General features: G+C 38.5%; 5 protein-coding genes across 15 annotated transcripts; 2 read left to right on the top strand and 3 right to left on the bottom strand.

Moving 5' to 3' along the window:
- The first annotated feature begins 12996 nt into the window (after positions 1-12996).
- On the top strand, positions 12997-18524 carry CTSL (cathepsin L). The gene is given in 9 exon segments (XM_054651717.2): positions 12997-13563; positions 13565-13590; positions 13890-14025; positions 14365-14487; positions 14582-14737; positions 14916-15140; positions 16720-16888; positions 17178-17295; positions 18118-18524. Coding segments are annotated over 9 exon segments (1605 nt in total). The 5' UTR covers positions 12997-13011; the 3' UTR covers positions 18218-18524.
- Positions 18525-32358: 13834 nt separating this feature from the next.
- Positions 32359-52053, bottom strand: LOC129132901 (fructose-1,6-bisphosphatase isozyme 2). Its single transcript, XM_054652404.2, has 7 exons — positions 51881-52053; positions 48927-49089; positions 47916-48008; positions 43004-43144; positions 41684-41821; positions 35574-35693; positions 32359-32553 (listed from the first exon to the last, which is right to left on the bottom strand). Exons 1-7 carry the CDS (start codon positions 52051-52053, stop codon positions 32359-32361), a joined length of 1023 nt encoding a protein of 340 aa, XP_054508379.1.
- Positions 52054-55956: 3903 nt separating this feature from the next.
- Positions 55957-66337, bottom strand: LOC129132881 (fructose-1,6-bisphosphatase 1). The gene is made up of 7 exons (XM_054652376.2): positions 66110-66337; positions 63504-63666; positions 61762-61854; positions 60608-60751; positions 59239-59376; positions 57880-57999; positions 55957-56901 (listed from the first exon to the last, which is right to left on the bottom strand). The coding sequence occupies exons 1-7, from the start codon at positions 66277-66279 to the stop codon at positions 56710-56712; spliced, it is 1020 nt and encodes a 339-aa protein (XP_054508351.1). The 5' UTR covers positions 66280-66337; the 3' UTR covers positions 55957-56709.
- A 22722-nt stretch (positions 66338-89059) lies between these two features.
- Positions 89060-91298, bottom strand: LOC143691987 (uncharacterized). The gene is made up of 2 exons (XM_077171367.1): positions 90328-91298; positions 89060-89901 (listed from the first exon to the last, which is right to left on the bottom strand). Exon 1 carries the CDS (start codon positions 91281-91283, stop codon positions 90759-90761), a length of 525 nt encoding a protein of 174 aa, XP_077027482.1. The 5' UTR covers positions 91284-91298; the 3' UTR covers positions 89060-89901; positions 90328-90758.
- Positions 90995-275992, top strand: AOPEP (aminopeptidase O (putative)). 11 transcript variants are annotated; one of them, XR_013179818.1, is made up of 19 exons: positions 90995-91131; positions 98972-99925; positions 106974-107140; positions 113553-113715; positions 118181-118429; positions 158766-158955; positions 160723-160832; positions 166128-166230; positions 166338-166445; positions 172497-172540; positions 178605-178665; positions 199549-199611; positions 200230-200313; positions 251721-251837; positions 269431-269517; positions 272137-272281; positions 272457-272549; positions 273550-273610; positions 275184-275992. XR_013179818.1 is itself a non-coding variant. In XM_077171365.1 (18 exons), exons 3-17 carry the CDS (start codon positions 99120-99122, stop codon positions 272275-272277), a joined length of 2493 nt encoding a protein of 830 aa, XP_077027480.1. In that variant the 5' UTR covers positions 91003-91131; positions 97243-97297; positions 98972-99119; the 3' UTR covers positions 272278-272281; positions 275184-275992. The 11 variants fall into 11 exon arrangements, 5 of the variants coding, with proteins under 5 accessions (XP_054508012.2, XP_077027478.1, XP_077027481.1 ...); XR_013179820.1 differs by lacking the exon at positions 273550-273610 and having other exon boundaries at positions 272462-272549; XR_013179819.1 differs by lacking the exon at positions 273550-273610.
- The last annotated feature ends 8752 nt before the right edge of the window (positions 275993-284744 follow it).

Genomic DNA, 284744 nt, shown 5'->3' with positions numbered 1-284744 from the left:
GAGAGATGGTCTTGGTTTTGTCTCTCATCACCCTTGGAGGCACAATCTGTACAATTTACCAGTGAAAGAAGGTGAGGGCTCTCTCATATGACCATTCCATAAGGTAAACAAACATGCTGACTTCACGCAGTCTTTTTTTTTTTTTCGCAATATAACCACAAATCTATTACATCCGATTTCCTGCACAGCCTGTGTGCAATGCATTCTGGTAAAATAAGGGGAGGTGTCTGGTGCAGGGAGACCCTGGCGTGCACTGCTGCACTGACTTAAGTCTCTGCTTGGGGACACAGCATTGCACAATCATCAAACTGCATAGCAAAGCTTGCCCTGACCCCATCTCCTCCCCTCTCTCACCTCCTGTCTGTCTGTACAGGGGCTTCTGGGGAGATACAGAGGGCATTGCAACAAGAGGGACACATCTCTCATCAGACCTCCAGCCATCCCACTCTCCCTTTGCAACACCATGCCTTCAGGCTGTCAGCCACAATAAGAATCCAGTAAACAAGAGCACAAATCAAAAAACAACATTGTGACCTATTTAATGGGAAAAAGACTATGTCGACCCAAGCTACTGGCAAAACTAGTTTCATTTGCAATAGCTGCTAGCCAAGTAAGTCATGTGTGGGCACATGCATTTAAAGTTACTGTGTTAGCAGGGCTCCTGCTGCACAGTTTTAAACATCTGTGTGAAGTCTTGGTTGGATAAGAATGCATCTAGGCACATGCTGCTTCTGCAGCAGCAAGAAGAGTCTGAGAGTTGTTCTCAAAGGGAAGCATGATGCCTTTCTTGATCAAGCATTCTAGGAACCCTATCTGCCCATGATAGTGGCGTGTGGATGTACCCCTCTGACCAGGCTCAGTGCCAAAGAACACACTACAGAGGACACTGCTCTCCACTCCATCTTCTGCTGAGTGCTTTCAGTTACCTCCTCCATGTAGATAGAGAGCTGGGCAACAACATGAGAAGAAGGAAAGGAAAGGTTTGCAGGGATGTTTACAGCACAGGGGGATGGCTTTTGAGTCAAAGAGAAGGGGGACAGGCAACAAACCAAACACATCTATTCCAGTCTGAGAATCTCCAAAGAAATCAAATTATTCCAGCAACAAAAGAAAACTTAACAGAGACAGTAAGACAAGAAAGCGTAAAGCAAGGCTCAAAGACATGTGAAGAAAAAATAAAAGCCATAAGAAGGTCTATGTAAAACAGCAGCTTTGATCTTCTGCCCTAACCCTGCCGGTTTCCATGTACAAGTAATGTGACTGCTAATCTCATCTGTGAGTGGCATAGCTTCATCAACTCTTGCCTGAAGAAAATGTTCAGCTTGTGATGCTAATTTAAGCCCTCAATTTGGACCTTTTGGACACTGGAGATAGATACATACACACTTGTACAGGTTGAAGCAAAACACTAGTGATCCTCGTACACTTCATTGCAGAAAGTAACCCTGGCAAAGCTGCTGTGTGGTCTTCACAGTAGCTTTGGGACAGGAAGAAAATTTCTTAACAGTTCCACTTGGCCTCCATAGTATAAAATTTGCTTACACAACTCTTTGAAATATGTTAATTTCTCAAGTCAGGTGTCAAAAAATGTCAGGTTACTCTCCATTTAGTCTTCTGAGAAATACTGTCTTAAATTATACACTCTTCAAAAGACACTTTACTTAGTAGACTGCATATATGTGCTCTATAATTAGTTTTTTATTTTAGTCTTCCTGAAATTTAGTACAGTGCTGGGGAAAAAAATGATGCAGCGCATTACAAGAGCATAAAAGACTTAGTGTTATCAGCTATTCCCCGAGCAGAAAAAAATAATTCTTCCATCCCACTGAAGCAGAGAGCTTAGGTATTTAGGGTTTAGTCCTGCAAACATTCAAAAGTGTGTGTGTGTGTATGTGTGTGCATGTGTGTGTGTTATTCATGTGAATAAAATGTGAATTGACAGAATTATATGAGACCATTTCTGTGGATAATAATACGAGGCATGGTTTTTCAGTGTCTTCAGAAAATGACTGGAGGTTCCTGCCAAGTGTTGTAGAAATGCCATCCACAGAAATGGGAAAGTCTTCTATCTCTAAAAAGTGTATTGAATAATACACTTTAATACACAATAATACACAATAATAATACTAATTGCATACTCAGGCAATATATTGATGTTTAGTGATGATTCTTTCATCTTAACTGCTTTTCTAAGAGGCTTTCTTAGGAAAACTACTGATGTTTATTGTCATTGTCAGTTTCTGCTACTGATGAGAAGCACATTGTCACATCACACCTGGCAGTCTCAGGATGCTCAATCTTTAGCAATTTCACTTACCCCAGACTTTACCTAATCAGAAACAGCCAAAGAGAAAAGCAAAACTCATCCTGCCTTTGCCTCCTTCTTTGTCTGTAGGATGTCTGATTGCAGTGCAAAGTCTTGAGCTCCGTAGGAGCAAGGATATTCCACTGCCCATTTACTTCAGCATACTTCAGTTTCTTTACATAGGAATTGTTCTTCTAAGCTACAATTCATCAATTCCAAGAATCCATCAGACTTCAGTAATAACACAGGGGTATCTATGGGATCTTTTGCAAATAAATGAGAGAGCAGCTGTGGAGATAGATGTCAACATGGATGGCAGAAAAAGTAGTGTAAGGGCAGAACCGATGCATTTTCTTTATGTTGGAACTCACTTTTGTCTCCTGTTCATTCTTTTCTCTCTGTATCTCTTCCCATCCTCACTGAGCAAGCTGTGCCAGGTTGGAGCTATAGATGCTCAGATCAGGGAACACTGCAGTGCAGCTGCCAAGCACTGGTTTGTGGCAGCTGTGGTCTCCCTGGCTTTCCCCCAGCAGAGGCTCTGGTTTGGTTTCTTCTCTCCTCTGAAAAAGCTGCCTTCCAGGCAAGTTGGAGATTTCTCCCTTTCACACCTGACTTGTGATGGCTAATCACAAGATACAAGATTTCATCAAAAGATACAGCAGGGAAATAGACACGTGGATGATATGGTGCCCTTGGTCTTATATTGTCTAGGGAAAAAACAAGCACAAGGTACTGATGATCTGACTAAAGGAATGGAAGCAGGACAAGTGTGAATCTCACCATTTATTCTGCATTGCCTACCTAACAAAACTCTTACACAAAACTCTTACTCACACACTTTCAGCTCAGCCTACATTAGGATGCACGGTAAGCCCCTGTGTGCTTCACTATGATTCATGTGAAACTTGCAGATTTTCTTGACTTAGGAAGGTTGTTTGAGAAATGTGAGGTAGCCCTGGTGGTTCCCAGAACCAATGGGAGAGAGGAACAAAATGGAAATACAGAGAAAACAGGCAACAAGCAAATGAATTATGCATATACACAATTGCAAGTACATAACTGAACGTAAGGATAAGGTTGTCCAGGGACCTGAGGATAAAACTGTTCCTTCATATCTCCCTTGCTTAGTATTCATAAAGAGCTACCCACAGCCCTAGTATCTACAGTATTATAAAAAAAACTCACTGCACCCTACAGCTGAGAATGTACCTTTGCTACATTCGCTGGCTGTGACTGTACCTGTGCTCCAGTATGGGAGAACAGTATACTCTTGGATTTCTCTGCTTGAGGAAGAGAACAGCAGAAGGGCAGCCAAGACCTCACTGGGCCATGTCTGTAGTGAATTTAGGATGTGGAACTACATCTGAGCTGAACCGAATCACAAATCCAGTAGATGAATTTTTTATTTTCTTTCCAGTGTTTTGCATAAAAAATGCTTCAAGCCCTTGTTAAACATACTTAAACATATCAAACATAGCAAACAAAACATAGCAATTCACCTTTAAAAAAATTAAAATCAAATTTTGGCTTTCATCTTCTTCCACGAAAGTTTGGGCAGTACTGCAGCAACACATATGCTGATTTGTCAGCCCAGAAAATTTGTTTCTGCAACCAGGCTCTACCTAGGAAAATATGTAGAAACAAGTTCTGACAGCTGTGTGGAGGTCTTATAGAGAACTAGTCCTGAATTATTTTCAGGCTTGATCCCCTACTCCCTCACAGGTTTCGGTTAACAAAGTATTTTTAGTTAATGTTCGTGGAAGATAAATTTAATCAATGCAAAATATTGCTTTTAGTAGTGATACCAATACAGTGAGGTGTTTTTTCATCTCTTTTTTATTTTGCTTTGATTATCTTCAGTCAAGATCTAGCCAAAACCACACAATGTGCATTAACACAATATCTAGGGTGGCTGCTGACCTCTGTTTTTCTCAAAGGATAGTGAGTGATAAGGTAAGGCTAACACTTAATGAAATCAAATTTGACAGAGTGAATGGGCTTGGTGATAAAGCTTGGGGATGGGGGGGGGGGGGGGGGAAGAGCTTATTTTTGCTATTGTTATTTTGAAGAATTTGAGGCATTAAAGAGCCCTAAAATGGACTATGAGCTGACTTGATGGGTGGAAAAGTCAGGGGAAATATTAAAAAATCACACATATTCTGCTTAAGCCAACTATCAGTCACTTCTAGCAACTCTGTCCTTTGTCTTCATTTTCACTCTGTGTCAGGAGCTGTCAGCACACAACCTCAGTCATCTGAGGGAAGATTAGGAGAAAGACCACTGGCGGCAGAGGGGCTCGGGGCTGAGGAGATGGACTTCTGCCTCACTGAGGTTACTGCAGGAGGAGCAAACAACCTCTGTGGCACTGGGTTCATACAGGATCATCAGACAGACACAAAATTCTCCTTGAGTCCAGGTGAAAAGGGCACGTTACAGCCAGAGCGAAAACATGTGGACATATCCACGCTAGACATTCTGGTATCATTTAAAAATATGTTCATATCAATTCCAGTTTGAAAGCTAACAAGAAAAGCCAGACAGTTGTCTGAGTCAAAATTTTCTAAACTATTTACAATTGTTTGCAGAAGCACAAACATCATAATCAAACTCTGAAAGATTTATACTTCTCTGAAAGACTTTTTTTGATGACTCTTTGATTTAATGTCTCCAGTCCCCTTCAGACAAACAAGGCAACTGAAGACTTGCATACTGGGCAATAGACAATGTAGTTCTTAAATGTGGCCAAATACAGGAAGAAGTATAGGCTTGTCCCAGCTGGACTTTGCCACTTCTGCTTGGCTTTTCTTTCAGTGAGAAGTAAAGAAGAAGAGAAAATAGCTTTCTATATGGTATTAGAAATCTTACTAGACAACTCAACTGAGTTTCATCCAGTATTTGATTATTTGATTGCTGTTGTTTTAGTTTTAAGTACTGCTTCAAGGGGAGACATTTCTATGCTCCATTTATGATGGACCATTTTAATTGAAATTATTATTGTACACTAAATACAGAACATGACTGAAGTATATTTTTCCATTAATAACTAAACCTTCTTTCTAGGAATTTTAATTTACAATCCATGAATGGTTTAGGACAGTACAAACTCAGTCTATTGAACAACAGATGACATAATGTGTGTGATCTCAAATATGAGTTCTGGATACATTTTTTCATGACACCCAGAAAGAAGATAGCTGTGCCAGTATGAAGGGGCTGTCCTTGCCTTGTTATAATGTAAGACTATTTAGAGTGGATGTCCAGCTAATGTAGTAATACTGCTAATGTAGTAATATTGTGTGAAAAAAAAAAAAAAAGTACAAAATTCATGCTTATTTGCTAGGGGAAAAAAAAAGATTAATAATTTTTTTATAATTACATTAATATTTGCCATTGTTCATAAAATCAAAATGGTCACAAAATTAAGGGTGTTTTAGGTAAACTCTAGATTGCTAGTGTGTTGATTCTTTTGTGTATTTCTTCACTTTCTTTCACCCTTCCTTCCTCTATGTCTCTCTTTATCATAGTATTTGGGGATTAACCTTTTGCAGACAGCTTGTGAATGGACCTAGTTCCAGATCCAAGTGTCAGGATTGAGGGCCTCTGAAAATTTGCACTGAAACCTGCACCAAGGAAAGCTTTTGTTAACAGACATGGTAGCTGGAGCAGACTGGAAATACCCCTAAACACAGCCTCTGTTTTGAGCAGTTACTTGTTTAGCCAAAAACAAAGTCCTTAAAAAAAGTCAGCTGGGAGAGAGGAAACAGGGGGATTGCAGTGTGTGCTCAAGTGTCTGCCCTTCATGCAAATGGGAGAGCTTGGGACCCCTATCAGGGGGCCAGAGAGCAGAAGGCAACCCAGCTACACAGCACTGGGACAGAGTCTGAACAAAGGGGTTTCACCATCACCTTTCCAGCTATGAGCAAAGGCCAAATTTTTTGCATTAGATCATGGATATGGTCAGTAATGAGTTGTTTGCAGGCCAGTGTGTAAAACAGCTTACTTAGCTAATATCCAAGTCTGACTTTGAGCAATAGAGCTTAGGAAGGGTGGAATTTGCAGGTAGAGTACATTGTAATGTGAATAGTGAGGCTTGGCTTGAGCAGGCCCCAATATCAGACAGGCCAGCACAGCTGTAAGCTACTGTAGGCACCATCACGACCACTCCAGGTCAGCCCACTTTTCTGGTAATGCACACCCACTACGCGATAGCCTGCTATAAGAGCAGAGGAAGACTCTGGTGACAAGGATGAGAAGTGATTCTATGAATACTCTGTCAGTCACTCACTGTGCTCTTCTGCAAGCCCAAGGGCAAGGTCTAGTAAAATCCCTGTGGATGTTTCCATATGGAGCAAGAGGAAATTGCATAAGCTTATATATAGCTGCTCGTGAGACAAGTTTGAGAAGCAGTGTTCAACCCTCAGCTCTGCAGCTGCTGCACTATGTATGGCCTTGTCATGGAGCCATCCAGACACTGCTGTGATGTGACTTTCCTACAGTATCTTGTTTCATGCTGGCCACTAACTAAATCAGCTTCACCTCATATCCAGATGAATGTCCTCTTGCACACACTCACTTTCAGTGGCAAATGAACAACCAGTGCAGAAGTCATTTGCCTTCTGCTGTGCTGTCCTGAAGCTTGTGGAATATATTTAGGATGCATCACGGGCTAAGGCTGACCAAAGGAGAGATCAAAAGAAATTCTGCTCTACTGATAGTGCAAAGATTCAAATCAAGAAAGTCCTTGGTGGCCACAAAAGTTCTACAAAAGACCTGGTGTAGTGTCTCTGCCACAGTGATTAAGAACTTATTAAAATATTTGAAATTATAATGTAATTTTGGCAGCAATTACCAGCATCCTGAGGATCAATGGGCTGACAATGCTTCAACTGAATTTCAGAGACTGACAAGGCAATGCACATTTCACTCATTTATATCACACGTATTCCCCAAACTAGGAAACCCTGGCACTTATCTTGACTAGCAGAAATAGGAGAAGAGATGTGATGCATTACAATTTACCATGGCTAATCGTGGTATTGAAGAGCCTATAGAGATTTGTTCATAGTCATTAATTTGATTTCAGTGGCCACAGCTGCACATTACTGCTTCTTCTTTCCTCAGTCTTTCTGTTTGTAAAGCAGAAATAACAGCAGGTGTGAGTCACCACTGCTCTTACCACAAAAGCACATGCAGTCATTTTGCTCTTACCTGATTTTCAGGAAAACAAACTTTAGACCCGTATTCGATTGTTTCAATAGCCTCTCTGCTCTTCTGCAAGCAGCTTTTGTTTAACCTTCTCTCACATGATCTGTTAATGAAGCCCAGCCTGTAACTTTTAAGTTTAAAAATAATTCCTCACCTCACTCACAGTCTCTAACCTTATCATGGGAAATACTTTCCAGCATGTCAGCTTGTACTTTAGACACTACAGCTCCAAGAGACAGATTTGTCTTTCATGCTGTGCAGCTGTTTACAATGGTTTGCAGAAGCACAAACATCATAATCAAACACTGAAAGATTTATACTTCTCTGAACTTTATTATTGTTTCCATCTCAAAATAGAAATGTTGGATCATTAAACCAAAACGTGATTTCAAATATTAAATAGTATGTGAAATCCTACCCACACTTTCTTTGAAATCTGTTCAAATGCTTTCACTGTGATCTGTAGAGTACTGATGGGCAGTAAAAAATGATCTTGGTCAGAGGAATCTTACAATACTGACTGGATTTACAACTTCCAACTTGTTAGAGTAAAAGTTTAAATTAGGAGAGTCAGTGGTAAATACTTCTGAGAAATTTTTTAAAATATCCTTTTTAGTATAAGGAGGAAAAAACACCAATTACCTTTACATTTTAGACAAACATCAATAGAATGTGAAAATTATTCTAGATTTGTAAACTTCTATATCAACAATTCATGACAATACTTCCTTGCAAACTCCCACTATTTCCCCCCAGTTACCTTTCAAATCTCCCAAAATACAGAACACAAAACACAGAAATTACCACCTGCCAGAAATGAGGAAGAGACATTGAGTAATGAATCAGGAATCAATCAAAGTTTAGAATTTTAAGCATGGGAGCTACACAATGGTCAAAGCTTCAAAGCTGACTTCTAACTCAGTATTTAACCTCTATAAAAAAAAAAAAAAGGTAAAAGAAAAAGGAGAACAAAAGAGCTCCTTTTTCCCCCCACACATACAAAAAATACCTTCATCAAAAAACCTCACAGAAATAGAATATTGCTTATGAGAAACCCTAAGCCTGAAGTAATGGAGGACCCCCACCCGGTATTTCTTGCAAGGCAAGCAATCCCTTGCATCATCTCCCAACTCCTGTGACTGGGTGAGACATTGAGATGCAAACGAAGTCGTCTCTGTCTTGTGGCCCAGCAGAGAAGCTGGAATGTGGTTTCTTATCTAGCACTTGGGTGAGGAAATGGTGATTCTGATAGATCACAAGACCACTGGAAACAAAGAAGTTCAGAAGGATTGTGTCACTGCTCCTCAGCCATCTCCCAGGTCTTCAGAACACTCACAGAACTCTATCTGGGTTCCCTTGAAGCAAATGACGCTTCCTTTTCTAACCTAATAATGATGCAACTAACCTCATTATGCTCCAGCTGAAGCAGTTTGAATCTTGTATTTTACTAGGGAGAATCCAAAACAAAGATTCTTAAGAGGCTACTTATGAACAAATGTTGTTAATCCCAGAGGGACATTATAAACTCAGGAGCCACCTCAGATCTGTGGTGAGGAATGTCTAGGCTGGAGGAGAAAGTTGGTTATTTTCATGGAACTGCACAGAAGAGGAGAAACATCCATGTTTATTCGGTAGTCTTTTTCCCAGGCATGCTCAATCATGGTTACCTTTTAGGTAAAAAAATATCTGCAGTTCCTAAAACTTTTCTGAATGTACCACTAATAGTAACTATTAAAGCAAGGACATAGGGATATCCCTTCTGAAACTGTTTTCTCACATCCTCCCAGCTTTCTGAAGCAGTCACTCTGATTTTGGAAACTTACAATGCTTTATTTCCTACAAGAAGAACATTTACTATAAGGTAGAAGAAAATCATTATTATTTTTTGGAAAAGAAAGTTGGCCTGTATTTTTTAAAGTTTCATTTTCCTAAAGACAAATATGACTGGCATTTGTTAGACACAAATCAGACTCTGGGATGTAAAATCAGCACAGTGTTCTCTGCAATGCAACTCTGATTTTCTAAACTGGATCAATTTTTGGGTAAACAGAAGTACATATGAATTTTTAAATTTGTTTTTATTTTCTTTTTTGTTTGTTTGTTGTTTTGTTTTGTTTAGGTAGCATCTAGTGGAAGCTGGTCAGTAAAAGCCTGCTATGAAATAAAGTAATTTGCATTTTAGACTACAAAACACTGAAATACATCTTGACTGAGACCATATTCCTGTAGAAATCTATTCTTAAGCCATAGTGTAATATGGTGAAATGACAGAAACTAAATTGTAAGCTAGAGGACTTTAATATTTGTATAAAGAAACATGTTCACATGCATAGCTTTTTAAGTAAGCCAGTTCAATATTTTTATTTCAGGAACAAAAATCCTGAATTTAGTCTCAATAGTAATTGAGATCTCTAGCGCTTTGACTCAATAAAATAAATGTCCTACCTTTGCTATTCAGATAAAATAGAATGCAAACAAGCCACTTGTTTTTACTTCAGTAAAGATCATGAGTTATCTTGAGATTGCTGGTCTAGGGGAGCTGCTTGTTCACACAGTCTTGTCACAGTTGAGTGTGACATAGCTTATTCTGCTTACGTGGCTCAGATGGTTTTCACATATTGCCAGCCTCCTCTAGCTTGGTAAGTCAATTGCCATTACAAAGGAGCTGAGCTTTTCTGATTGCTGGGCTGTCTTCTGGCAGATGCAGATTGGGCCCCCTCCTCTGTGTATTTTTACCAGGAGAATGAAGGCAAGGATTTAAAAGTACCAAAAAAGTTTCTAAAGTCCTGGATTCAAATAAGTAGATTGGTTCCAAAGGGCGAGAGAGCATTGTGCTGCACGCATGTGATGCAGCAACTTGTGCAGTACCAACCACACTTCAAAACTGCAGCAGCACATCTCAGGTTGATTAGATCTGTCCCTGGAGATTCAATGCTGAATTGACTCCTTCAGCTTCAGGGGCAACATACTGCTATGCAAGTTCTTGGCGCTATTTAGAAATGTATAGACTCTGTTATCTGGTAACTTGTAGGGCCTGATAGCTGCAGTGGAGTTGGCAAACATTTTGGCTGTTGCAATGGTGACATGACTAGTTATTAAAAGGTGTTGTTTCTGCCTCTTAGAAGAGTGGTATGGCTTTGGCAAAATACCTGGAGTTGTGCATATGTAGAGTTCCTCAAAAGCTGGGGTTTTTAAAAAAAACAATTTGGAAAGTTATCCTCTGAAATTGAGAGATTTAAAGTAATGGACAAATGTCTTCCTTCCAAGTTTTGATCTTTAGATTATTGCAGACACATCGCTGACTACTGTGATTAGCATGGCTAGCTACATCTCTGGACTGGAAGGCTTCAGCTGAGCTTTTAAGCAGAGGAACTGAAGGAGCTCTTGATTTCACCCCTTCTCTCTGCTAACATAGAAGGGGTGCATTGCTCAGTCCCCACACAGAGGTTTACAATATAGCAAAGGCTGCTACAGCTGGTGTGACTGCAGCATACTGTCACACAGCTGCACAGTTAGATGGAAAATTATTTCTATCACTATCTGCCCAGTTATTACCTGTAACTGCTGCCACTGGCCCTCTGTTCACTTCAGCAGACCATCACCCCACTGGGCTTACAGTTTGGCTTGTGAACACATCGTGGTGCACAGGTAGCAGCAGCAGGGACAGTAACAGAGGAATGCCTAGTAGCTGTGTAACACAGTGTTTTTACCTTGCCTGAAATAATGAACAGCTGCCGCAACGTGACTGTCAGCGTTCATGTTGATGCATTATAATAAAATTCTCAGAGATGAAATGTGCATCCAGGAGTTGGAGGTGGTCCTAGTTCAGCTTCCTATCACAGGTTTCTAAATGGCCACTCTTTTGATGACCAAATTCTGACCATGGCGGTTGCTGGGCTGATTTCCCTTGCATATGCTCACATTTTTCCACCTGGGCTCTCAAATGTCCTTAGCAAAATATCTAGGGAACTGATGTATCCCCACAACACTTATGATTCGATACAAGCCTAAGTCAACATGCTGAAGGTGAAAGTATTCCTGTCTCCTTCAAGGACTTCAACAAATTCTCAGCTAAGATTTCCCTATGTACAGTAAATAAACTGGTAGGGTGAATTTATCTTCATATTAAAATAGTATTTGACTCCTGTGTGTGTGCGTGTACATGTGTACGTGCACCAAGAGTGTTCAGGAGGAGAGAATAGTACAGTGGTGTCATATGTTAGCTGACTGCACAGTAACTTCCCCAAAGAGACAAGACCTCATATCATCTAGAAAAGCATCAGTCTGCCTTCGTGCATCTCAGGGCACATTATGGAACAGCAGACATGTGACTTATGGTGCAAGACCTTCTGTAATTTAGACATTACCTCCTGTCATGCCAGCTAAACATCTTGTCCTTTAAGAAAAAAAACTTCTCGTCCATAGTTCATTGATAATGTACTTGCAGTCTTTCAATGCTCAGGCAATACTAGATACAATTGCATAAACAAAGCTAACTTAAACAGGACTGAGAAATCCAATTGCCAAAAAAAATATCAGCAAAAAGCTGTTAAGTAAAATATTTTCAAATGCCACACATCGCAAAAAAACCCCAAAACTCAAGAAAAAAAAATCCCTTATTATAAGTTAACTGAACTAGATGATATATATCTAACTCTTCTGAGGTATTTAAATGTGAATTAATTATGAAGTGAAAAGTTTTATGGTGGAAAGATACAAATGCATAGAGGACTTGCACAAGTACTTTAAAAAGACAACTCCTTCAGTATATCTGTATGTATTTCGGTCTGTCAAGTTTACTTAGGCCAAAGAATGCTCCTGAGATTATCTGGGTAAAGAAACATGCATTGCTTGTTTTAGCAATACACTGTGTGTCTTAAGACATCAAGAAAGTGAGAAGTATGTATCATATGATTTCTTCCTTTTCACTGTTGCATAACAGTGTGCAAACCCTGATTTTTACACTAACTATATGTTCTAAAGTTTATAAGCTAAAGGCATCAGCAATGCTGTCTCTACAAGGATTTAAGGGTAAACCTCACACAATCTGCACTTATTCTACTGGTGTAGACAAGTTCCCTGTTAAAAATCAAAGTTTGTCTACTACTGCTTACATGAACACCAAGTCCATCCCACAACTCTTGATGTCACAGTGTTTTCCAGTAGGTATTACTGGATGTTATGCACATAAACACTAGCCACCACTGGTGTTAAAATACCTTTTACCAAACTTCGGTCCAGAAGCAGAACAAATAAAAAAGGAAAACAAACAAACAAAAACCAAACAAAACCAAAACCAAAATACCAAAACACCAAAACAAAATACCCACCAAAGCAATTTTCAGATACTAAAACATGGGGGAATAAAAGGACTTTCCTGGAAAAGTTTCTGGCAGCAGTGTCACCGCCATGCTGCTGCACCCAGTGCGGGGGGATACTTTGCCTGGTGCCAGCCTCATGGACATGTCCCTGCCGGCTGTGTTCTACAGAACCTGTGGCGGATGTGCAGAGGCAGCGGCTGTCCCCGCCGGGAGGAGCGGGCTGGGGCTGCGGGGCACCCACAGTCAGAGCCCGCCGGGGCAGCACGGCAGCGCCGCAGCAGCCTGACCGAGCAGGAGCCCGCACCGGAGCGCACGGACGGCGCAGGGGCTGCCCACACCCGCCATGCATGTCTCTTTGCCTCCAGTCTTAGTTTTCCCTTCGTTCTGCCAGCTGCCCACGTCAAGGCCCTCCGGGTTAAATTCCACCAGCGTGCTGCCACTATCTCCGGCCCGACAGCCCTCGGAGTAAATTCTTGGACAAACATTGCCCAACCTAGCGGCTCCGGAACTAGGGAGGGCCCCCAGGGAGGCCCCGCATCGCCCCCAGGCGCTCCCGGCCCCGTCCCAGGGGTGATGCGGGACAGCCTCGGAAGACCCGCCCCGCCTCGGCCCGGCGGGAGGCGCGGCCCGGCCCTGCCCGGCCCGGCCGCCAATGGGCGCGGCGGGGCGGGCACGGCCGCGGCCGGGATAAGAGGGGCGGCCGAGGCCGAGTGTTGCCGGGCAGAGGAGGTAGGAGAGCAGCGGAGACCCTCGAGCGTGGTGAGCGGGGGATGCGGGGTGGGGGTGCGTGGAGAGGGCCAGTCTCGATCGCGTCCTTGTCCTGCAGCGGGGCGGTTCCTGCCGGGAAGGAGCCGCCATTCCAGCCCCTTCCTCGGGAGGCTGCCGACTGCGCGCTCCTCGTCCCGGCCCTACCGCCCGGGCTTGTTTACAGGCGGGGCGGCCAGAGCGGCGTGCTCGGCTCCGGCCCACCGCTGGCGGAGGACGCGCGGGCCGCCTCGGGTCTGGCATCCCCCGCGCTCAGGGCGCCCTGCCTGACCGCTTTTCTCCGTCCTTGGCAGATCGGCCAGCATGAACCCGTTCCTGACCACGCTGTGCTTCTGCTTGGGCGTGGTTCTCGGCGCGCCGAGGCTGGACCCTGAGCTGGACGACCACTGGCAGCTGTGGAAGTCGTGGCACAAGAAGGACTATCATGAGGTGAGCCCCCGGCGAGCTGGGCGAGCGCCGAGCTCACGGAGCTGGGCCCCGCCAGCTGAGTCATGTCTGCTTTGTTACAACGCCGGCTGTGGGCAGGGCTTGGGAAGCATAATCCTTCTCTTCCCAGGTCCCTTTCCTGTGTTTGTGTATTGACTCAGCTGCACTCTACTCCTTGTTTGTCTTATGAGGGCGGCAAAACGATCACCGCTTAACACCGTTCACGTTTCCTATTCGAGTAGTGTACATTTGCCCGGTATTATGAGCCTTAGAAAGCTTGTTGTGCAAGCAAACTTGGTTTGAAATGTCTTCTTAAAGTACGCTGGTTTTTTGTCCCCTTAGCGAGAGGAAGGCTGGAGGAGAGTGGTGTGGGAGAAGAATCTGAAAATGATTGAAATCCATAATCTGGATCATGCATTAGGAAAACACAGCTACAAGTTGGGAATGAATCAGTTTGGTGACATGGTATGTGTAGAGACTTGTAATGTACAGTTCTTAGCAATGGTGTGTAATAGATACAGCAGTAGATAGTGACTGCATATATTGATTTGTTTTTCAGACAACTGAGGAGTTCAGACAGCTCATGAATGGTTATGTACACAAGAAGTCAGAAAGAAAATACAGAGGATCCCAGTTTCTTGAACCCAACTTCCTGGAAGCACCACGATCAGTAGATTGGCGAGAGAAGGGATATGTAACTCCAGTTAAAGACCAGGTACTATCTGATGGTGAATTTCTAACCAGTTATAGGTCCAGTTTCCTGAATGCTACATCCACTTTCATAGGGAAAAAACACTGTACCTGTTTGATGGTGTCTGGTACAAGCTTACTAAACTGAGCACTATTTTGTTACTGTCTGGGTTTGTAACTTATGATTTCACTTTATACTTCAGGGTCAATGTGGCTCTTGCTGGGCTTTCAGCACAACAGGAGCTCTTGAAGGGCAGCACTTCAGAAAAACTGGCAAACTTGTTTCACTGAGTGAACAGAATCTGGTGGACTGCTCTCGCCCTGAGGGGAATCAAGGCTGTAATGGTGGTCTCATGGACCAGGCTTTCCAATACATACAGGATAATGGGGGCATTGATTCGGAGGAATCCTATCCATACACTGCAAAGGTAAGTGGAATAGCTGAACTTGTGTTGCAGGTGTGATGTCTTCTGTGTGGAAAAAGTTGTGTTGGGAAACTCAAATACCTAGAAAGGAAAATGTCTGTAGAGATCAATGATCTGTAATTCCTATTGTGTCTTTGCTAAGAGAACTAGCATGACTGCTAGCCCCAGTAGGAATCACATACTGCACTGGTCCTTGAGGTCAAAATCTTGACAGACCAGTTAGAAAAACTGGAGCAAGTATTCTTGTTCCTCCCCCTTGTTGCTCCCCTTCTATCATGCCTTATCTTGGTTGCCACACCAAACCAAGAACCCAGCCCTTGTCAACAGTGCTACTTAGTGGTAGGACAGTATCTTCCTATAACTGACCTATTACAGAGTTGCTACCTATAGACCACCTAATTCTTGTGGCTAGTGTCAATTGGATTTTTAACAACAGTTGTTAATGCCTTGAGTTCTGTTTCTGGACTAAGTGTGCATAAATGGAGATAATGGACAGGCTTTTAAAATCCCTGTAATGTTAAACAGATACAAGAGGATGAAAGAGCAGTAGTTAGTTGTGGTATCACTTGAGAGCCAGTAGTTTGTGATTTTCACCTTTTAAGAGTTCTGCTCACTATAGAGGATCTTTCTTTCAGCTTGTTTTGTGTTGTCTGGGCAATAGCAATACTGTTTGTTGTGAGCAACATGGTATCTGAGTTCCTGTTCACCTGTGTCCCTGTAATCTCAACTCTTTCATAATCTTGGCTGTTGTAGAGATCAGTTGATTATAGGAAGTGCCCAACTTGCTGAGTATGGAAAGTAGGCAACTGAGCTATAGTCTGTGTTCATTTAGTTGGGGAAACAATTTTGGTACTAACCTACAGTGCAGATAAGGCAAGGATATGCTTGCTTGAATCTGTTTCAGTTTCACATGACCTGACTTCCAAACTAGGCCTCTTCTCTCTCCTGCTGTAAATGTACATGACATCAGCAGTTCAGGCTTCACTTTAAAAATCAAAGGAAAAAAAAAACAACAACCCCCCCCCACCACCTAATAAAACCAAAACCAGCACTCTACTAGAAATACCACCAATACCACCCCCAGCTGTTGTATGTAAGGTCATGTAACAGAAATTCCTAGCTTTCAAATCATTCTGTACAGCTTTTTGAACTATGACATGTTAAAATTGTGGATTTTAAGTGCTTGCTCGATGAGCAGTTTCTGGATTGCTTTGTAATTAATGAATACTTGGCTTTCTTCCATTGCCCATTAATGCTTTCTGGGCTTCTTTCCTTCCTGTAAAGATGCTTGTCCTGCCAACCAAAGAGGGCAGTGTTCCAGAATGTGATGGCCCTCTGCAACTCTCAGCAAGTTGGTGGGGACTTTTTGGGCCCCACTGTCATTTACTTTTCTGTACTTTTGAGAAGCTCAGAAACAATTCAGCTGTATTCCCTGTTATCCTTGCAAAGTGCTGCTTAGGCAATTGGATCCTCTTCAGTCCCATGGTCTCAAAGCAGCAAAGTCACACAATGTGTGGTAGTTCTGTGCTCACCTCTGTGTTAAATGGAAACCTGTGTAATAACTACAGCTTTCTCTACTTAGGATGATGAAGACTGTCGCTACAAGGCAGAATACAATGCTGCTAATGACACTGGCTTTGTTGACATCCCTCAAGGACACGAAAGAGCTCTCATGAAAGCAGTTGCAGCTGTGGGTCCAGTGTCTGTTGCTATTGATGCAGGCCATTCTTCATTTCAGTTCTATCAATCAGGTGGGGATTTGTAATTAATTACATTTTTCCACATAACTGGATTTTTTTTAATTACTCAGTATTTATTACCCTGCAGTTAAATAGGCAAAAGAAAAGCCAGGTATGATAATTCAGAAGTCATTTTAATTCTAGGTCATGTTTTTTCCCACATGTATTTCTCTTGTATATGTGTCTACTTGTCCCTCAGTTTCAAGGAGCTGTGCAATGTTGGAGTCAAAATACACAAAGCTTCTTGTGAGGGATAAGGGTTTTGTACAGATGATTTTACTCATGAGTGAATACTTTGCAGGTATCTACTATGAACCAGACTGCAGCAGTGAAGACTTGGACCATGGTGTTCTGGTTGTAGGGTATGGCTTTGAGGGGGAAGATGTAGATGGGAAGAAATACTGGATTGTTAAGAACAGGTAAGGTCTGTTTCATGTGTCTGGGGAGAATAAAAGGGAAGTTTGGGGGGAGAATAAAAGGAAGTTTGTCACTTGTAAGGGGAGAGGTGGAGACATAACAGTAATTAAAATCTGTATGTGGGAAATCTGGAGATTGTATGGCATGACAAATGGTAAAATCAGTCTGAAAACAATCTCATGCTGCTGGCAGCCTAATAAAGTAAGCCCAAAGCAGCCATCTTATTCTGCTTGTTCAGTTAATTTAAGGGAGCTCAGTGCTGACACAGCCTGTGAACCTAGTAGATAATAAAGCAGTGGAGCAGAGGGGGAGCAGGAAGAAGCCTGCTTGTGGGGGTGTAATGGATTCTTTTATGGAAGCAGAGTGCTGGTCACTTCTCTGAAATAGGATGATATTTGAACTTCAAAAATGACATTACCTCCTAGGTTGGAGGGAAAATAAATTAATGCCGAAGGGCACATCACATGAGCTTGTCTCGTGTTCTCAGCATTACTGGGGCACCACCCTCAAATGCTGTTTGCAGCCTTTGACTTCCCTTAAATTGCCTGGGAGCAGTGTCTGAGCTTCAGGCACCTGTAGTCAAGGTTTGCACATCAATGTGACTACCTCGTGAGAGAATGACTACATTCTTCAGTTCTGTGGACTCAGGATGCCTCCTGGGATGCTTTTAATTGTTGGAAAACACTTAAGTTTTTGGCTGCAGCTATCTTGGATTTTCTCCACAATGTGGGAGGCAGCAGTTTTCAGTTTTAAAGACTTATAGGGAAAGGCAGTAAATAAGTAACTTCTGAATATATAAACAAGCCCTTTGCTTTTGTTTTCAGCTGGGGTGAGAAGTGGGGTGACAAAGGATATATCTACATGGCCAAGGACAGGAAGAACCACTGTGGAATAGCAACAGCTGCTAGTTATCCACTAGTATAATTTGAAGACTGAACATTTCAGTACAAGAGGGGATTTAAACTGAATGACCAAACCCATGTTCGCATGTGGTAGCCTTGTGTCTTTCAAAACTCAACTTGATTTTTAAAACTCTTGAAGTATATTTTACATGTTGGTGACATGCCACTTGTTTAAATTAATGTAAATGTTGGTATGTAAACAGCTTGTAATATTGCTAGCTTTTGACTGCTTAATCCAATAGATTCTTTGTATTTTTCCTTTTTTTTTTTAATTGCAATGTGTCCAAAGGTTTACTTTTTAAATAAATACTTAAATTCCACTACATACATATGACTTGACATTTTGGTCTTCTTTTCTACTTGGGACTTTTGTCAAATAGGCATCCTAAATCGTACTTTTAGGTAGAGTCTATATGTGTGTACCTCTCTCTCCATTGGTCACTAAAATGCAGCCCTATCTGGGAATGGCTAGTAGTTGTTACAAAAAAGAATGTAGAATTCATCACACAGATTTATTTAAAATGGGAAGTGGAAAAATATCCCTGGTTCCTAGTGTCTCATAGCAGAGATCTTCAGTCTTGTCATCTTCTGTATGCAGCAGCTGATCTTCACTTAGCTTTTAATTCTGTTAATTTTCTTTATGGTGCCTCAAAAGCAGCACATTTGTGTAGCTTGTGCAGTTATGTCCTTTTGAGCGTTATAGCAGGAGCACCCAAAACACTCCTGGGCTCTTCAGAGGGCTTGTTTCTAGAGATATGTAGGACACTAGATAATTGTCTTCCCCCTGTACCAGCTTCAGATGGAGAAGGAAAGGAGATAAGGGGGAAGTTATTTCCCTATGGAAAGTGACATTGGGCTGCTTTGTTACCTGTATACTTGCTGGCTGACTTAACTGAGGTGATTCACACAGAGCCCTATATGTCTTTCTCTCTGCAGGTATCAGTGCAAACATGAGCATTAGCTATTGCATACTACTGTTCAGGTGTGGTTTAGCCAGGTGCCAGTAGCCAGGTTTGGGTACCTCCTGCAGAGGATGGTAAATACCAAAAACAGCAAGGGGAGAAGGCTTGGCTTGGCTTTTGGGTATTGACATCAACTCTTGCTCTTGGGCAAAGGAGGTGTAGTTCTGTAGTATAACTAGCACAAGCACTGAGTTCATGGACCCATAGGTTTTTGTGCACAAGTTTCAGAAGCTGATAGCCATGCACACAAGGGAACACTTAGACCAGAACTTATGGATGGGTAATTTCCTTATTGTTGATAATGTAAGTCTTTAAGTTGCATTTAATAAACTCTTTTAAAGAGAAAAACAAGGTGAGTTATCCATAATAATAATTGTGAGTTGTTCATGTGCTGCTTGTAGATGAATTCTTTCAACCTGAATTTCCTGACAAGTTTGCTTTGTTGTTTTTTTTAAAGGAAGAGCCTCACTCAGCCCAGTGGCTATATAACAAGCCACAGAGCAGAAATACTGGTTAGAACTTAGCTATTAAGTTGACTTGCTAAGCTAGTTATGGAAAGCATCCACACTGCTTGTGGAAGCTATGGAGTAAGTATTATGGAGCTCACCAGGTGGTCCTCTAAGGGCTGATACTCAGAAGGAAATGGCATTGGTCTGTACATTCAGAATGACAGCCAGGAGCAAAAGGCTGGCAGAGAAGTGACTATATAAGCTCCTTATGCAGAAAATGATTTTCATTCTTGCTGCCAGAACTGGGAATGGACTGACACTTGTCTCTCCTAACACTTTCTAATCCTGGAAGCTGATGTTACTGTGAGCCTGGTAGTGCTTCATGCTTTGTGTTTTCTTTATTGGCTAGAACAGAAGTGAGACCAGTAAAAAGCCTGCTGGGACTTGAACTGCTAAAAAAAGGGAGAAAAGGGGCAACAGGGAAAGGTGTTTGGTTGCAAAATCCAGGGTTCAAAAAAATTGCTGGGAAAACAAGGTATTTTTTTATGACCAGATGGGAAATGAAAAGGAAATAACTTTCTAAAGTATCTGCACTTGAATGGGCATGTAGTTCACAAAACAGCCATCAGCCTTTGACTTTTTTAGAAAAAATGTGATAATGCAGTTATTTGTGTGGATTAAAACTTGCTGACTCTTCTGGCTGAACATCCTCCTGAGAGTGAATAATAAGGAAGGGGACAGGGTAAGTCAGGCCATGTAGATAACTCAGTATTTATACAACCTGAAGTAACAGCTTCACCCAGAATTGCCTTACATGATGCCATAAAGACTAAAATTTTTGTATAAGTTGCAGTCAGTTTGTGTAAGTTTTTTTCCCTTAGGAATATAAAGAACACATTTCAAGAACAATATTGGATCTGGTTTTGTGATTCCATTGCAGTGCCCTTATCTTTGGCAAAGCTGTTTTATTTACTTCAGAAATACTATAGTATAGTAACAAATGATTCCATAGTGGTACATGTTCCAGTGGGGGAAGTGTTGTCTCTGTTCAGCATTCTTCCTTTGGGAAGATACAGCAAATCCACATTATGTGTGGTCATGGAAAGCTCCAGAGTTGCTCCACAGAAAGCTGTGGTAGTTAAAGCTCTTGATTACTAATCAAGTGTTTTCTCTCGAAAGCTTCCACTGGTTATATGTTCCTGATAGCTGAAGCTGCATTTATTAAAAAATGAGTAAGTTTGAAATATTCTAGTGCACATGTATTATCAGTAAAAGATATACTAGTTCATGCTTTATTATCAGTAAAAAATCCTATCTATACCTGGTTTGGGTCCTGTCTAAATTACAGCTACTGTTGTTAGTGGGGTCTTACACCTATTGAAATACATGAGCTGGGCACTATTGCATACTAGACTGCAGTTCTGTACAGTGATAAACCTTTGCAGTCCTTGTTTGCTAGCATCTTAATTGTGAAAATACACTTTTTAAATTGGAATTTGGGAAGAAAAAAAAGTTCTGCATTTGGTTTTCATGTGCTGATGCTTCTTAGACTGTTCTTGTTCTAAAGGTCTCTTAGCAGTTTCTCTTCTCTGCTTGTTGTATTTTATCCCTCACTGAACCTGAGCTTTTAAAGGCATGCATTCTTGAGGCAAAGAAAATGATGAAATTAAATTATTTTGCTTACACATGAAGCTCTTATCATTTAGAGTCTAGTGAGAAATTAATTTTAACTGTCATGTAGGAAACTATTTTCCCTTAAGAGTACTCAATTTTTCATACTATCTGTGACTGCTGAGTAGAACAGAATTTTAGGGGTATTTTTTTAATATGATTGGTTTTCAGCTTTGCTAAAGTTAAATCAATTTCCAAACATTGACAGCAAAACAAATAATTTTATTATTCTGCTACACAAGCAGAATATGCTTTGAAGAACTATGGTAAAAAAATACTTATAATTTCATGCAGTCAAAAACTTGCAGAAAAGGCAAACATGATTAATTGTATTATTTAAGGTTTTCTATAATGAAAGATACACTGTTGACCTGCATAACAGCACTCCAAAACCAATTCTGAGACAACCAGACACACAGGAAAATGAGAATATCCACTTCAAAAAAACCCCAAAATGAGCTTCTGAATATTAGTTATGCAGCATTTGCTCCTTAACCTTGATAAAATAACAAATATGTCATATATGACCTAAGCTTAATGCCAGCTAATCAGTTTTGGCATATTAGAGATTGACAGCAGTTTCTGGCTATTAACCGAAGAATTGAGCACAGCCTGAAGGCTGTCATAACTTAAACCCCATGTTTCTGCTTTCTAGCTCTCTTTGAACTTTACCAAGATATACGACAGACTCAGCATCTATTTTTACTTGCGGTCCATCCAATGCTCTTCAGTCTTTTTGCTGGGAAGTCATAGCACGAAATGCTGACTCAACTAATACACTGTTTTGAAGAAATAATTGTTTAAATCAGTAATGGGGATTTTATTATCTTATGTGCTAATCACAGTTTTATCAAATCATAAGTGAAATTTTGGGTAAGTGCAGGGGAACCTAAAGCATTTGGAAGAAAGGCTAAAATCAAAAGCAAAATTTCATTCACAATTCATAAAACTGAACTTAAGTGTTAACAAGGCTCTTTTGAAAACAGGGAGCCCAACCAGGAATTTAGTTTGGGGGAGAAGGAGGGTTGGCCACAGGGTGGAGACCTGATCCATGGATTGATTAGTTTAGATAGATTAGGAGTTTCAGAAGAGTCTCAGAAGATGCCACCTTCGTTTGTGTTCATAAACACATGTGGCTGTTTTGGGGTTTTTTTAAAGCTCAGTTGTGCAAAGATTTATTGTCCAGTGGCCTTAAGATACGATTTCTGCAACACTTTGTTTCTATCCTGCCTGTTTTCTGCTGAAGAGCTACTGCCAACCTCTGTAGGCAAAGGAGCAAAGAAACCGTGGTGATGGCCATTTGCAAAATAATTACTGGATTCTTTTTTTACAATGTTTCTTCCTTGTTTTGTTCACTGATGGTTCTCACCACCTCTAGAAGATCCAAAACATACTTCTGAGTGAAACCTGTTAGACTTTCCCAATAAAATGAATGCTGGGAAGCACATTGTAGAAGTAACACTGTATGTTCTCAGGTGTGGTGCTGCAGTGCTGATACCTGGTACCTTCTGCAGTCCACGTTTGGGAAGAAGTGGTAAGAGATGGAGCGGAGAGTGAGCTATTCCCCTCCCTCCCACCTTAAGAAGGCTGTTCTGGTTAAGGGTGGCTCTAGGTTTCTCTAATCCTATGGTCTGAGAGCTCAGCAAGGAAGAGATGATTTTCCAGCCTTGTGTTGTTCATATGCTTAGTGACACTTAGGACATTCACCTGGAATTAACTTTGTCTTTCAAAGTTCTTTGTCTGTACCATTGTGTGTTCTCTGGAGGTGGGAATGGTTTAGGTGTGCTCCCCTGGGGTGCCACTGAGGGCCCGCTAGTTCCTGCCTCTACTAGGAAAAACTGTAGTCTCAGAAACTACATGCTACTAAATGCCATGGAAATATTCTAATGTTCTATAGAGTAAGAGCTTTTTTTTTTTTTTAATTACTGATGAAACCTTCCTGCACAGCATGCATGCCATGACATAGAACTGTTTAAAATAAACACTGGGCTACTAGATGGTCAAACTGGCTTAGGGTGTCTGAGAAGTTGATGCTGAAATGGGATGTTGAGAACCCCTTGAGGTTGTAGGATGTCTTGGAACATGCTTGATTTTGCTTAAAACCGAAGGTTAATTGCCATGGCTTCAGAGCTGCCAAGTCAGGTGTTTTTTCCCACAAAGGGTACTTCTAAGCATATCTTTGTAATATATCAGTTTATGCTGCTGGTAACAAGGCACAAAAACACTAGGACTGCCCACAGAACTCTTAAACCAGTTCATTGCTGTGTGTGCAGGTGCCCATTTTTGCTAGATACAGTAAAACAAAAAACCAAAACAAACCAGAAACAAAAACAGCAACAAAAAACCCCAAAAAACACCAAAACAAAAAACCCCAATAAAGCCCCCAGTCAAACCCGCCAAAAATAAAACCACATAGCACAATCTTTTACCATATTAGCACAACAATGCTAGAATTGTAAATGCAAGTTCTTCTCAATAGCCATCTTAACATTCCTTCTGCTCAGCATGTTTAGCAGTATTGCTTTCCTCAGTCAAGCATGAAGCACAGACTGACAGCTGGGTTTTTTGGAACAGGAAATATATACTGGAAACATCAACTGTGTTGTAAAATTGCATAGGCTTTTGGAGATTTCTCTTGTATCTCTCTCTGTTGATATAGAAATTCCAATGCCTTGTGCAAAGGTTAAGAATAAATCCTGCTGCCTTTTTGCTATTTGTTGCTTGCTAGTCATGGGAAGAATTGGAGAGAACCTGTGTTTTCTGCTTCAGTGCTGTTATGAGCATTTCTGTCACATTTCTCTCACAATGTAATAGAGCATTTCAGAAACAAACCTTGTGTACACAGGGTGCCCATCAGGAATACTTTTCAAAAGGTATTTCTGTAGCACTATTTCCAGACATTTCAACCAACTTTATAGCCCCTTTTTGTAAGTAATTCTGCAAACCAAGAGCAAAAGAAACTCCCTCCACGCTGAATTTTTAATCTAAACTGACACAGCACTGGAAAGTGGGAGAGGAGGAAGGCCAAAAGCAGTGAGGCCGCCTGCCACAGGGCAGGCAACTGATTAGCAGCTGTGGGTGTGGATTTGCAAGAAGGCTAGCCTCCCCCTTTGGCTTTGTTTTCTCCCAGCATATCTTAAAAAGAGCTAAAAGTAAACATCCACATTCTCAGCGTTGTTCTGCTGAGTTAAAATTTCAGATCTACATTTGTCTGCATGGCTCTTTCCACTTATCCTCCCTGCTTTTGTTTGAGCAGTCTCCTTTGTCTCTTTCTGTGCCAGAATAATAAATCATGCTGTGTTGTTAAAAGAGGGAGAAAATTGTCCACGCAGAGACAAAACAGGAAACCTGGCGATCGAAAGGGCAAAGGACAGATGGTGTGTCACCTGGTTCGGTGTCTCAGGGCTGTGCTCCTCAGAGCACACGATGACAGGGCCAGTGTGGCAGCAGCTGGGTGTGGAGTGAAGCTGACCTTTTTTTTTTCCCCGGCCATGTGCCGAGGGTGCATTGGAGCGTCTGCTGAATCCATGAGATACCGGGAATGGTCATGCCCGGGCCGGGGTTAGGCTGGCCACGCACGTTCAGCATCAGCACAGCTGACCCAGTAATTGAGCGGGCGCATTATCTCCTTCAGTGTTCCCTTCAAAAGTGATAAAATATTCACTGGGTGATCTGCTCAGCAGCTGACAACAATTCGTAGGCCAAACTCTTGTTTATTATCGTGGGAGTACACAGCTCTCTTGGCCAACACCCTCTGCAAGCTGGCTCACCAAACTGCCTTTACTGAGTGCAGTGGTCAGAACTGCAAAAGCTGCTAGCAGAAAACAGGTTGCTGGGCTCCTGATGAACAAAGTCTTGCAAAGCCACGATGCAAATCGGATGAAAGAAACCTCCCCAGGGCAGATTGCAGTGGAAAATCCTATCTCTATGAAGTATTAAAATAAGTTAATTAATTTTAATACTTCATAGATTAATTAAAATCACTTGAATCAGATCACATGCTTAGTTTGAGGTTTTTGGTTTTGTGTTTTCTCAGACCACATCTTTGTGGTATTTGCAGAAAGCTAGGAACAAAAACCAAAGGTGTTTTTGGTAGTGATACATAGGGTTTGTGAAAGCTGTCTGTGATGACATGAAGCCTGAGTAGTAGGGAATGTCTCATCAAAACTTCAAGTGTTCTGTACTTTTGGGTAACTGTGTGCAGATCCTCTATCTCAATGTTCATTTACTCTCTGCTATTCCCACTTTTGGGCCCTGGATGTCTCTGGAAAATAGATACTTTTACCTTTGCAGTCCCACAGAAGTTATTGACTTTATAATATTTCTTCTTATTAAACCTCTTCTCTTCCATGGCCACCACACCCCCTTTTCTCACAATGAGTCTGTGTGGTATAATCCATGTAAGCTAAAAGCTCTCACTTGTTCTCTGTCTCTAAATAGCTGGCATTTTATAAATGAATAAAACTTGCCTGACTTTTCCAGAAATATGAGTTGGCTTTATTAAAAAACCAGCAAAACACCCCATGTGTGTGTGTGTTTTCTTGAAAACAGAATAAAGTATCAGCAAACGTTCAGACACACATTTGATCCTACATTTCAAAGACCATCTGCATTTCAGCTGCCTTGCCTTCTCAGGGGTGGGTGAGGTCCTGCTGCAGAGTGTCCAGGGTCAGCTCCTCGGCGTGCTGGGCTGGCAGGGCAGCAGCACAGGCAGCCAGGGTGCCACGGGACTGGTGGGAAGCCTGCCAGCCCCAACCTGTTCTCTGATCCCCCATCTTATGATTGCAGTCACAAGGCCACCTCTCTGCAGCTGGCTGCTCACACTAACTCAGTTTCCAGTCAAAGTGATTTGTGAACAACTGCTCATTTACTAGAGACTGGTGGTGGACTGGTTTACTTGTGCTATTGGACGCCGCTAGGTTTAGGTATTTTGCCTTTATTTTACTTCTGAAATAGGTGCAAAGTTCCCAATAATTGTAAAGAAGAATTAATTTTGGCAACAAGTTTGACAACCAGTGCTTTAACAACAGTCACATGTATATATGTATGTGTGTATATATATATATATATGTATATGGCACAGTACAAGTAGTATAATTTCTGCATCTTTCTCCAAAACTAATAGGAAGCCAAATGAGCATTGATTTATTCATATATTATTTTATGCTGAGAAGCTATTAAATACTGATACAAAGGCACATATGTGAACTAGTATTTAGCTCACATATGTCTTACTTGGTGTTTCCATGTATTTTCAATTTTGTATCATGCTGATGAGTATCTGAAGAATAATATCAAGTATTGCTGGCTTCTGCATCTGGAGGCAGTCACAACATCTTCATCATGAACACTGCCTGCTTCTCTCAGCAGCCTTGATGGCAGCTTGTGGTGTGTCCCCTTTCACACCAGTCCAACCACTAAATAGTCTCTGATTCTTTAAAAAAAAAATCTGCCCTACTTTCACAGCAGCCCTCAGATACCTTGCAAAACCATCATGGGAGGCCATGGAAGGAAGTTGTGGCCTGGTGTTGCAAGGGCTTTGTAGGTGGTGTCCCCTCACCCCACAGATAGTGTAAGAGAGCTCTGCAGAAATAGTTTGAACTAGTCTCACACTGCTGAGGGAAGCTTTAAAACTCACCCTGAGCCTTTGAGAAGGACTTTCTGAGGGGTGTGCTTGCAGGGTTGTACGTAGCAGAATACATACAAGTACTTAAGTAGGTTAGGTAGATCAAAGCAGGACTCCAGCAAAGAATATCCACTGTTCACACTGAATAAAGTAGCTGCTTTCTTAATCTGCATTTGAGGTTTGTATGGATTGTTTATACAGAGCAGATATGGATCTCTTTGTAAGCACCAGCCACCCAGCAGCCCACAAACTAGGAGAATTTTCATTTATGTGTCAGCAGCCCCTAAGCAGCAGTTATTAGTCAGAGCACTAGCCCCTTCAGTATCATGTGCTTTTGGTGCAAACTGAGGAAAAAAAACAAAATGTGGGGAAAATAGCAGCTGGAAAATTAGATCCAAATAGAAAATTAGATCCAAGCTTTTCTGTGAAACTATACTTCAATGGAGACAAGTTGGGTGACAGTAGGTAGGGCACTGAATGACTTGCAGTGTGCAGGTGTATACATCCTGCCAGCAGGAACACAGATCTTAGCCACTAGACTGGGTACACCCACTGCAAAACAAACTTTCAGCATGTCCCTCAGTGGTGGTTTTTAGAGGTCCTGTGGTTACGCTGAGGAATGCCAAATCTCTGTTCTTGCCTTATCATCTCTCCTGGCCCCTGGGGACAGGACCAAGTTAACAGTGATCCTTCTGATGTAAAACTAGTATTGATAGCTTACTTAGACTGGCCTCACATTAAACTTGGCTTTAGGTTTCCAACTTAAAAAATGCAGTGGAATTCCTCGATAAATTAGTGACATCAACATCTCTTTGTGTATCTACATAGAGCTCCGAGAGAGAGAGAGAGAGAGAGAGAGAGAGAGAGAGAGAGAGAGAGAGAGAGAGAATTACTATATATGTATGTGTGTCTAAAAAAAATATTATGTATATGTAATCTGTGCACATTTTTTCCCACAGGAAAATTGATTTATTAGTTTCCATAATCAGGGTGCACAATTCCATCATGCAGTAAAAAGATTTTATTATTACCTAAACCATCTTTTTTTTCCTGCTTCCTCTTCAGTCTCCAGGATTTAAGTGTTGTTTGTGTTCTGCTGCTGATAGCAGAGCTTTGGGAAGCACGTGATGAGGAACAGAATAAACAAGTACACGCTGTACTTGCTGATCCTGGGCAGTTGTCACAGCTTTAAAAAGTGTCAGATAAACACCTGAATGAAGAGTGCTTTGATACCTGAAGCAGCACTGAAATCACATCCTCACCCCTGTGATAGCAATAACTAAGGGTAAATACTCATCCTGAATAATTTTCTGTCTGCTTTTCTTCAGCCTGCGTCTTCTTTAGAAATATTAAAACTCATTTGTAAGTTAAAAAATAACTTGGATTTTCTTGGCAGGAGTCTTCTTAACTCCTCTCTATGTCCTAATGTAATTCACAGAATGTTCTTAATAAAGTTTTGTACCAGCACAGTGGGAGGGTGTGGATCAGGGGTGAAAACGAGAAAAGGGTGCAGGAGTTGTTTACATCAAGGAGTAAAAAAGTTCATATAATGAGACAGGAGAGTTATAAAGGGGGTTAGATAGAAGGGTCTAATACTTAAAGTGACCTAAAACCCAGTTTTCACATCCTTATCATTTAATGTAATCACACATTTCTTTTAATTGATAATTTTTGCTGTCATTGGTCAATGACTGCTAGTTTCACAGTGGATTTCTGATCTCTTTAGGCAGTGTCAAGAGATCTAGCACCAGAAAACCTAGAGCATGGATGGCTATAGAAGCCTAGAAGTGTCAGAATCATTAGGGTAGGAAGGGACCCCTGGAGATCATTCAGTCAAACCCCCTGTCCAAGGCACAGTCAGCTACAGCAAGTTACACAGGAACCTGTTCAAATGGATTTTTAATGTCTTCACAGAGGAGGACTCCAGGACAACCTGGTCCAGTGCTCTGCCACCCTCAGTGTAAAGAAATTCCTCCTCATGCTGAGGTGGAATTTCCTGTGTTTTAGTTTATGGCCATTGGTCCTTGTCCAGTCACTGGGCAGCACTGAAAAAAGTCTGGCACCATCCTCTTGGCATCCATCTTTGAGATACTTATATGTGTTTATGAGATCCCCTCTCAGTGTTTTCTTCTCCAGACTAAACAGGCTCAGTTCCTGCGGTCTCTCCTCATAAGACAGATGCTCCAAACACCAAATTATCTTTGTGACCCTCTGCTGGACCCTCTCCAGTAGCTCCTTGTCTCTCTTTTACTGAGGAGCCCAGAACTGGACACAGCACTCCAGATCCAGCCTCACCAGGGCTGAGTAGAGGCACAACTCCCTCGACCTTCTGGCCGTGCTCTTTCTGATGCACCCCAGGATACCCTTGGCCCTCCTGGCCATAGGGGCACTGTCAGCTCATGGCTTGTGATCCACCAGGAGTCCCAGGTCCTTCTCCACAGAGCTGCTCTGTAGGGACAACCCCTGGCCTGTGCTGGCACTTGGGGCTGTTCCTGCCCAGGTGCAGGACCCAACACCTGCCCTTGTGGAGCTCATTAAGTTTCTCTCTGCCCAGCTCTCCAGCCTAGCAAGGTCCCACAGAATGGCAGCAGAGCCTTCAGGTGGATCACCACTCCCTCAGTTTAGTGCCATCAGCAAACTTGCTGAGGCTACATTCTATCCCTTCATCAGGGTCATTGATAAACAAGTTGAACAAGACTGGTTCCAGTATTGATCCCTGAGAATGTCACTGGCTGTTGGTGTCCAGGTGGATTCTGTTCTGCTGGTCATGACCCACTGACCTCTGCCCTTCAGCCAGTTCTCCATCCACCTCACCACATCACCTCATCCATTCCTCTAACCCACATTTCCTGAGCTTACCTGCCAGGATGTTATGGGAAGCAGTGCCAAAAGCCTTGCTGAAGTCAAGGCAGACAACATCACTGTTCTCCCCTCACTGACCCATCCTGCCATGCCACCGCAGAAGTTTATCAGATTGGTAAAGCATGAGTTCCCCTTGGTGAATCTATGGTGACTACTCCCAATGACCTTATTGTCCTCTACCTGCCTGGCATGACCTCCAGAATGGGCTGTTCCATTCCCTTTTCAGGTATGGAGGTGAGGCTGACAGGATGTACCTTCCCAGGTCCTCCTTCTTGTCCTTTTGGAGATGGCAGTAATGTTGACTTTGCTCCAGTCATTGGGCACCTCTTCTGCTCTCCATGCTTTTGCACAGGTAATGGAGGTTGGCTTATCAACATCTGCCAGCTCCCTGGGCTCCCATGGGTGCATCCCATCAGAGCCCATGGATTTATGGGTGTTAAGTCTCTCTAGCTGATCTCTAACCCAGCCCTCTGTGATCAGGGTGAAGTCTTCCTTTCTCCAGCCTTCCTCTCTTGACTCTGAAGTCTGGGACTCCTCAGGGCTGGCCTCACCAGTAAAAACTGAGACAAAGAAGGCATTCAGTAATTCTGCCTTCTCTGTGTTTTCCATCACCAGGACACCCATCCGATTCAACAGTGGCCCCACATTTTCCCAGTCTTCCTTTTGCTGCTGATGTACTTTTAGAAGCCCTTTCAGTTGCCCTTACCAGATTCAATGCCAAGGGGGCCTTGGTCTTCCTCATCTCATCCCTGTATGCTTTGATGATGTTCCTATAGTCCTCCCACAGGGCCTGGCTCTTTTTTCACATCCCAGAAATTTCTTTCTAGAAACTCTGTGCTCATCCATGCCAATCTACTGTCCCCTTTGCCTGATTTCCTGCTCATAGGGCTACACTGATCTTGAGCTTGGAGGAAGTGATACTTGAATATTGACCCGCTCTCTTGGGCCTCCTTATCTTCTAGAGCCTTATCCCATGTGGTTCTTCTAAGTAGGTCTTTGAAGAGGTCCAAGGTGACTCTCAGGAAGGTCATGCAGGATCCTGATTCCCTCCCTAGGACAACAGGCCAATGTGTATGTCTCAAACAGCAATACCCAGATAGTTGTGGAGCCAACCAAGGATTGTTGGTAATAACAACCAGTGATTGTTGGTAACACACACTGTGAGAAAGAACAGGGTGTGGCTGGAGAAGGTGGCCATACAGAATTAGGGCAGTACCTTTCCAGGACAAACATCCTTGCTGTAACTCTTGGAGATAAGGACAACAGAGTGCAAGCACCAGAATGGGACTGAGAAGGGGGCATGCATGGACTATAGCGAGGGATCAAGACCACCCAAGACACCTGAAGCTCTCTGATCCATTTACAGAAAGGTCTGAAAGAACTGACTGTGCATGATGACTAATTTGTATAGAAAATGAGAAAATTGTATTCATGGCAGGGGGAAAAAAGGTATCCTCACAAAGCCCACAAAGGCACATATGCACCACCTGTCCCTGGACTTCCCATTGGCTGGAGCCATGCTGGAAATAGGACTCTCTCTCTGTGTCTCTCTTGCCTCCCCACTCCTCTTTAAATCATCTCCCTGTGTGTGTCTCTCTCTCCCCCTGCCTCCTGCTCTCTCCCCTTTTGCCCTACCTCTTTATCCAAACCCCGCTGCTGTGTGCGTGTTCTAGGAGATCAGGGACTAACTTCTATCAATTCTCATGCCAAGTGTGGAATTTACTAATAAACTTTTGTAAGCTTCTGCAGACCATCTGACTTTTGTTGCTCTCTTTGACCACAAGCATCTACAAAACTTGGGAGTTCCCTCCCACTTAAGGACAGGACAACGCTGTGACTAGTGATGGCAATATAACGTGTAAAGGGGCAAGCTTCAATCTGAAATAAGAACCTTTCAAAGTAAGAGAAAATTGAGGTATAACAGTGTCTTTGTATCCTCTTCCAGAGGACAATGGATCAACAGAATAGGCATGATTTGGGTGTCACATTCATGGTTTATTATAATTTGTGCTTTGAAAGGTGTGTGTAAATAACACATTCTGTTTCCTGTTCTTGTGAGAAATTAAATATCCTGGCAATGCTGCAGCCTTTTCATCTCTTTTAATTACCCCAAATTTATATAATTTGCAGCTTAAAAATATTGTTTCAGACAGCATAAGACTTTTGCTCTTCTTAGGGCTGTCAAGATAAAAAGCATCTGCAAGAAAGTCTCTGACAGAAAATCCAGATAATGACATTGCAAATATTGATGCAGAAATCCCGTTGCAAACAATGCCATCCATGTAATGTTAGATGTAAAATTTCAGATCAAGTGGGGATACTGACAGAACTCACTTCCTTTTGTTAATATTATATAAAGTAAGTAGTTTCTGTTTGTCATGACTCTGTCTCTGCACTTGCCCTGAATAAATCAGAATTAAAGGATTTATACACTTGCCTGCAAGGAGAAACAAAATCTCACTATTTTTCCTGCTCTTGTAAACTGGGACTTTCACTGAGACATTGGTGGAAAATGCTAGAATCCACTATTTTGAAAGGTAAAGCTTTTCCTGAAGACTGAAAATGGGCAAGCAAGATCTGATGTGGAAAGTCTTTAGCTGCTCTTCTGGTGTTTCTGTACACAAGCAAGGTATTCTTGCACATCGTCTGGAGAGCCAAGGATAAAAGGAACTCTCTGGTGAATATTCTCAGGTTTCACATCCAACACTGCTTCGGTCCCTGTAGTTGCTATGCCACCTGCCTGCTCGATGATGAAAGCCATAGGGTTGCATTCATAGAGAAGTCGGAGCTAGAAAGAGAGAGGAAACACCTGATTGCCTATGGAGGAAATTATATCAAAGGACTTGCCAAAATTTAGCATTCTTTTTGTGATTTTAGAAAATTTTGTACCAAGCTTCAACTGACCTAAGTAGCAATGTCTTTCAGAGAGCCCTTCTTTCCCTCTGCTCACCTTTCCTAAAGCCTTCTGCTTGGAGGAACAGTGTGCCGACCTTACATCCAGGCATCACCATATAATTTCCAAGCTGACATACAGACATGCAGCACCAGTGAAGCTGTATTTTGTCAAAAATGTCAAAAGTGGGTGTCCCACAGGCATCAGCAAAACAGTTAAGCCGGCTAAGCTAACAGTACTGGGAAAGAAAAGCCAAAATATCTTCTCATATGGAGTCTTTACATGTTAACTCAGAGCTTGGGATAATCATGTTATGCTTAGTCAGGATATTTTGGAGTTTGAAACTTGATGCTCCCAGTTTCAAATTTCAGGATTTTATTGCTTCTCTTCAGAAATGTAGATAGATATTAGTGGCCTGAACTTATCCAGATTATGGCTTCAGAAGGAGCTGCAGTTATTTATTAAAGGCAAAATTTCCCTTTCAGTTTGGACCCTGGTATCTGTTGACACTTTTTTAAAATGTTACCTCTTGGGGTGAGTGTGTGGAATGCAAATTTATTTAGGACATATGCCAAAAGTTTCTGTGTTTAAATGAACAGGAGTAATAGCTGGTCAGTTCTGAACAAATATTATTTCTGTATGTTTATCCATGAAGTGCTCATGTACAACAATATTAGCACATGTTTTGTTTAAAGGACTCTTGACATGTTCAAAAGAAGAAAAATTTTCTGGGAAAAAGGAAGTGTGACAGAATGCTACTGTATAGAGAGACGAGAAATGGGTTGAGCACAAGAATTCACTACCCATCATGCCTTTAGCACACTGCAATAAAACCATGATATGCCACAACTTAAATGGCACTTTATTACCTTCTTTCTTATCTTTAAAGCCCACTGAAGTGCTACTTCTGGTACAAGGACTCCATCTCTGAGGCAACATAGGACCAGTATCTTTCACTCTTCTTCCTACTGCTTGGCCCAATTCTGGAAAGTCATGAGCCAGCAAAGAGCAGTGGTATCATACATGGAACCACATTTCAAGTGTCTTGTTGCTACTGTGACTATGCAACTCGAGGAAAGCAGTTTTTCATCAGGTAGCAGTACAACTGCACTTAGGGATCTTCAGATGGGCTCTGTCTTCAGATAGGTTTAACATTTTCACCTACTAGAGAACTATAAGCCTTAAGTTTATAAAAAATATTATTAAAAATATACCATTTGAAAAGGAGATTTATTTGTTGTCTTGTCCTGTAGTGTTTATTGTGTATTGTTTATAACAAAATAGCATTTAGTTTTCTTTCTTTAACTTAAAAAAGGATCTGTAAATTTTAGGGCCTACATCCATGTAATTTGCGTTTACTCTAAAGACTTTTGATCAAGTCCTTTTGATAATTCCCGTGACATTTATTATTTTCAGCTCTTTAACTAAGTACATAGACTGTCTTTCAGGAGAAAGATGATCAGGGCACTTGCCACAAGAGTATTATTTCTCCAATAAGAAAAGATACATATGAAAAGAACTATATACACCTGCACACTTAGACAGAAAGAAAACTTATTTTTAATGGCAGCATGTTTTGCTTCTTCCATTACTCTCTTTACTGTGGCAGTTCAAGCCAGAGCAATCCAATAATAAATGTGGGTTAACTCTGTGGAAACTATAAAGTTATGTAAGTGCTTTGTTCCTTTGTACTTTTGTCCTGTTTTTCATTCTCTCTATTCAACAATGGTTTAGTACAGATTTAAAAACAAAAAGTTTCATTTGAAGAGGCCAGTCAGCAAACCCATTTTTTTCACATACAGCAAATTCCTTTTTTGTCCCTTTATCTTATGTACAAACAGATCCACATCATTTAGTGAGAGTTTTTGTAGTGGTGTTTTTGTATCATCACCATGATGATACCAGTAGTTCTCTCTCCCTAAAGACGGTAGATATTGGGATATTCTGAGACCAGTGTGGGAGATGAGGCAGATTCCTTCATGTACCAGCCATGGATGCAAAAACATTTGAATAGAAGGTTTTAAGTATGGCGTAGATCAGGAAAGAATGTATTCTTGGAGTCAGAACACCATGTCCAACCTATTATGTACTAAGCTATTGATTTCCTAAGGATGACCTGGAGGTTACTGCTGGTCTACAGATCATCTGTATGACTAGGTCTCTTAAAAAATACTTGTTTAGAAAGTTGATAATAAGGGTATTTGATACTGCAGAAGAGAAGTTGAGGCTGACAATGGTTCATGGCCCATCTCTTTAAAGACTGACTGCATTGCATTGCACTGCATTGTCACAGTGCATTTTGTACTGGTGTCCAAATAGGAAGTCATATTTTCCTAAAATACTGAATGAAACCCACCTTCCACTGTAATCACCTTTTCTGACCAGGTAGTAGAACCCTGAGTTTGCAGAGCTGGTGATATAAGTGTCCTTTGGAAACACAAGGTAGGAAAACCTTTTTTCTAGCATTGGACAAAACCCTTTCTAGGGCTCGGCTTGTCCCACCAGCAGGTGTGATAACTCTAGCTGCCAGTTTAAAGTGCAGAGGTTTTCCTTAGATCCATGTTGTATCTGCCAGCCATGCACAGGTAGTCTCAATGGGTTTCTATGGCGCTGAAATACCACCTTTAGAAAAATCCTTGGTCGTAAGTCCTAAAAATCCTAAAAATCCTAAATCCTTGGTTGCTGTGAAAACCACTTGAGTATTTAATAATATGAAAACACAGAGGAAGATTTCTGGCCTAAATTGGCAACTGCCTAAATTTCTTTCCTAAACTCTATTGCTGAGCGTAATTTTCATTAATAATTTTTTCCACAGTAGAACATTATTATATGTTTATTTATCTAAACTATTGCTCTGGTAATACCAGAGATATTAGGTCGGCTAAGCTCCCCAGAAAGGAATTCAAATGACATACCTTTCCTTTAGGACTCTTCTGATTAGCAGGATACATGAAGATCCCACCGTACATCAATGTACGGTGAACATCAGCTACCATGGAGCCCACATACCTGGCACCGTATGGGGAACTGCCATCCTGAAAAACATAGAGCAAAGCACTATATTTACCAGGTTAGAAAACTAGTAACGTGGCAAAATGTAATTTTGGTATGAAGCAGGAAGCACAGCTGCTTAAATCAATGGCTGCTTATGGACACTGCAATTATAATTTGGTACTGCAAAATACCGAAATCAGTCCTGAGCTCAGCCTTTTGTAAGATGTGATTGTCTACAGGGTTCAAAGATAAGAGTTTTAAAGAGCTGCATTCACTCTGGTAAGCAAACCAGAGTGCCTGTAATTTGGGTGTACAATTTGGGATCAAACTCCAACCTGTGAAAAAACAAGGGACTGAAAGCTTCTTCACCTTATCAGAACAAGGTCAAAATAATGTGGTTTTTGATCTTTCACTGGTTCCTAAGCCAGAGCATGAGGAGTGGTGTCACTCCTCTACATGTCCAGATGGTTCCAAGAGGACTCCAACTTTTACCTTCAGGTTATTTGTCAGGTAGAGAAATTGGTCATAGCATTCATTCTGCAGCTTAGTTTGGGAGATCGCAATTTATTAATGAATGTAATTTTCCTTGCTTTCAGCTTAGAAATTGATGTCATTGAAGGACAGGCCATTTTAACAAGAGCAATCAAGGAAGCATTCATGTCAGTCTCAGGTCTGCTGGTCATAAAAATGGGTAGGTAGAAGATATAGAAGACAAGCAAGGTGTCTTGAACAGATAGAAATATGTACAGTCGACCAAATAAGCTCCACTGAAGAAATTTAACATGTCACTATACCTTTATGAAGGGGAGATACAAAATACAGATGTAAACTAAAGGAAAACTTTTTAAGAAAATAATTTTGCTGGTCTTTTCATGTCTCTCAGTCTGTCTTCAATAAAGCTGAGGAGTAATTTTTATCTTCCCAGAACATTACTAGAGACTGAACTTCATGAATATTTAATAGACATATATGTTTTGTATTACAATGCTAAAAGTCTGAAAAGATCTCAGTGGGTATTTTTTCCTGTCTGGGTCGGTTTTCTAATAAAAGATCTCAGCACTTTCTACAGAGCTCATCCTGTACTGATATTACATCTAGAAAAATACATAGAAAACTTGTTCAGCAATGCCAGTTCCAGCACCTTCAGACACCACAAGCTATTCATATTTCCCTGCAAAATCATAATGTTGGCTGGGGAAAAACTTCCACAACTGGAAGGGAAATAGAGAAAAACATAATTCTATATTGAATAATTTTTTTGAATTGTTCAATGTGACTGTGAAGTATTAATAATTACCCTCTATTAAAATGGAAAAAAATCTCATTAAATTACATATTATAAAGCAACAGAACACTAGGAAGTTAAGCTCTATGCTGCTAAACATAAGATTTTGATTTTTGATATAGCTGATAATAAAATTAGAAAACAGACCTATTCCAGGCCTTGTTCAACTGTACATATGTTGGTTTTTATGATTCACATTGCACATGTAAGAAGAACAATGAAAAATTCAGAAGTAAATAATGCAAACTATGAAAGATGGATAAAGCACAGCCTAGAGCTATTACATTTAGTTTTGTTTAAATCTGGTCCTATTAATTGTAGGCATAAATGAACAAAGCTTTTAAGTATTTGCTCCCTTGTTTTTCATGGTTTATGCTCAAATAATTGCATATTTAGGCTTCAAATGATGACTTCTCCATCTCACAGCTGATTGTACTTGTGACTTCACAATTGTAAAAACCTGACATCAGGAAAAACCAAGCACCTTAAGAGGTATTAAAGAGAGACAAATGTGAGTTTTCAGGTAAAATCTGAAAGATATGATTATAATCTCAAATTACCTTTAAAAATACAATCAAAAGAAGAACTTTCTTTTGTGGTTTTAAAAGATAATGAACTGAGTCTAAAGAAAAGTTTGTTAAGCACCAAGAAAAGCCATAACATATTAACAAGCAGCCCCTGAACCAGACTGCTAAGGATTGCTTCTATGATATTAATAAGGACTCTGTAAACCACAGGTATGAAATTTAGTGACCATGAGCTGCACAGCTGAGCCACCTGTGTACACATCATCTGACGGGTTTGGAATGTGCTAGATTTCCTATTCACATGCAGATTATTTACATAATTCATATGTACATGGACTGTGTTATGCAAAGGGTGCTTTGTGGGTTCCCTTCCAACTCAGGATACTCTAAGCTCTAAGCATGAGATGCCACTGACAATTTTAGTTGCTTCTTACCCAGATAGATATTCACCAGCTAGAGACACAGTGCTGAGACTGTGCTGAGAAAAATACAGATAAATTGCTCCCTTCTGAGAAGGTTATCACTTGAACCACATATTGAAATAAAATTTTTACTTCCCTTAGCATACAGCTGTCTGCATAGAAGATTAAATACTCATTTTAGTTAGTGAAATGTTATTTCTTGTTTCTCCAGTTTTGTTGCTCATGCATTTTTTTACAGATAAGAAAGTTAATAGGTGTTGCATGTGTATTGGCATATTGCCCAGGCGTTCTTCTCAAACAAAATAATAGAGCATGAATGCTAGACAGGTTCATCCCAAGTCCTCAGTAATGCCAAGCTCTGTGTTTGCTCAATAAGCACTTCTGATTGCTTAGTTGATGCCAATGAAAGAGCTGGAGATCCTTCATGTTCCCTTGGTCAGTATCCATGTTGAGTAAACTTGTGTCTCCTCTTTGTTTTACCCCTTCTGCTGCTTTTACTTTTTTTGCTTGACTCAAAGGAACAAAAATGATACATAACACATAGGTCCTGTGATTTTTTTTCATTCACATTCTGATAGAAGTCAATTTTTCATTTCTTTCTTCTACTGTTTTCTGACAGTCCTGCTCTTCCACAGCAGAGCAAGACCAGGTTTTCCTTATATAAATATGATGACCGGGGGGGAGCAAGAAATTTTTTCTACAGACTACAACAGCAACACCCTGCATCCCTTACTCCACGTACAGATGTGGTGACAAAAGAATAGTAGTTTTTACTAGTTTTTACTAGTATCACTTGGACACAGCTGGGCTTCATACTGAAATGTGTTGTTGAGGCCATTTTTAATGGCACTGCTGAGACAAATTCTTAACGAGGGAGTCTCAGTTGCATAGCTCTCATCATCAGCAAGCTGTGGTGAGACTCAAATTCTCTTGTGCCTGACTGTAGGAAGCAAAGACAAAAGTAGGTGTCATAGCAAAGTGTGACAATGTCCACAGGGTATTTCAAATTCTACCAGTGCCAGAGAAAAGCTAGGGGGAGGAAGAACCCATTTTAGGGAAGTGTTGTAGTAGAATTTGTGCAGAGACGGTTTCTGGCCCAGCAGTGCCCACTAAGCATTGCAGACTGGAGTGAACATGTTGCGTTACAGGCAACTTTGCAAACAGAAGCTTGCTCTTCAAACTGGTTAAGCAGCAGTGTGATTTTGTCATGCTAAATAAAAAATCAGCTTCACTCTCGTACCAGAAGAGATGTGGTTAGACGTGTGTTTCCCACTACATGATAGTAGTAGGAGGCTTAGTCTGGCCTGCGGAAACATCAGCATTTTTCTAGTGCTTTTTGTTCAGAATTGATGCCTTAGGTAAATGGTGATCCACAAGAAAATTTGAGGGTCAATGCAATTTTGTAGTCTAAACTGTCTGATGTGGGACACTGCTGTTAGATAGTAAGGGGCAATCTTTCTTCTACTCATAGATGATTGTTTTTTAGTGTTTTGTTGCTAATGACAATGATATATAACATAGGATATCTTATGGATCACACTGTACTTTTGATTCCCTGCTATATTTTTAACTTTTCAGTTTTTCATGGCAAAGTCAGAGAGTCATCTGAACAGCATGTTGACCAAGAACCACAGAAAGGAGTTAATAGAGGTAAGATCTAAGGAAGAAAAATGCAAAAAAGTGACAGATAGCTAAAAGTGATGCCTGAAGAGTATAGGGTGAATGATCTGCCTGAACAAGGCATGTTCCTCCATGCTCATGTCAGCTCCTCCTCAAGGCACAGGCAGGGGATATTCAGCAGACACCCTCACTACCCTTCTGCATGTGCAGAGAGGGCGACAGAGACTGAAACTGTGAAAATCTCCACCTGGCTCCTGTAGGGAAGGTAGGGACATCACCAATGTGGCTGCAGCTGGGTAGCCTTACAGATGAGGCCAGGAAGCACATTTCATGCTACAGAGAAATGGCAAAACCTCTCTAGTCCTCCCCACAATGCAACTATTATGTCCTTTCCAAATCAAGGAACTGAGTTGTGCTGCTTCCAAAACTCAGGTTCATCACAAGCTTCAGATGGGCAGGCCACTTCCTTGTGCTTTGTGGCTATAACATTTGTGCCTCAGCCCTTCTCATGCTGGCAACTGTACATCTCAGAGCAGCAAAAAATGTGATTGTTCAGCACAGCTGAGAAGATTTCCTGTGCCCCAAATAACCCACACGCTTCTGTGGTGCTTGCTTTAAAATAACAAAAATATCTGCAAGCTTCTCTTGCATTAGAAAAACAATTTCAATAGGCTTGCACAGATTTGAGATAAAACAGTGTTTGCAAATTAGTTTTTTCCAGTATGTCCTAACTTTAGGATTTAGGAAGTCACATGATAGAGCTGTCCTCATTGATCCTGTGGGGAAATACCTCTGTCTGGTCTTTCCACAGATTTTGAAATCTCTTCAGTCTTTTCCTCATTGCCTGGAGTTGATGCATTTGTTTAAGAATTTTACTTTAAACAACATTTTGGTGGTTTGCAAAAACACAATAACTCCAGTCTTAGTGCATGATACTGAATACATAGCCTGGTATAACGTCAGCAGAATGAGAAGCACAGATGTTCTTCACTTTCCCAGCTGGATTCAGGGAAGAATGAAAGTTGTGTCATGGGCTTCTGCTTCTCTCACAGCTGAACTGAATGCAGACTTTGAAGTCTCAAAATAATCGCAAATATTCAAAGTTAATATATTTAGAAGGCTGTAATGTTAGACTCTCTGTAGCTATAATCTGAGTAGTATGCAAAGGAGGGTTTGATACTTAGTCAGTAGTCTTGCAGCTATAGCTGATATGCTAAATCCAGATTTTTTTAGCTCAGAAAGAGGAGCTTATCATGGGACCACAGTTTAAATACTTTCTTATTATATTTCCCTTTTACTGCACCCTGAGGTTTTTACTGAATCCATTTATTTAACATAGACCACATTACAAGTATCCTTGACAACTAATAGTTTAAAAATAATCTGACTTTTTTTTTAATAGGAAGAGTTTTAAAAACACCTTCCTAACCAAATTAAGTCCTGAGTTGATCCGCATGACCATATTTCATTTTGAATTACTTTTCACAGCCACACTTCTTAGAGAGCTTCCAGTTTTCCATATTGAGAGCTTGTGTTGTCCTCCTAGCATTGATAAGTTAATACCAAACTGTATTTGTCCAAGGAAGTTCATCAGACATGGGATGTCTCTCTTTAACCATCAAATATAGTTAATTTGTGCCTCACACCATTAGTTTAGTTTTCTCCCCAGCCTATAGGTTGTTCATGCTCAATATGATGCAAGTAGACTGTGCAAGAATGATACTGCATTTTTCAGATGCAAGAGGGTGCAGGAAGGAGAAGGTGATGCCACCCAGATTCCTGCAAACACCTTCTGGACAGCACATGGAATCTAGCCCTGAACGCCCAACTGCACACATTACTGAACTGCATATTCAGATAAAGCTAGAAAATGAGAGTATCCCCAAATTTGGCAGGCACATTTCTGGAGTTTTGTTGAAAGATCTAGTTCTCCAGCAATTTCCCATCACACAAACAAGTTATGACTTTATTTACAAAAGTCTAAGTTACAAAAGATGTCAGGATGCCAAAAAAAAGTCCCATTACATGCATATCCAAAATGGACCAGCTGGTACGAAAGGGTTACATGGGTCTGAACTCAGGAAGACCTTCAAATCCTTTTCCATCAGCCAGGACTGCATGGAATGCAGTGCTTGCCAGTGAACGGTACACTGGGTACAGTGCTAATATTTTCTTACCTCAGGGAATTTCTTCTTTTGTAAATATTCTGTCATTGCAGGATCAAAATACTTTGCATAACCTTCATTGAGACTGTATACCTTCCCCTTCTTCTTGATTTTAACATCTCTGTCCACCAAAATAAATTCACCAAGACCCTGCAGGACAGGATAAATGAGGTATTAGCAGACAATTTTGTTGGCTTTCTGTAACAGTTGTCACACTAGACATGGCAGAAATATTAGCACAGTTTGATCCTTTCAGTACTGGTCTAGTGTATAAACTCACAATATTTCAAAAAGAGCAGAAGGCAGAGAATTTACACTAACTTAATGAAAACTTGTCACATCAGTACTATAAACAAAACCTAATTGGAATAGAGTATCAAAAGAACACAAATCAGCCCTGAAAGCAGATGGATCATGAATCTTGTCCTCAAATGATAAGACTGCACATTAAGAAATGGCACTGCCTTCTGACTTCTGGACTCTTTTTGCCTGTCTTGTCCAAATAACCTAATGTGAATGTGGTCAGTTACACCCATGTGCTGCTCTCTGCAGTTTTCAACTTCCACCTTCTCTTGCTCTGTCTCAAGCAGAGCGTTTCATCTCCCAGTTCTTTCCACTTGGAATGAGACTATTTACAAACATTACAAGAAGTTCTAGTACTAATTCATCCTTTTATTAAAAACAACCCCACAAAACCATGAAAGACCACAGTATGTTATTCCCCTCATCTAATTCTGGTTTTACAAATGAATGATCTTTCTAGCATTCCCACAGTAACACTCATCGTGTTCCTGGGCACTCAAGAGTGGCACATGTTCAATTATACAGGTGTTGTTGTCCTTTTGCAAATTTTTGGGCACGCACCTTAGGTGACAGCCATAAAACTCTACTGCACTCAGGAAATGAAACATCACTTGGCTCAAGCTATCAAAAAAATGGTCCTTGCCTCAGGCTAAACAATGAACATGTTGATGTTCTTATTCAGACAGAAAAATCAATATGAAAATAAACACAGATTCCTTTAAGTGAAGACAAAGACACAGTACAAATTAAATTTTCTTAAGTGTTGGTTTGAATGAAAAGGGTTTCAGACACTCAATTGAGAATTTAAGTTAATTTCACTTCTATTGAGTAGGAAAAAACCAAGCAGGTATTGCAACCAACATGCTCATATCTTATTAAATATTTATAAAGGTGGGATGATCTAGGATACAGAGAAAAGAATTGCATAAAGTGGATAGATTACAGAGACAAGGATTAACAAAAACAAGTAAAACCAAGCACAGAGAGCTCTAAAAGACAGTGGCAATGTGATTAACACCATGACTGTACCGGATCGAGCATGAAGCAGTCCACTCCTTGCCCTGTGGAGAGTGCAACCAGCGTAGCACTACCATACAGGGCATAGCCTGCAGCAACAATATTGCGTCCAGGCTGTAAAGCATCTTTTTCAGAGGGCTCATCATCTGTTTCCTGAGGAAAAATTACCATTTGAACCAAAGGTTAAATTCTGATAATGAACAATAGAAACAACTTTTCAATAATAATGTGCGACAGATTTCCTTTTTCTGTCTATGCAGGCCTTTGAAACAACAAAACCAGAGATTGTTACTCCCCCCACCCCTTGTTCAGGGCAGGCTTGGTATAGGTACATGTACATGCTGAGACAGGATGTTGAGAGTTTGTTATTTTATACATGTCATGCAATCAATATGATACATGCCACAAAGCTGATCCCTTAGCATTATATCCCAAGCTATTAATTGAGGATCATCAGAAAACTGAGACAGAGCAGAGATACTAATCTTCTGTAAATGTAACATAAGCTATGATGCTGACACCCCTCAGAGGGAATAACTGATAAATGTTGTAATTAACATTACAAAAAAATGCTCCCATAGTACAGAATAAAAGGGTATATGGTGCAACATGATGTAACCAAGTTTTTGCATTGGTCTCTTCAAGTGAAAGGATGCTTAACTGAAGGAATATAAATGTTCATCTATTGTACACAAATGCTCAACATATTATATACAAAATAACAAATGCATTTGGCTATGTAAAGTGTGCATGTGTGCAGATACTCATCTATAAGTCTACACAGAACATTCAGGTGGCATTTTACTTCAAGCTTTTAACCAATTTCTGACAATCATATTTTGATCTGGCACTTTGGTTATCATGGAGCAACAGCAGCCCAAGCAGACAAGGTGCAAATATTTCCAGCCAGCTCTAGGGCTGTGCCTCAGCCATGGCTTACAAGAGTTTGTCTGGTGGGTTGGGTAAGGAGGACAGCCAACAGTACTTGGGAAGGCTGGTTAGAGCCTTCATCTCCTGCTGCTACAGAATGGGTCAGGATTGCTTGATATTAATATTTATTTAGAAATTCATCATTTGTGGTGGGTCTCATAGGGATGTTTTGGTGGTAGCCAATGGGGAATTGAAATGAAACACTCCCCTTTCTTCAGACCATGGCTTAGTACTTTCTTGTTCCCAACTCAGACAGTTTCTCAGTGATTGCACAGGCTTATTTAGATTGAGTAGCAACTAAATAGAAACAGCAAGTCTAGCCCTGAACATTTGATTAAAAGAAATTAAAATCCATGATGACTGTCTTGTGTAGAAAATAAAATATTTGCCCATTAGGATCCTAGTAAGGTGTTCCCATTCATCGTTGTATGCCAACACCTCAAAGAAAGCTGAGACGTGGGACACTAAAACAACACCTTCTTGGTACACAAAGATAGTAATTTCACATCAAAAAATTTTCATTTTCAGCTGAAAGACTTCGTTACTAAAGTCACTTCACTTACAGTCTTTAACTGTATTTTGCTCAAATCCTTTTAATACTATTTTGCCAAGTCCTTCTGTGGAAATAAAAAATCCAGTTGACAACCAGCTTTTCATGAGAAGAACTGAAATATAGCATGTACAAATTTATGTATATATATATTTGTATATATATTTGTACATGCTGAGGGACTCCGTCCCTCAAAACTATGTCAAGCTGCCTATTCTGGGAGGTTATAATGAAGACTAGTTTAAACTTTTGTTTGCATATTTCAGAGCTTCGAAAATTGACTAATATTAGCTAATACTTTGTGAAACAATCCTTACAGTACCAACTATTATGGCCTAGGTAGCTTCATCTCTTTCAAAAATATACCCCTATGGTACATACATCTCACCATTAAAAGCAATGGTTGTCTATAGGAGACAAATTATTTGCAGCATCAAATGCAGAATTAAACATTCATTTGGACAGTTAGTTTCAAACATATTTTGGTTGTCATAGCTTTTTGTATGCTCCTCTCATTAAAGAAAAAGTAATTTTATATGGAGCAAAGTGGTTTGTTTTCTAGAATACAGTATATATACAATACATGCAACTTTGGGTTATATATGATATTGTTTTAAAATATATTTTTTCTGAGATGAGCTTTTCAGTCCTATTTCTTAAATGCATTTTTTATGTTAATATGACTGAGAAACTATATATTTGACCATTCTGAAAAAAGCAGAGGAACTCCTCCCTCAAGGTATAGTCAGTTGGGCTGAGTTAACTTGTTAACGTTCATCCTTATTCACAACTGTGTTTCCAAGAGCTAGCTTCCAAAAAGAAGAAGAAAAAGGAAAACATTTGCAGAGTGAGTCAAAATGTGAAAAAGCTACAGATCAGCTGATACTTCTATGTTAGGACAGCAGAATTTTGCTCTGCCAAGTACCATGTACTGTTAAACAAACCAGGGAATTAAGCTGGGCAGTGCACTCTGATAATTGCTATTTTCTCTTCTTTCTGGTGCATAGATGGATTTCCTGTCCATTATATTTTGACTGTGATGGTGGTAGTGAAATACCTTCAGAGGCCTTTATGCAAAACAATAAAATAGACAGATGGACTGCAAATAATTAGTTGTAATGACTCTGTCCCTATAACTCATAACTGGTGTGAGGCTGATGAAACAAAGGCTGCAGAGTTTGGCTATAGGGGTACCCTCAGGAGATATCTGAGTCAAATTTTTTTGTGTTTGTGATTTGCCTGACATCACACGAGGGAATTCTCATCAGCACTGAGAGCAGCGCTAAAATGACTTGATTTCCAGGTCTCCATTTTGTATCATGTGTTTCATGAGTAGCCTTTGTGTTTTTACTGAATTCTTACACCTTCTCTGTGAGGGACCACATGAAGGGGAGGACACTGTAGGAAGGGTAGCAAATAAAATACATCAGAAGCATTGGGCAAAGTTACAAATTAAAACCAAAATGAAACAAAGCAAGAGAGTTTCATAGCATATTTGTGCAGTATGAATTAAGGATTGTAGATTTATCTCAGTGGCATGAAAACCTGGGAAGAACTCAAGCAAAAAGCATTTATTGTCACCATATCTTGATGCTTCGGCAGCTGAGAACCCCCCACTCAGTGGCAGCAGTTAACCAATCCCCTTCTGATTCAGCAAGGCTCCTCCCTCAGCCACACTTTTCAGGTGTTTCTGATTTTCAGCTGCACCACCCTGGTCTCAGAAAGCAAAGGCCAGGTGGAAAATTAAATAAAGCTGAGATATTTATTTCCTCATGGGTTTTTCTAAGAAACTGATAGAGTGCTTTTGTGACATCATGAAATGGTCCCTCCCACTGTGGTGGAGGCTCTGGATTAGAAGCAGTCAGACAACTGTTTTCAGGATTGAAATGTATTGTCCAAGTCTGGCCTTTCTATAAGAGTGCTTATTATCTGTTTTGGTTTTTTTCTAACATAAGCCTAACATTTCTGCTCTGGAGAGTGTGCCTTTGGAAATGAAATTAAGGTGAGACATGGTGAGAAAATCAGTCAAGAGCTCATCTCAATCTTCAAGGCTAAGGTTCATCCTTTGGAATCACAGTGGTTTTACCTTTTCAAAAATGATATTCATTAATCTTAAATGGCCTAACATTATGTTCTCTTTCTTAAGTGATATTTATCAACTGGAATAAACATCTCACTTTTATTCTTTCACACTGCCCTTTAGTAACTATCAATAAAGCACTTCTTATTTAATAATTTCAAAGGAAAATGCAGCTGTTGTCTACTGCAAATATTGGGAGATGCTGTTGTCATTTAGGGTATCTTTGGAGAGAGAACTGAAAAGGGTGGAGGTCCCTTAACATTAGAGCACATTTCATGGATTTCATTAACACAGATAAGCTCTTTTCCCTGCAAAAAGCAAGAAGCTGCATGGTACTGGAGGTAGTCCCAGGAATGCTCTTTCAAAAATCATACCCAGGCACCATCTCAGTGCTGTCTGGCCTGCACGGCATCTGTGGTGTGGGTTTGCACTAACCAGTAACAGTGTGGACGGCCAAATTCCAGGACTTGTGCCACAACCCTTTTGGTGTTGTGCCATAACTATTTGATTCACTAGTAGATGCATATTCTCAACAGTGACGACTATTGTATTACCTACAAGAAATGTAAAAGCCAAGGACTAACCAGCTGAAATTTATGAGCTAAAAGGTGAGAGACTTAGAAAACATATCTTCATTTGCTCGAAGTGTAACATCTGAGTCTGCAAAGACTTCTTTGAAGTCAGAAGTAGTGTAAACTGTTATTTCACAATAGCAAATGGCTGAGGGTCTCCCACAGTCATATGACCGTGAGCTCAGGCTTTGGAAAAAACACCAACTGCTGGGAGCTTAGCAAACAAATCACAAGACTTGGCATGACTGGAGCTCTCAGTGTTTGCTGCTGCTCTGTGCAGCCATAGGGGAGCAGACATGCTACCGGGGCCCGATGAGTGTGGGTGATTGCTTCCTCCAGCCCCCAGCGTTTCCATGCCCACAGACTCCCATCCATGGCAGGCACAGCAGCTGGCTCTGGCAGGCCACACAGGCCGGTCCAGGGCTGCCAGCCACCCGCGGTGGGTGTCCAGGAGGACAAACACTGCCATTCCTCGGCACCTAAGGCTGTCAAGCACCGCTGAAGGAGCTAACCAGCTGCCCTGGGGCTGAGATCGCGTTAGTTAAGTGCCTTTGTGTGCCGAGGAAGGAAGTGCTGTCACCTAACAATTTCATGGGGCTGGGTATCCCCTTCCTGTGAATTCAGGCAGCATTTTAGCACACGTGAATATGAAGTGTTTGTCTGCCTTTTCTAAGGCTCCCTTTTGCCCAGAGACACCTAAGCGACTATGGAAAGAAACTAGGCAAGGTGAAGAATGCAAGACATTTTGCTTTCACCAAGCAAATCATGCCATGTGTGATTTGCTCCTCTTACCTTTTTGTAGATAGCAAATATTGTTCCTATTGGTGCCAAGCAGTCTATATTGGATGAACCGTCAAGGGGGTCAAAGCACACCACATATTTACCCTAAAACAGAATTGGCAAGGGAACCATTTAAAGGTAAGTTGCTTGGTATTATTATTTCCTTTTACTTGAAAACTCCCATGTTTTTATGTCTGCATTTAGCCCTCCAATTGTGCCTGATACAGCTCGTCAGAGAAGGCTGCACTGTTAACCCAGCTGGCCCTGCAGCACAACACCGACTCCCCAAGGGCCTGCCAGAGAAATCGGAGAGGACATGTTTCTGCTCAGACAGCACAAATGCATGTTACAGAGGAGCAGTCCTCTGCTGCCAAGCAGTGCAAGAAATTGTTTAAAAGCAAAAGGAGTGATGCGTTTTGGAAGCAAGCATCTTCGTCTACTGAATATGTTTTCTTTTGCTACTTTTACCATGAATGAGAGGATTTCGCTGTGTTGTGAGGTTTGAGGGCAAGAAGGCAGAAAGAGAAAAATCTTCGGGAAAGGGCAGGTTACATCAGCATGAACAGTAACTCGCTGTAATAGGATCCCCTCCAGGGGGAAGCCTGATGAAGCAGTCAGGTGTTTCCTTTTAACATGTAACATAACACTCAGTTCTGCCAGCCTCTCATCTCATTTTATCTTTCTAAATACTAATGTAATCCAAAACCATCGCACCACTGGTCAGGGAATGTAATAGTACACTTCCACCTGAGATTTGGGATGTGTTAACAAGCTTAAAAATAATTATTCTCCCCCCTTTACAAAACTTTAATAATAATTTTACTCTCCACATCTCTTTTGCTGTTGAAATCATGCCACCCACTACAGTTATTAATCAAAACAATGCAGAAACGGTGCAAATTTTCTGAATTCCCCCGGGAAGGGTTGGGTTTGGGGGCCAGGGCCAGGTTTCATACTTGAAACAAGAGTGCCACCTGCTGCTGCCTGAGCCGACAACCCCCCGAATGCCGGAGCTGCACAGACCCGCTTGTCTTTCGGGGTGATGATGGCCTCCTTGTTCTCCTCTGTGACCAGGACACAGGTGCTGTAGGAGGACTGGAGCATGTTAATCACCAGGGAGTTGGATAACACATCCAGCTTCTTCACCTCATCACCCGTCACATTCACAGTGCCAGCTATACCAAACCTACAGAAGAGTAAAAATGACGAGAAACCTGAAGGAGGCCAAAGAAACCTGAAGGAGGCCAACATTGCAGGTTTTTAGGAAAAAACACTCCAACAAGTCAAGGTTGTTCCTTCATCTTATCTTCCTACACCTTTAGATAATCTTTGGATGACACAGCTAGGTTGCATTATAAGACTGTTGCTGCTGTAGAAAATAAAAGCATGTGCTTTGAGGCCTCAGCTGGGTCCTCTTGCTCCTGTGTAGATGCTCCCCAGCCCAGAAGCAGAGCCTACAGACCAGGTGGTAAGTACCAGCCTTCCACAGCAGCCCCATGAAGCAGCTGGCTGCAGTTTTGAGGAAGCAGAAAGTGCAGTGAGCATCTGCAATATTTTCTGTCACTAGCTGCTCCGAGCTCCATAGTGGTTCTTTAACCCACATTCACCCTGCCAGCCCCAAATCAGGACTTTAAAGGCATCCCCGGGGAATTTACCAGAGGGAACTGTATCTCTGGATTAAGGTCTGTTTTATTTGGTGATCCTCACCTGAGTTAGGATGACGCTTCTTTTCCCTATCCTGATTTTAGCAATATGCTAATAACATGATATAGTAGTATATATGTTTCTGAGACTTCCAGTTGAAGAAGCACTGTTTAGGCCCAATGTGCATGTTCTGGGCTTCTTAAAAAACACGAAAACCATACAGGGAAAAGCTACAGCTTTTTTTATTCATTAAGGGAAATTAAATGGGGTTTTTTGGGGAGTGGGGGGGTGGTGGAGTGGGGATGGGTGTGGGAAAGAGGGGAGGAGAAAGAAGAAAGTAATTAGTCCATAGAATGATATTGGTCAGTGGCAGGCCTGAGCTGGGAGTGGAGTAGGTGTTTTGTCTTTCTCAAAGCTTAAAGCTGCCTGTGCTTCTCAGCAGAATTGAGTGTTTGGGATATTTTATTTTTGGGTGCCAAATTTAAGATTTTGAAAAGGACTACAATTTTCAGGGAATGGTAAGTACCTGCTCTCCAGTTAGTGTGTTTTCAGGCACAATCACAGACTTGGAAAAAGTTCTCCTTCACTTTTGAATTTAAAATCTGTCAAAAATTCATGCTTAGTGCTTTAACATTAAAGAAGACACTTACAGTCTCCTATTTGGAGGAAGTAGAATAATCAGGGCTCTTTAAATGCACAAATGCAGATGAATGCAAGCCACTTTCACAGTGGTTGAAAGTTTGCCATGGGAATCCCTGAAATTCCATGGTTAGTTTCAGTAATTTGAATGGTGGAAATTACTAATTTGTATGTTTGGATACTTTAGATATTTCTGAGACAACATCTGAAGATTTTTGTTCATAAAAAGAAACATTTGCTCCTTAATGTAATGGATGCTTTGGGTTTTTTTCTGAAGGGGAATAAGGATTACTATTATTATTATTAGAGGTTATTCCACCTCTAGCCTATCAGCCTCTAGCCTCTAGCCTTCTCTGCTGTTACAAACTCTTTCAAAGATTGTCTACATAAAGATAAAAATTATATAAGGTCAACTCTTCCTTTAAGTCAAGGAGGCAAAATAGCTCGGTTTCACCTAGTAAGGACAGAGACAAAGCATAATTTAAGAGTAAGGGCATAGGAGACTGAAACTGTGGTTCACTTTGAGTATGTCTCATGTCCTTTCTAGGTGCTATAAAGTGAGTGCAATAGCTCTGAGACATTGAATTCATGATTTGCCAAGATGATTTAGGACTTTGACCAAATAATCAACAGAAGCACAAAATCCCCCCCAACTCCTAGGGTCACATATTTTGGTGTTTCTGTGGAAGGAAAGAAAATCCCAAATCCCCGAACAAATAATGAATGTTGACTTCCTTTCACAAATATATTCCTGGTCTCTTTCATGCATGCAGGTGTAAGTAACATACTGAGTGAGGCATGTTCAGAAAAATATCTTTTGATACATATCAAGAACTTTCTATTTGAAACACACAGTTTTATTAGGGCATTCCATACCTCTGAACTCCTTCAGATAGATCAATATTAAAAGACTTAGACTGATGTCTATTGCACTTGTCCATGTGGAACAGCGCAGTACCTTCCAGGTTTTGCTAAGGCCATATTTTATTCCATCTGTGAAAGCACTAGATGCCAAATTGTTATGTTTGGTTTTCCTAGAAGGCCTTTTGAGACTCCCTGCCCGTAATCCTCCATGTGGGATACTGCTTGAGGAAGGAAAGAGAAATGCAGCCAGGCACAGCAGAGCATGGGGTTTCTCTCAGGGCTGTTGCTTTAGAGCATTGCTTATTCAGCAGACAGGCAGAAAATCAGCTTCCCAAGATAAGCCAAGCCCTGACTTGTACAGTTCAGCAGAGGGCTTGGATGTTAGCAGAAAATATCACAGTGAGATATTCTGCATTAAAAATATAATGGTGTGATTTTTAACAAATTCACAGTAGATATAAAAATAGATCAGTATCAACAAGTGCAAGAGATAACAAGGTGAGCAGTGCATTGAAGTTCTGTTCTGACTTACATTTTTAGAGTAAAATATTACTGTATTTTTAGAGTAAAATATTTAGAGTAAAATATTATTTTAGAGTAAATTATTATTAAGCAGTTAGCTTAAATGTCTATCTTGCACCCAGTATTAGAATACTCCAGAAAGAAAGCTCCCCTGCTTCCCACTCTTGATAATCCAAGCTCTGACCTTACTCAGTTTAAAAAAGACACTTCCAAGGTATTTATGAATCTCTGCCCACTCCCCAGCCTTGCTATGCCAGTTGCTGTCTCTCTGCCTCCTCTTCCTCCCGGTAGTGCAAGGTAGGACTCACATGTGGGCAAGACCTGCCTTTCTGACAGCAGCAGAAATGGCCTTTATGGCAGTCAGCATGGAGTTGAGCAGCTGCGTCAGCTCCCCCGTTGCTCCCTTCACGCGGCGTCCCTTCTCCATGACAAACCGCGTGAGCGTCAGCATATCCGTCTCGAAGGGGCTTTTGTCCGTCATTTTTGCAGGGTACCAGAGCTCCTTCTCAGCTGGACAAAATGCTCTCTTGCCGTATTGAGGTCCTGGGCAGCTGTTTTATTTTGAGGCGAAGCTGTGCTTGGCTGTGTGGCTGGTCAGAATTTATTAAGATGTTTCTGAGACCATGTGATTGAGTGCTCAGAATAACTGCACCCCAGGCTGGCTCCATGGCTCCACTGGGATGCAGGAAAGGAGCCTGAGACAGGACTACAGCTGAGCAACTACTGCTCATCTGGGCCTCCCCTGTGCTGAAATTAGCTCTGTGCAGATCTAGCTACATATTCTCACTGTATATCAGACTGATTATAATGCAAAACTCTCACTGCCTGCGTTCTTGGAAATGGCTTTCCTGTAGAACCTGTTCAGCAATGGGTTCAGCATAGCCAGGGCTGTGTTTACAAGGCAGCAGAAATGAAAGCACCAGACACCTGTAACCATATGTGCCACAGGGTCCCACAGCACCGTGACTCCAGACAGTGAAGTTCCCTTCCCATAAGTCCTGTTTTTTCACTCTCTCTTGGCCTCCATCCTGAAGGAGGGTTTTGAAGGGGTGCATTGAGACATGCGTTTTTTAAAGTGTTTTATGTTGCTAGTTGGTCTGCTGCAGTTCCATTTTAATGATTTAATTCCTGGTCTGGGTTGTTTGTAATGTTATAGTGCTTGAATGAATGAGAAGTAAAGATTAGCTGTGGCTTTACTAGTTACAAAGTAATTATATCTCCAATAATTTACAAATAAGGCTTCTCTGATTGAAGCATATCAATGGCATAACTCACAAAATGAAATTTTATGTTGGCTTTCATATTGTAGTGCACCATGTAAATATAGGTATGTCCAAATTTGCAATTATGCTGCCAGTAACTCTTACAAGCAATATGCTAGGAGCACATGATGCCAAGTGAAGGTAGACAGAAATTCTCCAAGTAATGTATTAGATTTTGCATTAGATACATGCTGTCGGAATGCTGGAGTTATGGATTTTAATTACAGCACTGTCTTCCCACTCTGACTAGGCAGTAAGAGAAACTATATGCTGTCACATGCTGTAGCCTTCATTTTACTTAGTAGCAGCACTCTTATTTTAAAGTAGAAGATATGGAAAGCCCACCAGCAAAACAAGAAAACCTGGAGTAAACAGCAGAAAAATTTTATTAAGTTTCACTGTTATTCCTTTAACAAATTACTGCACTAAAATCTTGCCAGGAAGACAGAAATAAAATTCTGTATCAAAACATATACCTAATGTGTTTTTGTTAATAGGAACTTCAGCTGAAGCATTTCTTCAGATTTTCCTAGAAGTGTCTTTTCATCTAATGACAAAAATACATTAGTTGTAGGGTTTTTAAAGGGATTTGAATGCTAAGGTTTTCTACTTTGAAATCATCTGCAAGAAAGGGTTTTAGAGATCGACAGCACTGAACAGTAGCCACAAGCAGAAAGACAGAGTTCAGTGCTGCTTCCATCCCATGTGCTTAGCTTTGGAGGTATTTTTCCAGTCCTGTTCCAAGGTGGAGAAAGGACTGGTGAGCGAAGTTGCTCAGATGGAGCAACAGGCAGGTTTTATACTAATCCTCTATGGCAATGGTTGAAGAAGAAAGAAATCTTGAAGATTTCTCTTTTCTACTATAACGTATAGTTAAATGTACTGTTCACATCACGAGACAAAAGTTACACAGCATGTTCTGCCTGGTTAGGAAGCTTTCTTCTTTTGAACAGACTGTGTAGAAAATGAAAATAAAATATGTGTAGCTTTGGGATAGCACATGGTAGGATCAACAAAAGAAGGTTTCACGTTATACATGCAAAAATATGTGCTGGCCCAAAGTACAACCACTACATTCTGCACATTATTTCATCATCATGGCAGCCGTCAGCCTGACCCATACTAAAATGCTTTTAGTGCCAAATCTCTCTGCTGTGTTGCTGGAATACCATGAGCATACCAAATCAAATTAGTAAATAAGAAATGGGGTAGGGGTTGGCCTATGACTTCTAACTTTTGTCAAAACATCACATGTAGACATTCTGTTGATTCCAAGTAATCTTTTACACTGGTCAAAAAGACAAAGTTCAGATCATCTTCTAACAGAAAGTTTGTTTTGGAGTTAGTGGTTCAAAGAGTGTTTTCAGAGCTGATAAGTCCACTATTTGCCCCCTTTTTTTTTTTGGTAAAATGGTCCTTAAATAAGAAATTAACTTACACTATTATGTAAACACAGACTCTCCAACCAATTTTTCCCTAAACATAGCACTCAACAGCACAGCAAAAAGAGAAAAAAAAACTGGATAAAGGCACATGATTGGATTGTATGAAAGCTTCACCCTTTATTGTTTTGTTAATACTGTGATCCCTCTGAAACATAACAACCCAAATGATTATACAGAATGATTAGGCTATATAAATAATTACCATTTTAGGGAGGTGGGGAGAAATCAGATTGTGTAAAAAATGTGTGATGTTTTTCTATAAGCCTGAGAACTTCTCAGTACAAGGGTGGAAATAATATAGGAAGGCCAAAAAAAATAAACACCTCAATTTGACAGATCTGAGAGATTTGCCCTTTAATATAAAGAGCTCTTGGGGATTATTCACACTTGCACTGGTGCATGGGCCAGTCTTGAGCCTTAAAGGTGACACCTTTTCTAATTGATATGAAATGTTAGTTGCTTGGATGGCGCCAGCTGAAACTGGAGCCAGTGACCTTTCACCAAAGGGCACAATGCAGCCTCTGAGGAGGCCAGTGGGTAAAAGTGCTGTGGGGGCTGACAGCAGACGCTGTGACAAATCCACCTTCCAGCTCTCCACTGACAAGCAGGGAGAGCTCTGGAAAGGGGGATATGGAAGGAGATTGCTAAGTAGTTCTCCCCACTGGTGGCTAGCCAGAGATGTTGTTCAAATATGGGCTTACATATTACTGATTAGAAGATAAACCCATCTCACAATGGGTAAAATGCTAAGTATGAAATGTCAGCCCGCAGGCAAAACCAAACCACTGAGTACTGACCTAGCAAACACGGTCAGTATTAACTTTCCTCCTTTAACCTTTACATGCTGTCAGAAGGGTGTATTAAAAATAGATATATGCAGTCCAGGATTCCTGTAAAGATTGAGGGCAGAATACAGACAGGAATTATGGTAAGCAGGCAAAAATCACTGTTGTGGTTTCTGTCTGCTGAGTCATGACAACAGACCACCGAGGCACTGTAGTCCAAACTGACTACTGCCAGCACTCTCACAGTCTTTTAAGGGCTCAGGTCCCTGAAAGTTGTCTCCACTAGCAAAGCCTCATCAGAATTGGCATTTTCAGTAGAAACTAGGCCATTCAGTCCTTGACAGAAACATCCTGCCCCGTCAGTTTGGAGAACAGATTCATATGTACAACTGTCTAACGTTTGCCCGTATGACTCTAAATGCCCCAGCATGACCTCTCAGAACGAGGGTCCTCAGGTTTTTGTCTGTCTGAGCCCTCAGAGAGTATGCCCTTGCACCCTGGATTTCAGCTTCCCATACCTCTCTCTTGTTTTACAAGAAGAACCACGCTCAGTCAGGCTATCTGCACTGATACAGGCAGGTTTATAGCTCATGGCAGCCCTAGACAGGACCTCCCAGACCACGAACTGAGACAATGTTTGGTGGCAGTGTACCCACAGAAACACCCACGTGATCCTTACTTTGAGTTTGGTGAAGGCAAGTGGGCGGCGAGAAATATCAAAGATTTGCTGATTTTAATTGATTCCAAAATTGTATCCACACAGCTGGACAGCCCATCTAGCTCCCAAGCACTAGCATGCTCTCACCAGCAGCATACTCTGAATGAGCATATTAAATGTCAGTATGCTTTAGGGGGGATCTTTGCACCTCCCAAAATAACACAAAGAACATCTGGTGGAGGTTGCTAGCAATACAAAAGTTCATGTTTTCATCAAGTAAGGAGGTTAATTTTTAGCAAAGATAGTCAGATAGTCATCACAGAAGAATCTGTGTATGTACGAGCTGTCTACACATACTCTTTATCCCATTACAACCCCTCCACACTAACATGTCATTTTCCATCCTTGTGTAACTGGATCTGATAGAGTCTAACATCATGTGTCAGAATTAACATACACTACTGCCCGTGTTTCACAGACATTAACTCTCCATCAGGGTAACCCCAGACTGAAGTTCAGTGAGTAACTGCCGCAGTGTAGACACTGGTCTAGGAAAGGTGACTCACTGTAAGAGGCTGCTGAGTCTTCTTCCCAGGACTTTTAAAAGAGGACAGAGTTAGCTGTATTCTGATAGAATGTAACTTGTCTGAGAAAGGTGAGATTCTTTCCCCTAGATATTGAATGCACCACAGTATTTCCTTGCAGCACACCTGGCTCTTCTGTAATCACAAATGATAAATGAAAAAGAAAACATATTTTTCCATTGCTTTAATTTTTAATGCTTCCTTTTATGCAATCTTTTAATGCCTTTCATTGCACAATGCAGTTGCACAAGATTTCACTTTAAAAAAATCTTATGAAAATAAGGCTCATTTGCTCTTTTGGTACAGAAGTCAGACAGCTCAATCTCACAGTACTGCAGCGTATTCTTTGGTTCAGCTGTAAGACATTTTATCCCCTGTGCACAGTGAATTCAGCAAGCTTTGTTTACTTAGCTGAATGTTTCTTGACTATCTCAAGGTACTCCTTCACATCATCAGGAGACCCCAAGACAACAGGCACTCTTTGGTGGATATCCTCAGGCACTATATCTAGTACAGCTTGATGACCAGTTGTAGCTATGCCCCCAGCCTTCTCAATAACAAAAGCCATAGGATTGCATTCGTAGAGCAGTCTCAGCTAGAAGACAAAAAGTCAAAATTGCAGAAGTCAGGCCAGGCAATGCCAAAAAACATGACATGCAAATATATTTGGCATATGATTTTACACAATCAATATTCTAAGTACTCTTTATTACATATAAACATCGATGCAACAATGAAATTGTGTGGATTTTCCTTTCAAAAACACAGTGAATGCTGGATTTTCCCCAATCTGAGTGCTTTCTCCACAGCCCATGTTGGCACTGTGCTATCTACAGAGAGATAAAGCTTGCATGTTAAGACACAACTGTTAGTGAGGCAGACCCACATAGAACTGTGTGAAAATAAAAACATGAGCTCTGAGCTTGCCACTAGGTTTCTCTAATGAATAACTGTGTCTTATCTGCAACCTGAGGCAATATTTTACGGAGATTACAAAACAGATCAAAGGTCTTTGCTGAATAAACAGTCCCCTTGTCAGCCTGTAAGTGCGTGATTTTCCCTGACTGACCATTGTCCTGGCAGATGCAGCCAGGCACAGTTCCTCCAGGTGACGTCCTGTTACCATACACAAGATGCAGATGGTTTTCTCTCCTCCCAGTGGGTCAACTACATTTAGGCTTCTTACAAACTACCTTGTGCTAGAAATCTCAGGGTAATGTGGATTCTTTGCTTTGTAATGTTCTACTCAACTGGGACCAGAACCACCAGTTTTAGCTGATATGGTGCAGGGGAGCCTGTTTGAGCAGCCCATTCCTGGTATGTTCCGCTGGATATGTTTGCAGACAAAGAGAAGTCACTGCAGTTGAAACAGTGAGTAGCAGCCCTAGAAGAGGTGTCTGACAAAAGGCTGCTGTCCCTTGTGACAGTGTGCAAGGGATGGCCATATCCCCCCACACAACAAATACAAGCTACCAAGTTACAGACCACAGGCTCTGTAATCAAAATATTGATCTTGATAGTGAAATGCCTACATAATGCAATATTTTCTATAACTGGGCTTATTCAGGCTTACCTTTCCTTTGGGACTTTTGGAGTTAGCAGGATACAGAAAGATTCCTCCATACACCAGTGTGCGATGCACATCTGCCACCATAGATCCTACGTACCTCCCACCATATGGTGAACTGCCATCCTACAGAAAAACATTCCAATAAAAGTAACTGGACAGCACACCAGGTCAACCTCCCCCACGTGCCCCTTTAGCAGTCCTAACATCTTTCATCTCCATATTGTGCTTCATTGATAATACTCAAAGTAGTTTTGCAGAGTATGTCAGTATCCTCTTCATTTCCTAACTAGGAAAATCCAAGGAAAAGGAGTGACAGAAGACTTCAGCATAGATGAGCAGTAGTACCAAAACCAGAAAATGTATCCCAACTCTCTGCTGCCTCTAACACTTGGAAAACACTGCATTTCCAGTAGCAAAAACTCAAGTGCTAGGAATTTATATTGGGGCCTTGTCTTTTCTAGCAGAAAAATAATCAAAGAGCAAAAGAAGTGATGTTTCCTACTTCTTCCAACCATTTTTGCCATCTCCTGCAATTTTTTGTTAAGAAAAAGTTAATAGTTGACTTCTGACGATACTTCCTTATTCTGCTCTCTGGACTACATTTTAATATCACATAAACAACAACTTAAGCCTGGAAAGATAAATGATGAAAACATCAATCTTCTTTCAAAGCAAGATCAGGAAGTCAGGAAGGGACACCAACACCTGACAAGAGTAGGTGTTCACATGTCATTGCCAGTGTAATAACTTCAGTGATGAAATGTGTAAGGCATGAGAACCTTTCATGGGCACTCCTTGGAGCTTTGGGCCTCCTGACACCAGGAAGTAGCACAAACACAAAGCAGGCCTCGAAACTACACTAGATTTTCAAGAGAGAGGCACTCCGAGGACACAGCTCGTGTTACCAGTGAGCAATGACCCACTGCCATCTCCACGCTGCTCTCCAGCCACTCATATGTTGCAGTGAGGAAGCAGCAATGCAACACGTGTTGATCAAATTTCTTCATCACCAGACAAGATTTCCTCTCTACTTGATTACCAAATGCCCAGTTTTGCCTCCAGCACCATTACTCAGATCCTCATTCAGGAAAAAAAGATTTGAAAAAAGATTAAAAAAAAGAAAAAAAGGAAGAAAGTAAAAAAATGCAAAAGCGGTGCAGTGCAGTATTGGGGAATGCTGAAATATCTGGTTATATCAACGGTTGCTCGCATTAGCAATCGTACATCAAGTTATATTTTAAATAGATAGGAAAGGAAAACAAGCTCTGAACAGTTCATGAGAGAATGAGTGATTGATCATAGAGCTGGAAATCATTAATGGTGTTTATCATCAGAGAGTTTCTATGAAACAGGATCTTTCACCTCAGGGAATTTCTTCTTTTTGAGATACTCTGTGACGGCAGGATCAAAATATTTAGCATAGCCTTCATTGAGACTGTAGATATTTCCCTTCTTTTTGATTTTCACATCTCTTTCCACCAAAATAAATTCTCCAATTGCCTAACAATAAGAAAGAAAAAATATTTGTTAACATTAATTGCTCACTTATTTGCAAACCAAGGCAAAATCCAGTAACATGCACAATTCAATAAAAACTTACTACCACTGTCAATTTTTTAAATAATTCAGTACCTACAAAAAAAGTAGTCTTTCAGTCTACATGCAAGGTATTTTGTTTATACATAAAACACAGACAGAGCATGAATCCTGTCATCACACAAGCTTCCTCATACTACCATTCCAAGCATTCTCTATTTTCTATGCCCAAAAAATGCTACTTGTAAATTTGTTTATCTCTCCATTATTTTGCTAGACTTAGAACAATATAAGTAGTTTCAGAACTCCTGGGAGTTTCGAAACTGAGAGTGCTGGCTGAACCATGCATAAACATCTTCAAATTGCGGTGGATACTCCAGTTCTTTTTTGCTTGGGCTAACAGAAGCGTGTGACCAAGGGCTGGTCTGTTTAGTTTTCTCTAAAGTAAATTTCCAAGTTAGTGCTAACAGTAAACGAAGTAACATGCATGCTCTATGTTAGATCTCAACTCAAAGTTAGATCCGTTACTTGAATAAAGTCAAAAATACATGCATCTATTTAAGCTGCTACTAAACAGAGAGTACAAAGTTATATTTCCTGCAGCTTGATCACTGCAGGTCATAAAAATTTAAGACTGGCAGGTGGCACCCTGTCTGATCACAAAGAAACAGGCCTCTAAAGCAAACTACTCCCTGCTGTGATCAATGTGACTTTTGTTTTAAAACTCATGGCAAATGCATGCTAGAAGGTCACATCACTCATACACATCACTTACTCTTTTACATATCATGGTGGGATCTCAAAATACAGAAAGAAGGTTAAATATTTATGGTCCTCTGGTTTACTAAGGTCCTAGCATTAAGGAAAAGACAAATAAGACTTAAAGGGTATTTTGTACTGCAGAAAACTGCTTATTTTAAATATCACATGATTGCACACGCTGTGTATTTGCTCTGCTGACTCGGCTGTCTTCCTGTTGTTCTTTCACACATGGCACCTCTGCATCAGGCAGGTGGAATGCAAGTCTCTTGACTTTATTGCTGGTGGGTTATAAGTACAAGTACATTTGTACTTCATTCCTTCATGCTACCTTGAAAACTGCTCCTTTGGTTGATTTTCCTGGGGACAGACAGTTCTTATAGACAGTACCTGGCAATCCCTAATACAGAAACAAAGAAAGAGAAGATATTCTCACCGGATCCAGCATGAAACAGTTGACACCTCCAGCAGAAGTTGCCAGTACCAGCATGGTGGCACTCCCATAGAGTGCATAACCAGCTGCCACAAGATTGCGTCCAGGCTGCAAAGCATCTTTCCCAGAAGGTTCATTAGGGGACACCTAGAACAAGAAAGAGTATGGTCAATTTTATTTCATTTCTACTGCTGGTACATGACAGGACTCTGGGATAGGGACAGTCTTCTGCTCCATATCCATGCCATGTGGTAGCACAAATGTTTCCATGATCTTCAACTAAGATTCTTACTGGATGTAGTAATTCAAATTATACATAGGATACAAACACATCGATCTAGAAGTGCACTTCTAAACTTCTAACTAAGCCTAGCAGGAATGCAGGAAGCAGGAAAGGATTAAGGAGATAATAAAGAGCTATGCACCTCCTTGTAGGTGATGATGAACACAGCTCAGAGGAAAACTCAGAGGCACAGTTGAAAAGAAAATGACTCACGGAGTTCAAAGTTGATCAAAAGTACTTGGGATTTTTTAAATTTTCTTTTGCTTCACACAAAAATGAATTTGAAAATAGCTACTTTGGGATATATGACAACATGCAAAAGACGATTAAAATGGACAGTTGGGTGTGTTTTATCTGATTTGCTTTTTCCCTTACGTTGTGACCTGTAAGTCTGGTATTTCAACCTCCTTCAGACAGTGTTTCTGCCTTTCAGAGTGAATTAGACACTTCAAATGCATATGACATGTTTCAGCTGTGGTTTGTTTTTGAAGCCTGTCCTCAGGCCAACAGAACTATTAGCACAGAGAACAAGAAAACCTGAAAGCACATTCCCCAAGTAGATGACAACCACGTGGTATTTTGCCTCAACACAAATATTCATGAAACTTAAGACATGATCTTTTCCAAGAGGTAATTTCATTAGATGGCTAATTAAATATTAGCTGGGCTTCCATGTACACATAGGTTCTTCTTCGTCTAAGAGACATTCAAATTCAAATCCATGTGCCTGTGAAATACTAGATCTAACTTAATGCTGGCCCTGAGTCTCTTTCACAAACAAGTTTAGTTAGATTTTATTGCATTCCCATGCAATTTTATTTCACCAAAAGCTGCACAATAATAGTTTTTCCTATCCTACATGAAAGAATTTTACCTTTCTATAAATTGCAAAGATGGTCCCAATGGAAACAAGACAGTCAATGTTTGATGAACCATCTAGAGGGTCTATGCAGACTATGTATTTACCCTAAAAAACACAAAAAAGAGGACTAGATTAGTGACAGTATTTATCCACTTCCTCCAAATAAAAACATTTCAGTAGGTAAATTTTCTCAGAGACTTACACAGCAATATAAGCTAAAACAACTTTATCGATTATGAAGGAACCAAATTCAAACGTCAGCAATTCTTTGGCCCAGATTTCAACCCTTAATTACAACTGTGATTTGTGCCAAACCAGAGGAGAAGCTGAGAAATCTTTAAAGGACATCGCAGATGATAACACAGAAAAAGTGAAGCTTTCTCATACACTTTTTAATGTGAGGAAAAAAAGGGGAATACTTTTATTGGTTTAGTTTCATCTCTGTAATTGAAGTCAAATATCCACCATCTAGGCTAGGCTGCACTTTCTCTTTGGTTACAACATGTCTTTCTGAATGGTAAGGAGAAAAAACAAAATGAAGATCATCCTTTTTCATGTAGAGCTAAAAACCATATTTTACCTCTACCTATAGAGGTACTAAAAAGCTCTTTAATAGCTGCCATGCCTAAACTATAAATTTTCCTTTATCTGTGCTCTGAAATGGTCAGCTACTACTTTAGACAGACTGATCTTACCCTGGGTTTCGGGGGATCAAAAAGAAATCTCTACCTTATTGCTGGATTAAGAAATCCAGTAGGATTCTTTAATATAGGGAATTGACAGTACAGAGGAAAAGCTGAACTAACTGTACCTTTTAAATATTTTGTTCCCCCATCATTTTATTCATAGTTGTCTTAATAATACTGTGTAAAAACAGTGTTCGTTTGCTTTTCATTGGATTTTATCCTGCATGTCAGAAACTTAAACTTAAGTTCAGCAATGCTCTACTCTGCAAGTAGGAATTCCTGGTATGCATTGATAAAAACAGTGTATTGGCTCACATTTAGTTTAGAAAAGCATTAATACTTAGACTCCCTCAGTGATCTTTGAGAATGTTTGTTCAGATCTAAGGAAATCCAATGCCTAGAAAATAAATTTTGAAGATTTCTTAACAGGGAGAGAAAGAACTGCTTAAACAAAGCAAGCTTCATTATACTTTGTAAATTATGTTTTTGCTGATTGTTTTGACTAAATTTTTACTCAGGTTTTTACATTATCAGAATACTAGCTGGGAAATAGAAACTATCCCACAACAAGCGCATGCAGGCTTGTGAATATAAAGAATAACAAATGTAAAAAATGCTTTTTTTTTCATTGTTGTTGAGTCTTTCACAGGCTTCAAGGAGAATTTGCATCAATTAAAGACCTCGAGATTTGACCTGCAGAGAACAGCTCATCAGTGTCTCACTTCAAAAGGGCTTGACTGACTCAGAGCATAGTTCTAGAGAACAGATGGGGGTGAATGAAATGCCTTCCCCACAATAAGAACAAGGTGGAAGAAAAAGAAGGTGGGGAGGAACAACACCTAAAAAATAAATAAAACCAACAAACATCAGTCTGGAGAGCAGAAATGACAGAAAGAACCAATGTTGACTAACACTCTCTCCACCCATCACCTCCACCTTCATTTGACAGTTTAGGAAAGTACCTTTTTTCTGAAACTTTTAGTTCAGTTTTACCTCTTTAGATGTGGAGCAGTACACCTGTACAGGCTGATCTGAAATCAAGCAGGGAGAACTTTTAAAGTTACTAACCTGTTTTTCAGTTTCCACTATCACAGCATCTTTGTTTTCTTCGGACACGATAACACATGTACTGAAGGATGACTTGAGCATGTTAATCACCAGGTCATTGGAAAGAATATCCAGCTTTTTTACTTGATCTCCAGTCACATTGGTAGACCCAGCAATTCCATAGCTAGAGCAATTGCAAGAGAGAGCATTTCATGAGAATGGAGCACTGCATCTTCTAAAAGATTCTGTTTGTTACACCTGTAAAACTTCCTGTAAACGTCCTGCATTTTCAAATGACACGGCAGCTCTCTAAACCTGTTTTATATTTACTGGACAGTGAATTCTTGCTGAGATATGTTATCATTAGCTGTGTTTGCATATCTAGAAGTTGCTAAGAAATACAAAACAAGGAATTGCATTTCAGTAGTTTGTAAACTATAGTAAAACACAGCCAGACCAGGCTGTGAAGGCTGAGTTACAACTGTGTTTTTTAATGAGCACTTAAGACCTAAGTATTCCTGAATTCTAGGCTCTGCATACCCTAAAAGCTAGGAATTCATTTGAATATTCAATGTTTTAAAAGCATATGTATATATATACTTTAAAAATATGAATATACATGTGAATCTGACCACACTAGTTATGCTATATCCTTTGTATGCAATATACTCCTGATGAGCAATATGACGTGGAAATTGCAGCAGAAAAAGTCTGTTCACAGACAAATCAACCTATTAATGATGTAATATTTTCAGTTTTGATTTGAAGTAGTAAATGTCTCCTTGTGAAAAGAACTGATAAATACAAATAAGAAATGCAAATAAAATGCTGCAAGCTAATCAGAATCAAACCATCTGGCATACGGAAATATCAGGAGACCTTATGATAGGTGATTACATAAGCACGCAAAACAGAGAAAGGGGAAATTTAGCTCTTTGAAGGGGAAAACAATAGCCAGCTCAGCACACATTCCAGATGACTCTTAGGTCTTTCAGCTACGGTTCATTGATTAGGCTGAACACTGGTATTTCAGGTTTTACGTAGTAACACTGAACACATTACTTTAGCAATGCATTTCTTCAGTGTTATGCATGAGACAAAGACCTGGCATAACTCTATGTCTTTCTTTACCTCTGCTACAGGTAGAGAATATTTTTCTGCCACTGTGAAAGTGCTTTTAGAAAAGAAGTACTTGGAACATTGTGCTTTTGAGTGGAGGCACAGCAGCAGAAAAGCTTCGGTACCTCATCTTTTGGGGAATCCTGGGAGGAGGAGATGTATCAGGTGTGGAACCTGCAGCTGGGAAGGGTCTGCATGTCTTCCACAGCTGTTCTGCACCTCCCATGCTGAGCAGCACTAAGCACATAGTTGAGTCTGAGGGTGCTCCAAAGAAATGGACTGCAGTGATCCCTACTTGCTCACATTCCCTGAGAGCAAAGCAAAATCTCAACACTGCTTATAAAATGCAGTTCCACAGCAGGAGATGTACTGTTCAAGGAGGCTTATGAGTCCAAAGCCTGCTACCCCAGCATTGATGGAGAGTTGAACCCACTGTGCAGGGGATCATAAGGCAAGTCTATGGGCACAGATACCAAACCTGTGGGCAGCTGCCAACAGACACACATGTAAGACACTAAAGGAATAGGGCCCTGAGCTTACAAATCAGATTAGAGCTGGGACACCCTGGTCTCTATTGATAGATACAAGAGGCATATGAAAGGACTAGAACATCACAATTAAAAATTACTGCAGTTACATGCAGTCTGAAGTCAAAACAGAAAAATAGCTCAAACATACAAAAGGAGGATTTTTGCCTTTTTTCTTAATATATTTTCCTCTGAATAGCTTGTAGAGGCAAGTTCATTTTCTCTTTACAACATTTTCCATTAAGTAATGAAGTAGTTGATGTCTAAAGCCTTGACCAGCACACAACGGGGCATATGAAGATACTTACTAATTTACTTAGTAAGTAAAATACTTATGAGGATTAGTTACCTACAAGTAGTTTCAGGCATTTCACATTTCAAGAGTTCCAAATTCCTTCTGATGCATCTCCAGAACAACATCCTTCTGACTGGCTGATTACAGACACTACCGTTCCTAACCAGTGCACTTTCTAAAAGCCTTAGATATCCAAAATTTCATAAAGAAAGTCTATTTGCTATGATGCACCATGGGAAAAAAAACCACTCTGTATTTGATTTGACAACTCAAAGGATAAAATGATACTTTGATATTAAGCAATATTCAATGAGCAATAATTCAGCCTTATTTTGCTATGCTTTGTCTTTCAGTATACTTGGTCTAATGGCTTCAGGCACCTGCACCTGCTGAACGTATTAACTAAGTTCTAATATCAGCAGACATTTCTCAAAGACTAGGCACCTTACACTGTTGAAAAGTCATAGGACCTGTGTCACTTGGAAAAAATCAAGAAACCAAGATACTAAAGGAGTTACCTCCTACTCTGTGCGAGAGGATGGGTTGATGTAACCCTACTCACAGACTTTCCTGGTGAAAGAAATACCCATTCCCATCCTCATCCCGATACCCACCACCCCGGAGGCAGCAGGATGCCCTGGACCCGCGGGGATGCGGAAAGGCGCGGGGCGCATCCCGGGACTCACAGGTTGGCAATGCCCGCTTTGCGGACAGCGGTGGAGATGGCTTTGATGGCCGTGCAGAGCGAGTTGAGGAGCTGCGTGAACTCCCCGGTGCCCTTCGCCCGCCTGCCTTCCTCCATCACGAAGCGGGTCATGGTGATGACATTGGTGTCGAAAGCGGAGCGGTCCGTCATGGTGGCGGCCGAGCGACTGCGGCCGCGGCCGCCAGCACCGCCACTTGCCTCGGCGGGGCGGGGCGGGCCGGGCCGGGGCGGGCCCGCCACCGCCGGGGCTGACCGTGAGCAAAGCGACCCCACCCCTCCCTCCCACCGGCGTTCTGAAACATCCGCCCGCCGTGGGGAATCCCCGCCGCACCCCTTTTTTTTTTTTTTTTTTTTTTTTTTAAACCAGATCTTGTCCCATACGTTGTGCGGGGAGAAGCGAGGGGGATGCGAGGGGCACTCGTTATGTGTAGTCACGCAAGGAGTCGATCGAGACACGGGTGCTGGTAGTTCTGTTCTAGTGGTCGCACTTCAGTGCTAACGGTCCTGAAATTGTGCCCCAAAATTCATAAGTCAGCTTGGTTTCACCACATGATTGCAACACTCTGTGTGTGTGATTGTAGATTATAGCGAACTGCACACAACCTACAGAGCAAGGTCAGTATCTTCTGCTGCACAGGAATGCTCTCATCCTGACTCTTCAGTACAAGAAAACCACATATTCAGTAACGGATTCCATCAAGTATTAACTTACTCAGTTTACAGAGGTCATGTTAACCCCACCTGTCCCAGCCTTATCCAACACCATAAAAAAGCTGCAAGGAAAAAGCCCCTGGCAGATGGACCCAATGAGACTTTTATAACAAACTCTCCAAATCTGTTCAATAGAAAGACAGAGGCTGAGTCCCACTTCAAAAGCTAGAAGTTAAAGCACCTCGCACAAATACTGCTGCAAGAGAATTAAGATCCTCCCAAATCTCATTTCTTTTGGTTCTAGCCTTCCTGATTTTGCAGCAAAATCAAGCAATATGTTTTGCTGCTTATGTTTGATCAGAAAAAACCAAGCACTAGTAAAGGAAACCAGGTTTGTCTAACACCTGACCCTAGATACACCCTTTCACACGATAATTTGAAAAACACAAACCCGAATACGAGTGTACTACTCAGATTTTTTTGTACTATCTATTATTTTATATTCATATTATCTAAGAAGATGAATATTAAAAAAATATTTTTCAATAGAATACATTCATGAGTTGAATAAGCACAGTCTCAAATTCTAAGTTGAAACCACAAATTGAAATAATTCCAAATGGTGTCAAACATAGGGCAAAAGTCTTTTACAAGATGCACATCTTTGCATATATGTACATTCTATCTTCATGCAAAGTACATTGCATATCTATGCATTAAATACTTGGAAGGCATGCATAAATGTTTTCTCCTAAAAGTGTAAACAACTTTGGCCTAATTTGCCCATGCCCAGTATTACAGACACTCCTGAAGATATCAGATATGAATAGTAGTGCTCTTCTGAACAAGATATTTTAGTCTTTGGCAAGTGGCCAACAGCCCAGCATCATAAAAATTTTGTTTTAGAGGCAGGTGGGTTAAGGAAAATTTACAAAACATGGAAGTTAGCTCATTCTTTAAGGGTAAGCAATGTTTTACAACCACCTAGAGCAGCTATTGCAGTCTCAGTAGTAAAGAACAGCAAATAGCAAAGACCCAATAAAATTTTGGATGAGTGCACTGAAACTGGGTAGCCGCAAGGAGGCAGAACAACCTGGGGATATATGACTTACAGTAACAAACCACCAAGTCTCTGATAAGGGACGATTTGCCTTAAATGTGGAGACAAGCACAACAGTAATCTGCAGAAAGAGCTGTACTTCAGTATAAAATAGTCAAGATCAGTTCAAAATATACCTTAGGTTTTGGTATCTATGCCTGAGGATAACTAACATCTTCTATCTTACAGGGAAGATATACTGTCCTTGAGTTGATGATGAGATTTTATCTCTGAACTTTTGGGGTTTGTGAGATGAGTGGGAGATGAGATTTACTCCTCCATTCCCACTATGGAAGACAGGTAGAAAGAAGTATTGTGAACTGAAATTGCAATCATTTGAAAGGTTAGTGGTTTCATACAAGTCCATCCAAATGTGCATTTTCTATTGTGGAGGAGAATTATTTTCAGTGTATTTAGCATATCCTTAATCTTCTCTATTTGAGGCAACTCAGTAGAAGATTGAGACTAATCCTCCTCCACACTCCTGGCCTTAGAATGTATGCATACTTAGGTCATTTCTGGGATTCCACTCTTAGTATAGAAAGCTGACATGACATTAATTATTTAATATCAAATGGTTGAGGGTAGATAAGTCATGTAGCCCTATAGAAATCATGCTGTTTGGTAACTATAAAATTAAGATTAAAAGATTAAAAAGTAGGTTTTACAGGTTGTGAACCTTTGGCTTTAGAAAACAGTAGTTAAACATTTATTGAAAATGAATCTGTGGATTTGAGAAGGTCAGTTAGTACTGGTTGATTAAACATTGCTGAAACAGCTCACTTCTATGCAGAAGAAAACAGGGACTTGTTTGTGCACAGATGACGTCAAGTAGACATGGTTCACAGCAGTTTTAGAACTCTAGATTACAAATCCATTTAACTACTTTGAAACATTTTCTCCCAGCACTTAGAATCCCAGTTGCGTAATTATCTTGAAAATAGGACAAACACTGATGAGAAATCCTCCATTATAAAGGCTGCCTCTTGTAGGTTCAAATGCCAGACAAAAAGACAATAGCAGTGAAACCCCTTCACAAAGGACATTTTTTTTCCCCTGAAGTAAGAGTGTCCATGTGGGAAAACCAGCTTTAGATTCCACCTTTGCCGAAGAAGAACTTTCTTTGTGCAGGAGTGTCACAACTGGTTTGGTGGACAGAAGGTAAGATCAGGCAAGTTACATGGAGATGATTTGCAAGGCAATGTCACTCCACCAGTGCAGGTGCTCTCTGCTGTGTGATGCCATGATGATTAGGGCTGGATCAGCTTCAAGGGCATGAATGAGGCAGATCCTGCCTGCTGCAGGAGATGGTGAAAGGTGAAGGTGAAAAGGGCACATATGAAAATTTCTAGATGTACAATCAATCTTTTGCCTTGTTTGTTTCAGAAAGTGCTTAATTTTGCCTATGTGAATTTCCTGTGTGAGAAGGGGTCCACACATAGTCAATAGACTGGAACATTGATTTACAACTGTGTTAGCAAAGTACCTCTCTGGACACAGATGAAATATAACAAGTGTCATAAACTGATGTTTAAACATAGGTAATTATGAGTACAAATTGGCTGAAAGGTAATTTCTTTGTGTAGTAGATGTAAAAGGGGCTTCATTTGATATTTTGCATTATAGTACTATAAGTGATTAAGAAGCAGAGATGAACTGTAAGGTTGATGTTAATGAATGTGAAGGCAGCTTCCCGTGCCTGGCGCCCTCTTGTGGGAACACTGTCAGCATTTCAGTGTGAGACCAGCTCATGTGAGAGTACCTTTGCAGCATTCTGGAGGGGGACAAAGCACTTAATGTGCAGGCAGTAGGTCCTGGAAATAAAGTCTATATACCTCTGAAATACAGATATTGAACCATAAGTTTTATATCTCTCTATTTGTTACTTATTCACAAGATTCTACCAGGCAAGTAAAACAAGATATTAAATATAAGTTATTACATTTGCTATGACTTCTCATCTTATAAAATGTATAAACTAAAAGTATTTTAAGTAATCACACCAAGTCTATGTAAAGAAAAAAGAAATTTAACTCCCCCAAAAAGCCCAACAACAACAAAAACAAAACAAAACACAAACAAAAACACAACAACAAAAAAATCAACAAAAAAAAAAAACACCGAAAAACCAGAAAGAAACCCAAAACCACAGTTAAAACCAGATAGAGATTTCAGTGCTGAGAGATGAGACTTCAAAACTAAGCTAAGAAGGGTAATTAAAGTGGAGTTATAATTATATAGGTATAACAGTTCCCTTTGTGGAAATAAATAACTTCTGTCAATACTGAGTGATATGTCATGATTACATGACACAGTTCGTCAATGTAACAATCAACTAGAAAAACAAAAAATATTTGTTTAAAATTTAAGCTGTAAACCTGCAAAAATACTTCCATTCAAGGCTGATAGAGGAAAAACACTTCATATAAATGGTCAAACTCCATTCTCAAACCCTACTCATAGGTTAGATTACTGGGACACATTTTCCATTAATGTCCTTGCAGATTTATTTGCTGTGTTAAATAAATATTTATATTGTAGTATTTCCAACTATAATCTGTCTAGGTTTTTCAGATCCTGTTCTTCTGGAAGCATTACACGGACAGTGTTACAGAGGTTCAGAGGTCCAACTCATCATTTTTTAGCTACGTAATTTTAAATATACATGATTCAATTCAGAATTTCTAGATAATCTGTGTTAATCAGCATAACTAAAACTGTTTTCCTACATAAAGGTCCAGAAGACTGGTTGGTTTTTCCAGGTTTATTGACAGTGTGAGGAGGATCAGATCTGAACACTTCTAGTAGTGATATACATACTATGAAGAATGATGCAGAAATGCAATATAATATCCACAAAAAAACTCTCCTTTTGTGTAAGTGATGAAACACATGGGCAAAAAAATGAATGAGTGATGGTTTAGATGGTCATTCCCTGTTCATCTCTATCATAAGTATTCTGTTCCATGCCTGAAGTACAGTCAATAAACCTATTTAAAATTACTGATAACTATTACATTTAAAAAAATAATTTTATCCATTGTTTGCATAGTTTGCCACAGCTTCTGAATTCTGAATAAGAATTAGCTAATCCTTATAATCATGTTGTGATGTAGGGAGGCTGGTAAGGAAAATCAAAGGAAAAACTTTATCCTGTGCCACAGAGAAAAATTGTGACTTCATGAAAGCTGACTAGTTACTTTGGGAATTCACTCTGTTTGAGAAAGAATGAAGGGAAAAGGGATTATGATGTATTTAACTCAAATATACAAGAATTGCATTTGCATGTAGTTTCTTTTGTTCTATGATCTTGATATTTCTTTGGAGATACAACTGTGAACAGTATAGAAGAAAGTGGAGAAGGGACATACCAAGCACATACAAGGCCAGATCTGGAGAACTGAAAAGAAAGTTGAACACATACAGCTAGGACATTACTGCAAGTTGGTATGACTTTAAAAACAGGGATGATAGGTGGGTAGCAAGAATACTTTAGGTTGCCTAAGAGTCCATTTTATTGTGATAGGATTAAGAAATAGTAGCTCAAAATCCTCTTACATTAACTAGTTATTAGGATACCTATAATATCCAGTTTTAAATTCAGATGTTATCTTAAAACTTACCATCATTGCTGCAAATAGTCTTTCCTTACTGATGGCAGTAGTAGCAAAAACATTTCCTTTGACAATGAGAGGATCAGATACACATGGCCATTTTGTGCATCCTGTGCACAAAATGCCTTTAGCATGTGAGGGATCTAGTCCACAATTGAATCTTGTAGGTGACAGTGCAATACAGAAAAGGCAGTCATCACTCTTGCTTGAGATGCACGTTGAGCAACTTTGTCTTGAAATTTGTTGTGGTTTTGGGTATATGCTTTTGTTCTTATCAAATGATCTATTGTAAAATCAAACTCACCCATTCATGAGTACATGTACAGGTTTAAATGAAAAGCATATTTTTTAAGGCCACTCAAGATTCAATTTCATGACTCACACACATGTGGAAGGTTGCATAGGCTAAACTCCTGGCCTTGCCTTGCATGGTCCCGATGCCAGTTCATCACAAGACACACGGCTGATACCCAAAACAGAGTATGTGTTAAGACAGGAAGAACTCAATCAACTAGATGGCAATGTCAGAATTAGGCTTTTGATCATCAGAAAAAAAAATAAATCCTATTTGCTCAAATTCCAGCATCCAGCATACTATCTCCCATTTGATTTTAGAATGTAGGTATGAGAGCTGAGGGGTATATCCACTCAGGGCTCACCTCCTGCACATAGCAGCTAGAGGTGCTGCATAGAAGAAGGTATGAGCCTGGCCCACACACTTTCCCTTCCTACTTCTTCCTTACATATGTGGACTAGCACTTCTAGGAGGTGCACCCCTGTTGCTGTAGCCCAGCTATATTTGTGATCAATAACCTAATAGGAAGTCATAACTTAAAACACTAATGCATTGCAAGATAGGGCTCTGCCATCCTAGGAGCCTGTTACATTATTAAGTAGAGGTATCTCTTTCTGTGAATCTGATGAAAACAGCATGACCACAGAGAAAACGCAACAAGGATACCAAGGATATGGCTGAAGAAGCACTTTTCTAGTGTGACTCAGAGGAAATCACAGAATAACAGAACGGGTCGTGTTGGAAGGAACCGCAGTGGGTCATGAGATGCAACCTTCCTGCTCAAGCAGGGTTATCACAGAGCACATGGCACATGATTGTGTCTAGATGTCCTGAATATCCCCACTGAAGGATTCCACAACCTCTCAGGGCACTCATCATAAAATGGTGTCAGAAAAAAAGAAGAAATCAGGTGTTCTGTCATAGACACTTCATTTCGGAGCAAGTCACTTGGTTTATTTCCGGCTTGCCCTAGGCAGAGACTGTGCAGTTCCAAGGCTCTGCCATCAGATGGCAATGCCTATTTAGGCCGAGCTACTGCAGAACCAGAGTCTGGCAGCTCTCCGGGGGCAGAAGAGGAGTGTGAGCAGCTGTGAGCAGCTTCGTGTGTCTCTCCCCTGGATAGAGGAAGTGAAGCTCTTAGCACTGATAGTGACCAAGTATACGGAGGGGAACCGGAAGGTCGGCTCTCTCCGTCTATACCAGAAGACAAGAGACTGCCACTGTATTTCAACCCTACTGTTAATACAAAATCATAATTTAAATCCTACTGGAAATGTGCATTCATTATCTCGAGGTCTCTGCTTGTGCTCACTGAATATTTCACTCACCCATCTCTGCATCAGTCCTCCCAGTCTGGTTGCTTTCACACAGTTTCCAGTGGTTCACCAGTACACGACTAGACCTTCTGCCTTTTACATCCTTACATCCTGCTGGTGGTGATGGCTGTGATTTTTCTTTTTAGTACAGTAGTTCTTTAGGATGAAGGGCGTGATTTCAGGGAAGCAATTATTGGCAGTGTACAGAAAGAAAAGAAAAAACCAGTCTCTGCCCTACATAGTCCACAGTCAGAAGAGAAAACAGAAAAAAAGAGTCATTTAAAGATGTCCCTGGTTTTACAGATGAGCCGCTGCAATGGTTCCACTGACATTCAAAAATTTACTGTCAGTTTTTCACCTTTTCATCTTTACGTGGTGCAGTCTAATGTTGATCTGTGAATGGTATTTTGCTAATATGTGCTGAATATATCACCTTAAGGAGAGGAAAAAAATACTAGTTTTGGGGGGAAATGAAAAATAACTGACAAGAATTAAATACATTGAGTCAAAAAAATAAATTTCAATGCTCAAATTGTGTGAGACTGCCAAGTAACACATTCCTAACTTCCAGCTTAAATAAATAGAAACCAGAAAACTGTCCCTGTACATTTAGTGCTTCCTTCTGTTTGCAAACCCAGGTTTCAGGTTTGGTCATTTCCAGGCTGAATACCAAAACCAATTAAGGAGGCCCCATGTGGGTTTTGTGACATAAAATCCTTATGAGACAGAAGGAGTCAAAACATCCTGTCCTCAGCTTCTACTGTGTCTTAATTGCAAAGGATGAGCAAGCACTGTCAAACTCTAGGCACAGCTGGAAATTGATAGAATTAATTTTCATGGGGAAAGAAGATACCTGTTTTTATCATTACTAATAGGATTTCTCCTTCATGACACAGATACAGGCCTTTGTAGGGCATTATACATGTATTTTATTCATTACAGATGTAATAGCTGCACAGTGATCAAGGTGAACTAGATGGCCTAGAGCAGAGGTCTCTAAACATTTTTGTCATTGTGCACCCATGTAAGTGAAAATTTCTTGAATGCACTCCAATATATGTATGCTTACTTATAAATTATATACATCTAATACTATACTAATTTTAGACACAGTAATGAAATATACATAAAATAGAAATTGTTGCAGTGTGATGTAATACCCTGTTTCAGCTATCCCTGTTCCTTTCCCAGGTGCGCCAATACCCTCTGTGTTCCCCTCCCCTTGCCTCCTGCTGAGAGCTGTCATCAATATCGGTATGCCAGAAAAGGCATTGTGTGATTGGCAAAAGTTCAAAAGATGCCTCTCAGCCCTGGGGACATTGGCCATACAGGTGTCACTTGTCCCCTGAGCATTCCCCCCTCCCACCTGGTTGGTGGCACACCTATCCCTTCCCTCCCCCTCTCGCCGGGCTTAAAAGACACAGCAACCACGAGGTTCATGGTTCTGTTGGAGCTGTTGCAGCATTCAGAGGTCTGTGTGCTACGAATAAACCTCTGGATCGAAACCCTCCAGCAGGACCCCTCTCCTTTTCCCTTCACCATCACCTGAAGCCTTTCCACCAGAGGTAAACCTGAGCTCCTGCCTGCCTGGGGCTGTTCCAAGTGCCAGCTGCAGCATCCAGCCAGCCTAAGGTGTCTCTGAGGTGAAACCACCACAGCTGCTGCCCTTCGTCAAGCAGCAAGGGTCAGACAAGCCCAGGCACATTCCATCCGGCAATATTGGGACAAAACTCCAATAAGAAATGAAAAAATGGTGACAAAAACAACATTTCAAAAATCTACTTAATTTAATTTAATTTATTTAATTATTTATTGATAGAAATATGCTTTCTTCCTGCACTACACTGTCTTGTCTTGTTATCCTGTGGGGTCCAGGAATGGGAAATGACTGCTCCACAGACAAAAGCTGTGAGGTCTAATATCCATTGTCTCATATCCAGACAAAAGGATACTTCTGTTCTGATTTACACAAGATACGGCATGTCCTTCCATATCCATTTAGCTTTTATGTATGTGGATGTCTGCAAGCAAAGGTGTTCATAGGTGAAAAGGACTTAAAGAGCTATGTCAAGATTAACACCTACAGATTGATAAGATCTTGGGATCTTACAGAGCAGACAGAATAGGTTTTGAGAGATAAAAATATGTGTGTACTTGTTTATGAAGTATTTGAGCATTAAACCAGTTTCATGCAAGTGTTTTTTAATGGCATTTTGGGAAATACTTACATTTGAAATGTAATGGAGAAGTGCTTTCAGAAACAAAAGAATTAAATAATTAAAAAATTTAGTATGAGATTAAATCATATAAAAATTAGATATTGGGAAGGGAAAAAATGAGAAGGGGAGGGCAGGCAAACAAGGGAAACTAAAACAGAAGAAAAATATTATTGCACTACTTTAGAACAGAAAACACTGCAGCTTATGAAAGATATTCACAACAGCTGTGAAAATGTCATGGCAGAGTAGCCCAGCTGTAGCTGAATGCTAACACTATCCTTTAAAACACTTTATTGCAATCCTGCACAGGAACTTCATTTTCCCCGATTTTTATGTAGCAACTTTATGTTATACAATCTTCAGTTCCTAAACTTGAAAACATTCATATTTAATCATAATTTATCAAGGTATGCTATATTATTGCACCAGTAATACCAGGATAATATTAAAGTATTACAAAGGCAATATTATTGCATAACTAGTATTTTAAAATATGCCTTCTTAGAAACCACTGAGACATTCTTACTGGTTGACTTTTTCAAACCAGAAATGATTGTTTATGTTAATTTAAGAAGTCCCTGCCACTCCTCCCATTTTTTGTCACATAGAAATGGCCTTCCATATGAAATGTATCCCTGGGATCAAATTCTAATTGATGTACCAAAATCCTTATGGAGATGTGTCAGTCAGGAGTTTCAGCATTCAAGGCAAAAGACCTTGAGTTCCCAGTCCTGTTTCCACTCAGGCAGATCTGTTAATGCACTGACTCCTGGAAGTCCCCCATCTTAAGACAGCTGTGAGATACCTGCTCCCACCTTTCACAGAATCGCGTGGTCTGGTCACATAAACCTAGATGAACAATTAGAGCTGCTGTGAGACAGAACAGTACCCCCATGTCAGATTTAACAGTCTGAAAGCTTTTCAACTACAAACCTAGGGCCACTCAAGCTTTTGAGGAATAATTCTGATTTATCAGTATTTTTCTGAAGTTTTTAGGGTCACATTTCTGCAAGTAACTTGAAGGCTGCTGTGCGCACCAAATCTTAAAACAAATCATAGCCAATAGCCTCTGCATATCCTACATTATACAATAGTTGTTTGGCTCTTAACCAGTTCTGACATTTATACAGTGTCATTTGATCCTTTCATACAGGAGGATAAATTGGATGAACCACACTTTGAGCTAAAAATGAAAACAGAGTTAAGCAACAGATAGACTTCTTGACCTCCTGCATTCTTCTTAAAGACAAAAGCTGCAAATGAGCCATAGGCAGCTGGGGCAATGAAGACACTCACTGATTGTTTTTTTGGCAACTTTGAGATCTATGAATGTTTAATAATACATTTGAAGTAAAATAAACCCTGTTCTCACATTTACTCAATTTTTTTTTCTTTCACTATATTAGCTTTTCTTATCTACAATCTAAACCAAACAGTTTTGGACCTGGAAAAGGTCTGTGAGGTTCTGCTTTCTTTTTCTTTTTTTTTTTTTTTCCCACCAATAATCTCATCATTTCCAACTAATAACATGTATTTAATTCACTTTAATACTTTAATATATTTTTTAACATTAGTGCCAGAGAATGCAGGTTCCATACACAAAGACCTGTCTGAATAAGTACAAAATTTCTGAGTGGGCATGAGTTATGGATATTTTTGCTTAATATGAATGAATTTTGCTGCAGGTATACCCTGTTGGTAGAGATTATATCCTCTACCCATTTCATCAGCAAATTTGTGTGTCTTGATTTTGCATTAATTAGACAAACATTTAGCAAGTGAGTTCTTGCTTCCCACTGAACTCCTTTTGTTTGAATGTTTTTTATAAAAGCACTACTACCTAAAATGGCTTAGGGAATGTATGGCATTACTTTTTAATTATGTAAGAACCAGGATATTTGAATGAATTAATGGGTAGACATCCATAAATGTTAGTCTGTTTCTCTGTATTCATTGAAGGTCAAACCAGGAAATTATCAGTGGAAAACTCCACACTCTAAAGTAATCAAAAAGCCAAAGGTCTCTATATGATGGACTGCCTGAAATATCCCTTGAGCCATCAGTGTCGCATTTAAACTTTCAGTGGAATTAAAAATGAAGACAAATGGAAACAACACTTAGGTGAAACACGCTGATATGTTATTACAATTTTTCTGTATCTTACACAATTATAACAGTCAAAAGGTCAGGCTACAAAATGCCAAGAGCACTCCTTGGCTGATTTGTTTATCCTGGGAAAGCTTAAGAAGGACTGCATGGGCACTCATAAAATTTTAAAGAGCTAAGGCAAATCTCTGCAAATAATGCCTTCATTTTTACCGTAAAGTAGTTCAGTCAAGCAGAAACATGTCATTCATCTCCAGTCATAAGCCCTTTTAGGACCTAAGAGTACATTTTATTTCAATCCATCTCTTCCAAGGCCTTTTGCCTTCCCAGCATATCTCTGAAAACACAGCTGCCTATTGTGCCAGTTCAGAGGTCTCTTGCTAAAACTCAACTGCAACCTACTCTTCAGCTGACCAAAACAAATTCTTATGTGCTAAGCAATAAGTACTAGTTCATACACAGCATGAAACAGCAAAACAAAAACTAGGAGAAGTAATATTGTCCCAGAATTACAACCAACAGATATCTCGCATGCAGACTAACAATTACATATACAAGAACAGCAGAGGATTGAGTAATGTTTTTCCACTGAAAAGGGTCCTTTTAAGCATTAACTCTTTTTGGTTAAACTTTCAATAATAATTGTCGGTGAATGAAATTGCACAAAATTGCTGTCAATTTTTACTCTTTCTTTAAAAATATATAAATGGATAACAAGAAGGTTTCTTCTTGGACTTCCATTGAATTCCCAAGTTATCTGAGAGTTTCAGTTCCCTCCCCAGCATCCATGGTACAGATTTATGCAGGTACATGACAGAACTGAGACAGGTGACTCCCTTTATCTTAGCATTTACAGTCTGTGCCACTTGTCCAGCAGTCAGATCCACAGGAATTGATTTTTATACAGAAGTTTAATTCAAATTCTGTCAGCATGGCTGTGCACTGACCTAAAAAGACAACCATTAGATTATGTATCAGGTGTATCAGATTGTTGGCACTGAATGAAAAGGAAAAGCCAAGGTAAAGTAGTTCCCCCAGACAGAATTCAATACTGGAAAGATCTCTGCCTGACTGATCAAGTTCAATTTCCTCACAGCTGCACACCACAGATAAGTTATCAAATGGACAGCCATCTACAGATACCTGCTTTGACACCTGCAGTCTACCACATGCTCATTTCTAACTTGCAACAGAAAGATGATGTTGGCAATTGGCACAGATGATGTGCTCTCTGCATGCAACAGCAGAGGTGTGGGCAGGCAAAAAAAGCTCTCCTGGTGTCATGATGCAGACCAACAACTATACTGTGGAGAGGGACAAGGAAGCCCATCTGATTCCCAGGGACACATGGACAGCAGTGAAAGGAGTGTATGAGAGAAAGAGAAAAAATCCCAACATAATGTCACATGAATGAACATGGAAAATTCAGGATCATAAATGTAATAGAGAAGTCAGTTTCACTAATTCCCTCATATACAGAAGGAAATCTGTTAAACATTATGGGAGACTTCATAAAACTCAGTTTTGAAGTTTGTATTTAGACACAAAATTTTACAATGTTCTTTTGTAAAGTCATTTGTTCAACTTACCTCCATTATTGGAAGAATTGTCCCACAGACTTCTCTGAGGTGCTTATTTTACTAAAAAATCCAACGAATAGAAAACATAAAGGAAAGGAGGAAATGAAGAGATTACCAGTATCTTTGATTATGGAAAGAGAACAGATGAAAAAACAAATATATAATATGGCAATAAATAATGAGCAAACACAGCAGTTTTGAGTTATTATAAGAACAACTTATTTTGTGGTTATTTCTGTCATAGCATATGCGAGTGATCCCATTATGAACTAATGATAAAATAGTGAGTTCTCAGTATGTGACAGTTGTCATTTGCTAATATAAACTCAACAGAAGAAATTCACCACAGATATAAGCAGATATTCTGAGCTATAAATCTGAGATTTCCAGAGCTGTGCTTTACTATATTAGGCTTGATTTGGACACAACCAAGTGATTATAATTCCCCCTGGAAGAAATATATAGAGAATTTGCATAAGATAAACCTGATATTCTGCAGATTTGCTCTCTTATTTTCTTACAATACTTGTAGTACAATACCACTGAGTTAGTGCAAAATAAGTTTTATTTTAATGTATTTGTTTATATCTTCACTCTTACAGTCTAATCCTAGCATTAGGTTCACACAGCATTTGTGAGCCTTCTGTTCCCCTGGAAGGGAAACATCTAGAGACAGCTGAAAAGGAAGCATTTTTCCATTGTTTGAGTCTGACGCTGCAATATAAATACTTAATAATAAATTAGAAGTTCCAGAGCTCCCATGAGAGCTATTGCCTATTTCCAGCAGGGAGCATGGGACCTGTAGCTATTAATAGCCTGTGTACCCAGGACACAATACTGCCTGTATCTTTATGCAGACTGTTATTCAAGTTAGCACTCAATTGAAGCATGACAGGTGAAAGTAACTTGTTCTGTTAATATTAGTCTTTTACCCTACATTAGTTAGATCCTGAATAATTAGTATTAAGTATACAGTTTAATAGTTTAAGACAATGCTGTAAAACAGCTTGAGTTATTTTAGGATTTTCTAGGTCTGAAATTGTACTTGATTATATTTACTCTATATGTACACACTTATATACAGATTTTAAAATGCCATTAATTGTGTATAATATAAACATGGCTTCTATTGGTAGGGGATGAGATTCTAAATAGAGAAGGATGGGGTATTAATTTAGTAGATCTTATGATATAATAATGACAGACACAGAGGCAATGTAAGTGAATTTTTGATTAGTATGAAAATTAAACCATGAGTGACTTATGCCATGGCCCTCAATAAATCAAATTATTACCATCATTGCTTTGCTCCATTGTGTTTTATTTAGCTCAAAACAAATATTAATTTATGTGCCTTTTTATTTTTTATTAGATCTTTCTTTTCTAGATCTGGAGGCAACTTAGTTTAATAAAACTATTTGATTATTCTGCCAACTTTAAGTCAAAATGATGATGCTTACATTTACATCGACCTAGACTTGCCTAAATATTAAATTCTGCTTGCATTTCTAAACAGCAAGCACTCAAGGATTTATCAAGATTCATTTTATTGAAGATTTAACATCCCCACAGACAATGTACATGCAAAAACAGTATCCTTCCCCACTAAAGGTTTTTCACAAGTTGCTATTGATCATGACTGCAAACCTGAAAATATTCAATGCCATAATTCACTGTGATCTAGAAATACTTATTACCTGTGATGTCATTTCCTAGTGCTAGATTTTAAAATCAACATAGCAAGTGAAGTCACCTCTTCCCTCAAGCACAAAAATGGCAGTAACAAACCACTACTCAGAGATGAATCTTCCTACCTAACACCTCCGCACTCACATAATTCCCACAACCATCAAGTTCTCTTACGAGCTCTGACTCGAGGAAAAAATATGTCTATTAAGTAGAGGTCCTAGGAAAACACAAAATTCTCAAGGGTTATTTTCACATGTATTTAGATTATAAAAAAGCTAAAAACCGCCTTATGTGGAGCTGCATTTACCGCATGGCAAAAAACATGGTTACATCAATTTGCTTAAGACAAGAAAAGGAAATAGAGATTTCTTAAAGAATCCCAGATTCCCCATAAAATGTGCTTGAGTAGCCTACTTTGTTGATCCAACCCTTAAAATGGAGATTGAAGGAAAGTTTTCTTAAGAGAAAACTTCCCCCAGGATAAAATCATATCACTGGGACTGCTCACCAGTTCAAAACAGGGCACTGGGTTGTATCTGCCCCCTACAAAGCCAGACCCCACCCCACAAAAGCAGTGAAGTGCAATGGGAAATATCAACTGTCCTTGAGAAGAGAGTTAGCCAGGTCCTCTATCATAAAGGCAAGTTGTTGGATACTGTTAAAAGAATATCACAGGCTAAAAAAAGCCTGTGTGTCAAGGAGACTTACGAAATGACACCCACTTTCCAGTCTTCTTCCTTTCGGTAAGACTGTTGGAAGCTTGAACCCTTACAAGGTCACCATAATCATGCTGGGCAATCAGTCCATCATCTCAGCATGATGAACTGATTGACCAAGATGACCAAGTCATGCTTTTAACCCATGCATACAACAAAACAGTCTCAGAACAGTACTTGAACTTTTTATTTCCGATTGTAATAAATTAAATAGGCTTCTTTGGTGATATTTTCAGATATCTCTGCAACCATTACTGTTTGGTATTGGAGGCAAACACATGCTTTGCCTGGAGAGTATACAAGACAACACACAGAATCCATTCATTGTGAACCTACATGTTTCAGAGATGGCCATTATGGCCATGTTTTCCCTGCAAAAATTTTCAGTTCTCAAGTTATTACTATCCTATATTTACCTGTTATTGACAGTCTCTTCTCAGCTGGGAACACTAGAGAGACTGTACTTGCACAGTAGTTTTGGGACACAGATTCAGATCTTTTGTCTACTTTATCAAACTTAACCACAAAAATTTAGTATCAAAGAAGCACAAGGCTTGTAAATTAGGCAAAGCATGAGAAAGACAGTGGTAATTCCAATTACACTTATTGTTTTCAAAGATAAAATGACAATTCATAAAGAATTTGATAAATCACTGCCATGGTTTAACCAGCCCAAACCAGCACATTCCTAGACAATTGTTTAAATTTTATTAGCAAAGGCTGAATTACTTGAATTAGTCTTAATACTATTCCTAAAGTATGTATATTATGGATGTTGTAATTTCCTTTCTTTCAAATATTAAAACATTTCACATTATTACTGCAGATGGTAAATCGTCGTTCAAGATTTCAACAGTTCCTCTTAATTGATGTTCTTATAATTTCAGAGTAGCTTCAGAAAAATGTTTCCAAACTTGCAACATTTACCAATTACATGCTATATATGAATGTGTATATATATATATATGTATGGTTGATTTATTTATTTATTTACTTAGTTTGTTTGTTTGTTAGTTATTATGTGCATGTTATAAAACTAGAAACAAGTGTGTATGTCTTGTGTGTATTGCTTCTTGGTAGATAATGAATACATTATCACACAAGTCTAACTGATGAGAATAAAACCTCTAATACATTGCTAACTTGAAAAAGTTACCTTTCAAAATTTATAGCTGCTAGTAATAAGAGTTAGAAACAGTTAAGTCATTTATGGTTAAGCCTATAATGCATATATTATAGAATGATGTGTTGAGCAGTATGTCTGCTTCTGGAAGCTGCAATGTACACTTTTTGGAAAAAGTATCATAGTACCGCTCTTGTGAAAACTGAGATTAGTACTTAATCTGAATACCTTTCAAAAAATTGTTTTCCAGATCATCCTCTTTCATGCAATATAATGTTTTGGTTTGCATTTCTTTGGCCTGAGTCATGCCAAATACCCACATAAAATGTTAAATCTTCCTCATATGCAAGTCCACAATTTACTAGGCACATATCACATTAGGACAAAACCTTATCTTGAGTCCTGTGAAAGAAATGCTGAATTTTGCTCTTTAAATTTGGTGCTTCCGAGATTTTTCCTTAACACCCTGGTGCTGAGATGATGGACTGATTGCCCAGAACAGGGACAAGGTGTGCCAAAGATCCAATGCACACTCCATCAACCTCCCCAAACACAGACTTACAAGAGCTAACAAAAGGGTTTCCACAAACAGTTGATCCAAAATGCCACTTTGAGTTCTAAATGACAACAGCTTTATTTGATAAAAAACATATATGTATTTCCCTCACTAAAACTAGCACAGCATATTGATATGTCACCCATCACCCTGATATCTCAAAATTTTTAAAATGTTTTGAAGTAGGAATTCTGTCTTCACTACATGTACTCTCTTCCTAGCCAAAACATGGAGTAAGAACCTCAACTAGAGACACAGCTTAGTTCCTAGGGGAGGAAATATGAAGAAAGCAGAAAAAAAAGAATTATGCTGTTTTTTAAGAAATTAATTCTTAATGGAATCACTTTAATTTGTTGTATTCTCAGTCCAGTTCTGAGATCTTGGTTCCCAGATTCAGTAATCAGAGGGCAGTTAAGAAATGGGGAGACAACTTTGTCACACTTCTATGCTAAGTCACTTTATAGTCAGTTTCAATCAGTGCCTTCTCAGGCCGGTGTTTATGCTACTTAAATATTGAGACAGTGCTTACTGGCCTGAAAGAGACAGAGAGTTTTACATACATCTTTGTCAGGCTCTCCAGCTTATGTCCTCACCATCCATCTCTGCGTAAGCTTTCTTGTAGATTTTGATTCAAATTATGTGGGAAGCTGAATCTGCAGATCTGAACTGTAGCTGAACTGCAGATCTGAGCCCTCTATCATATTTACTTTTGGTATTATCTGAAAAAAACTACACAGTTTGCAGCCAAAGATTTGAGTGCATTCCTGTAGCTTCTTATGGATGTGACAGACAGAGCTGCTGATAAGCAGGGGCACAGCTGGCAGGAAGGTGGAGCATGCCAGCAGAGCTGAGGGGCCAGCAGCTGCATCTTGGACACCCTTTGCACCTCAGGGGCTCCAAACCCTGACAGCAGACAGCTGGCTTAGGAAACTAGACCTTGACACCTTTCTACATCTTCTTGCTCAGAAAAGGGAGGATACACTCTACAAGGCTAAGACATCTCCAGGCAACAAGTGAAACTTATTTTTGCACCAAGCAACTTGTATTTTTAATGGATGCAATCATATTTCTTTCTGACATATGGGGAATGGATGGGTTACAGTACCACAGGCCATTCCATGAATTCCCTGCATTGCCTGCAGCCATTCTCCTCTAGTTATGTGTCAGAAGCTTTACAGCCTATCTGTCATATTATAAAATATTCTCTAGACACTCATTTGCTTATATTTAGTTCTACCCTGTAGCATTTTTTGTGTTCCTGCCCTTTTCTTTCATTTTGCTAGTGGCAAGTCACTATTAAATTATGCATAAGTTTACTTAAATTCTTTGTTTACATTACATTTGGAGATCAGAGAGTGAAAAGGACCTTTTAATGATGATTCAGAACATTCAACTTCTCCTTTGTATACCAGCTGGGAGGATTCACAATGAGCTGATCTCTCCATTAAATATAATGAAACCCACAGTCTCAGAGGCAGCAAATAATTTTCTTGTGCTGGTTGAGAATGGTTTTCTGAAGGCAAGACTTTTCAGTCTCTTTCTCCAATATTTGAATGTTACATCACTCTGGCCATACCCACGAGGACAGGCAGCAATTGCAAAGGGTCAACTCAGAATAAAAGGTGGATGACAGAAAAATCCAACGGTCCTTTATTTTCCCGCAGTAACAGGAGTGCTCCTGAATACAGCCAAACACTAAAACCTCCAGCAAGGGGCAATCCCAATTTATACACACTATCATGGAACATACTAGCAACATTCTAACCAATCACAAGAGTGATGTAACTCATATTAAAATAATAACTCCCTTGATACCCCTTGGAACAAACTTTAACTCTCACAAACTTGAAACAGTGTTCCCTAGCTTTCCTAGCTTAGGGTGTTGCTTTCCGTGGCCTTGGGTTGATCCCGGCTATGGCTGGCTTGCTGGCCAGGCCAGGACACTGGACCTCCACATTTAAAACTATATTAAGATGTGATCAGGCCAAATTTGTATCAAAACCTGAGGCCAAATTAAGACAACCATTATGTTGGGCGTTTATCTGGACAGCAGGGTAAGAATCACTGCAGCCGAAATAACAGACTGGGAAAAAAAATTATTTTAGGAAAACACATGTTCAATTCAATAATCAATTCAATTCAATAATCAAGCCACAGAAAAATATTATATTTAGCAGCTTTAGCACTATCTAATACTCAAAAGTGATGAGCAGTAGTCACTGAATCCACATAAAATTTGATCCTAAGATCAGGAGTCCATTTTTATCTTTATATTTGCTTCCAAAAAGGTAACTTCATGTGAGAGATATTTCTGGAAACCAAAGCGTTCAAATACTGTATGTGTCCAGCTAAGATAAAACACAGCATCTGAATTAATTTTTATCTTCTTATTTATTTTTTTTTAATGTTGCTTCTTACTGTTTCAAATGTGCAGTCTGGCAAGATAGAATTTGTTTTTTCCCTACCTCTCCTGGAGCTTCAAGGGTGTCTCCACAGCTAATTGCTTTACAGCCTTTCACAGATGGTATACATAACACATTGATTTTGACTATTTCAGAAACCATTTGAAGAGAAGTCTCCTTTTATACACTGATAAAGTGGGACAGTGCCTCCCAGCTTCAGCTTCAGGAACAACTAAAGCAGAAAGGGCTTCCTTGGAAGAGGATAAAGCTTAGCTGCAGCAGGGCCATCTGACCACTCTGACCCCAGTGCAGGCAAATGCACCAGTTTTCATGTCAAGCAGCATACCTGACAACTTAGGTTGGAGAGATGAGCAGAGATAAACCATCTGAATTTTATCAAAGGCAAATGTAGGGTCCTGCACCTGGAGAGGAATAAGCCCAGGCAGCAGCACAGGCTGGGGGTGGTTCTGCTGGAAAGCAGCTCTGTGGAGAAGGACCTGAAGGTCCAGGTGGACAGGCTGTCCATAAGCCAGCAGTGTGTCCTGGTGGCCAAGAATGTTGTCCTGGGGTGCATTAGGAAAAGCAGTGCCAGCAGGGTGAGGGGGGTGATCCTGTCCTTCTACTCAGCCCTGGTGAGGCACATCTGGAGGGCTGTGTCCAGTTCTGGGCTCCTCAGGACAAGAGAGATATGGAGCTCCTGGAGACAGACCAGGAAAGATCTACAGAGGGTCTTGCTCCAGGGTCTGCATAATGTTGCAAGAAAAGGCTGAGGGAGAAGGGTCTGTTCAGCCTGGAAATCTCCTGACTGAGATGGAATGTCACCCCTGTCTGTGAGTATCTGAAGGGAGAGTGGCAAGAGGATGAAGCCAGGCTCTGCTCAGTGGTGCAAAGGCAATGGGCACAAAATGATGCACAGTAAGTTCCACCGGAACATGAGGAAGAACTTCTTTACTGTGCAGGTGACCAGGCACTGGAACAGATTGCCCAGAGAGGTTGTGGAGCTTCCCTCACTGGAGATAATCAAGAATATTCACTTGGATGCAATCCTGTGCTATGTGCTCTAGGATGACCTTTCCTTCTTGAGCAACTGCAGTCTCTTTCAACCCGATTCATTCTGTGATAAGTTTAGGAGTATTTGCTCTTTTTCTTAAATATATGGCATTGGGAAAAAAAAACCCATGACAAAACAAGTCAAGAATTTAGTAGTAAGGACCCCTGTGAAAGCCATCAAAATAAAATAAAAAAGACTGAGGTGTGCAAGTTTATAAGGTTTTAAAGATGTTTCATGCATACCTGCTTTTATACCACCTTGTTTGTTGTGCTTTCTTACTCACCCTTTTATTTCCTTTATAAAATTTATATACGTTTATAACAGTTCTTACTTACATACCACTGTTACTACTGTGAAGATGTGTGGGAGATCCTTGCTGCCATCACACCCTGCTGCCTCTTTTTTAAACCCTTTCCCTTGATAAGTGTGTCTGTTGTTTCCTTACATGGTAACTCTCTAAAAAACGTGACGCCTCTTCATCTGTATATTGGTAGAGCTTTTAGCCTAACTGGGTTTTAGGCCCTATTATCACAAAAAATAATTAACAGTGCAAGGCAAGTCATATGTTCAAAGAAGTTTGAAAGCAGCCAACATCAAGTTTCAAACTATTACCAAAATTTTGCACACTCTTCATCAAATGCATCTTCAATGTAAATTGTCAAATATAGTCTTCAACAGATCTTTAACAGCACAGTTTGCTATGCCAACAAAGTGCCATACTCACATGTACCATTTCTTTTTGTGGCTCTAAAGAAGAAGTCCATTTTTAACCCAACAAAAACCCAACAAATAGTATGGGCTCATACTATTCCTGAACAGCACAACCATGTAGTGTAATTGAAAAAGAATTTATACACAAGCTCTAATCTGCTTTGACTTCACCAGATGGAGCAAATACTAGTTACAAGATCACACTAATTACAAGATAATGGGCATAGTAATTAGTATTATCAACTATGCTAGTTAATGGCAATATTAGTCACTCCAGAATACAATCTTCATGTCTTTTATTTCTTTGTCATTGGCATCTTGTGATCAATTAAAAGGTGGTTTGTAAATACAGTTTATTAATTGTGAGCAGTCCAGACACCACTTGTTAGACTGAATTTTGTCCTCTTTTCAGTGTTTCAAGTACTCCTTACATATAGCAACTGCTCCAAATAATTGCCACTGATGTCAGGTTTGGCACCAAAATACTAGTGATGAATTCTTTTATAAAGTATTCAGCAATTACTTGCAGTATTTTTTACTTTTAGGATTTGTCTACTGACAAAGTATGATTGTTAAAGGTGTTAAACATGAACAGTCATGAAATATTGCCTGAATAAGATGTATCAAAATACCCCTTTATGTAATCTTTAGTTTGGTGAGAGTCACAGCAGTATTTTTACACTGAGCTGTTCTTTTTAGTAACAGATAAAATTCATTAATGATTCACAAGCAGGTAGCTAGTTGGCTTATATTTAATGTCAAATAAAACAAGCCTCCAAAACTTATAAAATAAATATCAGGCTATCCGCTGTTTTCACTTGACAAGAGCAATCCACAGTGATTTATTGTAAATAGGAAGGATGATGATAATGGGCCATGGTGTGTGGATTTGGACAGATGGTAATTGTCAGAGAACAGCTCTTCTTTGAAGAAAAAAGTAGATTTTGGGTAAATATAGAGCAAGAAACAGGTTGGTTTATGCTCATGATGATATTCTGGTTTATTTTCTTTAGGCTATAATGGTGCATTCTCTCAGTCCCTGGAAAAGCTGTCATGTTTGCAAGTAGAAGTGAGAATAGTCAGCAGTGATGACAATCCACAGATCTTTAACCAAGTGCAGTTAAATTAAAGAGCTCTGTACATCACTATTACACCAGTAGGAAACTTGAATCATATTGTGCACTGAAAACAACAAAAAAACCCTCAAAGGCTGCTGCAGTGCAGCATTTGCTTAAGCCTATGGTTTTTCTGATCAGAAAAAAAATATATTCCTTTTTTAGTATTTGCAAAGTAATGTGTAGTTTCATTGTTTTTATCTATATATCTACATATATGTATCTGCATATCTTCTCAAAATGAACTGCTACAATAGTGGTTTTATCTGGATTCAGGACACATACTTTAACGTAACCAAAGTGGCAGATTGATGTTAGACTTGGCCTTCCCTTGGTTACTGCAGACAGACCTAGTCAGAAAGTCCTTCTGGAGTATGGGTAGTGTGGATGCAATCCTCAAACAGAAGACCCTCTAAAGGATCTGGCTGTGTCAGAGGTATTTTCTTTTATGTTCCTACCAGTGCTAGTATGTTCCAATTACTTTGGAAAGATTGAGATTTCTGGCAGTTTTTGATGCTTTAAAAACCATTTCCACCAGACCTGCTCTAAATAAGTTTGCAATTCACAAGGGCAAGTAGGCATCCAAATGTCATATAGGCTCCCGAGTCCAGTATTTGTGCCCCTATATTTTCTGCTAACAGGCATTTGATACCAAAAATCAGGAAAAAGCAGTCCTTAACACCAAAGTAGCATTAAGAAGCAGGTATTCTTTATTTAGCCAGATGCACAAAGGCATATCTCCTCCAGAAATCGTGCATGCTGAGTACAGAAAAAGTTTCTATTTCTATACTATTCTTTACATACATATTCATTGATTTTCCTGGAATAAACATACATTGATAATGATTTCCCTGAAATCACTGACATATGTTCTTTCCCCTCTGTGCATGAGTCCTTCTGTCCTAGGGGTCTCTTTTGGGGTCCCTGGTGGCCGGCAGCTCCAAAGTCATACCTGACTACCTGGTGAACTGGTGAAATTTGACACAGCAGAGCTGGCTACCTTCCAGTTGTTGTTCCCACAGAATAAGCATTATGTGGTTCCACAGGCCAGTGGTTTTTGAAGAGTAAGCATTGTATTAGCCCACCAGGTGAAAACAATTTTTCATCTGACAACACATTCACAAACTAAGCCAAATCCTTCTCCTCAGGATGATTTTCAAACTGCATTCACAAATTCCCTGCCTAGCATAATTTGTTCAGTGGGGACAGGAAGTCTCTGTAATCCAAGGATAACAGCAGTTGCTAGATGGGAGAGAAATTTGTTTGCTGTTTCTGCTGGTTAGCAAGAATCTGAATCCAAATTTCCTACCACCCTTCAAAATGCCCTGGAAAAGGCAACTGGAAGTTCTGGGAGAGACTCCCACTTTTTGCTGTCAGTGGTTTTCCATGTTGCATAAGTAATTAAATGTTCATGGGGTTGTTTCAGTGCTCAAAATCACTGGAAATGTTTCATGTCTCTTCATTTTAGTTGCAGGAGTAACAGAACAACTTCCCACTGAGGTGCATCCTTGGAGCTTGCACCAACCACCCTGTCACATAGAATCAGGTAATCAGTGATTAACTGCTCCAAGAGCTTAATCATTCATTGCCAATCTAAATGACTGAATTAAGTGTCTAATCACACATATGATGTAAAGAGAAATGCTTTTATTTATGCTCTAAGCAGAGGCTACTGGGATTTTGGCTGCCTGCCTATCAGTCACATGTCCCCACCTCACTGTGCAAACAAAAAGTGTGTGTCTCCAAGTGGATATTTCAATGTGCCCACCAGGGCTGGTGCAAATGGCTGGGCAATCCCAACACCGAACATCACCACCAGCGACTGCACCAGTACAATTCCTGCCCTGGCCCTCTACCCCCACAACGAGGGAGAGAGAATCACAAAATAGTTAGGTTTGGAAGGGACCTTTGGAAATGATCCAGTCCAACCCCTCCACCCAGGTAGGGTCACTTACAGCAGATTACATAGGAACACATCCCTGTGGGTTTTGAGTATCTCCAGAGAGGGAAGCCCTTCATCTTCTGCACAGCCTGTCTGTTCCAGCGTTCTGCCACCTTCAATTTAAAATAAATTCTTCCTTATGTTGAAATGAAATTTCTTATGTTTATGGCCACTGTTGCCACTGTTTATGACCTCTTCCTGTTACTCCTTGTCTCTCTTTTACTAAGGACCCCAGAGCTGGACACAGCACTCCAGATACGGCCTCACGAGGGCCGAGCAGACGGACAGCACCACTTCCCACAACCTTCTACATTCTTCCCGATGCCCCAGGACAACCTTGGCCCTCCTGGCCACAAGGGCGCTGCCGGCTGATGGGCAACTTGTCATCCACCAAATCAGCCTCTAGCTGGGGAGGCGAGGCCAGCTCTGCTGACAACAGACACCTTACACTCTCTTGCCCGCACCGGCGGGGCAGGCCCAGGCGGCGGCACTGGCGGTGGCGGGGCGGGGCGGGGCGGGCCCGGGCTGTGGCACCGGCGGCGGCGGTGGCAGGGCAGGCCCAGGCGGCGGCACTGGCGGTGGCGGTGGCGGTGGCGGGCGGGCCCGGCCCGGGCGGATGAGCTCATCCGCGGGCGCCGCGGCCGCGCCGTAGGGGCGGGGAGGTGAAGGTGGCGCGGCGCCTGGCGCGGGTGGGTGGCGCCAGCGACGGCAGCAGCAGCTCGGGCGCCCGGCGGGGCCGGGCAGGGGCCGGCGTGTCCACGTGTGTCCCCGCACACACCCCGGGAGCCGGCACGCAGGCGGGGCAGTGGCCGCCGCTGTAAGTGTTCCTTCCCTGTCCGTGGCCCCCGTCCCCGTGCTTCCCGCCGGTCCCGCCGCGCTCGGCTGGACGGGCCGGCATCCCTGTTCCGCAGCGCTTCCCGCCGCTCGCCACGCCTCGTGCGAGGGAGGCGCTGCTGGAAGTGACAACATTTTCCGTCCCTGCCTTTCCTCACAAGCTAAATGGCTGCGCCCAGAGCATAGGGAGCAGTGGAGGAGGCGGAATGCAAGGCAGAAAGGAGCGTGCGGCCGGCGATCGCTGCTGTCCTTTTTCACGCAGCTTGGCTCGATGGCATTCTTGTGGGCTGCTGGTGTCTTGAAAGAACTTTAAACGTGGATGTGTTCGACCCTTTCAAATCTGTTCCACTCATTGTCCTCTTTACAGTGGAAACACGTAGGTGAAACTCCTGTCTTAATAAATGGTGGCGTTTAATTCATCTGAGGATCTCAGCTTAGTTGTGTCCTTTACTCAGGATAATGGTTAAATTTTAGAGATGTAGTTAAATGGCTGAGATGGCTTGCCAGTGTCAACATTGAAAAGACTTCTTCTGATTCCAGCCTTAAGGATTTAGTTCTTTGACATTGTAGGTATTATTCATTAACTACAGTTGCATTAATTTGAAAACAGTCATTCTGTTTCAGCGCGGATTTTATTTGGGCAATTCCTATATATGAATATCTTCAGACATGCATGTTCCATGTCCTGAAAGTCAGTCACACAGAACCTTTCCTTGTGTATTTGAATGGAAATAAAATCCAAGGTAGTTCCTCTTTAATGCTGTTCAGCATCTCTATAGAATCACTCGCTTTGGAGGGACCACTGAAATTATCTAGTCCCTGTTCAAGCAGGGTTAGGTATAGCAAATTACCCAGGCCCATGTCCACCTTGAAATAATTTTGTAAAATAAAAAGTAGAAAATTCTGTCCTTACACAAGTGTTGGTCATGGGGTTGTTTTGTTGGGTTTTTTTCTTTCTTTTCTTTTCTTTCTTTTTTTTTTTTTTTTGGTGGGTTTTTTGATAAATAAAGTAATGGTAAATTTGGGGGCTGAAAATTGTAAAACACATATTTGGTCTCTCTTTAAGTATTTGGTCATTACTGTAATACAAATAATTGTCAATGGAGTAAGGATGGGTTAAGGATAATATCAGGATCCTCTTCCTAACTCCTTTACCACTTGTAAGTTATGCTTCTTTTTCAGTCTTGGGTGTTTTTCTTTGGGAATTAGTATTTTGGAAGCAGAAGGGGACTTTTTTTTTTTGTATTTCTCTTATTATTTGAGCTGGAAGATGGAGTTTTCTCTCTTGGCTTCTCTTTTCAGCTCACTGAAATAAATTTCCCTCTCTGTTAACTTGCTGCTGTAGTTGGTAAAGAAGGTCTTCCGTTATACTCATTATTCCTATGGTTTTCAGACTTAAAAGGAGACTTCTGGAACGGTACCAATTGTTTTATCAAGGAATATCAGTGACTGAATTTATTTTCACATTAAAGCCTCATTACAAAATGCGCTGGTTTTTTTGTGACGCAGAGTGAGGTCTATAAGCTCTCTTCTATGGGTTGCTTTATAGTAGTTTAACATGAGCAAATGTTTCTGTTAGTTTGTTTAAGCCTTACTTTCATCTATGGAACCCATTCTTTTCTTAAAAAGGCTTAAGGTCTCTTAGGTATTTGTCTGATGTGTGTGTAGGGAAAAAAAAGTTTGTAATTACCAAAAATAAAGTATACATATTCCTTGGTATCTAAAGAGTAAAATTATTGTTGATGCTGGTGGTCAAAACTGAATTCTTAGTAAGATCTTAGTGTCTTATATTGCATAGAAAATGTGTAAACCTGGATTTGGAAGTAACTATCTTGAAAGCAGTTTAAATGGCATTAGTTATAAACATCTTCTAATTATCAAAGAGAATGTTTATCCAAAAGGTGCTTTTTTTTTTCATTTTAAAGTTTCTTTAAATGTTAAGTACAGAGCATTATAGCCTTAGTTCTAACACCTGCTTGTTGAAATTGAATTAGTTTTTTTGTACAGATGAAGAAAATCATGCTAGGCTGAAGGTGAAGGGAGTCCAAACATGGCTTTATTTTCCTTGTATAAAAAGGTGGCGTGTAATGTGTCTGAATATTGGCCAGTGACATGCAGGAAAAGTCTGTGTCACTGAAATTCTTCTACACCTTTTGAAGAATACCATGAGTACATAACACAATCAAGTACTCTGTGCTTCAGAGATCCTTGTTTGTGGATCAGGATATTAGCTTACATTACCAGCTCAGGTGCACCTGCCAGGCTGTGTGCTCGAGTGGCTGTGCATGGAAATAGCTGTTTCTGCTGATCAAAGCAGATTATTCTGGCAGGATCTTCAAGTAGGCTTAGCATTGTTAGGGTTCCTCTGACCATCCTTAGTTTCCTAGAAAACTAAATTTGTGTAAATTTCTATGGAGTTACTTAAAATGGACTGTTATTTCAGGGAATGAGTTTGTGTGAGGTGTGAAAACCAGAAAAGCTGAGATAGAAATGGGCACCATCTTAGGGGTTGATGCCTGCTACTTGTGTCAGCATTTGTGTGTTACTTTGTGTGACTTTGATTTTGCACAATAAAAATCTGGTATGGTTTGCAAGGCATTGACTGGTTTATGTATGCAAATATTTGCAACAACTCCATGCTGGGAGTTTTCCAGGGCTTGCTAGATATCAACTACAGAGCTGTAACTGCTTGGATTGCTTGGGGACTTGATCTTCTATTGTACATCCCTCTTTTTATTCATTTTTGCTTTCTAAGATTTTGGAAATGCATGAAAAACAACAGCTGCAGTTGTGGTCTGAAACAAGACATATTTTGTGCATGCTTCATGTTTGGTGTATGCCTTCATGATAAGATGCAAAACTATCTTAGGCAGCTGTGTTTTGTGCCTGCCTTTCACAGCTGTGTAAGCCATGACAGTGTCACATGTGAGACAGTCCTTCGCTGGCTGGTGTAGCAGGAGTGCAGTGAAATTAGGTGTGTGCTTGGAAAGGGAGTAGATAATTCAGTACATTCTTGATAGTGTGTTTCTAGCTCCTGACACTATATTATGAAGTCATCTCTAATGACCACACATCTTCTGTTTTTCAAGGTGGGTTTGTTTGTGGTTTTTTTTTTTAAGTTTGTAAGCCTTTCACTTGCTTACACCTAGTAGTGCCTCTGATGGACATTTCAACAAGTTCAGAGGCTTTTCTAATTTTCTTATCTGGATTATTACTGTAAGAGTGGATTTAGACTGGAGTGGTTAGCTATTAGCATTTAAAATAACAGCTTCTTGGATTACTGAAATATCAATATCAGTTATCATAATTGATCACTCTAGTTTTTAATGTGCTGTTTACAAGTTTAACTAGACTCCTTTGTATAACAGTTCTCCTCTTTCCCCTTACTGGTTCACTGTTTGAGATGGGTATTCTGTGGAGTTCAGCTGTCCCTGGGGTTTTTTTTTTCCTCAACTTTCACTGGACAGAATTATATTTTGAAGTTCTTCCCTATCTCTTTATTTCCTTTTTGCTTTTAACTTTAAAACCTGAGACTATGAGTTACAGTGTATTGCCTATGAAAAAGAAACTTCCCCCCCCTCCCCCCCCAGATATTTTTAGGAAGCTTAATCTTGTCTACTTTGCAACTGTGTTTTATGTTGCCTGGAAACTTTTTTTCCTCATATTTGCTTTCAGAGACCTGTGTTTCTAATTCAGGCTGATGCGTTTTGTATTGAGTGGAAAACAATCTTATACACATATAATTCCCCAACGGATCATATCTCTCTTGTTTCCCATTCTTCATGCCTTTTGTGCAATTCTATTATGTGCTGCTGATCAAGATTGACTCTATTAATGTTGGCCACCATCTGCTGTATTGTTTATTGTTTTGTGAACATCTGTCTACTAAAATATTAAAACATAAAACCAAATTATCAGCTTTCCCTGTAATTTTATTACTTGTATTACTTACAAAATGGATTTACGAAGTACATTTAATAAGAAAGATCCATTGAATTTAAGGTCCATCTTTAAAATTTACTAGTAATTTTTTATATCTCTTAGTGTGAAAGAAGTATGACATTAAACACTGTTTATGAAATGATCACCGCGACTCTATAGCAGCATTACAATTTCTATTTTTTTTTTTTCGTGCCTGGAGTTCAGCTAGTGAACCTCCTTTTCTAAAGGTGAAATGCATTAATTGCACAGAAATGAAAACCAGATACTCATATTATGGGCATAATATAGCAAAAAATATTACAGAAGACAATGAGACAATGTTGAATAAGAGACATATTTAAAAAAAACTATGTCAAAATATCTCTCTTTTCTGTGATGCCAGTACCTTGATATATGTGTAAGATAGTGAACAACTTATACCAAATTGAAAGAATATTTCCCAGAACAGCATATTTATGAAGCAGTAGTAAAAGATTTATTGTTTACATACACAAAGCTCGAATATGTGCAGAGAACTTTCAAGGTGTACAGCAAGGGGTTTTCTTCAGAAGGTGAGGTAACGTTTCCTGTATTATATCAACACCATGATTAGAATTTGTTCTCTTAACCTATTAAGGAAAAGTGAAAAGAAATACAGAATGAATGGCAAATGCTAGACTGAATTAGTTATATGATTGTGCATAGTTTGGGAGTTAATTTTTTTACACTTCATCTCAGTCTATACTTAATTTGTCACAAAAAATGTAGGAAATTATTCTTTGTCAGAGAGAATGCTTTATTTTTTTTACATTGAGTTGCAAATTTATATAGCATTGCAGCTGCTGTTGATTCTGCCTAGTACTTCAATAGGCTGTATTTTATTACCAGCAGTAGTAACCATGTTGGAAGGATAATAATACTGTGATTTATTTACAATTTTTGGGAAGACTTGATTAAAGAAAAGACACCATGAAGTTATATTTATTTGAATGCCATTGGAATAAAATGGTAAATAAAATCATTATTTACAGCTTGTTCAGTTAAACCACCCAAATTATCACGTATTTATGAAAAGACATCACAGTCTATACAAAGAAGAGTATGGGGTTTACATATTTGATAGTTGCACAGCTACGTTTTTCCCCTCACCCATCCCTAGTATCTGTCATTACAACTTCTTTCTTCTGTGAGTGCACATGTACTTTCCCTGTATGTCATCTCAGTGGTCATGTTGGCCCAATGAGGGACTGTCTATGTGTAGATGCTAAATTTCAAACAAAGGATCAGTATGTTGTTTTACAACATCGTTGAACCAGCATTACTGATTGAAAGCAAATGTACAGATACCTAGACTTTAAACAAATGTAACGAAATATATACATATAAATAATTTTGCCCTGTTCAGTTACATGTCTGAGAATGGTCCTTTAAAAAATTTTGTGAAAAAGTTCGTTACCGTTTAACTTTGATCTTACATTCTGTTGTAATCTTTATCCTCCTCTTTTGCTGAAGTGCATCCTTCCTTTACCTTTTTTTATTTTTGCTTGCATTTTTTTTTCTCTTGGCTTTATTTCAGGTTTGCTTTAATGTGATTTCTGTTTTATTTGTTTCATTGCTCCAGGGGTTGTGTGCATGGTCATTTGGTGCCCTGATCTTTTGCTTTTTCCTTGGTAATAAAAGGCTGTCTATTTAAGTGTCCACTGTCTATTTCAGTGTCCAAATAAACAGTTCATTCCTGTATTTTCTTGAATAAAACTGGTAATTTCCCAAGGTGGTTGAGGTCCAATATTTGATAAGCCAACCAGAGCCTGAAGGAGAAGTAGATACCCATCTTGTCTGGGACACAAGCATTTATCCATGTATTTGAATGGATAAAATTAGCAGTGCTGTTCATGACAATGACAGAGAATGCTGTTTCCTGGGAGTATATTTTGGTATTCTTAGACTTAAAATTGTATATTTCTGTTCTTTATTGTCTCATTCCCTTTTCATTTAGTGTTTCATTCCACTAACAAAAAAAAAAAAAAAGAGCAGTTCTACAGAATACAAAACCAATCAATTTTTGCAGTTTAAAAAAATTAGCTCAGTGTAATGTCTTGCAATGCATGGAGGATAGTTGTATCTGCAAGACAGCTTAGATTTTTTTGCTTGTCTTTTCTCCATGCCGCTCTAGGGGGAGGCTGCCTACATCTGCTGTAGACACCTAGTCAGGACCTGGGGTATAACAGGTAATCTTCCCTAATTGCCTTTTCCCAAGGCTGGCCTCTCCTCCCTGCAATTGTGCACATAGGATAGTACTCACATTTTATAAAAGGTGTCAGTATTGTATTACAAATATTTACAAATTAAAAATGTGCTTGTGCAAAACAAGAGTTTGAATGTTAGTTAAGTGTTGAGGTTTTCCCCACCAAGTCACTTTATTTCTTTACTCTATCACCAATAATTACTTGACCTGCTAGCCATCATGAGGTTTTGGTAGTCAGAAAAAAATCCAGGTAACATCAGGTTCAGTCCACAGCATTACACAGACATCATAGATGCATTGTTCATGTTTTTGAACATGAATTTACCGAGGTATTTCAGTGAAAGAACCTTCTGATGTGAGCTTGTTGCCCAAGTATGTTTGCAGAATTACTGAAAGATTGTTAAAAGTTCAAAGGAAGGTTTTTCTCAGCTTGCTGTTAAAGAGAGCCCTGAAAGAGCTGTTTATGACAGCTAGAAAGCCACTGAGGTAGGGACATACATGCTATGTTTTTGTGCCTTGTGTGAAACTAGTTTAGGGAACTATATGGACATCCTGCCCTGAGTTTCTTGCCCTGAGCCTTTCATGTAATGATAGTAGCTTGATAGCATGCCCTGGATTCCTACAGAAAAGATACAGCAAGTCTTTGGGGAGTGATTTTCCCTCTGTGCTGACTTGGAGAACTATATAAAAATTTGCTTTGTATAGTTGAAGTCTGTGATGAGGTGTAAAACTGTGAAATGGATTGTGCATGTCACAATGGAGTATCTGTTCTCTTAAGGCACTTAGAAGCAGGCCTGGCTGCCTGTCCCGGTGAGTGTCACTGAAATGCCAGGGAGAGAACTGTCTGTATTTCATCCTCTGATACCTATTCCTTATCTAGAAAGCAAACAGAAAGGACTTAAGTGGGCTAAAAGTGCATGACTTAGGCAAAACAGAGAATGCATGTCAGTTAACTTTGTGATGAACTTCTGCCTATTGTTGCAACAAATGTTGGTAAATTTTAGTGGTTTTGTACCTAAATAAATAGGTATTTACTTATTTTCCAGTGAAAAGACTTTTTGTTTTCTGTAAGGCACTATTTTGAGTTGTTGTTGTGAGTTTCCAGCTACAAAAATGTAATTATATACCTCAGGTATTTAAGATTTTAAAAATCTTCATGAGCAATCTCAAAGGAATACTTGGAATGCACTCCTTGTAAATTGGCTCATTTTCTTGTAAGAGCTGATATGAGAGTGGTTGTAATGTGGAAAGTAAATTAATCTGTGGACAAGCATTGTATATAGGAATTTATTACTCTAAACATTTAAGACCTATGAGGTGATTTAGACTTACTCTTGTTATTTAAAATCACAGCAGAAATATATCACTATCTTTTGATATTTTTGGTTGTTTCTATCAGTTTATAAAAGCTGTCTAGAAATACTTTCATTTGAGTTCTCTGAATTTGAGTTCTTATCTGAAAAATACAGCCACTGGTCCTTGACAGCAAATCCTGAAGCAAGCAGATGCCATTCTGGCCTGATGCCATTGTGTGGAGATACAATCAACCTTTAGCTGTACTATTGTAATAAAGGCAGCTGGACTTTAAATAGATTTAGAATCAGTGCATTTCAGAAATGGCTGTGAGATGATTTTCTTTTTTTTTTTTTCTTTTTAGAGTGCAAGAAGTGGATAAACTACAATTTCAATATTGTAATCTTATTCAAAATTATTTTTAGCACCGGGAGACTGAATATTCTCCTTCTGGAGTCATCATATGTCAGAATTGTTCAAGGCTTTGTAAAACTTTTGCCCAATAGGTGAACATGGAGACACAGCTAGACCCCATGAAAGATGATTTGCCTTTAATGGCAAACACTAGTTACATGCTTTTAAAGCACTATGTATTGGACTTGGATGTGGATTTTAAAAGTAAAGTTATTGAAGGCAGCATAGTTTTGTTCTTTGAGACTGGGAGCCAGTACAGGAAAACCATCAGTGCTGGCAAAGAATGCTGCCAGTCACAGTTTGATGAAACCTGTGAAATGAGGGCATCTGAACCCTGCCACATTCCTATGATAAATGTTAGTACCTGTTCATCTAAAACGGAATGTAATGATTTTGCTGTCAGTGGTAAGGAAGAGGAAGCTACTTCTGATGAAAATAGTAACCATAGCAACAATGAACAGGCTTCTGGGATTTCTAGTTCAAAGGACTGCTGTGACATAGAGGATCATGGAAACAAGGATTTTCTGCTGGTATTGGACTGCTGTGATTTATCTGTGCTAAAGGTTGAAGAGGTAGATGTTGCTGCTGTGTCAGGCATTGAAAAATTTACAAGGTCTGCCGAGCTAGCTGGTGTTTCAAAGGAGCTGGAAAATCTCAGGAATCGGATTGTACATGAACTTGTGACTTTACCTGCAGATCGCTGGAAGGAACAGCTATACTATTTTACTCACTGTAGCCAGGCACCTGGCTGTGGGGAGCTTCTGTTTACTACTGGCACCTGGAGCTTGGAGATAAGGAAATCAGGAATTCAGTCTCCAGCGGACTTTCCTCATGCAATAAGAATATGGTACAAAACCAAGCCAGAGGGAAGATCTGTTACATGGACTACAGACCAGAGTGGCAGGTATGTAACTTTGCTGAAAGCTTTGTATGCAATAAATTTAAATAGGTGCAAGAATGGAGAATCATATAATTGCTGAGCAACTGTGAAGATGATGAATACACTGTTCCACAGTTTTCATTTAATCCTTGATTTGAATTCTTTTGCCATTCTGTAGAAGAATAGACAATTCTCTGCTTGTGAAACCCTAATGGACTTGAAGATCACAGGCCTGTCTTAGTGATTGTGTTTGGTCTTTCTGGGTGGGAGTAAATAACTTGTGTGTACTTCAATAATTGTGTGCTGGGAATGGGGAATTATCATTTGGGGAAAGTAAAGGTATGAGTGACAGGTTACTTTGTGCTCTTTTTCCTTCCTGGCTTACACAGCATAAAGTTCAATATACGTAACATTTAATAGAATTACTTCACAATTAGTCCTTTATCAATAATGTAATCAGCTTAGAAATACAGTCTTTTCGTGTTTAGTCTCTCATAATCAGCTTTCAAAATCTTCTTCATCTATAATGTTAAGAAACATTGATGACCAGAAATGAACTGCAAACTGAAAGAAGAATTGGCAATTATATCTAATGTTAGTGAAAAGGACATGGTATTGTACTGAAATCTTCAATATAAGCCTTTTATAGAAGGGAAACTACAATCCACTCTTGACTTCTGAAACTGTAATTGTTTTATTGGAATGTGGAAAGGTGGACTTTCATGGCTGTTATTTCTTTCTGATGTCTAAAAAGCAAGAACAAAGTTGGAAGATAAGGAACAAATGTGATCTAATTGAATACTTGCTTTCCTTTCCCAGTCAGAAGAAAAATGGTTATCTTTTATTTCATTTATATTAATATAAATTAAGTCTTTTCACTAGCATCTATGTTGATGAGGAAAATGAGACCTTTTGATTGTATTTGTTGTGGTTAGGGAATTCTGCTACTAATCTGTAACCACCATCAAGTCCAGAAATGCCTCAGTCGTGTTCATTATTTATTTCCCTTCCTTTCCTCACTCCCTGAGGAGTTGTTTTTAGTATGAGTTTAGGAAATTTAGCTTGAAATAGTACCCTTATATCTGAAAATTCTGAATTTTGACTGCATGTGAGGGTAGAGCAATTGCCCATGATCACATGTCTATGTCCACCTGCCCGACTAACTAATGTTGGCAGGACTCAGCTGGTATAGGACTCCTCTTCTCTGTGGTTTGAGCATTTGAATGTTTCTTTTAAGCATCTGAATCATGAACAGTTTTGACTCTTTATAAGTCTTTCACTGCAAAGCATTATTTTTACTTGAGTGATATTTCATGGCAGTTGTACACTAATGAATAGAATTTTATGGATCAGTAATGGAGGAGAAAAAGCAGGCTTGACATGAATCCAGCAGTTTGATGGTATAAAATAGTACAAATTGATTTATTATCAGGCCTACATTAGTCCAAAACTAATGCCTGTCAGAAAATAAGTTTTCATAGCATAATCATTACAATCTTTCTTGGTATCTTTTTAAAATCAAATTCTATATGTGATGAGCCCATAAAGATAGTGGTAAATCTCATATTGCCATATGAGGATTCTTCAAATTGTTCCAAATTATGTATCTGGTGCTTTTTATTTCAAATGTCAAATCCTTTGCCAAAAGAGATTATACTGTGGTTCCAACCCTGAAGAAAAGTAAATAGCAAAGTACACACATTGTGTAACCACTTCCAACGTTTCCTGTACTTTAATACTATTACAATGTTTTGAAATTTAGCCTATGCACAATTTTATCAAGAGCTCCATTTTATTTGTTTTAAAGAATGATGTATTATAATACACAAACAACACCAGCTGAAACAAAGCTTTGTGGGATGAGCTTAGGCAAGATCAGATATGTGTGTACAAACATGTTATCACAGCAGGACACATTTCTGTTTTTAGTAGAGGAACTGAACATGCAGAATTTCAGTATTTCCCTGTCCAAGCTTTTGTGACCAAACAAAAAAGCAATGACAGAGCTGACTTGTGCAAATGGAAAGAGGAAAGGAGGTAAAGTATAAAGGACAGTATAAAGGACATATGTATCACCAGGACACCTACCAAAATACACTTGATGAAAGGGACACTTTTGACCTCTCTAAACTTGCATGCTAGTTCCTTACATCACTGGTGTGATGACACAGGTGTGTATGTACAGCTGGGTCATAAGGCAAATTAGGGAGCTAATCTATTTGAAATTGAGTACAGCAGGGAAGAGAATAGAAGGGAGTAAGATGTGTTTGAAAAATACTACTGAGGTTAGTTTGGAAGGTAAAGTTATTTACTACAAATTATAAAATGTGTCATGAAAATGGATGTTTAGTTTTTCAGTGGTGTGAGTTAGCATTGTTCTGTGCTATTGGAAGCTGGAAATGCAGGAAGAAAAGTATTTGGTTTTCTTCATAGGCAAGGTTTGATAGAATAAGATAGTCCATAACCCTGGTAGGTCACAGACCAAACTCTAAGAGGCTCTCCTCAACTGTGGAGAATCTCTACCGTTACTTTGTTTAATTTTGTTCCTACTAATGTTAATATGGGAATATAAATATTTGACAAATTAATGAAGTATTTTGAAGTTTGTTGGATTATTCATATGATATGCAATGAATTCTATAGACTGACAAATGATATTAATAGACTGAAAATTAAAACAAACAAACAAAATAAACCACAAAAGGACAAACAAACAAAAACCCAAAAAAATCAAATCAAAACCAAACAAAAAAAGTAGGCAAACCCTGAGTACAAAATAAATGGACTTGATATTCCTGAAATGTGGAAGGAAACAAACCAATATTTGTGAAAAATATAAATTCTGTCCTCTGAATTAGTTGTCCTAACTAAAAGGAAGACAATGAGGAATATGAGTATTATTGACTGGTGTTTTTTTCAACAGTAAAATGTAAACAAGAATACCTGCTCTGGTGGAATCTGATGACAGTCACTGGAACCTTGCAGATATGTAAATTGATAAGGCAGAGTAAAAAGTTTCTTGTGATTTAGATGTCAGAAAGTCCTGCTGCTCTGACAATGGAATTGAGAGTAAGGAACAGCTGTAAACAGCAGTGCTTTTATAGGGATTGGCCTTGTAGTTGGAGGGTGCCCCCTCACATCCTTAAATGGAGATAGCCTTTGCAGAAATAGGGAATGTAATTTTTCAAATATAGGAAAGGGATAGAGTTTCTGAGGTGGGCTTTTCCCTTCATAAAGCCTCAGACATTAGGCAAAGCAGTTTGACATGGGTGAGCCTTAGAATATGTTTCAAATGTTTGATGGCAGGCATCTCAAGGTCTGCAGATTTCTGCTCAATGAAACAGATTAGCCACTGAACATTCATTATTAGTTTGAAGATCGTGTTAATACGTTATTATAGTATAGTGGTTAGGCTTATATGGGAGACAGATATCTGCCAAGAGCTGGTTTGAGCTGATTTTGTTGAGTTGTAAAGATATGTGGACTACTGGTGAGTTACAATTGCATGAATCAAATTTTCATCAGAGAGATTACTGAACAACAGACAGTGTCTAGTCTTCTCTTGGGGCAAACCCAGACATTACCACAACTACTACTTGATTTCTCCAGTAGCCTGGATGGCTGTTCACTTGGGAAAATTTACCCATTTTTCTCATGGTCTTCCTTTTAGTTCGGACAACTGATTCAGAGGAGATAATTTAAATTTTTTACAAATATTTGTTTCTTGCCTTCTACATTTCCAGGAATATCAAATCCATTTATTTTGTACTCAGGGTTTGCCTATTTTTTTGGTTGTTTATTTTTTTTTTTGTTTACATGTCATAAAGTTGTCCAGAGGAGTGACTACAGATGTCACTCCTGTGTTTTATGAATCTTTTGTGGGTGTTTGTTCTTCCAGTGTGACAAATAACTAGATAAATATTCTGAGTTCTCTGCTTATCTGTATTTTGCTGCATGCAATTTCCTTACTCTTGAAACCTATCTTGGCAAAGATTATGCTTGGCATAAATATTACATAAGTAGATGATTTGAGTATTACAAAACCATTAAAAGTTAAAGACTGGGGTGGAAGGAATAGGTAGTAGAAAGAGGAAAGGAACTGTGAAGTTTCTTGCTAGGAGCGGTAGAGATAAATGATTAAAAAAGGGCAAGTACAGGTATCAATCGACAAGAGCGGTCTAAACCTAATTATTTGTCTTTGCTATTCTATCCTGTGCTTAGATTAGCTGGTTTTTTTTTCAGGATCAAATGAAGAAATTGATTGATACCAGGATAAGAATTATATTTCTGGTCCTCTTATGTGCTGAAATTGTGCTGCCTGACCCCAAACAAAGACAGTTGTCAGCTGTAGTGGATATCCTAAAGTAACATTGCACAATTACCAATTCTATAAAAAGAAATTACCACGGTAAAAGAAGTATAACAAATATCTAATTAAAGGCTTACATAATTGCTTTTCTGATAGTTTCCTTTAATATTTAGAACCTGTCTATTTCATTACTATTTTTTAGCAGACTGACATAATTGGGTATATTTAGGAAAATAATGAAGTTAATAAATATACCTGGTCAAAAATAGTATTAAAATGGGTGAGGAGTGGAAAGAAGTCCTACTTCTGAAGAACAGATTATGTATGTGACCAGTCTTTCTCCACTTACCTAACTCACTTTCTACTTGGGCTTTTATGGTAGAGACTTGTGACCATCCTGTGTGTGTATATTTTAGAATTAAAATGTCTTGTGGCAAAAAAAAGCTACTGGACTAGGAGGCTTAGAACTAAGCCTGTAGGAGCAGCTTGAGTGCTAGCACTAAGCATATCTGTTCGCTGAGTTTCATTTTCTCCATCCGCAAAATGGTATTGACATCTGTAAAATACCTTATGGTCTGCAGGTAAAGGTGCTCTCTGAGAGCAGGTGACATAAATGTTCTTGGTAGCATCTATTATCTGTAATGTTTATATGTATTTGACACAGCATTATAACATTTAGTTTAGCACTGTTCTGCCAGCCAGTTTTCTCTGTCATTGTGGTATTTCCCTGTACAGAATATGAAGATTCCCTACACTGCTCCTAAGAGGGGATTGTACCAATGGCACCTGGCAAAACTGTGCATGGCAAATCATTAGGAAAATGTGTGTGGCAGTAGTCACTAATCCCACCTTTCCTTTTTCCTTTCCATGCCTTCTCAGCACGAATGTGTTTTAGGGTAAATAGTCCAGTAGCTCTTGACTAACATTACTAGGGGGAAGCAGGTCTTCCTAGAAGGTGAAAAAACAGGTTCTTCTTTTTTCCTGTGAACTCACTGTCATGCAGTCTTTATTTTTACGGGAGAAAAGCCAATTATTCTATGTATATCAGATAGGTTACAGATACAGTTTTAGGAGTTTAATTCTAACTAAGTAAATTAAAAATCCGTGCAGATTAGTGGTCTATTACATTTAGCTGTACATTATGTTTTACTGTTTAAGAAATAACCACTTGGCTTTCTCTCCACTGCAGTTACCTGAAGTTCACTTGATGTCTAGGTCCTACTCTGTTCACTCTGGTACATGATGGGGGAAGTTAGACCATTTTCTTTTCCTACTTGTGTGCATTAACAATGAGGCCTAATTAAACTGCAGCTTTCGTCTCTCATTTACTGGAGGATCAACTGGCCTGCATTAGTTAAGCCACACTAATTTAGTTTGCCAAGACAGCTCTGGATCCAATAGCAGAGATAGCAATGACAAGAGGGCGAAAATATCTTTGGAGTATATTTAATCTGTGACTCAGTATTTCCAAGTTCTTCCTCTCTGTATAGTTTGAAGCTGGCTTTGGAGAAGGAATAATTTGAAAGGAAAAGCAGTTTGGAGGGGAGTAAATAAAATCTTAAGCTTTTAGCCATTGCAAAATCAGTTTTGCTCTAACAATTTGTCTCCTACTTTCTGAAGTGCTTTGATAATTTTTCAACTCAAATAATGAAAGATACTGATCAGAATATTTTTAGCTTCAAGAGTTCACAAAATAATGTATTTTGCTCCCATAATATTTAGCTTTAAATATCGTAGGTTTTAAAAAGTTCAGTGTAGTGATGATTTCAGGACTTTCTTTTACTGGAGAAACCTATTGATTGTGGATTTTTTATATAATTTATAATTTAAAAATAGCCTTTTTCTTAAGATAAGTGGCGTTGTTATGCACATAATAAAAATTTAGATAATACTGCAAAACGGAATAAAATAAATAAACCAAGAATCATTAAGTCCATCCACCAGCAATAGCAAGTTAGAAGGAGCTAATGAAAAGCCTTGTTACCTTCCCAGCTGCAGCTAAATGGTTGATAAGAAATTTACTGTCATGAAATATTGCAGCTGAAATTGGAAAGGGGGTAGTAGACTGAGAGGTTCGGCTGGGGAGAGGTTTAGAGTAACTACAAAAAGAGCAGTACTACAAGGAAGATTTCTATGTAAGCAGCAAGAAGAAGGCTGAAGCTAACAGTGTATAAATTAATTCTTTTTATATGCCCTGTGGCTGGAATTCCCAAAGACAAGTGAGCTAGGATGCATTACCTTTAAGATTAAATGTAAAAATGCCAGGATTTATTGAGGCTTGGAGTAAGGAAGACTCAAAACTAGATCTTCTACTGATTTTGCATGAGCCTCCAGGTTGCTGATGCAGGAGACTGGATTCATGATGGTGAAAGCACTACTGGAATGATAGCAGGGAGGTGTCACAGGTGTTGGTGAAGCCCTGCAATGGCATTGTCAGAAGATACTCAGAAGCCTTCTTTGACCTTATGGGTTCAACTGGAAGCTATTGTATGAAGCTGGGGGACTCATGCAAAAACAGGAGAGGGAAAAGACTGGAGTTAGTCTTTTCTAATCTGAAGGTATTGTAGTAATCTTGCTTTTCTTGTCTTCAATTACTTAGATTGTATTTTGATTAGTTCATGTCATACAGGTTTGGGACCTGCAGAACTGAAGTTAAAGAAAGAAACTACCTCAGTACGACAGCACCTTTGATTTTTTTATGTAGAACTTAATTCAGTCTTTCTTATTGTAATTCCAATGTCAATCTCTTTTCCTTCCATCTAGGCCATGTGTTTACACAATGGGATCGCCAATAAACAACAGAGCCCTCTTTCCATGCCAAGAACCACCAATTGCCTTGTCAACATGGCAAGCCTCAGTTCGAACAGCTGCAGGCTTTGTTGTGTTAATGAGTGGGGAAAACTCAGCAGAACCCGTCCAGCTTCGAGAAGGTGAAATACATTTTTCAAGTCAAATTATTTTCCATACTTTTATAATTAAAAACCAAGCTTAGTAAATAAGTCATTTGTGAAAGAACGAAGTTCGTAGCCTTAAAAACATTTCCATGTCTCTCTATAATCTCCATGTCATTCTGTGGAAAAGTTACCTGCTCAAGGCCTCAGGATAACTTCATAAGTATTTGAAGTATCTATATTTCTGCATTTCACTGTGTTGCTTTTTTCTCCCTCTGTATTTCCAAACCTAGATTTAATTTTTCATAAATTGGCTTTATTTTAATCACAGTATACTTGAGTTTTGTAGATGCAAACCCTATCAGGCTCTCAACAACTTCAGGCCTTGTTAGATACCTATCTTGTTTTAGTTCTCCAGTCTGAGTGTAGTTCAGCATGTGATTAGAAGCAGCCATTGTGCCATATGTGTTGCCTGGAATACATGGAATATCTGAAGAATATCTGGTCAGTGCCCTGAAAATCTGGTCTCTGTGGGTGTTTTTGGCATTGATAAAACATACCTTTTTCAACAGTAAGCAAACAAGGATTTCTTCTGTGTTTGTTATACTTTATTATCTAAATGTCTTTCTGCACAGAGAAGGAAGTTTTTAAGGCTTGTGTAAGTTCTACATAAAATGAAATGGATCTTGTTCTTACGAGTTTTGATATAATCTGTCAAACTGGGTCAGTATTTTCTAGTGTGAGTAGTTCTGATGAGATATAGCATGTAAGAAAGGTTAGAATTAAACTTTTCTGGGAATAAATGTCTTGTTCCCCTTTAAATAGGCAGGTTTATTCTTGAGCAGAAAAAGAAAGTCTCTTGATTTGAGAATCATCAGTTAATCCATTTTCATGGAATTGTCTGGTTATATTTGGCCATATATGGGACCTCTTTCAAGGTCTGTCTCTGCTGCTGAAATATGGAAAACTGCTATGATGAGCTGCTCAGTTCTCTTGGAGAATAATACTTTCCTGTCTCAGCATAAAGAAAGCAAGGACCCTCTTGACTTCAGACTAGGATAGCTTTTCCATTAGTGTTTAACTAGTTTAATGAGAGACCCTAATTTTCTTGCTTACATACAGCTGGAAATGAAAAACCAGCAAGCTGTTTGGAATTGTAAAAATTTACAAAACCAATACAGAGGCAAAAAGGGAAAGGAGTAATATTCTGAGGAATGTTTTAAAGTCCAAGTAAACCCAAGATTTTAGTGCTAATCTGAGGCCTTGGATAAATTCTTAATGAATCCAGGAATAAAAATTAATGAGTTTAATTAATAGCACCTCTAAGATTTAAAAAGTTTAAAAATGTTCTGTTGTTTTAAATAACCTGTCCACATAGATGTTGTTGTTTGGCAATTCTGGAAGGTATATGAAATGTATCCATCTTAAAATTTTGTCTTTACACACCAGAAAGCCTTCCAGGGTAGCTTCAATTTAAATAAGTTTGCCAAGTTTTTTATATACAGTATGCTATTACTAGTGCTGCGTATTTATAATATCATATGTAACTGGACAATTATTAAAATCTATTTTTAAAAAATGCAATTTATTGGAATGAGTTAGCATTTTGGTAAGCAGTTGTGAATAAATTTATTTTGAATAGAATTACAAATTAGCTGAATTTTTTTTTTCCTTTAAAAGTCGTATTTAAAACCAGTGGACAGGCAGACAGTAAGAGAACACCAATCTAAGTTGATCCCTTCAAGCTTTTAGAGATCTGCATCCTGCTTCACGGACACACATCTCTACATGTACGGATCCAGTGATCCAGTGCATAGCTGGGCTAGATGTACTCTTATATGCAGATTCCTCATTTACCACTTGTATTTGTAGGTTTTGGCAAGAGTCTGTTTCCTCCCATATGTGCCATTTTTGCATTCTGCCTCCTACAAAACTGTGGTTGATCCTGTCATTTGAAATAGAGGGAGCCCAGGTTTGTTTGAAAATAGTGATAGATACTTACGCAAATAACTATTTGAGTATGACCAAAAGTACTTAAAATACCTTGCATTCTTTATGGAGTACTTAGAGAAGTTGATCAGAAAAATGCAATTATTAATACCCTTTGGGAGAAAGCTTAATGGGGAGCACTACATGTGTGTGTAATGTGAGCCATTTAAACATCAGATTTATTTTTCTACATTTGTTAGTTTTACTTTCCTTCAGCATGTTACTATAATACATAGAAGATGCAAATACATTTAGTCACAAGCACCTTTCTATTTGTTGAATTCATATTCAAGAAGCAGATATTCAGCCATTAAATGTGAAACAGACTGGCTTGCTTTTTGTGTGGTTACTCTACTACTGTGTAATCCTTGATCTTGTTTTGATACCTGCACTGTGAGTGAGGAGTACACTGGTAAAAACCAGAGTGCTAGAAGAACCACTGCTCCTGCAATGTAGTTAGCAGCAGCAACCTTTGCTGCTAACTGCACTACTGTTTCCTTTGCTTGTGCTCCTCACTGTCCACAAGGCGAAACAAAAGAGTGCAGTACTTGTGTTGGTTGATCTACAGGATGTATCAGGGTCTGCAGCATGGTAGTTGAGAGCTTGTCATGTGCTACTCATCCCTCTGACCCAGTGCTGAACTAATGCTCTGGCATGAATGTGAGGGAGCTCTATGGGGAGTTCTGGTTTTCAGATGAGATCAAAAAATCCCTACAAGTCACAAAGAGTTTCTGAAAGCTGGAGCTTTCAGAAACTAGTCCTGGTGCTCCAGCCATAGAGTAGTTTTTACATAACTACTTATTTAGCTGCATGTTTATATATTAGCACTAGCTAATATATAAATTAGTATATCTGTTGCTGTTGGGCTATTTCTCCTTTTCTGTAGAGGTAGTCGAACTTTGTGGGTTTTAGTAAATAGTAAACATCAGCTCTATTTTGTGGTGTTTGTGTAACTGCAAACTATTTGACAAAAAATATACTGGTAAGTAAAAATGTTCATAATGTCCTTGCATCTGGCATTAACAGATATATCTTTGGCATTTTTTCAGTTATAATGAACTCTATAAGACTCAAACAATTCTAGCGATCTCAAAGATAGCTGAATGCATTAAAAATTCTAGGAAGTAATTACATCATTCTTCATTATTATTTCAAGTAGGAGAAATAAACGATCTTTAAATTGTTCTTTTGCACAATTATAAATAGATTAAAATTCCCGCTCTTGTTAAATATTTGCATGGAAAGTTTTTCACTTTTAACTCATAGAATAGGTGATTGTTGCTGCACGATTAGTGCAGTTATGACATAATAGATTTGCTTTTCAAAACTGAAAAAAAAATTTCAGAATCACAGGTAGGGAAAATAACAAAATGTTTTGAATATATTATAATTGCCTAAAAGAATTATGTGCAAGAATCAAGTTGTTTTAAAATTACATTACAAGTACAAGGACTGGGGTGATCTACTTTTATTTTTCCCATGGACTAATCCCAGCTCAACCTTTTGTTTTTCCCAATGTGTTCTCACTTAGTCTGAAGATGTTTTTATGGTACAAAATGCCATGTTTGGTAAAGAAAACCACGTTTCAGCTGCACTGTTTTCTGTTATCCTAGAGATGGAGCTGTCTCCAAGGCTGACACTGAAAAGCACAATGCAGCCAGAGGATGGGGAGAGCAGCAAAAAGGAGTTGAGTGAGCTTACGATCCCAATCTATGTGCTGGGATAGTTCATAGGATACAGATGAAGGAAAAACAAAACAAAGTCCACTGATGTGAAAACAGTGTAAGGAAGGAAGTGAAGTTATGGGAGAGTTCAGGCTGGGAGACAATCTTATCAGTAGTGAGAGAAGACACAAGGTTACTTGAGTTAGTTGAGCTGTCTTTGAGACAATGCTTCATGGCTCTCTCCAGAGGGAACTTCTGCCAGCAAAAAGACCTTTTCAGTCACTGATCAGCAAATGCACTGTTTTCCAACCTGAAGGATTCTATGGGAGAACTCACTTGTCATGCCCATGCATGTGATTTCAGTCAACAACTGTAGGATAAATATGTAGGTATTCTACATAGTTCTTGACATCAAAAAGCACTGCAGGAAGTGGACTGAGCCCGGGGTAGATATGCAGAGACATTATAAAACTTGGATCTTGCTCTAGGAGGATCCATAGATCCACAGGATTTCTAAAATCTTGCAAAGTAAAACGGGCTTTGGTACCTTCACTCTTTTTGCATTAGGTCAGCTCTAAATATTCTTCTCCTTGCTAATTTGTATAGATTTCTGAATGCAGTACATGCTGTTTTTCTCTCTGGACTGCTAATCTGATTGCCTTGCCTTTTAGACATTTTGTTCAAGCTGTTTGTGGAGTATTTTTTAGGGAAAAAAACCATCTTGCTTGCTCTAGCCTGTCTTACTAAACTTGTTCCTCACTGTAACACTCTCTGATCTCTACCTAGCACAGGCCAACACCCTTTCCTTTTAGACAATCTCACGGTTGTGAGAGCCTTCTCCTTTATACCTCGTGCCATTTGGAACACTTTTCTATAACTGCTTTTTGACTTCCATTCTTTTTTCAGAACATAGTTGAAAACACATGACAGTTTTTCGATTACAACTTTCTCCAATCTTATTTAATTCTTAAGTTTTTACAATTAACATAACTACATGGAGCTTTTAGTAATGCTTTATAGCATTTAGATGTAACACTAAGTGCAGAACCACTGAACCTTGTCCTGTATGTATGTAAGTTAATGGCAAAGTTGTTACTAACTACAATCTGTGTAGGCTTGGGCCTTTAGTACAGTGTCTATCAATGACACTCTGTACATCAGGAATTTGGTATTCTGAAATAATATGTTGTTGCTGCCGTGGATGACCTTTTTCTCTCAAGGTGGAATTTGCTTGTCTTGGCTTATTTGTAACTTTGTTAAGTTAATAATAATAATAAAAAAACAAAAGGCGGAGTGCAATTTGGCAAAGTTATCCTCCTTATTCTTAATGTGTTTGGAGCAAATAAGTCCATTCTGCTTACATACTAACAGGAGCTTATGAAAATTACAGGAGTAATTTATGTTCACCTGACAATACTGACAAAAGGTTTTTGATGGATGTTGCCTAAAGTGGAATGGGGTGAAGGAGTATAAGTGGTTTCTAGTGCATATAAGAGGCAAAGACTTTATCTGCCTCCCAGAAGACTTTACAAATGGTATTGCTTTGTCATACTAAATAGGAGGTGGTAAACTTGTCGAGGCTAAAGATTTTTTTCTTTGTCCTTCCTTTGGACAGCCTGACCTTCTTAGGTCATTAAGGTAGGAAATCAAGTGATGCTTTGTAGCAGTTGTCTATTTCCTTTCCTCTGTGCCTTGTGGTTTCCACTTAGTTGTGGTTTTTTTTCTTTTTTTTCCCTTTTGGTAGTGTATCATAGTCCTAGTCAGAGTACTTTTGCAAAAGAACAAGTACTAAGGTTCTCTCAAAATAACTGAAGTTTGTATGTTTTCACGTTGCCCTAGCTACAGTTATTTGCACATGAATCATCAGATTGTAACTCATGCTAGGCTCACTTCAAGATAATGAATCTGCTAGTATGGTGTAGTAACTGTATTATGACCATACATTAATGCATGGATGTGATTCTTAAGCTATATCCTTTTTAAAGGGACAAACAGAAAGTCTAAGCAACATTTGTATTAAAGAAAAGTATGCTGTTCTAAAACATCCACCTTATAAAAATGTGTTGGTACATACAATAATCCTATGCCATACTCCTTGTCTCCCCACATTCTGTTACCATAATGATAGAACTTAGCATATTTTTACCTTCTAATAGATTCTTGTCTTGTTTTAGCACCCTCATGGGGTAACATGACCAAGTTGCTGACTTAGGTAACATCTCATCTGTGTCTCAGCTTTGATTTCTTACTGCCTGGTTGATATATTACGTACCTCAAATAGCCAGGTCCAATTCACAAACATTAGTGTTATTTGTTAGAACTTGCCTATCAGTTTGGTACTGCTCAGAACACAAAGGAAAGGTTTTGGGTTGTGTGAAATAATAACACAGACAAGACAAAATCATAAGACAGTAGATACAAGGCTGAAAGACTTAAATTTTAATATTTTGTATTTAAAGGTGTTACTAGATTTCATGTCTGATGTAATTCTTGGGTAGTGACAGTACAATCATGTTAAGTTGCATTAATAACATCCCACCTATGGATGATTTATTTACAGGCAAAGACATCAGCAGAAAGAGCAAAGTTGTAGGTGTAAGTAGACAGAACACAGAATCCATGGTGGTTACATACAACTGTTCTTATGTTTCTCAATGCAATTATTTTTACTTCCTCCACAAAAATACCAGGATGTAAGGTGGGAGGTTTGGCCCAAAATGTCAAGTACATGAAAATGTCAAGTACCCAACATGTGCTGTAAGACTCATGAGTCTGTACAAATGTTCTTTTGTTTACAGGTATCTTGAGCTGGTACTATTATGTGTCTATGCCAATGCCAGCATCCACCTTCACTATTGCTGTGGGGTGCTGGCAGGAAGTTAAACAGCAGTCCTTCAAACAAAAAGCTGCTATTGGAACAAACACTGAATTTGCCTTGCCATCATCACAAACTGATTTAAGGTCGGTGTTTATAATATTATTGAAAATTTAGATATATGGGTAGCATTTCCATTTATTCTGTGGAATGTGAAAACGAGTCATATTGGCAGAGGAATCAAAGTAGAACTTGTTTAATCTGAACAGAAAAATCTTGACAGGAAAATAATTCCAAAGGCATTATTTCATGGGAGTGGTTCTTTTTATGTGTTGCTACTTAGTGAGCAACAGGGTTTGTAAATTCCACTGTCTGCTAGATTTGTATCCTGTATACTTAACACTCTGCTGCAGCAATGCCAGGTGCTGTCTTGTTTCTTAAAATACTTGACTCAGTCCATTCTGGATAGCTAATGACTCCTACTATAATATTGACTACTTTTTTGTTCTGCTCCAGTCTCATTGCCCAGTTAGAGCTGGCCTGTGCAATGGTTTGCCTGGGATGACATGTAATGACCAGATACATGAAAGATCTAGTACAGTGGTCCCATAAAATAGAGTTAGACCAATGATTCTTAGCTGATTTTGACCAAACTAGTAGAAATGTAATTATTTTGGACACATCTGTTCCTTCTCCCAGTCTTGTTAAAACTCATTAAGTTTGAATTATGAACGAGTGGTAGATGAGCAGAACAATATATGCCTGAAAATAAGATTTGAAGATAGAGAAGTTTCTGGAAAAATATCATTTGCTTTCACATGTATTCACCTTAGTTAGCAGAAGTCTCAGATATGGGACTTGATTTCCTCATATATTACTCTCAGCTTTTCAGATTCTTATCATAGCACCACAGAACAACCCAGGTTGTAATGGACCTTGAAAGTTCATCTGGTCCATTCTTTTATGGGAAGGAGCTTAGATAAAGATATCTAACACCCATTTACCCTTGTCTTGGCCATGTGGCTCCTTGTGAAGAGATCGACTCTATGCCCTTTGTAGATGCCCTTCAAGTACTGAAACACTGTGATGAGATTCTCTTTCCTTTTCCCTGGAAAGGCCTAGCTCCTTCTGTCTTTCCTCACAGAGCAGGTTCTGCAGCCCTTTGTTCATTTTTGTGTCTTCCTTGAATTGTGAGGCCCAGCAGGAGAGGCGCTGCTTCCCGTGGCCGCTGCCCGAGGAGCTGTGCTCGGGGTGATCCTCTGTGTCCCTGTCTGCCAGCGGTGCTGATCCTCTCTGTCCCTGTCTGCCAGCGGTGCTGATCCTCTGTGTCCCTGTCTGCCACCAGTGCTGATCCTCTGTGTCCCTGTCTGCCACCAGTGCTGATCCTCTCTGTCCCTGTCTGCCAGTGGTGCTGATCCTCTGTGTCCCTGTCTGCCACCAGTGCTGATCCTCTCTGTCCCTGTCTGCCACCAGTGCTGATCCTCTGTGTCCCTGTCTGCCACCAGTGCTGATCCTCTCTGTCCCTGTCTGCCAGCGGTGCTGATCCTCTGTGTCCCTGTCTGCCACCAGTGCTGATCCTCTCTGTCCCTGTCTGCCAGTGGTGCTGATCCTCTGTGTCCCTGTCTGCCACCAGTGCTGATCCTCTCTGTCCCTGTCTGCCACCAGTGCTGATCCTCTGTGTCCCTGTCTGCCACCAGTGCTGATCCTCTCTGTCCCTGTCTGCCAGCGGTGCTGATCCTCTGTGTCCCTGTCTGCCAGCCCATGGCCCAGGGTCCCTGTCTGCCACCAGTGCTGATCCGCTCTGTCCCTGTCTGCCAGCGGTGCTGATCCTCTCTGTCCCTGTCTGCCACCAGTGCTGATCCTCTGTGTCCCTGTCTGCCACCAGTGCTGATCCTCTCTGTCCCTGTCTGCCAGCAGTGCTGATCCTCTCTGTCCCTGTCTGCCACCAGTGCTGATCCTCTGTGTCCCTGTCTGCCAGCGGTGCTGATCCTCTCTGTCCCTGTCTGCCAGCGGTGCTGATCCTCTCTGTCCCTGTTTGCCAGCCCAGGGCCCAGGGTCCCTGTCTGCCAGAGCCCCTGCAGCTGCAGCCCAGACCCTGATTGCCCTCATAGCTGCAGTGCCACAGTGACTCATGGTCAGGAGATTGTCCCCTGACCCTCCACGTCCCTTTCAGCAAGGCTGCTCCCCAGACGGGCGGGTCACAGCCTGTGCTGGGCCCTGTGGTGGTGCCACCCCAGGTGCAGGGCTGTGCCCTTGTCTCTGCTGCACCTCACACTGCTCTGGCCAGCCCCATCCTTTCAGCCTGTACAGGTCTCTGAGATGCCTCTCCCTTCCGATGTGTTGACCTCAACAGCTAACCTGGTGAGGGTGCTTTCAAATCCATCCCCCAGAATGTTTGTGAGGATGTTGAACAGTGTGGGGCCCAACACAATTTCTTGGGGAACTCCACATGTGACAAGCTGGCAGCCTTAGTGAAAACCACCGATCACCACTCTCTGAGTGTGGCCTGTGCTTCAATTTTTGCACCCATCTTGCAGACCACCCATCCAGTTTGTATGTTGCCTGTTTGTCTGTGGCCAATGGTTTGCAAAAGTCTGGGCAAACAAGGTCCACTACTCTTCCCACATCAACAGGAATTGTTATTTTATTGTAGAAGGTGATTTGGGTTATAAGTTTTTATATATTTAACTTCATTATTTATTAATTTATTTAACTTTATTATTTAAGTGTTTAACATTTTCGTGTTACTCAGTTTGAAACTTTGCTGGAAAAATACTTGTCTTTTAGGCACTAAGACAGTGGAACTAGTGAGACTTTGGAACTTGAGGACTTAAAATGGATGTTTTTGTTGGAATTTAAAATTAAATTATTCTAATGGTTTGCAGCTTGACCAATTTTGGTTAAAAAATGCTAATTAATCTTGAGAAAAAAAATTTCATACTTTACATAGGATGATTAAGAAATATCCATTCTAATTTTGAAATAATTTATAGGTTTGATGAGCTTCTAGAAATTGCTTTGTGTTTATTTCTTTGCTACTTATATGTTTATAATATGACTGCCTCTGCAAGAATAAGCTGAAGATGTATTCCTCTCTAAAATACAGCACATTTGGTTATAGGAATTTATTTATTTATTTATCATTAATTATTAATTTATTTATTGATTTTGGTGCAGAAGATTATTCTGGCTTGGTGTTGATAGAATGTTAGGCATGTGTCTCAGATAAGATAGTGGAGATAAAGTCTAGGGTAGCAGGAAAAAAAAGGAATTCTGAAAGAAGCTGTTGAAATGTGTAATGTAATTTGTGTCCGGGTGCCTGTGAGTTTTACCTGTAATGCAATTTGTCTCCAGGTGCCAGTAAGTTTTACTTGTAATGTAATTTGTATCCAGGTGCCAGTGAGTTTGACCTAAGGAGGTTGTATCAAAGTAAATGTTAAATGGAGCTGTGATGTTTATAACTTTTTATATCCTTGCGGTCATTAAAGAATTGGCAGTCTGTATAAGAGATATGGTGCTAGCTTTCATGTTCCTGCCTAATCTCAACTCTGATAATAAAATGCAAAGTGACATTGTTTTAGAGTAGAAAAATACTAGATTAAACCACCCTTAAAAAAAAAAATTGTGTGCAATGGATGTGGATTCTTTGCATATGTAGTCAATGAAAGGACATAGAGTCCACTTCTTTGACAGAAAGGCTTATGTAAGGTGCTAGAGTGTTAATACTTCAGCCAAATCTCATCCTTTTCTACATGTCATCATTTTGTTTTCTGTGTCAGCACAATCTTCCAAGCATAAGTGCTTTGGGCAATGCTAGGTGCTTTGCCTGTTGAGGCATAGTAGAACTAGATTACTGAAACTGGAGTTTCAAACCAAGGAGAGGCTGTGCACTGGAGAGAACTTAGGCTAACAGGTGAAAACATGAAGCTGATTTCTGTTTAGATAAGAATCTATTTGGGCAGATAACTTATTGTGAAGGTATATGATTCAGTGTTTAGAAAGGATTTGATTTATCCCTCCTTTCTTCCTGCTAGAGCTCTAAATATCCTGTAAAAGTTCCATAAAGTAAGGTTGGCCTTATGTGGTACTATTGAATGTCTAGCATGATAGGCCTAAACTGGGTTTTTTATTTAATAATAATAAAAACAATTACTTGAAGCTTTTGGAGAATTTTAGTAAGAACAACAACAGAAAAAAATCCCTCCTGGAATTGCATTGCAATTGAACCTAAAATACTTGTATTAATGTTATGTTAATATGCATAGTATTTTATTTTCATAGCCAAGTTTGAATAGGAATTTTCTGAGTAAATATTTTTGTATTCTTATTAGTTCTCTTTACATATATTTTGAGCACTTATTCTTTTGATGCATATCTGTTATAAAAACAGGGTGTAACTAGTCTCTTTAGTTATGAGTTCTACTCAGATGTAGTAATGAGTGTTTCAAAGTGCTACATGTGTGAACTGGGTGAGAGTGCAAGTCAGCTGATTCTATGGAAATTAATTCTGTCATTCTGATATCTAGAGAATATCCTTGTCTTAGCATAGTTAGTTGTGCACATTTCTGATAACGCAATTAAGTATTGTTTTGTTTTGTTTTGTATTTTCAGGTGGCATGAAGAAATCTGTGGTCATGTGGAATATCCCTGCCGTTTCCAAAATCCTGCTGCCAGGTTGCAAGCAGTCATTCCTTATAGAGTCTTTGCTCCCTGGTGCCTTATGGAAAGTTGTGAAGAATATTTGCTTCAGCTAGTTCCTCAGTGCCTCTCAGCTGCTTATGCCACACTGGGTACCCACCCCTTTTCCAGGCTTGATATTCTGATAGTTCCTTCCAACTTTTCCAGCCTGGGAATGGCTAGGTAAAGAAACTTATTAGTATTCAATCTGCTGTATTTTGTTAGACTCTTTCTTGCCAGCTAGTTAACAGTGTCAAGTTGCTGTCAATATAAAGTTGCTGAGCTATTTTTCTTAAACCAAACTTACAACTCTTGTTCCGACTTCATGTGAGTAGGTTTGTTTCCCTCCTTTGCAACCTTTAATTTTAGTTTTTACAGGGCATAGGGAAGGGAAATATAAGCTTATTAGAAATGCGGGTGTAAATTCTTACATTTGTCAAACAGAAATTCTTTAGTTGGTTCTGTTGATCTAAATACTTGATATCATTGTCTTGTTTTCTTTTGGCATTGATTTTAGCCTTATATTTTGACAGAATAGTAGTATGTTAAAATCCAAATCTAGGGTTTCTTCACAAGCATTTCCAAAGTGTGGGTTTCTAGTCAAACACTTATCTTCACAAGCTGAAGGCAAATAGATAGGATTATATTATCAAGTTTTCATGGAATTGCGAAGGTTTTCAAGCCCATCCAGGTACCAAGCCTGTCCAGGTACCTCTGAATGGCATCTGTTCCCTCCAGCAATTTGACTGTACCACTCAGATTGGTGTCATCAGCAAACTGGCTGTGTGCATGTGATCCCGTTGTCTGTGTCTGTTTAAAATATACTGAACAGTGCCAGTCCTATTACTGACCCCTGAGGATACCACTCATCACTGTTCTCCTCTTGGACAATGAGTCATTCACTGCAACCCTTTTGAATGTGACCATCCAACCAATTCCTTATCCACTGAGTGGTCCTTCCATAAAATCTGTCTCTCCATTTTAGAGACAAAGATATTGTGCAGGACAGTGCCAATGCTTTTCATTCAAGTAGATGAGATCACTTTCTTTTCCCTTGTCCACCACTGTTGTAACCCCATCTTAGAACGCCACCAAACTTCTCAGTCATGATTTGTCAGTAGTACAGCCATGTTGGCTGTCACCAATCACCGCTTTATCTTTGATGTGCCTTGGCATAGTTTCCAGAAGGATCTGCTCCATGCTTTTGCTGGACCTTGAGTAGAGACTGGCTGGCCTGTAGTTCCCCAGATCATCCTTCTGTACTTTTCTAAAAATGGGGGTTTTATTTCCTTTTCCAGTCACTGGGAACTTCACTGATGCAAATAAGATCATGGCCTTACAGGCCATATTTGTTCCCCATACTGCATGCATTAGCATGGAGGATTTTAAGCTGGGCCCTTGAGGAAACTGACTTATTGGCTGAAATTCTTTTGTGGTGCTCCTCAGGTGCCCTTGTGCTGACCTGTGACCTCTCTCCAGGCTCTGGGCATCAAATGAGTGGGGTGGATTGAGGTTCCCCTTCCCCAGCAATTTGAATTTAAAGCTATCTTCTCCAACCTGGCAAGCCTAGGTCTGAAGATGCTCTTACCCTTCTCTGACCAATGGACCCCATCACCAGGCCAGGTTTCACAAAGCGGGTCCCATGGTGAAACCAAATCGTGGTGACTTTAACCAGTCTTATAATCTTTAGCTGATTGGACTGGCCGTTTCAAGCTGTAGACTTTTTTTCCTATATCTTTCCTCTTGCAATCCTCTTTTGGGTTAAAAGTTGAAAATTATGTTGACACATTTACAATATTGTATAGGTTTTAGTAGAAGTTTACTTGCTTTTTTAATTTCATCTAGATCTAGAAAATGTAAAATTTTAGCATTCAGTCACCCTTTTCTGTCATATAAGGCTTGCTGCTTTCTAGATCCCTTTTGCTGGTTACTGAGTTTTCAATGATAGTTCTTCACTCAATGAAGGCATCAAGTTGGTTTGTGCACCTACCACAGGTTCTCCAGTTCTTTGCCTGGTGGTTTGATTTGAAGTGCGGTGTGGTACTGTGTGCCATATTCTTGAAGCCATATGAAATTTGCTGCTGCTCAGCAGTCTTCTGTGACTTCAAAGGCATGGTACTAAAAGGTTGGCACAGGGCCTTGCTATAATTGGGAAAGAATCCAGCCATTTGACTTAGCTGTGAGATAAGAGCAGGGATCTGTGGAATCGTGAAAGGCAAGACACACAAATAGTTCTAAATGAAAGAGAAAGCATACAGTGATGTCTGGGCCAAAATTACAGTACAGTACAGTAGGAGAAATCTTCATGATTTAGTTGTTGATATGCTATTGCTCTATGGGAAATTTTCAGTGCCTCCTCTGCATGTACCTTTCTCAGAATTTATAGGAAAAAGGTACCTACAGGGAATTCTGTTGCAAAACTATTTGTCATTATCTGAGTCCAGACTATGTGTTCAGAACACTATAATTGTGTTTTATTTGTGAAGGACATGAGAAAAAGCTGTGCTTTTATTCCCCTATGCTTCATCTAACCACTTGCTTGGTCAGTTCCAAGCAATTGATATCATTGAAAATAGGGATGAAAGAAGGGGTGTGCATACTTCCTGATGCCTGTCATTTAACAGTGCATCAAGCCAAACACATTCAAATTTTTTAAAATTTAACTAATGTAAGAACTAATTTAAGATGTTTAAATGTCAAGTTGTATTTGGGCAGGAGATTGTTAAGTGACTCATAATAGCTCATTTGTTCTTGCTGTATGTGATTTTTCCAATAGAAGCTTCTGTGTATATAGCAACTTAAATGGTTAATTCCTATGCATGCAATGATAATTGCCTAAATTGCTTAAGCTAACAATAAGCTGTGTGCAAATCCATGTCAAAACCCATGCAAAGAAAAAAGAGTTAGCTATTACCTTGGGTTAAAAAGGTTGCTATAGTGTTTATTTTTTTATCTTCTAGTCTATCTGTAGCAGTACAAACATAATACAGCATGCCAGCACATAGAAGCTGTTCTTATGAGAACTTTAATTGGACTCCTGTCTACCAGGGTAGGAAACAGACATGAATTTTAGTAATTACCTGAAGTATTAGTCTTTTACAGCATTTGGCACTTTTCTTTGTTCCTCCATTAATTATACTTACCGTGTTTTTCGCATCTCAAAATGCTTCTTCTTATTTAGGAGAGATGTTTCCCCAACACATTAGATTGTGGTATGAAATTATGATAGTTCTTGCACAGAATTATCTAATTAGGTGTTTTGAACTGCCTATTTCAGTGACAGCTACTGTGGGTCAGCTGCATTTCTCTTGAAGTCTGACAGATGCATTATGAGCAAAACCATAGTTGAAAGCATATTCATTGTACTTGTGTTTTCTGTTCATATTTTCCTGTGTTTTTAAATTTGCTATGGACTTCTCTATGGAAATATATTTATAGAGGAAATACAAAAATTATTTCCTCTTGCTTCCTATAGATCTTTGAAGATGGAGGGTTTAGTTTTGCACACTTTAATTTTACACTGTTTTAATTTAAGTGATTCTGTATAGATTCTCCTAAATTCATGCTAGTAAAAGCATGATGTAGCCTACACATCTTTGTTGGTGATATTATATTGAACTATACAGAAATTAAAAGCATTGTGTGCCAAATTTAAGTAGCTTAAAAGCCTGAGATTCAATGCCTTCTCTAGAATGTTGAGAATCTCACAAACATGTAACAGCAGTTAGTTACCTAATTTTAAGTTCTTTCACTAGCAGAAGAGAGTGAATTGGAGTAAAAGGAATAGGGAAGTGTGTGAGATTACAAGGCCCTAGAGATTCTAATTAGGTTGTTCGTGGAAGAGATCCTTGACCATACACTGCATTGAAAGGTGCATGTCATTTATGCACTCAGAGAACTAAGAGGTTAAAATCAGATTAAAAGTAGCACTATGTTTTGATGCTGTTGATGATATGGTACTTCCTGAGGAGTTGTTGGCCCCATTGGCATTTAAATATCAGAAGTATTTCACATTTGGAGATGCTCTCATATGAGCCTGCAGTTGCACATTAACAGAGCTGAAGGAAAGATTTCAGGTGAAAAGTAGGGTATTCTGTGTATTCGCTGGTTGTTTGGGCTCTTCAAATCAGTTCACTCCCCATCCAGTTTTGTAGATCCCATTTGAAATCCTAGTGTTCAGACATCTCTTCTCACAATTCTTTTTTTCAGAACCTGAAGAGACTCTGAATTCCTTGTTATTTTTCATTCCCTGAGGAAAAACATTATTTCAAATACAGAAACTCTAACTTTTAGTACCACCTGAGCCTGCACTTGAGACTTTTCTTGCAGCGTTTAACTATTTTAGCTTTTTCACAGTCACACCAATTCCTTGTGTTTTTGTGGTGTTAGAAACTGCTTAGCAGCTTTCTACTTCTTGAGAGCAAATGTGCTGATGTTTATTTTACTCTCCTGAGAACTGTAAGCCTTTGCATTCAGTTGAAATTCCCTTTTTGAAACAATGGTTTTTAAACTTTTGTTTCCAGCACACATTGTTTGAATAACGTAAGATTACCGCTTTTTCTGTTTGAATTAATGTATTAATGTACTAGTTTTGTACTAAGTGCTTATCCTTGTACCATGTATAAATAATCTTTCTAAGTGCATCACATGTTGCTGGGATCTAGAAGAGTATGATGAGGAAAGTGTCCTTTGGCATATACCACACTCCTAGTTTTTCCTGACACTCTTAGTACTAATAGTGACTGTGGGATAGATGGACATCTGGTCTAATCTAGTTCATCTGTACTTACAGACGATTTTGCCCAGCTAAGCTAGTGGAACCAAAGAACTTCTGAGCAAAATTCTGACGTGTTCAAAACAGGGTCCTACTGTTAGATAATTTTAATTCTATTTAGGCTCTAAAATTAGTGGCCTTATTTTCAACTCTGCTGGACACCCTTGAAACCCAAATGGTGTTTGATAATGAGGATGCTTGGAATATTTATAAATCAGGTCTGCTGGCTAAATATGGATTTAGCAACCCAGCTTTAAATTCCTGTTCATAAAGATCTTACTCACTCTTCTCCTGTCATGCTAAAAAATTGTCTTTGGTACATACACCTTTCTTCTTTGAAGAAAGAATATCTATTTCTTCAAAAAATCTTGTATCAGCAGAACTCTTGAGTCTTTCCAGTCTATGTCACCAAGGTTGTTAACTTCTTAAATTAAAAAGAGAGAAGGCTGAAGCAGCCTCTTTGATCAGTGCATCTGTAGCCATCATTTGTCTGTTCTGTATGTCTGCAGTGTTATGATGACAACTGATAAGTCCATAGAAAATCAGCCAGGACTGCTGGAAAACATTCAAATGTCAAAGTTAAATGTAAAACCTTTAATATTGTTCAGTCTTGCAGAACTGCATTTTACTATTTGATACTACTGTAAAAGCCTTTTCTGAGTCAATACAAATGTAGACACACTTTTTTGCACATTTCCAGTTGTTTTAATTTGACAAAATATTCACAAGAGTAATCCTTTAACATTTGGTCTATTTTTTGCATATCACTAGTTGGTTATCTGCACAGAAATAATCATGTACAAAAATATAAAGCAAAAAGTAAAAATATGGTGGAAGAAAAATTGAGTCTTGGCTGTGATAGTGGTAAATCAGTATGTGGCTGTACAACACAGACATATGGACCTAGTGGCATTTAGAAGTTGCATGAATTGACACAAAGAGGTAACCAGGGCAACCATCACTTTGCAGCTGAAATGCAAAGAGTAGATTTATTTCATTGACCCACTAACAACATTGGGCAGAGACCCAGAGGAACACAGGCTCTGTTACGCTTAGTTCATCCCAGTGCAAAGAGACCCACAGCAGCACAGCCTCTGCTAGGCTTGGTTCGCCCGAGGGCACTGTGCGGTGCCTGCTGCCTGCCCCAATATATCTCATGCACACACTGCTCATTACAAGGCAGTATTTTTATGATCTTGCTCTCTCCCAGCAAGAGGCTCAAGCATGTGGAGCGTTATCTCTGGGCAGGAATTCTACTTCTCCAAACAGGTAGATAATGAACACTAGGCATAATAAATGGAATTTTACAACAGTGACAGTTGTAGCATTCCCGCCTGCAAGGCTAGTTAGAGAGAAACTATTCTCTCATTTTGCCAAATCTTCTGCCTTTAATCCTTTCTTGAAGATATTTGCTGACCCTTAGCTGAAGTCTGAAGTATGCTTTGGTACCACTGCAATCACTGTCCTCCATCCAGTTGTCATTTTGGTATCAAAACAGGATTTGGAGTACTTGAGGTGTAATGTATTTTCTTATTAATGCACCTTGTTGGTCTATTAACTCATAATGTTAGAATTGCTGTTTTAACAGAGAAGCCAGATGTGTGTTCTGCAGCATCAGTGGGGTTTCTTTTGCATTTCCGATGGTTTTCCAAAGAGGTTTCTCAGTGCTTTTGGAAGACAAGGTACAATATTTGCCTATCATAAGATGCTTCTCTTATGGGATAGTATCACAAGACGATAACATCTCAGTCTGACATTACTGACCAAAATTGATACAAAAAAGGATGTTTTAGAACATGCAGACTTACTTATGTTTCAGGTATGCAACTTTACATTGTTACTATCTGTTTTATGAGATGAATAAAGAATTTTAGGAGTTTAAAAATCACTTGCTACTTTTGCTGTGTGGCACATGAATTTTTAAAAGGGCTTTTGGTCATTGAAGCTGGAGAGGTAGTGGGGCTTTTTTGATGCTACTGTAGAACGGTAACTACGTGTTTTTGAATTCTAGGATTAGAATTATGGCAGAGCCTGTTAACATCATTAGAGTTAAATGTGCCTAAGCATTTCCAATATAAACTTGTATTTCAGTGGTTTATAGCTGTAAAGGCCTGTTCCCAGCTTAAAGGTGACATTTAGTGGTTTGGCTTAGGAAAAATGGGTGTGGCTATTGTACACACACATGTGAGAGACCAGCATGTTTCTATGCACACTGTATTTGTATATCTATCTATCTATCTATCTATATATATATATAGTTTATGTGTATGCCTAATATAATCCATACCTGCCCTTTATATATGTGCATATATAGCTGTGTAGGTAATACGAATGATTTTATTTTTGTTATATGAGTTGCTTGGCATTTATAAAGTAAAAGTATAATTTTCCCTCAAAAGTGACCTGTTTATAGAGAGCTAGAACATGGAGAAATGAGAAAATTAATTGTCATTATTGAACACTGAGTTTGTGATTTTGAAATTAATTTTCAGAATTCTTTCTCCTGTGTCTTACTTTATCTCTCTCAACTCTTTTCTCCTACCAATAGAGATGATTATTGAAAATTACTTTTGCTTATAGATCAGTAGCAATATAGTCTTATCTATTGTTTAATATTCAGTCAGCAACATTAGACCATTCCACTTAACTTTCTGAATTATATAAATAGTAGAGTGCTCATAAATGCAGAGATTTTGCATGTATATGCTGTGAGTGGTAAGAAAGAAGATAATAAATGCTGTCAATTGTTTTGAGCCATAAGTTTAATTTTTAAAGGGCCAAAAGAAATACAGTGTTCAAGGCAGCCAGAGGCCTCTGTCATGCAATTATCTCTGATCTGACTTGCCATACCAAGCATGGGAAGCTTTCTTAGTCTCTATGATAATTAGTAGTAGTCTGCAATTTACCAGCCCACCTAGGAAGAACCTGAACCAGATTTTAGATTTTAAATGTAGACTGCAGGACCAATCGTACTTAAAACAGATGGAAGTACAGAGAAATCATTAAATCCATGCATATTACTTTACCTCTGGCATCAATTGCCAGGTGCTAATGCTTTTTGCTGTAGATTTGGTTTCAAGCTGAAAAAGCCGCACCAAAATTATGCAAACAAATTGGTGGCTTTATTTTCCTTTTTGTTTGTAGTTTTGTTTGTTTTGTTGCTAACAGGAGTATGGTTTAAGGATCCCTAGCCCTTTTCTTGTATGAGTAGTTTGCTGGTGACAAGCTCAGAGGAGGCTAAGAGAAGTTATGTTCCTAAAAACCATGATGCTGCTGAGCAAAAACTATGCAGTCCTGCCCTTATGAGTAGTAGTGAGGAGTATGAGCAGTTGAGTGATCTATTCCTGAGCTCCATCTTTTGGCTCTGGGCAGGGAAACTTTTTGGTTAGTCACAGAGAGTTGGGTAGGCAGTTTTGATTTGCCTCTGCTCTGCTTGCCAACCCTGGCCAGGAGCAATAATTTTGGCTACAACTATGACACCACACTGTGCCCAGTGTTGGGCTGCATGTTTATGTCAGAGACGCAAAGTGAATCAGGCCTCTGCTAGCATTATTAGCAGGTAGGAGAATATGTTGCATGAGAAGAGGTGGATAGAGCTAGATTTGTTCAGCCTGGGAAAAGATATTACTAACTGAGACTAATCACTGTCTCCTGCTACCTGAGGGCGTGGTTGCAGAAAAAGAGAGCCAAAGCCATGGTTCTCTCAGAAATAGGGAAAATATATGGAGCAACATTCACAAGCTGTAGTGATAGATTTCAGAGTAGATACAAGGAACCACATTTATTGAGGATAAGCACTGAAACAGGTGGTCCAGGGAGCTTGTGGAACGTCCATCTCAGGAGGCGGTGAAAAGAGGCCTCTTCAGGCTTGATTTTTTTTTTCCTGAGATTCCAAGCCTTCAGTGCTTTTACCTGTGCTACTCCGTTGGTTTTATGTTCTGTTACAAATGACACCTCCTCCACCATATTACCTGTATGAATTCATTCATGTTGCCATAGTATTTGAGAGCTTTTCAACAATTAAAGTTGTTTTCAGAAAATCTGGGAAAGTAGTAGGAATGCATTCTTATTTTGCAGGTAACTAATTGGTGGGTATAGATGTTACAGGAGATCTTTTGAAGAAACACATATATCCTAATTCCTTTCTCCTGTCCTCTCCCTTTTAAAGGTTAAGTAAGGAACTGTGCCCATGTCTTTTCGACCTAAACCGAGTGTTCTAACATTTCACCAGCCTTTCCAACCTTTTCTTGTTTGTGATAGTAGGTACTAGCTACCTTCCAAGTTTGAAAGGTATACTCCAAACTTCTGGGCTGCTAGAACTAACAAAAATCTGTCTTTAATTGAAATAAAGTATGGTATTCTGGTTTTTCCTCTTTGTTTTTTTTTAAAAATACAAGCATTTTCATTATTACCTCTAATCCTGGAAGATGCAAGTTTCACAGGTAGAAGTTTCAGTACACTAAAAATAATAACAGCTATTGAAATTGATGGTGAGGAATGGGATTTTTAGTCACAGCAGATCTAATACCCTGATAGAGGGTTATAATATTAGTCTTATTGCATATGGTGTCATCTTCTATGAAATGTTTTGACAATAGACTGATTCTATTCAGTTCTTTAGAATTTGATTCAGAAAGTGGTTAAGCCTTTGGAAATGCCCACTGGGTACTCCTGCAGCATGATTGGTTCAAGAAAACCTGTATATATGCTATTGTGAATGTGGGTAGTGGTGGTTTCATTTAGTGGTGCAATGTTTTGTCCAATGTCAATTTTACTGTTTGATTTAGTTGAATGAAGGAGACATATTTCTTAAAATGTTTGTTGTTTTGTTTTCCACCGGGAAATCGTTTTAGGTGATGTACAGTTACAATATGGGATATTTCATTAGTGATTAAAGTTAAGTGTGACTATCATGATTATTTTTCTAAGTATTTTTATCTTTCTAATGATGTATGTAGAGCTCAGACTGAACCAACAGTATAGTATTATACAAGAAAAATGGCTTTAATTATTTTCTTGTGCATCTCCCAATCCCTTAAAAAGTCCCCACAATAAGCAAGCAAACAAAATCCTCTTGCCCCGTCTTCATCTTTCAGTTCTACAACAAGTGTTCATGCTTAACTCTGTGGAAAAATATGAATCCATGAGCTGTAAATCACTTATCTGTTTTAAAATGTGTAATTTTTTGAAATAATGTAAAAGTAATTTAAATGGCTAAATAAGTGCAAAATCTGTTCCTTCTCCAAACATAAGACATGCAGTTTATGATTGAATCTGTTTTAAATTAGTGCCTATATTTTTGGTTTGGTTTTCCACCTAATGTGTCCAAAGAGGCAATTCAGTTTTGCCCATACAATTTCAACTTCAGCAGCCAGGTAATATATACAGACAATGGAATTTCTTATTTTTAATATAATACATTGAATGTTATGGTCACAGTAATGCTTGTGTAAATAATGAGTGATTCCAGTAAGTTCTGGGTAGATCTGTCCTACATGAATGATCATAATTTGTCTGTGAAACCTCAAATTTTATGGCTAAATCGTAAAAAAATATAGGGGTGGGTGTCCTTGTAAATATTTGTTCTTTTCAGCTGTTAGTTGAGATGAGGTAATAAACACTAATGTTCCTAATTTTTATGATGTATACTGAGATATTGTTGAAAATAGGAGTTCTTGTGCAAATCTTTATTTATACTATGGTTTAGAGCTTGTTGGACAAAAAGCTGATTCTAGTGATGGCTTCCTCCTCTTATTTATTTAAAACTTTTGGCACATTGGAATAGGAATTCATTCTCTTACCTGTGATTTATACAGATGTCGTCTTTGTTGGATGACTGGTCAGTTGTATTCAAAGTCACTTTCTGTGAACATAGCAATTAAGCATCTTTACCTTTAGCCCTTTTTGCCTATCAAATGAAACCAGGAATAGAGACCTGACTTTCTACTACATGTGTCAGCTACAGGCTCTTTAGAGAGGGATGTGAAAGACTGTGTTCGCACACTTCCACTGCAATGCTAATAATGCTTCTTACACATGGAAGAAGAAGATGAGGGAAAAAGAAAAGGATGGAAATAACCCCTTCACGGCATCTCCATGTCGTGATTCCAGTGTGTGTTATACTATGTTCTGAGTACATTTGGTTTAATGATTTGACAGAGGCCTAATTGCTAATTCTCTCTTGCTTTCAGCTGCAGGGGTATAGAAACTGCCAGGAGGTAGTGTGGAGGAAGGCAGAGCCATGGTTTTGAAATAGATGTGTTGTGAGGAAGATCAGATAGAGGATAAGCTGAGGGGAATCATAGAATCATTTAGATTGGAAAAGACTCTTAAGGTCATTGAGTCCAGTCATTACTCTAATACTGCCAAGTCCACCACTAAACCATGTTCCTAATTGTCACATCAACATATCTTTGAAATAGATTTCTTTTAAATAGAAAACATATCTTTTAAATATCCATTGAGAGCAACTCAACCACTTCTCTAAGCTGCCTGTTCTGCTGTTTAATAACCCTTCTGGTGAGGAAATTTTTCCTAATATCAAAACTAAATGTCCCCTGGCACATCTTGAGGCCATTTCTTCTTGTCCTGTTGTGTGTTGCTTGGGAGAGGAGATTGATGGAAATGAGTAATGACATAGGATCTGTGAGGGAACAAGCCAGAAAATTTAGCTAGTGAACATATTCCAGGCACCATATCAGTAGGTGTGTTTTTGCACAGCTTAGTGAAAACCAGGAAATTTCTTTCTAAGCTTTCAAATTATGTATTTGACACCTCTGAAGATAAATTTTTTGAATTAATTAAGTTGCTGCAGTATCACTTTGTGAATATTATTTCTGGCTGTTATTATTTTAATTTTGTGTAGTGACTGAAAGCCACAGTAAAGGAGTAGTCTTCTAAAAGTGCCTAATTTGAGCAGGGACTGCATAGCCCTATGAAACAATTCCTATGGAACGCTTTTCTGTTTGGTCGTGTAAAGGGAGTACTACAGCAATACTTGTTTTCTGAAACTTCATAAACTTCATATATTACACAATTTCATTGTGTAAATCCATAATTTCTGCAGACTTGGATTATTGCCCTGTTGAAGGATTCTTTTCCCTTTATTTGGGAATATGTGCATGTTAGATTGCTCTTTAGGGATCTGAGCATCCTTGGGAACATTCTGAAGTGGCAGAAGTAAATGGTAGACAAAAGAGATGAACATGTTCATAGACTGTTGCAGTTGTTTGTTGATTTTGCAGCTTGTTGGAATATTTTGTAATTAGTAGTAGTTTGTGTCTGGTTTTGTGGGACTTTTAAGCAAATTGACCCAAAAGTTCTTTTGATTAAGAACAAACCAAAATCCTGCCCAAAACTGTGAAACAAGGTTACCAAAGGCTTTATGTATTTTTGCACTGATTTAAAGGGGTTTTTTTCACCTCTACAAGCAGGGCTTTTTTGAGTGAATTTCCGATGGACTGGTGCTAGAAGAGCCTACTTTTCATATTGTTCCTTTTCCTTCTCAAAAGTTAAATTCAAAATAGAAGCTGTGATAAGAGGAAATTCAAGTCTAAATTGGTTGTGAAGCAAGTGGAAGGACCACAGAATGCTTACAAACAGAAAGAAATACCTGTCTAAGATTTATGTTTCTCCTAGTCTGAGAGTGAGACTTTTCCTGCTGATTTTGGTATTTTTCCAGAAGTGTGATTGTCAGGTAATTTCAAGTGAGCAACAGAATAGGGGCTTTTAGATCTTAATACACAAATAATAAACTGTTTACTTTGGGGCAGAGATTCGAGGTTCTGGGTTTTTTTCCTTCCAGAAAGCTTGAGAAGAAAGACAAATTAGAGGGGGAAAAAATAGCATAACTCAAAAGAATCCAGACAGGACATTTAGAACATCAAAACAAAGTGGTGGAGATGAGGTGTTTCTTTGCAAGTAATAGTTTTTCTTGTAACCATGTATTTCTACATTTCTCCACAAGGCTTCCCACAACTTATCACTATCATCTTCTGTAGTTAGTGGAATCATTTATGGATTGTTAAGAATAATTCCTCTTCTATGGCCACCATAAGAGTTTGTAAGATTATTGTTTCAATTTTACTAATATTTCCTTTCTGAGTGCTAAGTGATGAGATAGGGGTTAAATAAGGCCTTCACCACTACACTGCTCAGCAGTGGGGATTTGGATCTTGTGGTTTTCCAGTGGTTTAGGGTTAGTTTCTGTTAAGCCGTTTCTCCAGGAAATTCTTATACAAACAAAATCTGGTGGTAAAATCTCTGACTTTATATAAATCAGGAGATATGAATACCTCTCTCATCACAATTGGGGTTTTATTTATATTTGGGGGTTTTTTGAGGCCTTCTGCAAGTACTTTATGATATACTCTAATCATTGCCTCTGACTGGTAACTTTATCTTCTAGATCTCAGTTTAGTTTTAGGTCTTATTTATGCTTGAGCTCTTTGAAAACTTATCTCAAGGTGTCTTTTTTAATAACACTGGCACTTTGGGTTTTCCCCACTTTTTTTCAGCTGTTGCAAGTCTTTATTCTCAGTTCCATAACATTCACCCCCTCTATGCTATTGTACAGTTAAGTTTCTTTTCCTAATATATTGTAATTTGGTACTAGCTTTGATCATGACCATTCAGTTAAGTCTCCCTCTGCTTAATGACTTGGATCCTATACTTCCTGTATTTGTTATTCTTCCTGTTTCTTTGCTGTCATATCAATCTGTCATTTGGGAGACTTCATTCCTGAAGGACAGTTTTATTTAATTTGTAATGTCAAGAAGCTATTTGAACTTAGACTATCCTTTTCACTTGAACATTTTGCTAATCCCTTTCTTGCTATGCTCACGAACATCTGCTAGAATGGGGCTTCTCAAGGGCCTAGGTCATATTGGGTGAGAGGTAATAGCCAAAACGTTTTAGCGTCTCATGATCAATTACTGGTTGTCTAAGCAAAGTTCTGATATTCACTTGCTGCGTGAGGTCTGAGGTTTTCCTCTAATTTTGGCAGCAGTGAGCTTCAAGCTCTTCTAGGGGCCTTTTCAGGTCTGAGTTTGGCCTATCATCTTCAGGAGACACCAGCACGTCCCAAAGGGCATCATTTTCATCTGTCACGTGTTCTGTGCTTTTAGAAAAGTTAATCCAGAGTGTTTGGCTAGTGTTACTGTTTTGACATTTTAATGCTGATTACCTAAATTTGCTTCTGAAGCCACTGCTTAGCTGTGGTTATGGCATTCAATAAGCTGCTGCTCCTGTTTGGCTAAGAGTGCAGTACTTATTTTTCAACACTACCACCATCACATGCTGGTAGCTTTGGACCTATTTTGCCAAGGAATATAATTTCTTCTTTTGATCTGGCTTCTTTCCACTGTGTGTCACTTCCAGCTGCTTTACACACCACTGTAGTACTGTGTGGTTTTTTTCCTTTGAAATTAAACAGCCTTCTGCTTATTTGGTTTGTGCAAGAACATTTGGACATGAGTGTTTAAGTGGTTTATCACACTTCCACAAGAAAGCTTTTTATTTTTAGATGAGAAATTCTGTTTGCTTACAAGGCCTGATGGATGACAGGACTGCTAAGAATAGCTTGAGCAATGTTACTTTTTTAGCAAAGTACACTTTTTTTGGTAGATACTCTAGGAAATACTTGGTCCAGCAACTGTAGAGAGATCTTATGATCCTTCTCTGCTATTTTTGGAGTGTGTGTGTTGAGAGGATTGGCTGACCTTCTCTTTTGATTTTTTTCCCTGTAATAAGACAGGAAGGGACACAGTTAGTACTGCCTTGCACCTTTTGCTTGAAATAAACTCCATGGATACTGACTTGAGTTACACATATTTTGTCCTGGAGGGCTATCAGCCTGAGAAATTTAGTTGAGCTGAGTGACTTTTCATGATAGGTTTAAGTCAGTCCAGCTTTTAGGCAGTGATTTTGTTATGTGCCTGTTTTGCATTGAAATCAGTCTCAAATGCTAAATGTTCACAATGACAGTGTTGAACTAATTTCTAGTTTATAGATCAGCTTGCTTAGACCCAGGCCAGTAACTTTACAAATTGTTCTAAACGTCTTTTTATTTCTGCCTGAACAAAAAGTAGTCTTAAAAATCCCACACTTTTAATGAAGTTGACTGTGTTAACAAGTAATGCAGTGCCAATGTATTGGATGAAGAAATAGTCTGCAGTAGTCAGCATGAAGACTCCTACATCTAGAGTCTATACAGTTGGAGAGACGTACTTTTTACTTGATTTAGTCTGGCTCCCTGAGCTAAATATTCCTTCCTCAGCATTGAAGCTGTTCATAAGAGCGCTTATTTTTTCACACACTTATGTTAGTTTTGGATTGAAATGGCGCACAACTGGAACAGAAATTCCTCTGTAGTTTCCACAAGAAATAATCCAGTTTGCCTGCACCTAAATCTCCCTGAGACCTGAAACAGATTGGAACATGTGAATGACTGAAGGACTTGCTTTAGAAATACACTGTTGATCCAACTGAAAACTAAAACCACTAATGGAGACATAAGCATTATCATCCTCAGAAATAAACTCTTTTTCCAAACGAAGTAGTTAACATACAAACTAAGTGGAATACTGTTTTACTGTACTATTTAAATGTAGTAACCATGTAGTTAGCACCAATGGGGATATCTTATAGGTGGGAAGGTGATTTTTTCTAAAACAAAGCCTGAAAAAGGTAGGTTTCATTTGCTCATTGTCACATGAGCACCAGAATAGGTATAATGTCCAAGAAGTCTGTCCAACAGTCTGGCACAATGATATTTCTGTCCAGACATTAGGCTGTTGGATTGGTTGCCATGACACAAAGGGCATGCTTCAAGTCTTGACATCTCCTGAGTTCTTAGCTTGTAGGTTGCCTTTTTGGAGATAACAGTGTTTTCGTTATTTTCCCCTTTGTGAGTGGTCAGGCTTTGATCACTGCTCTTTGTCTCTGGATCTGGATATCTTTTTGAAGCCTGAGTGACCTGGGAGCTTGATAACCTGCTAAATTATGTGCCAATAACACAGGACATTTGAGAGCATTGTCTGCCTGAGTGTTCCTCTTTGTGCTACCACACCCAGGCATTCCCACTCATTCTCCATTGATGCATACCATTGTAGTTTTCAGCAGTTCTTCTGCCAAAGATCAAACACTAATGAGATGTTATATTCCGTGACTTAGTTTTTTTTATTCTCTGTATGACATTTTTTCCCAAAAGTTTTGTTAAAAAGTTAATCTCATGACAACTTGTGGCTGTGGTATTGAATTTGGGCTAGGAGAGCACAGGGCAGTTTTTGGCAGGACATGTAGGCCAGTATCAACCTTATAAGCTACAGGTATTTAAGGCATGTGGAGATACAGAGAGGAGGTACAAAGTGATTCTGAATCCTTTGACTTGTGTCAGCATGATAAAGATGCTGATCTTTATCAGAGTACACTTACTTTTTCTCTGAAGAATATATACCATTAAGTTAAATAAGCCAACTCAGGAGCCTGTGTGACGCAAGAAGACTCAGACAATACAGAAGAAACCATAACAGAACATGTGACTACATTGTAACTAGCACGACAACCTGGTTGTGATGAGCCAATAATACTTGCAAAGCCTCTTGCTTGGCAACAATCAAATCAGCTTGGAGACTACTGAGACTTAGCTATTTTTATGTTCAACTAACTGGAACTCCTGCAGAAGGCAGTGTGTAGAAGTAACACTGCAGAGAAAAGGTGGTGAACTGAAAACTTAATGAAAACCAGCACATTGATATCATACCCATATCTAAGAAGCGTAGAATGACTATACCAAGAAAGGATTTTGCCATGAGAGTAGGACCTAGCAGAATTACATTAGTAAAACTCTGAAGCAGTGTCTGTTTCCTGAGAGCAGCTTGATGTGATTAAACTTTTTGTGAGTTGACATTAGCAGGAGCTAGACACATCACATAGATCTGGGCCAGTATTTGAACCAAGTCACTTCGATCTGAGAAACAGGTAATTTAGATTTTTTCTTAAGTATCAGCTAGAGGATATGGATGGAGAAAAGAGCTCCAAAAAGCCGATAAACCGGACCTCCTAAGCTTTCCTTGCTCAAGTCCAGCATGTGCAATTTTCAGTTTCTTCCCAACTCCCTCTTTTCCTGTATCATTGTAGTGAGCAGTAGAATCTACCAAATTGTCGTGGGTACCATACCAAAACCTTCATGAAGTGGTTTCTGGGTGAGACTGACTGATGCTTTGAGAGCTGATGGAAGCAGCTTTAAGATATGTGAGGCAGAGGAAGATTTCAGAAAGTTTGAAGTAAGACAGAAATTACTTCTTGTATATGTTCTGGCCAACACTTTGTTCTTTAGCTTTTTTGTTAATGCTGTGTTTGTTGGGAGGCATTTTCCATCAAGGCTGAAATGTTTTCTTGGCTAGCCTGGAGACAACATCCTCTCCTGACAGGTGAAGGCTGACTTTCAGCTTCTCACACCAGTGTGACCTTCTGGCTGGACAGTGCAAACCACCTGTATTCAGTATGCACTGTGTAAAACTGGAAGGTTTGGTTTTTTGCACAGAATTTGGATTAGGTTTCAAGGCTTTCAGTATCTCTGTCATACACAAAATCCTGAATGACCCTGTGGTGACATGCAGCACAGGGGAAAACTGAGGAACACTGATGTTTATCCAGGGAATTAAATGTCAGTGAGGTTATTCCAAGTTTGCCACATGAATTCTTCTAGGAAATAGGAGACAGGATGTACTGTACCACCTTACTCTCAAGAGCAAAAGGAATGTTGTTGCCCATGCTTGCTTATCCTAAACATTTAGTACTGCATATATTAATAGAAATGTGTGTATATATATATATATATAGTAAGAGAGAGAGATAGGTATTGATATAAATACATATAAAACCCTCAAACCCTATCAAAACAGGAAACATCTTTGCTTCTGCTTTTTCCCTGGAGGAAGGATCAAAGAAGAAACAATGTGCAACAGATGTTAGTCACATGGCTTAATGCAGTATGATGTATAAAATACATACAGAATACAAAATACATGCAGAATACAATTTTCTTTCCAGTTTGATGGTTGTTAGTAGATTATCTCAACTGAAATCTGGTCAAAATAGTCCAAAATTACACAAGTATAAGGCAACTTAATTACTCCTCCTCACACATCTAATTGATTTTGAATGGTAAGGCTTGAACATGACTTTCCAAACTTTGTGTTTATGTTACTTAAACCAGTGCTGTTCATTCATGAGCTTTTGTTTATAGACTGTGTATTTCCAGGACTGATTTTTTGAAACATATAAAGACTGTTAAAGGATTAAAATAATGAGTTCTGTAGCAGTCCATTTTTATTTTATGATTTATACTAATTAATTAATGTTGCCGTAAAGCTTAATGAAAGTGAGATTTTATTTTCTATGGTTGCCAGGAAGCTGGTATTTTTCAGTTGTCGAAGTATGAAAAAATCATGTTTTACCAGTAAAAGTGTTTGCACTCTATCTCAATTGGTATTGCAGCAATAGTCAGTTGAAAATTATGTGTATTTTAACAGTCTTTCTTATGAATTACATGTTTTCATTATTATAGCATTGCTGTTTTAGTTAACTAATATTCAAGTGGGAAGTGCTTCAAAGGCTAACCAAAAATATTAGGGCACGCACATTGATACAAACCTTATACCTTGTGTAAGAGAGTGTAAACCTGCCCCCAGAGACTTCATAGGGAACACAGCAGTGTAACAAAAACCCCTTTAGAAAGTGACTTTAATGGTAAATGGTTGGGTTTACTGTTTAGTTGCACTACAGAAGTTAATAAAACTAAATCAAAAAGGTGTGTTAAGGTAACTCTGCTTTTGTTTGCATACACATGCTACCAGGTGTTATGTATGCAGTAAATTATTAACAGGTATAAGCTATTGAATACATTGCATATTTGGTGTGAAACTCTACTGTGCAAGATTGGATAGTACACTCTACACACTCTGAAATTATTATTTTAAAGAAGAGTAGTTATGTCTTCAATTAAAACCTGAGAAGATAGGTGGCGACTTTTTGTAGAAATGTGCAAAGCATTTTTCTGGTGATTAATAGCAGCATTACTACTTAATGCAAAAGACAGAGTCCCCTTTTCTGAGGTTTTATTCAGTTGTCTGACATCAGAGGCAGAGCATGGGTACTATTTTTAAATAGAATTCAACAGATAAATACTTTATCCTTAGCAATGTCTGGCATTTCCCAGCAAAAGAACTTTTAATTAACATCTGCATAACAAGTCTAAAACATGCTAAATTTTTTACATTTGCATTCTAAATTGATTGTTAATATAGTATTGCAGGAGTGTAGAACAGGAATTATTTATATTTTTCTCCATTTCATAGAAAATCAGTCTTTTACTTGTGTCTTTCTCTTTAGTCTTATATTATCTTAAATATGATCTATTGTGAAAGGAAGAAATGGAGTTTTTTATTATTTTGTGCCAGCAGCATTTGTTTATGAGCGTATATTTGTGGGTGTTGTAATATTTAAACTCCTATATAAAATTATATTCTAAATTGCTTAACAGGAATGCTGAGTGTGTCAAAACAAAAATACCTTTCCATTAATAACCACTTTGAAAGTAGAAAATAACACAGCTGTCAGTTTTTTTACTTGATGCAAGCATTCATCATTATATTTTCCCTCTACTTACAAATAATGTCACACATAAATCATTGTGATAGCAGACCATTGTGATAGCAGACCATTAAAAATTGTGCAAGCCAAAAGATTTGGAGGGCTTCACTTCTCTTTTTTTTTTTTTCTCTGTGGTTTACTGTTACTTAGAATGAATTTTAACATAGATTAATTTTAAGTTAAATGGATGACAACACTGAAGATGGCATAATCTTATAGCTGTATTTCCAATAAGAGAACTCTTGCCATCTTTAGATGTACTGCCTCTTCTCTGTCTATTCACATTTAGTCATCATTACTCCCACAGGTTTTCTCAGAATTGCCATAACTTCCCAGTCTCATGAAAAAGTCAACATTCTCCACAGTTTGCATTCTGCACATTTTGAGTAATACATATTTGGTAGTTTCTGAAAGTATTGCTACCTAAACACCTGGCTGAGGCAAGACCAGTGTTCTGCTGTGTGCCACTTGGAAGTGAATATGTTCTCTGCTTTTCTGAAAGTTCTCAGCCCTCCTCAGGTCATTGCACATGCTTTCTAGCCAGAAGAAATTTCTTAAATGTAACTGGCCTAAAAAACTTTGATTCTATATAATACATCCTACTCTTTTGAAACACCTGCATAAATCTTGTTAATGGTAATGGGCATTGCATGCTTACAAAGAGGGAGAAGGATAACCATGTCTCTGAGATTTATATCGTCTTTGTGATGTCGTTTGTAATGATTTCTGTCTTGCATTCAGGCGCAAATTTTTTTTCACAGGGTTCATATTGATGCCAGTAGGAGGAAAGCTTTCATAACTGCAGAGTGTAATTGTTTGTTTTTAATTACATATCCATACTATATAACATATGGGTCAGTGCTCAGAATCCAGGATTATTTGAGCCAGAGAAATACCTAAATAGAGAAAAATGGGCAAAATGGTTATAAATATGCACGTAAATTTAGATATCTTAATCTAACATAATATGTCTGAAAATGCAAGGCATACTTAAGATGTTGATCTTGGCACTTGGAAAAATAAGAGAAATGGGAGCATTCCTGATTAGTTTATAAATATAACTTTTCTTTGGATTAAAAAAAAACCCTGAAATCAAACCTTGAATTAAACTATCAGTCAATGGGTAGACGTTCTAGAAAGCTTACCCTCTACCTCGTATTTTTTGCGTAGCCAGATGTAGCTAAGCACAAATCGTCCAGATCTGAATGTAATATTGTTGTGCTGTAATCTTATTGTGAAGTTAATGATCCAATAATGATCCAATGGTCAGATTTTAAAAGGGCTGTTATTATATTAAAGTTTTCTTAGTCTGCCAACTTGTTCCTTTTGATTAGATTTTGCTTTTAGTATTTCATATTGATACAGGAATAAATCCTTCATGTTTATAAACTGCTATCACACTGATCTTTTCTTTTTCTCTTCTTGACTTGACTGAAAGTGTGAGACGTATTATAAATCATAACTAGCCACTTTCTCACAGCATTTTAGCATTCTGTTTTCCACATGTGTATGGCACTTTGCCATGTGATTTTTTGAATAATCAGTTTTATGTCTCTTCATGTTGATTGAAAATGAATCCATGATTTGCAATATGCAGTGTTTCTACTTCTCTGTATCTTTTACATGTGCCATCCATATAGTTACCACTAATATTGCGTATACAGTGAGAAAGATTGCAATATATGTGTCAAGTGTGTGTTTTAAACAGTGAAAATGGTTGGTCACTTTCTTCGTCCAAAGGTATGGGTGCTTCTAGTAGTTGGGCTTTTTGAAATTAGGACTCCAAAAGAAAGAGATTTTTCAATATTGCTTTTTTTAATATCATTTTATAGACTGTTTTTGTACATATGGACAGTATGGTCCAAATGATCTGCTTGTGTTAATAGGTATGAGATTGTATTATGGTTAACCTAGGTATTGTATTATGGGTAACCTGAGTAAATCATACGGCTAAATTAAAATCTGATTTGTTTACCTATTAATAGTCTCATTTCCAATAGCATTGCGAAAAGTGTGGATGAATTTAGTCGTATTCTTTGTATTTGGTATCAAGTGACCAAGGTTTTTCATCTTGTGTAGAAGTTCCTTTAGTCATGAGACTAAACTAGCAAATTTTGTTGTTTCAACTGCTTCCTCACACCCCAGCTTTTCATCTGATTTGGCTGAGTTCACTTGACTAATCTGGCAATATTGGAGTTACTTAAGGTATTTGCCCTGTGTGGCTAATCTGTGGTGCTGTCATCTGGAAATAATCCTAGGATCTCCTAGACACTGTGGTCTCAATACTTGTGCCAGAAGAACAGTTAGCTAACTGTGGACTCCTGAAGGAGAAAGAAAGAGGTAGCATCCAGGATTTTGTTTATAGTCATGCCTGCCTTCTTGGGTTCTGGTCAAAAGCCACACAGGTTTGAAATAGATTACATGGTGTCTCCTCTGAGTGACTGTCAGTACACATGTCCCACTTTGGAGTGTAATTGCACCTGTGCAGCTGAGCTGATACAGCATTTTCTAGGCAAAAGAATCTATCTTCTACCCATCTAGGGTTTTTTTGTGCTCTGCACTGAATGCATTCCATTCTTTACCATCTCTCAATTCTGGCTTTTGCTAAGTAAAGTTTCCTGTAGCTTCTAGTCTGTAGTTTTATCTCTTTTAAGTTTATGAAAATAATTTTTTAAAAACCCGAGCAAACAAGCTTGTAAACAATCTCAAATTGCAAATATCTAGACCTTGTGTGGTATTTTAAAATCTGAGTTTGCAAAACCTGTGAATATGTACAGTATACACATGCATTTGTGTTACATTAAATCTAAGTGATTGTGCTCCTGCAATACTTTTGTTCATGATTCTGTTTCATTCTTTCCACAGGAATTAGACAAAGAGAAAGTTGAATTATATGTTATATGCAGCATTTAAAAACCAAACTGCCTTTTCCCAAGTGCATAATTCAAAGGAAGAAAAAGCCAGTGTTCAGATGGAAAGAATTGTGCTGATATAGTCTGATGTTATAGTTCTGTAGTTCCACTAGAGAGAGACAAGGAATCTCAAGATAATTGACTTTTCTAGGCCATTAATAACTTGTTGCTGCTTACAACTAAGAGAAATTAACTAAGAGATATGGATGTGACACTGGCAGGCTCATTAAAACTTTTTAGTGGATTGAGGAGTGCCACGTACTGGCACTCCTCAATCCACTAATCCACTTTTTTACAAAAAGGCTGGTGTTTTTCTCATTAAATTGTCGGCATTCTCAACTTTGTTAAAAATATCTGCTCTCTTAATTTTATTTTATTAAGTCAGAAGAGCACAGTGAAGGTCTGGCAAAGGCCAACACGTGATGGTTTCTTGCTACAGAATGTTTAAATTGAATGTGACCTGGATTGCTCACCAACAAGGAACTTGCATATAAGGATGGTTTGTGTGGGCTTTTTTGCATGTTACTAACTGCAGAGAGCAGTGTGCTGCTCCAGGAGCCATTGAAGAAACTGCTGTAGTTTCTGTCACATGTTCATTGATGAGATACTAGGGAATTATGTGTTTTTTTATTTTTGGGGTGTATATTGTAATGTGTTTTGCACTGCCAATTTTTTTGTGTAATGTTTGGGCGCAGTGAGAGAGTGTTTGAGATGGTATGTGCTTCCATGTCCTCAGAATGCTGCAGATACCCACCTCCCAATTGTTTTACTCAGGTGGCACAGGCTCTGATTTCCCACTGTTTGATTCATAGACTTATGTAAGAAGGAGTTGCTGAGGTTCAGCTAGAGGTAATTCTCATAGGAAGCTATGAAAAAATTAGTGATGTGCTATCTGATTCCACTGGTGAGAAAGAATTCCTGCTTCTTTAGGAAGTCTCATCTTCTACTGATTTAATAGATTCTGCTAATGCTATGACATCATAGTTGGAGACAGCTTTTTGTAAGAGGCACATTTTTATTAATTTGTCTGAGAATTACTGGTCAATGAGTGAATCTTCTCAATTGAGAGCCTTCTGTTTCAGTTTGGGATATGGGTATTGAAGGCCTGTTGTCTGTCATGACAAGCCAATTGTTGGATTTTTTAATGTATTTAAATTGTAAACTTGTCCAAAGCTTTATGTGTTTAAATGCTGTATAGATGTGAATATCATAATAAAATTGTAGTCTGAGATACATGGATGTCTCTCTCCCACTGAAATAGCAAGAGTTACATGCACACAGTGTGAAGAACTGACCTAGGCTTTAAGCATTTTCTCAAATAGTTATAAAACATGAACATAATTTGCTTTTATTTTTCTGTATGACGATCCCTAAAAGAGCTTAAAACAGTCAAGAACAACTTCTTCACAGATAAGTGCTGTGATTATTTCAAGTGTTCACCTTCTACATTGCATTTTTTGCTATACTTTTTTTTTCTTTTCCAGCTTTGCTATTGCCTTTTTTTAATTATTTGTATGCAGGATATGCTTTTGACTGGGAAGAGATCCTAAGCTGATGAACTGTTTTGAGTCTGATTAGAATCTTGCCCATGGACAGTAACATAAGCATCAAACCTCTCATGCAGCCAGCCCTTATACCTCTAGGGAAAATCAGTTTGTTAATGGCTTTGCTTATGCTTTCTGCATTTATAGCATACTTGCACTGCTGTTTCTGCTTTGATACTAAGACCATTTCAAATTTCATCCAAATTATCAAATAAAGCTGCAACACTGCAGTGACGAGGAAAACAAGAGGCTGGACAGTAACTGGTTTATAATTGAAATTCTTCCAATTTTTCAATTCTTAGGCTAATATCTGTGTTCAAGAGTTGTCAGCAGTTGTCTACAATAACTGGAGAACTATTTATTTACATATTTATTGGTTTTATTTTATTTTAATTGAAAGAAAATCCTTCTGAACAAATAAACAAAGCTGATAAAGTTTGAGAGTTAGTAAGCCAAATGATTCTTGACATTCAGCAGAAGACTACACTAATTGGGTGATAGCTTAGCTCAACCTTTCTGCATATCACTGCTTCATCTTAACCTAAGAAAAAAATATGTATTTCTTCACAAACTTTCAGCTTAGAAACAGTACAGTATTCCTTGAAGAAAAGTCTGCTCTGCATATGCAGAATAAATCAGCATTATAGATTAGGGATTTCCTTTACTGGGCTGTTTTATGCCTAAACACAGATTTCTCATGCATGCAGGACTTAAGATGGGGGCATGTATGTGGGGGAGCATTTTTCCCATCAGCTGCCACTTCCTTTCTCAACTCTGTGTCTGCTCCTGTGTGTATATATTAATTGTATATTTCATTTTGGTCTGGAATACTCCCTGATCCTCCTGACAGAACTGGCAAATGAGACTTGATCAGAGTCCTTGTCCTCTTTGTGGAGTGTGGGTTAAGGCTTCATAAGAAAATCTAAGATCGCTGCACAGGAGAGCTCTCCTAAGAGCTTTGTGCTTGCAGTTGTGTACACAAACACAGACACCTTCAGAGTTTGCCAATGTCTTGGATAAGTTTCTGCTTGTTAATGCAGCAGAATTAAACTGCAAAGACAACATTAATAAGAGCTTGAAGGAAACGGCTGGTAGTTGAGGATCTTACTGAGGGAAAAGAGCTGTTTCGTGGTCATGTGTGCTACGTCTGCCTTACATCTGGTGCTTGTAACAAAGCTGAACATGGAAATACAGGGGATCTGAAGGATGCCTTGAGACCTGTCTTTTTTGGAAGAGGGAAGGGGACCACATAATTTATTAATAAACTCACACATGTAGATGTTTTAGCCCTTTTGTTGTAAAGCTGGGATTTAAAAAGATAAAGGCTTTAACCCTGTTGGCAGATGCTAAGCTTTGTAACAGATTCAGCTTGAGTATAAATGTAAAATATGGTTGGAGGGTCCTGTGCTTCCCTTTGCCACAGTTGTTATACACTGGCAACTCTTGTTGTTGTCATATATAAGCAGTTTTTACTGCTTTAATAAAAAGCAGAGAAGTGTTGGTAGTGCACCAAAACACCCCAGTATTCTCCTCACTGTGAGGCTCACAGAAGTTGTTTAGTATTTACTTGATAGACTTAAGACACCCATGCTGACACCAAAATTCTTGCAAAATGTCTGCAAGCTGGTTAATTTCTGTTAATTTGGTGGTTTCAATTGATCTTGTTTTATCTTGCTATCTTTAGCTGTTTCATTGTAAACCACAGGAAAAATGTTTTTTCACTATTATTGTGACTGCTTTGAGCGTAGTCCTATACCTGTGATCACAGAGGAAATTATAGCAATGGTCTGCTGTTTTATATGTAATTCTGTGGGAGTTTTTTAAACTTTCTATTTTAATCTTAATCTTTATTTATTATCTGCCTAGAAACCACCCTCTTGATCACATAATTTTCAGACTTCTGACATTTGAATGCAATGAATACATGGAATTCTTAATGGTGCGTGATTTTAATCTTTACAAAACCCCTCAAGCAGTGGCATGGATTTCTTGATGTTTTGTTCCCTTTCTCCTTTTTGAAAAGGTTGCTTGATTTAAAAAGGCTGGTTACTATTGTTTTTGTTACTAATGCTCAAATATCAAAGCAGGTGTTCCAACAGACTTTACTTTCAGCTAATCATTATAACCTGCTTATTCTAAGCTTAACTGGTGTGAGTTAGCTCTCTTTGGCAGTAGATTATTTCTCTTTCCTGAGGTGTAGGAAGCTTTTCTAATTTCTTCCTTGACATGCAAGTACAAGCAGAGAAGACTGAATAAGACTGATTTGATACAGTATTTTGTCATGACACGAATATCCACATGCTTGTTTTGACAATGTTTAATGGAATACATAAGAACATTGATTAAATCACAATGAAAAATGTGTTGAAAGGAAAGGAGACATTATAGGACACGTGGGGAATTTGGGCTGTAGTAATATTAATGTTTTAGTTTATCCTTGTACTGAGACTGTAGCACCAAATGCACTGATAAAGACAATAAAATGAGGGATGGTTATTATAATTTACTTATACTAAACATCTAAAAAAAATGTATTGCTAGCTTTTGCACTTTCTCTGCCAAAGTTTTAAGGTTTTTATATTGTATGCAGAGCAGATTTCTCTGATGTATATAGGTGATGTTCAAATTATTCTGCATCCCTCTTATAGGGAAGGATATTATTTGAAAGGTGCAAGCAGATTCCTGTACCTATATGAGTAAAGGAACAGTTTAGTTAGAACTCCTAAAATACACTAAACTACATCAGTTGCACTTTGTAAACAATTTCATCTGAAGTCTCCTTCCATCTGTTCTAGCCAAATAATTGCAACATTTTTTAATTTTTAGAAAAAAATGCTAATGACAAGCGTCCATGCTTTCCAAAGTGGATCTATACTACCATTAAATGCTAAACATTTAATACAGTTAAAAATAGATTTGCCTGCCTTATTTTATATTTCACTGATTGAATTTCTGATATAGATTTCTTCTGATTGTGCTGACTAAGGAAAAGTTGAGTTGTTGGGTGTTTTCTTTGAGAAAGGATGAATAGTGGAAGTACAGAATTTTTCAGTGTGTTGTCAAAATACAATAGTTTGTTCTATAAAAGTTAGCACTTCTTGCTTGTGGATCATTATATTTGACTGGAAATTTGAATTTTTAATTTTGTTTTCACTTTTACAAGAGTTGCTGTGTGATGCATTACAGTCAGAGTGTTGTCCTATGTATTTTCTCTGCACACACTCATGCTTCCCAGTAGTTTGTGGCTGTTATAGATTCACTTTTGGACCAATGTGAATCTTGTGATATAGATTGAGAGTTAAACTGTTAAATATTTTGTCTAAGAAACATAAAGGAATTTGCTCTTAGGGTTTTTTTGTATGATCACCAGGTTGGTAATGATAGATAGTGAGTTAAAGCAATGGATAATTTTGAATAGCCTTGTTACTCTTCTTGACAATAACTTATAGACCACCAAAAGAGAGATGCATATCATTTGGTCACTGAACAATTTTTTTAGCAACCTAAATTAGACTTTAGCCTGTTGAAATGTAGAAAGAGATTTGTAGTCAGTGATAAAAGTCTACTATCTTCTACATCTTACCTATTTATCTTACAATATTTAGTAGACTTCTGTCTTTGCACATAAAATTTTTTGCACTTTTGAGGGCTAGCTGAAGCACCATTGTATTTTACTTAAAGTACAGTGCTACAGAAGAAAATGCAGCATATCAGAAACAAAATTGTTAGTTTAGGAAGAATGCAAAATTATTCCTAAGTGGCTGTAGAACATGACTTTCAACTGTTTGGGGAAATTTTTTTCTCTTTCCTACTGGCTTCAGTAGCATAAAAAGGTAAAATAATCTTCAGGGCCAGTGCTGCTTTTTTTGATCTTATGTGATTTATTTCTAAATGCTAAACATTACATATTGATAGTACATGGTATGTATGTAAAAGCAGTATGTGCAAGTTATGTCTTGGAACAAACAGATAAAAGAGAAATTCCTCTTTCTGAATCCTACTATTAAGTTTGAGTTATCATGTTTTCTTTGCACAAATTTGATAGACTAAATATGTGCTGAAACAATGTTAAGAAAACTGGTTTTATTCACTCACTACTCTAGAACAATTGGAATACTATAATAATTCAGTGGCACAAAGATGCTTGATTTAAAAAAAAAATCTGCCTTTGTTGCAAGGAAAGAGTTGAGGATAAAATGAAATTGTGCTATTGATCTACAGTCTCTGTGAACTCTTAGCTTCACATAATTTTCTGAAAAAATCTATTGGCAGAGAAACTAGAATTCAGCAAATTATATTTACACATTAAATGACTTCTTTTTTCGTAAATGCCACAGTGGACACATCCTCGTACAGCTGGTATACATACAAACAGTCTCTGCGTAAGAGCTGTTTAACTTTTTTCTTAAAATATCTGAAAATATCTGATTTTCATCAGTTCCTGTTGTTACTCTCTTGTTGGTAGGTTAGATAGGTTTGTTTTTTTTTTTTTTTACCAACAATCTCTTTTTGGTAGATTAGATAGCGTTTTTTTTTCTTAAAGCTTAATTTTTTCCATGGCCAGTTGTTCTGGGCTAATACAGTGCACATGTATACATGCAAATTCTTTAAGCTCCCAGAAAATAAAATGTACTGCAGTCACAGAGGTACTTCTTCTCTTTGTGAGGAAAAACAGCTGCACCCTGTTTGTATATGTCTGTATAACCAGTATTTGCGGTGGATTCTCAGTTAATTAAATTTAAACGTGCTGGAGTTATAGCTATAGAGTGATGGCTGTCAGCAGGAGCAAGGTCACTGAAAAGCTTATATCTCCAGAACTTGGAACTGAGCCTTGAGAAATGCACTGAGAGATATTGTCCCTTGGAGAGTCAGGCCACAGAGAAGGTAACAGGTTCTTATTTCTACCTGTGTCTAACGAGTGGTGAGGACAGCATGGTAGACCTAGAGGTTTGAATCCAGTATATAACCTTTGTACAGAATTAATATTTTTTGTTGTTTTCTACTCTAATACCTATATTACCTAAAAGCTATATTATGGTTGAAGTTTCAGTCAAGCAAGCGTGTACAGTTTGCCACACAGTCATTTTTGAAGCCAGTCTCAAGGAGTGTTTTTCCACTTTAAAAATGTAAAGCAATTACACTATCTACGGAGATTGACTGGATTTGCAGCAGAGTGACTGGATTTGGCTGTCAAATTGCTAGCTGTTTGGAAGCTCACATGGTTCTCCCTGAAAAATTACAGTTTACACAACTTTTTGGTCCTCAGGTTAATAAATCTAAATTGATGTGAATGCCAAATACCATTTAAGGTTTAAAAAAATTGATCAATGCTGACAAGACAAAGTAGCAACAAATTTTAACCGTTTGGCAAGATGTGGGCTTAAGTCTTCAGGGAAACATCCAGGAACTACTGTTTATGCAACTGGTATTAACTGAATTTAACTGTAAACATAATTACCTTTGGTCTTGGTAGAAATTTTGGAATATGTTCACATCCTGCGAGTGGTCAATATCGGCATGCAAATACGATGTGTGGTCTCATAAAAAGAGAGGTTTCAGTGTACTAGGAGAACTGTCAGGCGAATACATGGGAAGCAGTCAAAATTTTTCTGCTTATATTAAAATATAAAATCCATGGTGATTTAAAAAAAAATCTGAAACGACTAAACAAAACCACCTCAAAATTATTATCTTTTGACACATGGTAGTGTAGTCACTATGATCCTGCAAGATGGGAAACCACCTCATTGTAGTCTTTTGGAATTGGAAAAATACTTATTAATAGAATCTGTGTTAGCATTTTGCCAAATAATTTGGCATTATCAACAACTTCAAAACTGAAATTCTGTCTTCAAGGTTGACTGGGTAAATTCACAAAGCAGAAATTATCAGGCCACAGGGAAATGTTGGATGCAATAGATGTTTCTAGAATATAAAGGTGTTGCCTTCTTTTTGGCATCTTTGAAAAGAATTGTAAATAAAGCCTGTGACAGTGTCCTGGACAACAGGAAAAATATTTATTTAGTCCTTAGGATTGCCTGAAACAAATCTGGAGATGTAAAAAAAGTTAAATTGATAGAAGATGCAACAGAATAGAAGTTCATTTATATGTGATAGTTAGTATTATAATTAATTAATGCAGGCCTTAGTTATGCTAGCTATTTCCAATTAGACTATCCCTTGCTGTGTGCTTCAATAATAATAGCTGAATGTCTTTGTATGATGAATGTTGTAATTCACATGCACACTAGCTGCTTCAAGTTTAACTATCCCTTTGGTATATGATTCTACATTAATAGCTGGATGTCCTGTATAATGGATAAAGTAATTCTCAGGCACACTGAAGCTCTTCTATTACTGGATATGATGTAATTTTATCTTATTTCTCCATCAGCACAATAAATGGGACTGTGTGTGAAAAAGAATCTGTGTTTGTTTGTAAGATTTTACTTGGAAATAATCTTCCAAAAAGGAGAAAAATGAATGCATGGCAAAGAGTTCCATGTTCCCAACAGATTCTGTTTATAGTTTTGTTGAACTTAGCATTTATTGTAAGGATGGCAGATTGTTCTAGTTTTAATAATCATAGTGCTGTTCTGTTTTAATATTGCATGATCTGTGGGCTGCCATGAAGTTGTTACAAATTGAAGGGCTGATATAACATGAAATGAAGCACCTCTTCTCAATGTTCCTTTTGTTCAATATTTAACAAATTAGTATGTTGACATTTGTCTCTGATGGATTTCATTATTTGGTGAAAGGGTTTTAGGGGGTTTGACAGCATGAATGGTTTGTCCTGCAGACTTTCGAGAATTGATAAAGGCATCTTTGTTCTTTGTGTAAAAGCACAACAGATATCTTATTGACCAACGCATACAAAAAAGAAGGCTTGTATAGCTGCTGTGCAGAATAAACTAAGAAAATGAAGCCATTACGTATTCTTCTATCTTCTCTTTTTTTTTTTTTTTTTGTTCACAGCATGTATCTCCTTAGTCAAAGTAGCCAAAAGCGTTGGATACTCATTCAGTAAAATGAAACCATGTAATTTTTATCAGTTTATATACTGTTCAACGATGACAAAAATAATGAAAACAGGTTATGGATAGTAGTAGAGCTGATTAGATAAATTTCAACATTTCTAAGATGAATGTATATCTGTATAAATAAAAGATAAAGGCATATTAGAAGTAATGCATTTTAGCAGTAATGCTGAAAATCAGAAAAGACATGATAGTGTTGGATTTGCACCATTCTACATCAATTTTTTAAGTAAAATTAAATACTTCAGCAAATAGAATAACTACAAATTCTTGGAAACAGAAATTGTGGGTTATATTGCACATGGGCAAAAATTAGATTACATGGGATCCCATTACTATGGGATTTGGATAACTATCTTAATATTTTTGTTTGGTCCTATATTTATAATTGGTGCAAGGTTCAAGAGTGTAATAGATACTAACTGAAAATTTAAAAGAATTGTATCTGTGCCTCTTGTATGATCTGAGAAGTTCTGATATGTTTAAAAAAATCGGAGCTTTACCTTTTTATTTGTTTTTTTCTTAGAAACTTCAAGGATTTATAGCTCATTCTCCTCCAGTAATGTTTGGGGTTTCCTGAATTATTTGGGTACATATCTAGAGTTTTCTCATTCTGCAGATAAAGTATTTGTCACAAAAATCCTTAAAAAACAAGAGTTACTAAGGTTTGATTTTGTTTGTGATGCTACCATTACTGTAGCTCCTAGAGATTTAATAAGAACCACTTCTGCCTTCCAGCAGATTTAATTTCCTTTAAAAGAGTGATACCACAAGGCCTTGAATTGAAAAAAGAATCCTGGGAAATTCAAAGAGCAAGCAATCTGTTTTACTTTTTTCATTGATTTGGCCTTTTTGTTGTGGATAAAATCTTTCTTGTATAGAATAAGGGAATAAAAAATTACTCATTCTTTACTTTATGTTGTCTTGTCTATGTCACCTTTTGAGAGCACTAATGTATAGGCCCTTACCTTGAGTAATTTTCACTGAATATGGTGAAGCATATATATATATATTGCTTTCTGTCTAATTATTTATCATAGCTGGTTATTTGTACTGTCTCTCTCTGATGTGTTAATATCTGCCAGAAACGTCATTATATAGTGACAGGAAGTCCAAATCTTCCAGTAATAACAGTGACAAATAACAAAATCCGTCGATGATCAAGCAATATCATCTATCAGTGACAAAATCAGTCATCACTGAGACTGGAGCTGAGGAATGTTAGTGTCTGTTCATCATATGAATCATTTTTAGCAAGAATTCAAATAGTTTAAAAAGTCAATTAAACAAATGCTATATTTATTTCTAATATAAAACAAGAGAACCTTCTTTTTTTTAAATCTTCCCTTTGGCATACAAGAAAACAAAAAAGAATACAAAGAACTATTTTTTATTTATAAAATGAAAGATGTGAGTACCTGTATCTGTATTTCTTTCCATTGCTCATTTCTTGCAGAAACAATGTGAATTAAAAGATTTCATTACAATGATCAAAGCCTATCCATTGCTATTTTCTGTTCACTTTTCTTCATTTCATCAAGTATGTAAGATTAATTTTGGGGCCCTAATATAAATCACTGTTAAATGAAAAGAAGTTAATACAAATGCATGATTCAAATAGAGACTTTCTACACTCTTATTTGTTATTAAGTACTTTCACATGGTTAATAGTGTAATTGTTAGGTGTTTTTAATATTTTCTTTGGTTGACCAATTTCAAATATTTGGAAGGACTCAGAAATATGGTAAAAGTTTCACATAAAATCTGGAACATATCAAATTCATAATGTAAACTGAATATTGTGTTTTTATTTGTATATAAAATTCTTGCTGAATTTAGTGGAACTGTGATATTTCCTTAATCTCCTTAGACATCTACAAAATTAGTTTCTCAACCTCTGACCTTTTGTGAAGCTACCTATAATCAGTAAGAGTAAAGATGTTTTATCATTTGGTCTATCAGCTCTCTTATATCAAACAAAAAATATAAGATGAAAAAATCCATATCCAAAGATACTTTGCAGAGCAATCTGAATTAGAAATAAATTAATTTTCTTCATCTTTATTTCTTGCTCTATAATTGAATTACTATAGATCGACTTCCAATCTATCTGGTTTTTAAGAAAAACACAGCCAAATTCACTTGTGTAGCTTTTAAGATTTGTTTGGAAATGTCTGTCATGATACAGTGTAGTTTTATACTATGAATATTTAGTAAGAGATCTGGAAAATGGTGTTACAAATTATTTTCAGTGTTAGCAGTGTCAATATTTTTTTGAGGAGCAATTGGAAGTGAAGTGTAAAGGTTAGAAACTGAACTGCATAAAATACAGAGTTGGCTTTGTTGCTTTTTTTTTAGTAGTGAAACAGGTGCTTATATTTATTGAAGTCACTTAATTTATACTTAGCTGTAAATCACTTAACTAAATCAATTAAATATGAAAAAGTCATGGTGTGACATGCAACATGAAAAGCTGTAGTCTCTCAAGGTGTTTCTCTTAGAAAGCTGGCTGTAAGATTTTTGACAGTGTTGTAGCCATTTGTTACTATGAGGTGTTGTGTAATTGATTTTTATAAAAGTTTGTTACTTCATGAGTTTTTGGGCAAGAGGTTTCAAACAAATCTGTAAAAAAATCTGGATGGGAACTTGAGGTTTTGAAATTGTAAATCTCTCCCCCCTCACTCTATGTTTGCTTCTCTTTACCATAGCAGGCAATTTGCTAGCTGTCACAAATTTCGGGATTATGGAACTTTCTAAATGAACAGATATTGTTGAGCTTACATATGACATTAGTAAACAAAGTATGGAGAATATAAAAATATGTTCATGCTTGTGATTTCCTCATTGTGATACAGAATGTGGAAGATGAAAAGAAGTGAGCTAAATGTGTTGTTAGGCATCCTGGGTGCATCACATTCACATATTCAACTGATGAATAACTCTTCAGCTCTACAGTTCTTACTTGACTTGACTCCTGGTTGTTTTTGTCACATCTAGTTGCTAATGATCTTACTACAAAATTTGGTTAACTCACTGCCAATACTTGAGTTTCAGATATCAGACTGAAGTTCATATGTAAAATACACCATTCTTTGTTTCCTTCTTGCTTTACTTCCCAAGTCAGGATATTTTAAGGAGATAGGATATATTACCATGATACAAGCGCAGCAGGGTATCAGCCATGGGTAAGTTGTTGTATGATTTTTTGTAAAAACACAGTTAAAGTTTTTGACTTAGCACTGTGAAAGAGTGTGTGCTCTGCGTTAGAAAGAGAATTAGACATAATTTGAGAAACTAGTTGTATTATTACCAGATTGTTCATTTGCAAACAATAAGAAGTTGGATGGGTGCATTGATCTGCTGGAGGGCAGGAAGGCTCTGCAGAGGGACCTGGGCAGGTTGGATGGGCTGAGGTCAGTGGTATGAGATTTAACAAGGTCAAGTGCTGGGTCCTGCCCTTGTGTCACAGCAGCCATGCCTTTCACTATAGCCTTGGGGCAGAGTGGCTGGGAAGTGCTCATTGGGAAAGGGCCTGGGGTTACTGGCTAGCAGTGGCTGAACATGAGCCAGCTGTGCCCAGGTAGCCGAGGAGGCCAATGGCATCCTGAGGAGTACCAGCAATAGTGTGGCCAGCAGGACCAGGGCAGTGATTGTCCCCTTGTGCTGGGCACTGGCGAGGCCACACCAGGAATGTTCAGTTCTGGGCCCACCACTGTAAGAAGGACATTGAGGGCCTGGAGTGTGTCCAGGGAAGGGCAACAGAACTGGGGCAGGGTCTGGAGTACAAGTCCTGTGAGGAGTGGCTCAGGGAGCTGGGTTATTTAGCCTGGAGGAAAGGAGGGTCAGGGGAGACCTTTTTGTTCTCTACAACTGCAGAGAGGGAGGAGCATGCCGCCAGGAGGGGTCAGTCTCTTCTCCCAGGCAACAAACAGGACAACGGGAAATGACCTCATCTTGCCCCAGGGGAGGTATAGATTAGAAAAAAATCTTCACAGAAAGGGTGGCCAAGCATAGAACAGGCTACCCAGGGAAGTGGCAGAGTCACCTTCAAGGCTGTTGATTTGGTGTAAATAGGGGATTGAAAATATTGAGAAGGATCAAGAATTGTTACAAACCCTGCTGTTTGTATGGCGGTTTTGAGCCAAGACTCATGTTATCTTTTTCCTTTCACTTCTTCAGATATATGGCAAGTACTGGTTTTCCTGTTGAACAGTACTAGAGTTTCTCCTGAGAGGGTTTCACCCTTGTTTATACATATCCTTACTAGTCTGGTTTGGGGGGTGCAAAATATGCAAAGCAGAAGAGATAACAAGTTCACAGAGCAGCTGCTGCTTGGGTGTTCAGATCATTATTTAGGCACTTGATTGAAATTTACAGTTTTGATTTTGAATTGCAGAACTGAGTTGACTGTTTCTATCTTCCTTCCAAAACATGGGGGTTATTTTTCTTTCCATGTTGCCTACCCTACTGTGTTGCTGCATGACTTATGGAGTAAAAAGATAGTCATCTGCACTAGAATGATTTTCAGCTGTAACTTCTGTCACTTTTTGGTTTCTCCCTATGATGGTAGGAAGGCGAAACTTTAAAAATTAGCTTCCATTACTTCTGGAATAGTGCTCAGACTATTCTACAAGATCCTTGGCTCTACTACTGCATCTGAATATATATTGGAGTTTCTGATATACTGTAAACCTATGAGAGTAAAAACATTGTAGTTCTCTCAGTTCTGCACTGTAACATACACTAGACCAATGGAGATTATAGAGGTAAGAAAGTGGATGTTGAGTGGTCCTGTGTCTGTATTCCAATGGCACAAGTACCCACAAAGATAAATTAAGCTAACATTCAAAGTCTGATATAGATACTGCAGACATCATATTGATACCATTCTTTGTATCACTGGAAGAATGTAGTTTTGACATGGTTTGACACTGGCCAAATGCCAGGCACCCATGAAAGTTGGTCACTCACCCTCCCCTGCCACAGCTAGGCAGAGGAGAGAAAGAAATTAATAAAGGGTTCATGAGTTGAGATAAGGACTGGGAGAAAATGCTTCAAGGGCAAAAAAGGCTCAGCTTAACGGTATGAAGTGAATTTATTACTAACAGAGTCAGAGGAGGATAATGAGAAGTAAATTAAGACCTTACAACACCATTTTCTCCCAACCCAGTATTACTGTATATATATATATATATATATATATATATAAGTAGCATCTGTAATAGTGATTTTTTTGTGCTACTTTTGACTTCAGAAGCATTATTTCTCAGGTGACAATAGTTTTGATTCTGTTATTTCCACAAATATGTAAGAAAATGTATGTGCAGATCTCTGTGTATTAAGAGGGAAAGATTTCTACTTCAAAATGAATGGAACAAGTTTGTTAGAAATTAACTTCAGGTTCCCATCTTAAATGTGTATTTAGGTTCTTGTGCATACATTTGGCTAGGTTTTGTGCTGTGTGTCTCATCTGATTATGTGTGAACAGCCAAAGATACCACACTCTTGCAGACTGTATGCAAAGCAGCACTTGCATCTAAGTCATGAGTCTAGAGAAAGTTTTGAAAAATTCCTGTTGCAGATTTGGCTTCTCAAATGGGCAAATTGCTATTCAGAGCTTAAGGATGCCTTAATCAATTAGAAACCTTTTATTTGTTAAAGAGACTATCTATTAAGGATGTGTAAATGGGTGGATTGGAATGATTGGAACATCAGGACTCTTTGGTCTTTCACAACAGCAATTTCTTTCCCTTTGGGACACAGTTTTTTCCTTTATATGCATTCATGCCACAGTTACAGTGTCGAGATTTCCTTTAACTGCAATTTAACTGGGAGGGGGAACTTGTTCCTTCTTCCAGTCAAGTGTATAAGTTATGAGCGTGGGATTCTGGTCAGAATAATGCTCTTTTGCTTTAGAAGGGTAACCAAGTGTATACTTGTCAAAAACAAGTCATTAACTTATTTTTCTCTTGGAGCCACTGGGAACTTGTCCAGCTTCCTGGGAACAACTGGAAGGGTTGTTGGTTTTTTTGTTAACTGGGAGAGTTTTCCCATATTTTTTACCATATTCAGCTTGCCTGTTCTGGCCTGCTTTAGAAACTTGGATCCTGCTTGCTAAAGGCATTTATAAGCTGCACAGTCCTTGTCAGGTCTTGATGTGATTTCTAAGGTGAATCATCTTTGCCCATTGCTAATGTATGGATGGATTTCTTTCCTATTCAATTAGAATCAAAGAAATGGGTATCAAGCCTTATAATTTGTTTCTAGTAAATCAAATATATGGTAGGAGGGCCACTTTTCTCTTTTGTTTAAAAAAAAAAAAAGATTAAAAAAAAAGTTTTTGGGTCTTGCAATTTAGTTACCCATCAAATTATCTTATTTTTCACTTAGACACTTTCTTAAATTATGGAGTGCTTTAGGAGCAGCGCTGCTAAGTAACAATGTGCAATTAATAACATTCATAACATTTTCCCAACACAGACAGGACATCAACTTGTTCAAGTGAGCGAGTCCAGAGAAGGGTCACCAAGATGATTAGAGGGATGGAGCATCTCTCCTGTGAGGAAGTGCTGAGAGAGTTGGGTTTGTTCAACCTGGAAAAGAGAAGGCTTTGGGGGTGACTTAACTGCAGCCTTCCAGCACTTGAAGCAAGCCTGTAAGAATGACAGAGAAAGACTTTTTGCAAGAGTGGGTAGTGACAGCATGAGAAGGAATGGCTTCAAACTCAAAGACAGAAGGTTTAGATTCGATATTAGGAAGTAATCTTTTCTGGGAGAGTGGTGAGGCTCTGGAACAGGTTTCCCAGAGAAGCTGTGAACTCCCCAGTCCTGGATGTGCTCAAGACCAGCCTGGATGGGGCGACCCGGTCTAGTGAAAAGTGTTCCTGCCCACAGCAGTAGGGTTGGAACTACGTGATCTTTAAGGTCCTTTCTGACACAAGCCATTCTATGATTCTATGAACATTGCACATCCTAGATGATATTAAAAAGGTAGATTTGGTTTGCATAAGTGGAGCAGAGTTTATGGAATTCAAATATTTATTGAAAATAGAGAATCTGTGTTTTAAACAAATACATAGATGTAAACTTCCAAACTAATAGGTCTGGCCATCTTTCAGAGACATGTTCAGTCTTTGATAAAATTACTCTTAAGAAAAATGGGAACTTTTCAATGGTTTGAATTGGAGATAGTACTGATTGTTAAGGGCAAACAAAATAAAAGAAAAAATGTATGTTGTTCTCAGGAAAGGAAGTTGCTGGCTCTACTCAGAATCTAAAATTAAATTTTGCTGCAGCACATAATCTTATTTTAGCCTCATAGGAAGCTGCGTTCATATTCTTTGGCCAAAATTTAACTCATATACATTTTTCTTACTGAAGCGATTTGTAATCCATCTGTAAAAGAGAATATTGTCTAAATGTGGCATTTCTGTTTTGTAAGTGATTGGAGAAAGCAGAAATTACAATCTTTATTGTATATTTTTCTGCAATAGACCTAAAATGCAAACTGTTCTGTGAGCCTATTCATGAGGCATGAAGTTACTTTTGTTTTGCTTAGCCAAGTGGCTGAAATGTTGCCACCAGTATGCCTGGAATGTTATTTAGTTGGTCTATTTCTGCAGTTTTTCTTTGTACCACTGTACACATGCCACAACTAGGGGTCATTTACTTAAAACTGACCAAAGTAATACCCTCAAAGTTATGGTTATTATTTTCATCAGGGGCTTTATAATAAAAGATTTATCATGTTCTGCACCTTCTGTGCTCACATTTTCTCCCCATCTCTCTCTCCCTTCATTCTCTTAATCAGAATTGCTTTTGGCAGATTTGGAGAGCTGTTGTTTTTACTTGCATTTTTTGTGTTACTTGATTCCTTGATTTAGTACTTTAACTTCTTACATTGTGTCTTACAATGCTGTCTGATTGAAACGTATTAACTTTCTTGGCTGGGTAACTACTTTTTTTTATAAGGAGATAGTTGTTGAATATGTTTTTCTATCTCCATGTGTATCATATTTTATGGTCCCAGTACTAGACATCCAACTGGTTGCAAGAAAACTGTGGGTGTTTTAACATTTCCAACGGAAGGGTAGGATGGGTGGGGAAGCTTTTTGGAATGCTGACAAATAATATCTGACTCTTGGAAATGTAAGATGTCTAAATGTCTAAGGCCATAGACTCCCCTCCCATGCTTGGAAGGCTAGACTTAAAGACCACGTATGCTTGTGTTTTATTTCCTTTGTAACTGAGAGAAAAGTGAGAGAAGAGTTGAAATACAGATCATGGATACCATAGGTTAATGTAGGAACATTCTGTGGATGGTGGTCTTGGTTTGTGTCCTTGCTACTCCCATCTGTGACATGGTGCCCCATTAACCCCTTGGATATTAGTCAGAGGGCTTAATTCTGCTACTTTTATTTCCTAGATGTACTTAGTTTCAGAAGTTGTCTCAATTTTGAGATGTTAAGTTCTGTAATGTCTGTTAGCATAGCAAAAATTGCCTTACAGTAGCATATGAGTTGGGAACTGCAGTAACTTGCAGTTCAGGGTATTTTCAATAGCAGAGTGACAATTCATAACAGTTTTCCCCTGCAATTTCTTCTTCTTGTTTAAGTACAAAGCAGAGTAGATACAGACTGGGTTGTTCCTCTGCTGTTGTGAAAAGCAGATATCTAGTGCTTCTTACCTCTGTGGTTGTAGTAAAATATGTTCTCCTATCTCTGCATTTGCAAAAATTATCAACTCTTATCACAAGATGGTATCTTCTTAACTCGTTTGATGTTTTGACAAACACACGTGCTTTACCATGTATGACACTTTTTAACGTGTCATACCATGTATGACACGTTTGGATACTGATTTGTTTTCTTTATCAAATGTTTCTCCTTTATTTATTTCCATCTTTGAACATTTAACTGACAAATACTTGTTTTCAATATTAACACTGGTCATATTATCCTGGCTTATATATAAATGTTTCTATGAAATAAATCAGTCTTGTAACATGAAAAATATTAAACTCTGGTTGAAGTTACTTCTTACAATTAATAGCTGTTTGATGGTCAAATACCTTACAGCTGGAATTTTAGTTTGATTTTCTGCAAACCAACAATAAAGTACGACTTAATTCCTACAAATTCCTGAGATATAATCTATTAGTCATGGCCTAGCATGCATACACTAATAAGAAGCTAAAAGGCTAATAAAGCCAACCTGAAAGAAAGACGGAGAGAGACTATTTACAGAGCATGTAGTGACAGGACAAGCTGGAATGGCTTCAAACTGAAAGAGAGTAGGTTTAGGTTAGATATTAGGAGAAAGTTCCTCCTTCTGAGGATGGTGAGGCACTGGCATAGGTTTCCCAGGGAAGCCATGGATGCCCCATCCCTGGCAGTGTTCAGGGCAGTTTGGATGTGTCTCTGAGCAACTGAAACCAATGAAAGGTGTCCCTGTCCACAGCAGGAAAGTTGAAACCAGGGAATCTTCAAGGTCCCATCCAACTCAGGCCATTCTTCAGTTCTGTTATTATTATGTCCATGCAATACACGTTGTAACAGGTCAGTAACAGATTCTGTCACTCATTTCTCTTGTGCAGCCCACACATCATCTTTCTGTCACAAAGTGTACTGCCAGGAGGAAGCCATCTCTGTGGAACTCGTCTGTGCCACGAAATTGCTCATGCTTGGTTTGGACTAGCCATTGGTGCTCGTGATTGGACAGAAGAATGGATAAGTGAAGGGTTTGCCACTTTTTTAGAAGATATATTTTGGGCTAGAGCACAACAGGTAAGGTGATGACACATTGCTTCAAAATTAATGTGGAAATCAAAATTATATGTGAATTAGATGTAAATTAAACCTCAAAACACAAACTGTGCTATGGAGTAACATATTTTAAAATGGTATTGGAATTCACATGCTTACTTGATGTTAAAAAAAAAAAGTGATCCACAATGAATACAAAACTTTACAGAGGTAGGGCTCAGTACAAATGAGAATACAAACATCTGTTTGTCAATGATTACCTTCCCAAAAATTTTATACTCAATCAGTAAAATTCAATTATCAAACAATTGCTGTGAATTCTTTCCACTTCTGTTGTATATCTGAAACTGGAAGAATCAACAGTCTTACTGCATATTGTGATATGCAGGTACCTAATTAAAATTGTTTGGTTTCGTGCAATAGATGACCAAGAAGTGTAACTCAAAGCAAAATAGAAGATGATTTTAAATGGGGCACACTGGCACTTACACTTTTTTTTCCTCTTCTACTGCCCAACAAGTTACTGTCCTGTCAGAGACTTAGAAATCACTGCCTCCCTTAAGGTGAAAATTTCATAAGTTGCATGTCAGCTAGTAAAGTGCTTTTCTGATGCAACTCTTACTTTTGTAGTACCTCTGCTGCTACTTCAAGCATTTAATGTGTCAGTCCTTTCTACCTGTACCTTCATCAGGTTTCACCCCTTTAGTCTGCAGATTTCCACCTGAGCAAAAGCATGGTAGAACTGGGAACTGACCAAATACACTCCTCTGACCCTCCATTTTATTAAGTATCTGGCATATTTATAGCACCAAACTAAACAGAGTACCTTGTTATGTACCATATTTCTGGGAAAAAAAAAAGATAGAAAGGGTGTCTAAACACTTGGGTTTTCCCTTTTGATTCTAACACTAATTTGTGCCCTCACATTGAGAATAACTACACTGCTGTGAGCTGTTCACATTAATTCTTTGCTTTTCTTAGTCACTTGAAAGCATTTTGATTGTAGTAGACATCTTCCTTGGAGCTGAGTGTAAAGGAGAAAACAAAATAGTGTGATTAGCTCCCTTGTTATCATGTAAGGCATACCTTTTGAACATTATTGGGTAGTTTTGATGCAATGCAATCATAGAATTTAAGGATTGTGAGTGTATTCCATAGTGCCTGAGAATAATTTCAGTTGTGATTGAATGTAATGCAGGGTAGTATTAGCTGCTTTTGCTTTCCCCAATTTCCCATCTATTCTTATAATAGAGAAACATAAATTATAATTATGTTCAAAACAATTATTTGTCAGCTGGCAACCTGGCATTTATTTCATAAGTAGGAATCTCTGTTAATATTATGTAAATGGGGAGAAACACAACAGGGAGCTTTCAGGAGTATGGCAGAAGTAATAGGAAAGAGGAGTGAAGCCAGGACACAATGTAGCTCTTTGCTCTGAATTTGGGAAGGGTAAGGATGCAACCAAAAGCTCTATGCCAGGTATCTCTACTGTAAATTCAGTTTGTTTCTTGCCATTTACTAAATGGAAAAAAACATGCCCATCTCTCTCCTCAGTCAGAACTATTTAACTGACTGTTGATTTGATGTGCACAGTGAGGCTTTTGTTTTTCTTAGTGCTGCCATTATCTCTCATAGCAGCAACTGTTATTTTTTTATCATGGATATTGATACCCTTTCCTGCCTCTTCTGCACATTAAAGAGAAACAAACCAAGTTTCTTGTTCTGCAAATTAGTATTTTCTGTTGGGAAACAGCAATCAGTGATCTGTGTTTTTTGTTTACTAAGCAGCTGTCACATGATGAAATAAAAGAGCAACAGGAATTGAAAGCTTTACTTCGCTGGCGCAGACTCAGAGATGAGGTGCAAAACTCTGAAGAAGAACTGCAAGTTTTAAGGTAACAATATGATAACACCATCATTGCTGTTGTATTTTCACTCTCTCCTGTTTTCCACATTTTCTCCCTTCAAAAGATACACATCCAAATCATCTGATTATATCCACTGCATTTCCTTATTTCCTTCTAATAAAAAAAGAAAATGCAAATTAAACTGACTGGGTTATACATCTTGACTATAATACAATTGCTTTTCCCTTTGTTATAGAAAGCTTTTAGAAAACCATGGGATTATCTTGATATGAAATGTCTCTGAACAGTTTACAAGAGCTTCTATTCAGGGAAGAAAGAAAAGACCATTTCCTGAGAAGTTCACTGTTGGAAGTCATAACAGAGTTATTTTCTGTAGCTGAAGACAAGTACATACATTAGCATGGTATTTAACTGCCAAGCTGAATGAAGCTTTAAAAAACAAGGAAAAAGTATAACATATAAACTTTATAAACTTTAGGAATTTCTAATTAGAAATTTCTAATAGTTATATTTAAAATAGATTTTTAGTCTTTAGGTATCAGATGCTAAACTCAAGGCTCCTTTATAGATAGCTAAAGACAGTCTTCCTTTGCCAGTGATTAATATTCTGTTCTGATTGGTGTGTTAGGAATTTTCAAACAGTCTTTGATCTTGAGTGTCTGTCTAATTCAGGATCCACGGAGCTTCTACAGTTTGTCTTCTCACCATCTTCAACCAAGAATAATGAGTTTACCAATCCTAGTTAAAATTAGCCATGATTTCTGACCAAATCATGGAAGTGCAGGGACAGATTTCAAACAATTATGTAGTCTGTTCTCCTGCTTTGAAATAAAGGCAGTATACACAGACCATCCTAAGTGGGTTCTTACTAACATGTTCTTAGAAGGCTCCTATAAAAAAGGTTTCATAAGAGAGACAAGCTGTCTCAATCAATAGTGTTAAGAGTTAAAAACTGCTTCCTAATGCACAGCTGAAATCCTGTTTATTTCAGACAATGTACATTTCATTTCCTGTTTATTTCAGAATGTGCATTTCATTTCTTTCTTTCACCAAGTGGAAGTGGAGAATAAATTGAATATTATTAAATATTTTTGGAAGACTGTTGCCATTTCATTCGTTTAAGGTCTTCCCTTCTTGTGCTTGTCCAGTAGAACCTAAAAGACTCTATTATATTTGGACACTCAAGAGAGTGCTCACCAACATAGAAGTTCCTCTCCAAGACCTCATGTAATCCAAAAGCATATCACCATCTGTGTAACTGTAGTCTTCCACTGATCTGTTTTACTTTATGTTTACTGATGAATTGTGTAAGCAAAGTCAATGAAGTTAGACAGTTTTGTAAATATTCAGGTGCATAATTTGACCATAGTTGTAAATGCAAAAGCAAGCTTAATCACTAGTTGTTATACAGCTGCTGCCAACACAGCTACCAATTTACATGCTGAGGTTTTTGTTTGCTTTAAATATTTAATACTAAAAAAAATTATTAGTATATAGTATTTAAATATTAAATATTTAAATATTTAATACAAAAATATTTTTTAAATATTGGTTCTTGGGATATGATGCTTATCTGTATAACTGTTTTCCATTTTCAAAATCACATTTGTTGTCTTTTGTATTATATTAATATTTATATTGTATTTATATTATATTATTTGATTAAAAGCTATTACTTTTAATCAAATGTTATGTGGTGTAAACTTTCAAAGTAATTTTTCTAAGGGCCATAATCCTTTGTAGTTTGAAACTCAAGAAGGATTGATTTCTTTTGAAAATGAAACTTACACTTTCTATTGACTTGCACATTTATTCAACATAATAATAAGCATTTTTCTTACCTTTTGGATAGTATTATTCCTAATGTTAATACAAAAGAGTGAAAAGTTCATCTCTCATTTGAAAAATGTGTCTCCAATAAACACTTCAGGCCAGGCACATGATACCACTTTGTGATTCTAGCCATTTCTTCTTCTCTGATATCTCTAGCTCCTTGTGATTGCATTTAAGGACTTCTTACTGATTTCAGTCAGATATAAATATTTTCTACTATTTTTGTGGCATGGACATGAATAAATTATCTTTTTGCATATTTACTGGGGTTTTTTTTCTTCATCCTTCTGAAAATATGTTCTCATGCTTTCCAAAACTGGCATGTAAGAAAGAAAATCTCAGTCCCGGCCCTTGGTCTGGGTTGTGCGTTTGTACTGAGGCTTGGGCTGGTTCTAACTTGTGTTTTTATACAGAATATTAAACATAAATTATAGCTATTTGTTTCTTCTTGCCAATCATTTCAGGAAGGAAAAAATCAACCAACTCACTCTTCACAAGCATAAGCTCATTCTTCCATTACTTTTTTTTGTTCCCTGATGATTATATGATCATTTGTGCTTTCTCCTGACAAGTGGAAAAATCTGCCCCAAACTTACCAGCTGATCCTATCAATTTTTGATCCATCAAATGAATATCTTTTTAGACTGGGTGAAAGCCACTCAGCAAACTGATGATCAGCCTGATGTTTCTTCTTATTATGGGTACTTGGTAATATGTTATAGTAAGTAGCCTGTCATAAGCTACCTGTAAAAAAAGAGGTCAGGTAAGAAAAAAATTGTATAAGTGTCTTTTCAACAGGCAGCAGCTCCGAAAGGCAGCACGAGCAAATCTTAACATTGAAGAAGGAATTTGTGGCACAGCCATGCTCATACAGGTTGAGACTTCCAACAGACCTGTGCCTGTTTTCTCACAGAATTTGAAAGAAACCTGCAGGGATAAAAGCACCTATGAAAAAGATCTTGGCACATGTTTTGCTGGTGATCATGAACACCAGCACTCTCATCCAGCACTCTCATCTCTTCTATTAGGAAAGCAAAGAAGAGCATTCTGTTCTGCAGAATAAAGCTGGTGTTGACATTTGTTTCATCTCCTGGGCCTTATGGCTGAACTGCATCTTGTGGTTACTCATTAAGTCAAGCCAATGTTGATATCTAGCTCTAAATATCTAGCTCTGAGTTCTCTCCACTTGTGTCAGGTCCATTCTGTCCTGAAGCAATGCCTCTGACTGCTCTGTAGGTGTTTGAAGAGTTTTATTCTATCTGTTAGGAAATGTGCTTTCAGATGGTGTCTCACAGTCTCTGTGTAAGTTTTCATGACCACCTGGCACATCAGACCATTTAATTACCAAGGGCATCCCAGTGCATTGCACTTTCACTCAGGCAATGTACTCATCTGCCCAGCAAACAGAAAGCAGCGTCTTCTACCTCATTCAGAAATTTTCCAGTATCTAAAATGTGCTAGATAGCACATTTTAGATACTGGAACATTCAATATCTTGAATATTTTGAGACAGCTTGCCTTTAACATTATGGTAGACTTTAGCTACCAGGTTAGATGCAGCTTTTGTAGGTCAGTGTAACAAATTTTCAATCTTTGTACTGTCGATGTCTGGTAAATACAATAAGCATTGCTTTAAAATATTGTTCTGAATTCCTGATAGCAGAGAACAGGGTTACATTCTAAATAGTTACACTCCTTTACAGACATTTTCAAGAATATATATACAGCCTTTGCAGAGGAATGTATATATGTTTTCTGTATGGAATTCTTCACTACCATCATCCAGATGCAATACTTCTTTCTGGTCAGTCCTAGGATTTACACAGGCACAAAGTCAGAGGAGGAAGAAAGTATGGTTGCCTAATTTAGAATAATTGTGATTATGAGAAAGATTTCAATTTAGTGTGGATTCTGTGCTCAAACTCCATTTTTCAAAGTCAATAGACGGGGCTATTTATAAAAAGAAATGAAGCAGTTTTATGTTTTATGTATGCAGAGAATGATGAAAAGTCATGTATGGAATGTCAGCAGGTGTTCCTTCCAGGAGACTGATCCAGAAGAGAAATAGCTGGATTTCTGCTTTCCTACAGTGGGTCTGCAATGTTTACACAGCCTAAAAGAACTGGAGTTGCCATAGAATAAGAAAACAATTACTGGTACTGTTCTTTCAATGTTGAGGGAAGATCTTACTGGAAAGATATTTATGAATGATAACATGGAAGAGGACTGTGTCAGAAACACAATGTAAAATTCAATCTGTTTTTTTCTCTCTTTTATTTCAAACAGTTACATTTTATGAAAATTTTGTGTATAGTGGATTTCATGTGCCCAGGCATGAAATAATGACTGTCATAATAATGTCTGAAAAATACCCTGATTTAGCACTCTGGACAAGACTTTAATAAGAAACTCTGACACAGATATAAAAAAGGAAGAACCCCTCCCTCAAATGAGACACAGATATGGGAAAAAAATTGATCACGAAGTTCTTGAAATCATCCTGCATGAGTGGTGTGGTTTGAAGGATCTTGCCTTGCTGTGGCCCATATTTCACCTGTTCTGCAGAAATGAAAGGAAAGACATTTGGTTTTGAAGACTGGCCATTTCAAAATCTACATTTAGAATTGGAGAGGTTGTTTTAGTCACAGGGTTAGGCTCCTAAGACAGGCAACTGTTCTGACAGACTACTGTTAGTTGGGATATTTTCTGAATGGAAGAAAAACATCTAGATGTTCTTCAGTACTATGCCTGTGAAGGCACTTCTTACAAATTAAGAAAAAATGCTTGTAAGTTCCTCTTTAGTTTCCGTCTGTGCTCTTTAGAGCCTAAAAATCCTTCGCACTTAACTGTTGTAGATTTGTGGCATACCAGATACTGTATTGCATTTTAAATCAGGCAGTAAGTACTATTTTTTTTCTAGACATTATTGTCTGTAAACCTCAAACCTGTGTGCAAAATACCTCCTCTTTTAATATTTGAACTACATTTCTTCCAACCCAAATGGAAAAATGAAAATCAGAACACTTTCTGCAGCAGTCTATTGCATGCAAATGAAAAAGGTTATTCTTGCAAGGACAGTCATGTAAGCTGTTAAGCCAAAGTTCAGGTAAAAAAAAAGAGAAAGCTCTAGTTGAATGTAGTGACTTCACTGTCTTCCCCTGCACTTCCCCTTCCCTTAAAATGTTAGCTTTGTTTATTTTCTTTCTCTTTGTTCATAAGGTGTCTGCACTGGAAAATGACATGCAACCTGGTGTTATGCTGGCTGTAAAAGGACTACACCAACCTACTGATGAATTTTATTTAGAAGAAAATCGACTTGTTAGACTGTCTAAGTCAATTTATATACTTATGGTGAAGAAGAAGACTAAACTAGTCACGGGTGTTTAAAGTTACTATGCCACACAATGCTTTCAACTATCAGAACCTGTAATGTATGACTTATTTCTTTACTTACTTATCCAAAACTTAAATAGTATGTTTCCATTTTAGGCCCAAAAAGGAGAGCACAGGAGAAGTGAGTGAGTCTGGAGCCTCTGTTGTCAAATATGGTCTTAGAGCAGAAAAAAACTTCATGCAGGTTCACTATTTGAAGGTGAGTGTTGTCAGCTGATTTTTACTGAGATTGCTTTATGAATATCATAAAGACTTCAGTCTTCTAGATATCAGAAAATTCATAGCTTCTGCCTTAATTTTTTGCAGGGTTATTTTCTTTTACGATCTCTGGCAAGGAAAATAGGAGAGGTCTCATACCTTGCATCTTTACGGAAATTTGTCGTTAAGTTCCATGGGCAGCTTGTCCTTTCTCAGGTACTGTGCTTCTTCCTCACCTTTGAGAAAAACAAACAACCCAAATGTTTGGATTGGCTGCCTAAATCTGGTTGTTATGTAAGGCGAGAGGCAATTGTAATTGGCAATATAGGTAAAATTCCCACCTGGTAGAAAGCAGAACATTTTTTTAACAGTGACACTTGAATCACACCCTGCTAGTATCCAATAATATAAACAATGAGGGATATTTTTTTAACATTATACTTCAAAAGGCTAATGTTAATAGGTACTGATGTTCTCAAAGAAAGGGTCATTTACCATACTGGAATTATTGCCTGTGATCTTTTAGCTTGTGGTTTTTGGCTGTGATCAGTCAAGTCTTTTCCCTGATTCCTCTCCGTTTCTGAAAGAGAAGAAATTATACTTCTGAATATATTTATTTTATTTATTTTCTTTCTTTGTGCATGCTGTTTCATTCAATGCTTCTAATTTCACCATATTTCTTATAAGGACAAAGCCAAGTAGGGTTATAAGTAGAAATTTACCTCCTGCTAGATCTTTCTGTAAAAGTCATGTAACTACGGGCTCTAGTTTTGTTTTGATTTAGAAAATTACATAGCTCTCTGAGCCCAGAGTTCTCGGAATCCTGTCACTAGTGATGAATCCAGCTCACACAAATAGCAGTGCAGCTTCAGTAATGCTGTGAAAACAACCATTCATGGGGGTGTCTGTGAACCAGGTCACTGAACTCATTATGGTAAAAAACACGCCTGGAAGAAAACGCACAACACAACAAATATTTAGCATTGCTAGAAGAGCAGTGTGATAACAGTAGAAGAGCAGTGTGATAACAGTGAGAGGCAAAGGAAGAGAAGAGAGAAGGGCTATGAGTGACTTTCTGAAACCACCTTCTTTGCTGAAGGTTGAAAGGTCTTATGCTTGAAATTTTTGAGGATATTCAGGACAGTGAGAAATGTTTCCTTGAAACACTGAGTAAGGCCTCTGATTTTGTGTAAATGAAGTCTAACACTTGCTGTTTCTTCCAGCCACAGTGTTTTTGCTTGTGTGCATTCTGTTTTGAATCTTACTCTTATGGGGTGAGATGTATGCCCAGGTACCTTACAAATAGCTTACGGACTTGTGATTTCTTTTGTATGCCAAGTCACCCAGAAGTTAGGAGCAGTAGCTCTTAACTCAGCATTTCTGCCCTGTGGAGGAATGTTTGGGGTTTTAAGGGAGTTAACACTGCTGCAGCTGTTTCCTGTGCCATGTTATTGAGACTGTAAGCAGCTACATTTGGCATAGTGTGGAAAATGCCAATGACTATATTAGGGCCTTGTCTATATATTAGGGTATCTAAAATCATAAAAATTATCCCTCACTATTACACAGCTGGAAGAATTTTGAAAATTACAGAAGTCATAAGACTGCTAACAAGAAGAAGCCCAGTGTTTTAAGCTGTTGGTAAAAAAGGTGCTCAGATTTTGCTAAGAAAATTTTAGCTTGTTGCTCCTGGTTGATGTGGGGTGAATTGTGTAAGTAGACTGTTTGAATGCTGCAAAATGTTCAGCAGACTGTACTACTAGCCATGGTAGCTAACTAGCACATATACAAGAGACTTCTCCCTTTGTCTAGCTATGAAGTGTCAATTCGTAGCTTACCTACTCTGGTCTCCTAAGATTAAATACTACATCCAGAAACATCCACTTTGGTTATTGGATAAAAAAACTGCTCAGTGTTTTGTTATTGAATTATTGGAGCAAAAGTTAAACTTTTGTTTCTTCAGCTACTTTTTATTTGGATACGTGCACTATGTCCATAACTATGTGCTCAATATGTAAAGAAAAAGAAGGGTACTTTTCTTCGTTTAGAAATACAATATGGTGGAGAAAGAGTGTGGTACATTAAAACTTCTATTGTTTGCTTTTGTGCTTTTACCTTGTCTATCAGCCTAAATCCAGCTCCTAGTGAAATTATTGGGAAAAGAACCTTAATGTAATACTGGTTTTTGGTCACTGAAAAATGCAAATGTGATAGGCCTATATCCAATTAAAATGCATTTTCTGTCTTTGCAAGAAATCTTTAGCATTGTGGTTTTTGTTGGGGTCTGGTATAGGTAGATAAGGAATCACAGAAGGAGTTGTAAATGCAGAAGCAATGAAGTCAAGTTAGTACAAAGTTTCTTATTCAAGATCCTTCTTGAACAAACATGCTGTCAGTGATTAAATGAATAAAAGAGTAAAAATAAATAGAGGTGCAGATGGTAAGTTTAAATATTATAGTGCTATACTTTCACCTTGTCCAGAATAACTGTAAAAGTTCCCAGGTTTAGGAATTGTGGGAATGAGGGAAAGTAAAACAGTGAAAAATTGCCCACGTTATGAATACTAGTCTTGTTTTAAGCGGTGTTTGTAGTAATTTTCCCAGATGGGAGCTGCAGGTGCAAGGAAATTACTTCAGATGTTGAACATTAATCAGTTTGCCTTTTTCCTTCATTTTGCTTGCATACTTAGTAGAGTTTTAATAGTAGCTTTATTTTAGTTGAGTTAGCAACAGATGAGTAAGGCAAATCTGGAATCTTTGAGAAGGATTAAAAAAAATATTCCATTTTTATTTTTATGAGAGAATTGACTTACTAATTGCTTTGAGTGAACTTTTAAAATAATGACTGGAGTGTTTTGACTATAAATAAAAAGAAAGAAGTGCAAGTTGCTGGTATGCCTAACAAAGTTAAAGCTGTTGTTCCATTTCATCTTGAAATAAAAACACCTTGGAAACTGAATTGTTTGTGGAGTTTGATTTTCGTGTGGTTCTGTCTGTTATAATGGGCAATAAACTGACTTTTGACTAAAGCTAGACAGAGGTTGCATTACCTGAGGCTTACACTGTTAAGCTGTCTGGCTGATGATTGTGGCCTGATAATAAAACATATAGTGGGGGGAGTCAAGGGAAGGAATTCCAAATAAACAGGAATCTAGAAGGGTGCTCACTGTTTATTTTTCCCTCCCAGAAGGGACAAATTAAAATTTGTCACTTAGTTATGTCATTTACAAACTGCATATTTTTTAGGAATAGTTTAACTTTGAGTGGATAAGTCCTTCAAGGAATTATTCCTTCAAGGATGTACGTCTAGTCGAAGTTTATTTGTTGCCAAGTGAATTTCCATTTGCACTATCACTTTCAGTCATACATGTCCACTGTTTTTATCCACCCCATTTTATCCAGTCAGAGAATTTAAACAAAAGTATCTGTTGTTGTAGACTACTTGAAATGTCTGGATTTGAGGTTTTAATATGAAGACATAAGTTGTTTTTTAATATTGAGTGTTCTTTTTTTGATATCAATATATGTAATCAGGGAGAGGTATTTGCCTGATGCTCCAAACCAGTTCAAGGGCAGAAACTTGCTGGCCATTGCTCAAGACAAAAGTTGGAGTAGTAATAAAACATCTTTTGGTATGAAACAAAAGGTCTTCTTACACCACATATATCTAGTTAATGCTTTAACTAGTCTTCATTTCCAGTTACTTCTTTCAACCTACTTCTCAGTTTTTGGGTCCTGGCTCTTCTTTCTTTTAACTCAGACACAGTGCATCCATTAACAGAGCAAAGAAAATTTCTCCTTGATGTCAAATTCATGTCTGTACCCAGATTTGATCTGCCCAGCAGAAGCCCTGCGTTAAATTGAGGGGCTAGCAGATCCTCAGTAAATGTGTTGAATTCATTTTTTAAATGGTTTTTTCAGCTTGGCCAAATGTCAATAGAATTCCACAAACTGCAGAATAACAGTTTCTTTATATAGAGAAAAGTTCTTTTCTAGCCTCGGGGTCTCTAGCCAGGTAAGAACAGGAATATATAAGAAAGTGATATTATTTAATCAGTTTGTTAATATTGCAGCACAGTGGTAGCATGTAGTTTATAACTCCTACATTCTTTATACCTTCACTGAAATACTTGCAACAAAAACAAAACAAACAAACAAAAAACCAAAACAAAAACAAAAAAACCCGCACTATGATTTGCTTTATAGTCTGATCCAGAATTTAGTTAAGATTACCATAGTCATCCACAAGCCTTTCCTTCAAAATGTAAAATAACTAAAGCATCTTAAAGAAGTGGCATCAAATCTTAAAAACCCCCACATTATCCTCTGACTTTTCTCCTGGACACTTCTGAACCATTTCATTTGTGGAGGAAGAAAAAGTAACCTGAGAGTAAAATTTCACTCCAGATGGTTAAAATGACAAAATTATAAACAGCTGAAAAGTCAGACCTATAATGAGATGCGTCATGCTGACTTGTTAATAGGCAATGTTAAAAGCCATGCTAATATGAGGTAAGTGGTAATTTGCTTTCCTACTCTGTTTTGGAGCATTGAAATTTGAACAGTTAAAATAAGATATGATTGATTAATCCTTATTTTAAGAAGGTCTGTAGAATGCCAGTGCCTTTTTTTTGATGCTTGGAAAACAAAGGAGATACTAATTTCATAGTATAGTATACAGATTATAAAACTATCTACTGTGTGATTGATGATGAAAAGTTGACGGAATCTAACCAGGGAATCTAGCTGCATTAATGTACCCACAGTGCAAATAGTGTGAAGGATAATCACTTCAGGTTTACTATACACACACTTTTGAAATAGCTCTAACTATGATCTTTCTTATACCATATCCTTTATTTACATGTAAGCTTACTTTGTATCTCCAGCAAAACTTCCACAAGTGGAAGGAGACAGTATTTCTCTGTTTATATACAGACTAATGTAAGGTTTACATACAGCAAAACTACAAGTAGTTGTATGAAATAAAAGGATTTCACAGATCATCAGCATCATGTCTGCCATGTGACTGGGACAAAATTACTCCTGTCACAGTTAATGATGGCGTTCTTGCCACAGCAGCACTGAGCCCAGCACTATGTAGTTTACTTTTTGTTATAAGCCAGTTTTGCAGTCACTGCAAAGCAGCCTGAGTCTCACTTATAATCTAAAGAAGGAAGCCTTAACTGTGTTACCAGTAGTTTCAATTTGCAATCAGTCTTTGTTTCCCTAACAATGCCATACTCAGACAGAGAAACAGTATCGCTTGTTGATTGTTTTGGCATGGTCCATAAATAAAAGATTTCTGCCTTTTAGGAAATATTCTTCAAGACCTTAGAGAACAACAATTTGCAGTTGTTGTACAGTACAGTCAGTCTGTACTTGTATACTGAAGTGAGGAACAATATTGGCCTATGAAACTTGTCTCCACAAAGATTAGTATTAATAAAGCAGATGCATTGATTTTATGAAATAGCATATAAATTAATAATTCATATTAATAAATCCTATTATTATGTGATTGTTCAAAGGAGTGTATTCTGTCAAAGTGATTGTCATTAAAATCAAGTTCTGTAGAACATAGGGTGACAGAGAACCTTTTATGATGTCAGGTGTAACTTTCTTTAGAGAGCTTATCATACTGGTATAAGTGAGCATGATAGTACTGTTCTTCCATTGGCATTGCATTGTCTTTGTAAAACCATGAAAGAAACTCTAGCTACCTTTTATTTGAAGAATTTACTCCGTAGTTAACGTGGTTGTCAGCAATATTGCAAATTTTGTCATGGAATGAGGAGTAGGTGTGGGCTAATCAGGCATGTGCACTAAGGAAGAAAAAGCTTTTTGTAGTTATGTAATTAAAGACAACATGAAAACATAAGCACAGTGAAGAGAGTGTAAACACCCTTAAATTTGGTGTTTCTTAACTTTTGTATGTAAATCTGCAGCCTTTAATAGTTTTAAATATAGTTTGTATGTGTGTAAAACATAGGAATATGGAATTGTGTTAAAATAGTCAGCAGGCTTTTCAAGCCCATTTTCTTTCAATGTTGACACTCCTTGCTTGAGTGGGTTGGAAAACTGACAATATAGTATATATGGTATAAATAACAATATGCATTATGCTGTCATTATATCACCATGGTGGATATATAAACTTTTTCTTATTATTCTGTTATCTGTGGTCTTAAATCTCTCACTAGCAGTGTAGACACAGGGTTATGGCTTCATAAACATACTAACTGTGCTCCTCTGTTCATTTTCCAGGATTTTCTTAGCATGCTGCTGGAAGACATTCCTAAACAAAAACAGTAAGTAAGAACTGGGCTAGAAAAGCCAAAGAAATATGTAGAAATAATATTTTAATATGTGCTAGCCAGAAATAGTGGTAGCCTGAAGATTCCCATTACATACATACACAAAAAATTATGAGACTTGTTTATCCTATACCATGCTCTCCCCAGACTTGCATATCAGGTCAGAGGTGATGTCGAGTGTTCACTATGCAATCTGAAGTGCCAGGTATAGCTGCCTGCTCAAACTAACCTGTGATTCTCCTGCCAGCTGTTTTTGGCACATGGTGCCCTAGAGCAAGGATGCCAGAACTTTGCTGAGAGTCTGGGATATCAGAGAAGATGGATTTTTTCATGTAGTCTGGTACCATATCCTCTCAGTCATAGATTGTGCTGCATGAGGAAAGATGGAAAACGTGAATGTAAATTGAGCATTAATTGCCTGACATGTCCTTCAAAATACTCCTGTGTGTGACTGTGACTGATAGAAGATGATTGTTGTTAGCAGCACTTTGAGGCTTATATTTTGGGTTGTTCTGTGCTATTCTAGACTGTGCTAGAAATAGAGGGTCTTTTGTAGAGGAGTTTTACATGTTACAGTTTTTAAAAATATTCACTTGAAAAATAGTGTTAAAGGCCAGGATTGAAAAAGTGTTCATAACTCTGTGTGAGTGCTTTGGAGTGGAAAAAAAAGATGATATTCACAGAGGTCAAATGTATTGAGTTTTTTAGTGAAATACTTCTCTTCCTGATGGTTGAGAAACAGAGAAGCTAGTTACCATTGAGAAAATATGTTTTGTGGCATCTCAGGTTTAGTTTGGGTACTTTAGATTCTCCAGTGATGTAGTAGATAATACTCTCTCTATATGATTCAATATAGTTTTTGCCCAAGTATAATGAGGTGTATTATATGGAATAGATGTGAAAATGTTTTTTTTGATTGGTATGATTATAAATTGGCATGTTAAAAAAACTCCTGTTTTCCTTCCTTTTATTTTTTACTTGTGTTTCTCTGAACTCTAAACCCAGTGCAAAATGTTGTTGCATAAGCATCCATTTTTCTGCCTAAAAACCATACTCAAACTTTCAATGAGACTAATGCAAAAGAATTGTGGCTCTATTTGTGATGTATCACATTCCAGAATGTACGAAAGAAATTTCAAATATATGGTAATTCATTTTACAGTCATGTATATAGCATATCTGAACTATTTATTGACAAAATTACTTGACAGATATCAGCAGCAATGCAAAGAATCTTGAAGGCTTTTATTTTTATAAAAAGAATCTTGAAGGCTTTTATATACAGATGGCTTTTATTTCTTATCTGCTGGGAGGATGTTTTTATTTCATTCTTGAATACATTCTGTAGCTAGTACAGAAATACTCACCTAAGCTAAAAAAAAAGGGAGGAAAGATAAAAATAAAATATTTTTAGAGACCATCTGCTGATGACTGCTTTTTTGCACAAAGTTTGATGTAGGAATGAAGTGCATTTCGATATTAGAGCAAAAATACTGTGTAGCACATAAAGCCTCTCAGGCTTGTTCTACCAAGTAAAATTTAAACTGTTTAAACTACACACTTCAAACTTGACAAATAATAAGCACTCTAATACACTGTAGTTTGTGATGGAGGCTAGTCTTAATCATAAAAAAATAGAAGTAAAGAGATATTTGCAGTAGGTAATGAAACCAAATCTTGCCCTCAGCTGTGGCAACAGTTCTATGTAGAACTTGGCTTATGAAAGACTTTTGTAATGAGAACAGGATGAACATTGGCAGAAAACTATCATGAAACAGTGTGGAAATCTTCTGTAGTTATTACACTGTAGTAGTGTAACTTTAGCTTTCTACTATTGGATACAGAGACTCGATCTAAAAGATTCTCACCTCCAAGAACTTAATTCCTTTAGTTTTTATTCAAAGGAGATTTTTTTACTACATTCACAGTGATGAGTAGCTCCAGGATCCAGATGTGACTTTTTATTGATTCTGTACTTGGAGGAGAACAGTTCTACGCCTACTTTATAGGGCTACTTCACTTCCTGCTCTGGCTCAATTATAATGGCATGTTAGCTGCAGGAATCCATACTGTGAGTCAGGATACTTCTGTTTCTGGACTGCAGCTGAATACTGACATCAGATAAGCAGAGCAGTACCTTCTGATCCTTTATAATTTCTTCACTTGCCTTTAAGACTGATAATTTATCTTAGTGAAGGACTAATGGAAAGAACGACAAACAAATATTGATCATTATCCTTCTCTGAAGGCTATTTACAAAGCCTTTTAAAATATTCCATCCACCACTAGAGTCTCACGTTATCCCTGCCTTTCTGTGGAAAATCTACAGTCCTTCCTACCAAGAAGTTTTATTTACTTTTTATTTTATGCCACCAAGGCATTTTATTCACTTATATAATTTGAAACTTCACTACATTGAAACAAACCAAACCAAACAAATGAAACACCAAGAAACTCCCTCTTATGTGTCTGTATGTCAGAATGCACTAGATTTGATAAAGCTCCAGTGGCTCTATTCTTGCTAAGGCTTGCACCCATAGTCAATCCTTTCCACATCTGCCCAACATGTGAGCTGTGCAAAGAATCAGTGTTTACCCTTGTAACTGAGGGTTTCACCAGTCTTAGATAAATCAGAGTTGCTGCTTATGCAGCTACTTTATGACTGCAAAATATTTTTGAGCAGATCAGTTCTGATCATAGGGGTTTTCTGCTGGTATTTTTTATTTCATTTCATTCAATAAAGCAAGCAAATCTACTAATAAGCTATGGTTTTAATAACACATGATAGACAAAGGAAGGCTTGTGTTATAGCTCTGCTATTTGCACTGTTAATAACCCAGGTTTACTAACCACATTGTTTGGATGTCTTCACAAATAATCAAGTACTAAAATAGTGCTGCAATTTCAAATTACTCAGCTATATAGGTGTATCCCTTTATTTCACATTTGCTTTCTTTGATTCACATGTACATTGTTGTGAATGTGGTGATTTTGAATGAGACAAATGGCTCATAGGCACCTAAGTACTGAAGCAAATAATTGTGAAAAATTATTCCCAGTGGTTTTGATTCCTCTTTTTTTTTTTTTTTTTTTTCCTTCTTTAATAAGCCAAAATATATATGCTGGATACAATCCAAAGAAAAGTTATCTGTAGGAAGGTATGTCTAGTTGACAGAATCCCTAATTACTGTGTTTGGATTTCCTCTAATAATGCCTCCATATTTAGCTGGAATTGCTCACTTTTAAAATTACTGACTTGTATAAATGTATGATGAAGCAAATATACTTGTTTGCATATTTTCAGTTGGATATGGTAGACATTTATATCTTCCTTTACCTAAAAAAGAAGTTGCACACTTTGAGGTTTTTTCTCCTTGATTTAGACATTAAGTGGGTTTATGTTAAAATTTGTAGAGTACCTTACAGCCTTGTGCAGTGAAAACTTAATGTATAGCCATCTTTTATAATGTTAATCTTCAAATTGTCATTAATGTCAGTATTTTACAGAGTTTCTTTTAAAATGTTGAATCTGAACTGTATGTGTGATGTTAGGAGATCATTCCTGGGCTGATTTGGCTTATCATCTAAACAAAAAGACAAGGGATGAGATAATGGGTGTAACCATGTTCTCATTTTACAGTAAGGAACTCTTGTACAAAGCAATTGAAGAAACTTGGTCTTGTAAGAGTTAGTGCTAGTCAACTCCACACAGATCCCACTGTCCAATACCTTATCCAGAAGGCCATTCAGGAGTTCACACAAACACCAGATTTAAGTCCTTGCAGATGCTTAACTGCAACGTAAGCAGGTGGTAAATGCCCTTACTGAACTGCAGCCTCTACAAATATCAGGCTCTCTGTTCTTTCTCTAGGACACTTGTTTTGAGATGGCAGTCTGTTTGTGATAATTTTTGGGGGATTATTTCTAAGTAAAACAATTTAGCAGAAGCATTTCCAACATCATAGTTCTTCAGCACTGACAATTAAGAGATTCAGAGTAGATCTTTGCAATAGTCGGCTCATTACTATTGTATTTTTTTTTTAAGTGAATGCCTCTTAAACAAGTTGCTTTTTTGATAGGTGCCAACAAGAATATCCTAATTTGGAATTTAAAAAAGTACTTGTGTGCAAGTACAAACAAAGAAGATTGCATATTGTCATATGACAGGTGTTTTTCTGAAACTTTGGGTGCTGCAGGCAGAGAAAAAGCAGTGTTATTGGTTTTGCTCTTGAGAAAAATGCCAAAGTTTTAGGAGAGACTGAGAAACTTTCTAGTAGTTTATGCCTGGATTAGTGTGGTGTCAGAACAGTGTGATTCCCCTGAGTGTCATATGCTCATTTCAAAGTCATTTTTTGAAATGAAATAGAGGGTATATTAAACAGCTGTACATAGCAAATATAACATAGGTTATTTTGTGGAGATTTTTTTCTCACACTATAGGTTTAGTTTCTGGGGATGGGGGAAAAAGGGATTAGCTGACATGGTGAAGCTGTGTTTCTTATGCCTTGGTACAACAAATTAAACGTGCAACTAAGGGAATTTTTCCCAGCTACTAGTTCTAATTCAGCATTAGAACACTGAGCTGTATTGGGTTTAATTCATACAACAACAAATAACAAAAATTTTTATTCTGCTTATGTTTCTTGAGAGAGAATAAATGGTACAGTCCAAGTGATCTACCTTTGCCTATATAACACTTTGGTATCCATTTTTAAGTTAGTTCTGTATGCACCCTTTTTAGTAGCCAGAATAAGAAATAAGAAATCAAGACTATCTTCTTCTGGGGAAGTAAACTGACTGACTGACTGGAAATATTTCTCTTTATCACAGTTCCCAGTCAAGAGACTCAGCTAATCTGATTTAAGACTAGACACCAATTTTTAGAGCACAGTGGTAAGATGAAGATAATTATAGTCTGAGGGATTAGCAGTCAAATGTTCTAAATTTAATAAGCTTGCACAAATAACAAGGAACAAGTCCAGATGTTTAGTCTTTTATTTTAATACATTACACGTGTATCACATATGTTCAGTTTTCTGTAGAAAATTGACTTATAAAGTGATCTAATGTACTCAATGGTGTTTTCCTGAAAATTCAGAATCCTGGCTATGTAGATATTCTCCTTCTTGACAGCTGATTATTTAAATCATCTGATCAGTTAAAATTGTTTACTGGGTTGTTTGCCTTCCTGATTCAGAGCTTGGAAATGGCTGTTCTTTTCATGAATGCTTTGTTGGTTGACTCTACATTACATATGTGAAAGTAACTGCAAGCACTAGAATGAATCTTGCTAAGGCATTACCATGCACAGGACCATACACATATGCTCTGATTCTCATATTTATATTCATTGAGGGCTTATTCAATTTTTCAGTACTTGCATGTGTGAATATTTTTTTTTATTATTTAAATTTTATTTATTTTTTTTATTTGGCTTTGCTGCAAGTTGGGAAGTCTTCCACCAGAGTTGAAGTAAATGCCACAATAGCTGCCTACAAAAATAAAAGTGCAAACATAGTTTCTGAATTTACAAATACTTATGCGTGTGGTTATTTCAGTATGACACAGCTTCATAATGACAAGCTATTTCCTTTTGTAGGGAAATAAAGTTCCAAACTATTCTATGACTTCACTGTGAATCAGGATATAAAGAAAGTACAGAAAGGACTAAACTAAAGTATATTAGACGTTTAGTAACTTTGAGAATTAATATCCATCAGTGCTTTTTAAAACCCCAAGTTTATCCATGTAACAAGAAGTAGACCACTCCTCCATACTTTACATGTTTCATAGATGTAGTTTACCACATAACACTTTCTCTGTCAATCCTTATCAGCACTAAATTTATGGTTTGACTTTTATGTACACAAAACCTAATCTACATTTAATTTGCTCATAGGATCTCTGATGATTTTATTCATTAAAAAATAACCCAAGAATGTTGTACAGTACAACCAATACATGAATTTAGAAGGTTTGCCTAGCCTCTAAAGGTTTATTTTTCTCTTGAAAAAAATTGCTATTTTTTGCATATCTTCTAATTTTATTTTTTTTAAAGGTCTGGGTTAACTGTAGAAAGTATCTTCCAGAACTGGCTGGATACTTCTGGAATACCAAAGGTAAATATAAAATACCAGGTCACAGTTCTTTCTGAAGTCTTGATTTTCTCATTACATCATTTATTTTTAAAATCACTACCTGATCTTATAACAGGTATGATATTAAATAAACAGTTTTGATGATGACTGCTTTCCACATCTTTGTATGGCTTTAGCTTTTACCAGTTGCAGGTTTTTTCTTCTACAGTGGTCTCAACAAACTTGCCAAAGGGCAAATCTTACAAAAATTATCCTGTAAATTAATATTAAATTATCCTGTAAATTAATATTAAATTATTCTGTAAATAAATATTAAATTATCCTATTAAATTAATAGTCATATGAAAGTATACTTTACAGTATAATGATGGAGCCTACTAAATGCAAGGTGCATTGTTCACAGTTGTTGGAATATGAATTACTTGAAAGCATTACTGACAGCAGTAATTAAATGTTAAATTATTTGTACTTTGATAACTTGTGAATTTTGTAACTTGCTTATAAATCTGCTGTATAGATAACATCTATTATTGGTGTTTCAGCATTGAGACTGAGCTTTGTTTTCTGCTTTTAATGCTAAGAGTTTTTTTAATATTTTAAGTTCTGTGAACTGAAAATGCTTAGTTGTGTCTGTGCTATGTGAAGTGTCTGATTATTCGATAAAAAGTGGTATCTGTAAATTAATCTTCATAAAACCCAATTTTTTACAAAGTAATTTTTAGCATACTCTCAGGACTCAGTCTCTAACTGATTTCCCCTAAGCAGGCACCCCCTAGGATGCTTGCGATTTATCCTGCCTAGTGCTTGAATTTGTTTCCACTTGCATTAGTATTTAAAAAAAAACAACAGCAATTTTTAGAAGTTAGAATGTTAAGTTCTGGTTTCCATGTGCAAAACTGCAGATACTTAGGCAGCATGACTGAGTGAGCGTGTTTTCAGGTAGAATGGACAAAACTGGAGAGCTCTGACAGTGCTCAGAGAACCTGATCTGTACCCGGACACTGTGGTTGAGCTCTTCCCTTGACAGCTTGAGAGATGTGCATGTCCACTGATCCCTGTATGCTGTAGAAGGCTTTTGGGAAAGATGTACCCTGAGATCAACATGCTTTGAGACTATTTGAATATGCTGTAAAATCAAGGCAGAGTTTGTTTTTTGTTGTAAAGTTATTGAAAATAAAGTTAACTTTAATTAGAAGGGAGGAAAGGAAGGAATAGTATCATCATGCATCTTGATGCTCAGTCATTTCCTAGAAGAGGACCTTGATTTTAATTCTATGTTCAACCAAGGTTTTATTTTTGGTAAAAAAATGGCACACATTGTCAAACAGCTGATTTAAGTATATGGAAGAGATTGATGTTGCATAGCTGTAGCTGTAAGAGGCTGAACTGGCTCCTGAAATGCAAGAGTTTTCTTGCATTTTATCTGCACATATCTTTTTGAGGATGTGCTTTATTAATGTCTGACAATCAACTTAAAACCACAAACTAGGAAGATAGGAGCAGATTAAAGAATTGGAAATGGTTTTGACTAATGTGCAAACCAACTCTGTTTTCCTGAGTAGCACAATTTGCTCAGAATGAATAGTGAGTATTATATGAATAGCATTATACCCTGCAAGTATCTGTTGCTTGTGTAAACAAAACATATATCAAAAATATTTCCATACCCAGCAGGTTTGTATGTTGTTTTAAATTTTCTTCAATGACTTCAGAGATATCCTTGGTAATTTGGCTGTTCTGTATAAAAAAATGTCAAAAAATGTCAACACAAATTTTGCTAATTTTGTATTCTAGTTCTGAGCAGCAGCCAGCTGATGCTGACCTCTTCCCTCTCTCTCTCTCTCTCTCTCTCTCGCGCCCCCCCCCCCCCCCCCCCGCCAATAATATTGTTGATCATAAAATTGTAAATGTTTTGGGCTGAAAGGGACATTAAAGATCATCTAGTTCCAATCTCCACGCCATGGACAAGGACAACTTCCACTACACCAGGTTGCTCAGAGCCCCATCCAACCTGGCCTTGAACACTTCCAGGGATGGAGCATCCACAGCTTTTCTGGGAAACCTGTTCCAGTGCCTCACGCCTCACCACTCTCATAGTAAAAAACTTCCTCCTCATATCTGATCTAAAACTACAGTCTCAGTTTGAATCCATTCCCCCTTGTCCATCACTACATACTCTGTAAAATGCGTTTTTTCATTTTTCTTGTAGGCTCCTTTCACATACTGGAAGGCTGCAATTAGGTCACCCTTTCTCTTTTCCAGGCTGAACAAACCCAGCTCTCTCAGCCTTTCTTCACAGGAGAGGTGCTCTATCCCTCTAATAATCTTCACAGGAGAGGTGCTCTAACCCTCTAATAATCCTCCACTGGACTCACTCCAACAGTTCCATGTCCTCCCTGGGCTGGGACCCCAGAGCTGGATGCAGGGTTCCAGGTGGGCTCTCACCAGAGCAGAGCAGAGGGGCAGAATCCCCTCCCTCCCCTGCTGCCCACGCTGCTCTGGATGCAGCCCAGGACACGTTTGGCTCTCTGGGCTGGGAGTGCCCATGGCTGGCTCATGTTCAGCCTCTCACCCACCAGTACCCCCAAATCCTTCTGGGCTGGGCTGCTCTGCATCTGTTCATCCCCAGCCTGTGCTGGTAGAGGGGGTTGCCCTGACCCAGGTGCAGCGCTTTGCACTTGGTCTTGCAAAATCTCAGGAGATTCACATGGGCCCAGTTCTTGAGCTTGCCCAGGTCCCTCTGGATGGCATCCTGTCCTTCAGGTGTGTCAACAGCACCACTCAGTTTGGTGTCATCCAGAAATTTGCTAAGATGCACTTGATCCTTGTGTCTATGTCATTAATGAAGATATTAAATAACACAGGTCCTAATACTGAACCCTGAGGGACCCCACTTGTCACTGATCTCCATTCAGACTCTAAGCCATTGACCACTACCCTCTGGATGCAACTGGCCAATCACTTTCTTATCCATCTAATAGTCCACCCATTTATTTGCTCCGTCTCCAATTTAGACAGAAGGATTTTGTGTCAAAGGCTTTACAGAAGTCCGGATACATCTGTAACCTTCACCTTGTCCACTGGTGAAGGTTACAGAGAAGGTTACCAACCAGAGAAGGCCACTGAGTTGGTCAGGCAGGACTTGCCCTTGGTGAGGTCCTGCTGGGTGTTTCAAATCACCTCCCTGTCCCCCATGATCTTCCCAGTCACAGAGATGAAGCCGACAAGTCAGTAGCTCCCAGGATCCTCTTTTTTGCCCTTTTGTAAGATGATTTATACTTGTTGTCTTCGTCATTTGCCAGGGTCTTTGGGAACCAACTTCCATTTTATTGGAAGAATTGGAGTTGTCATTCAGTGAATAGGAAACCTTATTTCCTTTTTGCTTTATTAAATCATTAGAGAAGCCTTTATTCCTGAAATCCAGACTGTAGAGGTTGCTTAGTAGCTCTCAATATGTTAGTAGCTATAGTATAAGTATGACTATAATAACTGATTACAGAACTGTAAATACTGTAGATCTACTTATGTGGCTTACAGGACCTTTAAAAGGATTTAGATTATTTCAGCAAACTAATAGCCTGGCTAATTTGATGAATCTATATGAAGGCACATAAGAACACAACTTACATGCAGATGAGCTACATTATAAATTACATGCACGTGAACTACAGATGAACTGCATTATAAATAGCAGTCCAGGAATAGCACAGAATTTAGTCTCTCTCACATGGTTTATGTGAGTGGACTAGGGTGTGTTCACAGGAAGGTTTTTGTCAGCTTCTTTGGGCACAGTCATGTGACAGAGGTACCCACTAAAACTGACTACCTTCTTTCAGTACTGAAGGAAATGAAAAGCAGCTGTTGGATGTCTGCTTCAAAGATGTCCCAAAGGCATAGAAGCAGCATCCTACAACCTACACACAAGATTCAACACCTTTCTGCTTATAACCCTTGTTATACTGGTTCTGGAGTCCTATAGCACAACACTCTTAATACTGCAGCCCATACTATGAGAAATTACATGACTTTTTAAATTACAAATACTAAGACTTCACTGCATTTGCAGAGGAAACCTCCTTACTTGGAAAAACTATACTTTGTAATGAAATTGGGAAATGTGCATCATGCTGTACTTAAATCCCAACATGGTTGCTTTATATATCTCTCAGACAAAAATTTTTGTATTTTATACTTGCTGTGGTGTTTCTGTGTTTTTATTTCCATGCTTTGGTGGATTTTGGACAGGAAATTCATGTCATTCACTGAGTATAAAGAAATTCACTTCATTTATAGCAGTAGCTATCAAGGTGATTTCAAGAATTCTCTTCTGTGTTTATATTTAAATCTATCCCCTGTATGCAACTGGTACTCTTTAAAATTCACTAACCAAAGGGTCACTTAAAACCAGAATTCTTAGCCCACCCCTTAGTTCACTATCTTCACAACAGTGTCTAGCTTAAGGACACTGTAAGGGTATGAAAAGGTATGCAAAAGGTATCCACAAGGGTAAATACTTTACACTCCCCAGACTGCTGAAGCAATTTTACCATCTTCCTTGCAGTACAGGAATCTTATATTCTTTACATTTTGTATTCTTTACAGTCATAAGTCATGTCATCTGTCTAACTGAAGATCCTCTACTCCTTTACTCCATTCCAAACTCTCTCTCCAACTCTGTCCAGGGAGCTGCAGATTTATAGATATAGGTTATATAGATATAGATATACACATATGCTCCTTTATACTTGCAGCTTAAAACTATTGAAACTTTAATATTTGTCAGTTTCTATTACTGTTTCACTCTTGGAAAAGTTATCTGGTCTTTTCTAAATACTGGGCTAGTTTCCAGGCTCAGGTATATACCAGCAGTAATCAAGAATAAATTGATGTCAGGGGGTCATATGAATAAATAAAATCAGAATTTGGCTTGCTGCCATGAAAAAGTAATTCTGCATACCACCTAACATTTTCAATTTGTTATTTTCTAAAGCATTAAAGATTAATGTTATGAAAAACAAAGTGTGGTTATAAGCTGGCCATTTCTTTCATACACGGAAGAGTGCCACTGCACAATGGTTGGTTTCAGGCTTGCTGAGCAGGGTTTTCTCACACGCAAAACAATAAGGAATATAAAAGATGAAAAGAAAGCAGTTCTCAAATACAAGTTTTCATGAGGGCTTTTTCCTGGGGATGCAGCATGGTAGTGTTAAATAAGGTGAAGTGTATTGCATGGTTGAAAATACCTTTTATCAAATTATTCAGTCTTCAGTATGTGTTTCTGTCTCAGCACTGACTCACTGGGGGATTATGGCAACTTTTCATCCTGTGCAAATAGTAGTGAGTTAATACCACTAACTTTAGAGAATGAGTTAAGCTGACAAGGAGTAGAATCAGAAGAACCAAATAGCTTTACAACTGGAAAACACCTACGAAATCATTGTAGTCCACTTCATACCTCCTTATGATGATTTGCTTTCCTAAGTACATTTCTATTGTTTCTTTCAGCATGTGCAGTGTTTAATTAGAATTTAAGGCTAAAAGGCTATATGCCTCTTTAGGAAGATTTTCTCAGCTCTGCACAAACTTGTCTTTGTCTTATATTGTCCAGTTACTATTACCTGTTTTTTTTATTCTACCCTAGGTAATTAACCTTTAAAAAATAAGCTTTAAGTCTTTCCCCCTTTTTGAACTCTATTGTATACTGTTTGACAAGTAGATCAATAAACATTAGGTAGTCTCTGCATTGCATGAACTTCTAAATGTATTTAACTCATTCCATTTTAAATCACTTTTGCTTTTGAAGTGGCATGCTATTATTTACTGGCAAATTTCCAATATTGTTTCTTTCTTGCCTGTGTATTTCAGTTAGTATCTTGTATAATAAAAATCATCTTCTCCACATTAACTCTCCAGTTCAAAAAAAAAAGAGTAGAGTGGTTGGCCTCCTCCTTCATGATTCTTAGTTTCCAATATATTCTACACTGTAATGTACAAGTCTCAATATCACATAATGAGTCAGGTTGAAAGGGACCACAGGGGGTCTTCTGATCCAACCTCCCAACTCAAGCAGGATCAACCTAGAGCACATTCCACAGGATTGCAATCCAGGCAGTTCTTGAATATCTCCAGTGAAGGAGACTCCACAACCTTTCTGGGCAGCCTGTTCCAGTGTTTGGTCACCCACACAGTAAATTTCTTCCTCATGTTCAGGTGGAACTTCCTGTGCTTCAGTTTCTGCCTATTGCCTCTTCTGCTATTGCTCGGCACCACCAAGGAGAGCTGGATCCATCCTCCTGGCACCCTCCCTTCAGATACTCACAGACATTGATGAGGTCCTCTCTCAGTCATCTTTTCTGGAGGCTCCCTCAGCCTTTCCTCGTAAGTGAGATGTTCCAGTTCCCTACCCACCTTCTTAACCTTTCTCTGGACCCACTCCAGGACCTTCATGTCTCTCTTGCCCTGAGGAGCCCAGAACCGGACACAGCCCTTCAGATGTGCCTCACCAGGGCTGAGTAGAGGGGCAGGATCACCTCCCCTGACCTTCTGGCAATGTTCTTAACTAATGCAGCCCAGGACACCATTGGCCTTCATGGCCAGCTGGACACACTGCTGGCTCATGTACAGCTTGTCCAGGGCCCCCAGGTCCTTCTCCTCAGAGCTGCTTTCCAGCAGGTTGATCATCTGGGGTTATTCCTTCCCAGGTGCAGTAACATTTGAATTTGCAGACCCTGAATTTGCCTTTACTATCAGATGGTTTATCTCTGCCCACCTCTCTACCTTGTCCAGGCTCTTCTGAAGGGTTGCACAGCACTCTGGGGTACTGGCCACTGCTCCCAGCTTTGTGCAGTCAGTGCCTGCTGAGGAGGCCTCTGTCCCTTGTCTGAGTCACTGATGAACCAGTTGAACAGCACTGGGCCCAGTGTTGACCCTTGGGGGACACCCCTGGTGACAGCTCCCAACTAGACTCTGTGACAACAAACACAACCCTCTGGGATCTGCCATTCAGCCAGTTCTCAGTCCACCTCACTGCCCACTGATGTAGTCTTTACTTCCTGAGCTTGCTGGTGAGGTTGTTATGGCTGATGGTGTCTACAGCCTTGCTGAAATCCAGGTAGACAACACCATTCTTCCCTCATCCATCCAGGTAGTTTCCCATCACAGAAAGCATTAAGGTTGTTTAGGCATGATTTTCCTTATGTCATGTGATCAAATAGCTTCCAGTTTTAGGATAAACACCCCAAACATCACCTCACAATTCCAAAAAATTGAAAGAGGCTATAGCAATGCTGTATCCTTCTCCTAGTCCTTTTGTTATTTTATCCTCCCAATAAAGTTTAATTCTCATCCACTGTTCCACCTTAAACAGTATTTCCTGATTAAGGTTGGAATTGCCAACAGGTATTTCAGAGTATGTACAACTCTTAGTGTATCTTGCGAGACTACTATGCCATGTTTTCTAATGGGCACTGGAGTACAGCTTCCAGCAGTTACAGCAGTAAAAATTTTGCCACTTATTTTTTGCCAATTCTTTTCTCCTATCTGCACTGCTTTTTGTGGCTGTGATAAAGCAGTAGTTTAATGTCCATATACATAATAATGGGCTTATTTGTAAATCATCAACGTGTCTGAAAATACACAGTCAAAACAAATCTTCTGGTGGTGAATATTAGTTTATTAATAGTATTTCTGGTTTTGTTTGTAAATGGCTAACTCTTGGATTTGAGCAACCTGGTCTAGTGGAACGTGCCCCTACCTATGGCAGGTGAGTTAGGACTATATAGTCTTTAAGGTCCCTTTCAATCCACACCATCCTGTGATTCCATGATTGTCCTATTTGAAGAAGAAATGGATTGCAAAGGAAACTTGTAGCAAAATTGTTTAAAAATTTGAACTGAAATGTAATTTTTGAAGGGTTCTAAATCAATGCAAGTAGAGTACTTCTGTGGTTTTATAAATTTTTGGAGGATGTTACAGCAGCAGTTCAAGTACTTAATATGATTTGTGATAAAGCAACATGTTGTTAAGAAGGGCCCTGGCTTTTGCCCCAGTAACAAGCTTTATAGACTTCCTGTTTCCTTTTACTAAGACAAAAGTACAGGTGAAGGGATAGCTCTACAGGAAAATGCTTCACAGGTTAAGAGTTATGGTCAATAACTAACAAACCAACCACACTGAAATATTTTTTAAAAGAATGGTCTTAATAAACTCTTGAATTATCTTTAGCACATCTTCACCCAGGTTTTGTAGAGGGTACCTATACATTTTTCTTGCATTAAAATCATAGTTATTGGATCAGAATGTAAGTTAAAGCTATGGATTGTTAACACTTGCTATTTCTTGTTGTTGTTAGTTATACCTTTTCTTGCAAATTTTTTTCTTGATGTACATGATAAATACATATTGGTAGATGGCAACATTGGAACCAAGTACACAAGTGAAATGTGCATTTTTTGTTGAGATACAGTAAATTAGTAGGCATTGGCAGTGAGAATGATCTGTTAAGTACAAAAATCTCACTCAAACATAAATGATTTGGAGAAAAAACAGGAAAGGGGTATAATTTTCTTCAGTACTTAATAGAGTTCAGTAGTCAATCTGTTAGATTAGTTTCAAAACTGGTGTTAAATATTAGTCCCAAGAACAAAATATTGCTGTTTAAATAATGAAGTTTGAGGCTTACTCCTTAGTTAATTTTTTGCCTGAAGATAGAGATTTTTGTGTATATTTTGTATGAGTGCAGGAAATGTAAGTGATTCAACTGATGGTTGAATTATATTTGAGAAATAATTTGAAGAAAGCATAGCAGCTACCTTAAGATATGTGCTTATTCTTGTACATGGAAACCACACTTTGAATAATAGGCACTTCCCCTCAAGAAAATTGGTTCGTTTGTTTTTCTTTTTTTTATGTTAGGAAGGTTGCAGACTGGAAGATGAAATGATCTTTCTAAAGTTCTTAAAAATGTAATTGGGTATAGGCCAACAATATAAATTATTTAATGTCTTCTGTAATGATAATAAGCACAGTAAGAAAGTTTTTGAATATGAATCACCAGTGCTGAGGCTTTTCTGAAATTATTAGTTATACTGACAAGATTGCATCTTATTTTCTTAGAAGAAGGGATTTAGAAAAATATTAAAATGTAATCAAACCATGTGTATGGCACTACAGGATGCATAAAAGTCGTATGAAGATAAATCAAGAGAGACTCCGTCTTTATGCTCTTGACTCTTTGAAAAATGCTTTAGGTAAAGACTATCCACCTGAAAGTTCTTCTAGATAGATCATAGTATACAGAGAATTTGGTATTTTGTTTGTAACAAGCTATCAAAAAAGTTTCAAGGTCAGTTATTATTTAAATAGATTCTGTGTTGATCTAAAGAAGGTCATCAGCATTGTAATTTACTTAGCCATTCCTATAAATTGCCCCTAAGATGTGCTAAATGAGACACGACAGTGGTTTATTTTAGTTTCTAGAATAGTTCAAGAAGTTCGAGAAAATCACTTACATTAAAAAATACATCATTAAAGGTCAGTACGGACCCAAATTTATTACAGAGCTCTTCAAGTTCAGGCGTGGTTTAGTCTTGCTGTAATTTTAGAAGTTTTGATGTAGGTTTCTTCTGCATTGCATATGATTGCTGATTTAGAGAAAACCAAGACATTTAAGATCCAAGTAGCATTGTTACACAGTATTGTGTGATCACATTCTAAAACTGGGTAACATGCTGCCTCAGGTGAAATTCTCACCTAGCACTGAGTAACTTAGTGTCTAGGCTGAATGTAGATAGTAATTTTTAAAATTTAGATTTGAAAGCATTGGCCATAAAATTTTAGTGCCTCTGCTGTTCTAATTTCTAAAACTGACAGAATTTTAGGAGTCTCCATTAATTGAATAATTAGGAAAAAAATGCTTTTGAGATTCTCAGCTGGAACCCTGAGTCTACATTAAGGATGAGAAAGATGCTTTACTGGTTTTTGTTTAATGACCTACTGAAACACTGGCTTGCCTCTCCATTTACAAGCCAGATTTTCACATGTGAAATCTGTTTTTCTTTGGCTACCTTTCAGTGTCATGCAGCTCAGAGGTAAAGTACTTGTAGTAGGGTAGTAAAACTGCACAAGTTCAAGAAGTTGAAGTGCATTTGAAACAAATGTTCAGTTTCTGAAATAATAGTGGACTGGATTCCATGTGTTTGTTCATTAGAATCTCTCTTAAGTTTAATAAATCTCAAGCAGTCATTTTCATTCCCTTTTCCTATTAACTGCTGAACACAAAAGCTGTGTTATGTGCAGAATGACTGAGCTTATCCATTCTAGAAAGGAGTTATGTTTGGTATCTAAAGAACAATAACAGTTTGCTGCCTGACTGATCAGTGCTGGACCAAGTTCATATTCCCAAGTTCCCACTCTCCCACCTACATGCACAGGAGGTGGAAACCTGGCAAAGAGAGGGAGGACAGGCCCTCTTTTACACAGAAATATTGAACTTAGACTTGCCTAATAAGGACACATCTGCATAGCAATAAACATAAGTTTTAATTACTGCTTGTAAAAACATCTTAAGAAAAGCACAGAAGTTAGCACCAATTAATTTTTAGCTTGTTCATTGTTTTTTTACTCAGTGGAAACAAACCGTAAAGGTTTAAAATATTTTTCATGCTACCTTGCAAGAAAATTTTTCTGTATTAGTGTATAATTAGGAAAGAATAGCTTTTGAGATCTCTGTACCTCTCCAGCTTCAAGTTGGTTTTAAGTAATTTTAGTGAATTGGAACCAGGCCATGAAATAACAAGAAGTGAAGTGCTACTCTAGGAAACAATATCTGAGATCTTTTTAGTTCAGAAAGATAAAGAATTGGGCCTGAAATTGAGGTAAAAATCTTATGTGACAGGAACAAGTTGCTATATACCCTCCAGAGTGGTCTATGATTTTTAAAAGAACACACATTTTACTTCCTCGAAATTTTCCCCAGGCTGTTAAAAAATTTTGTTTGTGACTGGAAGGAGTGAATATGTGGGGAAGATGTATTGCAACACATATTCTGTATGTGAAATCCATGCAGCCCTCTGTGTGCTGACCTAAAAACTGTCACCTGTGCATTCAGGTCTAATGATTCAGTCAGAAACTCAACGTGATTCTGAGGGTTCAAATGCTGCTGCATTTCTGTATTTCTAGCTGGTAGACTTGAGGATGGAAGTTCTTGCTTTTAAGCCCTATGCTTTTTTTCAGACACTCTGCAGAAATGCTGGCTACTGAATACTTCTTGAGAGCAGATGGTAAATAAGTTTGTGTAACAGTCTTCATTCCATCTCCATCAGTTCATTGTCTTCCACAAAGTCAGTAGCAGCAATGTTGAGATATTTCTCAGTTTACAGTACCTTCCTTATCTCCTTTTGACTTAATCATGCTTTAGAATCAGACTGAAGACAAATATTATATGACTGAAGACAAATAATATATGATCACCCTCTTTAATCATGAAAAATAGGTGATTTTTCTAAAACTTATTCTATCTCCATAAAGAAGGAATGCTTTATCTATTCTGTCTATTCCCTTCTAAGGTCAAAGAGGAATTTAAATGCTGAAATGAGAATGGCCGGGGAAAGACAGATTTGAAAAGTCTATTGGCTGACAGAGCTATTATATGTCGTGGTTCAGTTTATGGTTAATTGTCCCTAACATTTGGGTAAGCAGTATATCATGGCCAGAGGGCTAGAGAACTTTTGTTTTGAATATGTTTCATTAGTAAAGCTGTCAGAAGTATTTTTGACTACTTCAATGGATCAGTAAAACTCAAATTTCAATAGCTCTGGAAGGTGTATTTTATTTCTTCAAGAAATTCAACAAACAAGTGAGGTTCTATGAAGTAATATGTGGGCCTTAGCTACACACTCTCCCAGCTACTGCAAAAAATTAACTCTTGGCTGAAACTAGGATATTATCCACCCATTATTCTTGACCATTTATATCACACCCAGATCCTACACCTTCGAACTATATACATATAAACAAGCACAGGTATAATTTCTGTAGTCAAGACCCATCCCTCCAAGTTGTCTATTGAATTCATTTAATCCATAATTGTGGGTTCCATCCATCCTGGATGTCTTCCAGGGCAGGAGAGCTGGTGTACTGTTGGGGTTGCAGTCTGCATCAGGAGCTCATGGCTGCTGGAGCAGTCCATACTCATTGTCCATGGTAGTTCTGGCATACACTGGCAGTGTCATTCAGCAACCAATATTACACAGTTCAATATTACACACTCTCCTCACCCCAAAATCAAATCCCCTTGAGGTACACATCATGTTTCCTGCTCCTTCTGCATTACTCACCAAGTGCACTCAGGTCCTTGAGCAAAAATAATCCCAAGGATGGGTTTGCCTTTGCTTGAGGCAGGACTAATCCAAACTGTATTCCCTAACACTTTTCTTGTATGAATTGTGGGGACTTTATCCCCTTCTACAGTACATGGAGGTTTTGACTGGGCAGGGACAGCCCCACTGGTAGAGCCTGGTGTGTTAACTAAACAAGGTGGCCTTAGCTAAACATAGGGCCCAATGGTTGAAGGCCCCATTGCTTTCAATGTGGTTTTTAACAGTGCATTGCACTTTCAATCTTCCCAGAGGCTGGTGAGTGATAGGGAATATGACACAGCCACTTGATACTGTGTTCCTTGGCCTGGTTGTCCAGGAGGTTGTTCTGGAAATGAGTCCCCTTGTCTGACTCAGTTCTCTCAGGGGTGCCAGGTCGCCACAGGGCTTGCTTTCCAAGGCCCAGGGTGGTGTTCCAGGCAGTGCAAGGCACAGGATACTTCTCCAGCCATCCAGTGGTTGTTTCCCAGAGCACATAGCACTTGCCTTGGCAGGCCTGCAGGAGTGTGAGGTAACCCATCTGCCAGGCCTCCCCTTATTTCTGCTTTGACCATCGTCTACCGTACCACAGAGGTTTTTCTTGGCCTGTTTGATCCCAGCACATTTCACAGTTATGGACAACCTGGGATAAAGAGCCCATCCCTTGATCACAAGTCCATCTGGGTGTTGCATCTCTTCCCTGATGAGGCATCATGGCCCCACCAAGTCAGAAATAATTCACCCTTATGGTGCCAGTCCAGCTCCTCCTGAGACATTTTAATCTTGGCAGCTCAATCCACCTGTCCATTGTTGTGATGTTCTTCAGCAGCTCAACTTTGGGCACATGAGTTTTGCATCTCATGTACATCTCATGATGAACTTCTACAGCCAACTTCTCTATCCAGGCAGTGATATCTTGCCACAGTTCAGCAGCTCAGGTGGGTTTGTCTCTGCGCTCCCAACTGGTCTTTTTTCATCCTTGCAGCCACCTCCACAGAGCATCTGACACCATCCACAAGTCAGTGCAGAGGTGCTTCTCTCATTCAGCAATATCTAAAGCCAGCCGGGCAGTTTTCAGCTCTGCAACATGACTTGATCCACTTTGTCACTCAATTGCTTCTGTGACTCTGCACAGGGCTCCATAGCTGCTTTCCGTTTTCAATGTATCCCTACAATATGCAGGAGCTGTCAGTGAAGAAAGTGTATGGCTTTTCATTTTCAGGTAGCTGACTATATTGTGGGAGCTCCTCAGCACTTCACCTTTTCCTCCTCCAGTGATGAGGGTCTGAAATGTTTGTCTTCAGGACAGTTAGTGATTAATTCCAAGATCCTTGGGCGATGGGTTCAAAAGCTCGTTGTTTTTCAGGACTCCACTTAAAATTATTTTTTCTTCTGTGTCACATGATACATGATACAGAAGGGTTTACAATCTGTCTGTAATTGGGAATATGCATCTTCCAAAAACCCTCAGCACCTAGGAATGCCTAGGTGTTTCCTTTTTGCTAGTCAGTGACTACTGTCTTGGTTTAAGGCAGTTTAAGGGGGACACTCTAAAATGAGGTAGTTTTAATCAACCCCTTTCCACCAATAAGGAGAAACAAATATGAATAGCTGTTACAAGTGAAAAAAATAATAGTTTACTAAAAAAATGAAATAACAATGGGTAAAAAATAACAGTAATAGTCACTAGTTGGATAGTTATAAAGTTGGTGAAATCTCATTGACTCCCCGGCAACAAAGAGAATCTCAAAATGGTGGCATATCCCCTCCCCCAAAACAGCACCAGGCATGGGCAACCGCTGTAGGGAAACAGAGGGCAGATGGTGGCCGCCCCCCCACCTTGGAGGGCATGCAGCAGCTCTGTTGGCAAATGCAGTTGGCAAACTCTGGCAGCTGGGACTCGGCTAGGGCGTAGAACTCGTGGGGGGCCTTGGCCTTGCTGTCAGCAGCAGACGGGAGTAAAACTGGCTGGGGCGCCTCTCACTCACCCCTTTTTGCCTCAGCCAGACACTGCTGGTGGGCTGGGGTGGCTGCACGGAGCAGGGCTGCTCTGATCCTCTGGGCCTGAAGGCAGGTGTTGCAAAATTCCTCGGAAACAGGTTTTGATTGTGAAATGAAGCTGCTTGAGTTGCTACTGTTGCAAGTAGAGGCAAGAAAAAGCCAAGAGGCAAGCTAAGCGGCCAGAGACAGGCAAGAGTGAGATTCTGCCTGAGTGCCGTGACTTTTAAAGGTCCTGGGACAACCCCAGCCCCTAGCTCCTGCCCTGTCATTCTGTTTGCCAGCCACAGGATCCTATAGAGACAGTAATGGTTTTTTGGCACAGAGAGGTATGGAATACAGTAACATTTTGGGTTACCCAGGACAGAGACATAGCTGCTGCTTTGCTAACCATGTCTGTTGGACTCTAATGATGTACATCTTGCTACTTTACTCCTAAATACTAAATTTTCTGCACAGATCCCTTGACCTTACTTTGCTTTATAGCAAAACTAACCTTCAAGAGGATTTGGATTATCTTTGCCCCTTTCTCAAAAACTTCCTCTGCTGTGCTGCCCCATACTGTGATGCCATCAATGTACTGCAAGTGCTCTGGAGCCTCATCCTCTTCCAGTGCACTCTGGATCAATCCATGGCAAATGGTGGGGCTGTGTTTCTGCCCCTGGGGCAGTTGATTCCAAGTGCACAGCCCTCCAGCTGAAAGGAAACTGTGGCCTGACTAAACCTCTGCTGCTAAAGGAATGGAGAATAGCAGATTAGAGGTGTCAATGGTGGCACCACTTTTTACTGCCTTGGACTCCAGTCCACACTGAAGTTCCAGCACAGCAGTGCTCAGAGGTGGTGTGGCTTCATTCAGGCCCTGACAGTCCACTGGACTGACACACTGGCCATATAGGGCTGTTAAAGGGTGAGCAAGGCTGGCTGGCCACTCCCTGGGTCTCCATCTCCCAAATCAACTCGTGGCTGGGGACCACAGAGTCCCAGCTGTGCAGTTTTGCTGACACTGCAGTGATGTGGTAGTGATCAGTACCTGTTGTTCTTTGACCCTCAGCAGCCCCACAGCAGAAGGGTCCTCTGAGAGACCAGGCAAGGTATTCAGCTGTCTATTTTCCTCTGTCTCCATAGCAGCTATCCCAAAAGCCTAACAATGTCCTTTCAGCTCCTTGAAAAACCGTCTCCTGAGGTAATCTATGCCAAGGATCCATGCAGGTTCTGGGCTAGTCACTGTGGGGTGTTTTGTCACTCATTCCCAGCCAGGCTCACTCCAGCTTCCAGTGCAGTCAGGTATTGGGATTCCCTTGTCACCCCAGAAACAAGAGATGGATGCTACCCCTACACATCTCGATGGCATGAGGGTATACTGTGCTCTGGTGTCAACTAAAGCTTTATACCCTTGCGTGTCTGATGTGCCAGGGAATGGGATCCACAGTCCAACAGATCTGACTGTCCCTTTCCACTAGCTGGCTGGAGTCAGGGCCCCTCTAGTCCTGGTCATGGCTCTCATTGCTCACTTCTTGTAAATATAAAGTGAGGTCCCTTCAAGAGGACCAGAACTAACACCAGCCCTCCTATTCTGTCTGAGGGAGGATTTGCCCATTGGAAACTGGAGTGGAATTTATCCCTGAAGAACTTCCTGTGCTCCTTCCTGTGCTACTTCCTTTCAGCTCACATACTTGTGTTACTAGTGCAGAGGTGGTCTTTCCATCCCACTTCCTCATGTCCTGTCTGAGGTAATTCAGGTAAAACCACAGCTTACCTCATGGTGCGTATTCTCTCTTGAGCTGAGAGGTGCTTGCTGCCAATAGCAGAGACTCTGTTCCCATACTAGTGAGGCATGGGATATTGCCTCTCTAACTTGCTTGAGACATCTGCGTAGTAGTGAGAGCACCTGGTGAAATCAGGAGCAGAATTTAAAAAAAAAGAGCATTTTAACAAACCCTGAAAATATTATCATATTCTAGATAATATAATCTGATACAGGAATTATTTCTTTTACATGTTATATAAGATTATTTAGTAACAAGTAATAAGCCTATTATTTAGAGGTCCCGTAGTCATGCGGTCAGAGATATTTTCTTCATCAGATTATGAATCTGATCATGCAACTAAATAAGTGGTTACAGTCACTCATCTGTACCAAGGAACTCTCTTCACAAAGCAGAGTTGCCAATGTGTATATGAAGGAAATATTTGCATAACCACTTAAAAAAAATATTCCTGCCACAATATATTAAATCATATTGCAGTGTACTGAAACTACATCCTCAAAGTTGTTTCAACAAGTTTTTGTCTCTTAGAGGTAGAGATAGCTTCAGGAGAAGCAAGTTTGACTTGAATGGAATTTCTCTGGAGGGATTTTACATTGAAAAATACCAGACACAGCATGCTGATCTGTGTTTATACCAGCACAGTTAGATTTAGAACTTTTAGATTTATGATATCAATATAAATTAGCATCTTTCCTAAAAAATTGATAATGTCAGAAAAACTTGATTTTTCAATTCAGTGGATAAAGCTGTATGCATGAAGACTGCACAGAATCAGTTGGAGAACCTGCCATTCTAACATGAGCACATTTTGGGCTGGATTTCTTTTTCAGTAATTTTTTGTGGTGCTGTGGTACTCTTGCAATGTGAATGCACCAGCCATCTTGTCATTTTCAGATGTAACCCACTGCCTCTGTAGTCTGTCTGCAAAGTCCTGGTCGCAGTAATGTTTTAAAATCCTTCCAATTGTTTCCCAGTCAAACGTTTCAAGCAATACTTAATCATCCAGTGAGCTACCAAATAAAATACTTTTCTGTATTTTCTTTCTTAACAAAAGATTAGAAGACACATTTTTCCTGCTGAAACAATTTTCAGGTCACACAGATTATTCTGAGAAAACGTATTCTTAGTTTACAAGTAAACTAATTTCCTAATTTAAACTACTGTCCTTTTTTCCCCCTATAAATGATCCTCTTTATTCCCCTTTAAATTATCTTTTTCTGATGTCTGAGAAAGTAGTCTGTGCCATTCTAGTATGGTAGAATGAAACTGGTGGGGGAAATCTGTATTTTGTTTTCTGTTCAAGGGAAATCTGTAGAAAGGTACAAAACTGACAATTTGTGTACTGGTGAAGTTAAGTATATTTTGTAGGAGAAAATGACTTCTCTCTGGATTTGCTGGTGTCTATGTAGATCTAAATATACAAATGTTGAGGTTGTATGTGTGATGTAAAATTCAGTAATTCAGATTCTAGAAATGAGAGGCTGGAAAATGACTTGACTGCATTGGTTGTCAATTTCCTCTACTTTGCAGGAGCTTTTCCGAAGTTCATTTAGAGTACATTTTCCATTTCTTCTTTTTGCCTTCCATTATCTGAGGACTGTTGAAAAGCCAACAAAATGGTATAGATTCAATGTTCACCTTAGGTAAAACTACCTTTTTAGTTTATCAGTACTGGTTGTTTTTGCATAAGAGTAGCACAGAGGAGTTGAAGTTACAGGCAACCTATGTAAAGTTCATTATTATAGTTTTTCACTAAGTTATGAAATACCATTAGGAGCCATCACAGCCAGAATAATTTAAAAACAGTTTGTTTCAATGTAAAATGTAAGAGGTATTTGCTACAAAAATATTCTCTTGTTTTCTAGGCTATGTATGATTCTGCATTTTCATTGTACACTTGGGATCTGGTCTGACTTAAGTAAGAGCTGGTGTAAATCATTGCCCAAGTCCAGCATATTTCATCTGTATTTACCCAATTTGTAGAAAGTGCTACCTCCTCCTCCATATTTTCAAAATTCAGTTCTATTTAATCCTGCTGCTGCAAGAATGAGGGATCCTAACATGATTTGACGTGTATGCTTGTTCCCCATCAGATCTGTTTATAGGACAGATCCATTAGCAGTCTCTGAAAGACAGTCTTCCCAAGAAGGACATGCAGGATGGAGTAATTTCTAAATTTCTATTGTGAAGTGAGTCAAGTATGAGAGCCAGTGTCATGGACAGCAAATAGGACTGTTGATGGAGGGTAATGTAGTCATTCCCATTTTGAATTGGGTGTGACATCACCCTTTTATCTGGTGTAAGTAAGCTTTTCAAGTATGGAGGGATACAGTAGGAGACAAAATGTTCTTAAAACATCCTTCCTCCTCTCCTTTTCTCTGCCTTGTTCCCTCTTCTTTCACAGCTCCCCTTTTCTTTTCTTCTAATTCCTCTCCCTCTTCCCTGCTCTCTCCCCCTCCCAGCAAAAGTTCCTGCTCTGGTTATGAACTCAATCTTACTGACACATCAATAAGCAGAGATAAGAGTTGACTGATAAGAGACACTGCCAGTGTGCTGTGACCACCGCTTGTTAGGCCCACCCTATTTCTGCCACTGCTTTTTGTTTTCTGCAGGCTATCTGTATGGGCAAGTTGGCTCTTACACTGCAGTGCTATCATCTTGTAGGTGAATGTTCAAGTTAAGATGTGCACAGCAATCAGCACCAGGGATCCCCAGATGTTGGCTACACAAAGTACATTACCATAAAAAGTCAGTAACAATTCCTCTTGAATTTCCTTCATTGCTATGCAACTACTAACAAGAAAACAGGAGCCTTCTCTGAGTTTGGACACATAGTATGTTTGTGTGTTTGTGGATTTTCATCCCAAATCAGCCTCAGGATCTGCAGGTCTGAAAATCAATGTCTCTTGTAACCTTTCCCCCCCCTAGTTTTCTCAAAACACTTGACAGGAAAGGAAGTGCAATTCTTTAAAGGACTTAAAGTACAAATATGTTTCATTGTTTCTATGGTCCAGTGTTTCCTATAACTACTTCTGTGGGAATGCACAGTCTAATCTGTTAACTGATCCAAGGAAATATTGTTTAAGCAGTTGCATTAATTTGTGTTTGCCATTAACATAATTTTTTTCTTCACTGCCTTTGAACTATGTTCTGTTCTTCTTTCTTCATTTAAATACACTCAGTTCAAGAGTCAATTTGTAGGCACTTTCAGAATTAACCATTCAGTAGAAAAATCTGTTGTGGCTTTACAAAATAAAAACATGTTGTTTATACTTGTTTCAAGTAGACCTGTTGTAAGTGTGAAATAAAAAACTACAGTAAGATTTTCTATTGTGATATCTCTGTTAAAAAGTTCTTTGTTTAATGCTTCATAGTAAAGTTGCTTCTATTTAAAGCATTGAGTTTGATCTCAGCTTTGATCTAAAGCTTTTGATCTTGAAAGAAGGATGTTGTGGCAGTAAAACAAAAAGGCTAGGAGAGATTTTTTTTCAAGTGATAAAAGGATACTATCAAGATTTAATACACACTTGCTGGATCTACCTTTATTTACTTAGGTGTTTACAAAGTACATCTAATTCTATGTATTGAGAGTTTGCTTACACACATACTTTAATGCCCTATTTTTTTGCTAGAGCAGAGATTTCCTTTTGAAGCTTTCAGAGCTTATAGCAATATATAGTATAAGAGCATAAATAATTTTCAAAAGAGTATCAATAATTCTTAAAATACTGACTTTTGTAATATCATTTTAACTATAACAAGTATTATGCACTCTATCCTTTACTGCCTCTTGTTTTTTAAATATAAACATAAAAGCAGTTGATAAAATCCTGATTTAGGATTTAATAGTATTTGGATTTTGCATGGTTGACCTAAGTATCTTCCAACATGCTGGAGTTTGAATATCCTTTTCTGAGGGTGCAAGAATACCTGAAGTCCTATGCCTAAATTTAATTACCAGCTCATGGCATCTTGTTGAATAAATAAAGCCTTTAGCCAAGACCTCGATAAAGGGCTTGCTGTGGTGCATTATACCTACACAGCTGCTTTGGATCTTGCTTTTAATGTGCATTTCAGACCCTCCAAGGTAGTTTAGTGGTTTTATTCTGGAGGAGAGAGCAAGTACCAAGGCCAGTGTTGAAGCAGTTAGTGGTGCTGATGCTTTCTTGAACTATCCCCACTAGGCCATTCGTCTGTTCGTAAGGACCTGTGACAGAGCATGTTTATAGGAGGGCTCATAGGGAAGCGGCTTCCATAGAGAGGGTATCGTTAGTAATTAGGCTGCAAACCGTAACGAGCATGGATGTGGAGGTTATGAATGGCCGTCCCGTGGGTGATGCTGTCGAAGGGAGCGAGGGTTGGCAGCAGTACCGCCAGTGCCCGGGCCGGGCCGGGCCGGGCCCGCGGCCGCCGCGCTGGGATTGTCTGAGGCGCGGTGCCCCGGCCGGGCCGCCCTGGAGCCGGCGGGCCCTGACGTCTGTAAGGCAGGCTCCTCCTCTCCGCGGGGCTCCGGGGGCCGGGGCGCGGGGGCGGGGGACCCTGCGGAGGTGTTTCATTTCCTAGCGAGGGCTGCGGTCTGCCGCTGCCGAGCCCGGGAACGGCGGCACGGTGTGGGACGGAACGGGACGAGGCGGAAAGGAGCGGGCGCGGCTCCGGGGGCCGGCGGCAGGCGGACCCCGCTTCCCCCGCGCCTGCCGCCTCGGGGCCCCGGGGAGCGGAGCGCATCGCATCGCGGATCCTCCGCGGACCACCCCGCCTCACCGTGCGCTTTCTCCCCCTTGTAGCCCCTGCTGGAGGAGGGAGAGACGTGGAAGGAGTGTCAGCTCGTCCAGCAAGTGAGCGGCGAGGTGAGGAGGAAACCTTTCACAGCTGTTACGTTGCACCCGCTTCTTCCCCTTGCAGATCTGCTCCTGGAGTTTTCTACCTTACACACCATCCTCATCCTGCCACGCTTTTGCTTTAAAATATAATTGCTTTCGTATTAAGAATAAAAATATTAGTATGGGGAAAAAAGCCCCACCAAGTGTTGCTACTTTATTAAATAATCATGCCATCCAAATTTGGCGTTGGCAGTCTGGAACAATGTTCAAGTGGGTGGCTGGAAATAAATCTCTTGAAATAGAAGGTGCAAGGGATAAAGCGCAGAGGTTTTCCCCAGGAGTTTTCCACATTGCAACCATAACTTCCCATTTGGCAACCTGGTCTCACATCAAAATGTTCTTTGTGCAAAGCCCTTTAAACCAAAAGCTCTAAGATGAAGAACATCACCTCACATTTTGATCATGTACAGTTATAACCAGATTTACCTCAGACCACATCACTATAGAGAAGAAAAGTGCTTTTTCCTTTTCCAGTGAAGCAATGAAAAAAAGTTGTCTTGAGTGTCTTTATAGATATCTAATGCTGAGTAACTACAATCAGGTTGCTTCTCCTACCTAAAAAAGCACCATGATTTTGAACTCCAGGTCACAAAATGGATTCAGACAAACCGGAGGATCAGAAAAAGCGGCAAAAAGAAAATGAAGCAGGATGAAGTTGTTTTCCAGCAGGTAAGCAATCATGATGTCAGTTTGTGTAATGGGACAAAGGGCGGAAGATCCAAATAGCTTCCTGATTATGCCTTCTTAAGCTTGGTAGAGATGTTACTTAGTGTCTTCAATAACATGATTGTAAATGGATGTTACAAGATAAAGTTTCAGAGTCATTATGTAGACACAATGGCAATAAATTAATAGCCTTTTTAGATGTCTGTTTTCAGGAGACAGAATTTTCATCTGTTTGTATTTAACTGCAACATTCTAAGGAGGAAAGAGAAGGGTGCTTTCAAGGGTGCAGAGAAATACAGCCCTTAAGAGCTTTTGACAGGACCTGAAGCACTATTTTCAGATACTGGTAGGTGAGAGATAGTTTTCTTGGTAGATTCTCGAACAACAATAGATGTGATGAGCACGTTGAAACAAAATATTTGGACTATGTTGTTGACTCTTCATTCAGAGGGTGAGTTTGAAAATCATCCATTTGTAGTATAGTTTTCAATTTATTAAAATGTGATGATTATTTTAAAAATTACTACAGAGGATTTTAAAACCTGACTATAACTGAATTTAAACTGGTTTTAAATCAGTAAATTTTAATTAATCCATTGTGAAAGACCTGTTCAATAAGTTTGAGTTGAAAATTTAAATTACAATGTAGAGAGGTAAGTAGTTAGTTGATACTAAATAGCTGTTTTCTGTCCCTTGAGGGACAAAAAGGTGAATAAAGATGCACTTCCAAATGTATTATTACAACTGTGATTTTTTTGCTTGTTTTGATTTTGAAAAGAAAAATTATTATTGTATTTAAAAGTTCTTGTAACCTTTAAAGGATTAAAATAGTAGTGTGTTAATTTGCTGTTTCGACAGTGCTTCTAAAATGCTTAAGGAATCATTGCTGTTTCTGTAGCTAAATTCTTCCTGATAGAATGACTGCCAGCTCCTGTGATATGTTGCCTCAGTATGGGCATTGCAAGTATATGACAAATGTCCACAAAGTGCATTGTTGTGGGTGGATGATTTACCACCTCCACGATTAGCTAAAAACTCCCAAGTAGCATCCTTTAATTCATGACTTTTATTTTGTAACTGGAGTACATAATTTAGGAAAGATGTTCTGTGATGATGTGCTTTAGAATAGAGTCATCTAAATAGATAGAGATAGCATAAACTGTTTTACCAGGTAATTCCATTTCTGTTTATATTTCTGTATGTCGATGTGTTTGTGTGTATATGTAGCATTTTTATTTACTTTTATTTTATTTAATCTTTTTATTTCCTTTTATTTTATTTAATCGTTTTATGCTAAGATGAAGAAGATTTTTTAAAGATAAAAATTGTATTGCCTTGGGAATTTGTGAGCAAAATGCATTGATGGTACAAATAACACTAGTACAAACCAGACTGCATACATTTTGAAGCAGTTTTTAAATGGTGCATTTAAAAGAGGGTGGTAGATCCTCTGGTACGCCTGGACAGCAGGTTTAAAAGTGCCTTATGCTGTTATACCAATGCTAGTCTCTTTCTATAGGAGAAAGCTTCATTAGTGCAAAATTCTTTTGTACTGATAAAACTCCTTTTCTGTTACGGATGTTGTTCTCCAAGTGTTCCACAGTTTGTTAGAGAGAGCTTTTACCTTGCAGTGATAGAAATGCAAAACCTGATGTGTAAACATAAGATATACTCATTGTTTTTTCAAACAGTAATTCTAGAACGAGGTCTGTGACATATGAATTAAAATTGAAGGCAAGCATGACCATTGTCTTGTAATATCTATAAATATCAATAATTCATAGAGATCCAATGTAGACTGACAATACTGCATTTGCAAGATACTTAACCACATGGGAAGGAAGAGGCGTAACAAAATCTTATATTTGATAGCCAACCACTGACTGTTCACTGAGTTTGGAATTCTTTATGTTGCCTAAAAGTTTGGCCATTGCAATGGTGACTTTTTCAATACAGTTACAGGTAAGAGAATAGAGGAGAAAAAGAGTGAGGGACCTCCTTGGTGCTAGCTGAGCTTTATTATTTGGTTTCAGAGTTGGTTGCACTAGGTTTCCAACCCTGACTTGCCAGTGCAATTCCTACTCAGTGTAGGTGGTGCTAACTTCTATGTGAATTCTTGATTTTTAGTTGTGTCCACTTATAGAAGAAATGGCATTATACAGAAGTTAAAGTATTTTCAGAGATACACAAGAGAACAAGAAAGCGAAAAGCATGTAATTGAAAAGTAAGGCAACCTTGAAGATAGCAGAGAAATAGAAATAAAGATGTTGAGTGGAAACATCTGAGGGAGATGAGAAGGCAAGTGATAATAAACAGAGAAGTTCATAGAGCTGATAGCAGCTCACATTACAACTGTGATTAAAATAAGGATACTGATATATTTTGCTACACCTTGAAAACTGAGCTTTGCTTTGATCATGCTTATCCTTTCAAAACAAGCACCAGCTTATTAAATGTGGCATCTAAACTTTAAAAACAAGCACTAACTTTTTATATGTAGCTTCTAAACTTCCATCTGCCTGCTGTTGGATTTTCCTCTAAGGTTTCATGTGCCTATGCTGTCTAATTTTCCACTGTTATTTTTCTTCTTTGTGATAGGAAGTCCTATTTCTAATATAAGGTGGATGACTTTGCTGTACTGAGTCACCACCAAATCAAAGCACCTGTGTCCAAGTACAAAATATAGGACAGAAGGATAACTATATGGGATAAGTGAAACAGAATGGTGAAGGCAAGGTTGCTGACAACTGCTGAGGAATTGCTTCTTGAAAAAAGTTGCCTTCTAAACAGTTAAGTTTGTAGGAGTTGACTTTACATATGTTTACACATATTTAAAAAACATTTGAGGATACCATGTGCTAGATAAAACTATGTGGCTGCAGTGTTAAGTGTGCTCAAGAGGAACCAGTGGGGAAGCTTGTGTAGAAAGGTGGGGTGCTGCTCTCCAGTGTGGATCCACATGGCAGGTTACGGCAGTGGAACAGAACCGATGAGTGTGAAAGACTTCTAGCCGAATAGGTGAGGGTTCTCATACTTTTGCTCTTCTTCTTTATTTAGGTTATTTTGTTTGTTTTTAAGCTTTTTTTCATTTCTAACCTTTTTGCTGTCCTATCTCTGAAACTGCTGTTCTGTCTCTGAAATGGAAAAAGATGTTATTTTCTTAACACCTTTTATGCCAATTTTTTCTTTCCTACTTCTTTTTCATACCTCATGTCTTTCCCTGTCTTCTTTTGACTCATTTGGTCACCCTTGGTATTGTTCATCCCTTTCTGTTCTCTCAGAAAGGGATTACTTTCAGTCTCTCTATCTGTTTGAAAAAAATGGAAAACCAAGCTGAAAAATTGAAAAAAAGTTACCTTTTGCTCACTGTGTTTTCTGCTTATAATTCTCTGTAGCTACTCTTCTTATAGTATGTGTACACATACACAAACTTAAACACATTCACCCTTTGCATTTCTACTTTTGTCCTCCTTTCTATTCTTGCACATGTTTTACTCCTCATTTAATATTATGCTGTCTCTTCAGGTTGTCATTTATCTGGTCAGCACATTTAGCAGTCAGTATGTGAACGAATACAGAATGCTGTTTGTGTATGAAATTTAGAGAAAGTGTGACAGAGTTGATAAGAATTACTTGGTTAAAATAAGCAGTGTTTTATAATGAAGAGTATGACAGAACTGTTATAAATGGTGTTGTTATGATGATAATGTTTGATAGCTGACTGTGTCTGCTTGAAAAAAAAGATTCCGTTGTCCTGTCCCTGTTAGGCAGAAGAAAATGATCTAGTCAGATTAGCGGAATTGTAGTGTGCCATCTGTATCTACTGGGGAGCAACATCTTTTCACTAGAAGACTAATTCACTTTTACATAACTTTCAGTGTCAAAACATAAAAGCTGATTTGATCATATTTCAGTAGTAGAAAAAGTGTCATCAGATGAGATAACAAGGATACACAGGATTTAGGAAAAACACTGAAATAAGCATGCGTATATATTCACACTAGATAAGGAACATGTTTCCTGCATATGATCAAAATTGCATTTGACTGTTTCAGTTTTAGTTTGATTGTATACTGAAACTTCAGGGAGTGAGTCAAATTTTCTAGAATAATTTCTGCTGCTTTCTCAGAAATATTGTTTTCTTGTGTTTAAAGTTTGTCTGCTAGTTTTACTAGCAATGTGACTTTGACTTTTTTTCCCATTGGTTGTTGCTATTGATCCTTTGTGTCACTCCAGAGACTTATATTGTCAATATTTAAGCTCTCTTAATAACCTGAGCATAAATTACTTTGTTGATATTGCTTTTAAGTTTTAATAAAAAATAAAAAGCCCAAACTAGTTGTGATATATATGACTAATGATAAATGCTATCTTTGCCCTTTAATAATGAATTCACCACCATAAGTGAAACACAAGAAACAAATCTTGTAATTCTCTAAAATGAGTTGTCTTGTTATACTGCCAGTAGAAAATATTTTGAAGTCTGATAAGAAATACTGATAAAAAATACCGTGTGGTGTAAAAGAGCTCTTAGTTAACTAGAAAATTTATTCAGGGTGCTTCTGCTAATTCAGGTAACCACTATTATCATACAGTGCATAAAAATTACATGAAATCTTTAATTGGCATATATTTTTTGTTTGTCAAAATGAGTTTTTTTATTTTAATCTACCAAAATAAGGTTCAAAGCAAGGATCAAAACTGAAATAATCTGGTGATCTTGTGCACTGCTTAACAGCTAAGAGAAACATGGTGAAAAAGAGATGCTTCAGTGGTGTTATTTGCAGTACCAAATTCTGTTAATTTCACAGAACTTTCTAGGAACCCTGTAAACTGGGCTTCACTGATTACAGAAAACATTTAATTCCTTTCTCACTCAGAAATTTGAATGGTAAATTTTTCCCAACTCACGTACAAGATCTGATTTGCATTAAATGTTGTTAAGCTGTCTGGGAAATACACACTGTCATTTAAAAGCTTTTTTAAATGAGTACATAAAAATATAATTTCAGGCCATTGGAACTAAACAATTTTAGTATTTAGTTCTCCATTCCTAAAAAAATATTTGTATTTCTGAATTGTTCAGAAACTTTTTAATTGTGCTTTTCTAAAGAACTGTTGTTTTTTAGGATAGTGCTGCTTCAGAATTCACCTAAGAAACATCTAATAGAACAAGAAAATACTGTGTCTGTGTGTAAAAACAAACAACCCCCCCCCCCCCCAAAAAAAAAAGAGTGAAATTTTTGGTTTAGTATTTTTTTTAATAGTCCAGTTCTAACCACAGTATCAGCTGTATCTTATTTCCAGTAGTGTTATGCCAGAATCATAGTTTTCTTTACAGTAGTACCCATCCCTCTTAGTAAGGAATTGCTTTTCATATGGAGCCTCCCAGATATGTATTATCAAAAAGTGAATGTTCTCATGAGGCTACATTTTTAGATCAATGAAGCAACTTATCCCCATGCATATGTGAATGCTTCTGCTCCCTTTCTGACTCTGAGATAACCATATCTAAATTAGGAGACCTCAGGCCAGCATGGCTATGTCTTGAAATAGTTTAAAGTTTGCAGATATTTACATCACTGTTAATTATAGTTGTCCAAGTAAGCAACCATCCTGTGCAATGGTAAATTAAGGCCACTGTGTTGTAAAATACAAGGTTTGTCCAGAAAGGCAGAAAAAGGCACTTTCAGTGGAAGGGTTTATTGCTTTTGATTTGTAGGAAGAATTAGTTACACATTTGTGATTGAGCACTTTTAAGAACGTGGTGTTTGTGTATGTTACCACATGATCCTATCTAGAGCTACACTGCTGGGATTGACTGCTGCACTAACTTTCTCAGTCTGCTGTTTTTTCTCGTTATAAAGCCCTATTTTTTTGGTGGTTGAAACATGATCATTCATACCTTAGCTTAATAAAAAGAAGTTTTGTCTTTAATAGGACAGGAAATGGAAAATGTGAGAACAGTTTTATTCTTTCCCAAAAAGAAAAAAGCCAAAAAGCATTTGATAGTTTTTAATATTTTGAAGCGTATGCCTCCACCAATGTTTACACAGTGAATTCTGAGTGGTGATGTAGTGAGTTCTGGGAGCAGAAAGAAGGCTGTCCCTTTCAGGGCATTTGCAACTGGAGCAGCATACTACGTTTGGAAAAAAGTGGTGTACTGCATTCAAACACTCCATAAGTTTTCTCCTACAGATTTTTCCTATGGATTTTTTATTAGCTGAGAATATACACTTGTGCATGCCAGCTGAATAATCTCCTTGATTAAATGTCCCCAGGTTCTTCTTGATGTGATTGACTATAATGACTCCTAAGGAGGCTTAGTGGTCTGCTGGCTCAAATGTGTGCTTTATTTCAGTTTTACATGTGTTTTATTTCAGTCTTATATTTATTACACATTGTCATAAATAGGCTTAACTATTTTTTGATGACTGATCTTAGCCATTGTCCTCATTGTATGTCTATTTTCAGTTTGGTTTATGTTCACATGCTATATAGGAAAAGCACATGTGTAGTAGTCAATAAGTGCAGACATTGTTTTTTAAAGTAATGTACAAGCACAGAAGGTAAAGGCTAGGCCTTTTGCATAACCTGTTAAAAAGGTTTTGGTAGTTCTCAATCTGTTTTTTCATGGCCACAGTACTAAAAGTAGTCATGGGTACAACTTAAAATACTGTCATTCTCTCCTTCCCCTAGTCCCCTAAGAAGCTCTTTTGGAGGAGGACAGTAGCTCACAGTTGAAAGCAAATGCATTCTTTGTTGCTTTAACTAAATGGACAGGATTAAATTCTTAAAGGTGTGTAAATTTTACTGTACTCATTTGGTCTGTGCTGCATATATTTTCTTGTGTTACTTTTCACGTGGACACAAACCAAGTGGCTGATCACGACTGTCTAACTCATCACATGCTTCATATGCAGGTTTTGTGAAACCTGTATCAACATTTGAAACTAGACTACTTCTTAACATTACCGTGTGTTTGTTTGTATAGATATATATGTGTGTGTGTGTATATAGAGTGTATATACATATATATAAGTATATACACATATATATGTGTATATACATATATATGTATATACACTTAAATTTCCATAGTTTTGATTAAAAAATTATTGCCAGTGACAATTTGCTTAATTAACTACAAGATTTTTTTTTTTTGTCCTCATTATGTGCTCGAGCTCAAAGTGATTTTTCGAGAAAAGCTTTTATTTTTATCTGGAAAAATTGCTTTCTGAAAAGAAAGGTTAAACAATTACATTGCTCTGGATGTCTTTTTCCCCTTTCTGCCTTACATATAGGTATTCACTGGGCATTTTCAATTAAAGTTTTTAGAGCTCTACATCAACCATGTTCCTTTAAGAGAGGTTGTGGGGAATGCCCACAGAAAAGCAATGCAGATGTGCGAGCTCCATCATTTTTGGTTTTCCTAACAGATGTGTAAAGAGGAAGATGATATGACTGTCCCAACCACAGGAATCATTTTTTGTTGCCACTTTGAGTTTATGAGATGGTTTGGTCACGAGACACAAGTTCCTTGTTGAAATTTGGATTCCATTACTTTTGCTTCTTAAAAAATTTAGTGCTTTGGGTTTATGAACTATATTCTGCATACTCTTCAGGCTGCATGCTCTAAATGTGCTGGATACCATGTAAAGAATTTGTCTTACAGTTGGTTTTCTTCTGCACTCATAAATACCGGGGTAAAAAACGGTCTTAGGACTTAGCATGGAACATTGATGAGGGTCTCATGTTCTGTCATCCATATTTCAAAAGAAAATTAAGTACAGCTAGAGACTATTAAATGTTTCCATGCTCAGGATCCTGTTTATTTCAAAGAAAAAAATGACATGTAGTGCCAGTTATGCAGTAACTATAGTTGTCTTGTTTTTGTTTAACTCGGTTTCTCTGTGCTTTGGCTGTACTTTTGACAAACATGGTGAAGCTATTAATATATAAAATGTTTTGCTGAACCAGGCCTTAGTCATTCATCCTCAAGATTTACTTTTGAAGTGATCACTTCCTCATTGAAGAAGAGATTTGATTTCTCCTAATTGCCCTGAGAGTTTTTAACTGGGGGGATATTTGTCAATATTTTTAAAGATATCTATTTATCTGCGTATCTAAATTTCACAGTATAGATGGCACCTTTGGGAGAGGGCAGATAATGTTTGAGAGACAATAACTGTAGAACCAATTTGTTGAAAGCTCAGTTTCCTTTTATGTCCTGCAATTTCTTCACTCCTGTTTTGCTTGTTAAAGAGAGACTGCTTGTTAAAGCAAAAAGTAGGTTCCCTTATGAGTGTATGCCAGCTCATGCAAGATGGAATTCTTGGTCTATCACCCAAATATACCTTCATTGTTGCTTGATGAATATGGCCTATTTGTTGACAGCATATGTTACCCTGAGTAAACCTTTTAGGTTTTTAAATGCTTCCAGAAGGAAGTAAAAAAAATGTTAATTTTGTCTGGTGTGGAACACAAGCAGCACATGTGTTCATATTTAGGACCAGTGATTGCCTGAAGGGCTTGGGAAGCCAGGGGGAGTGATTTCAACTTACCTGTTTTTATAGATGGGAATATGCGAAAGGAAGGTGCATTTTGAATCTCTTGGTGGTCAATATAATTAATATGCCATACTTTAGTTTTAATACCCACCCTTATTTTATAACCTACATAATATTTTCCAAGGAATTAAAACTTTGGTCTTATTTGAAAAACTACTATGCTTATTTATCAGTAGAGGAGAGGAGGTGTACCTGACAACAAAATGCTTGTCTGTACCACATGCATTGCTCCTAATTTTACAGCACTCAGAGTTGCATCAAAGACACTGAGACATTTAAGATAACTCAAAAGATACTGCCTAGTAGTGTGAAGATAGGTTTTTATGGAACTCAGTGTATACTAAATGTCTTCAACTAAACAAGTGCCAAGTACTTTTTGTATAAGGACCTCATTACCGTTGTGTGAGATACCTCAAAAACACGTAATATATTTTAAAATTCTCTGTCCTTCAAAACTGAAATAAGAATGTTTATCTCAATTTTGCAGATCATAATCCAAAGCATGGAGATAGTAGATAGCTTGTCTGCAGATACCTAAGAAAGTTGGGCATGACGAGAATACATGACCCAACACAAACCTTAAGTTGAAGGCTGTCTATATTACAGATAAGAATTGAGCCATGCATTCTTCCATGAAGCGTTAGTCTTCTCTGCACCAAAATGCATAACCTGCAGCATAGATGAGAACAGATCAGTCATAGCTAGAACTATGACTATGACTTCATTTACCCAGACTATGAAAGGACCAGTGCATACAGCAAAGCAATTGAAAAGATGATCTTGAGCATGGGAGGATTATCAATAATAATATTGTAAGAGAACATACTTTCTAGAAATGAATTTCAGCTACAGTGATTTTAGATTATAAGTATCAATATAGGTGTTTGCTTTGAGTCTATTTAAAATTATAATAATTTAATGGACAACTGTTTACCTTTCTGTCTTTCTTTGAATGTGTGTGTGCAGCCTGTAGCCTTTAATGCAAAGGGAGAATAAAATAATTAATAAAACGTTGCTAACTCATGGGCTTTTTCAGTGCAAAAATTTTTGATTGTAAAACTTTCAGGCATTGTGTGATAAGGTGTTGGAGGGTAAGATAACAGCTGGAAGTCAGAAATGTTCCTGTGTGTTGTGTCTTCACAGCATAGAAAGAGGTATGATGGCAAGTCTGTTCCTGTTTTATTAATTTGGAGGTAGTAGAGAGTTGGAGCCTGTGATAAAGAAAATAACATACATGGCCCTTTGCTACAGAGGTGTATTTATCCTAGTGATGTATGTTGCTTCACAGCTTATGTGAGAAATGCAGAATTAAGCATCTTGTGTGAATGTCTTGTGTAGCTATCCAGCCTTCTGGTATAAAGTCGCATGCGAGTAAATATTTAAAGAGTTGTATTTAATAGGAAGTATCTGGTCAGACTATCAGATTCTCTTTTGCTTCATCAGGAAGACATGGCCTTTTTCTCAAAAAAAACCTGTTTTGTACTTCCAGAGGATATTTCATATCTTGTGCTTGTTTTTAATCAGTTAAAGTCTGTGAATATCCCATATAGGAATTTGTTTGAAGTGTTTTTTTGAAAGGAAGGTTGTGCAATACCAATGACCTAGATGGCATGTAGACACTAAGTCTCTTCATTTGTTTTCTCTTGTCCAGAGAATAGAGATGGGAAGCATTCTTAGAATTATTTTTAGATTTTTAAAAGTCAGCCTTGATTTCTCTATGTAATGGTAATCCCTTGGCTAGGCCTGAAAGCAGTGCTGTTTACTCTTCAATAGTGCCATGTGTTTGAAATTTTTTGTTACATTTTGATGCCTCTGTTGGGGTTTTTTGTGTTGTGGTGGTTTTTTTTTTTTGTTTGTTTGTTTTTTGTTTTGTTTTTGTTGTTGTTTTCAATAAAAGTACTCAGAAACTTCAAATTATACTGGGTTTTCATACATTAACTGCTTGGGTGTAGAAGAAAGTGCTACCCTATGTATCCATTATTCTTCTCATAGTGTGCCTCAATCACAAAGTGTTTTGATTTATTGTTGTCTAGTTTGCATGTGTCTAAAAGATCACTTCCTAGCTCTATAATTGTGTTGTCTTTATGACATCATATTTGCTATGACAGAAAGATGGCTGAGCAGTTTGGAGTCAGTGATTCTGGTTTCGTTCTTAGTTTATATCATGCTTATTTTCTATTTACACATCCATCTGAGAAGTGAGCTATAGCTCTCAGTGCATTTTTACACCTCCATCATGGAGCTGCTGCTGTTTTAGTTGATGTCCCCCTTTTTCTAGAATAAAAAGAAACTGAGTGCATCACTGTGTTTCTCTAGCACCTACCATTGCTCCTCATTCCATTTACACACTTAAAATGTATGAAAGTTGTACATAGATGTTGTCTTAACCATGCATAGGCTGCTGAATTACAGAATATTACTATCCTTTCTTCTACCACACAAATGAGCTGTGCTATGTAGAAAGTGTAAGTAGTTTCAAGTTCTGTGTCTTTGTAAACTAAAAATATTCTTATCTAAGTGTTTCGTTACTTGCGACAGTAAGATAGTATTTGTAAAACATACTGATTTTGGTAAATGGGAGAGTTCATGGAGTTTTTGTTTGTTGTTGCTGGTGTTAGAGCAAGACGGATGGTTTCAACTAAGGGAATTGTGTTCTTTGGGCTATGCATAAGCTTTTCACTATCATACCTAAATCTGTGTTCAATACAATGTGATGGTGTCTAAATCATGTGGTAATCAGTGTTTGACTACATTCACTTTCACCAGTGAAAAGCTAGGGCTTTTCAGCTTATCTTGAGTCATCTTGATCTGAATGCTTCTATTACCATCAAAATTTAGAATAAGCCAAATGCATAAAGTGTTATAAAAATGTCTTTTTATGACAAAATAAAAATCCCTTGTGACTCAGAAAATCTGCATTGGAAAAGTTACTTTTGAAGACTAGTGAGTTTTACTTGGCCAGAAACATTGTGAGTATCTGTTAAAATTTATAAAAATCTGATTATGGATGCTGAAACATGAACTCTGGATTACTCATTTACAGATAGAAAATAAACCTCCAAACAGAATAGCTGAGTACTGATTATACAGAGGAAAAACAGGAAAATGAGAAAAGTTCGATCAATATACCATCACCTTCATTATTGTGATTCTAATGATATTTAAAATTTTAATAAATTTCTGAGTCACAGTATGTGAAGTGACCCATTATTATCAACACAAATAATATCCTTGAGATTTCACAGTGCTTATTGCAAGCTCACATGTTGTCTGAGGAGATCTAGGTAGGCATAGGAAAGGAAGAAAGGAAAGGATAGGTTGGCCAGGAGGCTACCCTGGGGTGCATCAGGCACAGCATTGCCAGCTGGGCAAGAAGGGGCATTGTCCTACACTGCTCTGAGCCGGGGTGGCCTCACCCCCAGTGGTGGGGGTTTTGCTATACAAGGAGCAGCTGAGGCTGCTTGGTCTGTTCAGCCTGGAGACGAGGAGACTGAGGACAGATCTCATTGCAGGTACAACTTCCTCATGAGGGGAAGAGGAGGGGCGGGCACTGATCTTTCCTCTGTGGTGACCAGTGACAGGACCCCAGGGAATGTCTTGAAGTTGTGTCAGGGGAGGTTTAGGTTGGATATTAGAAAAAGGTTCTTCCCCCAGAGGGTGGTTGGGCACAGGAACAGGATCCCCAGGGAAGTGGTCACAGCACCAGCCTGGTTGAGTTCAAGAAGAAGTCTTTGGATAATGTTGTCAGGCACATGGTGTGACCTTTGGGGATGGTGCTGTGCAGGGCCGGTAGCTGGACTTGGTCCTTGTGGACCTTGTGGACTTGGTCCTTCTAGGTCAGGGTAATCTGTGATTCTGTAACTATAGAAGGAAACTTAAAGCTCAAGGTTTTCAGTTTGTGCTCAACCTCCCCAGCAAGCACCCGTGTTTTTCACTTCTGGGATCTGTTTCTGTGGGAGTTTTACAAACAACCCCTACTAGTGCCTTTTAAGTACTTCAGAACAGGACACAGAAGTAAAGTTGTTTGAAGTTACAGGTAAGAAGAATTTGTCTACTTATATTGCATTTGATTTCAATGTTAGGAGTTGGGGGATGAGAATTAAAAGATATATGAAGGGAATGTCCATTTGAAGATGTCCTTCCTGTTCTGGAAGCTAGCTTATAGTGCTAGTGCCTTTTCTTTTGCCAGTTTATTGAATTTATTGCCATCTTGGCTTAGTTAAGAGTGGATTTGGGTGGGTGTTTTGCTATGCAGACTCTTTCCAAAGCACTGGCAAAGATTTACAGTAAATCCAGCTGAGTTTCCCTGAGGGTTTGAACTGAAATTCTGACTTTCATATTAAATTAGGAATGGTTACAACACAAGCATTATTTGTGAAGTTTTTATGAAGCATGTGACTAGCAAAACGGGCAACAGTGATGCAAATCATTGGTCAAAAAATATATCTAGGATACAAAGAGCTCTTATATGATTTGAAGGGACATAGATAAAAAGACAGCCTTAATATGTTAAAAACAAAAAAAACCACCCCTCCCTCAAACTTCTTTGTGCAGGTTATCCTTGTTTGAGGATTTCACCTCAAAAAAGGGCTTCGCTATTTTTTTAAACACCTAAAATTTCAGGCAACTATTCCATGTATTTCAACCAGGCAAAGTTTTGGGGTTTGGTTTTGTTTTTTTTCTGTTCAGTTGTGTTTTTGCAATACTTTAACATACTTTGGCAAACATCTTCTGGTGTGTGGTGGTGATCAAAAGTACTTGCTATTCATTCCCATGGCTTTATTTAGGTCTATATTGCTGTTATTCTTTGTGGCAGGCTGCTGCTGATATTTTTGCTAATATTTTGAGTCATATCATGAATGAGAATCATGGCATAAAGATTGTCCATGCCATTCCAGTCAGAAGTCTCCATTAAACATTGAAATGACCCCTCGAGTGTATATTTTTTTCCCAATATGAAATTGTGCTATGCTTTGAAAATAGCTCTTTGACAAGTTTAGATTGATGTGTGATTAGGGAAAACAGTTAAAAGTTCTGGCAACTATCTATCTACTTTTTAGTGTTCTTCATGGTTCCTGCTGGATTAATCACTTGCTTATGGCAGAATTAGCATCACTGGGTTCTTAGAAGGAAATGAACGATAGCGACATAATCGTGAAGTCAGGCTCTCCACCTTGCAAAAGCAATCCTTTTATTTTCCTTTCACCAATGTGGAAATGCAGACAGATGCATCATATCCCATCTGTCTGCATTTCCACATTGGTTCCTTATAATTTTCCTCTTTATTTTTTAGGGAAGATTGAGTTTCAGCAAGCTCATACATTGTCCCTCTCTTTGCAAAAAAAGGCTATAATGAGTGAAAATCCATCTCTAACCAGGGAACGTTTATAGATGTATTACTGTAATGAGCAGCTGTGTTTTACCTGATATAAACCTCTGTTATGCTCAGGTGTTTCTGGTTTGCCTGTGAAAAAAAGGGAGATGATGAAAGGATAATCTCTGCTTGTTTTGTAATTTTTAATTGTCTCAATGGGAAGCAAATACACTTTTTGATGGAGCCACTCCATGCTACTACAGCCACACTTCTCTTTTTTTTTTTTTTTTTTTTTTACCATTATGTGTCTATTCGTGTGGAAGATAATGTTGTCTATAATATAAACTGCGGAGACCTGATTCTTTGTAACTATGCCTGTTTTAATGTGATGAAGCATTTTTGGATGTGTAGAAAATGCTAAAATTGAAATTATATTAAGAATGTGATGGATTAATTTTAGCTCAAATATGAATGAAATCTCATGTAGCTATCTTCACTTTGTCACAGATGGAACACCTTACTAGTGTTGAAGGCGCACAGTAATTCCCAGCCTTCACAGCCTCTTGGCTAGTTCAAGAAAATTTCTACATAAAATGTTCTATGTTTTGTGGTTTTTTCTAATGTCTTGGCTCCCACACAGAAGCAAAATATTAAAATGTTCTTTGACTACACTGCTTTAAGATTAGGTAACAGGGTTTTTTTTGAAGTCTTTCCAAAAACCTCTATCTTCCCTCCTGAAAAATCTTAAAATCTCCTGAAAGGCAGGAGCAAGAAGTTTGGGGGGAAAAGAAACCTTAAAGCTGACAGCAAAAAATGGAATCTGTATATACTTGAATCTCTGATAAAGTGGGTTTTGATTAAGTGCAGGATAAATTTTAACAGAAAGCTAACTGGTTAAACTGGGAGTTTCCACTATTAACATCATAAAAATATTAAAAATAGAATCTGCAGCAAACAGGATGTCTGGTCATAACAGTGCAGCTTTGGCTGCCTGGTATTTATGCAGCTGACCTTCTGTGCTGACATCAGAGAGCAGTGAGGAGCCTCGTGACTCTGAATAAGAGTCCTGTTTAATGTGCTCACACCAACATGGTAGCTCATGGAAGGAATGAGCTAGCCATTAAGGAGTAATGTGAGGAAATGAATTTGTACCTCCAGGGAGCAGCACATACACCACTCCTGCTCTGTAGCTGACACATCCCTTCTGTAAAGCTTTAATTTTGCCTCCAGTTGTAGCCAGTGGAACTTTTCAATTTTTTTTTTCACAGTCATGTTATTTTTTTCCTCTGATATTAAATTTGGAAGTAGGGTATGTGGTATGTAGGTGAGTAGTATCGAGACTTTATTCCAAGTTCCTAAATTACTTGTACCAAATGGATTAACAAACCAATAGTTATGGGAGATGGGCTGTGCTGCCCAGGCAAAAGGACACAGTGAGCACTCTGTGCATCATGGAGTTGACCATTTACAGTAGAACTATTAAGGAAACATCTTCTTCAGCACAATAGGCAGGTGAACATTCCTGCTGTTTGAAGCCTGGACCAGACTGGCTGACACTTTAGCACAGAGAATATTTTGTGCTCACAATCCCTGACTATCATGTGATGGCTTACAAGAGAATCGGGCTGGCTCTGGAGAGCTGCAGCACATGGGGCTTTCATTATTGCCATATGCAAATATATTATTTGCATTCATGTTGTGAAATGTGGTCAGCCATGCCAACTGCACTTAGTTGAAATTAACCTTCTCTATTGTGTTCTTTTCTGTTGCTCTTGAAATTTGCATCTCTTTCAACTGAAAAGCAGACTGACCTAAGTTTGAGGAGAAAATCTCTGTATGTATCCAAATAAGAGGTAAAAAGTACCTAAGAATATTGGTCTTGTATACTGAATATGTACATACAGATTATCATTTTGGCTCACTACTAAGTTCTTAGGTTTTTGGTTGTACCCTACTTTCTGATTTTTCTTCCTCTTCCTTTTAAAGGAAAATGTTTGCTTACAGCACCAGAAATTCTATTGTGTATCAGCATATGTATTAATGGCATATTTGAAATAAAAGTTATAAGCCAGGAATACCTATTTCAAATATCTCAACACCTTTTTGCCAAGCCAATTGTTTAATGAACCTTTGAAAAGAGAGATATAATGTTCAATTAACTGAAGGAATGTACAACACTCAAATACCACACCCAGCCTGCTGAGGAGGACAATATTTTTTTGTGCCTACATGCCCTTGCATAGTTATGGGGAAGGCTTTGGGTTGGTGTCAGTTTATAGTGGAAAAATACAAGTCTGAAGCTATTGTTTGTGAAAATAAAATGTGTATGTGAATGCAAAATGTTGGAAGAGCGTATGATACGAGAAGTGTATCTATTGTAGTGAAGTGAGATTGACAAAAAACTCCTATGAAGTTTTGATGGCTTTTCACACTGCAGGAATAAAGCACAGGATGTAGTGTGTGTGTACCTATGATTTGGCTTTCTCCCCTTCTCTCAAAACCAAAAAGAAGTGCTGTATTTTAAGAAATGTAACTCTACACTTTTAATTGGTTTCATTACAATTCTTTTTTTAGTTTGAAAGAGGTGGTTTTAAAAAGAAGTTTGGCAGTGCTGCTTTTTTGACCTTGTTGGTAGGTTGTTATTAATTCCTGTTAAGTCCTTGCTTGGTCCTCTTCAAGAATGATCTTTCTATGCCTTCAATATCTCAGCAAAGTTAGGCTTGCAGAAGACCAAACACGTTTGGGTCTGTGACAGGAGAGGATGTGGATTAGATTTTGAAAAGGTGGGCTGGTCTACAGCAAATGTACTTGACGCCCACAAAAGGCTTCCTTCCTCCCCACCTGATGTCCTCACCAGCTGTCCTGACTCCCTGCCTGTTGAGGTTCACATGCCCGGGTGTGGCCAGAGCTTCACTTTCACAGCCTGCTTGTTTTTTCTGCAGAGGTATGCTAGGGGTGCAGCAGCCTTTTCTCAAGAGTGTGAGGAGGCATCCCACAGCTTTGATGATTTGAGCATTAATCATCGACTAGAAGGCCAGGTCCTTAGGTGCATGAGGCTGTGTTGAGGGTGTGGGCATTGTCTGCATTTCTCCTTGCTGACTGAAGCTGTACAAGAGCCAGCCTGCCATGATCTCCTTGCCTGATCCCTTTTGCTTTGAACAAGCCATAGTAATTCTTTAGAGAATGCTCTGCCAGTATCATGCCAGCATGGAGTATGTTGAAGCTCTTCACTGCAACTAATGCTAAAAGACTGGAGCTGGCATGTAAAATCGGCATCAAATATGTTTTTTAATCCCTCTGTTCCCAATTTATGTGCTCTGAAGTGATCAAGTTGATAAATTGCATTACTCTGGGGTGAGACTCTAAGAAAAATTGAAGAGTGTGCTCTTTCATATGTTCTGTCCACAAACTATCGCAAAACGGAAGTTTTCATATCTTCTGTGCATGTTTCTACAGAACAGTGAAAAGCTACAAATGCTACATTGTCAATCATCAATACACATTATTGATGGTAAGTTTTCATAGGAAATTAGAAGGCACTCATCTGTCATGGACTGATAGTAACTTGGCTGTATTTTAATGGGCAGCTTGGATCATTCCTTCTGCTTAAGCATTAGTAGATACTTATTTTGTTTCCAAATAATGACCTTTATGAAAAGAAGAAGAGGGTGACTAAAACCATAAACCATAATCTATTCAAGATTTAAAAAATTCTGGTTTTTTGAGTCAGAAGCTCTATCTTCACATCTCATTTTTGTGCATACCAGGTTTCTACACATAGGTACACAAGGCAGAGACTGCTGCATGTTTCTGTGAAACAGAGTTCCCAAAAAAGTAAAAGCAGATTTTTCTAGTCCAAACCATATTTTGCCTTTTATTGGTCAGTTAGACATTTTAATACTGGGCCAATTTCAAATCTAAGCAGCATAGTTCTGTAGCAATGGGCTATTCAGAGAGTTCAGTCCTTAAGCAAGCTCATCGCAGGAGTGTGATGCCTATGTCCACAACAGTCTGCAGTTGGTCAGGTGGGGTGAAAGACCAAAGGATTGAAGAGTTCAGACTTAGCTGAAATTAGCAGAAATTTTTACAAATGTGGGATGCACACAATTATTGTTCTGGGAATGAAGCCACTGAATTAATGTTAGCAGATCTGTTCTTTTAAATAATTTTTTGTTGTTTAAATAATTGTTTGTTGTTTGTCGTATCATACTTTTGAGTTTGGAATTTAAACTTGAGAACCTGAGTAAAACACATATGTCTGTCAGCTGTGATGGAGGAGTACTATATGTTTTGAGTGAAGCCCTTTTTTTTAGTCCCATGCTGTATTTAACTTCATTGGTTCCATGTTTTATAAGCTAGAATGCAATAATCTATATAACAAAAAGCTAACTGTACACTTGCAATGAATCTGTGCTAGTTTAAAGTATATTTTCTCATATATTTTCTCTAATGGAAGTCTGAACTGGTATAAACTTCATGTAACCTGAAGAATGCGATGGTACTGTACTGGCATACAATAATATGTATAATACAGAATACAGAACTCTACAACAGCTTATGAAAAAGCTCAATGGTTCTGTAATTATTCTTGTTCACTTACATAAATGTCCATACTACAGTGGCAGGACAAATAATTGTCTGTTTTAAAAGGTACTGAAAGAGTAATTTAATGTCCATATACATTAGCTGTTGTTTTACTTTTTAGAGAAATTCAGCTGCATAAATAGAAAAGTCACTGAGCCTCTCCAGTAGTTCACTGGAGGTTCAGTGTTTGTGCCTTTCAAATTACATTGAGTTAGGTGTAAGGAATGTAAATTGTCCTGGGACACTGCACAGTATGTATAGACAGAATGCTGCACCGAGCAGTATCTGGATCTTTTCCACAGTGCAGCAATACCACTTCATTTAGTGATCTCAGAAAGATCCGTTTAGAGAGATTAGTGAAGAATAACAGAGGGTGTGTTTGTCCAGCCACGTTACCATAGCATGGCTGGAGGAATAGGAATGCTTAGTGATTTGCATTACTTTTCATAGTTGTTTACAGATATGGTCCGTACTTTGCTTTCACAATAATAAAATTTGGTGTAAAGATATTTTTAAACAAGTTTTCTTCTGCTGACTGTTGAGCCGATGGCTCAGAGTTCTTCTGCCATCATGTTTATTTCGTCATGGCTGTTGTTCCTTACAATGCAGGAACTTTCCTGGGTGTCCTGGAGGTTCCTCTGGACTTCACCTTTTCCAGATGAAACAGTGCAGCTCTGTGTAGGCTTGGGAGGGGAAACTATGGGTTTCTGCATCCTTAACGGAATGATGGCTCTCAGTGAGGTAGGCAGCTCTATGTAAGAGTCTTGTGAAGCTTCCCACTCCTGAATGTAAGAGTTGAGTGACTGTCCTCACAGATCTGCTCTACAAATATCTCTGTTGACTGATGTTTCCCCATTGACTATTAGCCAGGATATTTCACCCAGTTTATAGAGAATGAAATCTAAAAGGACCTAGTTCCTCTAAAACTGTTAATACATGCTGACATATTAATATTTTAATTTTTTTTTTATTTGACCTAATACAATCTCATTTGTATGTTACCAACGGATAGGTCTTAGAGTTTTTGTTCACAGCGGTTTTCTGGGGTTTTGGGGGTTTTTGTCTTTTTTTTTTACTTATTGTTAGAAAGATTTGCATTCATTGTGTAGTAATCTTGTTATTCAGGCTGACTTATTCCAATTCTCTTTTTTTTGAGCTGCTAAATACTGACTGCCAGATAATTTTCCACATTGTGTATTCTTCTCTTTTACAGGCAGGATGGCATTGCATGCACAATACAGGATGTCAAGGCATGATCTCACAGCCCTTGGAGTTGCGAGGCTGAATTCTTTAGCCTAAGGATCCTCTAAGGCATAGAAATGTTAATAGCTGGTAGTTTGTACTTTAGTTGACTTGAGAAGTTATCCTAGTGCCACACAGGTTTTTCTCTCCTTTCTGTCCTTTCTGTTAAAGTCGAGACCCTGGGCTGTGATCACACTTCTCTAGCTCAACTACCAGAGAATAGGTTAGATATGAAAATTGAGTCTTCTTACCACTATGTTGCTTTTGTAATATAGGGTCACTTAGGCTAAGGCTTTTATCTAAATTGTACGTCATTCTTTTTTACCATTTACCCTTTTCCTTACTTATAATTTCCTAAAGTGCTATATTTGCTTCAAGGACATTCCCATCTGATTTCAGGGAAGAGGAAGAAAGCTGATCAGCTTCCAGGAAATTCCTTTCGTAACTGCAGGGGCAGGGCTTGTGATATTGTGGTATTAATAGTTGCTCCTCAGAGATTTTATGGATGCTGTCTTTCACCTCCTAAAAGAATCAAGATTATTTTAGTCTTGTTTCCTATAACACATGCTCACATAAATCTAATTTCAATGCATATGTGTTTACCCACATATGTTTTCTCTTGTAACTTCACTTGTTTTGATCTGGTGTGGGAGAAAGGCAGATGTCAAAGACAACCAGTAAACACTAGTCAGATAGAGGAAGGAGAGTCAGTAAATCATGAGATTGAAATACAGCCTGTGAATTGTTAGACACAGGGGATCTCTCTCTGTAAAAAGATCCTAGAAGTTTCTGAATAAGAGTTGACAATCAACCACTGAGGGGAAACATGGACTTCATAGATTCTTATGTTTCTGGGAACAACATAGTCTGGCTGCATGATGCTTCGTTGTGATGGAATAAAGCTCTTGCTTGTGTGACCTTGTATCATTCTCAGACAGTAGTGTCAAAGGGACAGGTAGGATGCTGGGTGCAACTCATTAGCAGGAAACAGCATGTGTAAGTCAGTTTCTCCTTTTGATGCCAATGAACTGAATGCCTATAGGCAAACTAATTCCCCTTAGGTTTTCTACAAATGACTCAATATAAAGAGTGTTCTCCACACTCCATTTCCAATGTATAATCTGTAGACCTCTGCTCCTGATTGGGCTGGTTGGCCACACATACACTGGTATTATCTTCCAGCCTTGAAGATCTGTCCATTCTCTCCTGCACTTTGTAGTACTTTTTCAGGAATGACTTACATGAGCATAAAAATACAGAACTTGTTTCAAAGAGGAGTTTTGGAGATCGTTCAGAATTTTTGGTGTGATAACCATGGTTTGTATTGCACTGCAGTTACTGCATGCCCAGCTGGATAAGGGGGGCATAAAATTGTATTTGTTGTGACATAAGCCACTTGGTGCTCTTGTTTCACTGCAGTGCGGCATGAACAAGACTTCTGAAGTATCTTGCTTTTTCACACTTTCAAATAGGATAACGTAATGTGATCAGGCAAAGCTGTGTATGATAGGACAAATGCAAAGGTAGTAAATACATTCTGATGAGGTTTTTAGATTTATTAAGCTCTAGGGCTGACTGTTGAAATATCTTGTGAGGGGATCAAAGAGAATACAAAATCTGCCAGTATATATTTCCTAGTTTTTATTTGTGAATAAAAGTCTTAAAGAAAGTCATATCACAGGTGTGCAGGCTGTTCTTTCAACATCCTGAAAAAGACTGGTTTTGTCTTTTGTTTTCCTCAAAGTTAACTTACACTGGCTGTGTTATATTGATTTAGACAAAGTTAGTGATGAGCTCCAGTCAGGTTGTCCAGTTGTTTTAGTAGTCATGCTTGCTGTTTCCAAAGCTGGACTAAGCCAACTTCAAAACATGCTGCTTGGCCTCTCCCACAGAGTGCATGTGCATAATACTATTAACTAGACAGAAATATTCTTTTCAGACTGCCTTACAGACAAATTTAAAATATAGGTGGAAACTCATCCCAGCTTGTTTCTCTTAGTCTAGTAGTTCGCAGTAATCAAATATGCTGTGTCTGCATCATTAGATAAGATGAATTCTACTTTGGTAATGAAGAACCAATTTATTTTAACTTGGCTAAAAGTAAACAGAAATAATTTTAATTTCAAGTTATTCTTGATTCATCTAGTTTGCTGATTTATAGCTAAAAACACTCTGACAAGTGTATATTTTACTTAATTTCCTCTTTGGGAGAAGCCCGATGAGACAGGAATGTTTCTATTAATTAATTTCTGTCAGTTAATCTTATTACATTTTACTAGTCTCTCTTTCCCTGCCATGAAAAAGAAGGGACAGAGCCAAGACAATATTCTTAGGGACTTTGGGTAACACAACTGACATCCCATCGTAGCAGCAATGTAGAAGTCTTGCATTGCCTCTGTGGGCAGAGCAAGTTGTGATGGATCTCTCTTGTTCCACCTGAAAGTACAGTGGCCTGTGAAGGAGCTTCTGCTTGACATTGTGCACAGCCTTCAAGGACAGAAAAAATTTCATTCTCATGGTTGGTAATTGCATTAACTCTGTTCCAAGATTTTTCTGGTGCTGATTCACACCTTTCTCTGGCATCTTATAGATAAGGAAGAAAACATTGTTTTTCTCTAAGTATTTTGCTGCAAGGTACATATATGCATATGGGTGGTATGTATCTACATGCATCATAACATTGAAGGTTTTCACCTTCAAGAGGCCCATCTCTGGCTATCATGGATGCTGCAGCTGTCAGAAAAAGTAGATCAGTGGCTGTTTAAGTAAGCTGAACTCATTTTGTTGCCTGCCATGTGGATAATTTTTCATGGTATTTTCCATCTTAGCTAACTTTCAGAATTTTCAGAGCTTACAGGCCATTCTTTCATGAGTATGAACCGTCCTTCCAAGTTTCCTTTCAGAACTTGGAGAAATAAGTTGTTTGACTAGCTCCCCCAGCCTCACTGTGGTCTTCCACGATATGAACCAATAAAGTCTTTAGAACAAGGGGAAAAAGGAGCATCAGAAAGGAGGTGTTATGTCTCTTCTCCAGTCCTTTCATTCTCTCATAGGCACAAGAATCATAACAAAGATTTGGGCTTTGCAGTCATGATCTGTCCCTCTATTTGTTTCTGCTGGCTCTTTTCTTTTGTTCTCTTTCTTACTTTCTTTTGTCTCTTTCCCTCTCTGTCCTCATATTTTCCTCCCTTGTAATATGCTCATAGGATGTGAAGAATGGCTGCTTTTAATCAATCCTTGCATTCATCACAGAAGCACCCTGTAGTGATGTCAGCTGGCATCACTACAGCATTCTGAGTGCAGAATGCTTTATTGCTTTGTAGGCCAAGAAATTGTGCAATCATGGTTGTCTTTGTTGTTTTATTTTACACCCTGTGTACAACATCAGCTGATGAAGGTGTGCCCTTCAAAGACCAGACCCTTCTGATTTCTAACATTGGTGGGGGAAAAAAAGAGGCCATAGATGATTTCCCTTCTTGCAAATGAGGGGAGACAGTGCTTCTTCAGGAGTGCAGGAGGAATCTTGGTAATGCCTGGTGCTGTTTTATGGAGTAGCTGCATCTGTTGTAAGAGCTATTGTATGTGGTGGTGTGATGTGCCCTGCGCTGGAAGATTTTTGGCTTTGACCGTGTAGTTTGGCAGTATTTTTACAAGAAGGGATCTGCAATAGCCTCTAAAAGTAAAATACATAGAAGAAAATAAGTCTTGAACCTAAATTTTAAAATATTTACTCAATTCCTGATGAATGTGTTCAAGTGATTGTCTGAAGATTAGTTGGATCTCTTGTGGGGGCTGTGAGAGAAGCCTGAACTATCTAGTGGAGAGAGCCATTAGGAAAAGTAACAAGTAACTTTTTATTTCGTGTTGTAAAATACTGTGATGGGATATTAGTTTGTGATTTTTAGAAGTGAGACGGTGCCAATGTATTTGCTATTGGGAAGTATATACCTTTGCTCGCTCTGCTTTGCAGTGCACATCTTAGAATTTGTATTGATCAGATGTGAAGAATTTTTTTTCTTCAAAGTTACACATCTAATACGAATGACTGTCTCATGTGAACTGCTTTCAAAATATAAGCTTTAGGATAGGAGATGTTAATATAGTACTTTCTTAATTAATCTTAAAGTTAAGATAAATTTAAGATTAACCTTTAAGATTAATCTTAAAGTTAACTTTCTTAATTAATCTTAAAGTTTCAGCAGGAAATGAAATAAAGAAATTTTGCAGTCCCCATTAAGATATTTCACAACTTACCCCTGTGCATTGCACCTATTTCACTACATCCTAAGCATGTTTGTTTTGGATTGATGCCGAATTTGTAGCCAGGATTGCAAGTGTACACTGGGAAACATTGCTTAGCCTGACAGCAGAAGCAGTGGTGTCTGGGTTTCCTTTTGTGTTCAGGTAATCCAAAGTTTTTCACATACTGACAATCTGTTCTTAATTATTCATTTGGTGGGAGCTGAAGGCAATGTCCAGCTGAGCCTATAGAGTAGATCAATGCTCTGTACTCAATCATAAAATATTTCCTTCTGAAACAAGGAAAGAAGAAAAAAAAGGTAGAAAATGCAGATAGCTATTGATTTATTTATAAACCTTGTTTTAAAAAGTATCTGCTATATCCATTTTCCAAGTAACATTGATTTTGGCCCTGGAAAGGATTTGGTGGATAGGTGGAAATAAAGTGCAGTCCTGAGTATTTTAATACATGAATTCTTCTAATAAGACAAGTAGGTATTTAAATATACCCAATGTTCACATCATCTCTTAAGCTCAGGCATGTACTTTCTTGAAATAAAGTGCATTGCTTAGAAGTTGCATGGCCTTGTCATTATCCCTTTATCCCTCCTGCAAAGAACAGCCATTGTTAATTGTAGTTCCTTTCATGATTCTTTGCCTTTCCTGGCAGCTTTTTTGACATCTAAGCTAACCCTTTATTTGTTTTGTATAAATATCCAGAGTATGCCTAAAAAATCTTTTTGTGCTGTGGTCTGGACATTAACTGATGCATTTAGACAAAAACAACTCTTTGTTTTACCCTAAAGCAGTGTTTCAGTTGTCTACTAAAACTTCATCATCTAGTTGCAAGATGTCAGGGACTTTGATCTTCAGCAGAAAAAACTTCAGAATCTCTTCAACTGCAATCAACAGGCAGTGATCTCTGTGGTAAAATTTGGCTGGTGCATGGCAAAATGGCATTGCTGTGACACATGTGAAATCTGTGTCAGCTCATGTCCATCCTGCAAGTTGGGACACAAATAAAACTGTATGTAATTTGTACTGTGGGAGGGATTTAGATTACCCCTCAAAGCATGGTGCTACTGTGCTCAAGAATATTCTGCAGACTCCCTTTCCTCTGTGCTTAGGTGAGGGTTAATGGCAGCAGCATTGCATACATCACCCACCAATGTCCCTATTTGTGTTCTTAGCTGGTTTCTTTAAGGTGAAACCAGAAGGAAACACTACATCTAAGTTAAATTCTGGGAGAAGGGCTTTGTCCTCTTAACAGAAAATGTACCAAGACAGCAATATTTTATTGCTTTGAGATCTCCTTTTCTTTTTTTTGCAAACCACGCAACTGTTTAACTAGCTGTAGTAATGCACTTTTTGCATTAATGTCAGAGGACATTAGTCATAAGATCTGTGCTGAAGCAGTGAGTTCAGTCTGATCAAAGGATGTTCAACTGGGTATTTTAATTTACTCTTTTTAGGTGTATACTTTCTCCCATGACAAAACATAACAGATCCTCTGTGACATAGGGAGTCAGTGAGTAGTGATGCCATCTGGAAATATATCTCAGTTGTGGATGAATAATCCATGATCTTTTTTCATGTGATAGTGTTCTGTGAAGGTAAAAGGAAAAAGTTTTTGTAGTTTTGTTACTGATCACTTCACAAGTGTGGTCCTAGAATTTGTAAAAATGCCTAAGGTTTTTATGGTTTAGTTGTTCATGTTAGATAGGTACTGTGTTTTAATGACCTGTGTTCTTTGCCCCGCAGGCTGAACAGCACAATATTACCTGCCTTATTCTATGGCTTTTTCTTTCCCCTTGTGTGACTTGTTATGGTTTGGCTAGTGTGTATTATTTCAAACTTCTTTTTGCATAGAGAATGTCTGTAAAAGAGAGTGTGGAAAATGTCCTTTGAATACCAATCTGTTGAATTTAAGCACTGGAAAACAGTCCTGTCCAGAGCTTAACTGTTAAGCAGTGTTTCATAGTTCCAGGTGTTTTGATGTCAAACCATGAAGATCCATTAATGAATTATTTCTTTATTTCTTTCTATGTTACTGACACAAAACAATTTTATGCCCATGATGTCAGCAATGACTTTGAGAAATAACTTCCATTTTATTCCATACTTTAGAGCTCTTCCTGCTACAAATGTAGGATTCCTCTCAGTTTGGTTTTGGTCTTGTGCTCTGTCAAAAACCAAAAAACTCCAACCAACAACAACACAAAAAAAACCCCAAAAAACAAAAAAAACAAAAAAACCAAAAAACCAAAAAAACACACACAAAAAAAAAACCAAAACAAAAAAAAAAAAAACCCAACAAAACAAAAAAAAAAAACAAAAAAACACCAGGGTTTTCTCAGTCTCTTGGACTCTTTCTTTATAATGAAGGGATTGTTTTTTTTTTCTTCTGAATATAGTCATGCTAGAATCTGAGGACAGAAGCCTAACTTGTTCTCTGCTGTCTTCAATTGACACTGTGAAATATTTAACTGTGACTACCCCAGTGGTAAGGTAGTGGCAGATAAATAGAACTTCTGTGAAATTATTTTCTGCTTGAGAAAAGGAGTTTGATTTTGGTGATGCGCAGGGTGTTGCACCTTGAATTTTACCTCATGAAAAGAGTGGTAGCCCAAGAGAGTTGACAGTTGAGCCTTTTGCATCTGCAGTTATTAGTGGATTCCAGGTTGACACTAGAAATTACCATCTCCTTGTGTTCTTGAATGTGCTTTTTTCTATGAGTTTTATGGACACTTGAGTGCATTATGTATCAAAACTTGATGGTTTTTAAATGAAATATAGTGCTCGGATTATGCACCATAATTGACTAAAACAAACTTGTTTCTTGTTGGTTTTGTTGTTTTGTGTCCCTTTGTAGTGGGAGGACGGGAGAATATGGTTTGCTTTATGTATGAATCTCTTTCTATTTTCAAAATCTGAAATTAGTATGAACTTAGAGCTTGCTGATTTTGGTGCTGTATTACTTAAGTCATCATGTCTAAACAGTCTTTTGCTGTAGAGTTGTCAGGAGGAGCCTTCAACTTTCCTAGATAGTTGAGTATGATAACTTTGGATGCAGTCATTTTATTCTAGAAATGAAGAGGAGAGGGCTGTGTTTATCGACTTTCGAAATAATGCTTTACTACTTTGAGAAAATGCAAATACTTTAAAATAATTCCAAATTCACTTGTGTTTTCCCTAAACTCTTAATCCTTTACATACAAATTGAAACAAAAATGCTGCTGCATTTCACTCTCATTAGAAGAATCTCATTTTCACATGGACCCAGCTGTTGCAGGGGACAGAAGCTCCACCATGTCCTATGGCGATTTCAGGAAGGCAAGGAGACAGCATTTATAGCAGATGCTGTAATGGAGTTGGTCCTTGTGCCCACCCAGAATGTCAAGAGCTTGATGATCCACACTGGTTGTGTGGTTGGTACTGAGAGATGGCAACATAACTGAGAGGTGCAACTGCATTTGTGTTGGCCCCATATTGCCCCATCATGAGATCCCCTATGTGCAGCATCTACTGGATTGTGAAAGTGGCAGTTGCAATGGGCCAGACCCCTGTTTTTTTACTGCTGATTCAAACAAATAGTAGTTGCTATTAGCTACTGAATGGCCAAACTGAATTTAGTCAGAATGATAAAGTTTTCATAGCTTCAAAGTTTTATTGACAGTCTTAGTAGCTCACAGTATTTATTCTCCTCTCGTCTCACCACATAAACATGAAGCTAAATTTATTTCTGGCTAATTTCAAGAGGTATTAAAAATTATGTTTCTAGTTTGCAGCCAGGGTTTATTTAAGGAAGAGGAGAGGCAAATTTGCCTTCAAAGGACTTGCATGAAATCTCTTTGTTTCTGTCTTTTCTTTCAAGCTTCTCCCTAAGTCTTTCAGCACCATTATAAGGTCAGAAGTCAATCTGGAAATAAATCAAGTCATGGAAGAGCATTACTGAATATTTAAAAATATCTTCATTAGCTCCTGATTTGCTTGTATTTCTAAACTTATTTTTTTAAAGTCTTGCAGTATTATCATCACATAAAATATAATGGTTGCAGTCTCTTCAGACTCTGAGGTGTGGACATGCCTGAAAGAGTTTTTCTCAATCATTATGAGACTGTTGAGCTGAGGAGCAGACTTCTATTTCAGAGACAGAAACAAGATTACTGGTTTCAATATCATATGTATTTCATTTAATACCACACAGAATATTCTCATTGTGTTGCAAAATAAGAGAACACTATGGTTATACTTCTCAGATTCCAGGTTCAAGCTGTTAGGTGTTTCAGGTTTGTGGTTTTTCCCTCAGCCTAAAACCCATGTTGAAAGTAACATTTCTGTGCTTTTGACTACTCTTGATCATATTTGGATGTATCAATGAATATACAATTCCTTAAATAATCATGTTTGCTGAATGTGGGGTGTTCTGAGGGCATAGTTGTGTAATGAATGATTTGTGTTTGAGAGACGTAAAATGATAAGATTACAAATTATTACAAGGAGTAACAAATACAGATTGAAAGAGGGGAAAATCATATTAGATAGTAGGAAGAAATTCTTTGCTGTGAGGGTGATGAGACACTAGAACAGGTTGCCCAGGAAGGATGGCAGTGTTTAAGCCCAGGCTGGATGGAGCTCTGAGCAACCCTGGTCAAGTGAGAGGTGTCTCTGCCCATGGCACAAGGCATTGAGGACTAGATGTTCTTTAAGGTCCATCTTTTAACTTTATATGAATTTATTATTTGAATTAACTTATAAATGTGGCTTTTGTTTGGTTATCTTTACACAGAGATAATACAGAGTCATGTTCATGCGAACATGAACATATCTGAACATATCCATGTTCAATGGTGGCTTGAAAGGACTGTAGAGAAGAATGGCCCATCTAAGTAACCTGCTCTGATTTAGTGTTCTGTGCAATCCTAGCTCACATATACAGCTCAGAAGTAACAGGAAGGCTTGCTGAGCCTGAGCTAACAGAAAACAGGGACTTTGTTTCACATATTCTGGAGGGATTTGGTTGCTAAATTAATACTACTTATCTGGCTGCTGACTCATACAAGAATTGAAGTCATCCAAAAAGAGATGCTTTTGAGCCTAATTTCAGCAAGTTAATGTGGCCTAACCATAATTGTGCTTTCTATTTCTGCTGAATATGCTGCTGCAACAAAAGGGAGCTAGAATGCAGTAGTCAGAGGGCTAGAGTACCAAAGTTGGAGTTAAAACACAGTGCTAATTAAGATTCATGGTACTTTGAAAAATCATGGAATCACCAAATGGTTTGGGTTGGAGGAGACCTTTAAATGTCGTCTAAATGTCTGGACCCTTCTGCCTGGAACATCTTCAACTAGATAAGAAGTGTCTGTGCTTCCTACACTGGCACTTATCTATTTGCTGCAAACATGTCTCTTCATGGGCTTAATGAATACTTAATTACTAATTTGTTAAGCCACAAAAAGGTCAAATCAAGCCAAGCCAGAGCAGAGAGGTTTTAATTTCCAGTAGGGTCCAGATTTAGTTTTAAACTTTAAATTAGGACTGAGGCTTTGCCCAAACTGTCAATACTGTACACCAGATTATGCTTCTGGAAGGAAGATCCCTTGGGGGCAGGTTGTGCACAGCCGTGCCAGTTCTCCTGTAAACAGGCTCCCAAGAGCAGAAACCCTTCCTTCACTTCATCAGAGTACTGCAGTGCAAAAAAAGGATCTGACTGTATGTTTCCATTGCGCAGAAGGTTTCTGTGGCTCCTTGTTGTCTTAGAAATAAAATAGTTTTACTGTGACATAAAGCAACATGATAATTTCCTTTGAGCAGATGTTGGGATTATTGTGGTTTATTTTTCTGAGAAGGAAACTTCTGTTAACTTCAGGTGTTATGAAGGCTGATACAACTTGACATGGAGAGAAAGCCATAGGCATGAAAGCAGTAGGCTATAGGCATAGCATGTAAAGTTGTCCTGATGGAGCTATTCTTATATAGTTCCTTTGATCGTGTCTGTGTTTTGGTCTGGCCACAAACACTGCATTTACAGTCATGGCCACATGAATGATCTGAAAGATGATGTGATTGTCATGGGATTAAATGACTCACTGAGATTTGCAGTGAATAAATCCTGGATCTCTTGTTTGCAAATAAAGTTATTTCTCTGAAAATACAGTTAAAAGCACACAGGACACATTTTTACCTAGTTGCACAAATTTGCCGAGCTGTGTTAATTGGAAATCAGGAAATCTTTGGGCTCACACTGGAAACTGCTATAGCATGCCTCTGTAAAAACAGTGTCCAGTTCTGTCTTGTTGAACATGCTTTTGTTAGTAATGTTACCTATGCCAAGACAATGTTCTCTTTCCTTGCTAAAAGGAAAAATGCACTGCTTGCAGGAAGGCGTATGTTAAAAAGATACCTAGATATCTTGATTACTGTGTAATAAACAGAGGAAGTAATTTTAGTTCTTGCCACTTGTAAGAAGTATTTTCCATGAATGAATATATTCTCTGAATTTTCAGACATTAGGTAATAGTATCTTTTCCTGTTTATTTTTGGGGGGTTAAACTGTAATTTACAGGGAGATGCCAGTTTCTACTGAAACTTTAACTTTTTATTTCTAGGAGTTCAGCCAGCTTCATCTTACAGTATTTCCTGAACTGTGTGTTAGATTTTTGTTTTAAAGAGAAAGCTGTGAAGAACATGAGAGCAGGGAGTGGGGGTCAGGAGTGGGCACGTGTCTGTGTGTGTGTCTGTGTGTGTGTGTGTGTGTGGTGGCATGCTTAGCATCCATAGATAGCAGTTTGTGAGTTTAAATGAAACACCAGCCAGAACTTTGATGTCTAGAAACAGGGAGCAATTCAACTCACAATGTTGATTATGGTGAGAGTACTTTGTCATTCCCCATGGCTGTTTTTCTCAAAGTAATGGAAATATTCCGTTGTTTTTCTTGAAAAGAGAGTGCTAACAATGCACTAGCCATGCCACGAATTTTTGCATAAGAACAAAGCATCTCTTTCTATCCTGCTAGTAGACTGTTTGTTTGTGGGTTATCTTGGGATACCTGCCCTAAGTGTATAGCAGAAGTGGCATGCAAAAAGGAACAGACTTGACCCTCTGAACTATTATTAATCTATTTACATGTCCCTTGATCAGTGATTTTGACTATCTTAATTGATTGTTTAAATTTGGATGTCAGTATTTACTTTCCATTTTGAAAGGAATTGTGGAAGTCCTAGAATTAGTAAATTTAACAGAGTCATGTGTCTTGATTTTCGAGTTGTCTTAAAGGAGTCCTCCATGTAATTATGGAACAGCTGAAGGGAAGAAGGGCCTTTATTCACAAACTGTTTGAAAGCCTCTGAAAAACATTGTGAGACAACAGTTTGTGCCTCATAGGTTACCTGTTTTGACATTTTTCATCATAGTTTCTGTCCTGCCTGTTGTTACCCACAAAATGAAGTCTATGCACAAAAGGAATTACCAACTACTACTTTTAAAATTAAAAGTAGTCCTGGACTGTAAGTTCATAGAATCAAAATAGCAATAATCATGTATGAATTGTTAGTATATTTATTGTCACTGCTATTAAATGCAGAACTTGAAAGCAGACAATAGCAGGGAAAACACATCAGACTTCTCAGTGTTGAGCCGCATTAATGGCAGTCTCATCAATGTGGGGAGTACACCAGATATTTTCTCACAGATGGCAATCTGGCGCACATGAGGATCTGAATTTTTCCATTTTCAGTCTCTAGGCAATCTACACAAGTCTAAAAACTGAATGTCATTGGATAACAGTGTAACAGTAAAAATTCCTTATGTAATTCCTAAGCTAAGGGAAACAAATTTTCAGCATACCCTAACTGTGTAGCAAATGTGGCTGTGGAGCTAGGAATTGTGGTTGTGAGCTACTGGATACTTCATCTTTCTGTAGGAATACTGTTCAGGAACAGCTAAATTAATTTAAGCTTCCTGAGTGGAAACAAAATCATGCACAAATCTGATTAGTAGGAGCCTGCAATGAGAGTTCCTACTCCAAATGTCTGTTGCAAATAGATGTTTATCTTAAATTGCTGCTTCAAAGAGAGATTTTTAAAAAAATGGTATTTATCTCCTTGAATAACATCATACTGAGAAAGCTGCAGTCTGAAGGATTGTGTCCAGGGAACAGATGCATCATGGACAGGAGTGGTGCCAACTTCTATCCAATACACTCATCCATAAGGACCACCTACAGGGAGGGAGGGTGTAATTCAATTTCCACACTCATTCATTCCCTTGTCTTTCAGTGTTGATACTTGTGAGCACAGCTTTTGCCTTATGGATGGCTTTTCCAGTAGGGGCTGAACCAAGGCAAATAAACTAATTTCACCTAGCTATCGTTTTGCTGGTTGCCTTTGTTTTCATGTTGCCTTTCTTCAAAAAGAGGCTATAAATAGTTAAGCCTCTCTCTCCCATTTGGTAAATCTTTTCTTGCATACAAGATCATATGCCAAAAGTACATGTATCCTTTTCCAAAGCTGGAAGTACATAGAATAGATGCTGTGAACATATTTCCTTTAATTCAGAAGCCAAGATTGACACAGCTTACAGGGGCTTGTCTGTCTGTCTGCATTCCTAATTCCACTAAGGAATACTACAAGAAGTGGAGAAGATACCATTTTGCCACTGCTGTACAAGCAAAAATATTGGAGATACGGCTATGTAAAGGTGTCAGGACTGGCCTCAAAGTGTGTGTATAAATAAAAACCTCTAATTTTCCTCATGCGACAACTTATTGTAACAGCATGTTATATTTTGGGTAGAGCTGAGATGTAATTTTTAAGCCTTTCAGTGTTCCTATTTTCACAGCTTCCTCATGCAAATCTTGCTGTTTCCAGTTGCTGAAGTCAAGGCTTAGCATTTGTCTGTTTACCTTCATGGCCACAAATAATTTCTCTAAAGCATTTAAAGACATCTAAAGTCAATTTACTAGAACAAGTTTTTTTTGGCACATCTCCAGTGATCAAAACATATGTCAGAAAATAATACATGGTTCATAATACATGCTTCTTATGCACTGGTTACATGCTTTCTTGATTTAGATTCCACAGCAGCTTCCTGCTGATTTCTAAAAACCTTTTGTGTTGCAGTTGGAAAATATAACTACTGAATTTCATCACTTTATTGGCTCGTAGGTTACATAATTTTGTGCTGCTCTGCACATATATGTTATTTTGAAACCTTTTTATTCCTATATATAAAATTAGTTTGACCCATACCAGTTTACTTGGTATTGCCAAATAAGAATTGACACAGTGTGCAGATGTCATGAATAATAAAATCTGTGAACAAGTGTTTGGGAGTGTGTAATGTGTTGACTTCAACCTCTACCAAATTTGAGCAAGTCTCTTCCCTGCAGCACTATGCTTTATGTTATGCTCTTTAATGTCTTCGTGTTTCAGCACTGCACTGAAAGTTAAAAGTTAACCAAAGAATATAAAATGTCAAAATAAATTTAAATGATCACAGTGTGTGTATTTTAAAATGATTACTCAGAAGGTGTTGTGTGCTCCACCCTGCAATCCTTGCAGATGAGTTTCACTGAAATCTGTGGGAATTTTGTCTTAACAAATCAAATCTCAAAAACAAGTTCTGCTGCTAAAATCGAGTTTGTTACGTCTGAAATGCTTAACATATAAATCTAGTGCAAAGCAAGGCAGTTGCTGCTCAGATTCCCTAGTTTCTAGAAACAGTGAACAAGTCTTGTTTAAGTAGTCCACACAGTGTAACAAAATGTTTTTGATGTTAAAATTACCAGAAATAACTTGTCACCTGTTTTCTTTTTCTTTTCTTTAATTTTGTTGTTACAAGGTGGTTCTCTGATGTCCTTTTCCGAAGTTTTAGCCTGAAGTCAGTTTAGTCAGATCTGTTCTGTCAGAATTCATCAGCTGTTGGAAGTATCAGTCAATATATTTTGTTTAAAATTCTATATTGCTTATTTTTGAAGTGTTTGTATGGATTTACAGTTTTCCCAGTTACAGCATAGTATTGTATGCACACCTGTCAGAAAAGTAGTGCAAAATTATATTAGCATTTTACATCAGTCCCTGCTAGTTTGCTCTGCAAAACACAGTTTGTTTGCAAGTTGTGATGAAGCTGCAAGTGTGCAAAAAGAAAAGTACTTTTTAGACATCTGAACAGTAATTTCTCTTGTTACTCCATTCAAGGAGTAATAAAACCTGTATTTAAAAATGTATAGGAGTTTTTTGATGTATTTGTTGATTTGTATAATTGGGGAAATTTGATTTATAGTTAGATTCACTGCAGCATTTTTTCCAGAGTGGTAGTGTATTAGGAATAGCAACTAATTTTAAATACATGCCCAAACTCTTACGCTGAATTAAAGTGTCTGTGATGTTTACCTAATGTGTTTTTTGAAGTGTCACATAATATAATTTAATTATGAAATTGTATGGGTAAGCTAATATAGCTGGGAAATTAGCATCAGAGTTGATGTGGAAAAATGCAGAGATTTGATTTGAGCATGTAGTCTCCATGCTTGACTTTCTTTCTAATATTGTTTTTCTTCTTACTTTTATTGAGTAGTAAATGCATTTCAGTGAATAGTACTTCTGTCTGCCTTTTGCAATATGGTAAACACACCTTTGAGAATTGTTCAAATAAAAACTAATTGTGAACTACTAAATGTTTTTGTTTAAGAAATAGAAACATGGGGTTGCTTCATAGTAATTACCAAAATTTTACTTTCATTTATAGACACCTATTATTTTTCTTTTTATTAAAGTTTATAAATTAAAATATAATAAAAAATGAATAACAGCAAAATATAGTTTGAGAAAATCATCCTGTAGGTGTTAGGCGGCATCATGTTCTGCCTTGAATTGTGCATTTTTCTGTATTACAGCTTTGAATCACAACTGAATTCAATTGTTTCAACCACAAACAACAAAAATTTAATTGTACTGATTCCCAGTTTCCAGGGATGTTTGTCTGTCTCTCTTAAATAAGCAACACCCCCGAAAGCCTTTAGGCAGAGCTCAGGAGAGTGGCACAGAAGGAGTTTGGAGCTGGCTTTGGAGAACCAAGGAGAAGCGTTTTCTGCACGTGCAGTGCCGGCGGCACACGTGAGTGCCTCTGGGGCAGGTGGCCTCATGTGCACACACACAGCCTCTCCATGGCTGCAATTTGCTTTCTCAGTTTTGTAGCACAAGTCTTTGTTCCTACTACTCACTCCCTATACAAATCCTGGGTTTCAATTGTGCAAAGTACATTCGTTTTCCTTTTTTTTTTAAAACCTCAGCTTTATATAAAAGTATGTAAGGTACTCCTCTGCTTTGACACCCTGCCGGATTTTGTGGTTTTATAACCCAGTTTCCTGGAGAGGGTTTAAAAAAAATATTACTGGTTTGGTTTTTTTTTTCTCTTCCCTATTGCTGTGTGAGTAATTTAGAAACAAAACAAAACAAAACAAAACTGACTGGAGGAACTGACTGTCTGGAGGAAACAGTGAGATGTCAAACATTAAGTAAACTTTCCAAAAACAGAGGAAAATCCAATCACCAAAACCAAAGGAAAACATCCCAACCAAACAATCCAATGTCTATATAATGAATAAATACTAAAAAAAAAAAAGATTAATAAAAGGAAAAATATGTTAGTGTAATGGAACTCACATTTTTTTCTTATGAATAACCTACAATGCATTCTTTAAAAGACAGACAATATTTGATTTAAACAGTAGATAGTGGAAAGGGGGAGAGGCATTCAACAAACAACTGGCTAAAAGCCACCTAAAAGTATGTTTTCCCATTATTTTGAGGTCTCAACAGCCTGACTCAACAGCTTCCATTCTGTCCTTTGCAATTTTACATACCCAAAATCTAGATTAAACTAATCTGTCTTGCTGTCTACTGCTGCATTTAGAGCTGTGCTGTGATATAGGTTACGTGTGTGTATCACCACAGTATCATGCATCTACAAAGCGAGCACTTACTGGTGGAACTGGAAACCTGAGCCTTAAAAAATAAATATATAAATGGCAGTATTGTATACATTGAGAGGCCCTTAAATTGGTTTCCTTACTGTGAGCAGCAGGGGTTGTCATTTGCAAGGTTGCTAAGCATAAATCAGTAATTTTCAGTGTTCAGACCAATAAGCTCTACTTGGCTTGGCAATACAAGTTTAGCCATGTAAATGCTGAAAATGCCAGTCACGACAGTTTGTGTTTTGTGTCTCCTACTGCACCACCACCCCTTTCCCCTGCCCCTCCCTCCTCTGCCCCTGCTTTACTTTTCAAGTCAGTTCGAACTGTATGGTCAAAGATCCCTAGGGGACTGAAAAAAGGGAAAACAAGTTTTCCAGAGAAAAACAGTCCTAAGCCCTGTATGGAACTTAGACAGGTTTGTGAAAAAAATTGCTTTCTGTTAATACCACAACATGTCTTTGTTGTCACCTTCCTGTTCTTCCCCTTGAGACACATCTCAGAAAGGTTCAGATCCCCATTTTGCTCCATACAGATACATTCAAAAATAATCAGTATTGTAAACATTATGCTTCTATTGGGGCAAACTATTTTTTGACTACAAAGGGTAATACAGAAAGGCAATATGTACTGGAAAGGCTGCTTATTTATACTGGCTTTATTAATGATACAGACCTGGTAAAATACCATTGCTGCATTTGTTTCTTCCAGCCAGACTGCCTATGAGCTGGGCTTGGTGTTGTGAAATCAGAGACCAGCACTTGTCATTTACTGTAAGCAGGCAAATTATATAACATTCATAATTAGAAGAAATTATAGTTGCAATAGACTAATTCCTTTCATTGATTTTATTTGCATTAAAATTTTATTTACAATAAAACAAAATGCAGTTCTTTTGAAGATTGTGAAATACGTGCTTGGCAAACCTTGGTGCACTTGGTTTTTCAGCTATTAAAGTAAAAGAATGTGTTTATTGGCTATGCTTTCTGGAAGTCAGTGCACTAGTACCTGAAATTAAGAGTCCTTCTGCAAATGGACGCACTCATCTTGTTATAGAAAGCAGAGGGTAATGTTTCTTCTTTTGTTCTTGACTTTTAAAAACGCAAATATATTAGGAGGCAGACAAAAAAGTGATTTACTTTTACATTGTTATTGCCCCTGGAACTGTAAGATTTGTCAAAACTAGTTTTGTGTTGTTTAATCCAAAAATTAAAATTTCTAATTAATGTGATTATTAGAGGAGACATAATATTCCCAGAAGACCATTGAATAAAAGCGACTGCACTATGCAAAGGGAATTGGGAAGGAAAGAAGTGGAATATGATCACCGACAGGAAGACGTAATTGCAAGGGTGGAGCATATCCAAGACTGGTTTGTGATTGGATTTAGATTAAAAAGAAGAGCTTGTGTATTTAGTCTGAGAGAAGACAAATATTAGAGGCACCACAGCACAGCTGTAATCAGGTTAAAGGACTTTGTGCTCTTGCTAACAGAGTGGAACTGAAATTGCATTTGCAGTAAGTATGCTCTCGTCTTTTGGCCTTTTTAGAGTAACAGTGCATTTTTTTTGTTACGTGCTTTACCAGTTCTTGGAGTAATTCAGCTGTTACGAGTTACAGGACTCATTTTGAGTATCAGTGAAAAATTCCTTTCATGTCGCCTTCTTGCCTCTATTGTCCATTTGCAATAAGAAGTTGATAAGAAGTTGGATTTATCATTAATCTCTTGTTTCAGGTGTGTTTATGAAAGAACATCAGTGTCTGTTGCAGAGTTCAATTGCAATATTAAAACTCAGATGAGAGTGTTTTACCTGTCAGTGCCACTGAGCATTTGCAGCACAGCTGGACACCAAACAGTATCTGTTTGGTGACTTTAGGGGTATATCAAATACCGACTTAGGAAAAGTTTACAGGGGGAAAATATTTCTAATACTCATGTAATCAGCTTGCTATGCCTATTCAGATTTTTTTCAAGGCAAATTTTGTTTTAATGGTGAAATCTGTGACAGTTTAACATGCTTTTTGTTTTTTAGAGTGGATCTTTCTGGAATTTATGCAGAGATAATTGACAAAATGAAGACAGACACACTGATTCATAGCTAAGCTGATTGTGGGCAGCAGTTTGCCCTTGTAACAACCAATGGTGAAATAACTATGAAGAAAAACATATTTTGGTGTTCAGTGCCTGCTTTGCTGAGGACTCTACAATGTACACACTCTGGCTGGGAGGTGTTTAATTTGCAGAGGTGCTGAGTGTGCCTGGTTCCCAGCTTTCTGGGACTTAGAGGTGTGCATCCATCTGAAAGTCGGTGCTGCGGAGGCTTCCCAGGCTGGGGTCAGTGGTGCACAGAAACTGCAGCATATTGTTGGAGCTGAGATGTCTGTGTTTGAAAATGCCAAGGTAGTAAAAAGCATTAAATTTCCAATAATAAGTTGTTTATTTTAGTGTATTTTCAGGCTGGGCTGGCTAAAGTTTTATACAAATTAATGACTTCTTTAGATTCTGCTGAGAATAAGCTGCTTTAACAGAAATTCATCTAAAGTCCTTATAATATGTTTTGAGCTGGTTTGAAAAAGCAGTAACTGTACTATCATTACAAAATTCTACAGGTTTTTTTGCCATTCGTTTATTAAGCCCTCTAATGTCATTGTGAAAGGCACATTTAAGAGGGCCAAATGCATAAACTAGAGAGCAAGAATAGGCTGCTTCTTTCTGTGGAGGTACTCGTGCACATCAAGTTAATTACACCTGAGTGTAATTGCAGCATTTTGCATGTAAACTGTGATTGTCATGTGGTACTGTTGGTGTAGGTGATGATGTAGCTGAGATTTTGAGGCATATTCAGGGGATTATGTTAAAGCATGGGGGGGAAAACCACACAACAACCTAAATCTCTACTGCTTAATTTGAAAGAAAAGGGAGAAATGCTTTAGGTTTGGTTAAGACAGAACTATGAAGGGTTAATTTTGCCAGTGGAAAGTATTCCTTAATCATAGCTGTTTGCTCTATTTTACCATAACTTTCCTAATTTTGAAGACTTGCAAATGTCATTAGACTCAAAGTAGAGTAATCAACTGTCAAGTTTTCATTTTTAAAAATAGGAGTTCAGTGATAAGACATTTGTCTTAAATCAGTAAGACACCTTGGAAATTATATTTGGAAAAATAATAATAAAAATAGTATTTTTACAGTCTTTTATAAACTGAGAACTTTAATACCAGGTTTCTCTCCGGAGAGAAATTTTTATAGTGAAGTTATAAACACCTGAGAACTGCAGTTTATAATGGAAACTTAAGGTCTATTTTTGCTGCAGCAGCACACATGTTTCTAAAATGAAAGAGACTTACATAGAAGAAAAGAGCTGATAGAGTAGCTGCTTGCCTTTGCTTCTTAAGAACAAGACCCATTCCAAACAGATATTTTGCTTGTACAGTGGAATAGCTTGCCTTTCAGTATTCAAAAGCATTCATTACTTGCATTAAATTAGGTTTAAATGATTGTTATCCAGCCATTTCTTAAATTAAAGTGGGATTGCACTGTTTAAAACTTATATATGAATAACTTACATAGCAGGGCAGGTTCTTGCTAAAGCCAACTTTCAGTCAACTGTAGATAAGATTATGAATTACTGTTGAAGTACTGCACTTAGTGGTTATGCAGCCATTTGTAGTATAAATAATACTCTGCTGCTGTACAGTTGGCCCACTGCTCCCTGGCATTATCTGCTTGATTATTTTCACATTTCTATGTAAATTCAGTGATGAAGTGCTGGTCTTATCCTCCTTCCTAGAAAAAATAATCCCTTGAAGCTAATGGGAGCTCTCCTTCCATAAGAAGTACATAATGAGCCCATAGGTCAGCAAATTTTCTAGGTATCCTTCTTGGCAATCAATATTCTTTCTTCCCCCTCCTTTCCTGAGGTAGAAGAGGTAGAAATAAAATAGCACGCAGCCTTGGAAATAAGTAAGTGAATGCTGTTTGGTGGAGGATAGGCTCCCCTGCTGCCAATAGCAGTGATTGTCTCGAATCTGCCTTTGAGACCTGTTTACCAGGAAGTCCTCCTGTAGCCCATCCTGGTTTCTCCAGGTCCATATACAAGGGCTGAAGTAAGGCATAAAATATCTGGAGTGGTATCCAAAAATGCACAGGGCAGGATATGGAGTGCTCTCTGCTTAACATGTTTTAGGTCCTTTTTCTAAAGAGAAAGATAATATTGAAAGGAATGGCAGTAAACTGAATAGTTTCTCTGCACATTTATAGAATAAAAATTACCAACTTTAGTCTGGGTGTTTTGCTTAGGGATTTATTTTAATTTTTATGCAACAACTGCTTTTACCATTGCTTTCTCAGTCATTTGTAAAGCATTGGAAATGTTCACATATCTTTAAAAAGGAAGGTTGTAGTAAATTATTGATGGAAAATATGGTAGAAAATCTCTGTTTGAAAATATGGAACCTAGGACCTTCTTTGATTTCAGCATGAAAACTTGCCTTTGTCCCTGCTTCTGGAAATCAAGTTGCAGGTTTTTATGTTAAATGATTCCTAGTACTCTATTTTATGCTGAATGATTCCTAATACTCTGCAATGTGATGCATAAACCTAATGGATGGAGGGCATGAAATCAAGTTATTTTAAGCACTTCACTGAATCTTCCTTACAGATACATAAAAACCAACCAAACAACCAAACCAAGAAAAAAAAACTTAAAACACCACCACCACTCTTTGGAGACAGGTAAAAAAATTTTTAAATTATTATGTGAGTGTATCTTTATATACTTACATGCATATACCAATATTATAAATGACCATAAAAAGTTGCATGCAATTAATATGTTTAAAGCCTCTAGTTTTACCTCTTCTGTGAGACTGAATTTATATGGGGGTTTATGCCTTAAATGTCATATTTTTATTCTTACTCCTTTTTCAGCTTTGTAGTTACTTACTATGTCTAAAATATTTTTTCTGTTCCTGTAATGTTTTCATAAAATCAACACACATTTCCATAATCACAAAACTTACTAATTTTGGGGATTTTTTAAAAAGAGAGCTATTCAGAGGCTAGTGTAGTGTATTCTGTTAAATTGAATAGAGTTCCCCCACAAAGCTATATTTATGAATCAAAAACCAAATCTATTTTAAAGATCCAAATGTCATTATTAATGTTGTGTCAATATGTGAAACTACTGAGTAGTACATGAGATGAAATAGCTCCTGATTGCTTTTAATGATTCACCTATCATCCTAGACATTACAGAAAGTCTCATCTGAAAAGCATGAGCAGAGTGTAGCACTTACCATGTTTTAAACTCATTTTATTTGATAATTACTTCTGAAAACATTAGTATTTCAACTAACTTTTTGGGTTTGGTTTGTTTTTTGGGATTTTTTTTTAAGAAGTTCTGTTCCTGCATGTGCTAATGGTATGCAAATGCTGTCTCAAGCCACTTGCATTCCTTCAAGCTAAAAAATCCATAAGTCAAACTGCAGTTTGGAAAAGTTCATGTCCAGCAAGTTTGAACTTGGACTATTTTTATACTTAGTTTTAATGCTCCTGTATAGGAAAAATATAGATTTTGAAATACAGATTTTGAAAGAGAAAATTAGGCAGTGACATCCTTGCTAGTAATTATAATGTCTTTTTACATAGCACTGGGCATAATAACCATGTTGCGCAACACTTGTTCTCAAATCTTTTAAGGGGTTGATTTTTGAGTTTTTTTTCTAGTGTTAGTTGTCTTTTGCAACAATTTAAATTAAAACCTTATCCATATTTTTAAAATCAGGAATAAAAAGTAGTGGGATACACTTGTTCTGTTCCATATAACACTCATCACAATAGGATTTGAGTAGCCTTCACAAAAGTATTAAGCAATTAACTTTTGTCGTGTATTTCATTGTCTTATCCTCTGCTCCTGGAGAGAGCTGTATGCAGTGAAGCATTTTGTTTCAGAAAGGGTTTTTTGGGAGGTAGAAGTGGTGGCTTATTTTTTTTGCTTTAAGTACACCTTGCTATGTGTTTGTAGTAGAGCAGGCAAAACTGAGAAACTTGGCCTACATCTGGAGTGAGAGGTGGTGATGCTTGTGACCAGTCTTAGGTAACAGTGCCAGTTTTGGGACAACTCGTTGAAAAGATCAGGTGCCTTTTCAAGAAGTTGGTGTGCTTTGAGTGGAGAATTGTGAAGTGGAGGAAGTGCCTGGCTGTGATCTTTGGGCAGCAACCTACAGTAGCTGCCTCAGAGTCATCAGTGTAGTCTGCAGTGGTTGATTTCATGGATATTGTGGTGGGAAACACAAAAAACTTGAAAACCAGGTAACCATATGGTAATCTGTGTTGCTAGTCATGGTGGAGTGTTCAGTGCCAGTTATCTTCTAAAGTGCCAAAGGCTTTCTTTTGGGATGATGAGGCAATTGGGCTGAGAAGTGACAGCAGCTGTGGAACTAGGTGACTTTCCACCACAGCAAAAAGAGTTCTTTCAGACAACTGATAGTTTTAGTCATCAACTAAGGCCATTAGTTAAAAGAATTCTAGAAGCTGATGGTAGTGGCTTGGCATCTCTGCATCTTTGATCAATGGGGACAGTTTCATGACTGCAAATTCTATATACTGCTTTTCTAGGTTCCCAGCAGCACCTATTCTTAGGTTTAGACTGTTAGAAGTACGCGTGTTTTAAGGTTGTCCATGATTAAGACTTTCTTGGCAGTATGTATGTATTTCTGAAACTGGAGTTTACTCAGTCTGGTCAATTGCATTCTCAACAAATGAAAAAAACCCCAAGACCAACACCCAAAACAACAACCAACCAGCAAACAACAAAAGGACTCTAAAAGAAAAAGGGATCAAATGTATGTGGTGTGTTGAAAAATTGTTGTGAGTATGCACAGGCTGTGTTGGACACACAGTTCACCAGAGCCAGATTTCAGAAAAGAAAGAAAATATGGATCTGGAAATGCAGTTTATCTACAAATGTTAAAAGACACAGGGCATAATTAAATATGAAAGCCCTCATTATCTGTTGTTCTGAAATCAGAAAGAGTAGAAAAGAAAATGAATTCTTGTGGATTCCAGTAGTAAAGGGTTAAGAGATGGGAGTGCAGGTTCCCATCTGTGCTACAATGCTTTCGTCCAGGAAGGCATGTGACATTGTTAGTGCTTTATGATGAATCTCAGATAGCCCTCCCTGAAGTGGTGGTGTATCCTGCAGCTCCAGCATAAGCTGAGTGGAATTGATAAAACTTCTTTCAGCACAGCCATAGTGAAAGCTTTGAAGACAAAGAAAAGTTATTTTCTCTCCCTTTCTTTATGTCCTTTCTCTGAATTCCAGCTGTTCGGGGCATTTAGTAGGTACTAGGTCTAGTACCTTTGTACTTGATTTACCAGAAAGGAATGTGTTCTGGTAAACAAGCTGAGATTTTCCCAAGAGCTGACCACACCACAAGAGAGTTGGAAAACCTGTAGTGAATTCCTTGAAGATAACAATCCTAGCTGAACTCTGGACATTGACTGAGTCTTGCTTTGGTAGGTATAGGCAGAACCAATTTCTGTGCCAGGAATGGCCAAATGTGTACTAAACTTCCAAGGAAAAGGATTATACTTCTTCAAGCTGGCCCTTGCTCAGTTCTATTGTAAGAATATTTCATTCTGAAAAGGTATCTTAACATCCTGGATTAGTTTCCAGAGATGGGATTTTTCATTTTCAGTGCTGGGTGGTGTGGTTACTTGCCCAGTAATTTGCTAGAAAAAATAGTTAATTCTCTTTTGTCTTTTTTCTTCTAGTACTTAGAATGAGAAGAAAAAAGGAAATCTGTTTGGGTGCTGAGGATGTTCTCACTGACAGTTGTGGCTCATATTCCATCATTATCTTCTTCAGCTCTTCATTGCTCAATGTCTGCTGTAGTCTGTCACTTTCTTTTAATGTCTCAAAGGCCACTTGATAGCCAGGTGGTTTCAAAGGATCTAGATGTTGGTCATTCAAGGTGAGATGGTCTATACTGCCACTGATCAGCTTAAGCACGTGATTTGGAGCATTGAGATCTACACTGTTTTGTGTGGACAAATTAGGGGGCAGATGCTTGCACTTCAGCATCTGCTACAATGTGTGTATGAAATCTTTCCACCAATTGCTAAAATTTGGTTATCTTTTCTGTGAATCCTCTAATAGGTAATAGTTAGGAAATCTGGAAAATAAGACAAATATTCTTCTTGGCTTTGTTCTTTGCAGTTAGGTGAATAGTTTGCTGAACCGGCAGTGCCTCTGCTGGGTGTGCTGTTAGATGAGAAAAGGTGGTCTTAATGCCCCCTGCTCACAGGGCTGATATTCTGATCATTCCTCTGCACTGCTGGGGACTCCTGAGATCGAGTGAAGGGATGACTGAAGATCTTGCTGCTGCCAGTGTCAGCAACAACAAAAGCTTTGGTTTGTGTCACAGTAATGCTGTCTGTGAAGTGTGTTTTGAGATGTGGAATTTGGCTTTCTGTGTAAATTTTCTCTTGGTGTGGCCATTTCATCTGAAAGCAGGAGCAGCACATCCTGGAAGCATCATAGTAACTGGCAGGGCTGGTAATCTGCATAGAATAGAGAATGTGTAGCCTATTATGCTTGAAAGGGAATTATTATGCTTGAGGGTAAAGTTACAGTGAAATGTTTCTTTGAGAAAACTAAGGTTGAGAAAAGCACTGCATAACCTGACTGAACCTGTAGTGGAAGACACCTGTTTTTCATTTTGCTGGCTCAGCAGAATGTTAGATCGTGAAGGTTTAATCATTTTTGACATTTCAGTGCATTTATGTTAGATTGCAGATGTTGAATTTCTTTGTAAGTGGATCTTCTCTCCATAAAGTAAATTATGGGAAAATACGTCATACCAAAGCCTAAGAAAAAGTTCTAGTTCATGGACTGGTAGCAGTGGCTGGCCTTTTAACAGCCACTTTAACTTTTTTACCAGTAATGTGTAACCAGAATATCAGACACTGAATGTAAAACAGCAATTTTTGTCCTTCATTCAGCAGTGTTTTTATATTTGTGGCCAGAACAAGCCAAACCTTTGTGTTTTAGTATGTATTGGCCTTAAAATTATTTCTGATGGAGCTTATCTGCTTTCAAAAAACAGCCTTAATTTTTATATTATAGGGAGGAAAGTAACTGGGAACAAAATGCCAGTGCAATTGTTTATTAAATAAATTGGACTGTGTCATTTTTATGTTCTACTAGTAAGAAGTAGGTGATGCCAGATATCAGTGTCCTGGAAAAAGCATTTTAAAATGTAACACAAGTGAAATGTTGATTAACTTGTTGGAATATTACTTTTTGAAATAAGGCTTTTTGAAGCAAAGTTCGTAGGAATGTATTTTTCATGATAATTACCAGGTACAGTTCCTGGTTTGTGTTTTTAAAATGGTTGTGTTCAAAAATGAATTGCTGAGTATAGAAAGAGCCAACTGAACAGATACAGATAAACCACACACAGTGGGAAGAGATATCATACAAGTGCAGTTCATAAGTAGATGAGAATATATTACAAACTGAGATATTTTGCTTTTAAATATAGTGAGGACTAGTTATCTTTCATAAACACTGAAAGGGGAGCTGGCTTTTCATCAAGGGAGAAGTCAAATAAACTGGCCTAAATGAAGTTGAGCAGAGCTGTCTTTTCCACTACGTGCTTGTGAAATTTTGTCAGCCTGTGGCAAAGATGGGCTTTATTTTGCAAACCAGTTCAAAGCATATTTCAGCTGCAGAATACTTTCCCCCCCTGCATATTAATCAAACAGCAGACTAGTTCTTTCAGAGTTAAACTCTTTTCACTAGTATATTGCACTACACTAGTTAACAACTGTAAGTGTGGACATTTTTTAATTGATATTTATTTATATGCTACTTGATATGAATACCTCTTAGCCCTTGAAGGGGGGTGGGGGAGAACATACCTTGTTTTCATTTAAAAGAAGTCACTGTGCTGATCAGCATCTGAAGAATATTGAGGTAAACAATGAAAACATCTGGTTAAAAACATGGTTGAGTAAACAGTGCTTTTTTGAATTTTCAAGCTACCAATTTGCTTAACAGTTTGAGGAATAGGGGGATTTGTTCTGCAACAAGTTTTATTTAGTTGCAGCCTGCAGAAAAGAGCATTCAAGGCAGTGGGGGAGAGTTTATAAAATGAGATTCATTTGGGGATTTTTTTGACCATGTGAAGTAAAAGTGTGGAGATGACCTGGACCTGTCTCCTGGACTAGTAGTATTGCTTTCTTGACTGCAGTTTATGAGGAGATTGAACAGGCTGCACAAGGTTGAGTGAGTCTCTCTGGAGGTACTTAAAAAACATGTAGACTTGGTGCTTAGGGACATAGTTTAATGGTCAACATTGCAGTGCTGGGTTAGTGGTTGTACTTGGTGATATTAGAGGTCTTTTCCAACCTAAATGATTCTATGATCAGTTTTTTTTCTGAAGGGAACTATTCACAACTGAACTATGGAGTAAGGGTTTTCCCTTTCTTTCCTAAGAGGGGAGTGGGAAGGAATTTGGTTTGACTTGGGAAAACTTTGTAAATATATAAATGAAAATACCTTTTGTGTTTTTGGGGATAGGACACAAGATTATCTTCCACCAAGTACAGGAGAAATATACTGTGCCTTAAAAACTTTAAACATTTCTGTGTGATTTTCAAAGGCCAAATTGCTTTAATTCTCTATAAGGCCTTGTTTTTCTTGTATTTCAGCCAGCGTTTTCTAGTGCACAGTAGTGATTTTTTTTTCCTTTTCCCCCCTGTTTTTTGATCACTGTAAACAGTTCCTTGCTGTGGTTACACAGACAAATATAGCAGAGAACCCTTTTCTCAGAGAAGATTCTCCCTGTGCATTTTTTAACCATTTTTGGGAAGAATTGATCTATTTGTGCATGTGAGAGAGGGAGGCAGTAGCTGTAAATTGAAGTGACATCATACATATTACTCCCATTGATCCACTTTTAGACTAGAGCCAGGATAAAAGGAAATGGCATCAGGGAGGAAGTATGCTCATTTAGGCACAGATCCCAGTGTGATAATGGAGTAATAATAGAAATCACGCCACTGTCAATCGGTTGCTGCATTAGTCTGAGGCAGATTTTCCCTCCAAGGAGGCTTTCAATGACTTCATTCAAGTGCAGGCAGGAGCAAATGGGATATTCAACATACCAGCTGTACAACTTTAGTGATTTGTGTCCTGGCAGAGGGGTGCAGTGCAAATGCTGGTGCTGTGGATCAACTCAAGTAGATATATCTGTGTCACATTTCATGGCTGAAAGGTCAGTAGTCAAATGCTTCAGTGGCAATTTTTTTTCTAGTATAAAGGGTGAATTTGGCATTTATTGTGTTTGTTAATTTAGGAATTGATAAATACTCTCTTTCGTGTGGGTGGTCTTCGGGGATGTGAGATCGATGACCTCTATAGCTGCTATACTCTGAAGGGGAAAGATTTGTTTTCTTTGTGCTTTTTACAGATTAGGGATTGTATTTTGAAAATTCATGGTTTTGTTCAAAGATTATTTGTAGAAAACCTTTCAAACCTACTAATCTAATAAGATACTCTTGTAACACAGTATAATGGCTGAAGTGTTTTGTGTATTGATATGAATAAAATACAGAGTATGCTTTTATTACTTCAAAGAGATTTAGTATACAGTGAATATCAGTTATATTTTCAATTTGTTTATGTTTTCTTTATTTCTTTCATCTTGCATTTTTTAAACACAGAGCCAGTTTTGATATTCCCTATCACTTAAAGTTTTTTTTAAGGGTTAATAGCCTCTTTATTCAAACTTTAAAGCTGCCACATCAGGTAACTTAGGGGAAGCAGAGAACAAATGGTTGTTTAGTGGCAGGACAAAGTGAACTCTTTCAGAAGGCTGAAGAGTTGGAGGAGAAGTCTTACGGTCTTAAGGGCAAGATAATATATACAGTGCTGGGATACAGCTTTATAGAGGGGATGATGTTTAATTACATGGGACATGACAGAAAACCTCTAGTGTGCTTGGTCACAGCATATTCATTTATATCCTCTTTGTAGTGTCCATAGTCACAGCTGGGGGAGGGCCAGCCCTGAGAAAAGTAATATGATTTCCATGCAGGCATAGATTGGGCAGGAACTATCTACTTTACAGTATAAATAGATGCTGTTGCAGCAGTTTGACGTAATGAAAACTATTTCTTGATCCTCGCCACATTTCCTGATTGAAACAATCTGCTTTCATAATTGCATATGTTTGAATATTTTGATTGAGTATTCTCTATTCTAGTTCAGAGTATGAGGGGGTTATTTTTATTTTATTTTAGTTAATTTTATTTTATGAAGAACACTGAAATTTTGCATTTGTGGTGTTATGGTTGTTTTCTGAATGTTTTCTGCCTGAAGACACAACTTGAGAGTGTGACAATTATCCTGCTATATCCTGCTATAACTTTTCTATGGGTGTTAGATATTCAATATGCATTCACAGAATATGAGTTGTTGTAAAGGAAAGTGGTTATACAGTTCTTGAAAAGAAATTTGCATTTAGGTCTCTACAGTATTTATGTTTAGATAGCACTTAAGGCAAGGACCTCTTTGTATTAAGCATGAGGCAAACAAATTGAAAATTGACAACATGCACCCCAAGCAATTCTCCTGGTGTGAAGGATGGAAAGTAACAGGTGGGCAGGACAAATAAGGATGGTGGTAGGAAAACAAAAAACAGTGAGAGGGGGGTTTCTCAGAGAAGATTCAAGTGCAATTTTTGAAGCTTATTTATAACCATTAAAAGACTGCTTTGGTGAGAATGGTGAGAATGTTGAGAATGATACATATTGTGTGTGGGGAAAAAAAAATGTCTGCACCCCTGAATGAATTTTCTAGCAGCTGGTGTCATGAAACTCTGGTTGCAATTTTCTGTCTCTTGGCCTAAGTTAGGGTTTTAAAGCAGAGTCTCTTTTATTGAAAGGAAAGGTTAAAAGTGTAGATGGGAACGTTCCTCCTTTTCTGTTAGAAACGAGTCGGAGAACAGACTGTAATAGCTGTGCCCAGTAGTGCCTCTGCAGGGAGAGGTCTGCCCGCCAGCGCTCCCCTGCCAGCGCCCGCCCTCTCTGCCGGTGTTCACTAACTCCTGCCTTGGACTCTAATTAATCCATGAGCTAGAAACTGGTATGTAAGGTACCATCCTGGGCAGCTGGAACGTGGGAAAATAGCAGAAGCCATGGTCTTATTTGTAGAATCATAGCAGATGCTCAGTTTGAAGGGGCCCACCAGGATCATCGAGTCCAATACCTGGCCTTGTACAAGACACTTCATAATCACGCCATATGCCTGACAGCATTGTCCAAACACTTCATGCACTCTTGGTTTTGTTTGTTTGTTTGTTTGTTTGTTTGTTTTAATGGGGTTTTGTTTGTTTTACTGACTCTCAGAGTTTAGCCAATAATTCTGAAAAAACTTTAGCCATGATGCAGCACTAGACAGACAAAAATTCAGGGCATGGCTGCTGCTCTGCTGTTGCTCAAAAAAAAAGTTGGCTTTTGTAATGCTGCCTTAAACAATAGCTTTCCATGGGTGAATCTGTGTAGCAATTATACTGCAGTTATATTATAAAATACTCAGCTGTTCTGTACCTACGTATTGAAGCAACTGTTCTATAGCTTCTGCAAATTAAGTATTGTTCTTCTGTCTTTTTAGTTAGCAGTGAAAACTATCTAGATCAGAAGTTACCTTTCTTTGTGTGGTGTTCTGCAACATTCTGTATTTTATTAATGTTCAGAATTAATTCCTTTTCCAAGTAGAGTCACTTCCCAGAAACTTTCCCTGTTTTATTTTTTAGCTTGTCTCACCAACCCCCGGCAGCTACTGTTGAACTCCGTAATAAGCATTTAAGCTGCCATTTTAGTAGTTGTCCTGAAATGAAATATTCAATATTTTAAAATATTGAATTTTAAATATTGACCACTTTTAACAATACCATGTGATTGGCAGGCTTTGATATTACTTACAAAATGTTTCACTAAGTGCTAGTAAGATCTGGGGTATTTTCAGTCTTCAGGAATACAACTTTACCAGTAAAAAATGGAAAGAAATCAAAATGCAAAGAAACCAAAGCATTACCATTATAGAGATGCCCTTTCCTCTTTATTCTGATTTAGATACTAGTCTAAAAGAGAAGAAAATGTCATGTTGCTAAATTAGTTATTAATGTAGATATTTTACAGATTAAGACTTATTGGAAGATCCTGGGTGTCTTCATGGACTCAAGAGATGAGAGATCAGAAGTCCAGTCTTGTTCAGTCCACATAAACAGCCCTGGCTGTGGGATGTGTTGTTGGGCGAGGCGTTTCCTATAGCTGAATTCTTTTCATCCTTGCTTAGTGCATTGTCGCAGCAAAGCAGACATGGGTAGGCAGCAAGGTGGGAAGAGAAAATCACCAAATGTGGTGAAAGCTGGGAGTACTGTCAAAGTAGCAGGATGTCTTTTTTATTAGTCTGTCTCAAGAACATTAGAAGTGAGCAGGGTTGGTTTCTTTTTGTATGCAAAAGCTTTACTGACATTCTTTTGCCTTTCCCCTTCCTCCCCTGGTGCCCTGCAATAGCGGGGAAAGTTTTGGGGCATATAACAAACTTCTGACTGATCACCTTGGAGCCTGAATTTCCAAGAGATGTTTCCTGGCAGCTGGTGCAATTTCTCTCTGAGCTCTGTTTGAATTATTTATTTGTTCATCCAATAAGCCTATTAAAAAGAGCACTTAAGCACTGGCTACAACAGATTCTTGTGCTTTTTTTTTTTTTTTAGATTACATTAGGTTCCAATTCAAAATGATAGGTTCATGAGTCAAGAAACTAACTGAAACTACTGAATATATATATATCTGTGCGTAGATGCTGTACCATGTGTGCTACAAATACAACATTCATGCATATTTCCCATGAAAGGATGGATGGTTTGTGACTCATTGCGCTAAAATATGCCTCAGAATGTGTTTTTGCAACAGTTGTTTGGTGGTTCACTTATTTGTGTGGTGTTTCTTTGTTCAGTGTAAACAAACCACTCAAATGCTTGTATATCTGATAAAAACACCACTCTAAAAATTATATGTTCATATGCCTCATTGATTTCTCAAATTATGCACTGTAAATTATTCTCTCTTCAAACCCAAACAAAATAGAATTACTTGTTTTATACATTCCGTAAAAATCCTACTTATTAAGCCATGATTCTATTTCAATAAGATAGGCATGTTTTAGATCTGATCTAACCATAGCAATGGAAACCATGGAAAATGAATCCTCATTGTGCCCCAGCACAGTCTTTCAGAACACAGACACATAAACCCTGAGGTTCTTCAGAAACCAGCTAGAGGTCCAAGTTGTATTTAAAGCACATGCTGGAAGTACACAGGTTATCACAATCTTGTCCTTTTTAGTTTGTTTCCATTTACATTGCTCAGCCAGTAGAGATCTTCATTCACATATGGCATTTATTTTTCTTTTAGCTTCTCCCTGACCAGCTGGTCTTACTTCTGGAGTTCCTCTTGGAGGAGAAGACATTGTGTCCTAGAATACTTCAGTGCTTAGAGAGAACATACCAGCTCCGGGGGCAAGATGCTGAGGTAAGTCATGTAAAAATAAATCTCTCTAATGTATGCCACTGTGTTGTTGACTAGGAATAACAGTGTTCCACTAGGAACCAGACTCACTACAGGTTTTTTTTTTTCATGTCTGAATCTGAAATTGAATGATCTTAACTCCAGTGTTATTGCATCTTTATTGCCATAATAACTCAGTGTTTCTCTGTGTTCTGTGTAGGTAGGTTCAGGTGTGTTTTGCATACTGTGGTAGTAAAGTTCAGGACAACCCGGATGTCCAAACTATTTTACATGTACCTTAGGCAGCACATTTGTTCAAGTGTTAAATTTTTCACTACGTTTTTCTGTGTAGTGGAGCCCAGTTTGTTTTTGTTGTGATATTGTCTCCAAATGTAATCAAGTCTGTTATAGTCTAAAATTATTTTTCCCCATTGTCAGCTCATATTGTTCCTCTTTGCATGCTCCAAAGTCTCACTCAGGATTTAGGAAAGTTAGCTTTCCAGAGAGACTACAGTGTTTTCTGGTTTGGGGCCTTAATTTAATGTTTTTTGCAGTTGCTTCTGCTAAGTGCTGGTGACATTAATAGGCCCCAAGGAAAACACTGCTTTATATGGTAGCATAAAGGGTAGCATCCCTGCTCCAAAGTGCTTTATATCTTTGGGAGGCAAACCAGTAAATCTTTATTACCATGTGCAGAGAAGACTCTTTTAAGTCCTATGGTTTTCTTGAGCTGGGAGAGTTCTGAAAATTAATGCAGAAGTGGTGTCTGAGAGCAGCCTTGTAAGCAGCCTTTGCTTCAAGTATGTAGTATTCAGGAGGAGGTAAGAAAGTCAGAGATGAACATAAAGGAGTCTAGAGATGCGTGTGTTTATATGTGTGTACATACATATACATATATATATATATAAAACAAGGGTTAATTATGATGTAGCATATGACCAAGCTACTGTGCAATGAAGGAATATGGTGAACTTAACATTTGGCTCCTGTTTATTTAAAAACTGCCTTGCAGAAGGTTGCAGAAAGCCAGTGTGCTTGACTTACCCTGTTATTCTTAGAACTTTGTGGCAATTATTAGAATTGAAGGAGAGATCAAAATCTATCTTGTTACTCTTACGGCTGAAGTTGCTGTGTGGATGCTTGGAAAGACTCGGAAATCTAAACCTTAATGTAAAGATTGATAAAACAGATATCTACCTTTTTCTCAGAAAAAAATAAACAAAACAAAGAACAACATTTCAATTGCTGCTGTTTACTGCACCTTTTTACTTTTTGTTGATAAAGTTTTCCAAATGCCAGATTTATTTTTAATTAGTAGTTAAATCAACATTTCTTTTTATAGGTATTAGAATATATTTTAATCACATCTGAATACCAGTGAAATGTCAGAAGTTCTATTATGGGAAGAGGAATTAACAGGGGCATAGATCAAAGCAATAGCTGTGTTGTTGCTGTTTCATGCCTATGAATTGTAAGCACCAGGCCACAAGCTTCAGTTTTTCAGGTTTTTCCTTCCTCTTCACTTTCATGCTTTCTTTTTTCCTTGCAGTGTTAACATAAAAGTACGCAAACAATCTATCAGAATGGTTCTGTGAAAAACCTCCGCAAACCATCAAGATTAGAACCTCTATGAAATGAACATAATCTCAATTTTATTTTACAAGGTGAAACAAGGGCTTAGCAGACAACTCTCTTAGAAGTACAACTAAGACAACATTACCATTAGCATTTTACCAGTCTGATGACCTGGTTTACCAGGCACCTACAGTCCTTTAAAGGGAACTAGCTCCCATGGCCTCGTCTACCTGAGGAACAGACTATTTGGGCCTCATTCTCTTATATGTGCACAGGGGATTTTTGTTGTTGTGACCCCGGGGCAAAGAACTGCAGTCTTAGCCTGTTCTTGTCTAGACTTAATTTGTCGTTACACAAATCACTTCTAGTGATCCTGCTGTATTACTGGAGTTCAAATGTTCTCAGTAGCTAAACAGCAGAAATGGATTATTAAAAATAAAACCATAAAAAACTTGCATGCAGGTCAATAAAAAGAAAACTCTCAGTGTCAGAGGGTTTATTCCAGGATTTTTTGGAAGTGAGGTTGTCAGCTGTGTTCCATCCAGCAGCAAAAAGTTAAGAAATAAACTTGTTTTCTTATTTTTGAAAAGTAGCATTCAAATTCACAATCATCTTCGAGCAGGGATAAGCAATGATATGGCCAATAGTGTGAGAGGGTACATACACAAAGGAGTATGGTTTTTTAATGTATTTTCACAAATTTTGGTCTTAAAATTTGTACATAATAATTTTGAAGATTATTACTGGAGATCCATCTGTCCTGCACAAATACAGCATGGAGAGTCCTTGTTTATATTTCTTAAAGCTGTTCTGTCTGTGTGACTGAAGCATCTTTATGTTGACTTTAAATTGATCATGCTTGTTGCAGTAAAGCCTTGCACACTTGGTGGCATCTGCTCCTGCCCTCAGCAAAGTGTAGGTCTGTCCCCAGCCAGTGAGGCGACAACAGCACTATTTGGTACTCCTGACCATTTGTTACCATGTGCACGTCCAGATTTAGCAACCTAGGGGTACACGTTGCTTCAGAAAGGAGTGGAGGGTTTGCAGCAGGTAGCCTGCCCTGTGTCTATTCTGTGTCTATTCCTTTGCGTCAGTCAGGAGAGGAGAGAGTCAGAATCAACCTTGCCTGGAATGTAAAGGTTGATCTCTCTTGAAGGGATCTCTGCACCTACTTACTCAGTGCAGTTCCTCTCCTCTCAGATTAGGCTTCAATGCAGATACATAGCCTCAGTGTCTATCTTCCTACTAGAACAGACATTTGAATGCTTCTTTTAACAAACAAAAAATAAATCAAAGGTTAAGTAACATATTTATGATCCATAATGTATAACTTTGGAGCCACAAGAGCCAGAACTGCGGATGGCTTAATCACATTCCAAATAGGTCTGCTCCTAGTCTTGGATGCCAAGAGAGGCTTGTAGGGCATCTGCCAAATTTCATAATTTGTGACTCCTTTCCACTTTTTGCAGTCCACTTCTGTAACAAATAATTATTTCATTTGCCATTTATTCCTCAAACCTTGGAACATCTGAGAAGACACAAAACTACAAGTTTGTTTTCAAAAGATTAAATTCATTGACCTGAGCTGTTTGAATTGAGCATATCCAAGAGATCTTTTTTTTAAAAGCAATGAAGGTTTCAAAGCTTAAAGCCATTTTCCGTTCTTCTCTCTGTGCCTTCAGCCCATTGTGGCTCAGCCAAGTAGTGTCAGACAAGTGGGAAGCAATTGGATTGTGTCCTCAATTTTCTCTTCCTGTTCCCCCTGTCTTGTTGTGCTGCTTCCCACTACGCAACAAAATAACTCATGCACAGGCTACATCTCCATGACATACCACATCCTGCATTGAAGAGAAGCATTGGCTGTATTTTGAACATGACTAAGTCCAGCTGTAAGTTCAGCTGGCTGAGGAGAAATGGGATATGTTATAAAGCAGCAGCTACAGTTGCCATCAGACAGCTCAGTGGGATAATAAAATTTAAAGTGGATCTTGTGTTGTTTTTATTTTGTTTCTTTCCAAAGTGGCTGTTCTAGACAGCTGTTTCATTTATTCAATATCTAGCATCTGGCAGAATGTGGAGAGTTGGTCTTCATGGAAAGTTTTGGGTGTCTAGTATTTTTTAAAATCTGTCTAACCTTGATGACATCTCTTCTGATACAACAGTGCAATCTTATCTCATTTGAATAAGCTATTGAGAACTTACATATAAATAAAGTGGAGTCAATAATTTACAAAAGACAACACCATGAGATCTGAGTTAATAGTCAATGAATCTCTTAGCTAGATGAGCCCTCTCATTACTCCCATTATTTCTGTTCTTCATTTGGCCAAAGACCTGTAACTTGTGGGCACACAAGGACACAGAATGGCTGAGTAACCTGCAAAACAATGAAAAATGTGACAGGAAGAAGATCACAGCCATAGGAGAAGAACAGTGGGTGTGACACTTTCAGTCCTATTTAAGACTTGATGATATTTCTGCAAGTGTGTTTTACTTGTTGCTGAATTATCTAAGAAGTGGTGATAAAAAGTACAGAATGTGGATGAAGCAGAAATATTTATGGTGTACTTCCCCACATTTTTCACTGTAGAGTTAGCTTTCCTTTCTTTCCGACTGGAGATGTCACTTTTATCTTGCCTGCACAGCATATGGAAAGTTGCTTTGTTGTGTTTCCTTGTCTGAACAAGCAGATTGAAATGCTCTTCACTTACATAATGCTTTCCCTGTATTTGGGATCATAATGTGGTATATTTTGGGGAGAAAAAAGAAACTAGAACTCTTTCTGCTGTAAATGTGAGTAAAATGAGTTAAGATCATAATATCATCAGTCATGTGGGTGGCATAAAGCTGTTCTCACACAAGTACTTCATTGTGCATGAGGTCTGCCTGTGTGACTAAGGCTATAAAGTGGTGGCATCTTATTTCACTGACAGAAATGCACACAAACCATCTAAGGTGCCTGGCATCCTACAAGTGGTGAGAATTCTGTTACGACAAAATAACTTTGGTTCATTGATCTTTCCTAGCCTGTGAAAAGCTGGCAGATGTGGAAGAACAAATGAATTTTTGTCATTTCCCATCTGATGGTGACTGTGTTGAGCTGAGCACATTCTCAGGTTGCATAATTCAGCTGTCCTGCAGATGGTGGATGGGCATTGTTTGAAGGCACGGTTATGGAACAGAGCTCTGTGGACAGCACCATAAAACTGGGTGGGAAAAGGGAACTGCTTGGGAAAGTCAGTGCACACTTGAAGAAGGCACTTGGTGAGCTTTACTTTCAGCACAAACACTGGGCCAGTCCTCCCTTGGGGCAGGGACTCAGAAGCAGTCTTCAGCTTTTGAGTACAGTTAGTAATGTATTGCAAATACCTCCACAGGCTTGCCAGTCCTTCCTGACTCAACAGTGTAGCAACAGGTAGGCATGTTTCAGATAGTGGCATTGCAGCCACAGGGAGGGAACCATGGTTCTTTTCCTTAACTGATGTCATTGTTGGTATGAAGCACCAAATCAGAAGATAAAAAAGGTGACAGCTTGAGCAGATGACTCTATTACAGGGCATTGTTTTCTAGTGATTTTTTTCTGCAAGAGTAAAAATAGTTTCTGTACTTATTTTGTATTTAAATATACAGGTTATTACTCAGTTGCAGCTCAAGTTAGGAGGAGATGCCTTATTTTGGATAAAACAGTATGTTTTGCAGGACTTACAAATCTGCTGTGAAAATTTACCAGGAGTGCAAAATAAATTTCACCTGTCTTTTCCTTTCTGAATGAATGACATACATACGTATGTCTAGCATTATTGTGCCGCTAGACATACGTATGGTTACATTGAATGATTTTTTATTTGCAATTGAATTGCAGTTAGCACATCAGGAGGAACCTGATATAAGTAATCTAGAAAAGTATAATAAGGAACCTAGAAAAGGCTGTGTAGATGAGTCAGCCTGCAGGGTAGGTTTGTTTCTGGAATAAATCATATTTGAGGTTTGTACACCCAGCCATTACTTTTCATTAAATGGAAAAGAAGACATATATGTTTTCACAAAGTGAAATCTCTTTACTATTATCAGTCTGATGCTTTTCACACACATCCTCACAGAAATACTATTTTTCCCTGCTCTACTTCTACTTCCTTATGCAAATCCTTGCAAATATATCTCTGTCATAGAAAGCCCTTCCCATTTTCACTAGAAAAAGGGCTAATTTCAGGGTATATTGTAGACTGTCCTTTTTGCTGATAGATGTGTTGACTGAAGCCACAGCCACTTGCAGAATGTCCTCTGTGATCGTGAAAAAATTTCAGTCTTCGCTCTGTTTCGTGTTCTTGTTCATGTTGCATCTAAATGCAATTTGCAGGCTCTTTGGCACAGACTGTATTGGTATTGATATTGGTTACGCTAGTTTTTCAAAAGCATGCATTTGCAGGAGTTGGATCTTTTTCCCAGTGAAAGGAGCTTAGAAAAGGGTAGCTTTTAGGAAGGTGGCACTTGCTTCCCAAAGATGAGGTCCAAAATTAAAAGCTAAGAAAATCGGAACAAGATGAGGGGAAAACGCTTCCAGTGACAGCCATGGGAGTCCTCCCATGAGACTCACTCTGGCTCATGTGCCTATTGTGACTGAGTGGATGTGTTGAGATGAATTTGTAAGACTGGCTGAAGGATAATCTCAAGTAGCTATAATTTGGGTTTGTTTTGCTTCCACATGCAAAGTAGGGGGGCTTTTCCAGCCACTTGAGAAGAACAGAAAATCCCTCCATCAGCATTTGCTGAAGGGCATGATCAGAACATGAGATTTGTGGAGCACTGGAAATAGCTTTCCACCAGTCAGCACTCCTAGTCCCACATCCCTCCAGGAGCCAACAGCAACATGTTTTTTCCAAGTGATCTCAGTGGCTGCTGGGTGGCATGAGGAGTTTTTGTGCCCTGACTGCTGCCATTACTGGTGCTGCTCACTTATCACCTGATTTTTCTAACCAGTTTTTAACTTAATTTCCTCTGTGTTGCAGTCCAGAAACTTAGCGCAACTTGGAAAGCAGATGAGCTGATGGTAGGAGGGAAGCAAATATGCAACTGGGTTTGTTTGGCATTTTTTTACTGCTTTTCCAAAGAATTTGTGGAGGAAGGGATTGGAGATAATTCTGTGTCCTATTGTCCAGCAAGGAGAATGAACTGGAGTCCTCTGGGCTTCTGAACTCAGTCCTAAAGGTTTTCTGAATTGGATGCAATTGCTCTACATAAAGTTTTACACAGTATTTCTTTGTTGGACAGTATAAACCCGGTGCTGTAATACAAACCATCAACCTTTTTATGGAATTAAAAAAGTTATTTTATTTGCCTATATATGATAGCACTGGCATAGTGCCCATGACAAGGAGGGGGTACTTCTAAAATACAAACAAAATCCCCTATCTGTCAGTAGTAGGGATGATCCTCTGAGGTTTGCTTTCTTTGGGAGGTTTTTTGGTTGGCTTGTTTTGGTTTTTAATTCTGAAAAACAATCTGAAAATATTTTTATTTAAAATAAACTTATTTTGAGACTTCATCCAAATAGCTTGTCTAATACTTCTCATTCCTGTTTGAAGGCTGGCTGCAGATGCAGGGTATGCCTGAATAGGACCACAATTTGGAAACAATTTTCTGTGCCCTGTGAGGTCTAAATACTACAAGAAGCAGGTGCCAGTTCTGACATAATTTCTTAACCACACAGATACGATTCCACCACTGAGTCGCTGACTTAATAACTTGTGGGTAAAGTCTGCTGTCATACTTTCAATCCTTGTGCCAGTTGGAGTTGCAGTGTTCTGAGAAAGAAGAGAAATTTTGTTGTGTTTTGTGTGGTGTAAGCATTGTCCTAAGCAACAATCATCGCTGTATTCCAGCAGCAGGGAATAAAAGAAGTGGAGAAGATGACTAAAAAATGTCAAACACAGAGAAAAATCGAAATGTTCTGATTGCATGAATGAGCATGCAATCATGCATGCTTCACTTAAGAATTTTTCACTTAAGAATTTTTGCTGGGCATCGAAAAAGGAGAATAAGAGTGATGCAAAAGGTCTTTGTCTTTGGAGTAAAAATCTTGTATGTAATTATTTTGAAACTGGAAATCCAGGTTTTAAGCAATGGGAGATTAGAAGGATGTGAGCATGGACTGAGTAGACTGGCTGTGACCTAAGTTATGGAAAAAACAGGTAGCCACATTGTTCATTGCTTGGAATTTGAGTCTTATTTTCATATGGAGTTCCAGATTCTGTCTATGACAGTAATCTTGCCTGGAAATAACAAATGTTTTGACCACAGTCACTGTGGGAGACCAAAGATAAAAGGTTTTTTTGCCTCTAGCTACAAGACAGATGAGGTAAAAGCAGAGGGATGGAGACAGGGGCATAGGCAAAGGGGATAGCTTACTGTTGCCTTGATACTTACAGCAGCCTTTCCTTTTGCTGTACAGGAGATATAATTTAATAATAATTGGTAACAGACTGTTGGTGTGCTTATCTCAAACTCCTCAGAGTTTAATTTCTACGTCAGATGTATATGTTTATGTGCTTTTTTCCCACTATAAGTTTGGATTTATAAGCTCAGCATGCTTTTATGTGCATATATAAATAATCTGTGTTGAGACACATATGCAGACACTATATGGGTAAAAATTATAAACAGACTCTATCTGGAGACAGCCAGAAGAGACAGTGATAATGAGAAGTGTTTTAATTGCTTGCTATGGTGATATAAATTTCTGCTGATTCCAGAGATACTGTTGGGATAGTGACAGCTTCAGACTGAAAGAGTGTGGGTTTAGATTAGCTATTAGGAAGAAATTCTTTACTGTGAGGGTGGTGAGGCCCTGGAACAGGTTTCCCAGAGAAGCTGTGGATGCCCCATCCCTGGCTGTGTTCAAGGTCAGGTAGAATAAAGCTCTGAGCAACCTGGCTTAGTGAAAGGTCTCCCTGTTGGAGACAGTTGGGAGGGTTGGAATGAGATGATCTTTAAGGTCTCTTCCAGCCCAACCCATTCTATGTTCCATCATAATCTAGCCATTATTGTAGATAATAGATAGGTGTTTCAGTATATTGTAGATAAAAGATAGGTGTTTCAGTAGGCTGTCAGAGGGAATGTGGATGGGGCCGTATATGAGATGGCAGAGTTGTGTTGCTGCATTTTGGCAAAAGTATCCATTTGGATGTGAACATGTGCCAAAGCCAAGCTTACCTTCCTGAAGGCATAAGTCTTGTCCCTGCAGTACTCCTCTGATGTTGGCTGTACCTTAGGCTGGGACCTGGTTTTCCCTCCCTCCCTCTGAGGTGCAGGATCTCCTGGCCCCCCAGCACCCTCTCCATACTCACCCTCAGACTGTGTCTTCACACATGCAGCCATCCTCACCAGAGCAGCCTGCTGGGGATGGAAGGAGCAAGAACTGAGAGCAGGCAAGGTGGCACAAGCATTGTTTCTGTCACCAGCCAGAAGGCAGCCTTGCTCCTGAGAGCTGGCAGCACCACAGCAAAGTGAAGCTCAGCGCACATCTCCAGTGAAATTGTTGAAAAGGCAGATGGTGACATCTTTTCTGCCATCTTTATCATGCTGCAAGCTGTGAATGGCACTGGTGCTCCAGCATGCTGAATAGGCAATAGTGAAAATGCAGGCAAAGGGGAAGCCTTTGGTTCCAGTATAAATAGTGTATCTATGTTTTAAATTAAGTCTTATTTTTTAAAACCTTTGTTTTTGAAATTAAGGGAGTTAACATGCTGTGTTAAACATTTCCTTACCTTACATGCACTATGATATAGGAGCTGCTCTCCCCAGCATAGGGACAGTGGCAGCACAAATATGCATGTTGTGAGAAAAGCCTTCAGGAACCATGTCAATGTGGTCTCCCAGACAGTGCTGTTGAAGCTGTCACACTGCTTTGCTGCTGGTGGCCTTTTCCTCATCTAACTGTTCTCTGGATCATTTTCCTATAATCACTTTGTTGGTTTGCAGTAAAGCTAGAGACGATCCTCTTTTGTATCCATCTCCTGTTAGACAGGGTAAGGAGGAGCAGGCTGAAGAGCATTGAGATTACACAATTAGGCATCCCAACCAAGCCTCTTATTCACAGTGACAGCTTTGACATCAGAAGAGAGACAGCCAGTGCCACCTTTGAAAAAGGATTAGACATGGTTTCTTAGTCTCTTGCCTTTTCTGACTTCTTTTGGAAATTTTTTTTCTACCAACACAGCTGTCCTTGATCACAGATGGGGCCCACATAGGGAGAAGAATGTCTGGTTTGTAATTGGGAGCTCTCTGCTGTAAGCCTTAAGTGGGGGAAAAAAAAGCATTTGTCTTCTCCAAACAAGTCCTCAGCATTTGCTGCATTGCCAAGAGTGAATCCTGTCCTGAAGTGCTATCCTTTGGTTGTTGTGCCTTTTTGATCACAGCAAGGTTGCCTGCTGCTCTGCCTGGGCTTTCTGAAGCAGCGTGTTTTGTGATTTCTGGCTTCTGTTTGGTCATGTAGAAAAGAGCCTCTGTGCTGGCTGTGGGAAAGATACAGGTTTTATTTGCAGGTGGAGTCATGTTCACAGCCTGTGGAAGCTGATGAGGTTGCTCTTGAGCAAGGCTATGGTACTATATAAACTTGTATAAACTTCTTAAGGTCGTGTTATCTAGAACTGTGTGACCGCTAAAACAGGAGCTTGTGGTTGGAGCAGAGGAGAAAGGTCAGGAAGGAAATACATGCCCCTAAGTCACATTTATAAATGTGAGAAGGCTCAAGTGGGTGCCTGCTGCTGCTTGAGGCTTGCACAGCAGTGGAAGCATGCTGCCTGGCCCATGGGCACACTAGGACAGGTACAGGTTCAAATGCTGCCAGCTGCCCCACACTCTGCCATTGATCAAGCAACAGAATTTGCCTTTCAGACCTTGATTGTGCCACACTTTTCTCTTCTGCTACTAAATATAGGCAGTGGCTTCATGAGCTCTACCCACAGCTCTTCATCAGTGCTGTTAAAAAAGGAGAGATGGGACTTACATGTCTTTCTCCATGGTTTCCAGCACCCTTCATATGTGCAATTGCTAGATCTCTGCAGAAATACAAATCAGAAGAAGAATTAATTACAGAAGTAGAATATTGCTACCAATATTCCCAAAATCTAATGTCTCATATTCTGCTAAAATTAGCTTTTAAGTGACTTTTTAGTGACCAGCTCACACTACAGGTTTTAAATTATTTTAGACCTCTACATAGTCCTCCTCAAAATTACAATTAGCTCCTGACAAAGTTTTGATCTGCCAGCTCATTACTGCCTTAGGGTTTCCTGAACGACAATGCTTTTTTTTCTTTTTTGCTGGGGTGTCAGTGGGCTGAGATACTCATGCTGTGTTGCACAGCAGGAAAGGAGGTCCAAGGTGGCAGGAATGGCATGTACAATTGCTTGTACAACCTGGAGCTGCTTGTACAATCAGTGATGTCAAATGCAGAGCATGGTGGAGCTCCATGAGCTCAATCTGCCTCAGGTCCAGCTACTGAACTGTGGTTCATTCTAGTACTCAAATAAAATACAGCTTGAGTAAGGCTACCAAAAGCCATTTTTAAAATTAGAAATGTTATCATCATTTTGGCCATAGCTCTGGAAAATTAAGGGTTTTGTACTGAAACAGAGCATTGCACTGTTAGAAACAGCATTTACTGAACCCTGATGCCATGAGGATCTCAGGGAGAAAAATTGTCTTAAAGATTGCTGCTGCTGTGGTGCTGTATCTGGCCTTTAGATTCTTTGGGCTCTGCAATACTGTCAGGGCAAGCACAACAAGACCTGAGAGAAAACCTAAGCTGTGAAGAGTCCAGTTTTTAGTCTAAAACAAAACTAATTTAAGCTGATAGATGGCTTCTTTACTCGGTCGCCTGAAAAACTCTTGGCAAACACAATAATCACAATTACAGAATCCTTGTAAAAATGATGAATTCATTCTGCTTGCACCCAGTAGGTTTTTGGCTCTTTGAGCACACTCTTTCAGATTGCCAAACTGATTGTCTCTCAACACAATTGTAACACAAAAAGCTGTTTCATTCCTCCTGGTGAGCTGCCTCAGCATCCCTCACTTGCACAAGTTTCAATGAAATCAAATTCACCTTCTAAAGTCTGTGTGTACTGTGACATAAAAGATAGGAGTGCCCACTTGAAATTCAGACTATATAGAATGAAAAGCCACTGGTGTATCAAAGAATAACTATTTCAGCTAAGATAGAGGGGGAAAAAGGTCATTAAATGCCCTGTAAAATTGGCAATTCTTAAATTGCAATTCTTCCATGCTAAACAACTGTAAAATCTGGTTTTTAGTTCAAATATTGTCTGGCAACATTTGTTCCTTAATTAGGTAGGCAAATGATCTAATATTTGAATCCAATTTATCTGTAGATAGGAAGAGACTGGCGATAAATGCTTTCAGATGGAACAGAGCAGCATTCGGGTGCGCTGGAATGCTTCTTTATTGTTAATTAAAATTAATCTGTTGTAGCATAGCTTGGTTATTTGAAAAAAATTCTCTATTTTTTCCTCTGTGAATTAGACTGGAGTCTGACCTCTGAGACTCTTTAATTAACATTTAAGACTCAAGTTGTTCAAATAATTTTTTCAATAGAGTCTCAACCTGTATTTGGTAAAGATAACAGATGCCCCATACCTTTAATAAAGGTTCCACTTTGCTGGACAATAGTTCTTACTCTATTTCAAATGATCTCATTTTTTAAGATCTTTTAAGTACATTGGTTTTGTTTTGTCATTTAGATTTGTTGTCTTATGGCGCCTTTTAAATTGGATCCAGCTATTAGCAAAATGTACTAATTTTCCCTGAAGCTAGACTCCCATTCTGCAAACCAAAAGCTTAGTAAAGTCTAACTTTTTGCTCCCTTTAAGAAAGGCATGGTTTAAATTACTTGTTTTCTAAATCTTATGGGTAGACCTCAGAAGTAATTTTTTTTTTTGCTTGTATGCAAGTCTGAGAATTGGACTTAGTTATCCTTAAGGGTTCCTTCCAACTTAGCTGTGATTCTGTGAGATTCTGTGATTCATGTGAGGAAAGGCCAAAGAATTGAGTTTATTCAGCCTGGTGAAGAGAAGGAGTGACCTAATTGCGGCCATCTTGTACCTGAAGGGAGTCTGTAAGAAAGATGGAGAGGGACTATTTGCAAGAGCATATAGTGACAGGACAAGGGGGAATGGCATTAAACTGAGAGTAGCCTTAGATTAGATATTTGAAAAACTTCTTTACTCTGAAAGTGGATAGATGCTCGAACAGGTTTCCCATAGAAATTTCCCCTGGTGTGGAAATTGCCCCATCCAAGACCAAGGCTGCATGGGGCTTTGAGCTACCTGATCTAGTGGAAGGTATCCCTGCCATGGCAGGAGGGTTGAAACTACATCATTCTTAAAGTCCTTTTCAAGACATTCCATTCTGGGATTCTACGATTCTGTGATTGTGTGGGCCAGGGAAGAATAACATGGATTACGCAAAAGAATTTATCACCTGGGTCAGAAGTATCAGTAAGTATCTCTTTAATTTAAGACATGTTCAAAATATATTTTAAAATATTTTTTTCTCAGTTATGTATGTCACTGGGAGCTTCTCTTTTGAAAGTCAAGCCATCTATTTGGTACCTTACATGTCTTTAGTCTGTCAGCTTCAAGCACCGTCTCCCAAAAGGTCTTGGCCCAGGTTGTTAAAGGGATTGCCTTAGAGCTGGATTATTAGAATATTTTATGTAATTTCCCCCCCCCTCAAATCATCTCATGCAGCAGCTTGCATTGTCAGAAAACAGAGCAAGCAAAATTTTGCTCTTTGTATCTTCCATTGAGCTGTCTAAATGCAGGTATTTTTGAGTTACAAATACTATTGTGCAATACTGTGTATTTTTCTTTAAATTAAATTAAAAGATATTATGAGGCTCCTGGAATTATTTGTATAAGCTGCTGCTCCCATATTTGGGACTCTGCTGTCTGGCAGTAGCATCCCTTCACGATATTTCCTGTAGGTACGTGCCAATACCTAGATCTCAATGTTGTTGGTACTTGTGAAAATTAAATTTTGTACCTGAGACACTGAGTCTCTCTGTCTTCATGTTACTGGACTGTGCCTCAGAAATACACTACTAATATGAGTATTGCATTGCAAAACACACAGTTACAAACTTCATTTAGCTTAAAAAGCTAGCAGTGGAGAGGCCTCCACCATCTCCAAAAGCAGAGTGGGAGGACAAAACAATTTCCAAGCAATGAGGGTCCATCCACAAGGAGCCTGAGGTGTCAGCACCCCTCCATCACTCCTCTGACCTACTTTTCCCCATCCTTGGGAGGGCCAGCCATCAGTCCTGGACTTGGGAGGACAGCTCTCACCCTGGTATTGCAGGCTGCAAAAATAAATTTCAATTCCAATATCAGCATGTGGGTCCTTGCAGCTGCCAAACCAGTAAGAGAGTGTGTGTGTGTGTGGGTGGGTGAGCAGTTAAAGGTGTTGCTTCAGATCCAACAAAGTCCTCTGTGCTTTCTGCCAGCAATAACAGGATGGATTGCTGTAAATTACTTTTCAGGTTTAGTTTATATTGTTTATGGTGTAACCAGCCAAAAGGACATATGCTGTGAATCTCTGAACTGTAGAAGAGCACAGGGAAACATACAGAGAGAAAACTGCGAGAGGACTAATGAATTCTTATTTTTGCCACTGAGTATTTGCTCCTGGGAGGAAACGAAAAGCCAAGAAGAGCATGCACAGGATGTGGTATGGTTAGCCCAGTCCAACCACAAGCAACTTGGTTTTCTAAATTTCCTTTTGAAACTGTTTTGTTGAAAGTGCCTGTTCGCATATGACTCATTCATTAATTAGGCGTGAAGCTGTGGGGCCCATTTTACTCTTGTCTCTCTAAGTATTGGATGAGACGCTGGGAACTGGGTATTTTTTTTTTTGGACCCTACCCTTATGTGACTAAAATTCTTATGTTTGTGGAATCAGCCTTAGGGCTATGGAGTATCATAGAAAAATTCCTTCTTTATAGTTCATGTGTCTGAGAAACTGTTCTAGCTGCAGTTTGGGCAGCACGGCTGTCTACACACCATATGGCGCAGGAGGCAGGAATGTAACCAATATATTTCAGTCCACATTGTGCAAGAGCCCCCTGCCCCTCTTGCACTCGGAGCCAGCTTTGGTTTCTGTGCTCTGCTTCCTGGGGTCTTGCACAAGGCAGAGAGCAGGGCTGACTGAGCTGGTTTCACAGGCCCTTCAGCAGACATTGGCTCTCCTGCACGGGAATATTTGGGGCAGACAGGAGGCAAATGTGTAATCTGAGGAGAAGAGGCATGCTGTTCCTGCCCCAGCTGGCAAAGTGCCAGCGTTTCAGGTCTGGGAATGTGCTGGGATTTGTACTCACCCTGGGAAAGAAAGGGAAAAAAGCAAAAGAGAGAAAGAAAAGTGTGCTGGGATTTGTACTCACCCTGGGAAAGAAAGGGAAAAAAGCAAAAGAGAGAAAGAAAAGTGTGTGTTGTCTCAGATCTCACTCAACAAATAAATATTTTTCCTTTTAACTATTTGAATAAATGTTGGTTGCCAAGGACAGAAACCATATGGAGGAAGGAACAGTTAAGGGAATAGGCATAGCTTAGTTCTGTGTTTTCCAAAGCCATCGGAACTCGGATGCTTAGGCCATGATGCAGTGTCAGTCATACGTGATGTTAATATGTCAGGAAGTAAGACTACATGAATGCCTTCACAGAGAGAACTTCTCTACTGCTCTCGATGCAGCTACAATGGTTGCACCAAGAAAGGTGTTTTGGGGACAAACGGGCTTCTGTGCCCTTTCAGCCAGGTCCCTACTTGTTTTAAAGAGTAGTCAGAAATGTAGGCCCTTAAGTCTTGTGACTCCATCTCTACATCAATAAATACTTTAACAACTGCAGGGGAAATAACAGCTCCACCAGGAGGTATGAAGACAGCCCCATCCCTGCTGTTAAAATACTCTCACTGAAGGCACAGTTTGAGGTCATGAGCAGCCACAGAAGCTGCACCTGATTGCCTACCTCCTGGGTAAGTGCTGTAACTGCTGGATCATGAGATGTAGAAGAGCAGTGATCACAGGAGGGGACAACAGAACCTTTCTCCTCCTCATGTTTCTCCTCGTTGCTATCAGAATACATTAGGAATTCTGTTTGAACTGTTTGTTATATATGGAAGAATCTGTGGAGTAAAGTGTACCTACAGTCTTTTAAATGTGTTTATATTGTTTGCTTAAGTCATCTTACAGATAGGAGAGGTGTATAGTTAAGTTTTGATTTTGGGTAGTTTCATCTGGGCAAGGAGCTGCTGGGTGCTGAGAAACACCCTGTAACAAAGCTGGATTGCCTGGGAAGATTTCCTGGAGAAACATTTAGTGTCTCCTGAGAGAAGCAGCAGCTGGGTAGTGTTTTGAAGGTCTGCCTTATGAATATGGGCATCTACAGCAAAGTGAGTTGAATCTTGGAAAGCCATTTCTTTTGTAGATTTAGCTGTTGTTCCACTAGCAGGAATCCTAGCAGCTGCTATTTTTTTTTTGCTATATTCAGCAAAAAGCTGTAAGAGACAGCAGTTATTCCCTATCATGCTGTAGCTGTAGATTTAGTATCTTTCAAAGCAGTGAGTGCAAAATCCACCCAGCCCCAAAACAGTTTTTTGTTTTCCTAAGGTGTCTTCAAACTATTTTGTATAAGGGTTCAGCTGAAAAGAGGTATCAAGTGCACAGGACATGTGGGCATTTATCACTTGTTATTATGCTAATAGGATTGACATCTAATTTAATGTAATTCTTTGAAATTTTTTCCAGAGCTAAAAAGTTGGCAGGGACTAGATGAAAAGGAAATTATTTTCAAAACCTTATTTCCAAAAGCAACAGTATCTTTTTCCCCATGCTCCCTTTCTGTCTTCAGTTCTCAATGTCATCACTACATCTGTCATTCAGAGAAAGGTTCATATTCAGCTACTTGATATAAGCACAATTTGGATTCAGTTTCGAAAACTACTAAAACTCCTAACATTTCACTCTTACTATGAAAGGTGATTTTCATTAGGTGCCCTGTCTTTAAAAAGATTACCATCTTTTTAAAGATGGTAAGAGAAAAGGCTGAAACAGAAGCATTGGGAGTTATTCCACTTAACTGTTATTCTTTACTATCAGTGCTGAATTGCTAATGGAATATAAAACATTAGGCTTACCACTGCCTGCAATCAGGAAAGCCTTACTGGAAAGTAAGATGACACTTAGGCCACAAGAGTGGCTAAGAACAAAGTGAAAAATGTAAAGACAACACACATGTAATTCATGTTCATACTACTTAAGTAAAAACATTTTTTCAGTTGTAATTTGCTTGAAAACTTTGTTACAGTGTGTCAATAACTGTTTTTATCAATGTGTATTGGTAGAACAGCATGACAGCTTTTTAAATGCAGATGAATTTTAAATGCTTAAGAATGTGCTTAAAATCTGTTAGTAGCAAAACTGATTCATTTAAGTGAAAGCTCTCTGTTTCATGGGTTGATATCTAACTTTTATCCTTTTGGCATGGATTTAATATTGGTACAGAATTACATTTAAGCCTTTTTATCATGTGTATGATGCACCTAAATAGGGGATATTATCAGTTATATTTTGTGGCTTCTCCAGACCTTTGCAGTGGTAATCTGTTTCCTGCCACCCCCCTTTTGACACTATGAAAGAAATAACCTCTAGCCTAACTTAAAAGGAAGAAAGTCAAGACTGGAAACAGTGGCAGTGAAGATGCTGCAGATGTGTGCCTGGGTCTGGGTTAGTTTCTAGCACCAAATCAGGAGTTTGTCTTTGAGCATCCTGGGTTTCTGAAGCCCAGGCTGAGGGGCGCAGAGTTCTGGCTCCTCTGTCCAGCTGACTGACTTGTCAGGCTGCAACCTGCCAAAAGACACAAACCCCACAAAGATGAAAAAGCCAAACTGGTACAGATATATTATCAACACTCAGACAAAATACAAGGGTTTGTTTGTTTGTTTTTACCAAGTTTTATTTTTCTTCTGAAAGGTTCGTCATCGGTGGTGTGAACTTGTCATTAAACACAAATATGAGCCTGGGTATGGAGACATTGAGAGATTCCTTAGAGAGGATCAGGTAAGTTACATTTAATTAGCATTTTGAAAACAATCAACTTTTTAACACCCTTATGCTGAAATTAAAAAAAAAATTAGTATATTTTCTTGCTGCAGTTTATCAAAAACTTGGCTGTGTATTCATCTTTTTCTTCTGTGGGCATCTAAACATTTAGTTTAGGGAAGCCAGTTAGGGTAGGGGTATTCAACACCACCTAAACCTAAAGACTGCTTATCCTCTGTCAAGTGGGGAAATAGGACAGAATTCCTCCTCTCCTTGCATTTTATGCAAGCCAGAGGTATGAGTGATGCTAGGAAGATACTTCTCAGCAGTTTCCTTTTGCAGGATGAGGAAGGTAAGTGTGGCTGTGAATTTCAGTGCAAGTATGGGGTAGGTGCAATGCAGTCAGTGGTGTGGGAACTTTAGTTTTGAAGGTGACAGCCAGTAGTAGTATAGCACATCCAGGGAATGCTAGCCCCTCCATGGGTAGGAACATGGTAAGAGAGGATTGTGAAGGCATTAAAAGGCTGGACATACATGATTCCCTTACTATGGCCTTATATTTAGGCCACTGTGAACTTAGAATTCTGATTGCACCTCTGTCTTGTTCTTTTTCTATTTTCCCTTTTATTTATCTTTATTCACTATGAGCCCTATAAAATCGAGATATTCACTGCCTAGGATGAATTTTAAATATTTCAATATATGTTACAAAATAGAAAATGGTGAAGATACATCAAAAACTAGGCAAGATATTAATGTCTTTACCTTTTATGATGACAATGAACAGAGCTATTTACAGCCAATGAGGATTTTCTGCTTTCAGGCAACAAAGCACAACTGAATTATTGCAGTTTGTCATGCGTTCTTCTAGCTCGGAAGTATACCTCCTATTTATATCTAAGCCAATGAACGGGCCCCAGAGCTCTTGGCAAGCTCTGTATTAAAACAAACAAACAAAAAAAGACATAAAATAACATTATTTCATAAGGAGTTACGTGGACTGTACATATTTATATTCTATGAAAGGATGGAGATAACCACCAGCAGAACCTGGGCATTTGGGGTTCAGGAAACCCTTGAGTGGATAAAACCATAGAATTGCATTCTATTTGGAATAGCTATTATGTCAAATAAAGACATTTTCTGCAGTGTAGGGAAATAATTTTTTGCAACTTTTTAATGTAATCTTCATTTCATTTACTTCAGCAGTGCATACAGTTAATGGCACAACAAGCTTCTGGTGTGATTAGTACTTGGAGCAGTTGCATGTCTGTACTGATCATGTAATGTGGCATTTTTAAAAGTCTGGGGGAAAAGGCAAATGGACTGTTTAAATCCTTTGAAGTTCTACAAAACACTAGTGTGTTTACTGCATATAAATATTTAGACCTAGGGGAGAGTTATTAATGCTGGGTAGAAAAGGTACTTCCTATAGTAAGAAAATGTCACCATTTAAAAAATTCTCAATGAGAGCCCAGCTCCAAGGCCATTTGTGTGGCTGCCAGACCTTGGTGCAACTGCAAACCTTGGAAATCTGAGGTTTTGCTTCTCTTGGTGTCACAGTATGCTTAGAGAATTGGCAAGGAGTCTGTCAGGTTCCTGCCACTCTGGGACTTTATCCTTTTACTTCTGTCGTTTTTAAATTTTAAATGTCTCTTCTGGCTGAAGGGGTTTTTAAGGCTTACCAGCCAATGCTAGAAATTGCAGGGAATAGCATTAAAAATTATATTTTCTCAATGCTGTCCAAATTTTTCTGCTCCTGCAAGTCCAAAGAGTAACTGTAAAAGTCAGCATGCTAAGCTGCTAATATTTTGTCACATATGTAAACCTATTTTGGTAAGTGCAGTTTAACATGTACTGAATTCCTGTAATTAGCTGAAAAAAATGTATCATCAGAAAAAAAAAAAGACAATCTCCTGTAAGTTTCCTGTTAAGTTAGCCAGAGCTTTTTTGGCAGTGGTCAGAGGGGCCCAGATCTCCTCACAGGAGCCCCATTACCTTTTTTTATAGCTGCTATGTCCAGAATAAATGGTTAGGAAAAGCCTGCCTTCATACCCAACCAGAATTTATGCATGTTAAACTGTATCTCTGATATAAAGGGAGTCAAACACGGTTGTGACCATATTCAGTTAATGTCCAGTTACAGAATTGCCAAATGCGAATTTTATAGCAGAGTACTTCAGTTTTTGTTCATGGATGTGTGAGTAAACATGACAATTGGAAAGAAAATGTGTATCCTGTTGAAGGAAGGAGAAGCTTTTTTCTTAAGGGGCATTTGGAAAAAAATCAGATAGTTGGTAAAAGGAAACAGTATTCAACTTGAACAGTGGCAAGGAAAGTGGAGTGAGGAATGATATTCTTGTCATGCCATAACACAAAATTCTTACATTAATAATCTGTTTCTGCAGAGTCAACACAGCATATAGACAAGCGTCCTTAGGCTAAAGAGACACAGAGAAAATTAGTTCTTCTGGGGGAGAGAATAGACATTAGAGAGTAAATGGTATTTTCTGTGTTTTGGATTGTCTGTTTTGTTTCATTTTTAGTTTAAATGAATACTAGAGGGTCAGTGACAAAAACCCAGCTAACTAGTTATTACTGGTGGTAGGACGCTTGTGTGTTATGTTCCTCTTTCAGGCTATGGGTGTGTATCTCTATGGTGAATTAATGGTGAATGAAGATGCAAAACAGCAAGAACTTGCACGGAAATGCTTTGCTGCAGCACAAGAACATATGGATGCATCCTCAGCCAAAGTGGTGGCAGAGATGTTATTCTGAAAAGGTGATTTTTCATTTTAATCCTAACACCCTGATTTTGCTTCATATAGAAAGAATATGCAGAGCTCAGTGAACATGGTAAACTATGGCATACCATACAACTTGTGGCTGCTTAGGCTGAGAAATAACTCTTGTTATATATCTTGTTGGCTTGTTTTTTTTTTTTTCTTTTTCTTAAGCCCAGCAGCGGGAGCAGTGAGTTACATACATGTAGGCATAGCTGGAGAACGTGGAGAATGGCTTTGTTGTAATGGACTGTACAAGAGGCAACTGTAAGTCCAAATGGCCAAAGAAGGCCAGGCTCTGCCTACAGTTGTTTCCCATCCTGTATTCCTAACTCTGCTTACAAAAATTTCAATTGTGCTAGGACCATTTCTGTTTAATAGAGCTACATGTTGACTTGACAGGCAGCATAGTCTTTGAAAAAAGCCTGATCCCACAGTGGAAATATGAAACTGTGGACTTGGAAGCAAATATCATGTGAGAACAAGCTGATAATTCATTTTTTTTGTGTTAAGGGTATGGAGGTTTTGAAGATTGATTATGAGGTAAGAAAAGTAGCCTTAACACGACGAAGCTAGCTTGTTTATGAAATTAAAGGAGAGGAATCAGCAGAAAAAGCAGAATTGCAAAAATATTTATGGAATGATGATTGCCATAGGCTATAAATTTGCAAAGATACTTTCCAATTCTCTGTCTGAGCAGTTGGAGGTAGCCTTACAGTGTCTGCACATGCATGTTTAATGTATAACCCATTAAGATTTGTATGAAAGTTTCTTAGAGTACAGCATTTTTGGTTAATCATATAACTCATCCGACAGATTGATTGCTGTGGTTGTTCACAAACTTTACAGCTCATTTGTGGTATCAAAATTCAGGCTTCTAATTTAGCAAAAAAACATTGTCACCTAATTGATACCAAGCAAAAATCTTAATTTTCTTCTGTTCTAGCAGTACTAGAACTGTGAGTTCCACTTGATTTTGTAGTGGTTTTTTGCTATGTTTATATGAAATACAGCCAATGACAGATACTATGAAAGCAAGTGTGATTATGAAAAGCCATGTTGTTCTTCTGTATAGACAAGAACTGTGTCTGCCAAGAAAACGTTTTGGGAAAGGTGGATCAGACTGTAGAGTGGCAGGATATCAGTGGTGGGGTAGGAGAGATACCTTTTAAAAGAGAGCTTGAAAGACTCTTTCGTGTACTCCCAATTATCAAGGACTCATAGGAATTTGAGTTACGTTCAACAGTTCTTAATCTTAATCTGGTAGGTGTCTTCAAGTGTCTGAAGGCCAGAAACAATAAAATCAAAATTTCTACAAGTTTCTGATGGTAAGTATCTACCACAGGAAAATTACATGGTATGCAGGTGTTAGCAAGTCTAGAATTACCCCTTTGACTTTACAGACAGATTGGAAGTGCATGGTTAGCTATAACAGAAAACCTAAAGATACTGAGTACAATATTCTGTGTAACTGCACAGCTTTCTTTTAATGTTATGGCTGTTTGGGTTCCTGGCATGATGATTTGTGACTTAAGATTAAAATCACATTGCCAGGGATTACCACGCAGCCATGACCACAGCTGCTAGCATGAAACTCACCATTAACAGTCTGATGGGTGCACAGCGTGGAATCCTCTCCATCTATCAAAAAAACAAACAAAAACCACACATACACACACACAAAAAAATAAAAAAAAAAAAAAAAATAAGAGAGGGAGAGAGAAACAAGCCCCCAAACCCACCAAAAACAGAGGAAAGCAGCAGAGCATCATGGAAGAACCTCCTCCGAAAACTATCTCTGCTGAGACCAAGATCTCTCTGGTGAGGTGCAGAGCTTAGCTGATTGGTGAACAGTGATTGTTTTCCTCTTTGTTCACAGTGGCTAAGTTCTGCACCTGAAGAGAAGGGAGAGGAGACTCTCTGCAGGGCAGGGAGCGTTTGCTGGCTGAGATCCTTTGCTGCTGAACGGGCAGATTTGTGATGAATGCATGTGACCGAGGCTCAGTGTATGGAGAATAAGAGGCAGAGGCAACCTGGGAAGGACTAAAGACTTTTAGTTTTAGTTGAGAATAAACAATGCTCCTTAAGTTCTCAGTCTGATTGCAAATGTAAGGCATTGCCTACAGTAATTTGGTTACCATGCTTTCCTAAAGGTCAGAGGAAATAACGTTTGTGACTTTTAACCTGAAATTGTCAATAAAGATTTTGTTTTCTCTTTAATGGATACTGTCATGATCCTCTCTGAGCTAAGTTGTAGCTTAGCACTGTGTGTCGTTTGCAGGAAATGGTGGCAGCTCCAGTCGGAAACAACTTACAGCTGCTGCTGTTGTTCCAGGCTGTTGATGGACCCGTCCTCCGGTGCCTACTGAGCTGATATCAGTTCTGATTTTACACACTGGCTCAGTTCAGCAGGAACAGGAGTCGAGCCCTAGAGCAAAAAACAAGATGTACCTTTTCTAAGAGCCTTTGAGAAATGTTGTTGCTGTTTTCTCTCAAAAATGAATCAGTACACCTTATGTCCTGATGTTAGACACTAAATGGCCTAAGGTGGAAAAGCTACCTCAGTACTGTTTGAGAGGACTGTTGGCTAAAGATGAGAAGGTATGTGGATATGTAGCACATCACACAGTATTGCTCTGGTAACTTGCCTCCAACATTATTTTCAGAGAAACCTGGTAATAACCAAGAGAGTTAGTGCTTCCACTGTGGATCCTGTCTTCTCCAGACCTTGTTGTGGTAGCTTTAGGAAACTAAAGAGATCATTGTTAACTCTGTAGCTACAGTTAGACTCTACTGGTAACCTAAAATATAACTCAATTTGGAAAGCTGGGGCAATCAAGAATGCAGAGATATTCCTTCGTTGTGACAGAGTAATAACTTTAAACGCTGTTTCCGTTGCAGGAAAGATCACAGACAACTCTTTTAATAGATCTTCTGCTAAACCCCGATGGTACTAGGATTTCATTGACCCAGGACATCAAAGGAAGGATTATGTGACTGCTAAAACAATCAGCTGACAGAAATATTTACCTTTCTGTATTTCTAGAGGTCCACTGTAACTGAGAACACAAGAAAACTACACACACACGTGTTACTCTGGCTCTAGGTAATTCTTTGATACAAGAATTTTGGGATTTATCCTTGTGCTTTGGTAGTACAATCATTCTGGTTTGCAGATGCCAAAGATTCTTGATTTGAACAATTGTATTAATTTGGCCATTCTGAAAATGGATGGAACTGTATTGTTTACTTAAAATTTTGTTTGTAACTTCTCTGTCATATTTATAAAACCTCAGTGTGAAATCAGCAGGGGCTGGGGTGGGGCTCGTAAGATTAGATAGAAGCAGAAATAGACTGTGGAAAGTTACCTGCCATCATCCTGGTGATGCGATGGGACTGAAGAAAAAACAAAGATCATCATGCTCTCTCTGTCACGTTTAGGTTAAATCTTACTAGAAGTGTCAGACCTCCTATTTTCTGAAAGTGTCTTTCATACCCTTGTGATATTTATTTTGCAATGATGTCTCAAGTGTATCCTTTCCTGATCAATGAATCTCTACATTTTTAGAAGACATCTTAATTGTTCCTTTCAGAGAGTAAGAATTTAAACCACAAAAATCTGTGAACCTATTTCTCTTGTACTCTATTGTTTTATATCAAATCCTCTTTGATAATAATAAAATTATCAAAAAAATTTTTTTCCAAGTATAAATAGTCTTTCCATTGCACTGTGGTTCAACATTATTTTAAAAACATGGGAAGAAGAATTACTTCATTCCTTCTTTTGCAACAGGAGGAAAGAACCTGGAACTCATTACTTAAGGGATGTTAATGAGAAAAAATAAATGGGGTACTTTTTAAAAGTTCTTAGAATCTAAAGTAAAAGCCTGCCTCAACATTGTCTTCAGTACAAAGAGTACAGTTCCTTTTCACGTCACCACATTTTCTAACCTCCCCCTTTGCAGGCATAGTGTCAAAACCTGAATTAAGGGACACTCAGCAAGTTCTTTCAAATGCAGCAAGAGTTAGGAAATTGTCCAAGAAGGCACTGAGACACCACAATGACTTCTAATGTAGTGACTCTCACAGACGTAGTTATTACAGGATCCCATTCATAACAGAGTTACACTTCATTTCACAGGTTTTTCTGCGAAGGCCAGCAAAAGAAACCAGCTTGCTTTTTGCCTTTTTCATTGTGTAAGGAAAAAATGCAGAGCTGGATAAGACTCTTGCACAAAATATGCGGAAATTAAGAACATTGTAGGCCTCTTCATAGCCAGTACTGTTAAAGCTACAGGGCAAATAAGATGCTACACATTTTTAAAATAGCACCAAATATTTCTTCTTTCAAAACAACCTACTTGCCTTTTTTTTTTTTTTAATATTGAACACAGCAGTAGTTTTGTTTGCTACAGCTCTTACAGTCGGCTTCAGCAGCATTAACTTGAACATTTCCCTGCACTACAACATCATGACCCATCATGCGTGGTAGAAACTGAGAAAAGCAACAGAAGATAAAACGCAAACACCAAAAAACCAAAAAGATGACAAAGAGGTGGCAGTCCTGGCCCTTCATCAGTGCTTATGGGGCCTTTTGTTGCTAATCCAAGCATTGTGATATAGAGTGAGGCTCCAGATTAAGAAGAAAGCTGAAGGAGGCATTGAACAGTTATCGTTACCATAACTCATCAGAGAGCATAGGAGACTCATGTATGTATTGTTTAGTAGGGTCACTAACATGATATAAACATTACCCTTAGTTTAAAATCCTTCTGAATCATGCAAAAAGCATTGGAAGGGAACCATATAATTATTTAGAGAATCACAGAATGAATTGGAAGGGACCCACCAAAATTATTGAATTCTGCTCCTGGCCCTGCACAGCACCAGCCCCAAAGGTCACACCGTGTGCCTGAGAGCATTGTCTAAATGCTTCTTGAACTCTGTCAGGCTGTGACCACCTCCTTGAGGATCCTGTTCTAGTGCCCAAACACCCTCTGGGGGAAGAACCTTTTTCTAATATTCATCTTAAACCTCCCCTGAAACAACTTCAGGCCATTCCCTCAGGTGCTGTCACTGGTCACCACGGAGGAGAGATCAGTGCCTGCTCCTCCCCTTCCCCTCATGAGGAAGTTGTACCTGCAGTGAGGTCTGTCCTCAGTCTCCTCTGGGCTGAACACACCAAGTGCCCTCAGCTGCTCCTTGTACAGCAAACCAGCCCCCAACACTTGAGGGGCTGCCCCAGCTGCCCCAGCTGCCCCAGCTCAGAGCAGAGCAGGACAATCCCCTCCCTTGCCCAGCTGTGATGCTGTGCCTGATGCCCCCCAGGACAGGGTTGGCCCTCCTGGCTGCCAGGGCACTGCTGACCCATGTTCAACTTGCCAGGACCCCCAGGTCCCTTTCCATGGCACTGCTTACAGCACCTCATTCCCAGTCTGTGCATACATCCAGGGTTGCCCCATCCCAGATGCAGATTCCAGCACTTTCCCCTGTTGAGCTTCATATGGCTGGTGATTGCCCAGACCCCCAATTTGTGGAGGTCTCTCTGCAGGGCCTCTCCCTGCCCCAGAGGGAGTCAGCAGCTCCTCCCATTTTTGTATCATCTGCAAACTTGCTCAGTATCCCTTCCAGCTCCGTGTCCAGGTCACTTATGAAGATGTTGAAGAGCAGAGGGCTGAGGATGGGGCCCTGTGGAACCCCAGCAGTGACAGGTCCCCAGTCTGATGTCACCCCATTCACTGTAACCCTCTGTGCCTGACCTGTGACCCAGCTGCTCACCCATCCCATGAAGTGTTTATCCAGCTGTGGGCTGCACATTAGGTCCAGAAGGATCCTGTGAGAGACAGTATCAAAAACTTTACTGGCTTCCCTTGGTCAGCTGGGTGGGTTACCTAGTCATGAAAGAAACCAGGTTGATAAGCAGGACTTCCCTCTCATGAGCTGTGCTGGCTGTGACTGATAACTGCGTTGTCTTTCAGGTGTTTTCCAGTACCCCTGGAATAAACTTCTTCATAACTTTACCAGGCACTGGAGTGAGACTGACAGGCCTGTCATTTCCTGGGTCCTCCTTGCTCTTTCTGAAAACTGGGACAATGATTTGTCAGCTTATAGTCATCTGGGACTTCTGGATTCCTAAGACCACTCAAAAGAGACATTTTATGATTACATCAACCAGCTCTGGAAGGATACTTGGATTAATCCTATCAGGCCCCATAGATTTGTAGGGATCCAGCTGGAGCAGTAGGTCCTGCACATATAAGTTTTTAATAGACCCTACTATCAAAAGCCTAACAGGAAAAAAAAAAAAAAAAACCAGCAAACCACCAATGTTATGGTTTTCTTTCAGGTGGGTGTTCTTATATTGAGTTCCCAACAGAAGGAAGTTGCAGAATCTAATTGTAGCAAATAGAAGTAAACAACAAAGAAATCTATTTCCAAACTTCCTCTAAATAAATCATTACAGGAAGCAATGTCTTTTCAAACAATGCTTTAATCTAGGAGATGGACTCAGTGGTCTTTGTGGGTCACTTCCATTTCAGTGTATTGTATGATTGTATGTGGCTATGACAACACAGGCATCTATATAGGTATGCCTTTGCCCTTAGGTTTCATTTACTTGTTTCATAGGCTGCCCACTCTGCATAAAATACAGCATTTTGTAGGAGTTTTTTTCCCCTCCCATCCCTAATTCAGTCCTTTCTGAACACAGTGTTAATGTTATTCTGAAGAGCATTGAAATCCCAGTGCTGGACTATCTCCCACTTACTTCATCAGTCCAGCATCTAGTTAGGATCTCAGTGTTTCTTTTCTGGGTGTATCTTTCAGCTCTGAAAACGAATCTCAGATGAAAAATTAAATCTGTATCCATATAGTTAGGCAAGGATCACCATCATGCTGCTTACTGTGTTGCTTTTTCAGAGAAAAGGCAGACCATAACAAGGGGGTGTCCCTGCAAGTCCCTCAGCCCCTCAGTGGGAATGCATTCATTCCCTGCAATACACTTTCTGTTGCAAGCACAGAGCAACACACACCATTTTGCTGACAGCTGTTTTCTGTCTGCAGCTTTGCTGGGAGGTGTTTGCAGCTGCTGCTGTTTCTGTGACTTCTCCTTTAGAAGGGAATTAGCTGTACCCTATTGCCCATGCCTCACACAAAATAGCGAAGGAAAATGGTCTGGAAACAAAGGTCTGACTGGAAATGCAGCAAGTGGGCAGCTTGAGGAAACAAGTTGGCATAAAGAGCCTAAGGATTTCTGACATATAAAAAGCACTATGAAGAAGGATGCTACCAAAACAAATAAAAAAGGTTATATGGAGCATTAAAATGTATCATGCAGAGCACTGCAGCCAGTCAGTTCATCTCCACAGCTGATGAAAGTCTTGAGAACTGGTATTTGTACTACAGAAAATCTCAGGTGTTTGTAGGCTGCTTTGCATACAGAGGTACATGGGAGGAAACCATGGTGCTTCTGTAAGAATCAGCAAGCAGCTGAGTTACCATGAGCCATTTTGTTCCAAAGGCTCTATTAGTTTGGGGTTGATTCTTTCCATGCAGAAACTGGACTGTAAATGTCTGGAAAATCCACACCTTCCAGGCCCCCGTACTGCAGGCAAGTGCCAGCTCAGACACATGAATGCTGCAGCAGGTCTCACTTTCACTACACGTGATTTAAGAGTGACTAGCAGCACATGAAATATCTGAGGCCATTCAAATTTTTACCAGTAAGTTAATGGTATTTTACTTTGGAAAAAACATTCACATAATAATGTACTCAGATAAGAGCAACATTTGAAATACACCCACATACTGAGCACAAAACCATCCTCTAATTCACTAAAAACCCTATTCCACAACACCAATTCTTAATATCTTAAAAAAAAAAAATTGATACATCTTATGGTTCTTTTAATAATGTATCTTGTGTTTTTTTAAAGCTACAAAATATCTACCTTTGTGCTACAGTTCCCAGTATTCATGAGTCATGTCTGATGTCTTCTGTAACAGTCAAAGATTTCAACAGACACCTAAGTGCATTTCTCTTTCTGACCTCAATTGCTGATGCCCAGACTAGTCAGAAGAAAAAAAATTGCAAGAAAGGACAAGGAAGCAACCAAACAGAGGAGCTGACTCACCTAGAATTTCACATGTATACTGAGTTTAGGCACATAAACAAAATATGACATGAACATATACACTGATGGCTATGTTCCTTTGTTTCCATGGACACAGTATACTGGAAAATTTATTTTAAAATCTTACCTGCTGCCAAGCTGACATTTTAGGTCAGTGAAATATGGCAGTGCTTAAAGAAATTGAGACATTTGCACAGTCCTTAGGAGACTAACTGCATTTGTCCGTTTGCTGTAATTTAAGCTAAGTGCATATTCTATGTACAAAATTAATATTTTATAATACTAAAATATACCTGTTTTCCAGAAGAACAACAGGCATTTGCTCTGTTGCCTGAAAGCATGCAGGAATTGCAGCTCTGTAAAAATTTGCTTTTACATGATCATTTACACATCAGAAATTATTAGCACAGTGGTAGTGCCCACGGTACAACCTGTGAAACCCTGGTTTTGCTCATCTTGCCCCATTGCAGAGATGTCTGCTCTGCTGTCTTCTCACATGGCCCTGGGCAGCAGCTGGACGTTGCTGTACCCTTTAGTTAATGTAGCTCACTTCAGCCATCTCTGAAAACTGCCTATTTCTGACCACATCCAGGCTTTTCTCTGGGCTTGTTGGGACTGCTGTCTCAGCACTGGAGCCCTCTGCTGAAGCTCCATCTGAGACATTTTATTCATGGGCCAGTGTTGGCTGCTTTGCCACTGGCATCATCCCCAGTCATCATGACTGGATCTAAACAGGCTAGTTTGAGAAGCTGGTGCTTGGCACCATAATGTGATTCACTTCATCTCTAATCCTGAAAGGATGACAGTGCTCATCATCTACCACACAGAAAAAACTTTTTTTTTTTTTTTTAATTTTTTTTAACCTCAAGTTGTTTCTTCACAGTAACTTTGTCCCATACTTATTTTTATTTTTGGTAGTAAAAGTTATTTGCTCTAAAGCTGTACCTTCTTACAGTCAACTCTTGCAAGTACAATAGAATTAAAAATTACATTATCTCAGCAACCAACTTACTCCAGTCTGCATCTGTTCCTTGGTGTGCCTGAAACTCACCTATTTTAATTGCCAATTAAAGTTTCATTCTGATTTATTCAGTTTTACACCTGAAAAGTACTTAACTTTTATTGTGCTCCATAACATAGGGAACCACACTACCCTTTCTCCCTCATTCCACCTTTCACATGCCCCTCCAGCCACCCTTTCCCTACACACAGGCTACCTGTACCTACAGCCATCTCTGTTCCCATCAGTAACATGGCAATATCACCCTGCAAAACCAACGCCAAGATTTTGTAATTCCCACCACTTGTGCTGGAACTGCCCATCATGCCCTGTTTGCATTATAATCTCTTGTTGCTTTTGTCTATTTATGAAGGCTTTTTAATAAGCTCCCAGTTTTAGCTGAGGGAAAACATTGTTCCTGTTTGCTTGAGTATTAAAAAAAAAGCAATTATATGACATAAATGCAGAACATTTTTTTCTTGTCATGGTTTAACCCCCATGCAGATGTTTGCTTACCCCCCTCCACCAGCAGGATCAGGGAGAGAACTGGAAGGGTAAATGTGAGAAAACTCATAGGTTGAGATAAAGACAGTTTAATAGGGAAAGCAAAAGCCACACAGACAAGCAAAGCAAAGCAAGTAATTATTTCACTGCTTCCCATGGACAGGCAGGCGTCCAGACATCTCCAAGAAAGCAGGGCCCCATCACACATAACAGTGACTTGGGAAGACAAACATTGCCACTTCCAATGTTCTCCATTCCTCCACCTTCCCCCAGTTTATATCCTGAGCATGATGTCACATGGTCTGGAATATCCCTTTGGTAAGTTTGGATCACCTGTTCTGGCTGTGTTCTGTCCCAACCTCCCATGTACCCCGAACTTCCTCCTCAGCATGGCTCTGTGAAAATCAGGAAAGGCCTTGGTTCTGTGAAAGCCCTGCTCAGCAATAGCAAAACCAGCTCTTTTATTATCAATTCTGTGTTTAACAAAAATCTAAAACTCAGCCCCACATCAGCCTTTGAAAAGGAAATTAACTCTACCTAAGCCTAAACCAGCACACTTCTTTACACAGATGAAGAGTCAGATAAAAAAAGACTGTCAGTTTTATACAAGAAGAGGTAAGCACACCTATTGACATTTTACAGTTTCTGTACCCACCTTCTCCCCAGCAGCACTTGCCTCTCCTTTCTTCAATTAAATCACAGGAATGTAAATTCACTTGATAGCTGGAAGAAAAGAATGGAAACTAGAAAGCATCCAGACTAAGTAAACAGAAAGACCAGTCTTACTTATTTCTTAAGCTAGTTGATTCACTGTTACCAGTATGAAGTAATGCCAGCATCAGCTGAAGGGCAGATGTGATGCTGAGAAAAGTTCTACATCACAGAATGAAGGTCAATGCTAAAAGCTGGTGTGGCACTGGTTTTTTTGCATCAAGGGCATTCAGCATCAAAACCACAGGTTTATAACATGCAAAAACCAAAAATTATTCCTCACTTTGTTTTGAAATACAGCTATTAAAGACTGTGCTTTTTGTTTAAACTTTAGAGGTGGTAAGGATCCAGTGCAGAAGAACCCTCTGAATGGTTCTTCCTCCTGCTTACTCCCTGAATGTCAGAAAAATCATGAGCTAAACTGTCTTTCAGATTCACGAAAGAAAACTGAATTGATAGGAAAACTATGAAAATGGCACCACAGCAGGATGACACAAGGCAGTTCTTCTTATCCTTTCTTTAAATGCATGTGGATTGCCAGACTCTACAATGCATTTTGAGGAACTGTCCCAAAGCCCTGTTAACCATTTAAGTAGTGTACCAGCTGGGCTGTTCAAATGCATGATTTCTGAAGCAGAGGGGGGACAGCATGGATACCAAATTCTGTTCTTTCATTCTTCTACAACAAAGTTTGCCAAATCTGAAGAAATCAGGGCAAGGAACAACTGACCTACAGATTTCTGGTGGTTAGACACAAGTCTGTGAGGGAAGGATCTCAGCAGAAAAACAGATATTCAGCTCATACTTGATTTTATATGCAAGTTCTTAAACTTTGTTCTATGATGTTTACTTAGGTTTAGGGTATTACATTTTAAGAATATAAATAAAAAAAGAAAAATAAAGAGACTGGATCTACCATTTGTATATTCATCTTGGATCCTGGCCAGAAAAAAAGAGAAGAAGAAAAAAAGCAATGCTTCTGCCTAAAGAGTAGGCGCATGTGGGAGCTTGGCTCTGCCAATACAACAAGCAGAAGAACTCGTGAAATCAAGATCAGAAGAGCCACAATGAAAAACAGTCAACAGCTGTCATCTGAAGACTTTAAATCCCAATGAAATTATCTTTCCTAAACAGATGTTATTGCTTAATTCCAAGGTATGGGCTTGACATTTGCTCAGTATCCACCGGCCTAGGGCAAGCCAGTCAGAGAAAGCAGCTACAGCAACTGGGTCTGGCCTGAAAAGTGTGCTGTGCAGCAAACTGCTCAGCACTGGCCATCTGTACCTCAGCAAAGAAGGAAACACACAAGAAAAGAAAGCTGAAACATAATAGTGGGGTTTGCAATGAACTTGGAGAAATTTACAGGTCTGTGGAAAAATCACTGGTACTTTTCTTATGTTTCCAGAAAAGATTCTGCTATTGGTCCTCCCTACTAGAAATTCAAAAAGTGCCAGAGTTCATAAAAATGTATCACTGATTTCCATCTTATAAATTAATCCTGTGTCATATTTCAATACTTCTCTCCTCTTCCATGGAATCTGATACTGGCTTTTCTCTCTCTGTTCGCAGACATCTGAAGCTGACACGGAAGGGCAGCACAGTCATGAGATTAAAAGCACTTAAGCAGTTACTGGTAGTCTCTACAGGGAACAATGGTACAGATAGGAAATTTGTATCATCAGCTACCATTACAACTTAGTTGGGAATAAAAAAGCTGAAGTCCTGTTTTCAGAAAACCTATACATAGTAGAAGTTATGGCATCATTAGTCAAAAACAAACAGAAGCTGCTTTCTCATATGTGAAATATTTAACAGTAGCAGGCAAATGACATATTGCATGAACCTGTTTTGGAAGCCTCAAAATAAACTCACATGCTAAGAAATAAAATGTTAAGGAGTGAACTCTACATGCAGGCTAACTGCCACATACACGAGACATCTCAACAGTGCAATTCACAATGTTAATTGAGAATATGTAAAAGCACAATCTCTTCAACATGGCATTTATGTGTCTGCAAAAGTTCATGGGACTAACAAATATTTTTATTGAAAAGGATAGAAAAGAGAGAGTCATTGTTTCTGAGGATCTACGTTTTTATTATATGAGTCCATCAT

The sequence above is a fragment of the Agelaius phoeniceus genome, chromosome Z (assembly GCF_051311805.1).
Source record: "Agelaius phoeniceus isolate bAgePho1 chromosome Z, bAgePho1.hap1, whole genome shotgun sequence".
Classification (NCBI taxonomy): domain Eukaryota; kingdom Metazoa; phylum Chordata; class Aves; order Passeriformes; family Icteridae; genus Agelaius; species Agelaius phoeniceus.
This window is presented reverse-complemented; position numbering and strand designations above follow the sequence as displayed.

Bases quoted from the DNA above. Each gene is read 5' to 3' on its own strand.
- LOC143691987 (XM_077171367.1), bottom strand. From the start codon at position 91,283: ATGTTGTCACTTCCAGCAGCGCCTCCCTCGCACGAGGCGTGGCGAGCG.
- LOC129132881 (XM_054652376.2), bottom strand. From the start codon at position 66,279: ATGACGGACCGCTCCGCTTTCGACACCAATGTCATCACCATGACCCGC. The intron at 61,855-63,503 runs GTTAGTAACTTT...TGTGTTTTTTAG, and splicing joins TAGTGGAAACTGAAAAACAG to GGTAAATACATAGTCTGCAT. The intron at 58,000-59,238 runs GTGAAAGATCCT...GTTTTTCTGTAG, and splicing joins AAAAGAAGAAATTCCCTGAG to GATGGCAGTTCACCATATGG.
- LOC129132901 (XM_054652404.2), bottom strand. From the start codon at position 52,053: ATGACGGACAAAAGCCCCTTCGAGACGGATATGCTGACGCTCACGCGG. The intron at 43,145-47,915 runs GTAAGAGGAGCA...ATTTTTCCTCAG, and splicing joins TATTTGCTATCTACAAAAAG to GAAACAGATGATGAGCCCTC. The intron at 32,554-35,573 runs GTATGTCATTTG...CTCTCTTTCTAG, and splicing joins AGAAGAGTCCTAAAGGAAAG to CTCCGACTTCTCTATGAATG.
- AOPEP (XM_077171363.1), top strand. From the start codon at position 99,120: ATGGAGACACAGCTAGACCCCATGAAAGATGATTTGCCTTTAATGGCA. The intron at 107,141-113,552 runs GTGAAATACATT...TTTTGTTTACAG, and splicing joins ACCCGTCCAGCTTCGAGAAG to GTATCTTGAGCTGGTACTAT. The intron at 199,612-200,229 runs GTGAGGAGGAAA...TTTGAACTCCAG, and splicing joins TCCAGCAAGTGAGCGGCGAG to GTCACAAAATGGATTCAGAC.